Genomic DNA, 278,446 nt, shown 5'->3' on the forward strand with positions numbered 1-278,446 from the left:
GGCTATGCGTGGATTGACGATTATTTTGAACGTTAAGTATGGCTAATTGTGTACTTATTTTTTTTTACCTCGGGTGAGATTTCTTTCGTTGCAGCTGACATTGCGACTTCGAGATTTGTTCTTCTAGATAGATTAGGAACTAATAGATACATTGTTTTTTTTTTTGTAACGCACAAACGATTTTCACATTTTTCTGACCTATGCACTAGATTGCGTGTGTGTATGCGCACGTGCCGCATCTAAAAGAACGCGAAAATCGATTTTTGTGCGACAAAAAATATGATGCGTGACAAGGACGTAAAGTGGATTTTTCTAAACCGAATGTGGAGTGTTTGCAGTATAGGAGTCAAGGTGACTTAGCCTGAGTCGAAGGTGAGAGCGTATCACATAAAATATTTTGATTGTCGTTTAATTTGAATCTTTATTTATTGGAGCCTGTTAAGTCATATTACAATTCTAGTGCCATAATAACAATACTAATGACAGTAACAGCGATAACCATCGTAGTCATTTATTTGACATTCATAAGCATTCTTAAAGAAGCAGGAGGTCGAGCATTTAATGAGTTGCCATGTATCGCAACCTGCATGCGCTGTTATAAAAAAATAAAAAAAATTAAAAAATCCATATTGCAATATAAGCTTTTGCTGCATCTAAATCTGTTAAATAGAATGCGTGTACAGCATTTTTCATTTACTTTTACCAAACATTTTCTGAGCGGTAATTCACTAATTCGTGTACTTACATTGATTGATCATCGTGATGGCAACGAGGAAAAGTAACAAGTACTTCATATTATTAACTGAAATACGACGGGTCTATTTATCAATGAAATACAACAAAGTATTTGCACGTACAGATCGTCCGTTTCTCAATCTTTATATGCATTTTTAAAATTTACACGCACGCAAAGACAATGCTTGTACTGATGCATTTGTAAAAACAAAATAACGATTCTTGCATTAATCACTTTTTTCAGCTTTCTTCTTTGTTATATTGCTAATTGTATTTAAATGTGGAACAGTCTGAAATAACAGCGTTTCCTTATGTCAATACTATGAGTTAAAAAAATAACCAAAATAACTGCGGATTTCTTTCTTCAACTTGTCCTACACTTTCTCCGCGACATAAGTACTCATGACCTCTATAAAAATAATTCCCCAATTAATGAGCGGTAACATCCACTATTCACAGACAATGCCCATGTCCACCAAAAATCGCGCGCTTTTCCCAACGGTTTTCCCGTCACATCAATCAGACAGACCCGCACACTTACTCCTATCAAGACTCACTCTTCACACGCACAAGCACACATTTCACATCCGAGTCCTCTCGTTCGCCTTTCTCTCTTATTCTCGATCTTTATGGAGGATCTACATCGACGTATATAGAAGCACAGAGCGAGAGGCGGTACACACTCGCACGAGGAGAGAGAAGATCGAGGCCCGGGTAGAGACGAGTAGAGGATAGAGAAGGACCGAGAGCCTTTAAATATCCCGACTCTTTTTTGGCGCAACAGCTGTTGCACCCCCACCTGAGGGCGCCGGCCGGTGTATCCGGACTGCCGAGAGCCGCCTCTGGAATCCCATGCTCAACGTTTTCTCTCCCAGCTCTATCTCGAGTCTGCAGTCTGCGCGTTGATTCTCCTATGCATTATACGCACGATGCATCGGGGAGGAGGTATTTAAATGGCTTGGAAAAGAGGCCTATTGTGGGCATTTAAAGCTCGCCGAGCTTTTATCGATATCGACGCGATTTCATAACTCGGATTACAGGCTTTGTGATCGGCCGCATGTGGTATACAGAAGTCGTAAAGCAATAAATAAGACGTCCCCCAACTCGCTGTAATTAGCTCCAAACGCCACCATCAATAACGGACGCATCCATTTGTCTCTCGGTGCGAAAACTCCGGACAGCGTTCATCAGCTGTTTTGACAGAGAATATCTGCCGAAACAGGCTCCTTCCAAGAAATTTAAAACACACGGCCTCTGGCGCGAAAGCCAACTCTCTCGCTCTCCTCTCTATAATTCGTACGAGTGCGAGGGCTCGACGACCGCAGCAGCTGGATCGTAAAACATATCGGAAAACACTCGGTCAGGCCCGCGCTTTCTTCCCTTCCTTTTATTTTTTCTCGACTCCCGACCCGGCTAAAGCTATAGCTAAACGAGAGATCGGGTTCGTGGGGGTGTCCCGCGGACCGCCAGATGCCACGCGCCAGCGGAAACTCCAACGGTCGAGTCGACGGAGATTTCCTCCCTGGAGGAAGAGAGGGATCGGCGGAGGCGAGAAGCTCAAAAGAGGAATCGTTGGCTCTTTTTGAGGACCAGCTCTGCGTGGTATACACGCGCGTAGAGAGGGCTTTGTTCCTCGGCGAGAGATCGTTGCTCGATTCGAAAGGATTGCGCCGCTGCTTCCGTCTTTTTTTTATGTAGTCGGTTTGCACGTGCCCGCCTGTACTTTTTGAGCGCCGACAGAAATTCGTTATTTTCCAAAGTGAACTTTGCTTCCTAGGATTGGTCTTTGCGTTGAAGAGCGTGACTTGCAAGAATGTACTTATAACGAAAGAGTTTATACGCAAGTATAGATTGGAAGTAATTTATATGATTACAAAAATGGACATGTATAACAACTTGAAGGTAAAATATAAATCGATAAAATTAACAATAACAATTGAAACACTTGACAAGCTGCAAAGAAAATAACTTGTATAACTTGTGGTTAAATAATTATCGTTCTTTTGTTTACAGATGTATATCGGTATGAGCATTTTCTTATGCGTTCATTTTTATTTTCGAATCATTGAGAAAAGGACTATACCAGCGCTGTGTATATGCCAAACCTCTGTTACATTTGAAGTACCCATTGCATTTCAGTTAATATATTATGTAGTTTTTATTACTCTTAGCTTTGAAAAACAGTAAGTTTTCGTGAAAGCATGTTATAATTGTATTTATATTAATTTCAATTATTGTTATATTATATTAAAATCTACAGCTGTAAGATTTTAATGCAACAAAGCTAACTTTATTTATTTTTCATGCACGACAAGTGGACTCTTATTATTATTATCTTACAACAGCACGGTATGCAGGTTGCAGTGCATGGCAACAGACGAAATGCTCGACTTTGTGTTTTTTTAAGTGTGCTTAATAAATTCCCTTTTGATTATCTCTGCTACTGCCATTAGTATTGTAATTATGTTCGCATATGAATCTTGTAAACGAATTTCGACTTTGTGTATCTGTTGAACTATGGATTTGGATGAATAAAGATAATGTACACTAATTGATATTCAAAAGTCGAGAAGAAACGTATAGGAGCACTCTAGTGCACATAAGCTATGAGCTCGAATTTAAAGGGCAGCTATAGGGGTATCCTCCACAGCGCGCTCATTAGCCAAGAGGGTACCAGCCAGAAGACGACACACGGGGTTGCGGTCGAAAATTTAGAAAGTCCGTGGGGCTGAAATTTAAATTTTCCCAAATACTTCGGCTCCGGCTACCCACCGAGCTTTATTATCATGGAAATTAGGGAAAATTCCATGGTCGTGCGTAAATTTTTCATAAAAAAGCCGCAAAACTCATTTGCAATTCAAAAGCCACCCTATATGCTGCAGAATTTCGGGCCGGCAGATCAAGTGCGCTGCAGCGCGCGCGGCAAAGCTGCAGGTATACGCGTATACTTGTAGCTACCTGCAGCCGCTCCTCTCTCTCTCTCTCTCTCTCTCTCGTTTCGGAAAAAAGGCGCCAGCTCCACTTGGCAACGGCCTCGTCTCCTCTCACTCATCGCGATATACGTACATACTAGTGTATATATAGGTAAGCGTATACACAAGCACGGAGTAATTTCGCGGGCGGCTCTTCCCGCCATCGGCTCACTTTGGGCGGGAGCTCGAGGCCGTAACGGTCGTCGCCGGACGGCGCAGCTCGCTCGCTCGCTCCTTCTTCTTCTGCTTCTTCTCGCTCCGTCTCGGGAAACGGCAGGTGCAACCTCGGCCAGACTTCATTAAACACAATCCCATCTGCGTCTTGGTGTTCCCATAAGACCCTGGCCACGAGTGCGAGAGAGAGAGAGAGAGATGGATGCGACGTTATGTATACGTGTATGCCCAGTACCCACAGACGACGACGTCTGGAGATTGGGGAGGGAAAAGCGCGCGAAAATGCACCGACTCCGCGCGCTAGCCCTCGGCTCTTTGTTCGATTTTTCCGCAGAGGAGCGCGCACAGGTCCGCAGTGCGAAAGGACAAAGGTAAACAGAGCTGTGGCGTCGTGAGAGGAGCGATTTATCATCGGGAAGTGTACAAGTTGAGATCTTCGCGCGGGGATTTTCCGTAATTTTCGAGGGGTATGTTTTTTACTTTCGACTTCCCATATGTGTACTTATGTGCCTCTCGAGTGACACTCGCTCGCATCGAGGATGGCTAAATAGGATGTGCGGGATTTTTTGCCATTCTTTGCCATTTTTTGCCCTCTTCCCCTCGACTAATGCGATTATAGCTTGATTCGAGCTGGGCTTTGTTGGAGAGCGTTTCTTAAGCAATAATCATCGATTCCAGCTCTTTCGAAAAGAAAAAGGCAGAGTCAACGCGAATCGAGTCTCCCACGATAAGAGAAAAGCCATCGATACGTCGCGCCGAGCATAAAGAACGTCGAACGAGCTACACACAGCGCAGCGTTAAAACAGATTAATGAAAGCTGCTGATGTATACGTTGCAGCAGCGCGGAGTGAAAAAGTCAGGGCCCGTCGTCCTTTCAGACACGTGGGAACGACTTCGGGATCTCTTATAAGGAGAGTATAGCCGCGTCTCCGATACCTATACCGGGTATAGAGGGGACGCGGGCCAAAAGGAAGAAGAAAGCGAGCAGCAGCAGGCAGGCAGTTTTTTTTCTCAGAAGGAAGAAGAGAGGCGCGTGGCGCGAAGCCCGAATACGCGTGCCTTGAGAGACGGAGAAGCTACCGGCTGCTGCTGCTGCTGCTGCTGCTGTTGTTGCGATGCACGTGGTCTGGATATTTTCTCACAGTCGATCGCACGCACTGCACGTGCTGCTGCGCGCGACGGAGGTGAGGTGCGAGTGTGTGGAGGCGCACACGAGCTTGCGGCGAGGAGGGACGACCGTTGCTTGTTATATGTCGCGCGCGTCACATAGCTATCTTTTTTGGTGGAAAAGTGTCTTTTTCTATAAAGGGGAGGAATTCGTTAGGTGGATGGGTGGGCTGTTTAGTTTTTGTCGAGGTGGACGACTGGGGGTGAGGGATTTGCAATTTTTCGCGTAAACCTTTTCAATGCCGATTCACGCACGTTCGAAAATCTTCAAGACGAGCCAAGCTCGTTTGAGGCAATTACGAATCAGCACTTAAACGCTCGTGAAAAATATACTCACGCACACCTATATAATTAAGGCAAAAGCGAAGCGCCCTGCGGAAAATCGTTAGGCGCGATGCGAGGGTGCGTCTTTCGGGCCATTATGTAGCTTTCCTTGTCGTCGACCTCGTTTCCAAAAAGTTCCCATGGAAATTCACGTGTTCCACAGGCGCGACGCAACGGCGGCAATTTGCAGCCCCGACTCTCTCTCTCCCTCTGGACGTCTCCCAAAGTAAAGGCCAATTCAGCCGTAATGGGCTTCGTCTCTCTGCCTCGACTCAGGCACACACAACTAGGCGCAGGCCTTTAAAGTTTAAAGGGATCGGTGGAAAATTTCGACCGCCACCCCTGCAAAGTCGCCTATGCCGATGGCACGTAGGCGCATCGGTATAGTGTCGCGCGCAGGTAAAAGTCGACGGTTCCCAGAAAAGGGACTGTGCTTACTACTTTCCAATTCTGGCGGGAAACGAAGAAAAGGTAGATAGGCTGCCTGTATATAGAAGTATATTGGTATAAATGTGCAGCATAAGCGGGGACAGCCGAATGGGAAGAAAGAAGTGTCGCTCGGAGGCGCGAAACCTTTGGCATTTTCAGCGCGCACAGCGTGAAAAGTGGCTTTGTTCTTCATTTTTCTCGCTCGTTTGTTGGAGCTTCGAGGTATAACGCGCGGAAAAATTGCGTTCCAATCGTTGATTTTTCGCTCGAAATAAAAGTATCGGGAGGGAGAAGAGCAAACGAGAAAAAACGAGCGAATCGTTATGGGAGAAAATATCTCGTGATTTACTAAACTTTTTGCCTGAATATATAAAATTATATTACGTCGATTTTATAAAAATCAATACTCATTCTTAACTTACTCGATACTCTTATTAACAACTATAAAGATAAATGTTATTTATAACGATATGGTGAGCCTCTGGTGTGTCAGCAAGGCGACGTCGAGCTGTACCTCTGGTATCAGCATCTCGTGAATGCTGTACTTCATCGATTCCTCGTAGGCGTAAGTGACGGATGTGTCCGACAATAGAATGTGACTTTTGGCAAGACTCAGAATACAGTTACGCAGTCTGGCGCATACCTCCCTGTCTTCTTGACTGACTCTGGATAAATCCTGGGTAAACCCACCCTCCGACCTGTCTGTATCAGCAACATTGGCTCCTATCCACGCGTATCCATTGTTTCCCAGGACTAAGCAGGCTCCATTCGTTAGATTGTGGAAGTGAGTTTTTTGCCTTTTAATCAATGCAGGCGATACCTTCAACATGATGCCTTGAGATAATTTGCCGTACTTAAGGACTCTAGTGTGCAGAGACAGAGAGCCATCGGCAAAGATACTCTGAACTTCTGCACATATCAAATCTCCTTCTTGTAAATAGCGTCTCATTGCCTGCTCATCTTCGACTGATCTTCTCCTCTGGGAAAATATATTTATTCAAAATATGCAAATATCTCATGTATTTTGAATGTTTTATCGTTAAGTTTGACGCACCAACTCTCCTCCTGGCAAATTGACACTAGACAAAAGAAGAGCAGCATCCAATTTGGCATTACAATCAACTTTCCAACGTTTCTGCTGAACCTCTGTTATCCTTCCAATAACGACGTCTCCGATTTCACCTTGGTATCTGGTTTTGTAAGGCTTCACAGATATCAGCTTGTTGACTCTTTCCAATCGACCAGCAACCGATGCTCGCAGAACTTCTTGTTCGTCCACATACGTTCCATGACCCCTAAAATATTTAACTTTTAGTTTCACAATTAACAGATGATCCTAATTGCAAAATTTACTAACGAACCTCAAAAAATCTGGCTGCGTTGATATTTCTTCTCCAGGAGAGTAAAGGAACACTTGTGGATCTTGATGGGTGGGAAGATTTTGATCGATCCGATTGACGGCCAATCGAACCATGATCCCAGATCCCTCTTTTTCATTTTCTTCGCTCATTTTCGCTGATTTTCAGGTCTCAAATATACGAATTCACGGTTTGTTTTCACGCAACATACACACGTGTTGTCAAAGGCATAACCTCAAATTTCACCGGCGGTGTTGTCTGCTTGATTCGATGGGCTCGCGTCCTAGTAACTTTGTCTCCGCGTCTAGTGATATTCTTGTCGCCACGGTTGCAGCTCTCATAGTGAAACGGCTAGTGGCGCGAAATTTCGAAGCGTGACGTAAGCCATGCGTATACTTCTAATACAGATTTTGAAGAGACTAAAAAATTAGATAAGGATAAATGTTCTTATAATAATTTATTCAAAGGTGTACATGTGTTTACAATCGTAACGCTGCATTTAATACTTCACACACAAAGTTATCTCGCAACCGCACTCAATCAAGCGAGTCCTAATCACATATAGGCATCTGTTTGAATGGTAAAGAATCGAATGATAAATCTAGATTACTAACGATTGTTCAGAATTTTAAGTAGCTTCTGCGATACTTTGCACACATCACTTTCTAAATACGCCTACAACCGTAATAATGTGATAAAAACGTGGAAAAGTGTTGACAATGTAAAATATTCGTTCGCGCGGTAGTGTATACAAGATTGGAGATTGACTTCGGAAGCACATAATATACAAAATAAACTTATATTGAGATGGCTTACAGTCATCTATAACAAAATTGATATTTATTATACAAACAAAATTACGTATGTAGAGTATATTGCACACATTCGGCCTACTCTATCTCGATTCTACGTATTGATTTCTACACATTCGTAATAAAGATAGACATCTACAACTAACGCAAACAATGACATGCAATTTCCAACAGTTTTATATTCTCTCGGTAAAATATAAGCTAAACCTAATTGACAGTAATAAACACGTGCACGTTCAAACGTATGATTTTCGAAGAAATAATAACGGTCAACGCGTTGGCTATTCCAGTTTCTACACTTTCCAGAAATGAATAATTTTCAAAATCAACATTCGCTTAAAATTAAACTCATTGCATCTTGGTTCCGCAGAGTAGTCGCTATACTATCCTCTTAAACTTAAACTCAAAACTCGACGTTCCTCATATCACAAACAAAAACGACTCGACTATATTATAATATAGAGTATAGAATCGCGTCGAGTTCAAGGGCGTAAATCTATACGTTCGTGGATTTTTCGATTCGAATCAACATCGGCGATGCGTCTTCTCGGTGCCCTTCAAGGAAGCTCGGACCTGAACGTACTGGTCCTCTTCCGGTACCAAGCGTAGGAGGCGACGATTCCAATAGTCACCGTCAGCCCGACGATTGCACCCACGACAGCCGCTATGCTTATGCTCTTTGGCGGTGGCGAGCAGCGTTCCTCTGAAACGTTTTATCAAAATATTCATAATAAGGTCTTGTCATAAACGCGGGGAAAAAATGTTGGCTTATCAAAGGAAGCCGGGAGAGAGAGAGAGAGAGAGAGAGCTGCTGCACATTTTCGAAGAAAAGATAGCGCTTCCTTACCTTCTCTGTCGGCCAGGCTATCTCTGTCGTTGTATGCAATGAGAGATACGTCCTTTATCAGCACGACAATCTGGCCGCAAGTGACTTCCGTCATGGGCCGACAAACGTGCGCGCCGTTCTTTAGATGGGCGGAGAACAGCCTCAGATCCGTCGCGGAATTTCCTCTCAGACTTTCGCCTGTAAATTCAAACGATGTAACATTTTTTAATTACAATGCATTTTGAAATTTCGAATATTTACCTATGACGTTAGGAAAGTCTTGGTTGTTGGGAACCAGACTGACTTGGACGCTGCTGACGTAGAACTTGGAATCGTCCTTTTTCATCATAAAAGTGATCGAGTCTTTCTGCTCGAGCGACGTGTCCGACGTCGGCCAGGACAGAGTCATGTTGGAGTCCTTCTCTCCGCAGAATCCGCTCACGGAAGCTGTGGAGGGAACTTGGATCGATTTCGTGCGCGTCTGAAAGAGAAATCGAGCTTTAGGAAAAACAGTTTAAAAAAAGACGTCATTACATACCTTCTTGTCCTTGGTCGTATAGGTAACTCTGAGCGTGACGGACATCGAGGCCAATATGCAAGCGACGTTCGACTCGTCGTAAAGCAGGAAATCGTACTTGCTACTCGGCGTCGGAGTCGACGACGTGCTGGTAGCGGCGACCGAGCTTTCGGGAGCTGTGGGGACAGTTTCCTCGGTCGATTCGCCATCAGCTGGTGAACCCGTAGGTTCTTCGAAAGTGGCATCGGTTGGTCCATCGTCCTCGTCGTCTTCGGTCGTCACCTCGTCGATATCTTCGTTCTCCGAAGTTTCCAAATTGGGAAAATTATCTTCGATTTCTTCGGTGGTCTCCTCGCTCGGCGATGTCTTTTCGGCTGAAGCATCGTCGGAGGTTGGGTCAGCGACGTTAATTAGGGTGGTCGTTTGCAAATCCTGCTTGACGTCAGACTCCGGTTTGCTCTCTTCACTCGCTGCTGCGGGAGGAGCTTGTTCTTCGCTCGTTGGAGAAACTGAAGGTACAGGAGTTCCCTCTTCGCGTTCTCCACTCGCTGGAGAGGACGATGACACAGGAGCTTCGCTTTCGACTCGTTCGACCGACGACATCGAGGCTGGAGAGCTGATCATCGGAGTCGACTCGTTGACATCCAGGGATGAAGCTGACGGCTGTACGTCGATGTCCTGGGATGGCGAGGACGATGGCGCGAGATCCGGATGCATTTGCTCCAGAGCTTCGATGTCCGGCATACTCCTGCCTTGCACATCTTCGGAAGACGGAGTTGGTTGCTCCGACAGAGCTTGAATCGCGGGTACGGCCTCGGAAGAGGAAGCTTCGTGCTCCGAAGCTTGAGTCGCGGGTAATTCTTCGGAAGAAGAGACGGCTTTATGCTCTGCCTTGACCTCGTCCTCGTCGTTATCGGCCACTTCAATAGGCGTAGGCGTCGAATTCGGCATACTGGTATTGTCACCTGCAGCTTTGTCTTTTTCAGAAGACTCAGGGTCAGCCGTCGTTATTGGATTAGACTCGACTTCCGCGGTACTCGTCGAGCTCGCGTAATTCGGCGTAAAATCATCGTTCTCCAACGGCAATGAAGTCGTAGCTACAACAGTCTCATTGTCTTCGCTATCTTCGGCGCTTCTCGGGCCCCGTATTAGCGGCAGTGAATCATGCCCCGAAGGACTTTCACTTTCCACGGCTAATTTAGAATCGATCGCGCGGCTTTTCCTCGCGTTCGCAGATAACGCGGGCTTGTTTAAAAATCCGAGGACCTTCAACTTTGAATCGGAGCTGCCATTGTCCTCCGCTTCTTCTTGCGCTGAAAGTCAGGAGTAACATTTTTTGTTGAGATTTCGCAATCCTGCATTAGGAAGCTTGTATTGAAATATTAATTTAAAATTAAGTTCCGAGGTAAATTACAGGAAAAAAGAGCAATAAATTCGAGTAACACGAAGACCGTTTCGAAAAACGCGCTCTGCGGATGATCTATTCGAGCTCGTTACGTGATTTTATCCTGACACGTCTGCCGGCTGAATATACGCTTAGGCCTTTGAATTTCAACGAAGCTTTTACTTATCTCGACTGAAATAACGGCCATCGGTCAAAATAGAACGTTCAAGGCTCCGTTTAAGCGCGCTTTATTGAAGCGCACCTGTACAACCCACTGCATAGAATTTTATCACTATCCGTCTCGAGATACATTCGAACGCCTCGAAATTGACGATTCCGCAAATAACGAAGCATTGTTTAAAAAACACGACTCCCAGGAGTTCCATTCGCGCAGGCAGGTGCAGCGCAGTCGCGCCATGCCTGCGCCTCGAAACTTCGCGTTTCGCAATACGATAATACAGGAAGCGTATAAAAGTCCGGAGGCTTTGTTTAACAAACTCCGAGCGCAGAGTTTTCCTCGCTTGCTTGAAAAAAGAAAAGAAAACACAGACTGGCCCGTTGTAAACGCGAGTGACAAAACCGATAGCAAAGCTCGGCTGCGCGTATATCTGTACAATATGAATTTGAAAATCGATACGAATATGAGCCACACAGAGAAGTTGATAAAAAGCGCGTCTATTTCCAACAATGCCGCGTATAGGTACTCACCGTTCGCCAGGAGAATCGCAGCTGATGCCAGCGCGAACAGGATCGTCCGGACCTTCCTCATCTTCGTCTTCGGGGAATCGAATATGAGCCAAAAGAAAAACGGCCACAAGCCTATACAGCAGGCACTCGACGGATCCTCGAGAGTAAACACGTTCGTTCTCGAAATCCAAAAGCGTGTCGGACTAATCGGACAAGGAGAGCAAAACCGGACGAGCGAACGGCCGGACGACAAGTGCAAGGCCGCGGGCGCGCGCACCGCCGAGTCAGCAGTGCAGTGCCAGCGGAGGAAATATGTGTATATGTGTCGCGCTCTCGGTGCACGGGGGCGTCCTTTTCGTCGTTCACGCAGAAAATGATGATCGGCGTCGAAAAACCGTACAGGTCTCTTCTCCCGCCCCACCACCGCTCCTCCTACGTATACGCATAGCCGAGAGAGAGAGAGAGAGAGAGAGAGAGAGTGAGTGAGTTTATCGCTATCGCCTCGACCCAATACGGGCTCTCCGAGTATTGCCGCCGCCGCCGCCGAATCTTTGAGGGCCGGACACGGCTTCCGTCCCGGTTTTTCACGATGCATGTAGGTAGCAAGTAAGTAGTAGGAGGAGGTTTTCGGAAATGCGCGCCGATTGCATCGCCCTCGACGAATGTCAGCGCAGACCTTATAAACGGCCCGCGCGCGCGCGCGCGCGAGTGCAGCGCGTTTATCGCGGAAGGCCGAGCGCTTAACTGCATTTTAATGCCCGTCGCCGGCCCTGGATACACGTATACCTATATATACCTACTACTGGCTCCTCTCTCTCTCTCTCTCTCTCTACATTTGCTTTTGACTATTGCAGTGACCGAGCGGCTGTAATTTCGTCCGAGAGCAGAAGTATCGTAGGTGATTTGCGACAGTGCAGTGGGCTACGAGTCTCTCTATAGCATAAAGTATAGGAATGCGGCTGCGATTCGAGAGCTCGGGGGTAATGACTTGGCCGATCGTGACGCCTGCTCTCACGAGCTTTTCCGTGTTTATCGTGATGCGTTCGTCCAGGAGGAGGGACTGCAGTGTGTAAACACGACGAGCGCGATGAGAGATTGGGATCTTTCGGGATGTGCAGCAGCGACTGTATATTGATCATATAGTACAGTCGTTGGCTCTCACTCTAATGGCGTGTTTATTGCGGAGGGTAGTTAGGGTCGCGATGCTTAGGAGTAACGCGATGTTAATTTCTGGGCAGTGACTGGATCGATCTGCTTTGCTAATGCGACTTTCTTTCGGTGAACAAGTGCCGTAAGCTGCATTTGAATAGTCGCGAGTGCAAGTCTCAGCGACAAGCTTAATTCGACTCCTGCGCGTGCGCCAGTGGAAATCGGATGCGGTCTCGTTCTGCAAGATTTCACTATTTATCGTTTTTTTTTTCTTTTTTTTTATTGAAAAAAAAACCGCTAAATTAAGCTATTCTTCTCGCATGCTTTATCGAGCGTTTGCGGAAAGAGTTTTGAAAAATTATTTTTAAAAGCGAAAAAGCTCGCGACCTTGTTCGAGTCACGACTTACTTTTTCTCGGAAAGAATGTTGCCCGTGCGTTGAATAATTTTCGCAACATTATGTCAATTACGCGCCGGTGAGAAGAGAGAACAGTGTCAAACCTCAACCTAATTGCGGTTAGCCATACGGTTGCACACTTTCAAAGCGCATACTCTACTGCGTCGGAGTAATTTTCGCTAACGGCACTTTTAAGGGTTCCTCCTATAAAAAGTTGAAACCTTGAAAATACTTCACGAAAGTTATGTGCGTGCGTTTAAGTTCAATTATTAATTGAATAATTGTCTGTTGTTTTACAAAAGTTATCGTATAGATATCGCTTGAAATGTATAATGTGTGTATAAGCGAATGCTAAATTAAAAACAAATAAAAGTAGACAATAGAAATTATAGCATCGCAGTATGATTTATTACAGCCCCATCGGCTACCATTATACGCCAATTACGCAAAAACCGTATAATACAATATCCGGTCACGACAGTAAAAACCACCGAACCCCATACTCACATACACCTTATCGTCGCTCCACTTCAATTGTCCCGCATCAATCTCCCCAGCAACGGCCGGACTCCGTTTGCTCCCTTTTTTTGTCCAGTCGAAAATTGCGGAAATTAAAGGCACACGCGTTCGCGGTTTCTTTTTCAACCCCTTTTTCAACCCCCCGTTCGTTTTCAGTGTCACTTATACCCGTTACGTGCGTAATTGCGACCTTGATTGTACGCGAGCGACGACATAACCCCCCCGCAATTTTCGAGGCCAGCATAGTAGCTCGCGTTCTTTATGTGCTGCGGAAGAAAGGTATGTATACTTTGTAGAAATAAGGACTCGTGTATTATAGGTCATTGTTGAGAGTATATTGATGTCAGTGGGCAGCTGCTGCATATCCGCTCCGGAATCGAAAAGTCGATCGGGGATTTCCCCTCTGATATGATAAGGTTTTTTAATGAAGTTTATTTTGTGGTTACCGTGATATAATAATTGCTTGCTGATAGTTCAAGGGTGTAGACAGCATTCAATGATTAGGAGTGTAGATATTACCTTGGCTCTTTTAATGGACTCAAAATTAGCTGTCAATTTTCGTCGTGAGTCATATGCCTATTCATTGTGTATGAATGGAAAACTATGTAATACGCGCCGACCTCAGAAATAAAATTCATTCTTGGTTACCTAAGCAGAGCTAACAAAAATTTTCGTTTACAAATCTGTCGCTTTAGTACATATTATACATACATAGTATACTCTCTGAAAGTAATGAACTTTTCACTATTTCGCCCAGCGAATTCACTATCAAAGTTGTTGTAAATCTTAAGCTCATCAGTTGAAGTACGTGGATGTATACATCTACTCAGGATAAGAACGTACCTGCTTCACTGTCGAGTGTGTGCGACTGTATGTGACTATTATTATGTTCGGTATAATGGTGCTATTCGAGGAAGCTTATATATTCATGCGTAGCTTGATTGAACGCAATGTCTCTGTTTTAAATTTGTCAAGCATTGGTAAAATATAGATGAAACTTGTGAGGATTGTTTTTCAGTCTCTGTAATATTTATTGTATAAAGTAAATATTTTGTATAATGGTAAAACATTTTTGATATTTGACAAATCCAACCTTAGCAAAAGCTCGATGACTGATCTTCATTACGTTATAATAGAATTGTTCATTTCTTCTCGCGACGCTTAACTGCTGGCTGCGACTAATGACTGTAGAAAAACCAACACCACCAAATGACGACAGAATGGCTCACCTACGAATGCTACTACACAGCTCACAGCTACCTTGCGCGCACGAGCTTCTTTCTTTCCGCGCAGCTTACCCATTCATATTTACTCACGCGTAAAAAATGAAGTAACGCGAATACGAGAGAAGCGGATAAAACGCAAGGAGCCGGCGAATACTGTATGAGATACGCTGAATATAATGTATTTCGTTCGATCATACTTTAATGCAAAATTATTTCTGCGAAGATTATTACGTTCGTACTGCGCGGTATAGCAACATTACTTTGTAACAGCGTAAGTGGACGCAGGGGCATCGTCAATATGCGATGAACGAGGTAAAAATATACAAAAGGGTACAATGTCCTCTGAAATAAAGATGAAGATGAAGATGACGATAAAGATGTTACTTAATATTTATAATAGTTAGTTACAAGAGCTGTTACACTTCAAAAATAGTTTACAAAAAACATAAACATCGATAACGACAGAACGTGTTTTAATAATAAAAAATGTTCTCGTAATAATACGCATACAATACCCTGGTTATATTAACTTTATCAATGATTACACTAATTAATTCTTGGTTCAATTCTTGACGAAAACTATACTATTTCGCTGATTCGTTCAACCAATCACAGCAGTTTTGATTTGATTACCCAATTACTCCCAAACGCACCACAGATAATATAAACAATAATAACACAAATGGCTACTGCAGAATCCAATACTTACGTTAGATATGTTCGGCTATATTGTGAACCGACAGCAAAGTTGCGAGGGATGCATCATTACATATAATAAGTACAAGAGAAACGTTTCTATTCTTCGCTCAGCAGTTTTCCTAAAAGAATACACCTTGAATATTCAACCCCTTTTATTACTCGTATATTGTAACATCAGAAGAAATAAGCACATTGAGAATAACAAGCAACATCAAATATTTCATACATTATCTAGAATATTAGCGTGCATGATGTCTGGGAGCGACTAAATATGTTCATAACGAGCGAAAGCAAATATTGCATGCGTTCTATAGAACATCATATTATGTTCATAACTGGTTATCGCAATATCCATGCATATGCTATTCATGTATATTGCACACACATAATCGGAGAATTTTATTGTAGAGTATAATGTCCATCGAGGAAAAAAGAAACACATTAGATAGAAAAGACCCACGCGTGTGCATAAATGTACATCCCTGATGGCTAATAGGGTATAATAAGCAGGTGCATTATAAACGCGGCATCAAATATGCAAATTCCCGCGGTGCGCGGACCCGCGACGATAGGATTAGTGCGCATCTCGGCGTCAGTACTGATCCAGGGAGGTAAGCGACATGAAGACTGAGGGTAAGATCAGTATAGTGTAATAGCTATGTGGCGTAATTTGATGGTAAAGGTGATTTTTCTTACGATGCATCGCAGACAGCCCTTCGGTAACTCCAGCTTTCGAGGATTACACGAAGCTCAATTCTCTACTCTTCCGATGTATGGGTATGGGCATTGGTACAGATGGCAATAAAAGGGACAAAAGATCGCAGATTATAGAACGGGTGCCAACGGTGCTGATAAACATTATCTGTCTTTTGGATTTCGTCTATCAAATGCAATGGATCAACGACATTTGGAAGACTGATAAGAAATTTGTTCTGCAAATCTTGACCAACGCTCTTTCCAATTTTGTCTGCCTTTGCAAGGTGATTACACGTTATTCTGCTTATACTCATACTCTCTAATTTTGAAATAGTGAAATTCAAAGAGTATTCGATCTAAAGATAAATTTCAAGTTTAGGGCTTTCGACTGGTGTATAACAGGGAGGATTTGCAAACGCTTTTCGAAGATATGGCAGTGATTTGGCGGAGAAGGATGCCGCGTCACGAAATACGCAACGAAATTTCAAGAGAGGCACAGAAAACGCTCGTCTTCTGCAGATTCTACGTCATCATGATTTTATTCCTCAGCCTTTCCTTCTGTCTGCCGCCACTCAAGTGAGTACGTGAAATTTGCATTTTCGAGATCAAGACATTTATGCTTACTACGCGAATCTAGTGCAAACTCTTGAGTGTTTGCACTAAGATGTATGTAGGATGTATGGTAGGATATTTGCTACACAGCTATATCGCACGCTGGAATTTTCAGATATTTCATTCTGCAATTCACTGATCGGAATGCTAATCGCACTTACGATTACACTGAGAGAATCTTCTTCGTAAGATATCCCTTCGAAGTAAACAATTTAAAAGTTTATAACTTTCTTTTCATCCAAGAATTATGGGTACTTTATGCAGCTGCTTTACACTGGATGTGTTGTGATACTTTATTCGTACAATTGACAAGCCATACGTCTTTGCAATTTAAGGTGAAGTATATTGCAGGAGGAGACCCGTTGGACAAATATTTTATTTACTAACAAACAAATTTAGATATTGCATTACGATACAGAAACCTCGGATAACACAAAAGACGAACGGCAATCAAGAAAAAACATTGTAGACATTATTAGGAGACATCAAGAGTTGCTGAGGTAATTACTTCACTGAGAGATACCGGTTGAGAAATGAAACAAATTTTAATTTGTATATAAATTTTCAATAGAATTTGTGATGCGATCGAAGATGTTTTCAGTCCAATAATCTTCATAATTATGCTCTTATCAGCCATTACCATGTGCGTTAATCTGTTTGAATTGCAAGAGGTATAGTATTTTCTTTTTGTTCGCTGTAAACTAACACGAATACTTTTGAAACGTTTAGTGTTTTTTTTTCACTTGTTCAGATGTTTTTGGAAGCTCAGTATGCCGGAATAGCCCTCCAAAGCTTTCATTTTATGAGCGTTTTTTTTCAGTTACTAGTTTACTGCGACTACGCTGAGACATTAACCGAGCAGGTATATTAGCCTTACGTCATATCGATAAATTTATCTATATGTACAGTGAAAAAATCCAGGTTATTATGCGGTCTCACATAATAATATGTTCACGCGGATTTTCTATACGTAGGCGGGTTCGATAGCCGAAGCAGTTTACAACAGTAAATGGACGGAGAATGGTCACGTGCTCAGGATGAACTTGCAAATGTGCATTATGAAATCGCAAAAGCCGTTTTACTGCACTGCTTACGGATTTTTTCCAATAGATCACCAACGGATAACCACTGTAAGTCGTTCAAAGATTCATCGAATTAAAGCGTAACGTATTAATTTGATCATTCATTCACGTAACGCTGTAGATTCTAAAAACGGCCATGTCCTACTACATGATGCTCTACCAAACGACCAGTTAAAATCATAAGTATACTTTACAAGTTTTACACGTTTTCAAAGTTTATTTTATTAAATTAAAATCGATCGTACATTTAAATCTTGGACATTTTTTAACACTAGACCCGATAAAAAAGTCCACATTACTTCTACCCTGCTGCAATGCTTTTGGGGAAAGGATCTTTTTTATCTATTCAGGTGCATTCTAGCTGAATATAAAGGTACCCAAAAATTGTTCTCTTCCTCGGGTATATGAACATTGCCAAGTATATTCTGGTATATTCTAATGACTTACGATTCTATCTGAAAAAGCGCCACGGGACCTTCAGCGTTAGCCCTGATCAAGGAGTGATCAGGTACTTGTTATGAGGATCCAAAAATCCTTGATCAGGGCTTGCGGTCCTCTCAATTGAAGTCTGGGTTTTTATACAGGTGCAGCGAGTTTATTACTCTAATGATACGTTACGAGTTGCACTTTGTTATTTTCGAAAAGATTCCGCACTAATATGAAAACCAGATGTGCTGTTAACCGAAAAAAGTAAAAGATAAAGGTTTGGAATCCATCAGCACCATAGGTTGTTACGAGTTTTCCAACTCCCAGTAGGAGAATAAATTTTACATTTATAAAACTTTGTAAGTGAGTGCATCTGAAATATGATTGTTAAGAATATAAATACTCATCCTCTGTTTAAAAAATGCTACAACACATCTATGAAAACCTTTTACAGTTTATAGCTTCTGACTGTTTGAAATAGTTAATATATTTTCACTAGTTTATAGAGTGAAATCATTTACACTATTTTAGGTAGAGAATATTCTGATTATTTTATAGTTTGCAGGAGTTACTATTATCTAATTTCCTATCATAGAGATATACTTTATTTCCGTCTGCTTTATACTTATCAACTTCTTGAAACTAATTTTCTGCGAAGCGTTTTAAAACTATATAATCGTCGTCGTAGCAAGTATAATTTACTATTGTTAACATAACACAGCCGATAGCAACTCATTCATTGTGTGCGAAATAATACAACGTCCATACGTCTGCCTATCCCGTGAGAAAACAGCTCGACATTGCCGCATCTGTAACAATTTACATAACAAAATTCGCACTAAAAATAGTTACGCGACGATTTACCACAACCGTTACAGCGCAGAGCGTTTGTTTTCTCCTATAAGAACACCAAAATCGAAATGAACGTACAGCCACAACAGCGAGCTGTTCTAGCGTAAAAAAGCCGCTTTTCAGTCAATAGGCACACGAGCCCCAGGTGTGAGCAGGAGCAAGAGAGATACGAATCAGCACCCCGCGAACACATCCGAGCTGCTCTCTGTAATTTGAGCACCGATTTTTTGTTGCCGATTGCTTGATGCGAGATCGATCTCGAAATTTATAGCTGGTTGATTCCTTTTTTCGATCCTCTCTGTACAGCTGCTCGTTATTGTGTAAAACGAATTTATTCAAATATTATCAATAATATTAAATTCTGAGCGAGAAAGAGCGCAGCTCATTGAAACGTCAGATTATAAGCTTTACTCGGAAAGCCTCTACAGCCAAAAGTGTCCAAGCAAACACGCCTAAAGACCAGCTCAGTATACCCGGCAAATCCCCCGCAACAAAGGCCGCACCGAATACGCGGAGGCGTCCTCGCCTCCCTCATCTCTCTTCTCACTGCCAGACAATGATCCTCCGCAACGCCTGCAAAATCGAGTAGCATGTATAGGTAGGGTACACTGTAATCGAGCAGCGTACGCCTTCTCTCTCTCTCTCTCTCTCCGGCAATTTGCAGCGCACCCCGTGGAGAGCAGCTTCGGCCTTCTCGAGAAGTTTGGCCGCCGCAGCTGTGACGAAGGTACATCTGTATTTTCGCGCGTTGTGTGTGTACATGCGGGTCTCTCCCGCAGCGTGAGATGGGCGAATTTTGTTTGAGGTAAACAGTTTTGCCGGTGGGGTGCTGACTTTTTGGCTTCTGCCGATTTTTACGCTGACGCGATGGGATGAATGGACGCGCGGCTGCGGGTCGGCTCGGAAATACGGTAATGAAGAAGAAATGAAGCTGTGCGCGCGCGTTACAAACGTGCTTCGATGATTTTTTGCCGTTGTGCACGTTTGTGTAACGTACTTTTGAGTATACACACCCTCGTGGGTGGTGGTGATTCGGTTTAATTTATGCGCGCACGCGGTCCTCGTGACTGGTGAAACTGTTAATAAGTTGAAATCGCTGCGGTGTGTCGACTATGCCGGAAGTCAGAACTAACTTTCCACCCTTGCGTTGTCTACGGAATGTCCACGGGACGTTGTGGGTGCCGGTTTATAAATTATTTATGCGGTCGTTCCGTGCTAGTGATCGAAATCCGTAAAGCGTGAAAAGTCGGGTTCAACGAAATGTATGTATATTTTAAAACGCGCGACGGAAGTGACTGGAATAACGCGTTGTTTATGACAGGATTTGGTGTGGTGTGTGCTACAGTCGTTAAAAAAAAAACAGGTATAAACTATAACAGCTCTGTGGCTGATAGGCTGCAGAACCGAATAAGTCATATCGTATCTTCTGCCAATAGGCCATTTTCACTGTACGAGATTACTGGAACGTTGCCCCAAAGCTATGGGATATGTCCAATCATGAGTCCTGCTTTCAGATTTTATAGTGGCTTCTATGGGACTTTCTTTCCTTCATTTGTAACAAAATATTACTTTGTAACTCCGAGGAACTGAGCACTAAAGAAGTCACCAAAGAAAACAGTTAAACATATTTAACGAAAGACTTCTAAAACTTCCAAAAGACTTTTGAGATTTCTGAAAGTCTACCGAAAATTTTGTAGGACGTCTTCGAGGACTTCCAACAGATTTAATAGTTTAAGTTTATTTCAACGCTAGTGTAACCCGTTTCCACATATTCCAAAGGCTTTTTTCAGTACTATTCAACAACTATAATGATCGAACCTGATTCTAGTAAATATTCACTAAAGAAAAACAATAATAAGCTTATTATATGTTGTCTTGTTTTCCAGCCATAGATTTGTAGACTACTGTAATTACAATGTTTAAATTATTAAAAAAACTTATTTAAATAATATGATGTGACCTTATGTCGTTTTGCCTGATGACAGTCACAGAACTAATTGTTATATTACTCAGATCTTGCATGAATTTAATAAAAATGAATTTTTTGGTTTTATTTGAAAATTTATGATTAATTTGCACTGCTTAATTAAAACGTTCGCTGTTTCAATAAACTTACATAATATTATCCATAAAGTTCCAAAAACTAACCGATTAATGATAATGTAGGTATACAAAAAAAGATCAGTAATGATTAACAATGATAGTGTAAATCAAATAGCACCGAACAAACAATGATAAAACTATACATTCGAACTTTGGCGCCTCGCGACTCTCGAGAGCTCCATCGATAAAACAGTCGACTCTCCCATTACCAACAGGTGTGTCATTCTTGATTCTCGGAACTCGCGCTATCAGTATATATAGATATACAAAACTCGCGTTCGAAACTCGTGCGCCACACGATTACAGATGGCGGATTGTTTTCTTTTCAAAATCACAGCGAGACACGTTGGTCCTGACAAGTGCCAGTTTCAAAACAAAAATCATGAATGAGATTGTTCCCGAATCGCCGGACAAGGAGACGGACGCGGAAGACGAAAACACGTACGTTCCAGAAACGCCACAGAAGGATGGATCTCCGCAGATCAAGAGTCCCATAATTATCCCGATTCCTAGCCTCAATCGTATCAGGAAATCTCTCGGTGTCTTGGACAACAACGTGAGCGTGCTAGAGGACAACGCGAACATACAGTCGCCGAAGAGCAGGAGAGGTACGGAGAATCGTATTTTCACCAGCGCTTCGAAGAAGTCGACGAAGCTGAGGAGTTACAGGAAGGGCAAACACTCGAATCTCCACAAGGTCAAGGTGTCATTGTTTCACAGTAGGTTCAAAGAGAACGAGCCCGAGAAGCCGAGTTTTTCCGTTAGTGCCAAGTCGTTCTACGGCTCTTCCTGTAAGAAAGTCCCAGAGTGTTATGCACTAGCTCCAGTGACGGTGAAACCAGTGAGTAGACATAGCTCCAAGAAGAAGAGAAGTCCGGATGCTCAGCCTGTTGTGAAGAAGAAGAGTCTGGCACAGCCTGCTGCGATGAAAAAGCACAAGAGGAAAGGTGAGATCAACTGCGGAGTTGGACACGGTATAAAGAAGCCAAAGCGTAAGAGGAGTTCACTGAAAAATGATTCAATGGACAGCGACAAGAGTTTGAGCGATAAACAGAACAGTAGTGTAGTAGAAGAGCGGATTCCGATCGAAGCACATATCGATCAGATTGAAAACTTTGACAGTAACAATGTCACGGAAAGTACAACTGTAGAGACGTATGATCCAAAAAGAAAGTTTTTCAAGCACAACAGACGCACGGTGGAGAAACCTGCAAAATCTTCTACGACAGTTTCTCCACTGACGGAGTCTCAAGATACGGATATTCCAATACATGAATCCATCGGCAAGATAACTTGTGCAGATAAGGCAATCGCAGTAGCAGAAAAGCCTGCTACCAAAACCACAGGATGCGCTGGCACTATTGGACACTTAGGTCTATGTGAGAAAAATGGTCAATTAATGATTAAACCGTTGATAAGCCAGAAAGATATCGATGATTGGAACAAACTTTCAGCTATTGATATTACAGACTTTGATACTTCTCTGACTAATATAAGTAATCTGGATTCTATCGACCCAGTGCAGGATCTTTTGAAGGAGTTGGAAGATGATTGGGCTGATACTTCAGTCACTCAAACAGTCAGTATGAATGCTGTGAATAATTTTTCAAAAGGATCGAATAACGATATTCAAGATGTAAATAGTGGCAATGAAAATAGTTCAATCAATCTTGGATTGAATAATGTGATCAATCTACCTGTGGAGGACTTAATACCCGCAGATAGTGATCTTATCGAAGATGCTGATAATAGTTATGAGAGTATTGTCATAAGCCTTGGATTGAATGATACAGTTAACCTACCAATGGGGAACTCCTTGTCAGAATCTACAACATCAATAATAGAATCTCGCAAAACTAATTTATCAAGCTATGAAAATATGAACAAGGAAATTGATCAAACTGCCACTAATAGTCCAAGTGTTCTTTTAAATTCATCGGAAAATGAGAATGCTGTGGAAAATATTGCTTTAAAGTCAGTTTCTCAAAAAGATGTGAGTGATCTTCTAAGTATTTTACAAAATGAATGGAGCGAAGATGAGGAGCCCACAGGCAATTCCACTTCTGTAGTGAGTGATACTTCATTTCTATTAGAAACAAACGAAAATGTCTATAACAGTACCATGTTTGAGGAAAATATAGTGGAAACTACAACAAATGATACTGCTGAATCGCAAAATTGTGGAGAACTATCCGAACAAACAAGCAAAAAATATTATCCACTATTTAGCAAGGGATCCTCATTTGGTATTGTGACAGAGTAAGCAATCAAATGAAGATTGTATCATTAAGATTGATTTAAAAAAACATATTCATTAAAATACTCAATATTTTTTTCAGTACAAGCGTAAAGTCAAAAAAGATGAATGAAAACAGGGTATTGGTAAATCATAGCAGTGATCCAAAGCAGTATCAAATAGATGCTGGTCAAAAACTTTTTGGCATTAGTCAATGTAAAAAATGTCAATTACTTTACCATTTGGGAGATAAAGATGATGAAAACGCCCATATTAAATACCATAACAGGTGGAACAAGGATTTAGGATTAAAATTTCAAGTGTGTACAAACTCTTAATTATTTTATTTTATTTTTAATGATGAAGATTAATCTGATCTTTTTCTAATAGGGTTGGAAAAATGAACACATAGTATTTCAAGATTCAAATACAAAAAGTAAGATAATTTTAATAGAACCCAGTGATCCTATGAATCATAGGAAAAAAGTGTTGGACATTCTCCAAATAATTAACCAAGACTTAGGTATTATTGAACTAGTTTCGTCAGACTATGTAGATGATAAGGTAAGCATTAAAAAAAGTATTCCGAAAGAATTAAATAATTTATACCATTTCAACTATTTAACTGATAATTTGTTTTAGGCTTACTTGTATGTGAGAAACAAATCCATCATAGGTCTTCTGATATCAAAACGTATTCACAGAGCTTTTAAAATGATACCAGAAATGTCTGAACTCAATTGTTGTTCATCAGAAAGTAGCCCTGCAAAATGTGGTATAAATGTTATTTGGACCGCAGAGCATCATCGTAGGCAAGGTGTTGCTACAAAACTCGTCGATACCCTTCGGTAAATATCATAAACCAAAATATTTCTTCGCGTATTATATTTTGACACTATAGATATTAACTTTTATCATTCATTTCGTTCTAGAGCAAATTACTTTTACGGACATATAATGTCGATAGATGACATTGCATTTTCGATACCTACACCCAGTGGCAAGGCTTTTGCAGAAAAATATACGAAAACAAGTAGTTTTAAAGTTTACTAAAGATAATCTTTTTTTATTATTATCACAAGTTTTCTATTCGAGATTACTAACAGATCAAAATCGTACTAAAGAATGTACGAATTAATTTCACATTGTTGACATTCCTATTGCGGGCATCAAGATTTTATATGTAATTATACAATCTTAAGAGTAAGTTCTCTATGATCTATGAAAATCTTGATGTTTTCAATAGGCTCTTGAAGAGTATATTTTAAATTTAAAAAATGTTATATTACATGTTGTTTCACATATAAGACTAGTTATGTTTTAATCTAAATTTCTATTCGTGAAGTTGCATGAGAACTGAAAACAATTCTTGTGTTCCTATTAGTACAAAATCAAAATTAAAAAGAGAATAATATTATTAGTTGACTTAATATATAACGAATCGTAAACTAACTCAGTCGCTTAAAATATAATATATAAAATATATTTAATATATAAAAATTATATTAGAGTTTACTTTATAAAGTGAAATATCTCGCGAAATATATTATATCTTACCTAATCGCCTAAGTTAAGTAATTTTTTTATCTTTTGTATGACCTAACGCAGTATCAATGTACACGATCATCACATTCGCAAATAAATAAAATGCATTGTACTGCAAAATTAACGAGTCCGCTTTCTACAACCGCACAATTTCTACAACAATGTTGGCATCGCTCTGCACTCATAGAAGACCCGCAATGAGAGCATAAAAAAGCGAGAAGTCGGAGCGGAAACAGGGAAAGCCCATCGAGAAGCCAGGCTCAAGATCTCGGATGTCCCGGACTTCCTCCGTAAGCTACCTACTGTATGCAGAAACGTAGGTGTACAGCAACGCCCCGCGCAGTCGGGAGAGACACGTGCGTCGCATTATGCCTTGGCGAACGAAGCCAAGTAGCGTGTAATTCAGGATGATTCGCGGACCGCATGCATGTATGCATAATACAGTTTGGCGCGAAATCCACGGAAGGGCGATGTTTCTTCCTCGGCTGAGCGTAATATGCAAATAGCGGCGAAGGGACCATTGTACACATATTAATTGGCGGAGCGAAGGCGAGCAGTGGACTTCCGTTTTAGGCCCGAAAAATCAGACAGGGAAGTCCGCCGAATTTATGGAGATTCGCGTGCACGGTTCAGTCATAGGAACGCGCGGAAGTTATTTTCACTGGCAAAACTCTGCTTATGTTTTGACAATTGCTGTGCAATTGATCGAAAGTTCGTTGAGCACTCGAGTCTCGTGCGATTCATTCTAGAGAGCCGAAAAACGATTATGCGCATGTTACTGTCACGAGCATTACGGGCATCCATTAAAAAGTCATATATCAGGTGGAAGCCCTCGAGCATCTTCATAAAATAAAAACGTTGCTCGTTGTTACCCAGTCTACGTCTGCGCCGTTTTGCGTTTCATAAATGCAACTGCCAGCTCTGCATCGTAAAGTATACTCGAGCAACGGCAGAAAGTACATACGACTGTTTGTGGCACTCGAGCGAAAAAAAGCTTAGAAATCGTTATAACTCGTTGCGTGAGATGTTTGTCGATTGTTACGTCGAAGGCAAGATTGTTCTGTAAATTTTTTCTTTCAATTACGATCTATTATCCCGTTCCGAACTAACGACGAAGATCGTATTCGAAAAAAAGCACAACATTAAACCGTCAACTCAAGGTAATAAACCTACGAGCGCTTTATAATTCGCACAAGCTCTCTCGCTTCGGTCGTAACGTCGACGCTCTTTACGCCCGTCGTCCGGTCGTCTGAGCACTGCATTGTACTCGCGCAAGACGTGAAATTTATGTTGCGTAAAATAGCCGCGGAAAGCGGCCCTTTTGGCCGATGCGGCTTTGTCCGGCCGCGAGCACCGTTGACTTTCTTGCCGTTGTAGAGCGACAGGAACTACGCGAGTGAGTTTGCGCGAAATTCAGTACTGGAAATCGTGGATAAGTAATGTTCTTCGCGTGCGTTATACGTCTATAAGGTCATTTTTAGCATTCAAACTGCTAGTGGTATGTCGTCGTAATAGAGCGAGCCAATTGTAGGATTTTAACGCTGCGCTAATTTAAAAATGATTGTAATGGTGGGAGCGAGCAATCGACTGGTTTCCACGGCCGCCGTTGACCGAGCACAGCGAGACGGTTCACGAACATTTCACAAAATCGATAGCTCGATGGTGCATAAAATATGAAAAAATAATTACTCCCGCGAGAAATAAGTGCAGATGCAACCTTTTCCCACAAATCAATTAAGCCGAGTTCGTTAAAACTCGCGCGCAGCCGGCGCATTGCTCCAGTTTGTACGCGTCCATCTAAACGACGCCTTCACGCACCATCTGTACAGCTCCGCGAATCGGCTTTCCCACACACCGTCCAAATTAACTCCTGCTGCTGCAGCTTTCATAGTTCATTTCACGGGCAAGTGGTCCGCGCCCCCACACGAGCAGCTATAATGCGCGCCTCATAGGCGTTAAAGAACTCTTCTCTCTGTATTATATCGTCGATCATATAAAATGTCGAAGAAAGCTGCTGCAGCTTGCTTAGACGTCTTGAATTCGGGCTCTTCCGGGCTGGGCGTAAGGCTGGCCTATTAGTTCCATGCTGGGGGCACCGCGAGCCATATGCCGCAGGCTCGCGTGATCGAGCACGTCGAAGAGCTGTGTGTATGTATGTGTGGATAAATGCTGCGCTGTATCGGGTTCTCTCTCGCGCGGCGTGTAGGTCTGCCTTACGAAAAATAAAGTATAAGGACGACGATCCTTGCAGGGCTTCTCGGCGCGTTTCGCGCTGCTCGTGTAACGGAAAACGTGTCCTAGAACAGCCTATACAGTCCGTTGTCTTTGGTGCGAGCGCGCGCGAATGAGGGAGGATGCGTTGCGTTTACACATTATAACGTATTGTGTATATCCGTGCGTGTGTAGCGTCATATGGGCGATTCTATTGTGTGTATACACGCGCGCGCTGTCACACGCGTCTAGGCTTTTGTGCCGACGAGGAGTAGGGAATATAGATCACCGTACGCAGGCCTGCGCGAATAAATAGCCGAAGGATCCGTTGCCGATTTTCGGATCGCGTGTCGATTGCCTTCACGCCTGTCGGGCTGCGCTATAGCCTCCGAGAATTTATTACGTGTGACGAATGGATGACCATTCGATGAAAATTTTTCTGTTTTTTTTTCTTCAAAAAGCGCGGTGGGAGCAGGTATTGTAATTTAATTATAGGCGTAGGTTAATTCGAGCAGATTTCGAAGCTGTTGGGTAACGATGGTTACGCTAATGCAAGGCGACGTGCACCTGCACAGGGGTAAAATATTCACACGGGTTTGCTGGATATAATGGCTACAAATGACCGGTTACACCTGTACATTTTATTGCCTAAAGGCTCACAGAGTCTTTACGGCCGAGCTGTATCCAATAACGTGCGTTTGGCAGGTTTGGAAAGTTTAAGCACGCAAAAGTTCAACAGCCTTATTTTTATTGCATAAGTATAGGCCTGTTTTAAGTTGCCCGCTTTTACGAATGAATTTGTATCCATGCATTTATGCTAGTGTTCAGATAACTTTTATTTTTCTTATGTTCTGGAAAGTTGTAGAAGCTATGATGATAACTGCTTATCATTTATGTTTGTTGATGCAACTAAAACATCTAACTCGGCTGGGGGTGTTTTTCAAATAGCTATGATCAAGGTTCTTGGACGGACGCGTAGAGCCATCTGTTGTAGCGTCGAGGAAACCATTTGAGATCCCGCGAGGTAAGCGCTTATTAATTATTATTATTTTACAGTTTTCAATAAATTATTAAATTATTCTTTTAAACGTCAAATTAATTTATTCAACCCCGTAATTTTACAGTAAAAAGATGATTTTATGCAAATCAGTTTTGCGCAAACAGTATTTCAACATCAATCGCTATATACGCATGGTCGAAGAGGGAAACAACATTAACTTCAACATAGTTTTCACAACTTGACGTTCGAACAGCCTACGTAAGACGATAAGTTCGCGTGTGGTATGTTTTTCAATAGCTTTGCTTTGCCCATTGTGTCAATGAGGAGAATCGGCTAGTTTTACCGAAGAAATAGGAGCGCAATGGAAAACAAGACAAAAAATAAATAAAAATCGCACTAAATAGGTATAACATTGGACGCAACGATCAAGTCCACTAGATCAAAGTTCATTGAACTGTCTACATTTTAAACTAAAACCAAGAAAATCTGATGCCGATTTTATTACAGAAAATTTTCATCGATATTCATTTCATTGTAGATCAATCCACATGGAATCCTTCATATTTACCGTGCGTCAGCCGATCTTCCCGCAGGTACACACATCACCTGCGATTGTCGGAGAACCGGAATATGCAGACATGCCACGCGCACGCGAATAAGTCAAGTCAAGAGATACGAAGATAACATGGCCGCTGACGCGTCAGCAAAGCACTGGGCCTGTTCTAGCTTGGCCTTATCAAAGTAGTGGGGACGGCCAGACTCTCTCACACACACACACGGGCAAATATAAGCGAACGAGGCTCAATCGCGTGCTATCTTGATATTCTTGCCGAGAGGGAAAACGATTTAACGAAGCCGAGAGCGAGCAGTGTGCTGCTACGAGTCGTGCCGGTTAGAGACGATATTATATTCGTTTGCTATTATTCGGAGCGAACGAAGAGAGCCGCACACGCCTGGAATTAATCGTGGTCTACAGCTTGGAAAATTCCGCAACGCACGAGTGAGTATATATGAACCGCCCATATTTCGAAGGGAATTTCGTCGGTCGGGATTAGATTTTTATGCGGATTCTATGAGAGCTCGAGTCGTGGATTTGATTTACGTTCGAATTTCTCGTGGATTTTGCTCGTGAACCAGTCTCTTTTGGAAACAACGTGTTATATTGGGATTATTCTGTAGCATGTCGCGGAGGCTGGCCGAAAAATTGATACATTTTTCTACTTTAATATTATTTTTTATTCTTGTGTTCTTAAAATTTGAATAGTTAAATTTCAATGCAAGAATAGTTTGATAAATTAGTCTATAGACAATATTTTAAATCAAAGAAATACACTTGCTTGTAATCAATGCTGTTTTACAATAATGTACTTTTATCTTCAGCCGCAATTATAAGACATTAGGCAATGGTATCTCGTCAATTAATTCACGTATTACGTGTCAATGCCACAACTGATACGATTAATTTTCATATAGTTCAATATTCGTACATGTGCCTTGTTCTGGAATAAGAAATATCGAAGATAAATCGATCTAGACGATAATATTACAGAAGGCACTGATGTACCCAATCAAATTATTATCTGTTACTTTTTCACCGGAACGCGTGTATAATTGGCGAAAATATCCAAAAATAAGATTATCTCGAGAGTCACTTATCTTTAAGTTGGATTAAGCGGTTATAGCTATATCTCCAAGTTGTTACAATTTCATCAAGTAATTTTTTCACGAACGGCGACTTTTCAGCTTCAGTTCGACAAAAATTGAGTTTCCAAGATATTACACTAAGCACTTTTCTTATCGCGTGCAGACGTTTGCGAAAGGCGGAAATACGCGAGGAAGATTATACGGTTGTATTGTTACAAAATAACGCGATATTAGCCAATTTTATCGTCTTCTTTGACGGCACGCAGTGGAAAGTTGAGCAAGAATTCGCGTGGGGTCTTCCAGACTCTCAGAGTTCAATGCATATCAGTAATGACAGATAATTGCCAACTGCGAGTTTTATCACTTTGAAGTATTATTTTAGATTGAAACGGCAATAAACGTCTCGTTCGGAGTGCAGCGATATTATGCATACGATCAAGATTGATTTAAAGATATGAGGCGATTGGAAAATAAAATTTTAACAGTATTTTTGGTTTGCGATTTTTATTCGTTCAATGCTATTTTAATTTTTTGCTTTCTCGTTATGTAACTTGTTGTTTTTTTTTTCATCTTATCTTAGCGATATACCCTAACTCGAATACACGTGCTCGCAACACTCAATCAAAATAGTGGAACGTAAACAACCCAATCGAATCATGTATTTTGTTGCCGTACAACTTAGTGTCGGGAGACGCTTCAGTAGTGTCACTCAACCCCCGGCCTCAATCGAACCTCCAAAAATTTCCGATAGAAGATAAAACCTCAGATTTTTACAATCTACATCAAATCGAATACACGTGCGCTTGACATCTAATTGAAATACGAAGACGCGCGCGCGTAAACAAGGCAATCGATTCAAGTATTCAAATTAAGTCACTATTACACGCCTTCTTCTATTTTCTCTTTTAGTTTTCTCAAACTCAATTCATTAATTTAAGTTGAATAAGATCAATTTAATTTACAAATAATGTTTTTATTTCAGAAACATGTCTGTCAATCTCAGAAGTGTGCTAGTCAGCGACCCAGTTGACGAGCGCTGCGCAGCTCTGTTAACAAGCCACGGAGTCCCAGTTACGACAAAGTACAAGTTGTCAAAGGAAGAATTGATCAACGAGCTTCAAGTGAGTATAGAATCTATTTTGCATTAAATTAATTTTATTTGAAGCTTTTGAATAAAAACATAACTCCCACGTGTTTCTGCTTAGGTTTAACCATCTTTATACTCAAAACTGATCTTTTCTTTAAAACTTGAAACTTAACTGTAAGTTTAGAATGCAAATTCACACGCGCAATCGAATTTTCAGAAACACGACGGCCTGATCGTGCGCTCGGAGACCAAAGTCACCGCCGACGTCATAGCGGCGTCGCCGAATCTGAAGCTCGTCGGACGTGCCGGCACCGGTGTGGACAACATCGATATACCAGCAGCCACCCGCAATGGAATATTGGTCTTGAAGTAAGTCTAATCTACGTTGCTATCTACGAGCACATTCGTATGCGCGTCAGACTCTCGCGCGTAAGACCCCCTGGGAGTGAATTATCTCGCGGCGCTCTGTCACGATAACGGAATATTTTTATTTCTCTGCTCCGATATGCTGTTAACATATCGCTTATTTTCTCGAAGCGTTGGCTTGCTCGTCTATGATTGTTGCAAAACAACATATGTTGTAATTAATGTAATCGTAAGCGGAAGATGATGATAATGACCGGTTTCTTATAACTTGCCTTCCTAACATTCAGGGTCGAATATTTTCCATTTGAACCCCTAGTATGTTTTGCCTTGAAAGTATGGTATAATGATTCAACAAAATTATTATTATTTCTTATTAACAAATTTCTTCTACTTTAACAGCACTCCTGGAGGCAACAGCGTCAGCGCTTGCGAGCTAACATGCGCCGTTATCTCCGCCCTGGCGCGCAACGTCGTGCAAGCCGGTCAGTCGATGAAGGAGGGCAGATGGGACCGCAAGCTCTACGCTGGTCGTGAGCTTTCGGGTAAAGCCCTCGGTGTCGTGGGCTTCGGCCGCATCGGTCGTGAGGTAGCCCACCGCATGAAAGCCTTCGGTATGGAGATCATCGCCTACGATCCGTTCTTCACCAAGGAACAAGCCGCTCAGATTGGCGTTACCAAGGGTGAGCTCGAGGACATCTGGAAGAACGCGGACTACATTACGGTGCACACGCCACTTATTCCCCAGACCAAGAGTAAGTTTGCGAATTTGTAAGCTGATGAGATGTCAAAAATGTATACTCATGCGATGACTTTTCTTTTAGACTTGATCAATGCTACTACGCTAGCAAAATGTAAGAAGGGAGTTTACATTGTAAATGTAGCTCGTGGTGGTATCGTCGACGAGGAGGCGCTGCTTCATTCGATCAATGCTGGTCATGTAGCTGGTGCAGCTCTGGATGTCTTCATTGAGGAGCCACCCAAGAACCCTGTCACACTCGAGCTTATCAAGCACCCCAAAGTTGTTGCCACACCCCATCTTGGTAAGATTTTGTTTTTATAAAGTGATATTTTTGCAAGAAGCTTGATGAGCAAGACAACAAAATTTATCGATCATATCTTCTACATTTCAGGTGCCAGCACGGCAGAGGCCCAAACGCGCGTGGCTATCGAGATCGCCGAGCAGTTCCTCGCGATTTCCGGCAAGTCCGACAAGTATTCCGTTACCGGAATTGTCAACGCGCCTGTGATGGCCGCAGCTGCCAACCCCGACAACGCTGCCTGGATCGAGCTGGCCAAGAGGTTGGGCAAAGTTGCCGGCAAGTTCGTTGCCAATCAGGGACAGGTCGTCGTTGAGAGCCGTACTACCGGACCAGACACTGCCTCCAAAAAGTTTGTCCACACGGCCCTGAACGTTGGTCTTCTGGCCAATCGCGTCAACAGTGGACTCAACCTCGTCAACGCGCCAAATCTTGCGAAGGAGCTTGGCATCACGGTCAACGAGGGTCACGAAAATGTTGGACAAAATGCCATCGTTGTGAAGGCTGGCGGTCACGTTGTTCAAGGTTTGCAGCTCAATGTTTTTTAGGATTGAACTTTAGTTTGATAACTGCGGGAGGTTCATTCTTAATTTGTCTCATCCCACAGTAAATATTGTCGGAAAGGTTATGATAAAATGTATCTCTAACGATATTGAACGCCATATGTATATAGGAATTTTATTCTCATCCTTATTGACAAATGATTCTTGGGTCAAAAAAAATATTCCTCTAGATTAACGATTTTTTATTTTTTACAGGTACGGTAGTCGGTAACGCCACTCTGTTGGTATCGATCGACGATTCTGTCTTCGTAGATGGTGTTCACCTCCAGGACAACATCTCGCTGTACAAAGCAAAGTCAGCGCAAGATCTCGCTCAGGTCGTCGCTGCCCACGTCGCTAAGGGCGTAGCTATTAATAACGTCAGTATCGCTGGAAACTGGATAATCGTTCAAACGAACAAACCGGTTTCCCTCGCGGTCGATGGCGTCGAGAGTTATTGAATAAGTACTCTACAAGTGATCTAGTATTTACGCACAAAAAATCTCGCTTTCTATATCGAATAGATAGCGTGACTTTTGAAAACTTTTTAATGTTTATAAACGACGTTGATTCTTGAGCGAGGTTGAATGACATTTCTTATAGACTTATGTCATTCTGAAGTTGCTATTTTTTTAGTTGATAGTTACGTTATTGTGTTTTTGTAACAAATCAGAGAAAAGCATCATCATTAACAGATGTATATACGTATCTTTTGTAATAATCATTTACATAAATAAAATACACAACCATTTTACCTATAATCAAGTATCATTCTGTTTCATTTCGTTTTGTAAGTGTCTATCCTTTTTTTTCCTTATTTGATCGGTTGAAAAACAAATATCTGGTCTAAATATTATAGATTTTCTGTATTATTATAAAAATATACATATATTTTTTAAGCTTACTAATGAAAATTCTAAAAATTTATTTTGCGTATCTAATTATCGGTTATAATAGTATATATTGTGTACCAAGAGCGTAAAGTGTGCTTTTTAGTTCAAGTGTAGAGTTTGCAGTACTCGTCTGCGGCTTTGTTAACAAGAGTTGTTTTTCTTTCAGTGGGACATATATCCAGTAACGTTATCTTGCGGTTACTATTGAAAACTCCACTGTAGCTTAGGTCGATCGTTAATCGTTTGCATCCTTTATTACCTACGCCATCTTCCACAAAATTCCGCCAGAGGACAGTAGTATGCAAGTTTCATAACTCACCGAAAGATTATTCAAGAGCAATTATTCAAATCGGCAAGTGAAGGCAAAATATAGTATATGACTTATTTTAGATAAATGTTTTTAAACCGAGTACATCGGTTGAGGCAAGTTGAAAATTAATAATAAGATAATGCAAAATATTCATAATAATTCCTCTGTGCATCGTAATAATTCGATTTATACCTACATCAGGAATTACAGCACATCGTTTAAAGGTCGCTTAACTTCAGGGTTGCCTAATACCTGCGAGCTATATAATCTACGCTGTCATCGGCAAACGACGATTTCTGCCAAATCAAGCCAACAAATCGCAGTGCTTAGCCGCATCAGAATGACATAAGGACCGTGACAATTACACGTCAAGCCCCGGCGCGGCGGAAGAGATGGGAAGTAGATAGACACACAGCAGTGGGCACGTACCGCTGATGAATTGATTATATCTCTGCTATTTCCACCCGCGCACGAATCGATAATCAATAAGGAAAAGCAAGAGCGCGCGGCGCCACGATATATTATATGCACAGTCTGCATAGGTATACCTCTGGACGTAGAATCGCGAAATAATAAAACTTCGGCCGCGGCATGACTTTCGAATGTGTCGCGTGCAGCATCATCAGCGTAATTAAAAGCTCCCCGCGCGACAGCCGTTGTTATCAATCCACGCACACGATTGTCCGATCGATATAATAATCCGAGTAAAACTCACGAGAGAGGTCAGAGACGCACCGGTGCGCGCGCGTTCCCTCGTCGGTTTCAATGGCCTCGCGGAACCAGCTCATTTATACAATAAGAGAATACAAATTGATCATGCACAGCTATACGTTGCGTAGCGCTTACACACATGTATATGCGCGCAGGAGAGATTGCGGTTGGCCGGGGTCAGCGTTTCCGCCAACTAGGTCCGAGCTACGAGGATGATCCGTCGCCGAGCGAGACGAGCGCGGCGGTGTGGTCCTGGAGGGAGCAGAGAGGGAGGGACGGGGGTACCGGCGAGAGAAGCTCTCGTCGGCTGTGGATGTATGACCGCAGACGCGAGAGCGGCTACAGCCTGTACGTGATAGCGTATTGATAAGCAGCCGCCGATAGCAGCCGATTGCCAGACGCCTGCGCGACTTCCCGTTCCAGCTTGCGCTGCATGAGTCGCCGGCTGCAACACCCCCTTCTGTGCGATATGGCTGTCTGGGAGGGTATAGCTGCGAATGTATCTAGAATATGCATATGTGCAGTCGCTTTGAATCATATATGCACGCGAGCGAAGACTTAATTGGCGGCCCGTGATGGGCTCGGTGTAGAGCCATGTCTGATTGCGCGATGGGACTGCTGTTTGCAGCGCTTGGATATATGGATCGACGCCGGGGCTCTCGTGGAATATCGTATTATATTACTCATTCCACAAAGTTGAAATAAAATTCGACGCTAATCACGTAGCTCTTCTCTTTGCGGTCTTACGGGCGCAATGAAAAACCGTTGGCGATTCGATAAGCAATAAAAGTTCACCGAAAAAGCAATTTTCAAAGAGGAAGGACAAGAAATTCACCGAACGCCTAGTCGATGTACATTATAGAATCGATAAGCTGCATGGAGAGCTGCTATGCGCATACGATAATATATATATATATATATATATATATATATATATATAGACGACTGCAGGCTGTACGCGGCATTGCAAAGCCCTATGTATACAACGAGAGAAACTCTATACAGCGCTGCGTATTTGTTCGGTCTTCGGTTCACTGGCCCCGACACATATACATATTACGTATACATATTATACATGTATACACGCGGCTGGCTCTGAGCCCCACGGAGAGACCGAGACGCCATGAGGAGAAAATAAATTATTATCAATTACCGGCGTAATAATTCGTCAAGTATGCAGCGTCCTCGTCGCGCACCGCTACGTAAAGGAACTGATACTTTGGATCGTCGTCGCTCCTCTCGATCTCCTACTCCCCGTTCTGCATATCTATACGAATCTACGTATGGCTAATGGGGGAAACTTTGGGAAATTTTGATAAAAGTTAATATTTCTCCTTAATACACCGAACTGAATATTAATTCTCATGCCCGCAATGTGAAAACTAGTTGCAGTTAATTCAAATTGCAACAGACACTGTTGCAAAATTCAAAAACTAAAAGCGGACATTGCGCTGGAATACATAAATTGCATACATGCAACTGGATCAAAACTGAAAACTACCATTGCTGAAATACAAAGTTGTCTCTATCTATGTCTTTTGTCATTTATCTATGTCTCTACCATATATATTTTGATCTTCATTTTTTGTAAATTCCTTATTTGATTATTGCTAGACTCGAAGAAAATGTGCCAGCGAGCAGAGAACGACAACCGCTCAAATTTAAGTCGTGGACGAGCATCGTTGTAGATCGTCTTTTTTTTATTGTTTTTATGATCTATTTCAGAAAGAGGACTGCTAATACTGGAGAATGTCGCTTCGATCTTTGTTTTTTGCTCCAGCGATGCTCCTTCTAATCTGCAATGAATAAGTTTGACGAATGTTGCTGTTGTTTACTTCATCGACACGATACTTAATAAAGAAGTACTATTTCCCCCGACTCCCCAACTCCATAGCAGAGAAAGGCGCAGAAAGCTAATACACACCATAGCATATAGCACCTTTTGTCTTACGCCAAACAATACGACGTAAAAAAACGCACAACGCCTCGCGTACAGAGGATATCCCGAGAAAAAGAAAAAGAAAAGAAAATTGCCAACGCCTCGCAGGAACGCGAGCAAAAAGTATCACAGCGCAGTCGGCCGGCAAAAAAGAGTCGCGCGCAAGTATTTAGGCAGCGGCGTTCAAAAAAAAAAAAAAAAATATTTGACACACTTGCTCGTGGATGCGAGCGCGGCAGCTACTAAGTACTCGCTCCAGGGACGTTGGAAAGGGAGAGAACACCGCGCGGGAACGTTACCTCGCGCAAACAGACTGGCCTCGGCCGGCTCTATACAGCTCTGCAGATAGCTATGTGTGCAGACACGCCGCGTATACTTTCACATTTTCATCTGCCTCTCGGTGATGTGCCTCGCCTCTTCGACGATTGCGCGAGAAAAATGACGGCTCTTTGCTCATGCGAATTTTGAGAATGTCGAGTGCCTTCCGTTTTACGTGCAGGAGATTTTGAATATAACACGGCCGAGCTGTACATTGCGTAAAAATGATTTTTTTTTTATTCGTTCACAATAGTATATTATTTACACTCACTTTCTCCTTATGCTATGTATATGTAGTGCACTTATAACTGCGCGCAACGTAAGTCTTTTAAATAAATAAACGATATAAACAAGTGTTAGCGTACTTTTTTTGGTATATTACAAAAAATGGTTGCATCGATGTTAATTTAAAGGTATATATAGCTCGAAGGGATCAGCACTGCTCCTCGTTGTAGAGGACGTACTTCTGCAAGTAACCGGGCCTCGGCTCCTTGTACTGGTCAGCGACGTGCTCGTAGACGCGGCTGTGGTGCTTGTAGTTGTCGTAGACATCCTCGTCGCAGTCGTTCAGCGGAGGCGGCGGGGATGGATGTGGGCCTAGAGGTGCCGGCTCTACCGGAGTCAGGACCTTGGTAATTGAATTACGATGGTATAGCGTTATTTTCGTCTTTGTTAAAAATTCACGCGGAGAACGATTACACTCACGTCAACTCTGTAGGGCAGATGATGCTTCTTCTCGTCTGAACAGGAATAAGGCAGGCGGTAAGCCCAGCACAATTGGCCGGTAACGAGAAGCATAACTCCGAGGCTCAGCAATAATCCCTTGATAGCAATCGACATTTTGAGGCTGATCGGGACGATTCGAGACAAACTGCTTCTAAACAAGCAAAGCCTCTTTTATACCCCTTTCGTCGAGCCACTTCCCTCTTCGATAACGCAGCGCGATCACTTGTCAAAAACGCGCATCGCAGTCACGATCTCGATTCGAGTTCACGCGCATTTCCTGTTGACACTTTTCCCCGCGCTCACTCTCACGTTCGGACAACATCGCGTACACGTGTTTTTTGCGCAGATGAGAAATTTTCCACGCGATCCTCCAGTTCATTCGCTCCTGTGCAGGCGTCGCGGCTCGCATTGACACCAGCTGGTGAGCCCTGAATTCATAGCACACAAGTGTCCTAAGCAAAGAGCTCGCCTGTGGCACACAGGATAATGGATGGTAATGCGCTTTTCCGTTCCATCCTCTCCCCCCCCCCCCAACCCAGCGCAGCCAGCCGCAGCCAGGTCGAGGTGGAATTACTCGGAGCCGAAATTATGGAAATTTGCACCAAGTTTTACCCGAAAATCCAAGCGTGGCCGTTTTTATGGAAACTTCTCTCCTCCGCTCATTACCGTGGAAGCGCCGCGGCGTAGGATGACAATAGAGTGAAAGTGCAACGCGGCTCAAGCATACGAACGAGCATCCATTCATCTCTCCGCTATGAGCTCGGGAGATAATGAAGGAGAGGCTGCGCCGAGGTTTCCCCGGCGAAACAAAGAAGATTCACGCTCGTTATTTTCCGAAAGGAAGGGAGAATCGATTTTTCAAAAATAAACAATCTTATAAATAACAGCACAAAGTCCGCTAGTCAAAGCTCCCAAAGGCTCTATTTCGGGACAAACCGCGCCCTTTGACGAGCCCTCCGATAAGAGAGAGAGAGAGAGAGAGAGAGAGGAGGTCGCTATTCGGGACTGTTAAAAGTGAGCGAGACAGGACCCTTTGAATGCGCGAGACGACGACGAGAGTGTAACGCGATCCGACGAGCCAAAGACGCGCGCAAGCGGGAGCTTTTCTTCGAGCTTGGCTGTGTGAAGATGGATGAGATAAGATTGGGTAATAAATTTTGTTAAGAGCGATCGTTAGAATTTCGGCTGAACTGGATGAGCTGAGCTCGATGTCGAGGGAAGAGTGATAAGGGATTGAAAATGATTTTCTTTCGAGAAGTCCATTGAACAACGCTTTACATAACGCGTCTCTATCAATATCTTCCAGATTACAACGCTGTGCGCGAATAACAAAACCGCGTGCGTTTCATTACGTATTCGAAAGTATCCAGTCGTCGCGCGTAACTCTGCAGCGTAAGCGTAAAGAAGGTAATAAAGAAGATCGAGTGGAACAATAAAAAAAAAATAAATAAATGAATCCAAGCCAGAACATCGCCCGGTGCAAATAACCCTCTTTTTCCTTCTGTGTCCTATCGGCGCTACACGTGTGCATTTGTCCGTTGCCGGCATAAAACGCTTCTGTTCAATCGAAGATTATGTATCGCCGCGCTCGAACATGGACAATATTTCAACTGCAGACTTTCGTCGTAAAAAGAAATGTATAAATGTATTATGGCTTACGCGCGCTATGGGTTTACGTAAAAACTTTATATACGCGTTTTGGTGATGTGGCCGAGGATATAAATAGAATTTGCGATAAAAAATGTATGTGTATGTACGCGTTCTGCGAGAAATTGGAAAAAGATGCTTGTTTTATGTGTTATGCGCTGATGGAAAAGCGCGAGTTTTGAAAAATTTAGCGCAAGCCCAACTATAAATTTTATATCATCGATCGGTCGAATTTACATAAGACAAGCGCTCGGTATGTAACGTACGTGCATTATGTCGTAAAACATCAAAGGCATAACTTGACTGCGCAACTAATAGCGTTTGCGTTTTAATCTTCAATTTTTCTCGCGACGATGTCTCTTTATTTTAATGGAAAAGTGTATTTCCATAACGAATCAATAAAATAAATATAATAAACAACAACACTCGAATCTCCCGCCCTGCGACCGCAGCGCCGTTGCCATAGCCGCGCGCAGCAGTGTGGGCAATATATCTATATATATACGTGTATATACATCAGCTCGCCCACACGCAAAAACCAAAGCCAGACTCGAGCGAGACAGCCGTATCCACAGCCAACGCAAGGAAGAGAGACGCCAAGCGAATAAGTATAGGTATAGCGTAGCCCCGATCTCGGCCGAGGCTTCAGCGAACGAGAGTCGACCTGACCCGAAGACTCCAACCGTTGGACTATCTCTCGGTCGACGCCAGCGCCACCGCACGTCCCCCGCGACGCTCAGTCGGCTCAGTGTGGCAGCAGCAGCATTCGCAAGTGGACGTGCGTGGCTCTGCGGACGACAGAGACGGAGCTGCGAAGAAACGAAGCTGCTCGTCGAAAGAGTAGCAGCTGCAGCAGAGGACACACGACGGGCAGACTAACGCGCAGCTATAGGAACGGAGTAAAACGGATCGTCGTGTCCGCGAGTGCGCGCGTGTTAGACCGAACGATGAGTCGCTCGCACACCGGGGACTGAAGGTGAAGACTGCTATAACCCAACAGCCGCGAGAGCTAGTGAGCGTCCGTCAGCACGTATAGCCCGACCTTCGCGAGCGAGGCGGCGTTGAAACTGAGTGCCGTGTGTATATATTGCGAGTACATGTTTACTAATAGAGGTACGTAGTGCGCGAAGACGACGACGACGACTCGTGATCGTCTTGTTCTTCGACAATGTGTGCAGCAGCAGCAGCAGCAGCAGCAGCAGCCGCAGGGACAGGCTCGTCGCCGAGGTTCGCCAGCCCAGCGAGCGACGTGTCCAGCAGCAGCTCGACTCCGGTTCTCTGGAGATAGAGAAGGCCTCTCTCGCTAGCTTCTGTGTGTGAGTGCCGTATGTGTGCGTGTGTCTAAGCGAGACAGAGAGTCGGAGCAGCAGCGAGAGCGAAAGAGAGCGAAAGAGAGAGAGAGAGAGAGAGAGAGAGAGAGACGAACAGGCGGCACAACAAGATGGCTGTGGCTGTCTGAGAGGAAGCAGCAGCAGCAGTCTGTTCGGGCGAGCGAAGGGAATCCGGTGCGTGGAGATTCACAAAAGGGAGTGAGCGCGAGAGACAGAGAACAGCGACAGCCCCTCATCACGCTGGAGGCTGCACGAGCTGAACGAGGCAGGAGTAGGCGCCGGAGGAACATGAGCGCCGAGCTACCGAGACGACGACAGCACCATCGTCGGACTCGCGCTACGTGAGGAAGAGAGAGAGAGAGAGATAGGAGACTGACAGCAGCAGTTGGGGACACCGCGGACAGAAAAGAGAGAGAACGACTGATCGACGGGCCCGAGGACTGAGAGAGAACCTGGCCGAGAGGAGCGAGAGGTAGGTGTTTTATATACCCCACACGCATACACGCAAGGGACACCGCCGCTGTTATACACACTGCCCGGAAGTCCCAGCGCGCGACGCTCTGCTCCCTTTTCCAGCCTGCAGTGCCTTTTACGAGCATCGCTGTATATACGGCCACTGCACAGTGTGTACATACATACACGACTCCAACTTTCTCCTCTGCCAGCGCACATACACACACCTAACCGGGCTTTCCTCTCCGACTTTTCTTCCATCTCTCTTACTCTCTTTTTAACAGCGCTGGCCGAGCCGTACACGTACACCAATACTCTTTGTACTGTTTTTCGCTTATCTGTTTGCACACGCCGTCGTCGTTCGGTCACGCGCACACATGTATATGCGAGTGGAAATTTTTTCGGCTCTCGCGCAATAATATAGCCTGCGTCGGAGCTGGTTTTTTTTTTATTGTTTCGCATGCGGGCGCTTCTTTCTACTTTAAGTCCTATGGTTATCGCGTGGAAAGCAATGGGCTTTGGGGAGGGACGCGTGTGTACCTTCGAGCGTGCATGGACTATACACGGCAGCGGCGTGATTAATCGAGGCCACCGAGAGATTATTTATCGGACCGGCGTTGTTGGTTAATTCCTTGCCAGAAGCAGTCGAGGTTGTACAGAGCGGGCGCAGGCATACGTCGTGTGTACGAAATTCCGTGCGCGGCTCTCCGCGAATTAGGCCAGCTAAAATAAATATCGCAACACGAGAGAGCAGCGGAGGCAGTCGGTATTATCGGGAATAAGCGTTAACGAATTACTTCGGAGTAGTCGGGATTATTTTTTTTTTTTTTTGAAAATTTGCGATTGTTGCGGAGGACGGAGTTGTTATCGTCGTTTAACTCGTGACGCGGGCTTTTATTGGAGCAAATAGCGTGTGCGTGCGTTCGAACGCGGTAAATAGATAACGAAATGCGCGACGGCTGGACTTTAAAGGAGAGCTGTACGAGTGATCGGGTATAATCGCGAAGCAATCGTCGATACTTAATGACAACGTCTGTCGGATTCGTATATAATAATATTAGAGAGTATAGCTCGTCCACAGCGCATCAACGTCAGCGGCGCGTAACGTTTCGTGCGAAAAACTCATTTCGCGCCGGCGACTCTATCTTACACTTGCAATCTCTCTGTAGCTCGTCGCCGTCCTTTTTCCCCGTAAATCTATTCTCGTCTCTAATCAACTTTTCAATCCTCGTATATCGCCGGCGACTATCTATCCTCCTTTTCGACCGATTCGCGTTTTGCAATTAAATACTTTTTCAGACATCGTCTCTCTACATATAGATATACATCGACGCGTTGGTTACAATGAACGGCGCAATAGCGCGACGCTCGTTCGAAATGAGCGAATCAGACACACGCGCAGAATATTGTCGTTCGGCGTTTGTAGAACGTGAAAAAGAGCGTAGAAAGTTGCGGTGACGTTGGGAGAGGCTTATACAGTTCGAGTTGGGAAAATCCCTCAACCTCGGAGACAGCCGCAGATGTATATGTATACACACTGTTACTGCTGTACCTGTGCTCCGCAAGTTCTGTGGCAGCGGTGTGTTTTATTTAACTTTTTCCTCGGGCAATAAACTTGATGTTTACAAAAACCTTCCCGGAAAACAGGAGGTTTCTCGGCCAGATGTTGCTCTCGGTATTATCGAAAAGTCGCGCACGTGGGAATAGGCGGCGCCTTCCGGGAAGTAAGCAGATAAAGGTAAATAAATCCGGGAACGCCGTAGTATATACATGCATACGCAAAATGTATATCGCGCTTGGCTTTTATCGATAGGGGAAATGCTACGTAAGCGCGGGGCGATAAAAAAATTCCACGGGAATCGGGCGAACAGCGTCAATCTTTATTTCGTCCTTTTCAGAGCGGCTCGGCAACAAAAGACGGATATCTCCTCGCGCGCGTGCGAGGCGGTGTTGTGTCGCTGTTGTTTTTTCACTGCGGACGCCTGTGTGTGGACCGGTTATTTATCACCACTACAGGCGGGGTTTATATTTATAACCAAATGCTCAGAACAGCGAGAGATAGATAGATTTTCTCGAGTATGAAAAAGTCGACAGTCTGCGTAGGGGGATTGTTTAAATAAATTCGAAGAGAAAAGGCTTAATGGGTATCGTAATATTTCTGAATTTATGGTTTGGACCGAATAATTAACGGCCGTTCTTGCTCCGAGTAAATTAGGCTGTTAAAATTGAAATGGCTTAAGTAGGCTGCCTGTCCAGCATGCTGTGAGCCAAGTGCGCGGGTCGAACGGTAATTTTCGCGCTCGATCCGTATGCAAAACATTAGTCGGGCAATTGAAGTCGTTTTACACACACTAGGATGAGTGCTACGTTTTTCACTCGCTGACTATTAGTCGTCGGGAGGAAAAAAACGAGCGTAAATTATCGTTGATCTTATTCGGCACGGCTAAAATTAGTCGGTTTATACAAGCGAATTATATTTTATATCTTATCAAGTAAGTTCTCAAATAAATAATCCTCTAAAGTAGCACTTGCAGTGTATGGTTACGATACACTCAAGTTGATTGGGTCTAGGAGAAATAGAAATATTATTCGCAACTCTCTTGATTAATATTAGAAAGTTGAAACTTTAACGATGGACATTTATTTTTTTACGTTGCTACTTTTTGTAATGACCAATTTCGTAGACTTAACGACTCGATTCACTGATGCGAAACGCCGTTGCAAAAATGATGTAAATACACTTCTTTGCTCAAATTGATTAGGCAACCCTTCGCAAGTCTCGCGATCTCGATATTACTTCGATCCTCAAAAAAAGTACTCGGCCCAAGTCAACGAGAAAAACTTTTCCAAATCGCGTGACGCGTTAACCCCAAGACTCAGTCCATCTTCGTCTCTCCATCAGACCGAGAGTTTGACGCAGAGAGCAGCAGCTATTAAAAAAAGCACACAGTACCGCCGCCGTCCGTAAACATCGGTGACGCTACGAGTCGCTCGCGTGTGTACTATCCACTCGGCGTTCATTCAATTTTAATTGGCTTTGCGCAAGCGACGCCTAAAATCCGTTGTGTAGAACACACAGTATCGTGATTTTTTTCCTTCCACGCCGATGCCTCGGGACAGAGAACGTCACTCGCGACCTTTTTCCGTGATAATTATTTCGTGGCCTTTATACTCACACATATCTTTGCCTTTCGCCGCACGTGTCCCTCGGGACGTCTAGATTTTTAAGTCGGCTATTATCGAGACAGTTCTTCCAAGATCAACGGAGGGAAAATATTAAACTTGCTAAAAGTTGCGAGAGCGACTCTCTCCAACTGAGACATAATCGAAGCAGCTCTTTACAATACGATCTTTTAAACTGTCACTAAAACCTTATTTTCCGTAGCTATGATTTCGCAACCAAGCGTATAATCAAAAGACACTTCAAATATATAAAGAGCAGCTTGTGTTCAGCGATCGAAAGTTAAACATCGAACAGCACTGTGTAGCTCCGTTGTGACGTCAACCCAACATCGCGCGCTCTGGTTGCATGATTTATCCGAGCTGCGGCGTTGCGTAATTTTTCAAATCGCGTGCGCGGGCTTTTGAAAAATTCACGCCCCGTGGATCAATCGCTATCACGAGAGTCTGGAATATCGTCCCTTCCTGCATACATAAGATGACAAACTCGCTCGATTCTATTTCCAGCTGGCGTAACTCAACTCTCGATATTCTCTCTCTCTCTCTCTCTCTCTCTCTCTCTCTCTCTCTCTCTCTCTCTCGAAAAGCCTATACTCAAACCTCGAGAGAGCCAGAGCTACGCGCGTATAATACGTCCGAAAGTGAGTCACGCAAGAGATCGCTGTATATACGCCTCTGACTCTCTCGCAATTAGTCCGCGAGTGCAACGCGCCGAATCAACAATTTTAATTATAAAAGCCGTTTTCGCAATATATTTCGGGAGAGCTTGTGTGCGCGCGCGGCCAGCGGCACGTATTTGTGACGAGGCGTCACCTGCCCTGTCTTCTGTTGCCGAGCGGCGAGACACGTTACGGAGAGAGCGAGGCGTATGGTTTTAGTTGGATGAAAAAAAAATTCTACCCGGAATAAAGTAAGGGTGTGACGAAACGTCGAGCGTCTAACGGTTTTTATGGGAAAGAACCGTGATCGCGATAGCATTGTCGCACGCGCTCGCCTGACGTCGAGTCGCGTTATCAACTATTTTTTTTATTATTGCGTTACACACTACGGCGTGTGTTTGTGGAAACTACTCGCGCGAGTTTCACTGCATATAAAAGGAAAAATTGAACGAATGAAAAATGATGTTGCGAAGCGTAAAAGGAAAAGCAATTTCCCGCGAAAATATACGCTGAGTTATAATTAATCAAGGCGCATTACAACGCTCGCCGTATCTTCGCAACGGCGGCGTGCGATTAGCTCGGGCTAGAAAGGCTCTGCGGCTGGAAATAAAAGGCAATTGTTGTTGTTGTTGGCGGCGGCGGCGGCGGCGGCGGCGGCGGCGTACCTGGTGCCGCCAGCTCCACTCTCCTCCTCCGACGCCTGGAAAATGTCCGACTCACCGTTTCTCCGCTGCTTTTTGCTCGCGGTCGACTGCTCTTCTTCTGCTTCTACAGTGTCTGCTGGGTCTTTTTTGCTCCTCGCTGTCGTTGGATTAGGAACAGGGCTTTTTACTTAGCGCGCGTTGCGAGCAATTTTGGTAATGTTTTCGAAAGTCTCGGGGGTACGTACAAACACTCGAGAAAGAGATGACACTGCTCATCTCTCGTAGTATCCAATTTTGTAGAAAGTCAATTCATATCGAGTTATAGCTGCATCTCTCGCGTCTATTATCCTATTAATCTTTTGTGTTTCGCGAAAGTGCCGCGCGCGCGCGGGAAAGCGTCCTGCAACAAACGGATCAAGCGTGACACAATGGAATCGAACCATAAATAATAGCGTATTCTTTTTAGAAAGAAAATGAAAAACAATGACGAGGAGGGCTTGCGTAATTTATTCGCAACTTCCTTTTTTGCAGCTCGCTCCGCGCAACTCTTCTGCGCAATAGAGAGACTGAACCAATTCTATCTGGCTATAGTGTATACGGCACGGCTGTCTTTATACTCGATTTACCAAACTTCGTGTGCAAAAGGTCGGCATCGGCCACTGAATATTTGAGGCCCTGGCGCTTTAATTTTCAGCGACGCCTTTGCCGGCCAGCCTTTTTTCTCCCTCTCGGCGCAGGCCTCCCTTGCGCGCTCGCAATCTTGCTCTCTCGGCTTCCGACGTTTTTATCCTCGCCGACTATGAATTACCCTATACGAGCAATTAAACCTGTCCAAGAACTGGAGCGCGTCTCTCTTTCTCACGTCAGAGAGATATTGCGTTTTACTTTTGCGTACAAAAGCGCGCGCACAAGTCTTACTTTTCCTCCTCCTCCTGTTCTCTTTTTAGCGTCGCTGCTCGAAAAAAATTTTAACATTGTTTCCTCCTCGTTACTAAAAATACACTCGTACAAGCGTGACAGCGAAAAAGATCCCTTTCGCCTCTCAACAGTCCTCGCGTTAGTTCCTTATTTTCTCCTGATAAGATTATTCGCCTTTAACTCAGTCGTGAGTAAATTGTAGGCTGATTAGGGGTTCCAAAAATGGACCGGCGACCCACACTCTGCCTCTTCCCCCGGACTTATTTTAAGACGGCTTCGAAGGATCTCGCGTCTCTCTTTTTCTCCGTATAACCGTGTCGTATGTGCTACAAACACACGATGTGTACTCGGTCAAGATGGGTTTTCATTTTACTAATCCTACTTTTCCCCGCGCGTCTCTCCCTCTCGTACGCTGCAGTGTTATATAGTGGTAGTATATGGCCGTGTGCTTTCTCGCCGCGCGGCTTTCCGTACAGTCACGTAGTTAATGAGTGAAAAAGGCAGATAGCCCATGCTATATCCTTTCGCCTACGCGCAGTTCTCAGAGAGTCTGTATGTAGTGTGTAGACAACATGCTTCTTCCAACTCAGCGGAGGAGGAAAGCAATTTGATGATGAACTGCGTTTCTCCCCTTTCTCTCTCTCTCTCTCTCTCTCTCTCTCTCTCTCTCTCTCCCGGCTTTTTCTAGCCCGACGATCATTTTCTGCTCCTTTTTCGTAAAAAACGCAAAAGTAACAGCATAAATCTTCGAGGTCAGAAAAAAGGAACGTATATAAGGTCAGCTTGAAAGTATATAGAGTCGAAAGTGAGTGCTATTTATTTATTTATTTATTCACTCACCGCGCCTAGAGGCCAAGCTCGCTCGCTAGCTCCTGTACAACAAATAACGCGTCGAGACTTTCGTACGCCCGCTGCCCCGGGTCCCCTTTGAAAAATCCCTCATACATGTTAACGAATGTGCATTCGTTACGTAGGCCGGCCGTATATATTATATATTTTAGCCGAGATCTGGAAGCCTATTCGTGTCGAATTCAAAACACGTGGCTGTATATAGGCAGGGGTCTTCTCTCGCGTCGTTAACGTGGCTCTCGTTATAGAGAAGGCCCCTATACACGTTCGCGATGACGCCGCACGTGCGTGCGCGCACTCGTATACGGGTGATCTACGCAATAAAAATTGCACCGGGTGATAAAAAGATTATCGTGACACGAGTGTGCTTGGCTGGGATAACCGATGTGCTCTATTATCTGGAAAACTTATTTTTTCCATCCGTCTCTCTGTCTCTGATGAAGGCGAGAATTGCTGCTTTTGATGATATCGAGAATTGGCTGCTACTCATCCGTATGCTCATTACTTTGATCGACTCGAGGTTCAAGACACACGTGTCGATTCTTAACTTTGAAGAATTCTTCGATAAGTGTAATCAATTTCGGTTGAGAAATGTTATTATAATGCGCGCTGGAGGTATGCAGGAAGCGTAGCATCGAAAAAAAAAACAGATTCTCAATTCGAAAGCCAAGTTTAAATTATCATTCGTCTTTTCTCAAAGTTAATTCATGATTGATTCTTCGAATCGTAATTTATACTAGCTCTTTAAGTATCTATATAAAGAAAAAGTGCAGTGAACGTACAGCCTAAAATTTTTATCACCTTTGTACAGGATCGAAAGAGTGGTCAGGTCGCTATATAAAGAACATCGCGTAAAACATTTCAAAAGCAGCGCTGCTCTTTTTCATAAAAGAACGCGTGACTCGAAAATTCATACCGCTGCTCCTCCACAGAAAATAACATCTTCCTCCCAATATTTATGCTGTATACATCCCTATTTTTATTGGTACACATTCAGAGAGAGGAGCCTCGCGGTAATTTCGGACCCGCGCGCGATTCCCGTCTTCTCTTCTCATCCTTCCCCGTATTTTCTCTTCTATATATCTATATACACGCACACTCAGCACGCGCTGCACCTTAATTTTCTGTTTCCTTGCTCTTCGGCGGTATACTGATGTTCCTGCTTTGTGGGGCCCTCTCCATTTTTCTTTTGCAGAAAAAGCGCACACACACACACACAAGCAGCCATCAAAAGGATGGCCGGTCTTTCTCGAGGGGAAAGAGAGCGAAATTGAGAGAGTGTGTGTGAGAGAGAGGGGGGAAGAATAAAGAAAATATAACGTAATTCTCGCAGAGAACTCGAGCGAGTGCGGAAGGACGTACGTGTGATTCGAGTCGAGGAATATGTATGCGACAAGGGTAAGCCAGTCAGTGTCTCTCTCTCTCTCTCTCTCTCTCTCTCTCTCTCTCTCTCTCTCTCTTTGATGGTGATACATTTGCAGTGAGAGAATCGCTATGACAATGCAACGCGGACGTTTGAAGCCATGAATGACGAGCCGAAAAGCCTGCGGTTTGGCAGAATTATTCTCGGCTCGTGCTGTGTTTATGATAGTATGTGTGTGTTAGAGGGAGAGAGAACCGACGCCGGAAAAAAGTTTGGCAACGATTCGCACGGTAGTATATATTTTGGTGCATATACACTGCAGCTTGCTCTGCTGTGTGCACCGAGAGCACTTCCGTCGCCGATCCTTTTCTCGTTTCACTCGAGGCTTATATTCGGAAAAAGTGCTATGATTGTTTCGTAAGAAGCCTTTCGACGACTTGCGCCGCGATGCATGAGAGTGTGCTGTTTTTTATTCTGTGTCGAATTATGTCAAATGGAGACGAACGTTTGCAATCGTTATCACTGCGAATTGAGACGAAGTATCGCGCTGAGGAACTTTTGGCATCGCCGCACTTTCAAGCGCCAGACATGCGCATAGCGTGTAATAGTAGAGAATCTCGCTGAGTCAGTGTACAGTCAGACGCGCTGCAATAGCTAAGTAGTTATTCGAATGCCTTTTTGCGCACTTGCTCGTAATTCCTTTGCCGCTTGCGCGCACAGCTCATTTTATTACACTTTTATACTAGCGATCTTCAAAAAGTTCAAAACGCCTGCATTCGCATCGATTCTAGAAATCGACTGCGTATTCGCAAGCAGCTAGAAACTTCAGTGCATCTTTAGCCTACTTACTTATATCTATTGTTTACTTTCTTACCAATGCGTTCTATTCCTCGCATGATTTTCGACCTTTCGAGCCAGCCGGTAATCCTCATTTAGACGCGGATTATCGATGACCGCCTCGACATTCCTCACCGCTGTGTTATATTAACAACGGAAACCGAGTCGCGAATACTGCCCGCTTGGCAAACAAAATCAGTTTACAAAACTCTCGCGCGCGCAAAGAGCCCATCCTCTACGTATCCCCCCGTACTACTGCACTTCTCGCCTCCCCGACGACGACACACTGTGACGACGATTATTTTCAACCGCAACAACCGGCAGCTGCAACCGCCTCTCTTGCGTTATGCGCACCGGCCGATTTTACCGCGACGAGAAGGAAAAAAAAGAAAAAGACAAGCGAGTCTCTCTCACGCATACAGCGAAATTCGATTGCCAAGCCTAAGACGCAGACGTCCGGAGGGAAAATATTTGCTCGCACACGCGTGTTATTTCGCCTCCTTCTCCCTCTTCTCGCAAAGTAGTAATCCGATCTGCGCAGAGAGCGAAGAGATGCCGCTGCTCGACCCTCTGACGCGGCTTTCGAAATTTTCGGGGACGACACGTGTATCTTCTCCTACTCCTCTTCTGCTCCTCCTCTCGTTCCCCTACTCTCTTCCTTCTTTCCAAGAGAGCCTGACTTTTGCGCGACGCTGTTTTTCTTCGCGCAGGCCACCGGCGCGTGTGTGTTATCGACGGAAACCTAACCGTGCGTGGTCGACTGACTGCGTAATAAGCGCCTGCGAGCTGGAGAAAAAATTCACGCTCAAGCGCGGGCTAATTGACGGTTGCTTTTTCGGTGAGGCTGTTTTTCGTCTCTAAATTTTCGAAATCGCGAAGCCCCTGTGTAATTAGATAATGGGAACGTATCGCGCTAATTAGAGTCGCTGGGGGAGATTAATTTCTCGGATCTAACGAACGCTATGTAGAGCGTCTCTCTTTCTCTCTCTGCAAATTACGTCCATTTTATTCACAAGAGTGTGTATATCGTACACGGCTATTTTCGGAGCTCTCACGAATCCTCCCTCTTTCGCGCTCACGCATTTTTCCCGGATAGAGAAAATTTACCTCGAGTGAGAGAGGAGTAGTCGAGAGTATATAACGCACAGCCGAGTCCAAGTTTCCGCGGCGCGTGCGTGACTACCGTGCCAAAGACGACGACGACGGCGCCGCCTTACTGCGAATCGGCTTCGTTAGGTACACTTTGTTGGGAATGGAAGATACACCTCTGAGGTCCTCGGGGCGCTTCGTTAGAGTGATTGGCAATTTTGTGGATTATTCGAGCTCGAGAGAGCGAGAAAAATTTGCGTCTATAACTTCAATGTAGCAATCAGCTGGAGTATAACGATTAATTAGAGGCAACGTGGTGCTGCGTATATTCCAAAACAAAAGCGCAAAAAAATTCCGCGATAAATCAGCAAAAAGCTGCACGCACGGCGTATCTAAGGCCATTTTTATGATCTATCTCTCTTTCTTGCGCGCGTATGAAATTCTGCTTCCGCGACAATGCAGACAAGCGCGCGGAGAAAAGAAATGCATAATTTATCGCGTAGCAGCAGCAGCAGCGTGTGTGTACGTCGGGTCCAATAAATAAATTAGCTATCATCGCTCTCTCTCTCTCTCTCTCTCTCTCTTACGCGCGCGCGAGTACACACAACGGTGGCGTCGGCGGCTTCTATACGTTATTCACCAAAGCCATACTCAAAGTCTCCTTTCTCTCTTTCACGTGCCGCGCTCGTGTGTGTACCTATAGCTGCACGTAGCGTCGTCGTCGTCGTCGTCTATTTTTCCACTCTCTCGTCTCATCGGTCCCGACGAGCCTTTCATAGATGAACGAGAGCTCTGCGCTCCGTTATATATGCCACACGAGAGTATACAGAGTCGAAGCCTCGTCGTTGCTTTTCAGGTGTTTCGTTGATTCCGTATTCATCGCCGCGGCGAATTACGCTGTTGCGTCAGAGGGAGAGTATCGCCGTAGCCCCGCTGTTTTAATTAAACAACTTTGTTTCCCTTCTTTTGTGCAGAGTATACATTAAGAGCTCTCGCGCAATTTACTCGAAGATCAGCTGCGTCGGCGTGAGGAAAGTGTATAGAGAGAGAGAGAGGGGGGAGGAAAAAAGTATCTCGGTATACGAAGCATTTCTGCACTTAGCAGCGGCGATAAAGTAAATTTTATCGCGATGCACGACTGTATAAGCTGCACGCGCAGTGTAAAAATAACCTGCAGCCGGCAGGATTTCTCTATGTCGTCCGCAGATAAAAGAGATAAACGCCGCCGCCGTCGCCGCCGCGGCTATAATACGTTTTCGTTATAAATTTTGCGTCTTCGCCTTGATGCGATAAGCCTTGGAAAGTACACGCAACGTTTTATGGCGCCTCGTGTTCCGTTATTGTTCAAACAGAGAGAGAGAGAGAGAGAGAGAGAGAGAGAGAGAGAGAGAGAGGGGGGGAGTCGAATTGTAAAATATTTCCAGGCTAATATCCTAGGCCGTTTCCATACTGCGCGGCTGCTGCTACATCGGCGCATTAATTTTTCCCAATGTAGCCGCGCGTTCAATCCCCTGCAGCTGTCACCTCTCGAATAGCAATCATCGCTCGCTCTCGGCGGAACGCGCGTCCCTCGCGCTCTCGAGTGAGTGTGTAAAATTAATGCAAGTCGGCGCGTGTGTAATTCCACACGTACTATATACACTGATCCGCGGATAGAGGAAAAAATAGGAACGACGAGCTAACGCTCACTAATGCAGCTTATGCGATTACTGGGAATCGGCTTTGTTTTCGTGGCTTCAGATGGATACACACACATATGCACACAGTCGTGGGGAAAAATGTCGGGCGATAGTTTCTTGCAGCGGCAGCGGCAAACGGGATCGTCTGCTTTTTCCGCGACGCTTTCGGACTGACGGCCTCCTACTCGAGAGAAACTGGGACGGCGCGAGCGGGTATAGACGCGCTCTCTCGTGAACTGCAGCCGCCGCCGCCATCGCTCTGCTTAAAAATCATCATTAAGAGAACAGGATTACGAGTTGTTGGCTCTTTCTTTTTAATAAATCTCGAGTACCGCCACAACCGCCTTTTGGAGAAGTAAGATATTTTTTAAATCCCGAGACTCGCGGATATATTGCTTTTCGAGACGGGGCTTGGCTTTCTCGAAGTTTGATGGAAAGTGCTTTTCGAGGCCGCAAGAGATCGATATAGGGTTCCACTGGAGCAACTCTTCGGGCTATTAGTTTTTTGATAACTCGCTGCCTCTCTCTATTCGGAAAAACTCGATGTGACAGCGATGGCAGAAGAAGAGCGTAGGCTGCAGCTATTTTTGTTTTTTTTTTTCGATTTCGAGCCTATATGACCTCACGGATAATAGTTAAATTCACGCTCGCGATCGATTAATCAATGGACGCTTTGATCCTGACTCGGCCCCACTTCGAAAGGACGCCGAGAGAGAGAGACTCATCATCCAAGGCCGATTCGAAAATTCGCGCCGCCGCCGACTAAACTACCTTGGATTCTCGCCCCGATCGATTAATGTTTCTATCGTGTGACTCACTCACTCGCTGGAAGAATTACACGGACATACATAGCACAGCGGTGCTAACGACTTCTCGGAAAAGCCGAAATTTGCGAAAGGTATATCGCGCGTCGTCGTCGTGCATAAAGTTGTTTGTTCGCGTTCGAAACGCGGATATAATAGGATTGCTTGTAGGAGGAAAACATACAATCGCTCGCTTGTGTTGTTGTACAGCCGGTTTGTGTGCGGCACAGATAGTATCGTTCTCGGAACTGAAATAAGTTGCTAAAGTAGTTCGCTGCTGCTTCTCTCTCTCTCTCTCTCTCTCTCTCTCTCTCTCTCTCTCTCTCTCGAACTGTAAATCGATTGTGTTTTTTCCTCGCGGGAGTCGGTCGCACTTCGATAGAGCCTGATGACGTTTGTCCTTAACACAAAATCTGTAATTTCAAACGAAACGTATCCAACTTGCTATAGTATATAGAATAAGAGTGAGAGACGGTATTATCAGCTGAGTCAACGGATCAGTTTGCTGCTGTCCTCGACGCTGTTGTGTGATTTCTTTTTAAACGCTACTGCATCGATCATTCACTTTTGAAATTTGTCCAAGTCTGCTGTGCTCGCCTTTCATCACAGCGGCTACTTTCAGCGGTTAATTCGTCATCAGCCGAGAGCAATTTTCATGACTCGTGCTCCAGTTTCCCGTCACTCCGCAGAGACCAGAAATCGAAAGGAATATGCGGGGAGAAGGGCGTGCGCACGTGCATTAGCATGATGGTTCCGCGATCAATGATTCGACCGCCTGTATACGCATACCTGCACACACATCCGTCGTCAAAAATACGTTGATCGGCTAACGATTGATTATGGCCTCCTTATTCCCCCAGCGGTGTGTGAGCGATCTGATTTTGGTCTGACGCACGAGATCTTTTTTCTCCCTTTTACACTGAAAAATAAGACTGCATTGCGAAAACAGCCCTGGCGCAAGTCGGACTTTTCGATTATCGAACTCTTGTATAATAAACCACTCGCCGCGAGTTGCTTTGTTACATTCGCGCCGTCTGAGAGAAACGATCTGGTTTTGTATTATACAGCCTCTCGATTGCGCTTCCGCGGTTGGGTTTATCATCGAGTGGAAAAATTATTACGGCTCTCCCGGCAACTTTATACACAGTGTAGTACAGTAAATTTTATTTTCTCATTAGTCTAACTGGCTCGGGCTTTTAGCCGGATTAACGGGCGTGCATTAACGATAAAAATTGAATTAGACTTATGAAATTTTTTAATGTGCGTTAAATGATACGCCGATTCGAAAGCGTTGGGCACGCGCATACAGGGAGGTTGGGCATCGGGATGAAATGTGCGTAGAGAAGAGAAAGGAGCTTATGAACGAGCGTGTAATTCAGAGCGAAAAGGTTAGTTTTAGTTTGGCGTAATTAACATACAAGGTTCCGGAGTAATTTTATACGCACATCGCGCTTCTGCACGCTAGGCTTTACGGCGCCGGTTTAAGTATCCAAGTTAGTGCTTGTAAACTTATACATCAGCGCGCTCTCTCTCTCTCTCTCCCTCTCAGATTAAGGGAAAATATTGCCTTTTGTTATTACCATACTAGAGCCGTAAAATCGTAATTATACAAAATGGAAGATGCGCGCTCCGCTGCTCTCTTTTCTCCGCGGGCAGATGCAAGAATTCATAAAGTTGTTATTGTCCCGCTGCTGCTACTGCTGTACGTTTGCAACAAACTGTCTACGCAGTTATGGAATTTCGCGTATAGCAGTGTACAACTTTTTGTTGAAACAACTCGGTTGAGATTGCGCAATTTGAATGTTTCGCGCGGGAAAACGCAACGCGCGCCGGAAACTTCGCGGATAAAACTAAAACTATCACGTAGAGATAGGGGGAAAAAACTGCCTGGATATTGGAAAATTTTCGATATTTCCTCGCGAGAAGAAATCGCGCGCGATCCGACGAAACTTTCCGGCGCGCTTCTTCGACAAAGATTTTCAATCGCAGCGGCTGATGTCAGCTCAACATTTCCCTCTCTCGAATCTCGATACGGAACTTTTCACCTCGTGTGCAGTATGACTGTGAACGCGCAAAAGGGAATAATTACCAAAACGGCCGCAAATTCGCATCCATAAACATTACACAATAACGATAACATCGTCGCATTTTCATCGCGATTGTCAACGAAATAACGATCCATCATTTACAAATGCGCCGTACAGTAAACAGCGCGACGATTATTCTCCCGAGTGTAATAGATAAACGATAATAGACGTATATATATTTTTTATTTTGTCTGCGTCCACGTAAAAGCCGAGCGTTATATGAAAAATGCAAGCCGGCGGCTGATCGAAAAATCAATCTTTTAGAACCAGTACGACACATCGCGCACAGTCATCTCTCTATAGCTTTTATTCTATAAGCTATAAAATATACGTTCGCGCAGCGCAATTACGTCGGCCAATTGAATTAGTTCGTATTCTAGCTCTGATATAGCGCGTCTCGTACAAATCAACTTGTAAATTATAACGTTATTACACATACGTAAAGCGGCGCAGTTCCACGAAAACGCTGATGCCTCGAGTTTTTCACGTCCGGCTGGAAAAAACACACAGCCTTTATACACGTCGCGCCGACACCAAAGACAATCGTCGATAACAACGAGAGAGAGAGAGAGAGAGAGAGAGAGAGAGAGAGAGAGAGAGAGACGCGAAGATCCAGAGCTTTCAACTCCGTGTAGATACACCTATATACATATAGTCGCAGGCTTCACTTCGCGTGCAGCGGTTATATAGTCCACATTCGCGATCGAAAGAGCAAACGGCTGATGCAGAAATCTCGAGCGATACTCGATGACTAATATGAGCCGTGGCGCAGAGAGCCGGTTGACTCACGAGAGCGACGGAGACGACGACGACGGTAAATAAGAAGCAGCGCGAAAGAAGAGGGAAGTAGGTCGTCGCGAAACTCGTGGGAAGAATTGGCGAGCCGTAGCAGGACTCGTTCTTTCGCTGCAGGAGACGCGCGCGCCGGCAGCTGCACACACACTACAGTGCGCCTTTTCGCCAGATTCGAGGCTCGAGATAAAATACGCCGCGCGCGATTCACACTCGCGCAGCTGCGCCGCAGCCGGAAAACGCATTGAAAATCAATGTTTGTGAGAGAAACGGCTTTTTTCTTTTAACTGCACTGTGCAGCCGTGTGGGCTCGGGCGAGATTGGATTGAAGCACAAAAGTGCCATAAATTTTGTATCATACATTATACGTGGCGACGAGAGGAGGAGGCTGTACTTTTGGTGTTCAGAGGCGCTTGCGCAAGTTTTTGCGCGAGGGGAGAGAGACTTGATTGCGCCGCGAAGTGAGCCAGATGTATAAGCAATATGTGTCTCTCGCGTGTAGTTTGCCCCAGAATAATGCTTGCAAAACTACGTAGGCACTGACTCGACACCGGGTATAATGATACCACTACTTATTGTGGCAACTTTTTTTTGCAAAAAATGCATTATTCATCGTCTACGCTGCGTGTTCTTGTCTGTTCTCGGCAACTAACTCGCCTGTAAATAAAGCACGAAAAATCCGCGCAGTCAGAGTCTATTGTTCGTCGCCAAAAAGGAAATTCAACAGTTTATTTTAAGAAACGCGCTCTTCAAATAGCCGAGCGTAAAAAAAATAAGTCGGCGTTCTTTTATTGTCTCCACTGTAAAACTTTATCATCCACTTTCTTTATTATCCACGTTCTTACAATAAATAAGAAAGAATCGCATTTTCAAATCGTTCGTCGCGCGCAACATCTTGAAGAATTAAACGGGCTAAAATGATCGATGCGTATACAATATAGTATCCAGCCGCGCGAATTCTCTGGATTGATCTGCAGAACGGCGGGCGGAAAACCGCATAAATATTTCCATGATATCGCGGTGTTATAATTAGAGCCGTAGCCGTCGTCCACGTGCGAGGGCGGCGGCGCAACTATGACGACTACGTGTAATCGGCGCTTTTTTCCCCGGCGGCAATCGATCGGCTCGTGAAATCGCCGCTTGATAAGCCGTCGCTCTCCTTCTGTCCGTCTGCTGCTGCCGCTTGTCAGAGGTTTTTTTCCATTCTATATTTTTCAAATGTCGCGTTTTCTGCGAGAGACGTCGAGTGGATACGGCCGCACTGCTCTGTATGCGTACGTTCGTTTTGATGAGTTGACGCTTTTCGTTGTTATTCTTCTGCGGGAGAGAGAGAGAGAGAGAGAGAGAGAGAGAGAGAGAGAGAGAGAGAGGGATTCGACGGGACTTTGGTAAGGCTGTAATAAAGGATGCGATGATATCTTATATTTAATAAAAAGGAATTCGTTATTGACGAAACGCCATATCGGTGATCCAGTATCGGGCGATACGAAGGCAATTAAAAATCCTTTAACAGCGCTGAAATTTTCCGCGCTCGATCCCTGACCTAGAAAGAATACATCGCTTTTGCGTTGTTCACCCGTACGTTTTATATTTTCTTCAGACTTTCGAGGATCAACAAATGTTTTAATTGGATTCCATTAGAGCGTGTATGTACAACTGCGAAGAAGTACAGAGTGTAGAGTGTCGAATATCGATTTTTATTTAATAAAAGAGCGTAGGAGCGTTTTCACAAAGTTGACCTGCGATCGATTACCTAGTCTGAAATTTTTGGTAAATCGAGTTCTTCGACAAAAATATATTATCTTTAGAATATATCGCTCGAGATTTGGTGAAGTTTCATATAGTTGAATAATTTTTTCATAAAAGGGTTTGGCTGCGCACGCTAAAAGCATATTAACCCCATGAGCAGCTGCTCGCGTGGAAAACTCGATAGGTAAACTGGATTATCCAGGTTTTAAAAATGTTATTTATATTTTAAAAAGTTTGCTGGCGCAGTGGTGTTCTTATAAGTAGAAGCAGCTGCTGCGTTAGAGTCTGGATGGAAATTTTAAAATGTTATCGTATAGATTAACTCTTGAAAAAGAGACACGTCAAGAAGGCTTCTGAATAAAAACAACCATGCCTAGCGGTGATTTTCCTATTTATAGCTGAATAAAAATTAAATACAGAGAGCGCAAAACGACATTGCACCTTTCATTTGAGTTCGTATACAGTAGTGGTGAAGGGAAGCATATACTCGCCGGCGCTACGACCATCCTTAAACACTAATCAATTTCATTTCCAATTCAGTATAAAATGAAAAAAAAAGTATCTAAATTATTTGGTTTTATGAAATTGCTTAATTCGCCTATACCAACCTTTTGCTCAATCCACCAATCATAAGTTTTGAAATCGGCGCGATACAGGCATGAATGTCACTCGGGTCTAGGTATGCTGCCAGTTATGAAAGTTGTTTTGCCACCGTTATAGTTATAGAATGAACTTTTAATAAACAGCCTCGAGTAACTTTGTTTACGTACATGCGGCAGGTAATAAAAATCAGCGTTTTCTTCTGCTGTTTCAGGGAATGTGTGACATGTTCATCCAAACACAGCAGACGAGTAGCGTGAACAGCAGTAGCAGCAGTAGCGGCAGCGGCAACAATACCGCCCACCACCACAGCAAGAAGCGCAAGTTGGAATACGACATCGGCCAGCCGGTCATCCAGCACGCTCTGGTCCAGTCAAGCAGCGACTACCAATTGGACAGTAATCCTGCCCTGCAGCGATATTCGGTGAGCAACAACAACGGCACCGCCTTCGGCACGCTGCAAAATAATGGGCTGCAGAAGCAGAGCCCGAACCAACAGACCCTCGTGCGAGCCTCGACGATCAAGCTCTTAGACACGTACCAGCGCTGCGGCCAGAAGGTGAATTATGAAAATGTATGCGACAATCTACGCTCCTCTATTATTCCTCGAAACCTCGTTTTTTCTCTCTATACCTCACTCGAGAGTCGCTGCTGCTATTACACGCTCACCTTTCGAAACTCGATCGACCGGATAAATTTTTCAACTCGCACTTCTCTCTCTCTCTCTCTCTCTCTCTCTATACGTGCGCGCCGCGGCCAAGATTGCGATCTCGGCATAGCTCGTCGGGTAAAAGCCTTTACGTAACGATGCTTTTGCCGGTGCGCGCAGTTTTAGATGATGCGACCGCTGCGAGAGAGAGAGCGAGAGAGAGAGAGAGAGAGAGAGAGAGAGAGAGTCTCAATTGTCTCGGCTTTTCTCCTATTGCCCTGTCTCTGCCTTTCCTCACTCGCGCTGCAATATAATCGCGTTTCGTTCTCGAGACGTAAGGAGAGAGAATTTTTGCGCTCGTAAATCAGTTGGAAAAATCGATGTAGTTTTTTTGGCCGCATTAACCTGCGCTTATCATCAAATTGCGTTGGAGTTGACAAGTTCCGGGAAAAAGGGATGAGATCGTCGTCGCGCGGTTATTTTTGTTATAGACCTGCAACGATGTTTAACTACTGCGTTCGCTTATTAGGCTTTCTAATCTATATAGCTGCAACTGGTACGCGTTGGTATCTCGATCGGCTCACTCGTCCTTGACTCCTGATAGTACGTATACATTCCACGCGATGCAGCTATTGTACATACGTAGATGTACCCGCGAGTGCAACGTTGCGCAACACTGACAACTATATATGCGTTTTCGATCACTTTTCATAATATACTCTTCCTACGCTGAAAGTTCTCGCTTAAGGTTATTAGACAGCTGTGGAGAGACCGGTATCGTTTTTTTCCCCGCGTATTCGGGAAAATCTCGACGGCTCTCGCGTTTCGTTTGCGTTGCACACCGGACGCAAACGCACACAGACACACATCGAGTTTCACCTAGTTTAAACAACCATTATGCGTCCGCGTAGATAATCCAATCTACCGCGTCGATTCTCTCTCTCTCTCTCTCTCTCTCTCTCTCTCTCTCTCCGCCGGTCGGCGCGCATGACTCGGTCGATGAACCGTCCTACAACTCGGCAACTCAGCAGTGGCCATCAAGATCCGCTTAGCAAGGAAAACCGATGGCTTTCAAAAATAAATCTCTCACTCCCATCGGCCATAGAGAGAGAAAAAGTCGCGATCGCTGAATCAAAAGCGTATCAAAATTAAATTTCCACCACCTCTGCTCGACAAATATCCGCCGAGAGAGAAAATCCCACTTCCCGAGAGGAGAGATATCCAATGCGAGAGTAGGTATGGCGACAATAAAGGGAATCTCGAGAGATAAGACGCAGCTCTCGTTCTCCGGTAGCTACACACACACACACACACACACACACACACACACACACACACACACACACACGCGCGCGCATACACAGCCCTCATCGCGCTATAGCCGCGCGTGCGACGCAGTAGCGCGCGAGCTATCGATTCCGTTCAAGGCTCTCTCTAGCCGGCGACTCTTTCATATTTCATACGCGCCGGCTGCGGAGGAGATACCCCTGATGTACGGGGAATTCCAGAGGCTCGAGGAGGAAAAACCCCCGCCAGGGTGAGTCGCTCCGTATATACACCTATATATACTACACGATGAGGGTATAACCGCGCGCGGTCATTCTCGCGATCGAATTTCCCGCGCTTTTTCAAAAGTGCAGCGCAGTAGGTATACCTACATCGTACGAGTGATGTAACGCTCGCGAAACGCTGGACAACGGCGTAGATGACGGGGAGAGGCCATCGTCTCCTGAGGAGGAATATTAACCTAATCCTTTGCGCGCGGAGATGCCCCTTTCTGTATACGTCTGACGCAGTTTGCTATTGTGCAGCCGAGAGAATGGATGAATGGATGATAATAATGCGGCGCGCATTCGAGCGTAATACGTACATTTTAATATTTATATAACTGAATAATGAAGCAGGAGAGAGAGCCAAAAGGGATGATAATATCAGCTTGGGATTTCCACTCGCTCTTTCTCTCTGCGCGGAGCTTATGAAGATTTAAAATTTTAAAGGAGTAAGCATATTACGAGCGCGCCCTCTCCGCCCGAGCTAGAGTTTCACTATTCCATTCTTTTTTGAGCGCAGGTGCTGCGCGCGCTTTTGTGCGAGTTTATCGAAAAACAATGTGCCCCGCAATTTGCGCGAGCTGCAGCCTTGTTATTGCCGGAAATAAAAATCGACTTCCATCTTGTCCTCCCGACGCAGGGCTTTTCCCCTGAACGAATATCATATACATAGGTAGCAGACTTTACAGCTCCGCAGTAAAACTTTCGAGGAGAAATATTTCGATCGTATTTATAGCGCGTGTATTCAAGGAATTCCCCGGGGAGCGAATTACACGAGGACCTTCGCCTAGAGCCATAATCGTTTGTCGGGCGCCAACAAAGATTTCATTAAGCGCAGGTTAACGCAGTGCGCGCAAGCATTGTATATATGGGATGGCCCTGGACCGTTATGTGCAGTAGCGCAGTTAATCCCCCTGGCCTACGCACATACCTGTGCACCCTTGAATTCCCCGAACTTCCAAACTATATACCCACCCCCCTCCCGGCCGCACCTCTCCCTCTGTAAATATATACCCGAGGCTTCTACGAGTCATAACTCTCCCGATGCTCGTTTGCAGAGAAAATCCTGGTCGAGGGAAGGTAATGCTGAAGTCCTGGCGGTCCACACAGCCAACAACGCAGCGGCAGCAGCAGCAGCTACGGCAGCAGCAGTACAGGGCACGACGAGCCTAGTATCCCAACTCCACGGCCAGCAACAACTGCAGCCGCAGCAGCAGCAGCAGCAGCAGCAGCAGCAGCCACAGCAGCAGCAGCAGCAGCAGCAACAGCACAAGGCCAGCACGATGACGTCCCACACGAAGCAGGTCAGCAACAACGGCAACGGCAACGGCGGCTCGAATCCTCAGGGCGATGGAGACTACCAGCTGGTCCAGCACGAGGTGCTGTACTCTATGACCAACCAGTATGAGGTGCTCGAGTTCCTCGGACGTGGTACATTCGGACAGGTGAGCTTTTCTTTCCAGTAATAATATTTCAATCAAAACAACGTTTTTCAACAAGCATCTACGAGAGACGCACATCGAACGAATTTCTCCGTGCACATGTATAGCACAGCTCTCAGGCGCGGCTGGCTCTCGAGCAAGAAACTTATTGGGTCACTCCAAGATTCCCTACTCGGAAACACCTGCTGCGTGTGCTTTTAACGCGAGCCGTCACCGCCTGCCGCGAGCTTTACTCCTTTTTTTGGAGACGTATTGGCGCTGTATGCGGCCTCCTCGCCTCCTTTCGGGCTCGATTAAACGCGGCAAATTGAAATTTATGACTCGTTACGGCTTTAGAGCGAGTTTTATTGTCGCGCGCGTGTATGTGCTTTGTTTTCGTTTGTCGAGGAAGAAGAATATTGTTCGTCGCGAGGTGAGAACGTACAGGCGCGGATATTTAGCGCGAGTCTTAACAGGAGGTAATGGATTTGTTTTTAGAGACGTAACGGCAGTTTCTGAAACGGATACCGCGATACTTGACGTGACTTACATAAAGAGTATGGATGGACGCGTGTTTGTAATATTCTACGCATTAACAATAACTGAAGGAATTTTAATTTAATTTATTTATTTACTTTATTTGTGTTAATGCCTATACGCACTAAGAGGAATTCAATCGAAAATTTATTTATTCTTTGCATGCATTTACTATTATTGAGAAGGATATGTATATAAAACTATTTTTACTCCACAGGTCGTGAAATGTTGGAAGAAGGGAACAAATGAAATAGTGGCTATCAAAATTCTAAAAAATCATCCTTCGTATGCTCGGCAAGGTCAGATTGAGGTCAGTATCAATATTCACTCGATTGTCGCCAATCAGAATGGCGTTCGCTTGCGCGCGCGCCAATTTATTCGTCGCAATCAGCAGCGAAGCAACATTCTTAATTTTTCTGCTTTTCTTTCAAAATCCTCAGGTCTCCATCCTGTCACGTCTTAGTCAGGAAAATGCGGATGAGTTCAACTTCGTGCGTGCCTACGAATGCTTCCAGCATAAGTCACACACCTGCTTAGTATTCGAGATGCTGGAGCAGAATCTTTATGATTTTTTAAAGCAGAACAAATTTTCGCCTCTACCACTCAAGTACATCAGGCCCATTCTCCAACAAGTTCTCACGGCGTTGCTTAAACTCAAAGTAAGTTCAAACCCAACAGTATAGTTGGAAGTGTATCTTAGCGAACTTTCTGAGCTGAAATATTTATTCACAAAACGTTTATATAAAAAATTGAGTCAGCGTAACTAGAGTCTTGTATAGTGTAAATCAGCTAAAAGCGATTAGTATCACTCTGAAACCAATCGACTACTTTTCAATTTCAACCTAACGAAAAACTCCTTGTTCGAATTACAGCAATTGGGTTTGATCCACGCTGACCTTAAGCCAGAAAATATCATGCTCGTGGACCCCGTACGCCAACCATACCGCGTCAAGGTCATAGATTTCGGTTCGGCCTCGCACGTTTCCAAGGCCGTCTGTAATACGTACCTGCAATCGCGTTACTACCGCGCGCCCGAGATCATTCTCGGACTGCCATTCTGCGAGGCTATTGATATGTGGTCACTCGGCTGCGTCGTCGCCGAGCTCTTTCTCGGCTGGCCGCTCTACCCCGGCAGTTCTGAGTATGACCAGATTCGATACATCAGCCAGACCCAAGGCCTACCCACTGAGCACATGCTCAACAACGCCAGCAAGACGACCAAATTTTTCTACAGGGATATTGACAGTCAGTACTTTTCTATTTTTCTTATGTCAAGTATATTCGGTTTGCTAGCACTCTTATATAACCGTTCTTGAAACCGTTTTTTAGGTACGTACCCTTTCTGGCGACTAAAAACACCCGAGGAACATGAAGCAGAAACGAGTATTAAATCTAAAGAAGCGAGAAAGTACATCTTCAATTGCCTCGACGATATTGGACAGGTTAATGTACCGACGGACTTGGAAGGGGGTCAACTTTTGGCCGAGAAAGCCGACAGAAGAGAATTCATTGATCTTCTCAAGAGGATGCTGACGATGGACCAGGTAGTAATATCTAATCTACTTCTAGAATGGGATTCAATACGGTCGCCTTAAAAATTGATTTGATTTACATTTGTGCTTACAAATTTATTTTTAGGAGCGCCGAATAACACCTGGAGAGGCTTTGAATCATGCGTTCGTGACACTAGCGCATTTGGTTGATTATGCACACTGCAATAACGTTAAGGCATCCGTGCAAATGATGGAGGTGTGCCGACGGGCGGGCGACTTTACGGCGAGTCCGGCTCACCACCAGGCTCCGCCGGCGCCCCAGCCGCCGCCACCGACATCGCTTGTTGCTAACTTTGTACCAACAACTAACGGTAGCGCAGTTACGCTCACCTTTAACAACCAAGTGCAAAGGCTGGTCCGCGAGCACCGTACCGCTCAGTCGGGTTACGACAATTTGGTACGGCGATACAATCCATTACCGGAAAATAATTCATTTTCTATTGAGGATGGTTGTTTATACCCAAATACTTTGCAGTACCAAATATACAGCAACAGTAGTCGAAGAGCTAATCAGTACAGCAGTTCGTCCAATGGTTCAAATAGTGGTAGAAGCGCGGTACATGATTTCCCGCATCAACTGGTACCTGGCATTCTTTGTCCGCCTCCTGGTTATCAAACAATGCCAAGCCCAGCCAAGCACGTTGTTGTTGCACAGGTAAGTTCGATTTTGAAGGTTTTTCTAATATCTTGCCGCTGTTACTAAGCGAAAAAATATATGCTTATACTTCGAAACTTCTTATTTTTAGCCCCCGCAAGCTCAACAGGCTCCCCTGCAGATTCAGCCATCTATTATTTCACAGCAAGCCGTTGCAGCAGCTGCTGCTGCAGCGCAACAGCAATACGCCGTACCTGTATCTATGGTAGAAACTGGACGTCAAATGTTATTAACGGTGAGTTCATCTTATACAAAAGATATTAATGCTTGATCACTTTTATCAAATTGAACGTCTAATTAATCGTGACGATTTTTACTTGAAAAAGAATGCTGTGCAAACGTCTTGGCCTGGCGGAAGTAGACAAATGGCTGCAATTGTACCATCGTGGCAGCAGTTGCCTCCTCAGCATGCTGCAATCCAACAACCTCTTTTGAGCGATGCTGGAGACTGGGGCAGACCTTTGATAGTAGACAGTTCTGCAATTTTACAGGTATAATTTTGTTCATTCTTTATTTATCTTCAAAGTTTAGTAAAAAGATATTTGTCTTTTTTATTTAAGTATTTAAATTCATTTTATTTTATGCATCGAAAAAGAAGCGAAAGCAATGTTTATTAGTACTAAAGAATAGATTTCACATTGACGCGCTTTCTTATTAATGATAAACAACTGTTATCAATGCTTGAGCGTCATATAAAATCAATAAAAAGAATGTCTGAGCATCGCAATAAATATTATCATTCGCCGACATTAAAACAAGAATCATAAAGGATTTTTTCAATGTTAAATATTAGCATTGCGATTGCGCGTGGACTTTGTTCTCATTTATTATTCAAGAATGCTAGCAGGCGCCAATGACAGCTTTTTGTGATAATTTTCGACGCACTTTCCTGTTCCGAAATATTTTTTACGACATTGCACTGCTTGTTCAGCAGACAATTTGTTTTAAAAAAATCGTGCAAAAACTTGTCAAAAAAAAGAATATCATTTATATCATCATACACCCCTACACACGTGTCTAATCTCCGCTAATTTTGGGGAAGGATCAGAGGCCGGTATTTCCAGTCACGGAGGTATACAACACGAGTGCCCTGGTGGATCACGCGCCTCCGCAGAACTGGGGAAAGCGCAGCGTAAGCAAGCACCATCAGCACCATCTAAGCGTACCGCAGCAGTCCCAGCACCGCACCCACGAGCACAAAAAAGAGCAGCAGCAGTTGAGCCCGGTGAAGAAACGCGTCAAGGAGAGCACACCGCCGAGCAATGTGCGCCGTCAGCAACAGCAACACTCGCCGCCGCCAGTACAGGCCTCCTCGTCCTCGGCCTGGCAAACGCAGCCAATTTCGCAGTCCTCCTTGTCGTTGTCGCATCATCATTCAACGACCAAACACCATCAGCACCAGCAGCCGCAGCAGCAACAGCAGCAGCAGCAGCCCGAGCACCAGCAGGTCTCCTATGTTAGGCAGCAGACCATTACGATACACGACACGCCATCGCCTGCCGTGTCAGTCATTACCATCAGCGACAGCGAGGACGAGACGCCCGGAAAATGGTTAGTAATTTGTTTACGTATAGACATCGATGAAAGTCTCTTAGCATACAGATTCTGTCTTACCTTGAGAAATATTTGCGTCGGTGATAGAATCTGGGAAACAGCATTTTTATTGAATTCTTGTACCATTTGAGTTTTTCGAAGAGACAGGCTCGTTAAGTACCGGAAGAAGTATAAAAATCAAAGCTCCAAAGTCCCTGACCACATTTTATTACAAGTAGTATAGTGAAGGGAATGCGCATTATGCAGCGCAATGATCTCACGAGTAAATGGAGAGAACGGAGAGTATGTGCACTAGTATCAGGGGACGCATTACATTTACGTTCAATTTTCTGATTTCGATTATTATTAATTTTATTAAAATTTATTACTTTACTTCAAGACTTTAGAACCGTTTCTGTGAAGGTTATTGCAATAAAGGTGGGCTGTAAAAAAAAATTAAAAAATGACTGACAAGTAAATATGCCTCATTTATCGATATCCATGATCTTTTTTTATCAATTAAAAAGTTGATTAATTGAATTTTGACTTTGTTTTTACATTAATTTAATCTTAAAAAACCTTTCAATTTATTTTCTACAACATTCTTCCAAAACGCGGAAAACAACAACCAACGCAAGCTTTCAAATCCTCTGCATAAAATCACGATAAATTAATAATCTAATAAAAATTACTAACAGTCTCGATTTTCATTTTTATTGAACGTACTATTTTAGTGTAGCCGTTAGAGAAGGCTCAAATTATGAGCGATAGATGACACATTAATGCATAGATTATATTAGCTGTAATAATTCGAGCAGCCCTAGAATCATACTTAAATGTCATTAACAGCTGTGGAGATCGTCAGTGCGGAGCTTGTCAAAGTTTGGCACCTCGCCTGTCTGGCGATGGACGTCCTATCCGTGAGGAGGTCATACGAAGGTATATTTATAAAGAAACGAAATACACATTGCTAATTAAGAAGAGACTATATTGCCAATATTTTTAAGAATATTATTGCAAAAAATTATTTGTGTAATCTTCATCGTAAAAATAGAAAAGATATAGTCTCGTCTTCACTTTGGAAAACTAATAAGTGGGTTGTGATGTGAATACGTGCAGATTTGATCAGAATTTTTACACTCACGCGCCTTGGGTAACCCTATGACAATATGCTGCTATCATCGCTGTATCGAAAATAGCGCATGTGTATTTCGTGTTGTTTTATACTACACGGACCTTTGACTCATTGGAAAGATGGACACCTTATTTTCAGGGATCTTCTATATTCTAATTAATTAAAATCGGGTTCATGCTGGAATTTGGTTGTGGAACTTGAAGTGAGAGCTAATCCTTTAGACAACTAACAACCACCTAAAAACACAGTGCAATAGCAATTCAAAGCTTAATTGGCCTGCATTCATTTCATCAAAATAAGTCTTGATTGCGTTGCTGTTTGATTCGAAAGTGGTTGCTGCGCAATATTAATAACTTCAAATCATAGCTTCGTTCTCGTGTTCATATACGTGATCTCACATTATAGCACACAGTCGAATTCTCGCGTGGTGCACAGTACTCAGCAGCAGCAACCCCAGCAACAGCAGGTGCAACCGGCTCACTCAACCAGCCATTCGCAGACAAACGGACACAGCGGCAGTACACAACGGTCTCATCGTAAAAACGTTATAAACTGCGTAACGGTTGCCGACAGCGATGGTGAGGCCAGCCCTGGCAACAGGTCACACCCGACTCACCTGTATCAACAGATACCCCAGCACCAACAACATCCACAAACGACGCAGCACATCAAGCATGAACCGCAGCCACAACACCATATCAAGTGAGTTATCTCTTCTTTTTTATTCAGAACGATATTTTCATGTTGTCTTTGAGTCTCTATTAACAGTTTTGGTATTTATCTTTTAGTTCTGGCTACTCTTCTCAATCGCAAAAGAAGCGTCTGTTGGCTAAAGTGCAGTCGGAGTGTAATATGATAAACGTACCAACGAAACCGGAACCTGGTGTTGAGTATTTGGCACCTCACCCCTGTCATGCAGCGGCCTGCAAAGAGCCACCTTCGTACCAGGTACGCGAGGAGGTTAACCTTTGTTTCTTTGACTGAAATGTACTAATCACGTCTAGGGCTTTGAGAAAATACAGCCTAAAACCAGTTGCTTAATTTACCTATTAATTTTATTATCATTAAAGGAAAAAAAAGCGCAGGAGTGAGCGTAAAAGTGTATTATATGTTACACTTATGATTGACTTGTTTACTGTATAGTGTGTTTTTTAGCTTAACAAATGTTTGAGCATTTGAACTTTTCAGAAATAACCTCTTCGAATGGCTTGTACATTTTCTTGTAACCTAAGACATGTGTTAGTAATTTCGATTGGTCAATATTTTTCTAGGATGACGGCTATGATATGCGTGACTACTTCTTGCAGTATGTAACAACGAGCAGTGCACAGCCGCATCTACTCGAGCAACATATAGTTTATACAACCGGGGCTGACAAACGGGTCTCGTGGCCCAGTAAGCGAGCTGAGTACAAGCATGAGTATGTGCAACCGCCAGCGGCCCACTCGCGAGACCATCAAAAGTGGGCGGTCGCTAATCCTGTGCATCAGTACAGGTAATATCACGCCCTTATATGTTACCTACACATTAGTCGCTTTGTAAAATCAACGAAGTCATGAAGGACGTGATCTGGAAATATTTTATGATAATAAAATTAATGTGCACATAAAGTGCTTCAAGACTTTTTTTTTAATTTTCGATATATCAAGTAATGTTTGAAAGAGTTTACAAATGTTGTGAAACATTGCTTGTAGATGAATTGGCACAAGAGCAAATGATAATGAAAATTGAACATTTTTTTGCATGCTTTGTTGTTTTTGTTTGCTCGTTCAAAGTTAAAATGTATGTAGGGATGTTGGGATGTAAAGTTCGGTAGATTATTATTGTTACTAACCGTATGATTATAGAATGAGAGAAACGAAAGTAAACTGAAACATTAGAAACTTTACTTGATATAAGTTAAAGCAAGGAATGTTAAGCTAATTCACGCAGCTTACGTTTACTTTGATTGATAGAAATGGAACAATTTAACAATAATATTATCTGGCTCGGTTTGCCGAAAGATTCACATTTGAGCATGTTACAAATGAAAAACGACACAGGTCACTGGAGTTTTTTAGTGAACCGAGCAAGCAAAAAAAAAAAGAAAAACCGAGTAAGTGCCTAGTTGATACGAATTTTTTTCGTGGCGTGCCGTGCGCTGTTTGCAGACAGAGCCAGGTAGTGGGCACTACGGGTACGGTGCAGCCGAGTGGCGGTGTACAGCACGGCCAGCACCTAAGCCCAGTGGGCTCGTCCGTCGCCGTTGGCGTCGGTGGCGGCGGCTCTGGCTCTGGGCCTAACAACGGCTCTGGGGTCAGCGGAGGAGGTGGAGTCGTACAGACTTCTGGAGGCGGGCGTAGTCCCGCGGGTGGCGGGGGTCCCCCTGTCATCGCCGGGGCCCAGCACCTCGGCCAGCCCCTCTACCAAGAATACGCGCACGCAGTGCGCCCTAGGGCTCATCCGGTGCCGCCACCCGTTTACGTCACCGCCGCCCCAAGCCAACCGCCCCAGCAGCAGCAATTGCCCACCTACCAGGGATTCACACCCGGGTGGGTACCTAGACACCTAGTTGATGCATGCACGTGTGTACCACTTTTATTATTATCTATCTTTTAGGATTAGTTTCTCATCATTCATCTATCTTTTTTAATCATATGATTCTATATCTTGACAGGAGAAGCTTCAAGTAAAGTCAATTATATCGTTTTTCTATTTGCTTCTCTGACCTTTTTTATATAGTCTTTGCTTAATCGTCGTTCGTCAATGTAGTTAATTTTTTCCAAACTGTTTAATTATTTTCAGCAAAGTATTTTTGTACTTTTATAATATGACGTAGTTTTTCAAACCTCTATAGTTCCGATAGAACTTGTTCTTTTCAATTCTGTTACAACAATTTTTTGTATATTCGTTTATAATCTGTCATTGCTACGTTGATCGCTATTTAGAGATAGAGCCACAAAAATCCAAGCATAGAATCACTCATTCCATTTAGACTATATATTACTATAAGATTGCACGTTACGTATTCGAGAATATGATTCAAACATATCCATATAAAATTGAAATATTAAAAGCATGTTGAATGGATAAATTTGTAGTAATCTATGAGTAGTTGATAAACACTGAAGTAGATAAATTTGAACATTTTAACTGATTAAAATTTAGAAGGGATGAGAAAGTATTCGTCGATGTTGAATACTTATCAATATTAGAAAGTGGACTATGTGTTTGTAATGGAAAATTTTATAAATTAAATCCATGCATGCATTAAAGTTTTGTAGTTTTAAGATTTATGTTTCTAGTCCTAAGCGATTCGTGTGTAATATATGCATGAAAAAATGTCCAAAACGTCTTTATGTCCATTTATTAAACAGAAAATATTGTGTCAAGTAAAGTATTAATTTATGTTGAACTTTTTTTATTTTATTATTTTATTTTTATTTCTATTTTTATTTTATTTTTTTTTTTTCAATTAGTGATCAACCTTCCCATGTCAACGAATCGCTTTTTACATTTTCAAACCAACAAGAATTTGACGGAATCTTTCCTTCGGATATCGACATGCTCCTCGAAGTCTGACCACGTGTACGTTGTACTTGACATTAAAAAACACTTTCGGAAACTTGATAAAAGTCCACTACCCTAAAATTGATAACAGTCTGCGTCTGTGGGCGCTAATCTCATCTCTGTATAATGAAAAGAAGAAAAAAAATTATCTACGCGCATTTCGTATATAGCTATGTACACATACAATATATGCGCCCTAAAGTAAAGTCCTTGAATACGCGCACGTGCACGTTATACGCCTAGTAATTAGTCACTGGAGAGTATCATAAATTTGATTAATGTAGATTGCGATAACGCTCTATCTAATGCGTTTGAACGCGACCTTTTCACTGTCTTCTTTAATGTACGTTTATATATAAAATATCAGTTTGAAAAATACAAAATTACAAAATAATATTCATAGGACAATATTAAACAAATATCGCACTTTAAGAGACTCGGGCTACATTGATTTTTCTGCACTAAATATACGAAACTTCAACATATTCCATTGCAATAAGAATATAACAATTTGTAGTTATGATACTCGCCAATTAAAAAGTAAATTTAAATGAATTTCTTAAATTCCTTGGACTGAATATTGTATTGTAAACGTATTCAAAGCACTAGTACCTTTTTCGCTCCAAGGGATTCACAAGAACGATAAATATAATATAGAAAATAACGATAGCATATAAATAAATTTTTCTTAAATGAATTCAAATAAATCAAAATTTTGTATTTATGTTATCTCTCAGCAGTGTAGCAATACTATAATAGCCAGGCTGGCCCCGTAAGACTGACAGTATATCTCTAACGTGACGAAAATTGTGCTTTTGAAATTTTCCAGCTCGTCTCCACTAACGTTGTATGATTCTAGTCGGGCGCTACCGCCCCCGGCCCATCACAGCTCGGCGAGGCCGCTGCTCGCCTCGCATGCGGCCCATCCGCTACCGGCCCACATGCAGCCCACGGCGGTCTACGGCCTGGCGCCTCTTTCGCCCGCCAAACACCAATACCAGTCCGGCCTCTGGTTCACCGAGTAAATCATCTGCTGCCACCGCCGCCACTAAATTTTCTCGTCAGTCCGAGTTTTCGCTTAGTGGAAGAGAAAAAGAGAGAGAAAAAAATTATACATGTAACGGACTTTTGCCAGAATAGCACGAGGTAGAAAGAAGCGCTCGAGGGGTGACGAATTTTTAAGGATCAATTTTTTTTGCGTGTAGCGAGGTCTATTGCTCGATCTCAAATAAATAATGGATTCATGCACAGTGCATATTTATTTCGAAATCGAGTGGTCAGGTCGTAGTCAAATTGCATGCTCAGTCCAAGTGGGCTTTTTAACGACACGCTCAAGACTTTTTATGCATGATAATATATTATATTCTGCCTCGGTTCTTCTGACAAAAGTCCACGTCTACGTGAGCGAAAATTAATGATAAAACGACGCGGTGAGCAAAGAGTATATGGAAGGGTGTCGCGAAGCGTCAGAGCTTTTGCGCGCGCGCGGACACATACGCACGTGCATCGTAGCGAAATGAAGCGTACGTTTATTGTCGAACGGGGAGGATCAGGTCGTTGCCCTCAACGGTTTTTACTTTGCTTACACGAAGACTAGAGCAACTATCCGGAAAAACGTAAGAAACGAAAATCAATTAAAGAGAAAATAAAATTACGCATTAACAATCCGTCCTTAAAGCAGCAGCTCGAGGGAGTCCTCCCCGGTCCCCATCCACTGCCTGTCCAAAGTTTACGTGCACTATAAGTCTATATCTCAGTCTCGAGTTTATACTGCGCGGTTATGCGTACAGGGAATTTAAGCGATTTTTTATGAGCTACGTCATTTTTTCATCCCCGTTTATGAGGCACGCGAAAGGTTCTGGATTATTGTATAATATTATACGCTTCGCGTCGCCGTTCCTCACAAGAACGAGATCAATTGTATAGGGCGATTGCTGACTGTGTGTAACTAGGATATATATATATATATATATATATATATATATATATATATATATATATATATAAAATTAAATGCAAGCGTTAGGTGTACGGGGAGAGTATAAATGTTTAATGAAACAAAAACAGAGGAGTTCGGGGGATAATAATGTAAACGTTGTTTCTTTCCACGCGCCGCAAGCGCGCTCCTCTCTCTCGCTGTGCGAGAGGAGCGTCGACTGGAGTTTATATATATGAGAGCAAAGTATATTATTATTTTTCGTTCGTTCGAGCGATCACATGCACTAGAGGCAGGCAAGGAGCCTACGGAAACGAGTCTGGACGACTTTAGGATGACGAAGTTTGATAGAGAGAGAAAGAAAAAATAATAATTCTTAAGTGATTGGCGAGTCAGCCGATTCGCTGCTGGAGTCTTTGGCGAAATGAGAACCTAGCAGTTCGCCACTCGACTGAGGGTTCCAGCGACTGCTGGATGCGTTATATACCGTACGAACCTGCGAGTGAAATTGTTAGAATGAAGCGCTCGACCGATCGAACAACTGCGCATCTCAGCGACTATGAAATTCACTGCTATTAGTGTCGTTGACTATATACTAAAACTATATACCATACGGTGGACATATAAGTTTGCATTTCTAATGGTATGCTAGATGCGTATCATGCTTGTATAACTATATATACATATAGACATCGTTTTTAGCGCTTTCGTTTTAATGCGGATTTTAGTTTCGATATGGGAAAGAAAGACGCGCCGCGTCCGCGCGCACCGTCTGGTAGATATTTTTTTTTGTTTTGTTTCGTTTGGGTCACTAAAGGGAATTTTTTAATGAACGATAGAGGTTTTTGACGTCGTGAAAGAGGAGTAAGGAAGGCACATCGCGCGTTGCCTTTGCGACGACTACGCATACACAAACACAAAGACACAAAAGTACACAGACACACGTAGAAGGCACCGACGACGTCTTCTTTGTAATTTACACTCGTTATGAACTACTTTCAAAATCAAGCTTGTATGATTTAGTTAGGGTTACTTCTGATTTTGTTCGCAGCAAATTTTAATTATGCTATTAATGTTTCTCATTCTTTCGCGAACTATCGCATCATTCGAACTGGGTGGTAGTACGAGTAAGACATAGACAACAGTAGTTCGATGTATTAGATCGCGCGCCCACGTGCACTTTTTGGTAAATTAGGGTGTCGCACATCGGAGACGAAGCGAAAGCTGTGTATTTACCCAGACAGCCTATTATACTATTTATTGTAAATCGCTGTTCATTCTATGCGTATTAACTGTGTTTAGAAGTGGTTGTCGCTACGCTTGCGACTTCTTTTATAATTACTGTATCATGATCATTATTATTACTACTATTACTATTATTGTTTAATGAACTTTCGTTGTTATCGTGCCGTTGTTTCGCGAACTTGTATATATTGCTGAGCGAGGAGAAGTACTTCTCTTTTGATGCTCATACCTTTCGTGGGTCGATAGAATTTTTTCTCTGGACATTTTAATTTACCATCGCACTGAATAACGTACCTATAGATATACAATATGCATCACTTTCATTATTATTTTTCTTTTTGATGTATTTCTAACAAGCTTTATTTAATTAATATATACTTATTTGTGCACGCTTATTTTATTTTTATTTAGGTCGTGGGTAAATTATAAAAATATGCGGAAAAAGGTTAAAATGAAATAAGATCCTCTAAACACAGTTTTACAAATTTCTCATCTCCGGCGGTCCAGCGCATTAAATTTGTTTGCTCGTTTTTTGTCGTATTGGTGTATAGAGGAGCACCGCCCGAGAGACCAAATATTTGGGGAGAAAAATTATAAAGCAGATTAAAAAAATGAATTCATCGATTATTTTACGTAACATATAAGCAGTCATTTTTTCCCAGATGTTGCTTGCTTTTTACTAATAAACGCACGCGGTAACAGTTCCATGTCCTTCTCTATGAATGATAATGATTTTCAAGCGCGTTGACGACAGAGCTCCGGATCTGAAAGAACTTTCGAATTACGCTGTAAAAAATTAAAAATTTGTGCGTGATTGTTTCGTTTATCCAATAGTCATTGTCATTCGTTCGATAGAATCACGTCATCACACTTGTATATAATAGTAATGTAACGCGATGCATGATTTTTTTTTAACTAGATTAGTTTATCTTTTAATCACGTTCTTCCCTTCATTTTTTCACGAAATCGAATCTAATCATGCGATTTAATATGATTTCTATAGAAGAGAGGAAAATCAATTTGTACATAGATTTTTAATTAATATATGCATTTTTTATTTTTTAAAGTATTTGCGCATCTAACAACTGTATCTTGCTCAATACAAACTGCAAATTGACGCATTAATTCTTAATTCTAATATTGGATTAATTTATCGGAGATTCAATCCAGAAATATAAGTACATGTATATTACGCACTAATTAAGAAAAAAATCATCTACACAAAGTCACTTTTTGAGCTAAAAATACAATTAGTTATTAATGAACGGGATTGATATATTGATTATAGTGATACGCGTCCAGAACATAATTAATTATATTGTATGTATAGGTTTATTCTAAGACATTCAAACGTTTTAGAAATACGTTATGTAGAATATCGCGAGTTGTAAGGGATCCTTTACTTGATGATAAGCAATTAATAATAATGCCTCCAATATTAGCGGTATTAAAAATTAGGCTGAATAATGATTTTGACGTACGCGTAGACAACGTAAAGTGTGTTTCTTTATTTTATTTCAAATTTCCGAAGAATAATTGAAGTTGTAAATTTGCACTTATCGATAATTTTTTATCTAAAGGCAAAATTTAAAACAATTTATGCATTAGTCAGGATTAAAGAGTGAGAATATGTCGAAATAATTTATGTCAGATCAAGCTACGTCAATATCAACAAAACAGAAAAAAATTATTTGTGCCGATGTCTAATATGTATAGCCGCATAATAAATTCTGTACGAAATCTATCTAATCACGTCGATGTGCCTGTTTAACAAGTAATCGTAATTTATGTTTAGCGGATAAAAAAAGCGGAAGTTTAAAGAACAACACTAAAATTATAGAGCAAGGAAACGTTTTATCAATATCAACATAAAACTCATATTTGGCCGTAGCATTTAATCAATCAATGTGACCGCGCTGAACAAAAAAGTTTGCGCACATGTAAAGAAAAATTAACCAACAATACAACGTAATTCAAGCATACACACCTTTAATGCAAATATTAACTCAGTTTTTTAAAGATATAAAATCACGCAATTATCTTCCTTTTGCATATGTATGCACAGAACCATAATACAAATCGTCGAGTCTAAGGTCGACGTATCATACACTGTTAGTCATATCGTTATATTCAGCGTATAACATATATATCGTTTTTCGGGAACACATAAAGTGATATACATATTTTATCCATTGTAGGAGTCATATTTAAGTGCTCACTTCTGAGTCATTTGCGTTGGTACTATATGCAATAGACGGCAGAATGGTATAGTTGAGATTAGATGGACTTTCGACGCAACGCTCATTCGTATCGTATTTAATTTTTATTATAATACTTGTCAGTGCAGCGATATTGTTTGTAATACGAAATTTGTAAAAAGAAAATGTAATTTTCAATAATCTGATGAACACTTGTTTAAAATAATATCCTGAGTTTGTTCGAACGATCGTTGCATTGCTATAAAGATTATCCGCTAATAATTATATAGCATCACACAGTCATATGTAAACAATTTACAATTACATTATAAACGAGAAATAGGCTAAAGAAACGTAAATATAAAAATCATCCATGCAAGGATAACGAAAAACAGAAAGAAGTAATAAATGAAACAAAGACAAGGGTAAACAGTGTCCCGAGCGGATAATGAAATACTGTAATCATGTCGTTGGTTCTAGTTGTGATATTTTACTAAAGTAAAGACGTCTATAGTTAAGCGGTGAACATTTATAAAATTTTGGTAAATGGCTAAAGTAAAATATATACACAATACAAAGTAAATCCACGTGAAATATATATATATATATATATATATATATATATATATATATATATATATATAACTATCTTATTAAAGCCTTGAGATGTAAACCGACGATGTAAGAGAGAAAATTCGAACCAGAAGATGGTTGTTCGGAGAAGGGCAAATATTATTATTATTATTATTATTATTATTATTATTATTATTATGTACATGCAAAAAAATTGGCAAGAATTTAAGTCAAGGGTCAGAAAGTTGCGAATTTATTTAGTTGATTTCGTTGGCGTACAAACATATGCAAACTTGAGGCAAAAAGAATACTTTTCAATATTATGGATATTTTAATTTAAAAAATAACAATATAAGCCAACGATTTAAATAGCGCGTCATAAAGGGGTGACGTGCAGTGCACCTGTCGATTCTTAATAAACATAGTGCACGAGATTTTTCGAATATACATGCAGAGATGTATAAGTATATTAAAAGTATGCGCACGCATTGAACGTGTGTATTTAATGTGTAAAGACAACAAAAAAAAAAAAAACAAATAACTTGTAAAACATTATTTTTAACCAGGATTTCCATTTGTATATATGTTTCTTAATGAATTTGTGGTACTTGTTAGGCTAGGAGTAGTGCCTAAAAATTTCGGTAGAGTAGTCATTGAAGATGTTTGTATAAGGGACTGAACTGTGGTATCGGCGATAACTATAGAGTCGATATACGTTTTAAACAAAATAAAAGTATCGTATACATAGCTGGACTAGGTGGATAGTAACATAATTTCAAATCACTAATCGAGTAGCGCGGGCGAATCTCTTTTTACGTCCATTGGCCCTTGCAATTATTGCATGTACAATTAACATTTAGAGCTGAGGGTTTCGTGCGACTTGTTTTTATAATTCATGCCTTGCTTATCTATTTAATCGACTGTACGTACTGATACGTGATTTGTAATTCGATTGCTGTGCATCTGTCTACTTCCGTTTGTAACACGTGCTATAGTCGTATAATAACAACACTTAAACGACTCTTCAAGAGAGAGAGAGAGAGAGAGAGAGAGAGAGAGAGAGAGAGAGAAAGAGAGAGAGAGAGAGAAAGAGAGAGAGAGAGAGAGAAAGAGAGAGAGAGAGAGGGAGAGAGAGAAGCGATAAAAGTTTATTAAAATCATTTTTAAAAAGTAGGATTTTTAAATGTTAATTTCATATGATTGTTTGATTGCGTTGCATACTAAAACTTCAATCGAGTTCATCTCATCGTTTTAAAGTAATGTTCAATGTTCTATTTTATTACATTACAATTTTCTTTGGATTTTTGTCGATAAAAGTAACAATAATGTTAGGTGTTAAATATAGTATATATTTTTGAAACTAATTCCTGCTTTACGAAAGTGACACTTGCGTCGTTCGGATAATCGTTAAATATGCGTTCCTTTGAATATTGTTCGTGCGCTGTATTCTATTAATTTTAACTGTAAAATTGCGACTTATTCAAAAGTATTTCTTTCATCCTTGTACAAAATTAAAAAAAAACTAATGTTTTTCCGAAAGTAGCTGTTTGTGCAACGGTAAAACTATAAGTACAATAATTTCGTAATAATTATTGCGTACAATAATTTTCGTAAAAAAAAGAACAAGTGTAAGAAAGTCCACAAATGACAAAATCAAAAAGATTTAAAACTAGCGTCATTATAACGGATAACGCGGGGATTATATTAAAATTGCGTAGTTTAATCAAGCATGTGATTTGACGCATACACGTCGGCAAGTATAAGAAATAGAACGACATTAGAACATGAAAGATGTTATGATACGTCGCTTGACGCGAATGTAGAAAAGTATGGAAACGAAAGAATAAAAAACTGAATGCAATGCAGGAGATGCATTGTGTAAACGTGACAATCCAAGCCCGAGTTTCAAGTTTAAATTTATCGGTTGCGTATCCGAATTCTGTATGGTATAAAAAGTAAAACAACAGGAACAACAAAATCAGCACTTATCCTCTCTCGCTATCGAAACTAAAGTTGAGTATGTATTAAGTTGTTTTGCGAAACAGATGTAAGAGTAGCGTTCCTGGCACGATGACAGTTTCACAACGCGATTTTTTCAAACTCGGATATTTCGGATGCCCAATTTGCCTTGTCCGTATTGTGCATTGCAGTTGCCAAAGCTTCGAAGAGAGAAAGTCGATCGATGCGTCGAGACTTGCCGGAGAACTGAAATAAGCCGAGGAACAAGTACCTATGATAGTTTCACTCGAAAGTTTGTACGATGACGACGAATCGCTTAATTTTTTTCAACTGCCATAGATTTTGGGCAGCAGACTTGTGGCGATTCCTCGCTTTTCTCAGTCCTTCGACGGGTGACAAAAAATACACAAGGAACTGAACTGAATAAACAAACAAAAAAACTACTCGTGTAGAGTTAAACGTATATCTGTAGCATAACCGATTAATTTAATACGTATTGTTTTCAAATTGTAAGAGATAAACAGGCGTATAACCGCAGCGTAGATGATACATTGTAGACAGAAAGAGAAAAAAGGATAGATGTAATATACGACATATTTTTGGATTTCGATAGATGTGCGTGTTCCGTCTACGTGTTGTATAAATCTTAGCCACGCAATATAATGTGACTAGGATATTTTGCGAGTTAGGCGGGAGTTTTAATAAAAAAGTTAATCAGATTTTGCACGAGAAAGGAGCCATCATCGGTCGCACTTTACTCTTGCAAGAGTGAAGTACGATTAACGAGCTCCTTTTCCCTCAGCTTTACCGTAAACACATACAAGCACACATACACATACATCGACCCCGCGTTATAGAGTTAGAAGATTGTTTCGAAAAAAACGACGCGCTTAGCTTGACCAAACTCCAATTTAAATAAACGAACGTAATGATTGTAAAGGGAAACTTATAGGGCGCTTAATCGCTTGAAGCTGTGAGTAGAGTTATCTACGAAAATCCTAAGATTATATTGCGAATCTTGAAATGGTTTTTCTTTTAACTAAACGACCGAACATTTTCCATGTCACGAGTATGGGCGTTTTGCATTGAAACATTTGTCGGAAGTGTTCGTAGAACGATGGTATCGGATTTTATTGTAAAACAGAGTCGAGCAGTGATTAGCTCGTTCTGCATTCTGAAAATTACCGGTTACAATACAAAGATGAAAAATGATTTCCCGCAGAAAAGCCAAAATTGTCTTTATTTTTATTTTTGTAAAAAGACAACAATTTAGACTTTCAATAAGGAAACTGATTATTATTTTGTAAATAGCACCTAAGTCAATTGTAAAGTCAGTAGTGATGGGGTATAGTTTGTAAATGCAGTGGTCGAATAAGTAAAATCAAAGGGAATCGCGTTCAATTTTTACTCGTGCATGGAGAATATATTTGTAAAAAATGCTAACATTTGTAACAATTGCAAGGTATACTTGTTTTATTGCAAAATAAAAATGTACAATTGTAAAATATTTGATAAACAAAGATTAAAACCTTCAAACTGATGGAAATATGTAGTCTTTTAATTTTTTTACCGATTTTGTTTAGTTTTAAGTTCACTTAATTTATCCTTATTTCTGTTTCCTACGAACTATAATTACCTTAACTATCTACCCGATTAATCTTAAGTTGTTCTAGTTTACTTAATTCACGATTGAAATAAAAGTAAATAGATATTTTACAATTCTAAGATTCGAATAAAAATTGTTCTGCGTAAAATATCCCGTATCTTTTTCTCTCGACTATAGCCACGGTCGTTTGTAGCTATTCCTATAACAAAAACACAATTGAACATCACGATTCATCGTGGTCTTTTTCTGCATAATTTAGAGTATTTTTGTATTGTGCGTTCTCTTCGAAGTTCGAGCAGAAACTTGTTTTATTAATACTTAATATGAAATATACCTTCCTTTGGGAGTTTCGCAGAAAAAAAAATAGATCTTGTAGTTTCGATGTGATCTAGTATAATAATGTAAATATGATGCTTATGATAGTATGGTACTAAGTGTAATATTGATTGACTTTCTACAGATAAGGTTTTACCAAGTTCAAAGCGATTTTCGGGACTTAATGTTTGTAGTCTTTCATATCTAATATTTTGCACCCTTACAATTCACGAGCCACTCAATGATTTTTAAAAATTGACTTATCGTGATAAACGTAATAATATGGAATATATTTATAAATAATCTGAATGTAACTTTTACAAAGATCTTCTATATTTAACAAGAACATGCATAAATTAATAAGTCGTAACCGCAAATTTTAATTACAACAAATAGAGATCATGAATTTGTACGGTATAGAATTAGAAGATTCTATCAGAAACTTTGAATGAAGTATGTACATCAAGATTGGTACATCGATATATTGCTTATATAAACAATTGAAATATTTCCCTATTGCATTTTATTGCATGTACGCCAAATATAAGCTGTTGATATTGAACAATATTTACTATACATTTAAGTGCATTTCGTGTAAGCAAACAAATAATACAATCCCTTTTGCAGCTATATTAAAGAACAAATTCGAAGGAAAATAATCATATGAATACGTGAAATCAAGGTTTACTAAAAATTACGTCTTATACTTATTATCTATGCAGTTTTTACAATATGATTCTATAATAATAAACAACAAGAGACTTATTAAATAAATTGACGTAGAATTCACATTATGCAACAAACGCATGTTCATATACGTAAGGAAAAAATGCGCAAAAATAATAATGCTCTAAAAAATTTCTTTTTCTAAAATCAAATTTTCAAATTAAACACTCAGATTTTTGTAAATAATTTTTTATATTTAGTATTTCTGCCGTAGCGAAGTACTGATCGAATCGCTGCACGCAAGAGATACTGTATTGTAAAAATTGTTGGTTTCGCAAAACTTCACTTAGTTCAAAAAAGAACGTAAATTGAAGATTAATGCAGATATGTGCGTACCATATTATGAAGTGCACAAAATAATCATAATTAGAAATAAAATCAAAGGTCGAAATAGTTTCAGCTGAATATTACTTATCCGAGGTAAAGGACCAACCAACGATCTTTAGGCACCGATCCTTTACCGTCTAGCCATATATAGTCTTTTTTTTTAAATTAACGGATTAACTGATCTCTATACTATTGAATATAGCTGCTACAATAAATAACACATTTGAAATTTTTATACTCAATAACATATCTTGTATATCTTGATAGAAATGAATCGAAAAAATTAAACAACAAAAATATAATAGAATCCTCTCATCTTACCGTAAGTGTACAGCATTAAAAAGGATTGAATATATATATAAGATATGAATAACCAGTTTTGCAATAAATGTGTTAAAGGCTAGGTTGCACAAGTCTAAAATTTTCATCGGATGTTCGATTGATAGAAATACAATATCAACGTCACAAATATAATAGAAGATAAATTTACATTTTTTATCTTATAGTTGAGAATAGTGCGTTAAAAGTTAACTAATATACAGGAAGTTCAAACGTTTATAGTATAGAAAATATCGTTCTTCAAATTATTTGTCCTGAACAAGGACGTTCAAACTTAGATCTTTGGAATCGAACTCAGACCCGATAATAGCATTTTAATTTAACGTAAGAAGATTTTGCTTCTATAGTATACTGGACAAATAATGATTGTTGTAGCAAAAAAGTTGTAGTTATATTCAAAAGAAAATAATTGATGCATTTGAAATCCGAAATGAACTAAAGAAAGTATTTATCAATAAATGTTCCAGCTAATTCACTGAAAAGACCAATATGCGTTGATAATTGTCTCTTTGAACAATGCAGCAGTTCTGTAGAAAGTGAACGATAACATAATAATACTATTATTATATGAAGCGATACAATATTGCACGAGGCATTAACTTAACTTCAAACGTCGAAACATAAGAAATAATGTCAAAATGAATTATGTAATTTACGTAACAATATTAATGTTGTGTACGTGCGACTGAATAATAAACTTGCGATTCTTATGGTATCACAATATAGCTACTAAATTATGTAATGTATAGTCGGAGTTATAACGAAACGTAGTGTTTGTAGATCGAGTTGAATATTGTATAATAACGGAAAAATTGACCCATTATAGTGAATTACCTTATACGTGAATTATAAATATTGTCAAATAATGCAAAATTAAAAACTTAAATATATTATATGATGAATATAAAAAGATGGGGAAAACTGATAGAATCAGGGTATAAGGCGATTACGCTGATTGTGTATTATAATGTAGTTATATATACTTCATGTGATGTATTAAACGCGTGCCGGCGCCGCATTCTTGTAAATATGATAATTATATAATTATTAACGATTAATTACCACAGTGCAGGTACGATACTTATAAACTATACAAATTTCTACCAACAATATTACCTAAGTACATCCTAGATGATATTATAGTGATGCAAAGAAATATGAGAATGATTTCCTTGACGAGATTCGAATGACATAATATTCCCGTACACACCTGTGTAGATTTGCGTTTACTTTAAAATTTTCAATTAAATTATTGTTCAAAATGAATCTGCATTACAAAGTCAGTTTATTATCGATGATATCGAAATATTGGGGTAGTTATTTAGTTATTTATAGTTGTGATAAAAATTGAAAAACTAAACGAATTCGAATGTCGTCGATGAAAAAAGCTAATCAAAGTGTGCGTTTACGGACAACCCCAGATCGCAAACTGACCTAATTTAAAAATGTATGCCTTACATGTATTTTATTACTCATGATACTAATTAAACTTGTGCGTGGTACGCTAAGTGTCCATTGTATCTTAGATAATAAAGCAACGGACCAAATCTCTAATTATGTTTGCTAATCACTCGATTACTTACGTAGAGTACATACACGTTAGAGAGGTGAGATTTGAAAGATTATGCGTAGGAACAAACGCTCGAGTAATATGAATATTTTTAATTTCACGTGAATCAATTGAAATAATCTCCGTTCTGCGAATTTGAAAAGTAATCGAAATTTTTTACAGTTTACTATGATATAAACCCGATCTAAAATCAATAAATCTTCCAAACAGTCGAGAGCGCAAGCTTGTCACAAATAACTGTCATTGTAGGGAAATGAAGCTTTTTTAACGGATAACAATCTACGTCTGTTATCTATGTGAGGATTTATTGTAGCGTTTATTATAATGTATAATACAAAGTTGATTTAGTGAAGATTTCGAAAAATTATTCGAGGAAATTAAATTTTAACTTATATAAAAATTCACAAATTAACTCTACAATAACTAATTGTATCGATATTGTGAAAGAATATCAGTGACAAAAAGTCAAAATGTTGCTTGACTATGTAAAATGTTTCGAAGGAGAATAAAAACGCGTTCACGTGACTAGAATTTTGTGTAAACATATTTGTGAAGGCAAAACAAGATGTATCAAAAGAATACAATTGTGATGATATATTTTTAGGAGCCAAAGTACTAAGTAGTTGCTTTGTCGGTATTTCGCGCTGCTCGAAGTAGTAGATTTGTCGGAAACGAAAAGAAACATGCAAATTACAAAAAAAAAAAAAAAAAAAAAAAAAAAGAAACCAACAACGTTGTAACGTGTAGCGGATAAACAACAAAAACGCATATGATTAGCTGAAAAAAAAATTACTAAACGATAATGTACTGTCCATTTATTAAAGATACGAGGATCGAACCGATGTTCCTTGTATTATTGTATTAATTACTGATAATAACATGAATGAATAACCTACTACAAATAAATGTTGCCTTTTGTCACATTGGTAAATGGGATTATGAATATGTAGTTCTACATATTATGATAAACAAACAAAAAAAAAACTAACTAAGAACACATGCACGATTATTGATTCGATTGCAGTTTATTGCAGTGCGTGTATATTAATAAGTACATACATTGTGTTGTGTCGAAGTTAAACGCCCTTGTCATAAAACTGTAGGGCTGAAATAAAATTGATTAAACAATTGCAAATGACGCTTCGCCTTCTTCTTTCGAAAATACCCGTCGCAACAATCCAGCTCGAATCCCTACCTCACCAGCGGTCGGTTATGACCGCACTCCAACGATAAAACAGCTCGCGCGTGAATCTTCAAACGTTCCCGTCCCCACCGGCACCAAAAGCTCTCTACCCACACATTTCATCCCAGCATCACAGACGGCACTGGTTCACGTAACTCTATAGCGCTTAAGTGCGAATGTCTGAGTACACGTATAATATCGCGGCAAGGTCGCGGGGGGACATGCGCGCAGCGAACGATGTCACGTCACGATCCGGGGGGTTATCGGAATATATATATATATATATATATCCTTCTCTTTCTATCTGCATAGCTCCACCTCGTGCGTGAATCTCGCGTCCGGTCCACAGCGCGCCAACTACGCCCCGAGAGACGATCACTGCAAGCCGTCGTCAGCAGCAGCACTAGGAGCTCGTGAGTGAGAACAGAAGAGTTGTGCCACCGAAACTATAAAAATGCTGCCGAGATTTCTAAGGCCGACCATCGCCGTCGCTCAGAACGGCGCCAAGCAGCTCTCCACCAGCTCCCAGGTGGGTACCTATCTTCAATTCATCGCTGCTCTTATTTCCGCGATATGCGCTCACCTGCTCGAACGTCTTGCGTGTGATCTTCCAGAGAGATAAGCGAGACTGATTTTCCGTAGCTGGCCGGGAGCGAGCCGATTTTCCGACGCTTTTCACGACTGAGCTCCATTTTTTCCTCTATCTCCAAGCAGAAAAGCAACAGTGCAGAGAAGATTCGGATTCCGCGTGTTATGCAACTGCGCGATTTTCTTGAAGTGATTCGAGCTGGCATTAAGTAGTCGTGCGGAATTATAAGATTTGAATGATTTGCTTCTTTTTTCTGTGACACCTTGACGCTGCAGTGCTCTAATTAAATGTAGTCCTCTTTGACCTTCGCGCGAACGCTGTTGTGTGTGTATGCGGATGCGCTCTTTAGATCACAGCTTTGCTTGTGCATTTTGCAGTATTTATTAATAACATCGTTCGACTTTTTGATTTTCAGAACAATGCTAAGGTGGCAGTTATGGGTGCGAGCGGTGGCATTGGCCAGCCACTGTCTCTTCTGCTCAAGGAGTCCCCACTGGTCACCGAACTCTCCCTTTACGATATTGTGAACACTCCTGGAGTTGCTGCCGATCTCTCCCACATCAACACTGCCTCCAAAGTCAAAGGATTCACTGGACCAGACCAGCTGAGAGATTCCCTCAAGGGCGTTCAGGTGTGTAGTTTAATCTGTTCTATTTTCAACAAAGTCCTATAACTATCACTTATTAGAATCTTCACCTTGCTCATCTTATCTGCTTGTGATTTTTTTAGATCGTTATATAATCAATTCAATGTTGATATTTGCAGGTTGTAGTCATTCCCGCTGGTGTACCACGTAAACCAGGAATGACCCGTGATGATCTTTTCAACACAAACGCATCGATTGTTCGTGATCTTGCCCAAGCTGTTGCTGAGGTTGCACCAAAGGCCTTTGTCGCTATCATTTCCAACCCCGTCAACAGCACTGTGCCAATCGCCAGTGAAGTCATGCAGAAGGCTGGAGTTTATGACCCTAACAGAATTTTTGGAGTTACCACACTTGATATTGTCAGATCTAATGCCTTTGTTGGAGAAGCCAAGGTAATTTTATTTTTTCAAAAGAAAAAAATTCATATTGGACAACAAGAATTCAACACCAACAAAATGATTTTAGGGCTTGGACCCCCAGAAGGTCAATGTACCTGTCATCGGAGGACACAGTGGAATCACCATCATTCCCTTGATCTCCCAAGCTACACCATCTGTGGCTTTCCCTCCAGACCAGCTGAAGGCTCTCACTGAAAGAATCCAGGAGGCTGGTACAGAAGTAGTCAAGGCTAAGGCTGGTACTGGCTCTGCAACTCTGTCCATGGCATACGCTGGAGCTCGTTTTGCCTTCTCCCTGATTAGGGCATTGAACGGCGAATCAAACGTTGTTGAGTGCTCTTACGTTAGGTCTAATGTAACTGAAGCCAAATACTTCTCTACACCTATTTTACTGGGTGTAAGTATAATGAAATTCTTTATAAATGATTTTTGTGCATGTAGTTTGCAAAGATAAACACCAAAATGTTTTTTACATTTTCACAGAAAAATGGAGTTGAAAAGAACCTAGGTCTTGGAAAACTCAACGAATTCGAATCGAAACTTCTTGCTGCAGCCATCCCAGAACTCAAGAAGAACATCCAAAAGGGAGAAGACTTTGTAAATAAGAAGAAGTAAATTAGGTCGAAAAAAATATAATGAAAAACGTATTACACCACAACACAGAATGAAAAATCAATTAGATTGATTTTTTATGCAGAATGTTGACTATTGTCGAAAACTCGCAGCATTTACGATCAATAGTACAATCAGAATCATGTAACATCTTGTAATATACAATTATAAATTAAAATTTCATTAGACAAAATTGTGTATATATTTTCTGTATTTATTTGTGAATCCTTTATCCAATATGAAAAATTAAAGTACATATTCAGTATTTATTCGATTTACACATTAAAAATTTAATTTGAAAATTCGATTTTCAAAACTCTGTACTCTGGACAAGTTTAATTATCTAGACCAATCGAATTTCGTGACTACACTTTAAAATAAAAGGAATCCAGTATGTTTACAGTTTGTGTCATTTGAATTTCATGCCGGTATTGTCTACCTTACTGACCTTAGTCTAATAAGCATGTTTACTGTTTACTGTGAAAATTGTTGACCAGTTTGGTCAGTTGAGTGCGAAAAATAAATGCCTTAGGGCATAAACTATTTATAATATGATATTATTGAAATGTTTAATACGTAAAACGTTTTAATACATTAAACATAAAAAAAAGACAGTTTTTGTTTATATTTGTGATTTGCTATAAACGTATTTAAAAGCCAGGGGTAAGCATAATGAATTCTATAAATTTTGTCACACACGCAACTAAATTAATTACACTGATATTTAAAAATAAACATTCATATTACAGCTTAAAAATGGGTAGACGTAAAATACATAAGAGATACAGGCAAAAGTATAGTTTACATTTTAATTTTCAAGAAACATCAAGTAGTGATAAAATCACTTTAATACCTGAATCTCCAAATATGGAAACACCTAATTTCTCTGGCAACATTGCATCTGACATAAATAGAAATATAAATGTTTCTGAAGATCGTACACCAGAATTTGTGAAAGAAGAAAATCAAAAACTTCAGTATTATGAGGACATGAGTCCAAAAATTAATGTCAGATTGCCTAAACCCAAGTTAAATCTTGATATACCAGAGAATGACGACACGGAAGACGTGGAGAAGAACAAAAACAATACTATTATAGAAAAAGATAATCACAAAGCTGTAAAAGATTTTGATAAAACATTATCAGTTGACAAACTTTTGGAAAGTGATTGCGAAGAAAATACTGAGTCCACAATTAAAGCTTGCGAGTTCTCAAAAAGTTATTCTATGAACTTTAAAACTAGTTCAGAACTTGTAGATTTGCCAAGAAAAGATCTGACATCGCTAAGTGGATATTTTCAAATACCGTCATCAACTTTCAATCTTAATCAGGCTTATGTGGAGAGTGGGTCATCGAATTTTGCTTTTATCAATGGAGCAACAAAGAATAATTTAGTACAAGATAGTGTTAAAAAAAGCACTCCAAAATCTTGTGGAAACAAAACAAAAAGTAATGATATCAAGATATTATTTTCTGGAGAAAATGGTGATTATTCTACAACCGATGAAGAACAAAATGAAAAATTAAAAGCAGAGAACTGTTGTATTGCAATAGAGCTTGATGAAAAAATAGATGGTGTTTCAAACACCACAAAAGGAATTTTTACTAATGACAAAGAAAAGACTGAATGGGACATCACTCCAAAAAACATAACTCCTGTTGAATTGCCAGCAGTTTCTGACATAGAAAGCAAAACTACAGCGGTAAGTTTAATCATTAGTAAAAATTTGACTTCTGGATGATAGAAAAACACATTTCAGACGGAATCTCAAATAACAATTCTGAACAATGTTTCTGAGGTGCAAACTCCTTTGACTCCTGAGAAAAAGAGTGCCATCTACTATAGAAGACTCAAAACTTCTCTCATAAAAATAACAACATTTTGCAGCTGGCTTGCTGGCAAATTCATTATTTGGATCAGAAAGGTAAAATGATTTGGATATTTATTTTAGGAAACAATTTCAACATTTAAAATAATAAAATAACTTTGATTTTCGTAGGGATACAAAGGTGTTAGGAATCTATTGTCGATTGTAATCACTACAGCTTATCCACCTCCTTTGGCTGAGAGTGAATTGACACAAGTCATAGCTGTAATAAAATGTGAAAATGAGCGAGTACTGACTGTTTTATCAGAGAAAGTATCAACTTTATCTCAGGAATTGATACAGGTAAATCACAAATATATCAACTAATAGTAAGCAACTCTTTGAACAAATCTTTATCCTAAAGGTTCGAACTACCAGTGAAGCAACTTTAACAGCTCTGACAAAACAAGTGGAAGGAATGCAATCGGCGAATACCCAGCTTGCTGAGACCAATAACACCCTGGTAAAGGAGCTGAAAACTCTACAAGAGAAAGTTAGCGAAATTAAGTTAATGCCGCCATCCTTGCCACCTACTGCAACACCAGCAACAATATGTGCTCCAGCACTACCTCCGCCACCGCCACCACCTCCTCCTCCTCCTCCTCCACCATTGCCACTCTTATCTTTATCTGCAGCTGGTGGACCACCACCTCCGCCACCTCCTCCTCCTCCACCACCTCCGATGTTCCCTGTAGCGAAATCCAGTATCACGACAACACCCAATAGTAAAAAAGGCCTCAGGACGACTAGCAAGACACCAACGAGAAAGTGCTCCACTCCACTGGAAAGCAGACCTTCCATCACCGTGGAGGACCTTTTAAAAGTCACGTTGAAAAAGGCTCCCACGAACTCAAAGGTATACGGAACACTTCAATTCGCTCAAATACGTGAATGATACACAGAATAACAATGGTAATTGTTAACAGGACAACAACAGGAGAAATACTGTACCTGGACCGCGAGGCCCCGTGATATCCTTGGACATGTTGCGCAACGTTAAGTTAAAGTCTGCCAGGCGCAGATCCTTAGACCAGCACAAATCACCGAGAAGCGCCTCCAGGATCATCAGGAATAGGTCCCAGTCGAACGTCAGCCTGTCGCCTATCATGCTCGGCGCCGAGGGATCTTTAAGAAACTTGCTCAAGCCTAGTGACATGAATCGTAGGGTCTTGAAAAGATCTCAGTTCGTCGCAGTGAGCAACAGCGAGACCGACCTGTCTAAGGACACGCCACCAAAGAGCTTCGCCTATCGCAGATCGGAATCCGTTTTGATATGAATGATATCTTTTCTTTTTAAAGAATTGTTTTTGTGAATATACGTTATATTTGATGACACAACTTGTACATAAATCGTTAGCTTTTAAATTGCTATAACGTGAACTCTCTTTTTAATCTAAGTACAATAGATAACAATCAGTATTTTATCCTTAAACAAATGACCATGCATAAAGTATGAAAAGATGTTCATTTTTTGTAAATATATAATAATAATTATACTTGCTCTGAGCAAATTTATCGAGTGTTAGTTTTGCAAAATAAAGTTGCTTTTTCATGTCAGAGATATAATAATGTATAATGTGATGATTCATACCCTGCGTCGTTTGTGATAAACATAATGTGCGCGTGAATAATCGTATGATCAATGGAAGTAGTAGTCGCGATAGAACGTGGATCAATTTATCGATGACAATTAATCTAATGTATTGAAAGCAAATTGAAATTATAGACAGTTGTAATCACTTTATTTTCAGCTTCCACGTGTGGCTTTACAGTAAAAGTTATATTCGGTGTATTGTATTAACTCTAATACAGAGCATATGCATGCGGATCCAAAATATGAAAGATCACTGTTTCGATTTTCTTCTAATTTTTCGTCGATCGAACGATTTTCGCGAAGCGCGTTGACGTTATCTACATTTATGGTCGCGAACACACTCTCTCATTTTTATTTGCTTTTGAAGATTTTTTTATTTCACTTTAGCATCAAGTTTTCTTTTATTATTCGCTTTGATCACACGCATGACATGCGCTTCTCACGTGTAATTTTACAGTAACTGCTGTTTCTTCTCTTGTTCTTCCTTACTTCTTTTTTTTTTCTATTGCAAAAGTTTACCTTAATTATTTTGCTTGACTCCTTACACAATTAAAAATATCAATAATCTTACTTAGCATTATCAATAATTACTTTAATGTTATTCTTTTTTTTATATAGTTTTTACGCAATATTACTGATATAATACTTGCGGGGTCACGCAATACATCGGTTTTCATCATTACTGCCCCTCCGCATCTCGATTATTACCAAAAACTTTTTTATGCTTCGCCTTGCACGCCTACGCCAAGTTCAAAATTCCTTTACTTGTTTTTTAATTTTTATTTTTGTAGTGAACCCCCATATCCTTTTTTGCTTTATATATTAAACAAAGGTTTTGTTGAATTTATAGTTTTTATTTTCTTTCATCGTGCGAAAGGTACAAGACTTGTCGATGAAAAGATTGACATCCGTTTCGAGCTTTTTAGATTGATCTACAGTATTGCCATCGATAAACTCATTGTCTGATTATTAGCTTTCTTTAGATTATAGTGAATAAAGACTACGCATGAAACTTCACTAATGATAGAAAAATAAAATAAATGCAGATTAAAAACATTGACAAATCAGAGTACAGAGAACCATTTATTCTGTCATTTCTCATATCATAACTATATCCATACAGTTGAAATAAGGGACGTATGCAAACGTACATTCGCGGAAGAGATCAGCTACTTAGCTAGACGTTTAATACGAATATCAACGCTATACGGAAATTTATTCATCTTTCATATTATATTTTTTTGTTGCTTTTTTCTTGTTATAATTTCTTGGCGTTCGAAACAACCAGCACAATTTTTTCAGGCTTTCTGAAAGCAGTGAAAGAACAGTAAAACGATTCGCTAAGCTGATTTCGCAGCTCAAATTCTTCAGTCTACTATGATTCTTGAATTAATACGCTTCCGCGAGAATTCCTAGGAAAGTCTTTTGTCGCAAAGTTTCAGCTACATTCCAATATTCTCATCCTGAATGCATGCATACGTGCGATAATTGTTCAATTGGTACGGTCACCTGAACAATCGTTTAAATGACAAAAAAAAAATTGAAAGATAGTATGTTAAAATCGTTACGAGTTTCAAGACTTTATTATTCATAAAACATTGCAAATTCATCCATCTTTCTAGAAGCTTTTTGGCGTGGGATGTAGCGGTTATGAAATAAAATGACGCGTAATTACAAAATTAAATGTATTTAGATCAAACATTTATCCGTATAATTGGTAAATATCGGTAAATATCATTGCTGAAATATATAAGATAAGCTTGTACGCGCATAATAATAAAAAAAAAAAACAAAAATGGGCAAGGACAAAGTTTTTACAGTAAGAGTAAACCAAGCGCAGAGTCTGTGGTCAACTCTTACGGTGTTGCAATATACTTCAAATCAAAATTTTGATTGGTTTATATAAACGAGTCACTTGTTACAATGCATATCGTTGAGTAAGTCCTAGGGAGAAAAAAAGTGAGACGACATCGGTACCTATGAACATATGCCATTGAAATTTCGTGCAGTGCACCTGACAGGGTGTCTCCTCCACTTTTTCGCAATCCGGCCGGAAGAGTAGGAATTGTTTGTGTGCAGAGTCCACGCCTCATAAAGAAAAGATGCAGCTACTACGGAATTTGAATCCAGGCATACACTATGCAAGGACAACACTTGAGAGCTCGAATGTTGGTATTTTTTGTTTTTCACTGCGCGATTCGGCAATACGAAAAAATTGCCGCGCTTATAAATGCTTGCAATCTCACTATATCGCAGGGTGCGTGTCATTTACATTAGTTTCGTTTTTTTTTGTTTCATTTCTGCGTGCTCCGTAACTCAACATGTGTGATTGGATGATTTTGGAGTAACCGTACGTGCGTACATAGGGTCACGCAAATTGCTAAAGACCTTCCCCTCCCACCCCAACCTCCTTTCTGCTGAACTGATTTTTCTTTTGCTTAATAATTATTAAGAGTTTTTTTTTTCTTGTCTCATTTGTATGCGCATTTAACACTCACTGCAACTAGAGTTACGATACATCCTGATCTTCCACATCCTGCAGCTGTTCTTTTTGCTCGCCTTCACCTGTGCACAGAAAAAGCAGAGATACACGATGAGAGGTGAAATTGGTGTCCGGTGTAAGCAGTATATAGCTAAGTCGATGAAAAAAGGTCCTAACCTGAGGATTTTTTCGCGTTTTCATTGGCAGTAGGAGTTAGGGATGGGGCTTAAGGATTGACATTGTCGGCAATGTCTGTGGATGCGTTTCCTTGGTCGTTGGGTGGCTCGGTTTCGTTTTCTGAACAACGAAAATTGGCATTGTCATTCACACGTGTCAGAGGACAATTAAAAAGAAGAAGATGAAGTAGAAGAAGAAGAATAAGTAGAAGAGGGAGTATATACAGAAAAGACACAGCATAGTGGTGGGGATTCAATACTAACCGTCGCCCTGCATGTCCGAAGTCCATAAGGTGAGATTGTCCCTGAGCAGCTGCATGATGAGGGTGGAATCTTTGTAACTCTCCTCGGACAGGGTGTCCAGTTCCGCGATGGCATCGTCGAAGGCAGCCTTTGCAAGGCGGCACGCCCTGTCGGGACTGTTGAGGATTTCATAGTAGAACACCGAGAAATTGAGCGCTAATCCTAGACGAATCGGGTGGGTCGGGGGCAAGTCTGTCATGGCAATGTCGCTTGCCGCTTTGTACGCCACGAGCGAGTTCTCCGCCGCCTCCTTTCTGTCGTTGCCGATCGCGAACTCGGCCAAGTAGCGATGGTAGTCTCCCTTCCTGCGAATTTTCGATTAAGAAGAGAAAGTCAGCACGTGCGCTTTGCAGTGTGATTATTACAGGCATGCGATAATTCGTGGTTACTCACATTTTGTAGTAAAAAACTTTAGACTCTCCGGTGGACGCGCAGGGGATGAGATGCTTCTCGAGAACGCCGAGGATGTCCGCGCAGATGTCCTTGAGTTCCTTCTCAACCTGGGACCGGTACTGGCGGATCATCTCGAGCTTCTCCTCGGCTCCCTTGGTCTCCTCCTTCTGCTCGATGCTGCTGATGATTCTCCAGGAGGCTCTCCTGGCGCCGATCACGTTTTTGTACGCCACCGACAGAAGGTTCCTCTCCTCCACTGTGAGCTCGATGTCCAGCGAGGCGACCTTCTTCATGGCCTCGACCATCTCTGCAATTCGAGCAAACGGAGAAAATCAGTTTTCGCCCTATTTACTTGTATATTTATTTAGTTTTTTTTGTTCACGCTCGCGCGACAATTAAAATCCCGCGCGCGCGTAAGATTTTCGCAGGTATTTTTATCGCCGCAAAAAAGCCGGCTGCCAGCGCTCGCTTAATTACCCCCTCGCTCACTCCGCGCGGCATAATTTTATACCGACCTAAAAATAATCCCGCATTATCATTCACCTATAACGGACTCATTATGCACACCTGTTTCACGGGGAGAGTTACGAAAAGGGAGCGCGCGCGCTTTTTAAGTATTGAACCCGGCCAGAAGTGAGAGAGAAAAAAAACTTGTCTCTAGACGTCAAGGGCCTCACCTTCACAGAGCTGTAACTCCCACGAAACAGCGCTGTGCCTCCGAGAAGATGTCACAGGGGCTATTTCGAAAGTATTACATCCCATAAAGCAGAATAAAAAGCTAATCCAGCTAGCGGGGAAAGCGAGTTTACAATTTTCTCCGAGACCTCCCCCGCGCCGCTCTCTCACAAAGCCATCAGCAGAGTTGGCAGGCAAAGCAAAGCTGCCCGGAGATTTGGCAGGAAAATTAGTTGACGCGCGAGCACCGCTAACAACCCTCTCGCTCGTACACACATACGTTCGCACATGCGTATATGTATATATATATATATATATATATATATATATATATATATATATATAGGCGAGCGGCGACGGAAGAGAGACGGAGAGAGAGAGAGGACGGCGAGCGCAGATCAATACTTTCCTTCAGCTATGACCTCCCTTCCTTTTCTATCTCCCTCCCGCCGAGCGCGCCACCCTCGGCTGGCGCGTGCGGCCCTCGAATTCTCTCTTTCTCTCCCCCGTCTACACCCCTTTTCTCCGCTGCTTTTTTCCATTTACATTTCTCTCTCTCTCTCTCGCTTACTCTCGTCACCTTATTCTCCGGGACGGCTGATACATCGATAGTCGTCGCGTGCGAGGGGGTTGTAGAGCCCCTTCCGATATGTGTGTCTGTAGGAGCAGAAAGACGTCCTCTATGGCGGCGCGGCTTCGTCGCGTCCATTCACACGAGGAGCCTACATAGCGCGTATACGTGAACAGCGAAAGGGCAAGGGCAGAGCGAGAAAAAAGGAGGCGAAGGAGGAAGGGGGACTTGATTAAAGCGCGGTGGCTTTGATCCGGAAAACGCAGGGAAACACGCGCCGGCAACGAGAGAATAATCGAGGGAGGCCGGCTGTTGCGCGCGCGCGCCCCCGCTCATTATTCGCGGATCGATCGCGGGAAATTGAAAGCGGGTACGATTTTCTCTTTTCTTTCCTCTTTATGTAAGCCGCGATGATGTGTACAGAGAGCGACGTAGAGAGAGTCAGCAGTTCCGGAATTCGGAAACGTACATTTATACACGGGCACATGTGCGCTCGGCTCGGAGGGATGACGTCATGCTTCCTCCTACTCTCCGAAATACAAAACTGCGCGGTTGCCTTTTTCGTACTTATATATTATTAGCTCGCGCTTGAACTTGTCGTCGTCGTCGTGCGATAAATGGTCGGTTCGAAAGATAAGGTGCAAGTACAACGTCCGCAGAGGCGAAAGAGAGGGGCCGAGCTCTTCCGCGATTTCGTCGTCCGCGCGGTGGTTACGGAATCGTTCGCTTGAGCCGAGTGGTCATTGAATTTTCGACTCGTCCCGGGCGAAGAACCTCGCGCACGCGGCAGGTAGTACACCCCTCTATAAGCAGAAAAGAGTCGAAAAAAAGATTTCGGCGTGCCTGCGAGCGATAGAGAGAAAGAGAGCGACGTGTGTAGTAGTCCTACATACGCACGCAGGCGGCGCGCGCAGGCAGGCAGGCATCAAGGCCAGGTTGGTTCGCGAAAGGGGAGGAGAGAGATAGAGCGCGTGCCGCCGGCGTCTACGACGCAGAGAGGTGCTGCCGCGCAAAAGCCGCCCAGAGAGGTATAATACACGGGGCCCCTCGCGTGTGCGTCACCTTTCCACCACCTCCTTCGTCTCTCTCTCTCTCCTACTTCCCCACCGCTATCTCTCTCACTCTCCCGCTTCTTCCCATCCTCGGCAGCGGCACATACAGCGCGACGACTCTGTACTTCCTCTCACGCATACACACACACACACACACATGCTCATGAAACTGTACATATCCATCTCTCTCGCTCTCTTCCCCGTGAATGGCTGCTGTCCAGGAGAAAGAGAGACTGCGCTGCCGCCGGCCGGAAGGACGACGTCGTCCCGGAAGCCCGTCGCGGAAAAATGAAAAGCGTGCCACAGCGGCGCAGGCAGCAATCGATCGAGCTCTCGCTCTCCTAGCGCGCGCACACACAGGAGCGAGCAAGCGAGCAAGCGAGCGAGAGAGAGAGAGAGAGAGAGAGCGAGGATTGTTCCAGAGAGAATCGTACGAGTGCACGCCGCCATGCAGGCGCACATCACCTGGAGCACATGCAACGCGGCGATCGTCATCCCGAGGGCCGGCCCTTCTTTTTGACAGATATGCGCGGCAGGAGCATTGGAGATCGGCGAGCCGTGGCGAGGGTCCGCGCGCGCGGATCGATCGAGCCCTCCCCTCCTCGCGTTCGCTCTCCATCTCGCTCTCGTCGTGCTCCGCTGCGAAGAAGCTGGACTAGGTCTGGCAGTCGAATGCTCGGGGAAAAAGGAGAAAAGGGATGCCGCACTCGTGTACCTGGCGCACGTAGTGCGGCACTCGCCGCGTACTACGCATCGGGCAGGATAGAGGAAGAGGCGAGGTTGCGTGCACACGTAGGTTGGGCGCGCGCTCTCACGCTCTCTCGCTCTCTCGCTCACTCGCACAGCGATAACTCACCGTCGTAGCGTTCGGCCTGCTCGGCGAGCTTGGCCTTGTAAACGTTGTCCTCCCTCTCGGTCATCCTGGCGACGCTTGTAGTCGGCTTCTTTCTTGATCACACACAAGGACGAGCGCGGGACTGGCTCCTGTGGCTGCGGCTCTCGGGGCACTGGCACGCACACTTTACAGACTCCGGCTAGGGGGAACCGTCGTGCTACTACTGCTGCTGCTGCTACTGCTGCCGCTGCTGCTGCTGCTGCTGCTGCTGCTGCTTCTCAGAGAGAGGTGTCTCTGCCCATACACTCTCCGCTAGCGCTGTCTCTGTCTCTCGCTCTTTCTCTCGGGCGCGTCGCTGCTGTAGCTATTCTCACGCACGCACGAGGAGAGGCAGCGGCGACGATCCTGTCTTCCTCGGGGAGGCCAGCAACCTTTCTACACGGACTGCGAACGCGCACTCGGGAGCTCAGGCTCTGATACTGCGACGATCTATATGGACGGCGGCGGCTCGGTTCTCTCTCTACTCTCTCTGGACTCGGGCTCTATCTCTCTCTCTCACTCTCTCTCTCTCTGCGGCGGCGCGACGTTGTAGCTTCTCTCTCGCTCTTTCTCGGCTCGACTATGGTATAGCGCGCGCTCTCTCTCTCGGGAGAGCGCAAAATGGCGGCGCCCGCCAACAATCGAAAGCCGCGGTCGCGAGGGCGGCGCTGCTGCCTCTTCTCTCCTCGTCTCTCTCGCGCTACAGTTTCTGCCGCGGAGCGCACGCAATCCGTCCTTGTCGGGAGCGCGCGTCGATGATTCGTCGCCGGCCCGCGACGCCGCCGATGATGACGTGTAAGCTGATCGAGCCGCCGCCGACGAGCGCTTTGTCTCGCTCTTTTCCTCGACCGTACGACGGTGTGCCTGATTTCGAAAGAGCGAGGATGGAATGCCGGCTACGTTGGGTGATTTTTTCTTGCAGGTTCGCGGGGTCGCCGATCGAGCCGTGCAAATCAGGAAGGAGGATGAATTTCCCGAGGATTCGGCGAGTTTCAAGAGGATATCGCCGAGAGAAAATCGGCCGATGTCGGCTGTCAGGACGAGAGGAGGTTAGGTGTGTCTTGGCGGACGTTGCCGGATCTCTGCAGCGCGGCGAGCGGCCATGTTCGCCGCGGCGGAGGAAGCTGCCGGCGGGATTTTTCAATTATTTCGACGCACACAGACGGGTTGGTCTGCGCGACTTTCTTTGTCTCTCGTCTTTTCATTTATTTTACACAATGCATTCTATAGAGCGTTACTCAGCCGCCCGGAAGCGATCGCCGGGGCTATCGGGTCAAGAGGCGCAAGTGAGCTCGCGTGTGTGGTTATTTTCGCGCGAAAAGAACGTAAATAACTCGCTGGGAAAACAAACGCAGAAATAGAATAACGAATTAGCCGACGAGTGAACGGGGCGAAGTTTGTTTTGATTTATAAGTGGCGTGGAGGGATTTCGAGATACTTAAACTATAAATACATAGAAAAAAAGAGCTTTGATTTTTTCCCGCCCCTGATGCTGATGATTCCGAGCGAATAACGTTATCGAATCGTCGTTCATTCAATTTTCCCGAGTGACAGTGACGGGGAGGGAGAGAGAGAGACGACTTGCGCAACTTTATTAACAAGAGCCACTTTAATTTTGCGCTGGAATTGTAATCCAGGCAGTTTATTATAGTGAGTCAGGTGATGAATGGTGACGTAGGTGCGCGCGGGGTATAGATATAGTTTCGGAGTGCGATATAATAGTAATAGCCGTGTCCGATGTGTGTACATTAGCGAAGCGTTTCCAATAACGAGCACATGTATACTTGGCTCGATGTTTTTCTAATCATCGTTTAGATAATGGCTCGCGAGTAATTTGGTTAATTAATTCGATAAAAGTTTATTCAACCCGATATTGGTTTGAAAGGCTGTAACGCTATTCTCTGAGACTATTTAAAAAGCTATTTTTCGTCGGTGAAAAATCGCGAGATATCGATATACACTCGCGCACTGACCCGAGGTTGATAGGACAGGTATCTGCGTTGTTTCGCGAGATACGCGTGGTAAATAAACTATAGTTGTGTCGGCGTCCCATAGAGGGCTGACGCACGGTGTTCGCAGTTCGCGGCGCTGGAACTTTTAAATTTAAGAATAAATGACCCTCCGTTCTCGCTCGAACAGTGAAAGTAATAACAGGCGAAATTTCGAGCCATCTCTTTTATTGACGCAGGTGATTCATCGGTCACCGATTATCGAATGAGTGATGGTCGTATAAGATGGCTCGTTTTTCTATACACGACGTACGCATTGTTAGAATCGAACCTTGACTTGTGCACAATGAAGAAACGAGGTTGTTCAGTGGTCGAGCGTGAAATCGATCCGATCTTTTCCGCCGCAAAAATGTCCACCTATTGAAATGATTCCGATCACTATGTACACTCTGCTCCACTTATACCGAGCATTATGCAGCACTTGTTTTCGCTCTTTCTCGAATCAAATCCGTTAGTCGCGCGCCTTATCACCGACGATTACACCACGATCTAATTATCATTACAGCACATACTCTCGTCTCGGAGCCTCTGAAATTTCGCAATAAGCACCTCGTAACGATTCGCGCATGTCGGAGCAACAAAAGCGAGCTCGGCCGCGATAACGGTCACGATTCCTATGTACATAATCGACAAGCTGACAGTCCAGCTCTCGGGCGAGAGAAGCGTTCAATAGCAATTTTACGGCTTGTTTTCGAGCCTCCGAATTGCGCAAGTCGCAGCTCGACTCTCTCGCAATCTGTAAAAAAAAACCGCGAGAGAGCGCACACCTATAATATGTCATTCGCGCCGCGCGGAGCTTTTTGTACTTTGCATTTTAAAATGCACCGGAGCGCGCTCTCTCGCGGGCGTACATAAAAGTGTATATAGGTATAATATGCCCATGTACGGCGGCGCCAGAGAGGCTTAAAGAAGGTACAGCTTCTATATACATCATGCGCGGTGGTATTATGAGAGAGGAGCATACGCCCATAGTGTAAACTTTGCACCGTAGGGCAGTTGCGAAAATCGCGGTTACGTCTCCCGCGGTTCCTATATATATATATATACATATATATAATACGCTCTCGTTTACGTAATAAGTGCGGTGTATGGGCGCATTGGAAGACATTATTTCGAGAAGGCAGCCAGCTTTCGGCGAACGATGCAGCGCAGATATTTTCTCCCCTCGTTACCCACGCGCATATACACAGTATACACACAGAGCTCTAATGTAGGCACGCAGCTCTCTCGCGCATGTGTCCGTCTGTGTAATAGCAGCAGGAAGTTACGGGCCGCGCGTTTCCGCATTGCGTAAGGGAATTTGCTCGAAGCTGCGGATAGACGCGCGAGCGCTCGAGGCTTTTGTTGCGCTCGATCTCTATACTTATGAGGGGACGGGTTTTCGGCGGAGATTTGAGATTTCTGGAAACTGGTTCTCCCGATGCGCTGCCGCCACCGACGTACCGCTGTGGAGCTATTCTTGCGGAATATTGTATTATACGCGTACAGGCGAAAATGTCGTTGAGAAATTTCTTTGGATTTCGCGGAACGATAAGAGCTTCTACAGAGTTGTTGGTTGCGTTCTGTGTAATGGAAAATATTAACCGGTATCTGTGCGTGCAATATCCTGTGTGCGGATAATTAAAAGCGCGTCGCGTACACGTAGTCGTGATCGGAGAGAGAGAGAGAGAGAGACGCTAACAAGGATGTATTAGAATAGGAACATCCAAAGTTTAGTCATCGAGAGTTAATAGGAGAGTTACAATACCCGGAAGCTCGAATGCATACAATGCGCACGCGGCTCTACTGTTGTTACTGGCATTAGTCAATGCTTTGTTGCAATTGTCTTTACAGAAATTATGCGCTTGTTTCTTCTGTAGCCACAATAATGAGATTTAATACGAAGCCTCGATTGAAACGTTCGAGAATTATTGGCTTTTAATGTTTTTATCGGCTTTACACGAGCCGTTTTTATTGTTATTATTATAAGAGGGAGAGAGAGAGAGAGAGAGAGAGAGAGACGCAGATTAGGTCGTTAATTATATACACATATCGTGTGGACCCTTTAAATTGATTATCTTATTGACGTCTCTTTAGCGTAATAACTCGACGTGTTGCTGCGGGTAAAAGGGTTGGGAGGTCAAGATCGCGCGCGAACCGAGTCTCCGTGCGAGGTAAATTCGGTTACGCTGATCGTTGCCTTTAAGAACGACAATTAACGCACATACCAGAGAGCTGTCTATAGCTAAAACGCTTATTCTTTCTCTCTTCTGGGAAAACGCACGCCCAGCTGCCAAAACGGGACCACATCCGCGCTCGTAAAACCATTGAATTCGTAGGCATACGATTAACAATCGAAAAGCCTTGCGCACTACAGCGCGGGGCATCGCTTTACGATCCGCGCGTTTGCATCAGCAGCGCCGGGCGCGTGAATTATTGCACGATTTCTCTCATCTAACGATCGGCTATATGACACGCCACGCGCATATTCCTTTGTGTCGTAAGCGAAATCCTTAGAATTCGGAATATTCCTCAGCTCGAGTTGAGCAAGGTGCGCCAGCATTTTTATTTCTTTTCAACCGGTGCATATTCGCCCTGAAAATTCATTATTATTTTTGCTTCATTTTATTGTAATTTTGTAATTAATTATGGGCGCCGGGGGAGTAGGAGGAGGAGAGTGAGATATGCCGGGAAAAACTGGTTTCTTCTTTCTGCGCTGGATGGCACTGAATTGCCGCGCCGACGACGAGTGTCTTAATTGTTCCTCCGTTTTTCTCGAACGAAAGGAGCGAGTGAGCTGGTTTATCGTTTAATTAGCTGGAAAAGAGGCGAAAGGATTATCCGTGCGGCGATAAGCTTCGTCGCTCAAATTTTTTTTTTCACGCGACAATATTGTGCAAAGCGCTGAGACATGTGTGCCGATAAATCACGATGGTCCACATAAATCAGGCTCTCGGCGGCACATATTTTCCCACTCTATACTCTCGCCTCAGCGCAATTACATAACGCGCCCGTGAATCGTAATTTCACTTTCGTTACACTCTCGGACCTGCTCTCTCGCGGCTGTGCCCAATAAACGTCATCCTTATACACGCGTATACACTCTTCGTAAACAATGATAAACACAGCAGTGCAGTGACGCGCGACGGTATAACGATAAGCGAAAAAATCGGCAGCTCTTCTATAGAGAAATCGCCTTGAGAATCGAGAGAGGAGGCGATGCTCGCTGGTATTTTACATCTGTAGATACGGAATGTCCCATATTGTAAATTAAAAATGACGAAACCCGCTTTGAGGGCGAGAGTGTGCGCGCGCGACCTCGATCGGTGTTCTCTGAAAAAGCGTGAAACCACGCGCGAATTATTCGCGTTTATCGTCCAGCGATGAACCTGGCACCCGAAACAGTGAGTAAGGAATCTCTTTGACGTAATTTCGCGCGGGCTGATATGCTGCTTGCATCAGCTGCAATCGGGCGTCGCATATTGTCGACGCGTCATCCGAGGAAGTTTCAGGCTGATTTAGGCTTTACTTTGATGGATGATGTGGAATTTTTCGGTGGAATACACTCGTGCTTATTGTGCGGTTATATAGGATTGTGCAATTTTTCTCGAACGTTTTTATAATATGCAAGGAGGGCACTGCGGCGTAATTATTTCTGACAGAAAGTGCCGATTAACCCGAGCACTTTACGATTTTTTTATCAGCCGATACGCTAGTTTATGCGTCGTAATTAACTCATATTCTTCTCGGGATATCGTAAACACGATCGTATTATACGGATTTTCGAGAGAAAAATCGTACGCATACAAGATCGTTTCGTGTGTACGGTACGCATAAAATTCCTTCCGAAGGAGTACCCGCATACAGTGGCTCTTAAATTATTTCAGGAATTCCGTTGCGAAACGAAGAGCCGAAAAATACATTTCATTGCAATAAATCGGATAAGAACTACAAAATTGTATACGCGAATGAGCCGCCGAAAAAAGTCAACGCGAGCGCACTTGTCGAATTATCGCCGATAATAAAAATTCCAAGCTCTCTATCGCTTGTATATTTAAAATTTTAATAAGGCGCCACCCAATGCCAAGGAGGAATTTTTCTGGCTCACTTCGTGTATAACACACAGCAGAGAGCGACCTTCGTCGCGATGCAGAGGCCGCACGGAAAACTTTTAGGGCCAATTATTTCGACACCATGCGTACACGAGAATGACTATCGGAAATATCCGATACCTCGCCCGGCATAATTTCTATCTTTCAAAACACACGACGCGCGATATCACTTCCGCAAAATCGATTTTGGAAAATTCTAATAATAGCGGCGCGTTAATCTTGTTTCATTCAACGAGATATCGTGGCATAATTAGACTAAACTAACTTAAAAATAACCCTCAAGGAAACGAACCCCATTATACAAGCGAACGATTTCAATTAGGTCCAAGCATTTCGAATGCAAATCATTATCCGCAAGGTTCCGCGGGCAGGCCGTAAAAGGCAACAGGACGAATAGAAAGACACTCACGCAACGAACCCTTTGACTGCAATACAACGAGCGAGTGTATAAAGCTTTTATTGTCATATAGACCTCCGTAAAAATAATTGGCTTCACTCGAGCCTATATATAGCTCCCGCGGATAAGCCGAAAAAGCTCGGCCTTTTAATTATATACATAGCCTCAGCAGGTCTTGCGTAATAATAAAAGGAAAGCACTTTGTGCCTACTCCATTACCATAAAGCAAACTCCTCCGGAGAAAAAAATCCAGCGAGAGTAAAAGGGGGCGGCTGTGCAGAGGAGAATTCGCCGCATGTGTATCCCGTTAATTACGCGAGAGGGAGAGAGACTCGCGGCGCGCGGCGCTGCTGGCTGGCTGGCTGGCTGGCTGGCGCGGTCCCGAGGAAGAGCGGCACTTTCAGTTTCTTTTGGGCCGTCCCGAGCGCGAGACCAACGACTCGCTGCCGCCGCCGCCGCCGTGCGCTGTGTGCATTATACGCGACCGCGTGAAAGTTCGCGAGCTGTGTATACATATATCTGTATGGATGTGGTCGCCGGCGTTCGATTTTCCTTCTCTTTGATCGCGAGTGATTCAGTCGCATTTGAGGATAGACTATTAAGGATTCGTCCTATGGGAGATTACCGGAGAGCTGTGCACCGGAGAGATTAGAAGGTATTGTGGGCCCGCTTCTTTCAAATTTACTTATGCTGTTTACGAAAATTCAGATAACGCTTCGGTTAGATTTCGCAACGGCCGTCTCTCTGTGTGTGCCATTTATACATGCCCGCATGTGACGACAGTGTATGGCAGTCAGCGTAATTTATCGCTTTCCGAGCGCTGAAATAGTTGATGGCTATTATTTGGATTTTCGGGTCATACTCGTTTATCATCTGCGAAGGGTCGTTAAGTGAGCCGGAGTGATTATACGTTTCTTTCCTTCATTAATGCAAATTCCACGCAGGGATCGGCCATGGGAGATAAGTTCATCTCTTGTGCTACTGTCGATGAGTTACTGTACATGAATAACGATGAGTACGCGTCGAGCTTTTTAATTATGGTAATGGCAATTAACATAATCAAATGCGCCGGCTCGCGGTGCAGTTAACGCTTGCGAAATACTTATGAAATAGTTAACCCAGTTTATATTGAATAATTATGTTACCTCACGAGGGAGTCCATAATATACACGCGAGTGTAAAGTAGCGCGGTTACAATAATCGAAATTGTATTTTATACACAGTCGCGTTATTGCACAATGGGAATCAGATCCCAAATCTTAACTCGTATTCAAATCGACGCGCGCAACTTCCCGTAGAAAGTCAAGTGTACGTATGTATGCATGAATAATCGCAAGCCTGATCAATTTTTTCGCGCGCGGATTATCATCCGAGTTACACACACACACACACACACACACTACATCAAATTTTCCTGGCTCCGCACAAATCGACGGCGTTACAAGCGCAGCTTTCAAGCGCTTGGATTACAAAACGATCATGTGCACTCGAGTGCGTTGAACTTGGAATTTTTTTCACAGCGCAATGCGCGTAAAGTGCACTTTTTGGGGGAAAGTCCTTTTACGTAAATCGCGCCGTTAGATCTCGTTACGCGCGCGACTTCTGATAAAGAGCCGATATGTGTCGCAAATCACGCGCGCATTCCGGGACCACCCCCTGCATTGTCTGCGAAGTTTTATATATCCTGCAGGCGATGCACTTAACGGTATTCGCAAAAATCATGCTCGCCTCGCCCATTGTCATTCCCACCTCGTACACCCATACACTCCCATCACAGGTACACAGACGCGAGAGCGTAGCGCATTTGAAATATGAATAGAGCCAAACGCGCGGGTCTCTCGGTTTGTCGCTCGAAAGACTAATGCCGCGCGCGGTCGCCTCAATAGGGCATTTTTCCCGCGACTACATTCATCCTCCGCCGTGAGTCGTCCCTCTCTCTCTCTCTCTCTCTCTGCGCGGCGGCGCACGTATCTTAAAAATGCCCAGAAGGAAGCTACCGCGAGCGGCGCACGAAGAAACGTGAGCGCTATCTTCGTACATTACACACACACACCCACACACAGTGAGGCTCCGACGAGTCGTGAGAAGCACGCGAAGCGAGACGTCGTCGTCGTCGAGGTCTTATGCAGCTTTTTTCAATGACCCGCGAGCTGCTGGCTGGAAAATGTATAATTTATCTTGCAGAGAAGAGCTGCGAGGCTCCGCTTATGTATACACGCCACGGGGACGTATAGTGTGAGTTTTTAGTCTTTAAATGGCTTTCGCTCGCTCGCGCTCCGTTAAGGATTCTATTCTCTCTCGCTTAGGCGCGCGAGACGGAATTGCTGCTTCGTTGATGCGTTTATTTTACAGCAGAGCTGTTGTTGTTTTCTTCGTTTAGTTCGTCGAACTATGCAAATCTGGATGATTTCTCCGGTGATTTATTATTTTATTGTTCCGCTGTAGCTTGCAGTGTGTGTCTTTGAAATGAAAAACTGTATATAATGCGGGGAATTATTCTAATGAGGGTGTAATTCGCTCGGCAGATTTAATTTTGTATAAACGCACGCATAATTGCGCTGGGAGAGTAATTTTCAGCGCGCGTGCGCTACTGCAGCAGCGATTCATTTCGCAAACAATCCTCGCGCCTTTAATTGAAACGTAATTCTCCAGCTGCACTAATGGGATGGGCTTATTGGTCTCCATTACACTGCGAATTAATTAATTGAAAATCTCTGCCTCCTTTCATCGCCTCGCAGCGACAGTCACTCGAATCGAACACCCATGTCTTCCCAACACACTCGGCACACCTACACACTATATACACAATCGTCGAAATTTCAAGTCGCACAAGCTTTCGCGCGCTCGAATCTGAGCGGCATCGCTAAGCGCGATTTTTCGCAAGCCTGGCACTATAATACAGCCGAAAGGCAGGAATTGCTGCAGCGCATGATAACGAAGTAAGGGGCACTGGCTGCACTTGTACACTCGCACACACGGACGTAATTAATTGGCCGTACACTACTAGCTTCTGCTCTGGAGAAAGAGAGAGAGAGTGAGAGAGAGAGAGAGGAGGAAAAAGAGCGATTATTAAGAGCCTCGAGGCGAACTTTGCGCCCTGATCGCGATCGTCGGGGGCCCCCTTTCGACATCGATGTAGTCGTATGTATACACGTACAGACGCTCGAGGGAACTGTATAGACGAGACACGTTCGCCCGACTGTCATTTTTTTGCGCTTTCTAATCGATTTGCCGAGCCAGCGAGGGAGGCTATATTTACGCCGTGAGAAAACTTGTTGCAGCTCGGAGATACTTACTTACTTATGCTGCGGATTCGATGCATCCTCGGCTCGCGGTTTGTTTACGTTCCGACTGTGTGCGTGGCTCTGCCGCGTATACATACGCAGCGAGTGTTTATCGCGTCGACTCTCGTGTCGACGAACTCACGTATTGTTTTTCTCCAGCGAATGTATAGGATCGTTGCGAAAGGACGTTGTATTTTTTTCGGATCGATCACAGCTGACGTCCGCCGCGTGAGCTCCTTCGTGGAATCAGCGGATCATTAGGCCGATTATATTTTTTTGGACGGTATATTATATAAAAAGGCTCGCTAATATATGTAACGGGCCCAAAGTCGTCGGAGTCGAAAATTCATATACACTTCTTTCCTAATCGAGGCACGCGTATAAGTACGCGGATTGCTTGGATGTTTTTAATTTTGCAAAATTACGCATCTCCGTGACATCACTCGCCATTGTTCAAACTCGGTGTCCTCGCGCAATTATCTGCGCGACGCGTACATTACATGCAAGCGCTGATCTTAAACGATCGGTAACTCATCGATCGCGCTCGTTTGCATAATGACGTTCGGCGATTTCTTTAGAAAATTAAGAAGGATGGACTCGTCGACTTTCACTGACGGGATTGAGACGCAATAAAACGAAATTTTAAAATCGATCGTGTAATGATCCAGCGTTATTAGTATGAACGTCGCATCCTCCAACTAGATTAGGACCGACACGATGTGAGCTTGTAATTTATTCAAATGAGATATAGAAAACGCGCTTGGTTAATAGGAAATGAATGACAGGAGTTGATCGCGTGCGCGTCGCGTGTATTACAAAATCGTTGTGTTCCTAATCGGACACGAGTGTACAGCAACGCCGTCGAGATTCTGTATTTTATACAGCCGCGCTATGGAAGATCGGTATTGACCTCTGAATTATGCATGAGAGTATCGAGTCTCCTCTCTTACTCTCTTACTGGCCAAAAATCGTCTGCCGAAATTTGAAAAAGTAGTGGACGCGCGGCGAGATCGATGGTAAATTTATGAAAACGCCGATTTTATTCAACCGATTTTCACGGTCACCGCACTCCTAACATGTGATGTGCATCTTACTTAATTGTGCCATTTTGATTTATCTTCCGATATCACAGCGCCGAGGGTTTAGAAAAAAGAAAATGCGCGCGACCTTCGATTCGAAAAGCGAGAATATTATACGAGAGATCCCGATTCACATTCAATTAAAATAAGTGAGTTGTGCCATCCTTGGACAGCGCAGTCGGCTGCGCACAATAACGAAAAGAAATAACACAGTCATCGCTCGCGATAATCAGCATATCGCGCTCGACTACTCACCTGCATGTCCACGCATAGCGCTCGAGTGAATCACGGGGGAGATTCATAAATTTTCGCGGCCTCCGCATCGCGTCACACTTACACACACACACACACGCGCGCGCGCGCGCGCACATCGTGATTTCCGTCCGAGTTTCAGTTTCGTCACGATGTACATGCTGTATAGAGTTTACAGAGTAGGAACATCTCCGCCGCCGTCAATAGGTCGCAGCTGGCGCTCGTTGCGAAACTTTGATGCTGCCGCGCGCGAAGGACACGGAGATAATTTGATAAACGCACCGAGCCGTGATTAATTCTCGCGTCGATCGGATTTTGTACCTTAGAAAACATCGTGCGTTGGAGCTCGAGCGCGCTGACTTTGAGAGGATATGAGCGAGAGAGAAAGAGAGAAGGGGACGGAGATGGGCTCGAGGATTTATGATTGTGGAATCGTCGAGGACTTTGCTTATGGCTCGTGTGTTCCGAGATTGTGCGCTCGTGATGAAAGGCATAATTGGCTCACTGCTGCTCGATGTGTGTCTCTGTATATGTATATATGCGCATTCGTTATGTGCCCGCGTTGTATGTGCAGCTTTACGGATCCGGATGTAAGTGTATCGAAATGTATTATCCTAATTCCGTATGTAAAATTACACGGTGATACATGTCAGGGGAATTGGGTCAGTTTTTCTTGTAATGCGGGCGGAGTTGGTTTGTTTGGCGAGGATTTCCTTTAAAATGCTGTAAATTAATATTGATACTGCAAAAAAGCCGGGAAATTCCAGGTAGTTTTCCTCGGCTGTCCCGTATAATCATATTCAGCTTAGATTACAGCGAAAAAAACGCAATAAAAACTGGAGACCTTTTACATAGAGCCTTACGAAATGGTAATTATCAAGTGACACTTGCATTTTCCCGACTCCCCTGTATCGATCGCCACTTGCGACACGCACGTATACGTAGGATGTTTTTTGTGACATTGAGCGAAATTCATTCACCTGCATGTACACTCACGCGTCGTTGTTTTCAATAAGCGGCGCGATAAAACCGTTGCGTAACTTGGAAGAGAGCGTAATGATCGTTAACGGGATGCCGAGGTAATTAATAGCTTTCATCCGAAGGATCGTTGATCGAAGAATGCAATTTTAAGTGCGAGGGAGTTCTGCCTTGTCAGTGCCGTCTGCTACTATTGATTCGCGAAGGTGACACTAATTATAGAACTATCGGCATAAAATATGGCGAATAATCGACGAGGTCGTTATACCTTATTATACGCGGCGTGTGAAGTATGGACATTCCTGAGCTGCATTTTTAAAAAGTATAGAGAGTGCATTAATCGCATTGATATACGATTGCGCAACGCATAAAAGCGAATCGGCAGATAACAATCTGTTCCGATTAGGCAAAGCCCCGTAGAGCTTAAACATACGGTGTAGGATAATGGAGATCAGTGTGCATAATTCGTCTCCCAAATTGGTTTCCAAAGCGTAAAGATACGAGTCACACACGACACATCGGGATTAGAATAAGCCGATAAGGTTACAAAATAAAGAAATTCACTTTTTCCCTCCCGCACGCGCGCTCGGTGCTTTCTTTATTTCGGTGGCCCCGCGCACCGATACGCAATGATGTAACCCGCCTCTCTCTTGCGCCGCGGAGAGTGTGTCCACTCATTCACAAACATCTCAATGAAAATCCGAAACTTTCTCTCTGAATTTCAAGTTCAGCCGCGGCCTTTATATACTGGTCCTATTCCCGCGGGGTTTGGAGAAAAAAATCGGAGTCTGGACGTTTGCAGCGTGTATATAGCGGACCGATACCGAATTTCACGCCCAAAGAGTTATATAACGCGCTGTGACAAAAAACTTAGCGGGTAGAAAGTTTTCGTGCGGCGCGAGAGTGTACGTTAGAAACCGATTTGGTGGCCTATGTAGGCGTTTGCATATATTTTCGCAGCAGAGCGTCGCTCTGGGAATTCCGTGTTTGAGCTTTCTGTTATCGCGCCGCGGTGTTAACTCTCCTCGAGAGTCTCTCTATTTAGGCATATGTAACATACACTTTCTCGAGACCATCTTTAGATTTCGGCAATTGCCTTCGATCTTATCCTCCCTAATTAGTCAGAGACGCGGCTGTAGCTCCCATCGCCGCACATCTCTCTCGAATTTCCCATACCTATAAACTTCCTCGTATAAACGCTTCACGCACACGTGTGTGTGTGTGTGTGTGTGTGTGTGTGGGTTTTGAAACCGCGGAATTTTCAGCGGTATAATTAGTTCCGAGTCGCGGTTTACATAATCATGACGCCGCGCGCATTTTCCATCGATTTGAAAGTCCCCTATAATATAATTGTCAAACGACACAAAGCGCGCTAAGGAAGAAAAAAAAGAAGACGCGTCGCGGCTTATCCTTAATAGCTCTCACTCTCCTCTACACACGCACACTACTCGCGCTCGGACTTCCGCACTTTCAATTGTAATAGAGTTACGCAGCCCAATAAAGCGTCACCTTACGCAACCCCCTCTCTCTCTCTCTCTCTTGGCTCGAATCCACGCAAAAATTAGAAGAAAAAAAATCGGACGCGGCCATAAATCGCTCGCGCGTAGAAAAAGAAACTTTCTAAGAATTTCAAGATGAGCCGCTCGGCTATGAAAACACAGCGGCGCGTAATTATCCGCGCGGCCAAGCGTGAGAGCGACTGCAGTTCGTTATATGCATACACGTATGCATCTCTCGTCGCGGAATATGTCGCCGGGAGTTTACGAGCCGATGACTCGGATTGGCTCTCTCGCGCGACCGAAGGCGTGTATGCATATACAACTCATATGCGACGTCCTCACGTAACTCGCGCGTTCGCGCACTTGTGTGTATACACGTACCGCAGAGCAATTGTCATTTTTTGCACTTTCTCCCGCGCGCTGTCGGAGAGGAAGAAAAAAAGCCCCTAGTCATCGCATCCTCTTACCTTATTTGCATCTTATCTTTATTCCGCCGGATAAAAATCCATTCGGTTGTGTACTTCTTTGCTTTACCCGCGCGCTCGTATTTACACTTTCGGAGAGCCCGATGCTTTTTTTCTCTCCTCTCGATTGATTTTTGTCGCTGCACCTTCGCCCGGGAGATAGAGAGAGAGAGAGAGAGAGAGAGAGAGAGAGCGTTGTGCGCGCACACTTTCTTTTTCAGCGGGGCTGTGCCCATTTTTCAAGGGGCCGATATTTTGCGAAACGACTTTCGTCTCTTCGGATCGTCGTAAAGTATTATTTCCATTTCTTTTCCTGCGTCTGCGCTCGTATTGGTGGAATAGTAAGCTCACGGATAAGCGAACGATCCGCGCATAATCGCGACGGCAATTAAATATTACTCAATTTTTTTGTCTGCTCCGGAGTGAAAGCTTATTAGCCGCAGGTAGTAATCGAGAAAAAGGGAACTTGTCGCGCGCGTTTTTTTTTCTTTTTTTTTTTGAAAATTCGACTCGTAAAAACGGGCGATTAAGAGCAGTAGTCCATTTAAGGCATCGGCGAATTTCGCATGGAAATGCGCGCAGTTGCGTAAGAGTAGAGGCGGTGAATGATGATATGGGCCTTAATGAATATTACATGCACGTTTGTCCCTTTGACTTTTCATCCGATCTCGTTACCGGCTGGCTCCTTATGTTTTCGCGGAATGATTCACTGCGGACGACGGGAAAAACGTTCGATAAAACACGCCGGCATTTTCTCAATTTCATCAAGCTTTCGGATAGCCGCGATATTGTGCAATTGGTGATTTCCAATCGCTAGCTCTCGGAATTTTCGTCAAGGCGTAGTCGTATCATCTCAAGTATGTTCCGCGTGTTGACAAACTCGAATCGTCAGCCTTAGTGCGCACATAAAATTCAAGTCCTCGCATCTCATTTCAAAACGATACGCGTTTCGGCGCACAATTTTTCCTCTCCATATATTCTAATCGAAAAACTCTCTGAAATTGTTCGGCGCCGATATAACGAAAACATTTCAACAACGCGTCCCGCGTTATCGAAAACAAAGGAATATTATTACGCCGTGTGTGTGTGTGCGTGTAGTGTTCATCCCAATATATAATATGTAACGAGCGAGAGAAACAACGCAATTGTTCGGCTCTGTTCCCAGAAGCATCGGGAGCTCACCTGCGCGATAACCCGGTTCCCTACGTGTTAATCTCGAAAATTTCTTTCTCATTATCATACACATAATACACAGCGCCCGACGCGCTTCCTCCTAACCGCCGAGCCATGCGCGTTCGCTTACGCGCGCACAAAGAAAGTGTAAGTGTAAGTGCGACGCGTCGCGTTACGTAACGACGTATACCACCCAAACACACACATAAACACACAGACGTAATGTCATTAAGCCGCATACACGGCTCGTCGATTAGTCCGCGCGTCGAGCCTAATAGAAAGGTAAATCGACTACCCATATGCTCTTTGTTGTTGCTCTTTATGTGCGCGCAAGTCTCCTTCGGTAAATAACGAGGCTGCAGTGCGTTTCCCAACAGGTATAGCCGATCTCTTCTTCTTCTTTTTCGACAGGTTCGCCTTTTCTTCAGGGTTTTTTTTTCGTAGGACGCGGATAGCGCAATTATTTGCATACAGACGTTAGAGGGGAGATCTATTCGAGATCGAAGCGATAAATCAAGCGTAAAGTGCTGCGCATAGCTCGGGTAATTAATCACGGAAACTCATACAGCCGAGCGTGAAACGAATATGACAAGCCGGTGAAAATACGAGCGAGGAACTATACAAAGAGTACAACGTGTGAATTATCGTTATGCGAGCCGCGCGCGGCTAATTATCAGGAAGTAGTAGACACTGCCGCGTCTCCCGTCGTCTCACGGGAAGTTCCGAGACGAAACTCGACTGATTTTCGATCTTGTATATACGCAGCTTATTCGCACAAAAAAGAAAAGTACGACGCCGTGATGCACCTTATCACCTGCGTGTTTACGCAACAACTATCGCGATGCGACTCCGAAACTCACGTAAACCCGAAGCGAAGTTCGCTCCTTATCGCCGGCTGACTTCCTCGCGGGAATTCGGCCGACTGCACGTCTTATATTATTGACGTTATGAGTATTCTGCCCTCTCTCTCTCTCTCTCTCTCTCTCTCTCTCTCTCTCTCTCTCTCTCTCTCTCTCGAGTGAAAATAATCGCGGACGTGACACGCGTCGCTCGAAAGTAACGAAGAATTAAAAAATTGAACTGAAAAAATCGAGGATATTTCAATGTGTATAGGTACAACTTCGTCGGAAGCATCTCGCGTCGTAGCTGTGCCTTTTAGAAAGTCGATTGATAAAGTTTTTAGCAGCAACGTAGTAGCGGCGCTCTGTCTGTTTTTTCGCTGACGCTCGCGGATATAATGATGCAGTGGTGCGGAGGTAGTAGCTTTGCGCCGAGCTTGCATAAAGTAATTAGCGGGCTTTCACCTTTTCGCAAGAATGACTGAAAAATTTCACCGCGACGCGCGATGTACAAATGCATTAGCGCCGGGATCATAATGCGGATTGGATAACTCCTTTTCTTGTCTTATATACATCTTGCGTCCAATCTCACTGTATATAATACACACATACGCGTCGTCCTTGGCGAAGGAAAAGTCGCGGAATCGATACACATATTTCAGGCCGTAAGGTTCTTTGATCTTTCGGAACCGCAAGTAGCGGCTTTTCGCAAAGCGACCCTGAGCGGCTTCGCACGGGTGAAAGTTATGATGGTGTGCTGCTCCTCGCTTCTTATATCTTATTTTATATATATATATATATTCTTCTTTTTTCGGGCCCAACGAACGGCCTCCTCTGCACCCGAGGCAAGGTAGCGCGTTGTACGGTACATGCGACGGTTTTTCGCTGTTTCGAAAACAAAAATCTTCGCTTGTAAGGTTAATTTCTCAATGAGAAAAGCGCGCGTTTAAGCAGTTATCCAACGCAGAAAATGCGAGAAGTTCTAGTATTGCGTGCGCGGCGTAATACGAAAATAGTTCCAAAAAATGTTATAATTGATGTGATACGATTATGTCACTGGTTGACAGTGAGAGAGAGAGAGAGAGAGAGAGAGAGAGAGAGAGAGAGAGAGAGAGAGAGAGAGAGAGAGAGAGAGAAGGTACGTGTAACGCTTGCCCTGTGCCAACGTGAGATAATTCGCTTTGCTGATGGCGATTACCGTTACGGCCAGGGTGAAATTTAATTCTGGGCCGCTTGTGTAAGAGATTATCGCAATTAGCTTTGTTTTATAATCCGAAGATGTACGTGCGATGATGTTGTGCGCTAACTCGTGTTACATGAACTTGCTGCAGTGTATAATACAATCTACATGAAGAATATGGACCTTTTCCCCGTGTATGTGCTCCGAATGGCGAAGCGGAACATTAAACATTTATCGACGCGCGGATAGAGCTCATCCATTAGCATTTTTTGCGAATTACACACGCCAGAACTGAAAGCCTGTGTGCTATACGTGCAGCATTCGGTTTTGCAAGTATACGCTCTCGAGTAATCCGGCAGTCTGTATTCCGGAGACGTATGGTTATGAAGAGCACAGCGACCAAACGCGCGTCTAGACGCTCGCGATTTTTTCTTCTCTTCATATTATCTTCGCGTGTGTATATGCGCTACTCGACATTGAAATATCCGCGAAATTTTGGAATCGCCGCGACGTATTTTTCGACCTCCGACTGATCGAGCTTGTAGAGAGAAAAAAACGAATATGTCGAAGCTTTATTTTTTATAAACGCGCGCTTAAAATTACATTAAATTAATGTCGAAGGCATCGAGCTCCGCTATGGATTTGCATATTATGATGTTCCGATGCTAAGTCGGTCCTTGAAGGCACTATATCGAGAGGCGCAAATCATCGCTGTATACGAGCAGGCTCTCTCGCGGAAAGTTCTGATATTAAGAATATAATTAATAGAATTAATAGGAAAAGCTCATGGAAAATTAGGTTATGTTATTATACAACAAATCCAAAAATACACTGGCTCATATGCGTGCGACACTCGATCCTCCGTCGCGGCTCATCAGAGAGACACATGTGCGGCTTGAGCAAGCGTATATAAGAGGCGCTTATTTATCTCGCGTGTACTCGTCTTACTCTTACGACAACAATATGCTCTCGCTGCAGCTCGAAGGTTCCCCCGAGAGGAAAACCGATCTCCTCTATAAGGAACATCTCTCGGGCGAAATAATGTGCAATCGCGATCGACGTACAATAAAGGAAAAGATCGTCGTCTCCCTCGTGTTCGTACAGGTAGACAACGCAGAGGGAGAGGAGCGCCGTCGTGGCCGATCGATCAAATCGGCGCGATGACTCGCGCAACACACATAATAGGCTCGAGCGAAAAAGAGAGATGCCCTTCGGCGATTTCGTCGTCGGGCCGTCTCTCGTGAAAGTTTCCGTCCATTGAATGCGCCGCCGTCGCACCGCCTCGAGCTGCGAACGTTTAGCGATTTATATCGACGCGAGTCTGCATGCTGCGCGTCTGTGGCGTGCAATTGATTGTGCGCCTATGAGATGACTCGTGTGTGTGTGTGTGTGTGTGTCGCGCGAAAATGTTTCGTTTTTACTTTCGACGTTACATGGGAATGTAATAATAGCCTGTCAGTGTAAAGCGAGGAATCATCTCTGGTGTATAGCCACCGAAGAAAAGATGTAATGACGATCGCCAATTTCATCTCGTTACAGAGGTAGGAAGAGGCATTTCCTTACTTTCCCATCGCCATCAGCCTCGCGTAATTCATTCACTTCTCGGCTCCGTCCTATCTCTCTATCGTGTGCCTCCTCTTCCGACTGGCGCATAAAGGTTATACGAGGCCGTTCCATCGGCTTCACTCCAATTAGCTTTAAATCGTCGATTTTTTAGATGACGCCTCGACGATAGCGCGTAGAAAGCCGTAATATTTACGTAAGACCTCGTCGCGAGCATTTCCTCCGGTGGATATGCTCGTTTGGATTTCATTAGGACAATGTTTCTTTGATACTTAGATAGAGGTGCATTTTTACCTTATACCATTATGCTCGCCTCGAGTTTCACGCGTCGATTATGCAAGCTGTGCAGTGTATAACAAGGCACAACAGGCGAGCTCGGAGAGGAGATGGTTTAAAAATTGCGGTCGCCGCTACTGATGATAATTCCGTCGCCGCAGTAGTAGCCGCGGTGGATGGTTTTGAAACGCGAACAAAAGTAGCGGCCAATTGTGCCAATTGGCTCGTTGACCGAATAATCTCCCTCTTTGTCTCGTCTTTAATGCTGCGCATAGCTGCACTTTTGTTCTCGGCCGGGGATTGGGAAAAACCGTTTATTCTAATGCGCTAATTACCCACTGTGTTGTAATGGTAATTGATTTTACGACGAGCCGATTCGTATACCGCCTGCGTACGAAGCTTGTTGTGGGTCCGATGAATGGATGCGTTCGCTATGCGCGACTAGATGTGGATCTGTTGGGCTTGGGTTGTTGCAACGAGAGACGCTGTTCTTCGACGATGTTTTTAAACGCGCGTATGTATAGCGAGCGTGTGTAATGTATGCAGAAGCAGCGTGAATCAGCTGTGCCGAAAAAATCTCTCAAGATCGGGTCAATATTTAGTCTGGCATTTTTGCTCGGGCAATATTTGCTCAATCAATTAAGCTCGAAGTCGGCCCGGGAGTCGAATAATTCATTCGAGTATGCACTTACTCTCGGTGTTTTCGAGAAGATAACGAGTTTCTTCTTTCACGCTCGGTGTTTTCGTTCGATCTTTCTTATCCAAACGACCCGTTGAAAGCTTCAGTTTCGCCAGAATTCTTAAAAGCCTCTTTTTTGTTTACTCATGTACAAGAATCGGCAAAATATTAGAAAAATAAATCAAACCACCTGGAATATTCCGGCTCGGCGGCATAAATCCAAAAGCGATAGCTCAGCTCCTATCGCCTCCGTAAGGATAAGGATCATCATTCTCGAGTTCGGCGCCAAGGATATCAGTTACCTAATTGTGCGCGTTCGTAGTAAGTCATTCGAGGGTCGAATCTACGCTTCAAGTGGCAAGGTCGTCGTTATTTTTTCGCAATACCGAGAGAGCCTCTTCCCATCTCGAGGAGCAGCGACGATTAGCATAGATTATGGCCACCGCGCGAGACAATGGCGCGCATTCCTTCAAAACACGCGCGCGCGCGATCATCCTCTTCCTTATGAATATTTATGCCGCGGGGATTTTTGCGTAATATTGCAAAAATCCGACCCCACGAGCTATTCGAACGACATTAACAGGACAGTCACCTCTAAAGGTTGAATATACGTATAGTGTGTATCGATGATGGCGTGCGGGTCTTCGTCTACTGTTATAGGTGATTCAGATGTTACATGCCATACTGAGTAGGTAGTTTTCGGTGAGAGATTCGCTGCTGTTAAAGTGTAAAGTGAAATTAAAAATATAGCCTTTAAAAATTAGAAACCAGCCGGTAGCTTTGCATGACAAATCTCGATAAGATCACCCACTTCTCCCAAAGAGATATAGTTGTCGACCAAATACAGCGAGAGAGCATAATTATAATAACGATGCAAATGAATAATACGATACTCCAGATACGGAGCTGCGATCTCTATTTTCTTCTACGCCTTTCTTTTCGCACGATACAATGAGCGATCCGTCCTACGCATTTCTTTTAGCCCTGGGCAGCGCGCAATCTTCCTGTCACGAAAATCTCGGGTCGCTTTTGTTACATTCAATATATCGCGCGGCTCTATTGACACAGGCGAGAAAGTCGCCGAGGACTTTCATCGAATTTTACCTCGCTCTCTCGGGCTGTTTTACTCTGAATACTGCTGCATGGTTACGTGAATATAATCCAGTTCCTAATCACTTTTATCCCACTAGACAAGTTATAGTGGGAAAAGTAGGAAATGCTCTCGCGCGCGCCGATATAGGCGAGGGGGCATAATTACGCGCAATAAAAAAGCTTTTGTTCCGTCGTTAAAATACGCAAAGCGTTACAATTATACAATGTCTCCTCTCCGAATCGGAAACTTTCATTTTTTAATAACTCCCCTGACGAACGCCGCGCACGAACGTCCGCGTATTTCATTAAGATGTATAATTAAACCTCTCAGCGTATAACGATAAGCTTTTAAAATATATCGAAATCGTTTACACGCTATTAGAATACGTCAAGCGACTCCGTTTTAAATCCTCGACAAGTCGTCCTTGCGAGCATTATAATCGCTCAATACCCGATCCCCCCGAAAGGCGCCGATCGAAAAAAGGCAAAATCCCCCTCGCAATTAATATAATGAAAGGTTCCCCTCATTCCTCAGCAAACGAGCACACGCCTCTCACCGCAGCGTCGAGTGCTCCGATATATATATATATATATATATATATATATATATATATAACGCGGATTCCGAAAGAAAATCCGAAAGCTTCGAAAAATCCGAGAGGCGCGAAAAAGTCTCTTCTCTCTCGTGGTTCTTTTTTTCGCGCCGGTCATACTCCAACGATGCCGTCACTGGACAGAGAGCTCTGTCGCAAGCGACAAAGAAGGAGGGAGCTCTCTGCTGCTCGGGACCGGTAAGAGCGGCTCGCGCAGGAATTTAGGTTGGCCGTCGATCGAGCGCTCTCGGGTATACACACGTATACACGCACTGCGCGATTGCCAATCTTGACTCTCACTCTCACTCTCCGCCGCGCACTGTTTGCGACGTCCGATGTGTGCCGGCGATAAAAGGTCGGATGCGCGACACCCTAGAAATTGAAGGAAAGGTCGTCCCGCCGCCGATGATTAACGGGGGGTTTTTAAGTGTTCTTCGTTTTTTCTAGAAGAGCCAGTTTCCACCGATTCTGTTTAAGGCTAGTCTGCAGAGATGAGCTGTAGTTTTCCTCATAGACGTGGTTCTCCTGATAAGCGTCTTAGGGAAGCCGTCTTGCCATACTCGGGCTTTTCTACTGCGAGTACGTGACTCTTTCTGAGCTGAGATTCTTATGGGCTCGCGGCAGCAAATTTCTTTCCATAGCTGGGGCGGATCGTTATCTCTCTGGCTGAAATTATAATTCACACAGCTGATTCTAGCTCTCGTTTCGGCGTTGACCAACGCAGCCTTGTCAGCGAGTTCGATCTCTCTCGCGCGCGCAAACGGTTTTCTGCGGGTGTGTAGGTCAATACGAGCGATTCGTGAAGGATTCGTCTGTATTTTGACACGCACAGCATTGAACAGTTATGGACGAGCGTGAAAGTCGATGGAAAAAAGCGACTCGGATGTGTATTTCTTTCTTTCTTTTTTTTTCTTTTTTTTTCTTTTTTTTTTTTTAATACGCACGGTCTAGCTCCAAGGCCTTATCCTAATTTAGTTGATTTATAGGCGGCACGATTGATTCGCCTTTTCATCGAATAGTCTCTAAATAGGTTAAACTTTGCGAGGCGATTTTACAACTGCCGGCTGTTGACGTTTTAAATTTTACGACAGAAGACAGAACAACGAATTCAATTTGTTTACGCGGCCGTCCGGAATTCGCTCTCCCCGCGGTAAACGCACCTCCTTACGCTCTTATATAAGCTCATGAAAATCTCGAACGCGTTAATGATAACGTTTTTTCTCTTTCACGCCGGAAAAAAGTCACTTGCACGCGCGACGCGAATAGCCGGAAGACGTAAAAGCGAAAAATCATCAAACCCGTATGAAAGACAGAGGAGAAATAAAAGGAGTCTCGGAGCGCCGGGAGCATTAAGGAGCGCAAAATAAACGGCTCCGGAGAAAGTTCGCGTAGACAAACACGCACACACACGCGCGCGCACAAGGGGGTATGTATACAAAGGACATAGCCATTTTTATCGCTTCTTCCTACAACCATCAAAATTGTAATGACCGCTGGGAATTCCTTTTGAAGCGCGTGTACATTATTATTCCTCTGTTCAGATGCAGCGTTTCTTTCGCGAGAATAAGATGTGCGACAAGGAGGAAAAGGAAAGCATTGAGAATTCGCGAAAATAAATAAGGAGGAACGTTAGCCAACGTCGCGGCGAGAGAAGAGAGTAAAAAAGGATATATCCTCGTCGGCGATGCAGAGGTACGAGGTGACCGGAGGTACCGGCGAAACACGCGATAAATTTTAAAGACCGCCTGTGTCCGTCTTATCTCTCGTCCTTATCAGATGCAGATACGCGTACAGCGATCGATTCAAGGGTAGAACGAAACAATGCACATCGGCCTATCTCCATAGAAGATATGAATTTTTCCCGCGAAAATCTCCGAGTACCACACGCGTCGTGACGTAAAAGGGTGTACAGTTATGGCAGCTTCCCCGCGCGCATACCCGCACCGACTGGAAATCACTCGCTGCAGTGACTCGCGCGCAACGGGCCTGCGCCGCTGTGCTGGATTAAGGCCGTTCGGCGACCTAGGCCCACATATTTTGGCGCCTGTCTCCCCACCGCTCGGCGTCTGGCGCTCGGGCTTTTTTCTTCTTCTTTTTCTTCTCTCCTTGTATGCGTACGCGTATACGACCGGACAGCCGCGATCAATCTCATCCTCTGTATACACACTCTCGCGACGGGGATAGGACGATGAGGTAACAGTATTATACGCCGCGACGACGACCCGGCGACCCTCGACGACTTATTATTGCGCGCCGTATGCGCGAGCTTGACGTAACGCGCGTGTAAGGCGGCCCGAAATTACCGGGCGTTTGTGGTGTTGATGTGCTCCTTTTTTTATGGAAATCGGACACACAATCTCCGTTGTTGTGCGCGAGGGATTATGTAAATCGTGCGTCAGCTGATGCTGTATGGCTATTTCAACGAACGCTGCTGTGCTTGTTACTTTTTATTGCACTTTTCGCTCGTATTGGCTTGACACTTGCGCTTTTAACGATGCCAGCGCGGAGAGAGAGAGAGAGAGAGAGAGACAGACTTTTGGGGGGATCTAGTTTCGAGCGATTAAGCCGGCGGGTTTCGACAGAGCTTCTAGTGTTACCAGGGTGATCATTTTTTTTTCTTTTTTAACTTTTTTAACGAGTCCGGTTTTCGTTTGATGGCATTATTCTCCGCCAAGGATCTCTTCAAACCTCATCGCGCGGCCACCGACGCACTTGCGAAATTCCATATTACCCATTGGAAGCGCAGGCGATCCATTAGCGGCCGCGATAATGGCAATCATACAGCAGAACGGGGTCGGATTCTTCGAATAGTAGATACACTCCGGCTATGGCAAGACGAGACGGTTCGGTAACACGCGCGCTCGCCGCTTCACGGTCAGGGCGAGCGCATAGCCTCAAAAAAGCGGTTCTACTGCAGCAGCGACCACGTCGGCATTCTAATTGTTCTAGGACTTATATAAAAATCGAGTTCTCTCTCTCTCTCTCTCTCTCTCTCTCTCTCTCTCTCTCTCTCTCTCACTCGCTCGCGCGTATATATATTAATTGATTCCTCGGCCATAAATATACCAGCGCATAGCCTGCGCTGGATCTTCCCGTGTCACAAACTGGTTGCACTTCTTGCGCCTTTTTTGTACGTAACAGTCGACGCGCGACTGCGCACCGTATGGATTGACCCAAATACCGAGTGTATGTGTGTGTGTCTGTGTGTGTGTGTACTCGATATGCGGTGTTTATAATAATTAAGCCGGCGCAGAGTTTGGTGTTTGGTCTAATTTCTCGGTTCGACTCGCTGTGATTTCTCAACTCGCCGTTATACTCGCCTGGACGGAGCCGCGGAGTATTATAGTCCCGACTCTTGAGCTTTTGCACAAGACGAAACGATCATTTTTATTATAACGACGAGCCGGCGTGGAAGTGCGTTTAGAAATTTTCACGCGTAAACTCCGCTCGCGCAGAGCTTGAGATTCATTACGCAAGGATTTTTCTCGTCGTCTCTCTCTTAATTTGAAAGTTGAACAATGTGCGTTAAATCTTCTTCACGTGTAAAATTTTCTCGTTACATAACGCACGCCGTGTGCGTGTGTAATCTCGATTTTTATTTGCAACCGTTTTTTCCCGAATGACACATCACAGACGCCTACCGGAGTTTAGCGCCAGACTCGCGACTATTACTGAATCAAAGCGATGCGTTATATTGAAATGAAAGCCTCTGCTTTCAAAACCGTGATTTACGATCCTTAGCCGGACGCGATAATGTCTGGCCATATCCATCGCTTGTTCCACTGCGCGAAGTCTCAGCGGTTTACAAAGAGCGCGTAATTCTCCCCGTCAATCCTTCTCGATAGGAACGTCGTAAAAAAAAATTCGCAATAACGACGCTTTATTGCCCATCGGGCGTATAATAAGATGTTAATGCCGGGGTGGCATAAAAATCCGTGTAATTAAGGCGCTCTCGACAGTACAGACAATTCAGCGCAATTACAATTGTAAGTTTGCACAACATCGACATAAAATTCAATTCCGTCGCATTATTAGCCCTCCCTTCTCTCTCTAGTATCCTTCGAGCTCATTACAATATTAAAAACACATGATATTTCATATGAAATCGCACTCGCAAAAGCTTTCGCAACCGACCGTAATATATCATTCGCTGCTGTGCTTATACACTCGCGCGCGTAAATGAGCAGGAGAGAGAGAGAGAGAGAGAGAGAGAGAAAGAGAGAGAGAGAGAGAGAGAGAGAGAGAGAGAGAGAGAGAGAGAGAGAGAGAGAGAGAGAGAGATTGTTATGTGGACGCGGGCGCGTGCATTATAACGAGGAAACGAGAGGGAGATAATCCCTCTTAACTGCGAGCGCGCGGAGATCTGTATAACCCGGCATCAGAGGTAAATTGCCGAGATCGTTTTGTCATCAGAGGCTTTTGCGAAAGCGCGAAGAGCGAGTCCTTCAGGGGTCGCAAGGCCGTTTCAGGTCAACCGCGTCGTCGTTTATTATTGGACGCACAGTACTTTGCGTGCGTCAATTGCTGATGTTTAGGCGAGGGAGATAACGAGGGGTTTCGGCTGTGTGATTAGGTGCGAAAAATTGCCGGGAATCATTTCGCGCTCGACGATTTTGACTGTGCCTATATACTTCGGGCGCAGAGAGGGCGCTGGAAGCCGTTCTCTTGTGTATTTTACAGTTCAACAAAGCTTCCCGAAGATCGTGCTCCAACAATCGATTGTTAAAATATCAGAAAAAATTCGCCAATCACACAGCCGTTGTCGTTTCCCAACAGCGTCGCCCATCATCACTGAATTCCACGCAGAAGAGATAGAGAGGGAGAATAATATAACGCGTCCTTGCGAGAGCGGTAGCGATACACCTCTTTCCCAACAACAACGTGCTTCGATCCCACAGTATATAACAGTCCCTTCTCTTCTCTCTCTCTCTCTCTCTCTCTCTCCCTCTCGTACACACTCTCGTTCCACAGCGCGAGCGCGCACACGATCTTTCACCTACGCTTCGTTCGATTTTATTTTCAGACTCGCGACGCACGGCATTGCGTGCTTTTATTGTACAGGAGCGTGCATAAACGATCCGATTGTTTCCTCCGCGACCCTGTCGCTTTTTATCGCTCCAACGAAGGGCCGACTCCTTGGGCTAAATTAGCTCGTGTGTGTGTGTAGCTTTTTTTCAATTTATACGCGCTGCAGCGCGCGATCTCCAAGTAAATTGCTTGTAATACGGGGGATTATTCAATGGCAAGCTGTGCAGTGTATAAGGTCGCTGCTGTAATGCGATATGCCTCGAGACGAATAAGTCATAAATTTTTTCGACTTGATTGATAATTCTTTGTCTCCCCGACGCTGTTTTTCAAAAAGTTTAATGCCTCTCGAACTTTTTTTTATACACGCGATAAAAAGCCATTGAGAGTATACAGGTACCAATTTGTGCTCTGGGTCTGGGAGAGAAAAAGCTTGGAAACAAGAGCTATACCGCGCGAGGCACTTCACCTTTCCAGGTAGCGTTTCTTTGTATACACTCGAACGCGGAGTCATGCGCGCAGAAAGTAATGGAGTATAATAGAGCCTCTTGTACAAGACGAGACGAGCCTCGTACTGCCGAGCGATTTTATTCTCTACTTTTACAGTAGCCGTAACAAAGCGAGTCGGCCGAAGACCTTCGGATTACTTAATTAGCGTCATTGTGTCAAGGATGCGATTAAAGGGCCGAAATAAGAGGAAGCTTTTTTCTCCGTGTCTTGCTTTTTATTGCCGAGCTCGACTGTAAAGGCTCTAATTATTTAAATGCAGCGGAGATTTTTTTTCGCTCGCGCGCGTTGCAAAACCTTATAACGATATACGTTACGCGCCTCAGTAGCTAATTAGTACAGACCGTACATTAATAAATCACAGGCTAGTCGTACTCGCGATCGAAAACAAAAATCCTTTCGACTTTTCTTCCTCGTTGATTGTTGTCTAAATATTTAATTTACTTTTGTCGCCGCGTGATAAATTAGCCTAAGCGAGTCAAGGATGCAGGAGAATAAAAGAACTCTACCTTCACCTGCGCTGCAGCTCTCTCTCTCTCTCTCTCTCTCGGAGTTACTCTATCATAATAATTTTTCTCAATTGCTCGCTCGGCTGTGTTAATTATTATTTTATTAACCTTCGCAGCACGTGCGCGCGGCGAGTGTCTTGAAAATACTCGTGGGAGCTGTTTTGCAACGACGAATAGTCGAAACGCAATTATACGAGTATATACGCTGCATAGATATCGTTATTTGTTTTTTTTTTCATGAACAAAAATCTATACCTCCTCTATTAAATAAAAATGTTAATATGCCTTTCATCCGGCGCGTTACACGCCTCTTACGTACAAATGGCCCTCTATTTTTACACTTTACACGCGTATCAATGTCTCGTCTCGTCCGTCAGAGATCTCCTCCCATTCGGATTGTCAGCCGCTTACACTCGTCTCGCGCGCGCGTATTACAGAATCCTGACTCGGGGGCATAATAATAGCAGCCGCTTATGCCCCGCGCGCCGATATGATCTAATCTAATCTTCCGCACACGCGCATCTCTCGCACTTTCTCCGCTGTGCTTATACACATATAAAAGTACATTCGACGCAACTTTCGAAAAATTCTCACGGCGCTTTTCTTGTCATTTTTTCGCTTACACGAACTCTTCTCTCTCTCTGCTTCCAGATCATGCGCCGGATCGTCGCTAAGAGTCGAAGAAGCCCGAAATCGACGAGTCGAGGTGTAATCGAGGAGGTGGTAGGCTGATTATGCTGCTGCCTTGGCAGCTGGCCCCCGACGAATCGCGGCCTAGGACAGACCAATGCAGCGCTCTTGCTGACAAGAGGGTACTTGCGCGCGTAGCTGTGGAGAGTGAGGGCAATCTATTGGCTCCTCATGCTCGGCCCCGCCAAGCGAGCGGCTACGGCACCGCAGCTGTCGAGCTCCTCGTCGCCGGCTTCCTCGCCCGAGAGCTTCAAGGAGCCGAGGCCCAAGATCGGCATCGTCGATGGGAGGAAGTTTGACGGGACGCCGACTTTCGGCGTTTTGCCCCACGAGCTGCCGGAATGGTCAGTTGTGTGATTTAAGAAAGCCGAGAGCGCGGTGAATTATGTACGCGTTACACGCCTCGACTAATCTCTTGCGCAAGTCGCGGGATAAAGCATTCGATCATCAGCCTCTCGCGCGAGTGGGCTTTTTTGTAAAGTGGATATATACACGTACGTGCGAGAGCACGCGGTTTACGAGATGCGTCGAGTCGGTGAGATGCGGAAGTCTGCCCGCTATTTTCTACACGACTCGCTACAAATTGCCGCGGACCATTATACCTCGTAAAATATACTGCATACTAATAATAATAATAATAATAATAATAATAATAATAATTCTCTTGCCTGCATAAACATCTCGGTTGTAACGGAGTCTAATTTTTTGTTTGTTTAAATTCCTCCCGTTTTTTTCACCGTCTCCGTAACGACAACGATGTCTCAACTCCGTGAGAGAGTGTGTTTTTTGTACGATTAGCGGACGCACGAGTGGTCACGTGCATATTTTCCTCCGCTGCTCGCCGCAGTGACCGATATTGCTTCTCATTGTAAAGAGTATCACATAACCGTAATTACCTCGCTGCCGGAGAATAAAAATAAAAAGATACGGAGATTCCTAGGAGAACAAATGTGCGTTTTAACGATTATTCTCGGTACACGAGACGTTTTATGCCTAATGCCCTCGTGGCTCTAGGGATTAGCGAATCCGACTTTCTCGCGGAGATCATAAATAACGAGAAGCTTGCAAAACCGTGCTGTATGTGTGGCTTGATTAATATTTAGCTGTTTGAACAAACAAAAAAAAAATCGGTACAGCCGTTTTTGAAATTCAAACGCCTGTTTGTTCAGCGCAGTATCACCGTCGCGCGTGTATAGTAATTTATCGACGGCTAAACGGCAGTCTACTGTTTACGACGATCGATCAGCCGTACGCGAGAAAAATTGAATTTCCATCAGATATATAAGCGCTTTATATTGTCTGCGATATGCATCTGCGGTAAATTAAGATTGATACTTTTCTAAATTGCCGATGGCATTCTCATGCGCGCAGGTTTTACACTTTGTCTACATCGAATTCAATGCCTCTATGCGAACCTGGCTGCGCAGATAAATAATACAGCGCCGCGTGGAATGAAACCCGCCGCGAACTGCCGCGTTAGATGTAACGAGAAAAAGGTGTGGCAGGAGTTTCTTTCTCGATGTATATCCCCGTTTACGACTCAATATCTCCGCACATTTATTATCCTCGGAATCTCGTAAAATCAAACTTTTTGCAAATGTTTATTCATTATTATGTACACAAGACACAGGGCGGCATAGCTTGCGCAATGAGTGAAATGTTAATCCGTCAGTTTGACCGTATATTATTATACACGCGGCTGGATAGCCATTAAATTCTATTACCTTTCTAAATTTTTCACGAGATTCTATCTTTCCTGCGTTCCAATTACACGTCTGTCCGAGCACGTAATCAAGTCTTTTCACTTCGCGAACAAAGGAAAACGAAAACGAACTGAAAGTGAAAATGAAAATGAAAATGACACGAGTATCAATTTTTGTAAGACTATGATGGTAAGACAAGATTTTTATATATTTTTCCAAGTATCTTCATCCGTAAAAACTTGCTTCCAGGATCGAAACGGACTCGATAGACGGCGAGGTCTCGCGGCTGGTGTCGGCCCGTCAGTCCGGCAAGTCCCGTCGCTGTTGTCGGAACTCGACGAGCTCCGGCTACTCGAGCCACTCGCCACCGCTGTCGGCCCACTCCTACGGCGTGATCGTCGGTCCGGTCGCAGCTGCCAAGGCTCTGGCCGTAATCCAGGAAGGCGAGATCATACCCCGGCCGATTTGGCCCTCGCCGCCTGACTCTACCGGTGAACACTCCCCTGACAACGTGTCCAGTGATGACAACGCCGAGCGCGAGCCTCAGCCCAGACCCCAGCCGAGTGAGTATATAGGACTTTCACTCCATGCACGTCGCAAAATACGATATTTATTCTCGTCGTCGCTTTGCTCCTGCGGCCCTGCGCGCGAAATGAGTATTTCATTACCATCCGAGTATTTCATATTCCGGAATATCTCTCTCTCTCTCTCTCTCTCTCTCTCTCTCACGCACGAGTCGTCGCAGAGCTCGGATGACAATATATGTATTCTCTCATTTTCTCGCTCGGCACAATACGCCGTATAAAGATCAGAAGTGAAATCACACGCCGCAGCCGTACAATCACACCTCTGCACGTAATGACACTTATAAACGCATACTCACGTTGCATTTATGCGGCCGGCAACTCTTTACCCGACAGGCATTTACGGCTCGGCGGGTTACCGTAGCAGCGTCAGCAGCGACTACGGGGGACCGGCGAGTTCGGTCTCGGCGCGGGAGGTCCTACTCGAGCTGTCCCGAACGCTGAGCTCGGTCCTCGAGGGCGACTGCGGCAAAAGCGACGAGGAGATTCTCAGGGACATCTCGAGGACCGTCGCCCAGGGGGTCGATGCCAAGCCCGCTGGTAGCAGTACCGCCAGTGGACGGGCCATCTACGAGGACATCTACAGGAACTCCTCGTTGACGAGCAGTGGGAAGGAGTCCTCCTCGACTATCGGAGTTAATCCCATCAATTCCAGGCTCTACGGACACAGGTACGTTTTATTGTAAATTGTAGTATATACATAAGTTGTATGAAAATGGAAGAAAATTCTATGTAATCGCGCTCGTTATCTCATTGCCATGTATACGAGCTCGTTACACACTCGGCTCTGCATTACAATGCAGCGCGGCTAGGTGGAAGATGCGAGACCTTGACACGGCGCAGTCGCTTATAAAAGTCGCGTGCCGGTCAACCGCGCGTAATTAATGAGCGTCGTGATAGAAATTTAATAAGGCTCGAGCACCTATAGCTATATGTACATCAGGTATAATCCTCGCGATTTTTTTACACCTCTTAATGCCGCTATGCCTGCTGAATGAGCGAGCGACGCTCGTGATACGCAGCTGCAGCTGCTTTGGGCATTAAATCTCATTTAAATTCGACGCTCAAGAGTGTACGGTTACTCAGCGGACTCGTCGTTAACAACCGCAGAATCGGATTTCTTTACCGCGAGAGATTCTTTTTACGAGTCGTATAAGCTCAGAAAATTTTTATCGATTCGCTATTCCGCGAGCGTACGAGGAAACTCGCTTGCCGTCATACGTAAACGAGTTACGCTTAATCCTTTCAGATGCTACTGCGAGCACAAGACTTTTCTCTGCCAGAGCCATCCGTCTTCGAGCCAGGAGACGACTCCGAAATCGGACGGCAGGAAGAAGCCGACGATCTTTCTGCTCCCCGACGACCACGCGCAGTCCTTCCTTTCGGCCGGCGATAAGAATCGGATAATCTGCAGCTGCAGGAGCTACAAGGAGTCCTGCAACCTCGCGCCGGACAAGCTCGGCTCCAAGAAGAATCTCGGCAAGCAGTGCCGGAACCCCAACGACCCCAGGCAGGAGAAGGAAATTCGCTTCAACTATCCGTCGATAGCCGAGCACGAATACACCACGGTTAGCTGAAACAGTTTTTCGTTCGTCGCGACATTATTTCGTTCTTATACAATATCGCTTGTCTAATCGGCGGACGTTTTTCCAGCTCGAATGCAGCGACGAGAGCTCCTCGAGCGAGGCTGTGACGGACTCGGTGAACGGCAACAACACCTGGTGCAAGGACTTCCGGGGCTTCGACAGGAACCTGGACTTCACTCTGGACGGTCTGCGCGCGGAGCGACTTGGACGAGCCATCGCCAGGGCGAAGCGGAGGCGGCAGTGGTGCCGCGTGCTCGTCGTTGTCCTAGGCTTAGTCTTCTTCATCCTCAGCGTCGTCGTCGTCTCGCTGTCGGTCACCAAGGGACGCAAGATCTTCGGCAGTATGTGAAGCGCGACGAGGTCTTCTCTGATGTCTATTTTTTTTTTTTTTTTGTTTGTTTGTAATTGTATACCGTATAATATGTAGGCGCCGATATAGCGCACGACTGTGATGCTGCGCTCAGTGCACGTGTTTTTAATGTCTAAGCGACGAATATGTCAGTCAGCGGTTTTCTTTCACACTCATCATGTGCGCGCAGGTGTGTCAATTGTTTGTTTTCTTTTTCTATACGTGAGTGTGCGAGTGGCTGTTTGCGAAGGAAGAAAAATTTTCGTGTGCGAAACGTACTGCGAAAAAATGTAGTGAGCTCTTTTTGTATTCCATTGGATTGTCCAGTCCGTGTTTTTATCCGATCGTGAAGATTTTTATTGAAACTCTTTCGATGTGTTGAAACGCAATGAATCGCCCAGTATTGTGCGTTGAAGCGCGTCAGACTTGATGATTCGTGAGATAGTATTACTGATTAGATACAATTTAGTTTATAATTTGTCAATTTGATACAATAAAGTGACACAATAATAATTAATTTATAATCAGAATCGCAAGGTTGATGATTATTGCTTTAACCCGAATTCCCTCTCTCGATTTTTCACCGATAAGATTATAATATAGCAGGTTAATTAAAAAGCAAATAACTGCGAATACGTCATATAACTATATTGCATCAAGTAACAATTTACGACATTATTCAATGTGATTAATGGCCGAAGTAATATTTTAAACTGTCTCGTTTTTAAGTAACAGATCTATTACTACGATATAGCACGATTGTAATGAAATTAGATGAAAATACAATAATAACATATCATTTAGCATTATTGTCAACAATATTTACGTAAAGCATGGTACAGATGCATTCATAACGCAATAACGCACTTAATACTATTAATATCCTTTTCTTCCCGTGATTATAATATATAACAAACGTATTATCAAATGATATAACAACACTGGCATATATCCTTATTGTGTATTTAGAAAAAAATGCAAGCAGTACAATATTACTTCATTCATTCATATATCTATACGATAAGTTTTGAATTCTTCTACTTGATGTGTGTACACTAATTGCGGTCACTATACTCGTAATATACCATTAACTCTTCCATTTTCATAAGAAAAATAAATGCAGGACGTAGTTCTGCAAGCAATATAATGGCTGTGACCATATGTCGACGTTTTACTGCATTTTGTTAAGCGAAGTGTAATCAGTATACTGTTAGTACCTATAATAAAAAAATATGTACAATAACTGCCATAATTTCATTAGCATAGAACATCACGCCGGATTCCTTGTAGTATTTACGATATTTAGTTAATTTACATTTACACATTGGCAAGCGCATCTCTTCGTTTCTGAATCGACGAAATCGGAACCACGTGGCTATAAATACTTTACTAACTCTTCATCTTCTATAGTAACACAAATTTATTTACTAATTTTCATTTTCTAGTAACACGCAGACGACTTGAACGAGACATGCGAAGATATTGATTAATCATTGTACAAATATGTGAGTACTCGGTGGTATAAGATTACTCTATATTCAGATTACCATTACAGCATTTTCATTATATAAAAAAAAATAATAATAAAAACAGGCAATAAATTGGTATACCAGGTATTATTATACTGTATTATTTTAGTATTAAAAAATATCTATAAAAAAGCCGTATTATTCTTTAGTATCAAACATTTCACCAGTGGATTTCTTAAATATTTACTAAAACATTGTTTAACATTGAAAAACGCATTTCTTCATTTCTGAATCGAGGAAATCCGAACCATCTTGTTTTAAATATTTTACTGACTCTCCATCTTCTAACAACACGAATTTAAAATATTTGCTATTCACTGGGAATTGGCCTCGTAAAATTTTCCAAGCTTCAAAGCCATTTTTATAATAGTTAGCTGGTGGTTCGAACTGTCCTTCTCTGGACAACTCTTTGTAATAAGCCCACTGCTTGCAGTCAAATTTATGATAATCTTTTTTCTTCGGTATTACTTCGGATTTCAATTGCTCTAGCATCACATCCCGAGGCGGCAGCTTTACTACTCCTTTTAACGAGGATAAGAAGTATTGTACCTGCGACAATCGAATAATTTTTAATCAATTTTGATTAATTAAAATCTTCTCATCTAGTTTTGAACATATATAAGTGTACCTGAACATGGAAAAAAAGGAAAGGCAAAACAGTATTAGCCAAACCAATGAAACACATTGTAGGGTGATGAATGTTGATCAAATGTTTGTACAAAGGTGTGACGTGGTTGTCATCAACTACAATATTACAACTGCCATCTAAAAAGGGATACGTGTACAGATAGCCTGTACAGTAAATTAAACTATCAGCAATAATTGTTGCTCCATCGTTTAGTACGAGTTTGTTTCCGTCAATCTTCTGAACTCCAGAAACTTGTTTAACGTTCGATGGCAATTCACATTTTAGTCTGTAATTTTAGCATTTAAAATGATTATTATGGAAGAATATATTATATACATACTATTATTATGCTCTTACTCGTTCTTATTGTGACTCAAATAAACTTCGGATGCATAACGACTTATTTCTGAAGATATATCAATGCCAGAGACATATCCACCTAATACGGTGACTCTTTGACCACTAAATTCTTCTGGTCTTCTATAAGAATGACTGTGTAGTACTTTACCAGGAAAGGTTTCTATCCCGGGTATCGCAGGAATATACGGAACCGCATAGTGTCTGAAAAGATTTAGTAGACGATGTTCATGTAGCTAAGGAATTCATCCATATTCATGTAAGCCGTACTTTACCCGTTGCAAACCATCACTGCGTCAAATTTTAATTTTGATACCTCGTTATTTTTCAAATTTTTGACAGACACATTCCAAGTTGTAGCCGAGTCGCCAGCTCCAGTTTCCGGAATAATTCTTTCAACTATTGTGTTGAACTAAAGCAATGCGGTGTTTTAGTAAAAGTCTAAACTATGTATTTTGTTTCCGTATATGCTCACCTGTATGAATTTCCGTAAATCAAAAAAGTCCGTATAATCATTCAAATATTTCAACATGTCTTCATGGGTCACGCAACAATGTATCCCATCATCACCTCCGAGTTTCTCATAATCCGGAAAATTCATAAGTTCTCTCGGTACGTTTGTTCTGAAAGTACAAGTTGTATGAATTCCAGAATTACATCATAAAACAATTTCAATTCCAAAAGTTTCACTCTTTTACCGCACCTTAAATTTTTATACATGCTCGTATGAATAGGTAGTCCATATTCGTCGTTGCCTGTGTCATCCGTATAAACCCAAGTACCGCCTATGGTGTTATTTCTTTCAAACACAGTAAACTCAAAAAAATCTGGATCCAAGGATAAAAATTTGGCAGCACACAAGCCCGAAGCTCCAGCACCTATCACGCAAACTCTTGTCTTTGTGTGTTGAGACATTTTTAGACGCAAATTTGACAGTTTAATAGGTGAAGCAATGAAATATCCTATTTATTTGTCACTTTTATTCGCGCAATTATTCTCATGTAGAATATACACTTGTATTTTAAAACACTCGATGTTATTACTGACTCTAACGAGACACGCGAAGATACTGAATAAACGAGCTTCCCGCTAATTTTATCTACAGCTTTGTGATTGTTCTATTGATACAACCGTTATCAAGAACGATACAAGCACAACTGGATTGCCGTGAATAAATCAGCGACTTCTATATAATTAGTTTTTACATTCCTTGACGTGTTTAGTAGCGGGGATATACGTTTGAAATAAGCGGATGCTGCGAATTAGCTATATTAGAGAGGTAGTTTTCAACACGACGTGTGAATAAATACTCGTGGTATATTTCCAATGCATATATGAAACGTTGTTAATATCGATGATATATAGCGATATTTAATGTACATAAATCTGTTGTAACAAAGGAGTAATCAGTCTACAAGTATAACGTTGTGATAAAAACTGAAGTAATAATAGCGATTAATGAATAATATCGTCGCTTCGTACGAAGACTAGCACAGTTCAAATTTTCAAACGAAAACTAGCACAATTCACGATTTGCAGCGAAGAGTAGCACAGTTCAGAAACGCCGTCAAGACTAGCGCAACTCGCGAATTTATATTACTTAAAATGTGAGTATTTTACGTTTTTATTGGGTTATTTTGTTGGTCAAGTTTATGAAAACTTTAGACAAAGACAGACAAACCTCAAAGTTTTAAAAGGTTTCGGAAATTTTATAAGGTTTCTAAAAAAAGGTAGATAATTTTAAAAAATGTTTGTAAACAATTATTGTATTTGTGAAAACAATTTTAAATTCGGTAAAAAGTTGTGAATTGTAAATATTTGAAAATGTTCATCAGGGACAGTTTCGCAAAAATCGGGAAATTTGTATAGAAATTCGTTGTTTAAAGTTTGACTTGTGCTAAGTAGTCTTCGCGGGAAATTTTGAGTTGTGCTAGTCGGTAAAAAAGGTCTATTAAGAAATATGCACATGCGTTGTACAAAAAGAGAGTTGAATTATATTGGCATGCTATACATTTAGAGTCTAACGGAACAAAGGGATTAGCAGCCTGCAATTTTATTGAAGTAGAGCTCTATTTATGCGCTTCCGTAATTTATCGGCTATGCGTCATCATGACGTGCAATTATAAAATGTAGCCGGGAACTATTAAGAGTCATACAATTATTCCATAGGTCGCATTTTCCGCATACAATTTATAGTTTCTTACCAAGAGTAAGGGGTTGACAATCGAACGACGTCTTTCTATTTTACTCTACAATTATTGGTACGCGGTAGTAATTTACATACACATCATTATAGTATAGGGAACGATGCACTTTTATTTTTATCTTTAAACTATGTAGGCCAACATTTCTGTATAATTGCTACTCTTCGTATATGCCATAGTAAAACGATACCGTACCGTAATATTACAGATGCTTGGGTATTAAACAAAGTAATATTTTTAAAATTCTGTACATTTGTATTTATGTATTAAATATATTTTTGTATGCACGAGCAACTACGATTCACAGAATTAATCATCATTTGGCAACGATTACATCTCTTAAAGTTAGAATGTTAAAAATATTATACAAAGCTAAATATACAATTTAATTGCTCATTTCTATAAACACAGAAAAACTATTCGGTCAATATGACCGGAAAATCCTCATATCGATGTTCTTTGTAATAGATTGAAAACAGAATATGATGTTTTTAATATCTGAAAAAATTAAAACTATCGTACTTACAATAATCTATCTAATAATTTATCTTTCTTATTCAAACTCACTTTACAATAAGATTCGATTGATAGACTGACAAGGAAGCTGCTTGTAAATTGTATCGGTTTTCGAACTAGTAATATAACTATTAATAGTTTTTTCTTATCTTCTGTGCTCAATATGGTCCAATCCATATGGTAAACGGCATTTCCTAAATCAAGACTCTGGACAGAAAGAACATTAAGGTTTATTATACAAGCATAGAAAGCAAAAAGCATATTTAATTATTTTTAAATCACCTGCAATATAACTTCATTCCCATACCAACAGAACAAAAATATCTGATAAAGCATGCATGATAAGTATAAGGAAAGTGACATAAAATGCACACTAACCAATTTCATTTTTGATAACAAATACACGCTTGAACATAACACTAACGAGCTAATGGCAAATTGAACAAATAATATTACGTTGAAGGTGCTATTTAACTTTTCAGAAAATCTGCAATGAATATTATTAAAATACGAAATTATTGGTATAATGAGAAGAAAATAATATTAGCAAAACTCACTCGATAATACGTCGATGATGATCAATACAATTTACCAACAATGTCTTCGTATCTTTTTTATTAGTATTTTGAGCATTATTTACAGTACTTTGTAGAGGAAATTTATCAATTTTCGACTCATCGGGTATCTTCTTTAATCGGTATTTCAATATTTCCAACTGCGAACACGCTTGTATCATTAGACCACAAATCAAAGTTTCATTAGCAATTTGTAAATTGGCTGCTGCCACGTGTGCAATCGTTTGATGAAAGAAAGTTGTCCAGTAAACAGCGAGGCCCGTTATTTCGTAAGGAATCCAAGCCTTGAAAGGTAAAATTTGTTTAGAGCTACCAAAAAATGTTCTTAAAGTTATTAACATGCACGTTGTTTCCGTTAATATCCAGTAGCATAGGGTAACGGATCTATGGATGAAAAATTGTTATGTAAATCATATAATCATTTTGGCTCTATAATAAAGAACCTGACAAACCTGGCTCTTTTGTGGAATTTTTTTTCGATATCTCTCTCTACGACATCTTTAGCAGTACAATGATCACTAGCAAGTATTTGTAATAGTTCTACTATATTCTTACGAAAGTACAATATATTCGTCATTTTACAACAAACGTTCATCATGGACAGCAGCATAAAGCAACTTCCAGTCAAGCTTTCAAAATCAGCTGCACTTATTACAATGTCTATTAAGTGACTCAATGTGAAGGTGTATATTAAAAAGCACATAAATATCGAATAACAATTATACATCTGTTTTGGAATAGACGACTCCAAGCTTATGGGTCTCCAAAAGCCGCACACGGTTAATATACCAAAAGTTATTGGAAGTACTCTCATCTTAATATGAATATCAATTTACAAAAACTGGAAAGCTTATAACAAAAAAACAAAGAGAAAATTCAAGAGTCATGACAACAGACGCATACAAGTTCCCAAACTCATTGTAGGAAAGCTCCTTTATTCAAGAGCAACTGCTGCTGGTTCACATACGATGCAGTATAATTGGGCGTACTGATATTCGATTATTCATTCCCATTATACCAAGTGTCTGTACTTAAGGGTAGCTATCTTTATAAATATGCGATACCCTTGTTGTAGAACGGTAAAGAGCTAGAAGGAGCAATGGTTCAGTGAAGGAGAGAATTATAGACTCGTTGACTCTAATGAATATATTATACACGTTTGCTTATTTCTTTACCAAGTAGCTACAAGTAGCTACTCTGCTAGGAATAGAGCGAAACATTGCGCTGTTACTGCGTACATCGACGATGTCCCGAAACTAGTTACTTGTACAATATATGATGTTGGACGTATTAATAAAATAAAATGGGATAAGGGATACGAAATAAGGAATGTACACTACAAAAAGAAAATCTTGATTTCAGATTAACTGATCTGAAATTCGTTGCATTTTCAAAAATGTTTTCATGTGCTCATAGTAATATTGGTAAACGTGTTATTTTTTATTTTACAACACAGTAAAATTAAGTTGTGGATAGTTTTGAAACAAAAAAATTGACATGCAACAAATTTCAAATCAGGTGATCTTACACTAAGATTTCCTTTTTGTAGTGTAAAAGGCAAGTAAGTAATAATTTTTATTTATTCTCAAAATACCTTAGTTTTAAAAATATACTTGATTCGTTTTTAACAGTTTTTAAATAGATATTTTCATGCTTGTTGCATAAAGTTAAACGCAGAATAAGATGCCTTTATTATCTAAATTGCAAAAAACTCAGAATGTTTAATATGAATTACGTCATGAGTTGATTAAGGTCCCTTTCAGCATTTGATATAGTACTACTAATATATTATAGTAGGTGGAAAACGTACTACTCTATTGCACCAATAAATTTTGTAATGGAAATGATATTTCGAACTGAAAAAAATGACGTCTTTTCTACTAATTGTATTTGCATGCATATTGTACTATATCAAGTGTATTGAGGGACCTTAATATGCAATAAAATCGATTGCCAACCTTTGCAAAAGTTAAAATTGATAGAGTGAATATTTTTCCAGTTTTAAGTTCGATTGGTTTCTTCGCTCGAATCATGACTATCAAGAGGCTCTTCTTCAATCCCATGCTCAGAGGTGACCAGTCCGTAGCAAAAATTGTATCACCCACGCTCCAGCTCTAAGGGATGAAGCAGGCAGTAAAACTGAAATAATTTTATCACTAAAATCAAAGTACCTTCATAGTCACGGCGGTGCCATACCAACAATAGAGGAAAATTTGTACAAGCATGCAAGACAGATATGACAAGAGTGCTACGAAATCGGAACTTAGTAAAACTATCTTTGACAGTTCGTATACGCTCGAGCAAATGACTAAAGCTGCAATGAAAAATTGGGCGAACAATGCCATGGAAAATGTATCGTTTATATCCTTTGAGAATCTGAAATACATCGATCAATAATACAATGCAATATCGTTAATAACTGTGATTTTTCCTACTGGAAAAAAGTTGATAAATTCGATGAGATTTACTATTTCAAGTCGAAAAGCTTTTTCATCGATGACTTGAATGATGAATTTTAATCAATTTTCAGCATTAGTGCTTAGAGTATAGCGCTCAAGTCGATAAGAAATCTTACCTTAATAGCACAAAACATTGTAAAAACGTTTGCTTGACAACTAAATAACGTTTTTCAAACAAGTTATGAAAACGTTGCAAGAACGTTGCGAATACGTGCTTAAGTCCGCCTCATTTACATTTTATTCAAATATTAAAACGTTACAATTACGTTCAAATTACGTTTTTAAAACGTTGGAAATGCTGGAATAAAGAATTAAAGTGTAATAACATGACATCCAGGTGTAGATACTACACCATAATTGGACGATAATTGGAAGTATCATCCAGATGGTACCATTTTTAGCCTAAATCTTTTTTAATGATTTCAATTACCATTGTTAATGAATACTTTTCTAAAGTTTTAAACAACGTTATGCAAGCGCTAATGAGCGGACTTACAACTTTCCCACAACTTGTTTGGAAAACGTTATTCCGCTGTCAAGTAAACGTTTTGATAACGTTTAGCGCTATTAAGGTATCAACTTCTATCAACTTTTTCCAGCAGGATTATGAAAATTTACGAGAAAGATGTAGCTATACTGAACTGGAATATGCAATTATGATGCTTAATAATGTTTCCTAGTAATTCAGATTCCTTCGATGCAACTGTATTCATAGGTGCCTCCTTTCCACTGTTCATTTTTAGGACAATAGTAGGCAGTTTTAAGATACGATGTTTTAGGATCTCAAGCTGAGCACAAATTTGCAACATTATGCCGCTTATCAATGCGTCGTTGGCCGCGTGCAAAGTAGCAGAAGCAGCATTACCAATGACTTGATGTGTATAAGATATTGCATAGAGACGTGTGTTGGAGTAATTGTATGGAAGCCAGGCAGGAAACGGTAACGTCTTTTGAGGTATGTTGATAAAAATTGACTGCAAAGTGATCATGAAAACACTCGATTGAATCAGTGCCATGTACCAAACCGTATTACGTCTAAAACATCATTATACAAGCAAAATTATTTTACTCATGAGAAAAACATGTGATTAAAATATTACTACAACCATGAAAACTATCTATAACAAACCTTGCTTTTTTATCGAACATATCCTGAATCATCTTTTCGTCGTCATCTTGATACTTACACGTTGTACTGATCAAAACATTCAACAACCTGACAAGGCTTTTGCGTTTCAGCAACAAATTACTTGCCTTAAAGCAAGCGCTAACAATAGAGAGTAATATAAATGAACTACTTGTGAATTCATCGACTGTCTGAACCGTCAAAATGATACTCATCAATTGTGATAACGCAAATGTAAATACAATCATAAACATGACGAATGTATAAACGTCGTAAAGAAAACCAAGAGTTGGAGACTTCCATGACAATGGTCTCCAAAATCCATAGATTTTAAAAAAAGTAAACGTTAAACTCAATATGTGCATACTTGCATAATTTCAAAATAGCCTGGCGTTTATTCTACTTCTCTTTTCTACAAAGTATCTTTAACGAAAATAATTATGTCGATCTGATCTATAGTTGGTTGCTTACTAATACCTTATATAAGATGTAAAGACTTGACTGCCTCAGACGTTCTAAGATATGCAGGCGTGTATTATTAAAAGCTCAATAAGGGAGAATTAAACGGAAGCATATGGTATTTCAAGTAGTTGCTATCTTGTGGCATGACAATTGAAACTAATACGAGGTATTATGCGCGTGTACCTATAATTTAAATGTATACTTTAAGTATTTGTTTCGTTGCCCAAACAAACAGTACTAAGCGGTATCAGATGAAGCTTCTCTGGTTGTCAGAAACTCATGAGAATTGATTTTTGATAACAAAAAAGACAAGTGTATCAATATTTGAAGATAATCAATTGGCATTATAGGTATAAGCTTGTCGAATTATAAGTTAATTTTTATTTAATTCTAGTAAATAAAATTTCAATTAGAAGAATAGTAGAAACAGTTTTTGAAATATTCGTGCACTACATGTAACAAGTGAAGCAGAAGATTTAATACTTTGTACATAAATAATGTATTTCGTCTAAAAAACAAGTAAATTTTAATGATCGACGACAAATTCATACGTTCAAAACATTGAATACAGAATACGATGTTTTAACAATCTGAAAAAGAACAAAAGAAATAATAAAAATATATTTTAAACTAAAAAAAAATTTTACTCACACTTGTGAAGGCAACATTTGACAACGTGATTACATATCCGCTACTCAAAATTATAGGTTTCATCGTTCTTTGGGCTATAATCAACAGATTTTTTACAGTAGGAGGATTCAGTGATCTCCATTCAGAAAGAAATATGCGATTGCCTAAATCACAACTCTGTAAAATACAGATAAACGATTTTAAAATCTGAGTTGAATCGACACTCAGATCAACTCAAGCCAATAATCACCGTGCTTACCCTTAATGTTATTTCATTGCCGTACCATGTGTACATAAATATTTGCAGCAACATGCAAAGTAAGTACATAAATATGGTCACGAAATCATTATTCACCGATTTGCACAATGCCAGGTTATATGTGCTAACACACAAAACCGTTATACTCGTCACGAATTGTGATAGAATAACAAAAACGAAAATATCGTTGAAAAGCTCCGTCATCCTGATATCGACAAAATATATGAAAGAAAATCCAGAAAAACATTCAGCTAGAATGATAAAAAAGTCAGAAAAAAAATTAACTATACAGCTTAGTTAACTAAAAAAAAAAAACAAAAATGATTAACTACAGCGCTGGGATAATTTTTTCGCTTGTTCTATATGGAACGTGCAGAACACGAAAAAATAAGTAAGTGTTTCCACAAAATCGTGTTAGATTACTGTTTCAGCGAAAAATCATCATAAGCTCGAGGCTTTTTAAATCGTTTCTTCTATTTCGCTCTAACTGAATTTTTTTTCTTTTTAAATGATTTGACAAGTTTCAGGTGTTGAAACAATCTCGTCATACTCACTCGAAGATGCGCCAGTGGTGATGTATGAGCTTGATAATTATGCTTCTTTCCGTCGCGAGAACGGTGCTCTCTGATTCTCCGTTTTCCCGCATCTCCTTCAATATCTTCGGCAGCTGCATGAAGCGATGTTCCAGAATTTCGAACTGCGCGCATATTTGAATCATGAATCCGCTGACCAACGTCTCGGTTGCTGCGTTTCCCGTTGCGGCTATAGTGACTGACCAACTCTGGTGAAGGTAGGCCAAGTAGTAATAGTTGACGTTGTCGAGGGAGTAAGGCCTCCAGGCTCTGTATGGCAACACTCTGTCTTCGCGCTTCGATATAAAAAATGGCATGTACACGTACATCACCACGGATACGCTATAGAGAACGAATAATTTTTGGGAATTTCCTCTGAAAAAAATTCAAACTCGGATTTGATAACGCAATACAAAATGTTTGCATTGATTTGATTGTCATGAGAAAACATGAAGAATTAATCGATCCTACTTGGACTCGTCGTCGAATGATTTTTGGATCTCTTTTTCCCTAGGCGACTGCGGCAAAGTCATATCCTCGAAAAAGTAATCCATGAACCTTATGATTTTCTTTCGCTTTAAGAAGAAACAGAGGCTTTTCTGAGACACATTGACCACATTAATAAGCTGTATCATATTTTCCGTTATTTGCTGAATGTTTTCCGCCAGCAGTACGATATCCAAAATTTGCGAAATCAAAAAGGTGTAATACACCGTGAACGAAAGTATACTGTACAAAGTGTACAGGGCAGTTAAAATTTTCGAGTCATCCCAACTTCTTGGCCGCCACATTGCGAAAGCAGTCACTAGAAAAAAAGAGTACGAGCAATGCATCTTGAACGCACGCTTATTGTACCTGTACTGAATGGAAAATGCCCGCGTTTTTTTTTTCTTGTGAACGTCGTAACCATGGGTACTGTTCACGACATTTTTTTCAACTATACCCGCATCTATTAACGAATTCAGTTAATAACTTGTCTGGCGATCTCTTATTAGCGTCATGACAGAGTTTTAGTCACGTCACTTATTTCTAATGCATACACCGGAGTGAATTACTACGTACTACCCCTTTTCTACCCCTATTTTCTCTCCCTTTGCCAGTTGTGCGCTTCGGTCTGCATTTTAAAATAGACACCTGCACTGCACATTAGGATGAAAATAGACCTTGAGAACAATGACATCGGATGAATTTGTACAAATAGTATACAATAAATATATACATCAATATATTAGCTGAAATTTCAGTTAAAACATTTTCTATTTTCATATTATCATTTTTCTACAAAGTAATTACAAGTTTGAAGTACGTTCTTTTATTCGGAGCTTCAATGAGACAGTGCCACATGCGTTCTTTTTGTCATGGCTGCAAAAAACGCTTAAAAAAGGAAAACAGGGGTGAGAGTATAATAATCTCTGGAAATAGCTATAAGAAATAGCCCAGACTATACATTATAGACCGGAAGCAAATCAAGCATGATAGCGAAAATTCAAATTTCTTTAAACAGATTGAATTGTCAGAGCGATATCGTCAGTAAATGCACGTGAAAATAACTCTTAAGGGTTGGAATGAGCGTAAGCTATATAGAGATTACATTTTAAGAATGAATCGTACCTTAACATAATAATAGTAATTTAGAACAAACTATAATCAAACTTTCCATCTGAAATTTGTACCACTTATCGAGCACGAGGTTAAAAAAACGTACCTATACTTACACATCTTTACGATAAAAAGTATAGTAATTATTATAAATCGAAAAAACGACTGATTTCGGTGGTTTTCGAGGTTCCACTTATTTAAACAAATTATTGTCGAAATTTAATAAGATCCAGCCTACTTTATATACTTTTCTATAATGCCAACATTTTCATGTAATATCGACTTTCGCTATTAACACTCACTGTATAATAAGCGAGCCAAAAAACCGATTTTACAACTAAAGGCTTGTTTAAACAAATTTCCTCAACTTTCCGAACAATATTCCGCAGTATAGAAACTTTATTTTTACAAACATCCAGAAAGGGGCTATTTCAAGCCTGTATAATGACCGGACTAACAATGCATCGCAATGACTTGCACATTTACTTTCTTCAAATCTCGCTGATACTTTTCAAATGGCAACACAACGACAGCATAACAAGTTTGCAAATAAGACGTTTCATCCAATGAATACAATGTAGTCGTCGGAAAAATGCAAATGGTCAAGAGCATGACAATCATATTGTTTAATTATATCAGTCCTTTAGACATCGGATGTATTGCTCATCACTCTATGGTTCACTATAGTTACAGTTCTCATCAAAATACGCGTATAGTAGCCCTGTCCTCAGTGTTCCAAAGATTTATCTCTCTTAAAATGCCCTGTCATCAAAACACCAAGCGACGATTGCTCGCAGAGCTTATAAATACCTCGGATTCAGAAAGTCTGCAAGCAGTTCTACAGGCTCAGCTACCACCGATTGATCTGCAGCCGCATACAAGGCGCGCTGCACGGGCACAACGTTTGTTATTTACATCGTACACATACGCGAATTTATAATAAAACAAAAAATGTATTGATCCTCTCCGGCTTCATCAGCCTGTTCTATCTTTGGGCAAAGTATCAGCAGAGCTACTGGGCCCGTCGAGGCGTCTACTCGGCCCCGAGCAACAACTGGTTCTTCGGTCACTTTCGCCGGCCACTTCGCTCCTCCAGCAATCGTCCCAAGATCGACTCGCCGAGCTTCACGCTTCAAACCCCGACAAAGCTTTTCTCGGCTTCTACCAGGACGATTTTCGGCTGGACGGACTCGCAGTGGAGGTAGCTACGCTACAAGCTGTCCCCGTCGTTCTCCACTGGCAAAATTAAGGAGCTCTTCGATAGGATGAAGGAAAGCTCCGCTAATGCAAAAGCGTTTATCGAGCGGAAGGTCAAAGATGGCGAGCAGACCTTCGAGGTGAAGAGACCAGTGACCAAGTACACGAAGGCTGTCGCCCCGATGATGAGCTCCGGGGTTAAAACCGACTCGTTCGTCGAGCCCGATCCCGAATTCTTTTTGCGAAGTGAGTCTTTTCAAATTATTAATCTAGTTCATATAAATTACTCCCTTTTTCTCTCGGTACGTTTGTATGTGATTATACATTTCGATCCTGATATCCATACTATCCTGTAATTTTCTTATACTATGGATTAAATTCTTTTGCTCGTCAAAATCAGCTATTAATTTTTCCAGTTGAAATTTGGCATCTTTTAAAATACTCTGTACTCGCCATGAGCTTACATCCAGGGCAACGCTTGATTTTCCTTTCAAACTGTTCTGAGTATTCATGAAGCTATTTTCTAAATCTCTAAAAATAGGGATAATAAAATTGTATATTTTGTTTTCATACTCAAGCAGGAACTTTGTTTTATCTTAAGATTCTTTTAATAATTTTCCAACGGCTTCAATCATACCTTCATGGTTCTTTACGTCATTGTAAACGTTGGCAACCATATTAATCGATTCGAGAATCCATTGAAGCTTTACTATAGTTAGTAGCAGACGCGTGGATTTATTATCTGATGCAGTTTGCATCTTTTTGGCATCCTTTTCTATCTTTTCCTTTCTCGAGTTTATTATTTTTTGTACTTCGAGTTGTTCTTTATATAACTCTTCTGCCGATTCATAATCATCATCCGCTAAATTTGACACTTTTCCTATCAGATCTTTAAGCCTTGTTTTTACGTCGAATAACTGATCGCTTGGTTCGACGTCTTTAAGAAGTATTACTACCTCGTCTATATCTGCGTTTTTATACGCTGTTGTCTAGGTTTTAGAATATCTGACATTTTTGTTAGAGAAAATATAACTCCAGCGGGTAATGTACTTATCTTACTGACTTTTGTGTTATTTATATTATCCAATAGTAGAGATTCTGCGACTGTAAGACCACTCGATATAGCTAATGACGCCGATACGCCAGCAGGTCCTAAGAAAATTAATAGCATGCTCAAAACTTTTGGAACGCCTAATGCTGTTCTTAAAGTTAGAGCTTTCTTTAATTGTTCTTCCTGTTTCATGAGATTATGACTCTCTTCTATGGTCTCATTTCGTTTAACATGGGTAGCTAGAATCAATTTTTTAATATTTCCATCTATTTAAATCAATACAGTCTCTATTTCTTCTGTGATCGTGTCGATATAATTCGAAGCCTCTTTCATTTTTTCATCAATCTTTTTCTGATAATTGCTCAGATAATTATTCATTCTTGTTATATCCTTAAAAGTTTTCAGTTCGTTGATGTCATTTACTGCCTGGTCTAAGTACATTCGTATATTTATAGAAAAGTCATTGACTGCGATATTGTTTGTGCTACAAATTTTGCTCGATATTGCCGTGTACAAATAACGTAACACCTTTCTTTCATCTTCTGTCAAAGTCTTATCGCTATGATTCTTTTCTGCATAACGTATCACCCTCTTTCGCATTGACTCGTAAAAGAGCAATACTGGAAACTCTTTACGCAATTTATAAAACTACTGTTCTAATATCCTAACGCATCATATTCATCTATTTCATCTAAATCTTCTAGAAATTTTCTTAGAGATGACTCTACAATGACATTTTTCAAGTTTTCTCTCATATAGTTTTTATAGGTGATTGGCGAGTAAATGGTAACTGCAGGTTTTGAATTCTGCAAGTTCTTCAAACTTTTACCAGCAGTACCATCTTTTCCTGGTAAACATAGCGGAATGTTCGAGTCCACAGTATAAACAAATCTTTCGTTGCTGCTGGAAAATCCCTCAGTACTAGTATAATTTCCAGTCGCCAAAAAAATTAATTTTAAGAACTGTTTACCTCCTTTCATGCCATTTCCTCCTTTTCCATTGATTCCTCTGTTGCCTTTGGCATTATGAATCTCGATGTTTACTTTATCTGTTATTGAAAATAGTAGAATATCTCCATTATTTCCTCCAAGTCCTCCTGTACCACCACCTCCGCCATCTCCACCGTTGCTGCAATTTCCGTAATTAAAAGAGTATGTTCCATTCCATTTTTCATAATAACTTTGAACTCCGAAATAAGCTGATGGTTCGTATTGAAGTATACTATCTGTCTGACAAGAATCACTATGCCATTGGGCTTTAGTACCGTCTTTAGGAATATACACCATATAAAATGGATCAGTATCTTGACCTTCTACGCCATCATTTCCATGTTCTCCTGGACCACCATTGCCACTGTCAGCAATTATACTAAGATATTTAGAGTTAACAAAACTTTGCCCGATCCTCTCTTTAAAAAAATGATGGCCTTTGTTGTGAAGCATTTAATACGTGATTCTGATTGGTTGCCTAGGCAACGAGATTAGAACCGCGCTTTAAATTCATAACCCTCAAAACAGTTATAACTCATAACCCTGGTAGAAAGGTTTGAGGTGTTTAAAATGAAATGTGGAAACCTTGATAATAGATAAAATATATGTAATATAACTAGCAAGAAATTTTAGTAAAAATTAATCATTACCAAGAGTGTGTAGTATTACAACATGTGTATTTAAAAGTGGCACCCTAACCCCATTTGAAGTAGTAATACAATTTGTGAATATTATTTTGTTTTTTGAAATGTCAGTGAGAAGTGCAATTAAAAGAATAAAGAGTTTGAAGATATACTGTGTCTTTGTGCCCAAAGTCGCCCTCGGTGACGTTTGAGAGGTGAATTTAAAGAAAAGTTCAGTATCCGAGTCAGTAAGTTTAAGTCAATCATTATACAATGCTCTTTGAATTGTAAAAAGGCTACTAGACACGTTACCTAGAAATATGTAACCTAGATGATTCTGATTTAACTGTTTTCGTTCATATTTTCACATCCAGGCTCATGCGAATTTTTTAATTCAGCAGGTCAAATTTTACTTATAGCCAAGTACGCAGAAACTACTATCTCTAGCACATTGTATTTCTGGTTTCTAGCATATTTTTACATGGAGAAAGTGATAAATGTTTTGGCTTTTTTGTCAAGGTTTTAGGTCATTAGAATTTTGACTTTTAACAGTTGTGAGAGATTTTGAGACCGATACCTATTTCTCCATTTTTTCTCATTCGAAAGTCAAAATTCTAATTAATGCCTTGACAAAATAGCTAACATACTTATCACTTTCTTCGTGTAAAAATACACTGGAAACCAGAAATAAAATGTGCTAGAGATGGTGGTTTCTGTGTAACTGTCTACAAGCAAAATTTGATACGCTAAATTAAAAAATTCATATGGGCCTCGATGTGAAAATATGAATAAAAACAGTTAAATCATAATCATGTAGGTTACATGTTTTCTAGGTAGCATAGTAAGTATCTGTGTAAAATTTCAGTTGTATAGCTTTTTTATAATGCAAATAAATGGCATTGTAATGATAGACAAACCCACTGACTCTTATACTGAACTTTTCTTCAAATTCACTATTCAAACCAATGATGACGACATTGAGCATTATTAATATATTTATTAAAAAATAGTTTTGAGGGATTTAGTAACATTTTACATGCTTATAAAATATTAGCAGACGTTAGTGCACCGCCCAACACTTATAATAGATTTTCTACCAGTGTTATTAGACAGAGATAGAAGCAAGAGCGCGCGAAGCGCGCCTTCATTCCTAGTGCCTAAAAAACTTCCAGCTGGACCACCTGGTTTTCCGGCGCTACCGTCTCTTCCTAAACCATCGTTTGGCACTGTTGGTAGGTATTCTTCGCCATCTTTGCCATCTAAAATTATTTCTAACTCAGAAATAACATAGAGAATTGCAATTCATCCCCTGTATTATCTAAATATTTGTCTATCAATATTTTATTCAATGCAAATATTTCTATCACTTTTGGTCCATAACACTTTGCATCAGCGATACTGCTCAGCTGTACATTGTATCCTTTAATCGATAATTTATCTTTCTCACACGAGTAGTTTACTTTATGTTTTACTGCTTTAGTCAAGACTTAAGTATTTAAAAATTTCAGCTTCACTTCGTTAAGTTTTACATCCACAATATTGCTGTACGAATCATTTTTCTTAATCTCATTTAATAGCATTGCATTGCAACGCTTTCAAAGTTACATTCAGTGATAATCACATTATCTTTGTCTTGGCAGTCAACTATATTCAAATCATTTAACCTATGGAGATTTTTTTGCGCATCATAACTTGACAAAATGTCGTGTAAGTAGATAAAAAAGCCATACCATTTTTTTGAATCAGCCAAATATGATTGTACACCAGATGAAAATTCTTTAATCCATACAGGAAGTCGCGATACGAGTTGAGCTTCAATCACTATGCCTAAAAATTCTAGGTGCTTGAAATAATGTTTCATGGTTAAAAAGTGCTCGTTTGATCGACAAATATTGTGATCGATAATTATGACAGTGAGTCGGTTAACGACACATCGAAGATCTCTACACAGACTTACAGCTTCTTGTCGAGCGGAAAAAGCATCATCCCATGACTGAGTTTTGTTATACAAATCGTGAATATCACCAGATTGCTCTTCTTGCATGTAGTAATACTTTTCGATTTCTGGTCGAATAATTCTTAACTCGTACAATAACTTTTCATCTACCTTATCAAACAATTGATGGGCTTGGTGTGTGTTCGAATACAAGCTAGTGTATTTAAAATCACTTTTATCGTACTCAACAAATTCGAGATTTTTGTGTATCAACTCTATTAAATACTGTTTATTCCGTTGTAATAAAGTTATACGAGTGAATTCATTAACTGTGTTCAGTTCTCTCATAATACCTATTTTTTCTGTATTTCCGTGTTTATCTTTTCCTAATAAATTATCAATGAAGCTCTTGATACTTGTAAAACTTTAATGATGCCATTTATGATAAATTGGTCCGACAATAAGACTGAATTATCACCATCCTTTATGTACTTATCATCAACTTTTGTTACCACACGAGCAACGCTCTTCTTATACTTTCCCAAATCACTTATCAGCGCGCTAGCACATGAAAATAAAAAATCTAAATTTCCAAACCGAATGTATAGAGAATGGGGGGCATTGTAAAGATGAGCTTTACAGAATCGGCTGAATCTAATACACTTTTGATATAATAACCTAAGACTACGTCTCTCACTGTGTTTGGTTGAAAACTAAAACCAGGAAAGTGGTAGAAGACCATATTCTTTTCAGCATCTTCTAGCATTCCGGGTAAAACTGCTCGAGTTTGGTTGAGATATTTTTTGTGAGTTCCTGCACATCACTTTCTCTTCTCTAGCAAACTAACAAAACAATAACTGTAGAATGCGATTAAATTTTATAACCACGTCGTATTAAAATTTCGAGCATTTGTTAGTTTACAGCTTTCTTAGTCAAAGAGTGATGGAATAAGCGCGATTATTCACTAGCGTTTTCTCCAAGAATGTGGATGTTTATTTCACTTATTATAAGAAAAATTAATGTTCACAAGTTACACGATACATGCAAAAGTTCGCATTTATATACTACATTTATAAGAATAAGAATCCTAGGTATAATTACTACATTAATGACTGATCGTATACAATTTAAAATTTCAATGCCTATTATACTTGAAACTATTATATTGGTATAACATACAGTGAAGCTCATAAAAATCATGTATCTCAATCTATATTTTTTTAAAATATATGTTCGCTAGAGTAAAGTCGTTTTGTTTATATTTATTGGAAAAACAATACCTAGCGAATTTCTAGAATAATGGGATTAAAATTATTTATTTGACTCCATAACAGAGCATGTTCCGATTTCATTGAAGTTTATTATACAAGGATAAAATAGAATCTCAGCAAAGTGAATCACAGCAGAACTAGAACCAGAACATCAAAGGTAAGGTGTATTATGTATTTTCGTACAATCCAAACAAGAATAAAGTTATAAAATAACTATTGGACGAAGATATTTCATATATATTATCAAACATATTTCTACATTTACAAGATAACATGAACATCACGACGAACTTCATTCGAATTATGTGATTTTTAAACAGTATCTGAGCCAATGCCGTGTTACTACGAAAAAAGAAACACAAAAATGGACTTATTTTGTACTGTTACAAATACAGGCTTAACTATAAAATTATTTATGTTCTAAGAGCATAATATACCTAGTTTACAATGTTTTCTTCTCGACATATCTAATGAATCTTCAATGAAATACTAATCAAATTTGTGTTATACTAGTCGGTAACAGACTTACCAGACCCCCAAAATAGCTATAACATAAAAGGAAGGCACTTCGTAAGTAATAAACAATTTTAAATAACAAAATGGACGTCAACGCCCATACCACGCTGAAAAAACCAGTTCTCGTCCGATCACTGAAGTTAAGCAGCATTGGGCGCGGTTAGTACTTGGATGGGTGACCGCTTGGGAACCCCGCGTGTTGTTGACATCTCTTTTAATTTTGTATGCTTTTCAATTTTTTTTTCACATGTTAGATATAGTATTGCATAAAGAGCTCTGGCTCCGCACATGACTTCATTTTTTCGTTCATCCTTCATTCGATTCGGATAGATTTCACAACATCGGTAAGGTAAGTTCCTATTCGACCGACGGTGCATTTTCTTGCAGTGCGACGTAGTATATATATATATATATATATATATATATACATACATAATACATTATATTCTTGAGATAGATGCGTCGTCGGAGTTGATCAACCGACCAAGTTCACCACGCGTTGACAGCGGTATTTTATTTTTGAAAAATGGATTTGGGCGACGATTTGTTCGACGCATTCGAAGAAAACAACGACGCGGTCGTCGAAATCAGTAGGTATGTATTTAATCCGATTTTTCTGACGTACGATTTTTTCTTTAACAATTCAATACTTTATGCAAACGCTCAAAGTGTGGAGAACATAACCTCAAACACTTGTCGGTTTTTTCGTTAATTTATCGATAAGTTGCATTTACTAAATTATTGTTATTTCAGACCCGTAAGCGTGAAACGGGAAAATGACGAGGACGCAAAAGATGAGCCTACCGTTAAAAAGTTGAAAACAGAAGCTATTCTTGAAGATATCAAGTGAGTTTACATACACGCATCAGAGATAAACAAATAGATAACTTGAATCTACATTAAATATCTTTGATGCCTGTTTCAGCTTAAATGAGATTGAATCGAGAATAACGGTTCATACCATTGAAACTATAGAATCATGTACACACGAGGTTGCAGTGCCACCAGATCAGGAGTATGTTCCACTTGAAAATGCAACAACAAAACCAGCCAAAGAGTACAAATTTGTGTTGGATCCTTTTCAAAAGGAAGCCATTTTATGTATTGAAAATAATCAGTCAGTTCTAGTATCCGCTCATACGTCTGCAGGAAAAACTGTAGTAGCAGAGTAAGTGAATCACCACACATTTTTGTAATTCATTATTTTTTGTAAAAATGAATGAAAGATTACAATGTTTTGTTGATTGAACATTTTTTAGGTATGCCATTGCATGTTCCTTGCGCGATAAGCAAAGAGTCATCTACACAACTCCTATAAAAGCCCTTAGTAATCAAAAGTACAGAGAATTCTATGAAGAGTTTAAGGATGTAGGATTGGTTACTGGTGATGTAACAATCAATCCAACTGCCAGTATTCTGATTATGACTACAGAAATTCTTAGAAATATGCTTTACAGAGGCTCTGAGGTAATTTTTAACTATCATATAAATTAGGTTTATTTGTAATTTGGTTTAATCATAAATTATTTTTAACGTGAATATTTTAGGTAATGCGTGAAGTAGGTTGGGTAATATTTGATGAAATTCATTATATGCGTGACAAGGAAAGAGGTGTGGTTTGGGAAGAAACATTAATTTTACTACCAGACAATGTTCACTACGTCTTCCTGTCTGCAACTATTCCAAATGCTCGGCAATTTGCTGAGTGGGTAGCTCACTTGCATCACCAACCTTGCCATGTTGTCTATACAGACTACAGACCGACTCCCTTACAACATTACATCTTTCCAGTTGGAGGAGATGGAATACATTTGGTATGGTTTGTGTATTATTGTTTATGCTTACTGTGCGAATAACATTAATAACTGTGAACTCTTTAATAGGTTGTAGATGAACATGGCCAATTCAAAGAAGATAACTTCAACAGAGCGATGGCCTGTTTGCAAGGAGATGCAGCTAAAGGTGATACTAAAGGTCGTAAAGGTGGAATGCACAAAACCAATGCTGGACAGACAAACATTTTCAAAGTTGTCAAGATGATTATGGAAAGAAATTTTGCTCCCGTAATTATTTTCAGCTTTTCTAAGAAAGACTGCGAAGTATATGCTATGCAACTTGCAAAGTTGGATCTTAACACTGCAGAAGAGAAAAAATTAGTCGATGAAGTATTTAATAACGCTATGGACGTTCTCAATGAAGACGACCGAAAATTACCTCAAGTAGAAAATGTTTTACCATTGTTGAGACGTGGAATCGGCATACATCACGGTGGACTTCTTCCAATTCTAAAGGAAACTATTGAAATTTTGTTTGGTGAAGGTCTGATCAAAGCTCTTTTTGCAACAGAAACGTTTGCAATGGGCTTAAACATGCCTGCCAGAACTGTTTTATTTACTGCGCCGCGTAAATTTGACGGCAAAGATTTCCGATGGATCACGTCTGGAGAGTACATACAGATGTCTGGACGAGCTGGTAGGAGAGGACTTGATGATAAAGGTATAGTCATTCTGATGATCGACGAACAAGTTAGCCCATCAGTTGGAAAAGAAATAGTTCAAGGAAAAGCTGATCCAATTAATTCTGCTTTTCATTTAACTTACAATATGGTTTTGAATTTGTTGAGAGTTGAAGAAATCAATCCCGAATATATGTTAGAAAGGAGTTTTTATCAGTTCCAAAATCAAGCAGCCATACCTGAATTATATAACCGTAAGATTTTTTTATTTTAATCGGCAATAATACTTAAAATTTGTTAATCTAACCATTACATATTTGTTGATTTTGACAGAGGTCAAAACATTACAAAATGAATATGATGAAATCCAGTTTGACAAATACACTCTAATGTCCGCCTATCACGACATAAGAGAACAATTAGATCGTCTGAGTCTAGACTTCAGAGCTTTTTTAACGAAACCTGAATATTTACTTCCATTCCTTCAGCCAGGAAGAATGATTAAAGTAAGAAATTCATTTTACTAACATAGTTGATGGCAACGCTCTATTAAATGTTTACTGATAAAAAAAAAAATACTTACAGGTAAAAAACGAGAAAGAGTCATTTGATTGGGGTATAATTGTAAATTTCAAAAAGAAGAATCCGAAAAATCCTGAAAAAGAGAAAACGAGTATTATTGTAGATATTCTACTTCATGTAGCTAAGGATTCTACTGAAGCTGCTCCAAAACCATGTCCAGAAGGAGAAGAAGGAGAAGTAGAAGTTGTACCTGTTTTACATACACTTATATCACAAATCAGTTCCCTTAGGCTATATTATCCAAAAGACTTAAGGCCAGCTGATAATAGGAAAAGTGTACTAAAAACGATACAAGAAGTAAAGAAACGATTCCCAGATGGACCTCCTTTGCTGAATCCTATCACGGACATGAAAATCGAAGATCCAGGATTCAAAGATATAATTAATAGGATAGAAGTTTTGGAAGAGAGATTATATGCTCATCCACTGCACAAAGTATGCATTCAAGTTTTTTACATCAATTCTTAATTAATTCTTTTATTGTTTCAAAAAACCATAGTTTATACCTACAATTATAATTTTGTTTACAGGATCCCAACTTGACTGATTTGTACCAAAAGTTCTTAATAAAAGAAGAAATTGGAAAGAAATTAATAAACGCTAAGACAGAATTAAAGCGCGCTAAATCGGTTCTTCAAATGGATGAATTAAAATGTCGAAAACGTGTATTACGCCGATTAGCTTATTGTACAGCAGCAGATGTTATAGAACTAAAAGGTCGTGTGGCGTGTGAGTTAAATGGAGCTGATGAATTACTTATGACCGAAATGATTTTTAACGGTCTTTTTAACGCATTGACTGTACCTCAAATGACTGCATTAATTAGTTGTTTCGTTTGTGATGATAAATCGAGTGAAACTCCTAAAAGTATTGACGAGTTGAGCGGACCTTTACGGCAAATGCAAGACATAGCGCGAAGAATAGCAAAAGTATCAACAGAGGCGAATCTAGAATTAGATGAAGATTCATATGTTGAGAAGTTCAAACCATTTTTGATGGATGTAGTTTATGCCTGGTGCAAGGGAGCTACGTTTTTACAAATTTGCAAAATGACAGACATTTTCGAAGGTAAAAATCATACGATAAGATTAAAAATTATTAAAGTTTGTAAATTTGTTTTATAATTCATAACGTTACATTTCTACAGGTTCCATAATTCGATGTATGCGAAGATTAGAGGAAGTTCTTCGACAACTTTTGCAAGCTGCGAAAAATATAGGCAATACGGATCTTGAAAATAAATTTAGCGAGGCTATTAAGTTGATTAAGAGGGATATTGTATTCGCAGCTTCGTTATACTTGTAATTAAAATTGTTATAAATATGTAAATTTTTCAATATTTTTTTATAAAATGATCGATTTATACGGATTTTTACAAAAACTTGATCACGAGCTGAACGCTCGAACCTGTTATTCAGTTTTCACTTTTGACAATCAGACAATAAATAAATACACCGCAAAATTTAACGATTTTTACAATCTAATTTATTTTTTTTTTATTTGATCATCCAGTTAATGCATGAAATTGATGTTTTTATCTTTTATTATTTTTATAAAAGAACTACGTTCGTCACGTGGTTTTATATTGTATAAAAAGAGCACTGCGTACAAACGTAGTTACTTAACGAATAGACGAAAAAAATTCTCTAAACTAGAAAAATTATTTAATAAATACACATATGAATCACGATGCTCAGTTCCATGAATCTCGATTTCATTCAAATAGCAGGTTTATCGTTCTTCTACTATTAACGTTTCTTGGGGACAAAATTTTAATTCAGACAGTGTTTGATTTGTATCCACGGTAGTGAGCTGTAATAAAATTTAGTGATTAGTAATTATTATAAGATACTTAAGTCATTATGACTTTTTTCTTTTATAAAAATTGTAACAGTTTCTATGTATGTACAAATACAATCGAAAGTAAACGATATTTTATATTATGACATTATTTGACTTATATTATTTGTATTTGTATCCTATACTTTTATTGTTGAATTTAACAAGTTATTACTTACATCCCTTCTAGGCCAGCTTGATATGACCTTGTAGTCTTCTGTGGGGTACCCTTTTACGATCAAAAAATTTAAAATTGTTTGGAGCGCAGCATCAGACTTAAACCTATGCTCCAAAAATTGTCCCGAAGGAAGTCGTATTTTGACTTTCAAAACTCCCTCAGCATCTTGTGGAGGTTCTGGCGGTAGACTTGATTCTACAGCTAATCTATGGGCTTCTTTCCTGGCTTGCTCAGCTAGCCTCTCATTTTCCGCTTTTTCTTTTTTTTGCTTTTCAATTTTTTCTAATAACTGTTTTGCTTCTTCCTTAGCCCTATAAGTTTGAATGCGTTTATTTATTAAATGTTAAACTTAAAGATAACAGGTTTTTAAACGAATACTCATAATTTTTTATTTACCTATCGGCAGCTAAACTTTCTTGGTATGCCTGATCTTGTTCTTCCTTGACTTTTTCTCGAGCTTGTCTTTCATCGTCAAATTCTATATCATTTTGTCTTTGTTCCTAAACAGTTTATTATTACGTAATTTGATCATTTAATCGAAGTATGGCATGGTTGAGCCATTCATTATAAAATTAATATTTACCTGAAAGACGTCTACAGCTTCTATTACATTGGTAAGTAATTCATTTACTCCAACATTTCCAAAAACTATCGTAAAAATATCTGTATTAGACCTGGATCGCATTATAATCATAAGAACAGGCATAATATCAACTTCAATATTTCTAGCTGTCATTGCAGCAGATGGTCCTAATGCTTGTTGTATAGAAGTAAGAAATCTAAAATTGTTTTCTTTTTAATTAGTAAACAATGTACATAATGTATAAAAAAATACAATTTGTAAATTTTCACCTTTGTTTATTCGATTCGTATGTACAGTCCCAGCCCCATACTACGAAATTAGCTGAAAGAAGCTGCAGAACAGTCTCAAAACCCAATAATTGTGTACAAAAAACATTTGCTAGAATGCTGTTATCATGATGTAAATATACTGCTAGTAATTTTCGCTAAATCAAAATTATATTGTTTTAGTATCTAAGTAAATTGATAAAAAATCCATATATTTGATATTCTTAATTTCATTTACCTCTCTTGGAGGTTTGGAGCAAGATTCCGCAATGGCATCTTCAAAAGTGCCAGTAAAAAAGTTGGGATGAACAGATCCATATCTCTTTTTATACTCTTCTATAAAATGCATAGTCCCGACAACTTCATCTTCAACATTATCTGGTACTGTAAAAAATCATAAAATATTTAAAATCAACGTTATATTAGAAAAATGTTGCATAAATTCACTTGTTTAAAAGTATAACTTACTAAGATGTTGAATTTTGGTAGGCTGAACATGATCTATAAAAATATCATCATCTACTTGGAAAGTCTCAGGAGCATCTTCAAAATCTTCTCCATCTTCTTGCTCTTCAACTGAACTATCTGTATCAACTAAATCAACAACTTCCTGAAATTAAACAGAAACGTAAACATTTCCATTTCTAGTTAATTTAAATTGCACTATCAATAATTAAAAAACTAAATAATACCTTTTTCGTTTCTTTCTTAGGCATTCTATCAACACTCAGTTTATGTTCAGGAATAGAAATACCACTTTGTGCCAAAGTGATTGAATCATTTTTAACAGTTGGTGGCCATCCTTTCCACATCTGATTTCTTGGTGGTATATCATTTAAAGTGTAAATATTATTTTTTACTTCTAAAATCGTAGTTGTACCAAGAAAGTTCAATTTATACGTGACATTATTGGCTTCATCTCTTATCTCCAAAATGTAATTATTAGCTAGACGTTCTGAAAGTTTCATTCTGCAAAATAAAAAGATAAAAAATGACTAAGACGTTTTTTTTTTTTTGATTAAACAATTTATAAACTTACACTTGGGATGATGAGTCGCCTATGTCTGATACCGGAGACATAAATAACTCATTTTCTTTCGGTAATTCAAGAGATTTCAAAGTATTTGTATCTCCTTTGGGCTCTTTCCTCCAACCATGTAATTCTTGCTGACACGGCGATACATTTACATCATTGAATATTTGTAATTTTAAATCTCCTGGAAAGGTGGAAAGATTGAACATCAACAGATTAATTGAATTTTAGAACATGATTGAGACAGGCATGATAATAAAAAACAATAATGAACATCTACTGACCCACGGTGCTTGTGTCGGGTATATCAATGTGATATGTGTCGTTCTGATAATGTACATGGAATGTAAGAATTCTTAGTTGATCTTTTAATCTACTTGATCCAGCTAGCATTTTTCCTATATTTCTAGAATTGCTAGTGCCAGGTAAAATTTCCACATTGTCAGCTGAACAAGAATTCCTGGTGTGGGGTAGGCTAGCTGTTTCTGTGGAAGCAATTCTTGGTGGAACATGTTTTATTTCTTCTGTCATCTCAACATCCCGATTCAGTTCTGATGGCAACTGCTGTGTATTTTGAGGCATCACATTGTTGATGGCTGCCTGTAATTTTATGAAAATCCAAATAAGCATTATTTCTATAGAAACTCACCGTGAAATAAATTAAATGAATAAAGATTTTCTTACTAGCAAATCCCAGTTTGTGCCTTCCAAGTGTAAAATAGCTTCACCAACATCATCGATGTCAGTGCAGGCCTAAAACATGGTGAATTCTCATAGAGCCAAACATCTTTATAGCATCAAATAGTAAGTTCTATTTTTTGACAGAATAAAGCACAACAAAGAAATCCGCCGTCATGTGCCTTTGAAGAATAAAGGAAAATAAATAGCTGCTTTTCAGCCGACGCCATCTGTGAGAAGCGTGCCGGTTGGAAAAAGAACTAGCGAAAAGGTGAAAAACATGTGTCCTTTATCTCTCGAAAAGCAATTTTTCAACAATTTTCCGACGGAAACGCGCGTTGGAAAAATATTCTCGCTTCTACGCATTGTACTAAAACTGTCCACGAGGCGATGACTTTGAAAATCAGCCAAACAAAATCGTTTTTCATTGCTCCAAAACGATACTAATAGCACCATCTAGCAAAGCTTAGGCTCGGGAATATTCTTGTTCGAGAAATTATTTATAACAAAACGTGATTGATCGGGCAACATCGGTCAGCCTCGAAAACCCTCCTATCAAAACATGCCCTATTGTCCCTCGGACATCGCTGTCAACGGAAAAAATGCCCGTTTAAGAGGCCGCGATTGCCGTCAAAGCATCAGTATTGTCAATGTCATCGTACATAACGAAACTCCACTCCATAACCTAGTTTCAAGACCCGAAGACACAAAGACTCACTGATAAAGAAAAGGATACCAGCGTAAAGTTACTTATTACCTGAAAGTCAGCGAGGATGACATCGCGATTCCCGGCCATAGTAAGACAGCGTGAATTTTCAAACTTAATTTGATTACTGGCGAATCGCCTCCACTATATATCGCTCTGCTCTGCCTTGTATATTTGGTAGTAACACTCAAATAAAACGCATAATAGCGTAAACCACGAACTTTACCGAGGATTTTGAGTATTTTATCAGACTGCGGCTAGTTCGGCTGCTCGCCACCTTTAAAGTATTGGACTATTGGACAAAACCGTACGATTACGATACATGCTTTGTTTTCGCTTTCGAATATAATTCATCAGATAGCAGCACATTCGACTGCCATTTGTCCAGAATCGAATGAAATTTTCCGCGATCGTCGATTGTTGTTTCAACGTTCTGTTCTGAGAATGGTTTTGAAATCCTTTCTGAATTTTGAACGGAAATTAATCCTATGTATTCCCAGCGAGAACACATTTTTTGTCCAAAAATTAACGGTTTTTTAAATCAAAACAGAGTCTAATTATAACGTGCACGCCGTAAATTTCATAATTTTGAAAACGAAAAATTTACTGCATCCTGATGAGATGAAATTAAAAGGTTTCGTTAAAAAAAAAAAACGGTTTGAAGGTTCTATACCGCACCTGCGTATAGTTGATGCTTACTATAGCAAAACACCGATAACAAAGCCAAACAAGGCGAATTGCGTATCATAAATATATACCTAAGTACTATTAAGGAGAAGAAAAAAGGCAAACTACGCCGTCGCGTCGCGCAGTACCCGCTCCACTCCACATCACGTATACGTATCATTGCCAAAGCGCGTTGCGAATCGCTTTTGACCAAGCGGCAGCCGTTGAATTCGTTGGATATACGCGTTGGATCCGGCATATAAGCAAGTGAATTATTCGCGTTGTCATTCAAGAATTAATCTAAGGACATAAAGACTTCATATCAGTTTGGCTACAAATGCTTCTAAGCCACCTTTACATATTTGTATTACGGAAAAAGCAGTGAGTGCATTCGAGAAAATGTAAGTTGAATATTGCGTACTTTTTAACCTAGAAAAGGAGGACGCCCACGAACGTTCGGCAAACGTCGGGCAACGTTCAAAACTGACGCTATTGTTTAGAGTAGGTATTTTATTGTAAAATAAGCATACAATCCGGGAAAGTGCTGAAAATAGTTTTTAAAATTTTCTAAAGATCTTCTCAATGAAATAGTAAAAGTAAGGAAAAGTTTATTGTTCCTGTAGATTTGCTTAAAGAAACGCTCATATGGGCATCTTCCTTTCTATCAAATATGATGTCCTGGATGTCAAAATTGACATTTTCAATTATTATCGAAAAATTATGTTTTAGTAATGAGAGAATATATAACTGTTCAGCTTTATCTAACAAGGATTTTATTTTTCTTGCTTTCTTTTAAGCTCTGTTAAGCTATATTATTGTTCTGTAGATTTATAAGTTTCTTCTCGAGGAATTATGAGATTCTGTGTGCAGTGACGTGTAGACAAGTATAAAACACAATTTTTTTTATTTTACAAACTTTTTATACAAATAGTAATAACACAAACAGTTTATAATGATCTGATTAATAACAATAGGATTTTCAATCAATTTATCAATATTTTTACAATATTCCAGGCAAAATTGTATACATTCTTTGTATAAGCATATAAGTAGTCTACACCTTTTAAACTAGTGTAGTTTTCATTTTCTAGTATGATAATAAAAAAGTATTTTACACTCTAAAATCAACTGAATGAATGCGTTGAAATGAAATGATATTTAGTTATTTACGTAAAATGGAAAAAAAAATTAGCCAATAACCATATTAAAAAATATCTTACAATTTAAAAGCAAAGGTATGATTGATATTGACTTCTTTCTATAAATAAATATCACTTAGCTCTCAAGAAGTCCATATCTGATTGACTTTAACCAACAAGCATTTCGATATTATTTTTTGTTAGTCATCGTGTTGTTCAAGTTATCAAAATGTATTTTTCCTTACAGATTAAATTAATGTATGTATATATGTGCATATTTGTTGTTGTGTCTGCATGTAGTACATTTCAATTTAACCCAATTCCGCTAAGACTGAGTCTAAATCTTCTTGTAAAGAGATGCTTTCTTCACGCTGCTTTGACAAATCATCCTTCAATCTATCCACTTGCGCCTTGAGTAAGTAGTTGCCTTTCTTTAATGCTGCTAATCTTCCTTCATGCCTCTTCACACGACCCTGGAAGAACACAATTTTTATATTTTTTTTCTGAATTCTACTAAATTGTGTATTAGAATCAACTGTCTTCACACTTGCCTGTAGTTTAGTCTTGCGCTTCTCTATCGGTGCAGATTCATCATCAGTTTCTGATTCCTCGTCATCTTCGGATTCTTCTGATTCGGATTCCTCCTCGGATTCTGTCTCTTCCTCCTCCTCCTCCTCCTCCTCCTCCTCCTCCTCTTCCTCTTCTTCTTCGTCATCTGCATCGGCCATCAGTTTGGCCATCTTATCAACTTCCTTTTGCAAAGCTTTGAACTTTTTCTTTTCTTCCTTCAATAGCTTATTCTGTTGCTTGATTTGATCTTTCAGTACTTGTCTCTCTTTCTTTGAATTAGCAGTCTTATCTCTGAAAAAAAATTTTAATTAATCGTATACGTGTATCAACCTGTAACTTGTCTTTCAGCCAAACAGAGATGTACTAACTTGAAATTCCTAATCTTCGTTTTCATCAATTTGATCTCCCTTTGCTGGCGTTTTTCCTCAGCGACTTTAGGGTCCTCGTCTTCCTCGCTCTCCTCCTCTGACGACTCCTCCTCCTCTTCTTCGCTCTCCTCGGGTTCAGGCTTATCCATACTCTTTTGGGATGCGATTCTGGCAACGTCTTTGGCACTGGGGCATCCAGCCAGAGCCATTCCTGAAACATCCCACCAAGCCACCTCTATTGTATCCTCGGCCAGTTCCACAATGGGCTCGTTTTCATACTCCGAGCCATTGTGCTCTGTCTCGCATGCGGATTGACCATCCTCCGACTCATCCACAGATTCGCTTTCAGTTTCACTCGTAGAGCCACGCTCGGATTGTTGGCTTGTTTCTTTGGAGCCTAAGCAGCGAACAGAGTAGGAGAAGCGAAAGAAGCGTTAATTAGCAAAGCAAAGCCGTATCAATGTTTTGTTTTTGTTGGTTGCAATTAGTAAGCCTTTAGTAGAGCGTAAAATAGCGAGTAAAAAATGCAATGCAGAAATATTTCCACTGCTAGGTGGTTCAACGAATTTGTTATGCGCGCGTTGATTAGTAATGTTAGCAATGAAATCAATAACTGAATCGACAGCGACAACTCACCAGCTTTCATGCGTTTTTCCAGATTAGCGTACATCCTCTTCATGTCCTCGAGTTCGTTCTTGGCCTTGTCCCTCTCCTCGGCTGCGCTGGCGAAGTCCTTCTCGAGCCTCTCGGCGTCCTTTCTCGCCTGCTCGGCCTCCTTCTTCAGCGACTCGGACAACTTCTCGTCCTGCTGCTTGTGCTCCTGAACAGTCTTCTGCGACTTGGCCCGCTCCAGCTCTACCTCGAGGTTCAGAATCCTTGCCTGCGATCGAAATTGCTCTTGTTGAAGCTTCTCAAGCTCGAGTAGTCGTTCGGGACTACTATCTAAAGGATTCTGCAATTTTACGTGAATCTAGCTCTCGCTCTCATTTCATTTTATTTTACTTTGTTGTTGATGATTGCGTTTGGCTCACAGAATTGACGGCGCGCTTTTGCTCTACCTCTGCGTGACGTAGCTTCTAATTAGGCGCTGAAGATCTGCTTTGATTTTTTTTTTAATGAGTGTGTGCTTCGTTCATTCTTTGATTTTGTTTTTGTAATGAATTAGTCGAGTTCAAGATAGATTCGAGGTAATATTGCTGTTGCGGAAGCCTTAGGCTCAAAGCTATTTTTATTATAATGAAGATGATTCGAAAATTATTAGTAAATATATATATATATATATATATTATATAAAGACATGGAACGTCTTATGGCATGTTATCATTGTTAAAAATGTCTTTTCTAATATCACCTCATCTAATTCTGTCGAAAAACGAAATTAGACGATATTAAAGGACCCCCTTATCGCGAGCATTACCTGTAGCCTTTTGTTCTCTCTCTCGAGAGCCTCCTTATTCCGAAGTTCCAATGCCAGCATCTGTTTTGTACTCTGAAGATCGTCGCGCACGGCGTCGATATCGTCCATCTCGTCTGGAATGGGCTCCTCCGTGGGCGCCTGCTCCGCTTTCTGCATCTGTTCCTCTATCGTCAACTGCCTTCTGAACTTTCTCAGGCCCTGCAGGATGGGTTTAGATCTGTCATTCGTTTTCACGCTTTTCAGCTTGACACCCTCCTGGATTTGTTGAAGTAGTTTGTTGTGCACATTTGACTTTTCTGAATCGAAAACGAAATGTGCGTCTCCTGTCGAATTAAGATAATTTATTTCTTTGATTTACCGAGTTTGCAGTAGCTTTATGGAGCGCTCTTTAAATTTTTTTTTTTTTCATAGCAAAGAAAAAGATTGCACGTGCAATAAACTACTTATTATTAATCTCGTTTGCAACACGCGTTTTGGTCCGCCGCCAATTGATCCAGTTCTAAATGAGCCGCGCCCGCGAGCATCAGCGATATTTGTCATCCGATACACCGATACAGAAATCATAACGTTAATTATTGGATGGTAATGAGCGAATTTTCCGCTCTAATAAAGCAAGCACGTATTTTTTAAATCTGAAGCTGAGATCAGGGGGCAGTATCGCAGTGGTATACTTATAATTTACACGCTTACCGGCTGGATCGGCCGTGACTTTTGTGATGACCCTCTCGATGAGCGGCGCACTCCTGTCGTTGCAGGTGACGTGTCGGAGTTTTCTGCCACTTTCGACCTCCTTCATCATGTCACTCCAGTCCGGGCGTTTTCTCGGTCTCGACTTGAGCATTTCTATGGTCTTCTGCTGCTTCTCCGTGAGAGGCGGCAGGTCCTTCAATATTGTCCTTCCCGGAGGCGGTGGTGGTGGTCTGGGCGGCGGCGGCGGAGGTATGTTCGCCCTCGAGGCACTCTTCGGCAGCGTTGGGGCTCCTTTTTTTATTATCATCGAAACAACATTGGTTAACTCATTTGCGATTAGGAAGACGAAGAAGTTTTACCGCGATTCAGTTGCAGAGCGAGAAAAAAGAAAGGAGAAAAAGTTTCGCGCGAGAAAAACAAATGGGAGAGTGAGAGAACTTGCCGGTCGTGCTCTCGCTCTTAGAGAGAGGAATCTGGTCACCCCGAGACCTCGATCTCTCGACGCGAGTCTGGCGCTCGAGCTGCGGTCTCGAACTTGGCTCTGGCCGGCCATTTTCCCGAGCCTTCGAAGGGGCTGGTGCCGGGGGTTGGCCTGCTTTCTTATCGCTCTTTGGCTGCGACGGCACGATGGTGATTTTGCTCGTCTTGCGGCTCTCGGCGGCTGCGGGTGACTGTGGCTCGGCCGGCTTGGCGTCTGCCGGCTTTGGTACGCTCTGTGCAACATACAAACCGTTTCCATTACTCATGTGTCGATGTGAAAGGGGTTTACTGCGTTTAATCGCAGTACACGTGTTGCAATTAAAATCCAACTCTCTGGACGTAAATTCGTCTCGAGAAAACTGCGAGGAACTAAACTATTACTTGCGAGGAACAAAATTTTAATCGCGAGGAAATAGTTTGTTAACTTTTTGGCAGCAGTTTTACTGAGTCATTCAAGTTCAACTTTATTATTTATTTTGCATAGAGTTAAAATATGACTCGCGAAAACTATTTTTGTAGAAAAGAAAATTGATACAATGTGTCTCGAAGCTTCGCGTCGTATAATTATGCGTACAAATGAAGCTAATTACGATAGAAGATAACATTTGCAAGCACATGGTCACGCGTCCACACGAGCTTTCGGTTTAACGCGCACTCTCAGGAGTGTCTCTAAAAATATTACTCGATGAAGCACATTTTTTGTTGTTGGGAAACGAACTTATTTTTACAAAATCAGCAGTTTATAAAAAGCACGTTAGACAAAGGCGCGAGTCGCCTGCGTAAAAAACAAACTATTAAACGCAATTTCGATGTTTCGATAAAGTGACACTTACGCTCACCATCGAGTTGCTTATCGGAAATATTCGCCGAATCTGTCACTTTCTACAAATCAACGAATCACTTTTTGAAAAAAAGAACGTCTATAATACTCATCACACCCAATATCGCAGCTATATATCTCGCGAACAAAGTCAAACTTTGCAAAACCACACTCTCCGAAGATCGTCACTCGCAAACCCACAGCAGGGATAACACACGCGGCGCGCCCGGAAAAGCTCTGACCGCGCGCGTTGTAAAATCGTGAAGAGAAAAAAATGAAGAAAAACCAATCTACATCCTACCTCCCTCTCTTATTCTCAGCGTGTGTGACTTGGCAACTCGTCTCGCGCGCGCGAGAGAGATCATCGCGTGCGTGTCTTTAAATATAAAAGCCCATCGACTTCCCCTCCGTGTGTGCGGCGTTATATACGCATTAATGATCGCTCGTGCTTTATAGCCGTTCGAACGCGCTAAGTCTCTTGCCCATGTCGCGGATTTTACGCAAATCCGAGGAAAAATAAAGTGACCTTGAGCTCTCTCGAGGCTTAGGTTGCGCTCGAGCGGCCGCTGTAACGAAGCCCGAAAGAACAAGCGTTCGTCCATTAGCCTTCGACGATCCTTCTAAAAGTGTTTACGAGCTTGCCGGCTGACGCGCGAAAACAACGCGAGAGATCGGCTTCGCTTCGGCCTCGTGCCGCTGCTGTTAAATTTTTCTGCAGAGTCGCCGAGTGGAAACTCGGCTAGGACTTTGTTTACTTCCTGTTGATACGTATATTGTTTGGTTGACAATCTTGGCGTGGATCTCGTATACGAAAACGCGGAATGAGATCAGCGACGGACGAGTGAAAAAAGTTTGATGTACGTCACTTAGTGTTTTCCCTGACGTCACGAAGACCTATTTTTGATGCAACAATCTCTCGGGAATGATTTATTCTGAATATATCTAGTAGACCGAATGACAGTATTTTTGCAGAATATTTTGCTTCCCTCGAGAAGAGTGTTTGGAAGCGAGGAACTTTTTTAAGCGCGCGCACTGCGTACACGGTCAAATTAAACAGTCGCTCTTTTTAAATCCGTAAAGTGTATTTTCGGTTTGCCTGTGGCTAGTTAGTTTACTCGAAGTCCCGTATGGAGAAGCTTGCTTTAAAATCGCTTCTTTGTTTTACCAAACTCTAGCACAGCGTGTCCAAATTGTTCCTGTGCGATTTGCAACAACAAAGTCTCTTTTGATATACATATGAAAACTTGATCGTCCGGTTGTTAAATAAATAATCGCTGCACGGAAATTTATATATTTTTAGAGGCATGTAGGCCTATCTGCTATACAAGATATCCGAGATTCTGCGTTGCGTAACAAAGCAGCCATATAGCTAACTCAAAACAAAACCACGTGGTTAACCAAAAATAGATGGATATGGATACACAATTGGACATATTTTTAATTTATACCGTTCACTATAATATACCTAGAGTTGTTTATGACATTCTATAATTTATTCCCTTTCCCATCAAATTTTATTTATAAAAAGTGTAGAGTTTCATAATCGTCGAACTGCTTGTCAATACGACTATATCTCAATCAACACGAGATTCGCAAATAAAAAAATGTTTCAGCCCGAAAAATTCGCTTGGTTCCGAGAGGAATAATAAGCATTATGGTGCGCGAAAGAGTTTACGTGCACGCGTTATATTCGAACAAACTGGCGGAAGACGCAGCTGGCGAAGCCGGACATTTGAAATAGATGCGCGTCTTTAAATAATCGTGACCCAAAGGTTTATATATCTCGCCTCGGAGGATTCTCATTGCTGCTCCGGCAATTATGCACCTGCGTGAATTTCGTATTAACTTATGTGCGCTCAGCGTGACGATTAATTTTCTTTTTCTATGAAGCACCGGTGTTTACCGTAATTATTTTCTTTTCGTAAATTACTGTGAAAACGAGTTCAGAAAGGTTATTATATACTTAATAACGCCGACTTAGATAATCCTGAAATTAATCGCAATTGCGGAGATTAATTTAAAGACACTGTTTCTCAAAGTGTTCCAAGAAATGTTCCTCGCGACATTTTATGACCCTATTTGTCCTCGGTAAAATAAATCTTTTCGGTGCGTTTTGAGAAGCGTCGAAATAATTCATAAAGTATCATAACCTACCACGCTGAATTTTTCAAAGACTGTATACAAGATTAATAAATTACGAAATCGAGAAATTCACCTTGAGCGTGACTTTTGTGAAGGCTGGCGCGTCATCCGTTGGAGTTTTGGAGTCTCTCCGAGAGTTTAGAGTCCACGGCGCTGTCGGCATCGGTATCGGCGGTGGTCCATCTTTGACCCAGGGTGGCCTGAACGTCGTCCGTTGGGGTGGTTGACCCCCAGCGCCAGGCATTGTTCCCCTACTTTCTTCTCCTCGTATTTAGATTATGCTCCCGCGGCTAGATTGTATTTTCGTATACCCTGAAACATGCGTTCATTTGGATTTTGTTAATTTACGTCTATTGATTGAATATTGCCTGTGCGTGTCAACGATGTAAGAGCCGATTACAAAACAACCTTAGTGATTTCGAATATCGTTCTTATGAATATAAAGCGTCGCAAATAATGCGCCTTACGCATTGCGAAGGTATTCAGACCTCTAAATTAAGAATATAGCCCAATACATTTCATCGAATGAATTAAGAATAAAAGTACTCGTATAAGTATTAACGAAAACAGTTTGCTAAACATATTCTTGACACGATGAATTAGCCCACCGATACGATGAATTGTCCCACCCGGCTAGTCGCCAGTAGAAAATTCTAGTATAGTCAGACGCGCGCACGCGTATCATCTCTCAAGTTTCCAACTAAATAACTACCGCTATAATTCAATCCCCGCAATCCAACGAGACAAACGTATACACCTCCGCGCTCGTGTAAACCAGGACGTTAATCGAATCGCCGCTTCGTGATCGATGAGTTCACCGATAAATCCGATCGATCGGACTATATTTTCTATACTCTCACTCTCTCTTCTCGAAAAAAATATTATCCAGCGCGATCCACACGGTTCTCTCGTGGACTCGTCGCGAAGGAGAGCGAAGAGTGTGTCGCGTGTGTGTCTCAGCCATCCAAAAATATCATCAAAGACAGTCGTCGCACCGATAAAAATATATACACCGGGCTTTCGAAGTCTCTTCTCTCGCTCTCTTTCTCTCTGCGTTGCAGCCACACGAATCATCCGCCATTACGATACGACTACAAAACGACGACGATCTCGATCGCGATCAGGCCTCTGTACACTCACTCTCGCATGCGTCAATCACGGAGCTTCAGCTGCCAAAAAAATATCGTCTCTCGCTTATACCTCGCGGTGCGGGCTGTTGTTGTCGTTACACACCTATATGTACGTGTACGTTCCTCGCTCCTCTGCTGCGACGGTATAGCCACTCCGAGCACCACCTTGGTCCTGGCTCCCTTATTTTGGTGAAAAAAATAAATTCAATCGAAAGTACTCGAGACGCGAAGGGGAAAAAAGAAACTGGACGTGATCCTTGCGTCGCTGGCCGATTTTTCCCGGAGTCGCGCGCGGGTCGCGGACTTTCCCTGACTAGGGGAAAGATCGCTGCGTCGGCTGCTCTCGCGTCGGCGACGAGACCGATCCAACGACGATCATCGCCGCAGTTCTCGCGCTCTCTATCTCCCCGCCCCGGAAGGTGCGGCTATTTTCGTGGTCCCGTGACGTCACGCGCCGCGGGTACGGAAATAGCGAGACTCTCTCCTTCTTCTTTCACCGGTTTTCGGCTGCGCTGCTGCTGCTGCTGCTGCTGCTGCTGCTACGGCGCACCGTCTCATTTCCACGGCGCGAGAAAAGCGTCGCCACGTAGTCGATCCGCGGATATCGCTTACGCACCGGCACGTGGAATTTCTTATATACCTCGGGTGATATGCGCGTGCGCTTTTTTCGTCCCCTCGTCGTCGTTCATGGCTTCTTGCTGCTATTGTTTTTTTTTCGCTCTCCGAGGGCTTTTCACGCGATGCTTTTGGGAATACGTATAAGGAGCAGTGGGGCATTGCTTTTCATGGCTATAATGGGGCTTGCGGATGAATTTTTGCGGTATAGGATTGTGAATAAGATTTTTCCAGGGTCTTACTCTCGCAGCGGATAAAGCTCGCAATGATGTGGATGTATGCGTAGAATGCATATCTTTGTAGATGGTTAAGAAGAATTGAATTTTTTTCTCTATTATTTTTTTGTCAACTCTTCAATAGTATCAATTCATACTAATGTGCTTCCCATAGATCGTAAATGAATGAATGAATAAATCATCCGGTGCGGGCTGGCTTGATTAACCAACCTACACACTGTGGAATCGTTAAAAGAATCGTTGGCAAGACTCCACAAGACGACGGTATCCTACCGACCAAGCACCTCATCCAACTGACGAAGAAACCTCCTTTCAGGCCTCACAAGTTTCTCGAGCGCCAGTACCAGCTACAGGCGCAGAAGCGCCATGAGGAGCACGTACGCCAGGACTACTACCGAGAGACGGCTCGGTACTTCGAACGAGAGGCCGCAGCGGCCCAAAAGTTCAATTCCTGGAGCACAAAAGGCCGCGAATGCTACTCCGACAGATTGGAGAAACTTCAGCGAGCTGAGAACCTCAAGAAACGACGAGAGAAGCTTCGTCGGCTGTTTGCCGAAGAGAACGAGAAATTCGAGAAGGAATTGGAAGAACAGAGACTGACGAGGAGGCGGTCGAACGAAGCTATCACGTTGGAAGAGCTGAGGCAAAAGTTGATGGAGAAAAAAGCTGAACAGAGCTTGTACTATCCGAACGCGTGTAGGTTGCGGAGTTACGCGTTCAGCCCTACGTATGCGGCTAGAAAGTTAGAAGCGTTAGATAATGCGAATAATGGCTCCGATAGTGTCAGGCCTGTTAGCGGGAACAGGTAATGTCAGTTTTATGGAGAGTTCTTTTTTTATTCTTTATTGAGATTATTGAGACGAATGATCTTGTAGATTTTGATATCTCAAGCCTCCTTTTAAGCCTGTTAACAGAAACACGCAATATCACTTTCATATGGAAAGTTATTTTGTTATCCTTTATTGAGATTGTTGAGATAATCTTATGGATTTCGATATCTCAAGCCTTCTTTTTTTTACTATTTATGTTTAGGTCAAGGAATGTAGTGTTTTGTTTACACGATTTTGATGAGCAAATTGTCAGTCACCAAGCTTGTGCAAAGATTTACCAAGTAATTCTACCTAGAGTATTTTGAGCAAAACCAAAGTATATCCGTTTCTGATAGATGCACAAGAAGCTTCGTTAAACTCTTGTTAGTGTGTCTATTGGAGAATGAAATGCATTGTCTATGCTAACCTATTTGTTCACTATCCTTTTCTCACACACTAATCAAAAACTTTTTGGGAGGTTATTATATTTAGAAACTTAAACTTCTTTTAATGCAAATACACTTTCAAAATCTTGTATATTTATAGCTGTTGTCAAATTTCTGAAAATTTTTTTTCTTTTCAGTCAAAGGCACACACGGTTCTCTACGAGTCCTTCAATTGGGAGGGCCTTGTACTACGACTACGAGGAAAACAATAACAACAACGAGGACAACAAGAGCTTAACACCTACCAGTCGACGCTACACCGAATCCTATAGAACGGCAAAGATGTCCGAGCACGATAAGATGTCCGAGCACGTTCCGAGATCGAATCTGCGATTCGCCGCTCGTTCCAACCAGCAGAGTATGTGCGAAACCAACCTCAGAGACGACGATTATCCACGAGAATGTCATAACATTACCCATACCCCACAAGAGAACAATGGCCAGTATCTATTTCCGAGTGAGCAGGAGGAACAGCGTCAGCAAAACAACAAGTCTAATCAGACAAACGAGGCACAGCAGGAATATCGCGACGATGATTCCAGCGAGGCTCAGGAAGATCGATCAGTCGAAGAGAGACTCGACGAACTTAATATGGAAGGCCGATCCAACGCCTCCTCGGAGTACGAGCAGTCGCTGCCCGAGGAGCGTCGCGAGGAAGTTGACGAGCCAGATCATGCGCAGGTAAACTCAGCTCCTCTGCATGCGGACTTTACAGCACCGACGGCCTTTGTACGCCACACCGAGAACGAGAAAACTGACGATCATAATGCGGCAGAAGACATGGACAGACACCGCAGGGGTAATATGCGTCAGAAGGATGCCGACGTGGCTGGCGATGCCGACATTTCCGTCCAGATGTATCGCTACCTCAAGCACAATGATTTGAAGCGCCAGATCGTGGATCTCTGCAAGAGAGAGCACACGTTTGTAATTAAGCAAAGCTTTGACGATGCATTGAGACTCAGGGAGATGAGAAATGAGTTGATTCTGTTGAAGAATAAGAATCTCTATGAGAACCAGGATCTTGCCATCGACGAAGAGACCAGAAAAACGGGACTCGAAGTCATCGCTGCCCGGGAGAAACTCAACGAGAAAAGAACAAAGATGCGCAACACCGGATTGTACAGGTAAATGAATCAAGTTCATTTTCATTGGTATACATATTTTCACTTCGGACATTATATCATTTTACAAAATCATTTAATTCACTGAAAATCACACCCGACCCTTGCTGCGTACATTTTTTCGCGCAAAATTATTCGCGGTCTCCTTCATACGTATTTTTTTTTTTTTTTTTGTTATTGCACGTCGCGCATCGTTTGGCAACATGCCATATATTAAGAGATTCTAAGAAGCAGGAGACATATTTTTCGGCTTTTGCGTCTCTCGTTTTTGATATGTGTATAGGTAAGTAATTCATTTAGTAATCCTACACTTTTTTTTTATGCGTGTCTCCAAGGCTGGAACATGATTGGTTTTACGGCCATCGGATTATAAATAATTTATTAATTATGCAAATCTCATAATTGCTCCCAATCACACACGCGCGTCCAGCAGAAGCTAGTTTATACTTCGTATAGAAGAAGAAGAAAACAATTATAAACGCGTAAAATTGTCGAAGTATTACATTCTTTAATTACCAAGGAGTTAACACGATTTATCATGTTTGAACACAAGTATAAATCGTCGCATTTCAATACGCATATAACATAAACGAACGCCCAGCTTGATCGCACGTACACACTGTAATTATTCAAATCTAAATATTCTACGACCGGCGTGCTCGCGATGAATTTAACATAAAAACCGGTCGTATAGTAACGAACGCGCTTCTGTTTTGCCATGCGAAATTCTCGCGAAAGTTACGAGTTCAATTACGTGATAATGTCGGCTCGCGTGCGAGCGTATAATTTTTTGTTTCCATAGAATTTTGTTACATTCCGCCGGTATAAATAACGCATTATATGCGTCGTCGTTGTCATCGTTACCGCGCTGCGACTATAAAATCGTAATATATTACCATCGTTGCGAACGAGTCCAAACGTCTGTCGACGTAATATAACGACAGGTTTATTTACGATCGATGTATACGCTCTATTTGTAACATCTGTACTGTTGACACTTATTTTAAAAGTAGCGATGGTAACAAGAAAATCGAATTTCTCTTCAAGACAATTTAACACAAGCGCAGAAAAGAATCAGAGCATCCGCAAGAGGATCATTGCCCGAGCATTCGTCATCCGATCGACCAACGACCATACGATGCCGAGGTGTCATCAATGCCAAGGGTCTAGGGCGCGCCGAATGACAGCTAAACGCACACATAACAGACTCGCCGAACACATCGACTCGATTTAAACTGCATCAGAGTATCTTAGCGCGCGGGCGGCGTTACGCAAAGCCGTCTCGTGCCAAAAGCGTATCGTCGCGCATCGTAGCCGACGTTTCTCAACAAGACTTGTTGTTCGATCGTTTTTTGTCAAAACATCGCCGGGATATCGCACTTCGTTACACTTATATTTTTCGCGACGAGATTTTTCGGAAGCCGCTACGCTGCCTGCTCCAATTAAGTGAATTTATGAATGCGAGGGCCGCTCGCGATTCATAATTCTCGATTTTATTTCGAGTATTGGGTTGCAGCGCCACTGGATGGTTGAGCAATCACGAGAGACGGTTTATGCAGGAGACGTTGTCAGAGAGATTGAACATTTCTTTTTTTTGGGCCGTATATTTATGATGAATTGCACTTGTCGTGGATTTTAAACAACAACAGGATGCACATTTATTTCTTTCGCCTCGCACGTTTTGCTTGTTTACATGCAGTATCTACGTTGTTTTGAAGAGTCGGATAGTCACAACGTTCACATCAACTTGATAATAGTATTCCATTACTCATAGCTATCTTTTTAACAAAGTTTGTGGTATCAGCATATCGAATAATTTTCAAACTATTCTCTAAATGATTCACAGTGACGAAGCAAAAGATTTGTGGAAGCAGTGGGTCCACGAGGACGAAGCCATTGCCAAGACCGAGACTAATGCCATGAGAGACTTGATGCTGCAGGAGCTGGAGAACGAATGGCAGAATTTGGCCCTTAGTGACAAGAACCGAATTTCCCAGCTGTACGATCGTGTCATGATCGGATCCGACTTACAGGACGAGCAGAAGCTCGCGGCTGTGATTCGCGCTGCCAACGAAGGCCAAAAGCAGTACATGAATTACCTAGGGCAATAAATAGGCTGTTCCTCATCATGGTTTTTCCTCGATTGGTTATCATATTCGCAGTGTTTAGCTTTAACCTTCACGTCGCGCTATGAATAACATTATTTACCAAAAATGTTTCTAATGTAAATCGCTTTTTATTTTTTGGGATGAAGAACAAAAAAATAACGTAAGATGTTTTTGGCTAATATTTATACAAAATTAAGACTTCGTAATCTGCATTTAAAATTTTCTAGTGTGAGCAACGGGCAGGTGTCTCAGTGAGCGCTATTTAACCATTTTGGACTTACTGGTCACCGCGGTGACAAGGGGTGATTTTTAGTGTATTTAGAGGCGTCGAATTCGAATTTGATAGTTTCCTAGCTTGGAAATTTAAATTTTTTTAATTTTATAATTCAATACAATCAGATTCTACGCCTCAAAGTACATAGACATAATTTGTCACCGTAGCGGCCTGAGATGTTAAAAACTGTTCACTTAAACTCTCATCAGCGCCCGAATTATTTTTGCTTGTTTTTAAGTACACTGCTGCATTTATAGTATTATATGGCAATTGTATGTTCTCAATGTACTGGTGACCTGCTGTTCGCTGTAGATGTACTTTAGAGGTACTATTTATGCAATGGATTATTTTTTACAGTTCATATTAAAATTTAGGCTTATGAAATATTAGTTCCGTGTCTCTAAATCATTTGAATGATTAATATTTGTAATACATTAATAATTTGTACATTACTAGGTAATCATAAACGTGAAGACTATTTTGTGTTACAAAGACTGTTGTGAGAAAAAAATTCATTCATTCAAGTTTGAAATAATATTATAGCAGCTATACATTGTTACTGTAACGATCATGTGCCTTTGATAGCCAACTTCTTTTATATTTTATATTTAACCCTTTTCATAGAAAGTCATGTTTGTGCTTTTCAGTGAATAATAAAATCGCAGTGCATAATGATGACATTTTCTTTATCGTATACCACATCCTCCCAAACATATAGTATTATAAAACTACGATTTGTTTAAAAATTTTTTTAAAATTATTAGTATTTACCTAATGCTAGTACATGTAGAGTCAATATGGTAACAGGTAAAGTAGAATGATAATTTGCCGACGATAAGTTTCCACATCTACCAAAAGAGGGAGTCAGTGTTCACTTGCTCCAAAGCTTTTGATCTGTCTATATTTGAACAGTTGCGATATTTTGATTTATGAATCGGTAATCTGATAAAAATTTTGCTAACAGTTGTAATGCATACAGTTACGAAAAGCAACTGTTTTTAAAAACTTTAAACATTATTTCCAATATTTAATAAGGATTTAAAAAGTTGTTTCAAACAAATCGAATGCATTATTCTCCCTAAAAGATACAAGGTACTTCATAACAATCGTGACGTTTCTCGTCCTCTACATCACTCTCGCCATAAAAAATGTATCACCCGCCAGTAGCATCACTCCGTAGAATGCGACAAAAGCAGAGCGAAAAAACCTCCCTCACCCTGACCAGAAAAAAAAACTCGGAGCGCTTCCCATTTCGTTCCTCGGAAAAGCCACAGTTTCAATCAACTCCGCGTCGACACTATATTTGACAGGGTCATTCGTATATCTGAGAGTCATCGCTCAACGCCTCGGTGAAACCGAAAAAGACAGTCCTCCCTTTCCGAAAGCTGCACATATGGCCGGCGCTTCCCATCCTCTTTTCAATTTCCTCGGCTAAATTCGTGGTACTCGGCGTCGCGCCTCGCTTATTCTTCCGAGATGTCTCTCTTGCTCTGTCGGCCGAAAAAAGGCTACCGGCTTTCTTTATCAATCTCGAGTGTGGAGTGTCTAGCGCGACGTACACGTACGAGGGAAAAGAGAGATGGGAAACAAATTGTTGGGTTTATGCTCGAGTGATTGCGCGGGCGCGCGCGCGCGCGTGTGTGTGTGTGAAGGGAGAGAGAAAAGATGGAGAAAAAGTGGGAAATGAGATGTAAAGATAGAACGTCTGCTGTCGCTGCAGCGAAGTTGCATATTAGAATTCCGCGCGCGACGTGTCTATTTTCGTGCTTTGATGGCGACTGGCGTTGATGAACTTTGCATTTTTTTCTTCTCGTTCTTCCGTGTTCTTCTTCTCCGGACTGCATCCGAATGACTTATTTGCCCCTGAAAGTGTGCAATTTGCAATGAGCTTCTCACTCGAGTCCCGTACTTCTACCGTCATACGTCGGTATCTAGCGAAATTAAAGAAAAAAAGACCGTAACAAAGTAGTCGGCAAAGAAAACACGTGGATTTTAGACAGACGAGAATAACGCCTCGAGAGTCAAATCACAGAGCAGCAGCCAAAATGGAAGGGGTGGACGCGCGGTGTCTTATGTTAAACGGGCGTGTGCTTCGTTGTACGGGACGTGTTATTAGCTCTCGCACCCTAATATTCCCTCTCGATCTCTCTCCTCGGATGTCTCTCTCTTCCTTCGCTGCTGCTGCTGCTCTGATGTTCTCTGCTTCCTTCGTTTTTTTCATCCCGACTTCCTATAAGGCTAGAGACGCGCGCGCGCGCGCGCGCGTTTAATTAACATAGCTGCCGCGGAAGCTCCTGCTTCTTCTTTTTTTGCTCTGCCAGAAAAGCAGCAGCAAGTTTCACGGGCCATTGCACGTTACGCGCACACGCGTTTTCTCGGACTGCAGGCGTGGTCCAATTTTCTCTTCGTCTCTGTCTTATTCTCGCGAGGGACTTAGCCGTCCGTGTAGCTTATTTTCTTTTGGCACACGTAAGCGAGGGCTATATCCGCAGTCTTATCTCGCTCGGAGATGCGCACTCTATCATACTTTTTAATTTCAGCCTTCGATAATTTCTTGCGGAGCACTTTGTGCCATGGCTGCGGACATTTGTCAGGAGTTTTTTTGAATTATAATCATGCGTTGCATGCGGTAAAAATAACTGCGAGATTTGCGCTAATCTTGGGTGATAGTCCGTGATCGAAATATTCACGGTAATTTTTACGAACTGATGACATTTCTGTGCGATACAAAATCATTGTAAAATCACAAAATATCAGTTTTTTTTAAACCTTTTTTAGTTTTATTATCACTCGTATGGACGTAGATATGATGAGTCCACCCTGATGCAGAATTTTGAACGCTAAAATTTACGTAAAAATACAACAGGGAGACCATGAAGTTTTGAAGTTTGAAAAGCTACCCTTTTAATTTTTGTTATTTATTATTCGTTCCCTGTAGCTATATGCAATTATATGTGCATAGAAAAATATCGAATTTGATCTTCCCTTTATGTTTTTTATTTACAGTTGGATATTTATTATTATTGTAATATTTTTAAAAAATATAATTGGCTGGTCTCTTTCAGCGGAGACAAAGTATATTTATTATCGCATGTGTTTCAATTATTCTAAACCTTAAACGATTGATGCGTCTGAGGTTGTTAGTATTTGTAAGCAAATTATCAACTATACTGATACTTGAATATTTTCTGTTTACATGACATTCCTTCCTTTCATATGACACCCCGTCCTTATACATATGTTGCGCCCCTTTCCTTGTCTGTGGCATCCCTCCATTCTAAGTGACATCCCAACCGTCTTCCGGTAGGTATATAAGGTCGCGATTCTTCAGTTCTGATCAATCCAAGGTTTGCTTTTGAAGAGTGCTGAGCATTTTGAAAAAGCTGCCAATATGGACTCCTTCAAGCAACTAATGATCGCCATGGGCGTTCACCACCAAGGCATCGACTTCATTCGCGAACTACCTGTTGAACTATCTCAAGTCATTCTGTCTAAACTAGACACTCAATCCTTGCTGAATGCTGCTCAAGTCTCCCGAAAATGGCTGGCCATTTCCAAATCCACATCTTCCTCACGACAACGCGTTCGCCGTCACATTCGTCGCCGAAACCGAAGACTTGCTCAAGTACTTCCACCGCCACCCAGCAAACAATCCACCACAAAAATACTTTCTAAACCTATGCTTTCCGTCCCCCAAACTAAAATCCCATATCCTACTATTTTAAATAATAAATTGCTTAAACCTAAAACTTCATCATTCAAATCTACACAACCTAGAATATTACTTAGATTGTAGGAAATATAGACTATGTATGAATACAAATGCGCTTTATGTAGCTCTAAACATTATTATATTTTTACTGTTCTGAAAAATTTATTTTTCTTAAATGGTGATTGTTAAGTGGTGATTATATATTTGTTAAATTAAATTGAAGACTTGTTAAATTATTTAAAAACTGGCTGCCATGTCAGTTTTTTGCTTGACTGTCTTAATTCGGCTTTTCACCTTGAACCTTATGGCTAGTTGCTAACTTTCAATGCTCTAGGTACGATAGTTTTCAAATAAGAGCAAAAATAAAACTGTGAAACAAGTAATCAAAGCCAATAAAAATTTAATTTTGCTCTAATTTTTAAACTATCATAACTAGAGGACTAAAAATTTGCATCTTATTTGTATTGGCATGTTGAAACAATATATTTAGTTGAATCCATTCTAGCTGATATGAATTCGTCTTTCATGTATAGACCCACCTATATATTCTGCCGCCAAAGCCATAGGGTTCAAGATCAAATCCGAACCAATATGTTTAAGTAAAAACTGACATGGCAGTTTTTAAATAATTTAGCAAGTCTTTACACCAAAAAACAGACATCCAACTTTAATATCATGGATTTAGCATGTTAATGACAGATTTGGACATTCACAGTAACTGGCTCGCATACTGATGAGATAAAAATATCTGTGCAATTCACTTTACAGACCTCATCATTGGTCACTTTGGGCACATAGATGGCACTTTTTTATAATTTACACTTAATCAACAATGATTGAGTCAGTGTATACCATTTTTAACATTAACTGAGAATGTGAGAACTGTGTGTGGTGTTATCCTGTATACTATATGTGGTATATATACTCTTATATGTATGCGTGTATGGTTAGGTACTGATTGTGCTGTTATATGAATATAAGTAAGATATAAGCAGACAGCCTGTACCACCTGTAGTATACACACTACATAGCATACTAGGTTAGGTTGTTCCTTTATGCCTCTTTAACACGTACATTTGAAATTATCACAACTATTTCGGTAAACGGTAGATTTAAGTAGATTCGTAATTGAAAATAATTATCGTTATTAAATATGTTTTGATTGTTATTATTATACCTGTTTATTCGTATAATAGATTTGTATCAATTATACTTGGCAGTTCTTAGCCAGTGACATGTAATTCATACTGGCCAGTAGCACTGGCCAGTCACTAGTCTGCTCACCAGTTTCGCTGCTCAATTTTCTACCAGGGACTGTTTGTAGAGATATGATATAGTGACTTTTAATTTATCCTTGTTGAATATTGTTAACTTTAAAAAAGCGGCAATTCTTCTTGATAAAAAATTGCTGGTCATAGTTCTTGTTATCGGCTTTGTTAATAGCGCGAAAGCTATATAGATATTTGCGCATGAGAGATCTTATAAAAAAAATAAAAAAACACGCTTTGTCATCAAGCTATGAGTTTGTGGCTGGATCCGATCGTGAATTTTTTTGACAGATCTAGAAAGCGTGCTTTTTAGATGTTTTGTTCCTCAAAATCATTTTAGAACATGTTATCTAGCCCGTTTTAATGCAAAAAGGTTACGCACGGACTGTATAAGCTTCAATTTTTTAAGATATGACACCGAATAGTTTAAGAATTATGTGTAGAATAAAAAAAATCGATTCAATGAGCATGCTCTGATTCAACTGTAAGTATACAAAATGTTTGTGCAATAAATAAACTGAAAACATATACAATGTGCCTTTTTTCCTGTCTAGTTGAGTTTTGTAAATTTTTCTGCTTGACTCTGTTTAAAAGATTAAAAGATGTACTAGACATCTGTCTCTTGACCGTAGACTTAATGGTGGACTAATTTAAATAAAATATTTTTACAATAATAAAAGTGGTATAATAATTATACTACCTTACCTTCATAGTACGGCTTTACGCATCTTTGTACCGCTGGGGTGCTAGTACACGTTGTGTTGTAGATGACTACTTATTCCACTTAAATCATATAATGTAGTTTGTACTAATATAGTCAACTTTCACATTCCGCGTAATAGTTAAGTGCGATCGTTTGTCACGTTATAATCGACTTATGAAGGTTTACATTTTCATGAGAAGGTTGAACCTTCAAAATTAACTTATAATACTCAGAAAATTCACAAAAATGCTTATTTTCAATCAACTTTTCCTATGATAAATTAAAGGTACAATAGATCACATTAATACATATATGCAATAGCCGATTGGAAGTGGATGCTTCTTTTATGAAAATCTAATAACATCATAGTAATACACATATACTGTTCATTATAGAGGGCTGAACGCTGCATCTCCCCTATCTGTAATAAAAATAATAGTATAGAAAATAAATTTTAACTATTGACGCATTTTTAATATTATAGTATTTGCAATCTGGTATATAAGCATTGGTTTACAAAAATGCGAATCATCGTTTATACCTACGTAAATATTTTTTTGTTCAATGACAGCTAAAAGAATATTGAAAGATCAGTGCGTTTCATATTTTCTAAAATTAATGTCGACTCGTCCAATCCAACGATTTTACGAATAATAACGCATCTCGGCGTCGAAATGAATATCAAGCGACTTTTTCCATGAAATTGTATACGCATATATCCATACGAATTCCCGGCAAAACTCGCTTATCCCGATTAAAATCCCAATTATATATTACACAGTGCGCGAGGCTTTCCAGCGATTTTCTCGCAATTTGCATTTCCTCGCTCGCGTTTCCAGTCCCTCGCAATAACAATAAACAAATATAACGCAGCCGTAATAACCTCTTTCCAGGCCATTTTCTCATTTTCCGTTTCTATCTCTTTTCACCTGCCAAACTCTCTCTCCCTCTATCTACCTCTCGGAAATGCATTTTTCGACGCGACTGCAGCAGCGGCAGCAGCAACGGCAAATGGGATTCGGAGTCAAATTAGCCCGAGAAAATTTTCTCTCTCTCTCTCTCTCTCTCTCTCTCTCTCTCTCTCTCTCTCTGCAGTCCCGCGCTTCTTCTCGTCGGCGCTCCGACCGAAAAGAAACAACGACAAAAAAGGGCCCCGCGCTCTCGCGCATATACCGCATACGATGATGAAGGGCGAGAAGAAAGAGAGGGTCAAGAGGGAATGTATATATATGCAGCGCCGAGAGTAGCGAGAGAACCACCGGCCTTCCGTAATAATTTCTCCGACCCTTTTTTCCCGAGGGTCTACCTTCGCGACTCGCTTTTTTTTCTTTTAAGCTAATTTCGAGCGGGACGAGTATAATATCAGGCCATACGCGCGCGCGCGAGAGCAGAGTTTCTTGTGCTACCGCGCGTTGTTTTCGCGGTGCGAGCGTCTCGAAAAGTGCGCGTCGTTAATGCGCCTCTATTGACTTTTAATTACAGCCAGAGCTAGCGCTTTGTTTTGTGTACACGTTTGTATGCGCTCACTGCTGCATCAAGCTGTATACAGAGGCTGCACAATGCCTGGCTATATATGCACGACTCTCTGAATAAAGATACATTTTTTCGCGGCGAGCGAATATGTTATATGCCGGCCGTCGAACGATGGCTTGCATTTGCTCTTGTAATTTGAACGGCAATCACGGGGGAAACAATGACGTTGAATTTCAGTTTAAATGATGTACGCGAAGCTTCCGCACGCGTGTGTGCTTTGTTTTTCCAGAGAAATTTCCCACGCAGTTCGAATGCGGTGCGTTTTCGCGGTTGGAAAATTCGTTCGCCAATCCTATTATAGGGAATAGATGACGTGCGTTCGCCCACGCGCGTGTGGGGGAGAAAAAGCATTTTCTGTGAGGGAACCGCGATGCCGGCGATATTGAATTGCGCGCGAGATAATAAAGTCGGCTTCTATTGCGCTGGATTAATTGTTTTGCGGTTCGTAATTTCGTTGTTTACGAGAGCGAAATCGCGGTCGAGTCTCTCGAGATTTCCAATTTTTCGATTGAATCCGCAGGCTCTCGCTCGCTCTCTCTCTCTCTCTCTCTCTCTCTCTCTCTCTCTCTCTCTCTCTCTCTCTCTCTCTCTCTCTCTCTCTACTCCCCACCCACCATACGAAACCTCAAACGACTAATTCACTCCCCAAAAACCAGAAGACTAAGAAGACACTTGGAGTCGCGCCAGTAGTGACGAAAAAAAAGAGCGACGAGCGCCAGGCCGCGACACATGCCACGCGCGACAAGAAGACATAAGCGGATCTCTATTTCCCCCCTTTTTTCGAGAAGTAATTAACACCACACATGTCCAACTCGGCAGCTACTTAATCATGGCTGAAAATTTCCCCGGCCGCAGCAGTACACGGCCGATTAAGCGTCTCTCGGAACTAATTGCCTCATTATCGCCGCACAGCCCGCGGGACCCTTCGACTTTTCTTCAGCTGTGTAACTACCCTCGTTACGTCGCTATTCATCATAATCCCGCGTGCAGCGCTAACCATATACGTGCACGCGTGTGTGCCCGTCTCTAAACAGAGCCACTTTTTCCGATTACTCGCCGGAGGGTCTGGGCTTTCGGAATCGGCACGACGACGCGATTCCGCGATCTTATTTTGAATTATCGCGTCGCCCGTCGTCTCGTTGCGTTCTCCGAAAGCAGACGCGTTGATGAGCAGCGTATGCGGCTTTTTTATAATAAAATGTACACGCACACGCGTATAACATGCTTGGAAAATAAACAAGGCGTGTATAGAGGTCGCGAGCACGCGATTTGTCAAGCGCGTCTTCGCGAAGAACGACAGCTTATTTCCTGCGAGCTTTTCACTTTTTCCCGGGCGACTTCCTTTGACGCGTGACTCCTTTTTTTCCGACGAGAGAAATACGTAAACACGCTGACGATGACATAACCGCAGGAAAGTATGTCCTAGATGCTTTTGGTGTCAGGAAATAATGAGAACTTTTCAAAAATGTTTTCCCCGCACGAGTGACAATCGGCACACCTGTAATAATAACCCCGCGTGTACGTGTGGAATCTTGGAATAAATCCGATTACACATTGCTCGCGCTTTACATAACTTTGCATAATACCCGAGCTGTCACGTCGATCATATCCCGCGGTCGTACGTATACGCGAGCTGCAATTGCAAAATAAAGCATCTCCGGCTGACGCTTCGTCAGACGCGGAAAAAAAACACGCCTACACGTCGTGAATTCGGAATTAGAAAACCGAGCGCGCAACGCGAAAAAAGCGCAAGGACTCGTCATCCACATCAACTTTAGAAAAAGCTCACAGCGTTCAGCCCCGAAAAACACGCGCGGCAAGACACCCCCGACAAGCGTGCGGAACACGCCGAAAATCCCGTTCGATCCGGCGGAGCTTGCGCGAAAAATAAAAGCTCGATTCGCGCGCACGGCCCCGAAAAAAAGGGCAGAAAACAAAGCCGATGCACACACGCGGGTGCGCGAGCGCGATATGTATTTTTGCGTGTACACGCTCTCTCTCTCTCTCTCTCTCTCTCTCTCTCTCTCTCTCTCTCTCCCTCCCTCTGTTATGTAGAAAAATAAGTACATAAGCTCGCTCGCGTGTGTGTAAGCGTGGGGGAGTGTACGTGCGCGCGTAGCTGTATGTTTCGGAGGCTACCTATCTATATAGGTACCAAATGGTAAATGAGAGGGTAGACGTCGGTTCCGGACGGCCGCAGCTAGCGGCGACCCAAAGCTCCGCGTCTACCGCTGGCGCGCGCGCGCTCGGCTCTTGCTCTCCTCTCTTTCGCTCTGTATATATATGAGCCGCCACGTACGGGGTGTCCGCTAAATAACTTATGCGCCGAAGAGCCGCCTTTTTCCCTCCCCCGCCGGCTACTGTCATTTTCCCGCGTATATACTTATTGCGCCAGGGTTAGTTTTCTCAAGAGAGAGAGTGAGAGAAATAGAGAGGTTTTTCCGCCGCTGGAATTGAACAATTTTCTCGGGGGTTGTTATTTAGCTCGCTTCATTCGACGCCGGGATTTCCCGGCTTAATCATTCAGGCTTCTATATAGGTATACAGTGTACACCAGATTTCTTCGGAAAAAATCGCGCGGAGGAAATGAAAAATTTCTCCCGTCACGCGGACGCGCGCGCGCGAAACGCCATTCCGCGCTTTTTCCGGAAAAAGAAGTCGCTCGCGCGCCGGGGTTTACGATCCAAAAACAATATAACGGCGCGACAGCAGTAAAAATTCGAAAGTCCGTCAAACGCGGCATGTAACGTCGAGAGAGGGAGGGAGCACGCCCCCTCGATTTTCCAGAGAAGCGAGCTCTTAATTTTCGGAGGCCTCCTTAATGGCTCTCACTCGATAAAGAACGGGTGCCGTTGCAGCTACTTGGATTTCAAGAGGGACGCCGCTTCCAAGTTGGCCGACCGCGAGAAAAGAAGCATTAATTAACTTGATCGTCGTAATAAAGAGTCCGGCTTGCTCACTCTCTGTGTTGTGCACCGCTCGGTAGATCGATTGCCGTGATTACGGCTGGACCGAACGCGCTGCTAATGTCTCTGTTCTTTTTACCTTTTCGTTTTTTCCTTTGGCCGAGAGAGTCGAGAGAAATGTCGAAAATTAGGCGGCCGATTTATCGGCGGCCTTTCTTGTATTATCGATTTTTTCGTAACGTAGTTTTCGAGAGGTATTTTTCGGTGTACAATTTTTAAACGCAAGCGAATCGAGATCGAAAGCGTGAGAAGCGAGAACGTCACCTCTTGCGCGTGTATAAGACAACGAGCCTGCGCTGCGGTGTAATATTCAAGGATAAGAAGGACGGTCATCAAATATTTATTGCGCTGTAACTTTGCAATCCTTTGTGTCGCGACTTTTCAATCACCTGCGGTATACGAAAGTTTCTATTTTTATCCTCCAATATATCGCGTACCACTTTCTAAATAGGTTAGCATTGCTCTAAATCGTTATATTCTTTTTAAAAACCGCGATCAACGTACGGTTCGACGATCGCGGGGTAATTCATGGAAAACTCCATCAAGATCGAAGCCCACGTATATACATACCACACGGCCACAGCGGAAAAAGAAGGAGATAGATCAAAAAACGCATTAGACCCGCGCGCGCGCGCGGCGCACGATAAGCCAACGAGATGCAGAGCATTATTCCCATAAAGCGCAATCAAGGCGCTGCACACACCGGCAGCAACCAGCTATTTGATTGTTCGACGTGCTCACGCTGCGCATATATAAGAAACTCGAAGAAAAGAGAATATAACGCCTCCGCACTCGCGCAGAGGAGAATAAGGAGCGTGTCGGCGTATAGATCGATATCGCATACGAAATTGAATCCAGGATGCGCCGGAGGCTCGTTTGTATATACCTGTCGTAAAGTACTTTCAAATTGGATGCAAATTCGCGGGCCTAATTGAGTTAGGCTCGCGCTCGTGCATCGGCCCAGCGACATATCGAAATCGTTTCCCTTTCATCTCTCTCTATCTCTCTCTCTCTCTCTCTCTCTCTCCCTCTCTCTCTCGCTCGCTCAACGTAGATTATCCTCTTTTATTCCGCTTTCAGCTACCTATAATCGGAATGGGAATAAGCCGAGCGAGCTGCACCTGCACGCGCGCGCGTGCACGTTTTCGTCAATGAGAATAATTGACTATCTGGGAGCTGGATCCCACCGACGATTATACTATTTTCTGCCGGAGATTGGACTTTCATATGCGGATTAGACTGAGGTATTTTGATTTTTTTTTTGTCGGTTGTACATCCAGGGATCGCAGGTAGTAGTAGCAGGCGGAAAGAGTCAGACGCGCGCTCCGTGTGAAAAATGCGCGTTTTCGAGTTATCTATATACACGGTTATTGACAGCCTCGTCGTAAAATTTACATGCGCGAGAAACGGCTTCTTCTCTGCGCGCTTTGCAATAGCCATATAATTAACAGATAGCCGCTTTTGTTGCTCGCAACGACCACTTTATCACTCGCTTATCGGGCTTTTTTTGTCCCCCTCGAAGAAATATCGCTCTCTTTGAGTGCAGTGCCGGCGTAAATGTTGAAAAAGAAAATTACAAACTAACCTCGCGACGTTCCGCGAACTCTCGTCGAACTATCGGTTACATCTATAGCCCGAAGTCGATATTTCGCGGCAAAAAAAGTCGGCATCATCTTCGTAAAAACAGAGGGAAAGAAAAAATCATGACAGCCCCATAAAAGCTCCCACGAGCTTACGAAAGCTCCCCCCCCCCCCGGCGTAATAAACGCGCGTCCAAGTCAGCCGGAGTCACCCGTTATAAGGGTAAGCTCTCGCGCGTGTGCGTTCGCCGGCGCTCACACAGACGCAGAAATAGCACACACAGTCGCAGTGAGAGAGAGAGAGAGAGAGGGAAACAGGCACAGTATACTGGCGCACGGCAGCAGCAGCAGCGGCGGCGACGGGCTACGGGGCATATCGGTGTAAGAACGTGGGTCGATGGGATGAGAGAATCGGCCGAGTCCGGAGCCGACGTCGACCCACCGAGTTGATAGGTTGTTCGAGCGAGAGAGAACGGCAAGCCGCGAGATAGAATTAGAGGGAGACGGCGCTACTCTCTCTCTCTCTCTCCAGCGCTGTTGCTCTGTGTGTGGGTACGTGTATACGTGTAGGTGTGCGTGTGTACGAGGGACAGACGGAACGGGAGGAGGAGGGAAAAATGGAGGCGCGAGTGCGCGAGTGAGCGAGAGAGAGAGAGAGAGAGAGAGAGAGAGAGAGAGAGAGAAAGCGGCGCTGGAAAAAAAACGAGCGAAGCGAGAGGCGTTGTGCAGAAGGTGCGGCGTGGAAGGAGGAGGTGGAGCGAAGATCGAATAAGAGAGAGAGCGAGAGAGGCCTTCGTTTCATTTCGTTTCGTTCGGTTTGCTTTGCTTTGCACGCGCGCTCGACTGTGCGCTGGCTCCCTCGATCTATACCTATGTACGAAATGAGAAGCGCTGCGGCGGAGAGAGGAGGACGCGGCGGCGAAAAAAAGATGAAAAGATAAAACGTGAGAGAGAGAGAGAGAGAGAGAGAGAGAGAGAGAGAGAGAGAGTCGTGAGAGGAGCGCTGCTGCCGCTGCTACTACCGAACGATCCTTCCTTCCAGCCAGGCTCCTCGTCTTCCTCCTCCTCCTTCTCTCCGCGCGCTGCTCTTCCTTCGAACCTCCTACCTGGCCGCTCGCTCCTACTTGTCCTCCTCCTCTCTCTCTCTCTCTCTCTCTCTCTCTCTCTCTCTTGCTCTCTATACACTACTGTCCCTCCTTCCACCGCCAGTCGTCCTCTTCTTCCCTTTGCTGCTCCTGCCGTATGCCTATAGCCAGGGCTTGGAAGCTCCTCGACTCGCTTCGGGATTGCCAACTTTCCGGGGAAATTATTTCCCCCCCGCGGCCTCCCCCTTATTGATTGTCCTCCGATCGACCTCGGAAAGCTCTCTGGATTCTCTCCGATCATTGTGTACGCTCTCCGAGCAGTGTCCTTCCACTCCAATGTAAACTCGAGAAGCTTCCTTCGCCGTGTGCACGATTTTTTATCGTCTGCGCCCGACGTTCGCGGAAAAAACACTTTTTCAGCTCTTCGCTTCGGGGGGACGCACGTCTCTCGAGACTAGCGGGCTTTACAATGAGAAGATTTTCAAAAGGCTCGCAGCTTTCATAAATTAAAAAAATACCCACGAAAAAGTAGGTCGTAATGAAACGGAAGTGGCTAATCGATAATAACAAAGTTCCGGTGCTTATCCCCGTATATTATCCGCCGCGCGCAAAAGCCCCGACTAGGGGCATTGTCGGTTTTGGCCGTCGGCTAATTATACACCGGTGAAAACATCGGGCCCCGAAGAACCTCGATATATATACCACTTTTCAGAGCAGGGCTCGGAAGAGCACATAGCCAGCCCGAGCGAGCGATAATCGTTAATCGATCGGAGTCACCCAACAGGTGGGCAGCGCGGATACAGTTTCCGATTGGGCCAACCTACAAGTTTGCAACCATCGGAGCGAGCGGTTTATGCCTCCCAAAGGCAGAACGGCCGTTCTGAACAATGTTGTATGCGCAGCGCGTCTCGCGAACTGTATAGCTCGGAATAATCTTGACTGGATTTCGAGCAGAACGAGAAATGAATAAATTATTCATAATAAGCCGCGACGCTTCGAGAGGGAGAGATAAAAAGTTGAACAAACTGTACGAAAACCTGTCAGATTAAGACGTTCGAAAATTCCGGAGAATCACTTACGGATTTGCATAATTGGGATAAGGTCGCACCGACTCTCTCTCTCTCTCTCGCTTCTCCCATATACATGGATAGGTGTAGCGTCGCATCCGCAAACAAAGCTTAATGGAGCGACGAGAAACGAGCATATCAACGAGCCGCTCTCTCTCTCTCTCTCTCTCTCGCTATCAAAAACTCGCCGCCGGTCTGATTGACCATGAGAATCTCCATTGGCTACAGTGAATAGTCGCGGCGCGATTTTTCAGGGTATCTTTCACGGGTCGAGTGTCAAAAGCCTCTAAATGGTGTGTCTTGGCTGCGGACGTAATTTGCGAGGAATTGCGACGCGCATATTCTCCGCAGCGAGGGATTCGCGGGAAAAGTGATACTGCACTTTGTGGCAATCAACGCATTTTTATGATGAAAGAGTCTGATGGACAAGGGCTTGATTAAGTGTACGGGAGGCTTTGATTTATCGCTTGCGCGATGCGCTAGCTTTTTTTCGTGTAATGTTGTTTTAAAATTAGATTATCTGCAAAAAGCGAGAGCGACTTTTTCCCTCTATCGCGCGAGACAACGAGGCTTAGAATGCGCACGTATAGTATACAAGACATACCAATCGCATCATGGCATCGGTATAGAGTAGCGGCAGCGCGCGCAGAATCGGCAGCAGCAAAGGCCTGTCGCTCGTAAAATCTCGGAGACGGGAGACTCCTTTCTGCGGGCATTAAAGCCTCTCTCTCTCTCTCTCCCTCTCGGACGAGATATCCTTCCCACCGTGCGCGCACACGCCGATAATGAGGGCCGCGCTCTAAGTCAATGAAGGAAATCGTAAAGCGCCGCCGACGTCGTAAAATCCGCGCTCCTTTTTTTGCGGCTGCGACGACGACCACGACGACGCGCCTCTTTATTTCTCTCTCTGTCTCTCTCTCTCTCTCTCTCTCTCTTATATACTGGACCCGAGAGCCGCGCTCTGTAATACATAAAACTGCCGGCGGCGCTGCCGATTTCCGCCGTTGCGTAAGACGGTCGCGCGCAAGTGATAATGATTGCAGTAAGTATACGCTCGACGACTGTATACAGCACTACTGCGCTGTGTATTTAAAGATGACACCGGATGTGCCGGAGGTGTACTCTCGGCGTGCGCAAAGGAGAAATATCTCGGCGAATTGCAGGTTGATGCCCGTGTTTTTATCGCCGCTTCTTTGACAGGTTACGGCTTTTTTTCGGATGTTTGCTCTCGCCTGCGTTTTTGCCGGGAAAAAGAGTTCTAAATCAGGGGGGCGCGCGCGCGAAGCGTTTATACGCGCTTAGATAATTCGGTCATTAGCCGAGATCCTCGCATTTAATGATTAGACGCGCGCTTTTATGGCGACGATAAATTTCCGCTAGGCTGTAAAGCCGTTTGCAAATTAATGCTGATTTTTTCACGCTCTAAATGTCCCCCGCAATATCGCCGTGCGTGTTCTTCGCGTAAAATTCGCCGATCCCGCTGTTTAAAAATCGACTGTCACTCGCGCGCGCGAATTAAAATAAAAAATACAGTAGTCCCCGGGCGTGTACACTCGAAGCTCGTCGGGCGCTTTAAAATGACGATCAGTCATCGGCGCGCGGGACAGAAGCTCGATCGCGTCACGTCACGCGCACAAAACGAGCGAGAGAGAGAGAGAAAGAGATCGAACGACAATGACACACCCATAGAGAGAGAGAGAGAGAGAGAGAGAGAGAGAGAGAGTCCTAATCTTGCCGGGCTATCTCCCTCTCTCTCGGGGTAACTCGCCGTCCGTCGGAGGCCGCGTACGTGTTGTGACTGCTCGAAGACGCTCTCGACGAAGTGTGCAGAGAAGCATATGCTAGCGCAGCCCTCATTACGCCGATTCTTTGTCGCACACTCGAGCTGCTCCTTTTCCGGGTAAGCTCTGTGCGAACGCAGATCGGCGAATTATAATATCCGCGCTGCGTGACGAACGGGATTTTCGGACAGTTGCTAATCATCGGCTGCGGATTATCTCGGCGAATCGCTGCGCTGCGCGTTATCTCTCCCGTGAAATCGTAGAAACGCTAATTACGCTCCCTTTTTTACTGCGCGATCAAAAATTAACCCTTTTTTGCGCTCGTTTGTCACGAGCTAACTAGACACGCGCGGGCAATAAATCAACAATATATTCGAGAGATGTAAACCATAAATAACAGCCGACGTCAACAGCTTCCCTCTGTGTGTGTGTGTGCAGCGTAAAAAGTGAGAAAAAGTTCTGCGAATTTTCTTGATTACGAAGCAGCGGTTACTATGTACGTACGAAGATGCGAATCTCGAAGCAGTTCAAGGCTCTGCCTTTATGCTTCCATCCCAATAAGTCACGAGAATCTACGCCGCGCGGCTATAGAGAGCTGCTGCAGCGACCAGCGGAGTTATTAGCTAATGCTACGCTACACACGCATTAATATGGGCATAGCGTGCGCAGTCGCGTATACAGAGCTGTATACATATAACTCCCTCTCTTTTGTTTCATCGAGATTGCGCGGCGTTTTCCCGACTGCGAAATAGGACAAGCGAATTTTTTCTCTCTCTCTGTCTCTCTCTCTCTCTCTCTCTCTCTCTCGAGGCTGCTGCACGAGAGCGTGAGATTACGCTGTACGGCTGCAGTGTCTCGCGGGATTATACGCTGATTCATGTTACATACTTTCTGGATCCGCGGCTTTTGCTTCGAGTCCGATATAAATCGGACTTTATTGGAGCCCAGCAACGAGCGAGAGTGAGACCTCTCCCCGAAGAATAACCCTCTCGATCGTCGCGACAATAAACTCCGGGGAAAAAGAAGGAGTCCCCGAACCCGCGCCTTAAATCTTAAATTTAGTCATAATGCCTCTCCCCGCATCCAGACAGACGGACAGCCGCTAGTCGCGCGTACACACGAGCAAAAAAAAAGAAAAAAAGAACAGAATGAAGAAGAAGCCACAACGCGCCGGAGATATAAAGAAAGGAAGAAAAACGGATCCCGCGCACGGGCGCGTCCCTCTCGCTCTCCTCGAAGCGATATTCGAGAGCCGAAAGTTACGTAGAAACACTGACGGACAGGTGACGCAGACGAATGCCGCTCATTTGTCTCGCTTCGAAGATGGACTATACGCGGAGGCGGTGTGTAAAAGAAAGAAGAGACTCGCTCGCTCGCTCGAGCTCGCGTGTTAAAAGAGGATGAGATTTTTCGGAGCCGTACGAGACTCCCCGTAGCGTCGCTCTCCGCGTCCCGCTGATCATCATCCTCTGCACATCAGCCTTTGCTTCTCTTCTTATACCCGTGCACACACACACGTGCACACACGTACAGGCTGCAGGTTTTCCTTCCGCGATTGCGATACGCTGCTGCTCTTTTCAAGTATATTCTTATCGCTGCGATGCGCTTCGGTTTTTCTCCGAATGCAGCGGGCCCGGCGCTCGGGGATTTTTGAGTTATTGCGCTCGCGATGATTTGTGCCGCTCGCCGGCATAAATCATCGCGCGCCGCGGAGTTCTAGATATTATAAAACTGCGAGTTATTGATTATTGCGCGGATGGAGAAAGAGCGCAAGCGGGCCGCCGATTTGTATTGAGCGAGTGTCTGCGCTATTTGCATAATATTTTTCGCGCCGATTGTGCCCGCTCGTATATATACATGCGAATGAATCGCCGTATAGGAGAGAGAGAGAGAGGGATGATGCATCGATCGCCGAGAAAAATCCAATAATAAAGTGTCATAAATAAGGGTCCGAGTGATTCATGCCTAATGAAAACAAGCTCTCTCTCTCTCTCTCTCTCTCTCTCTCTCTCTCTCTCTCTCTCACTCACGCGAGATCCGATTCTCACACGCGCGCGAAAGTGGAAAAGTCAAAGATCGCGCGCGGTATACGTCCCTTTCCGTTTTCTCTCGCGTAGAAAGCCGGCAGCTTATGTGGCATATATAAAAGAAAGCTGCAGCTACCTCACGTGTGCAGCAGCAGCAAAAAAGCTAGTGGATGGAAAAATAAGAAGCCACGGCGGCGGCTAACTTATGGATATCCATAGCAACCAAGTCAAAGCCATTAATAACTCGGACCCGGGGAACGCCCCATCCTCTCTCTCATTTTATACCTTTTCTCTTAAGTCGAGCGGCGGCGGCGAACAGGTAGATACGCACGCAGCTCTCTCTCTCTCTCTCTCTCTCTCTCTCTCTCTCGCGAACGCTCGCTCGCGCGCAAGCAATATATTGGAATACCTGAGAAATTTAGTGCCCCGCCACTAAATTTCACCGGCGTGACTCTGCAGCTGTATGTGTGTATACGTGCACACACACACGCGCACACGCACGCTGGCGAGAGGGCCTTTCTCTCGGCGAGGCTTCACGGGGCGCGTAGCAAAATGCTTTCAGCACTTTCGTTTGTGTGCGCGCGGCTACTCCCACGCGCCGTTGGAAAATTCGCTGACCAGTCCTCGAGTGCGTATGCGTAGGAGGAGGAGAGGGGACTAATGATCTTGCGGTGCAGTGGTCGCATTGTTTGCGCGGTGGCTTATTCTTCGGCGCTTGATGAAACCGATACGGTGCAGTGTATATGCCACTCGACCGTCCGGCAGTGTGTAATTATATCCCCGGCTTCGGGGGCTAATTCTCCGACTACTCGAGTGGCTGGAAGGTGTTACCGTCGTGTCAAAATAGATTCTCGCTCGCTGCCGCTTCTTCCTCCAATTAGTGTGTCGGTGAAAGTATATTAACGACTAATCAATCACGCGAAAAATCGAAAATCAAAACAGCGGGCCACTCGCGACAATTAGGCGTTATAGAGCAGAAGGCAGAGCACAGCATCCCAGAAAAGGGGTGTCGCAGCCTGGCGGGTGATCTCGCGCGCAGTGGGCGAGATTTCGGCGGTGGCACTTGTCGGATGCGCGCGAGCGGGGGTCCAAGTGTGCGCGACGCGACTGTACGATGCGCGCCCCGTCGATTCGGCCCGAGAAGTCCGAGCTTTTGTTGCCTCGGGTTCTCGGCGCGCCCACCAACTGGACCGAGAGAGGGAACATCCGCGCGCGCGCGCGTGTTTGTGATTTCACGGGGTCATAACGCGCGCGCGCGAAGTGCAGCGGCCCGCATACTGCGCGCCGAGTACGGGAAACATATGCGCGAGACGAATGATTTTTTAAGGACTGCCGAGGGCGCGTGCTCGGATGCATTCCTCGAAACGAGCTTTAAGAGTCGTCTCGTAAAGTTTTTCCTCGCGAGCGAATGTCTTTCCCGAAACGAAACTCGCGCGCGATTCGTTTCGGCGAGTACATCGGTTATGTTATACAGCGCCGACAGCAGGCCGTTTTGTTTTTTACCATCGACTCGACGCGTCGTCATTTTTACGCGCAGGTTTAACGTCCCGCCGATCATATTACGGATGATAATGAGCTTCGCACTGCGGCTGCAGTAAAAAGCTCGTACGGAGTTCACACTCAATACTCGGAGCATTTCTTGGGCTCGAAATGCGCAGCGCGAAAAATCAATAAAATATCGAAAACAATCGCGGCTCCATTAAATCCCGCATACACGCGAGCGACTCCGCCCATTCGTTATACGCGCTAATTAGCCCATTAGCCGGGGCTAGACGCGAGTCGCTCTCCCGAATAAATCAAGCCCGAGTTGAACATCCTCTCTCTCTCTCTCTCTCTCTCTCTCTCTCTCTCTCTCTCTCTCTTTCTACCCGATAAGTATTTCGATGGGCCCGCGCAGATACAGTCATCCGGCGCGGATCGAAGTCACGATCGGCCGCTGCTCATCAATTAGCCCCGCGCTCGCATACATAATCGAGCGAGCCTCTCTATAGAGAGAGTATATACTACCGCAGTCGCGCATTTTTCTCTCCTTTATATACCGGTGCACCAACAGCGAAAGGGCCGATACCGGGTAAAATATGATCGGCGTCGATGAAGCGCAGCGCGACGCGAGGGTTTCGCGCCGCGCGAATCGATGAAAAAAGGACTGCGCACACCCCCGCAACACAACCCCGATGCGCGCACGCCAGAGCGAGAGAGAGAGAGAGAGAGAGAGAGAGAGAGAGAGAGAGAGAGAAGCGGGAGCGCAAAGGTAGCGGCGTCGCTTCTTTCTGCCGCTGCTGCCGGGGGAACAAGCGGGTGAGCGCAAGAATAAGAAGAGAGGGCTCAGAGGCCAACTGATCATCGCATGCATTTAAATTGGTTCATTAAAGCCCCCCGAGCTGCCGAGCAGTGTACCAGCCCCGCTTCTCTCTCGCTCGCTCTGTTGTGTTATATACGGCGGCGGTGCGGGGGTAGAGGCGTCGCTGTGTCTGTCCGCGGCGCTGTGTGTGTGTGTGTGCGCGCGCGGATGGGAAATCGCGCGAGGGCTGCTGTGGGACCTGCAGCGGATGCCACTACTGCGTGCCATTCGCGTGTAAGCAATTACCGGGCCGATTGTCTTCTTCGCTTTTTGCGGCCGGCCGTTTCGTTACGCCGATGCGCTTCTTTTTCTTCGTCTCAGCGAACATTCGTCGCTGCAGCCGCAGGTGCGAATCGGGATATTTCGTTATCGAAACGTTCACGCGTCGGCCGAATATCATAGCTGTATAGCGTTGAAAAAAAAACGAGATGATGATTCGAGCGGGCGCGAACGATAAAAATCCCGAATCGCACCGACGAGATCGGAGATCGCGATAGCGTAGAGCGCGCTCGAGAGCCGCGATAGGCATCGTTCGCGAGCTACTAAACTGCAAGTTATCGTGCAATTAAAAAAAAAGCCCCGACAAATTTGTTAATGAGCGAAGCGTGACCCGACAGCTCGCGCGCACACGCACCGCAACCGGCAACACGCTTTTTCTGCAGCGCGCTTCTCGTCTTCTGCTGGTACACCGTAGAGACAATTATCCTGTAGGTACATAAGCCGTGTATAACACTAGTGGTGGTGGGGAGCGACGATGACGATGACTACACGGAGCCCATCGAAGCGAGGCTCGTGCGTTCGCGTCTTCTAAATACGCGTGTAACGTACACAAGCCTCGCGCGGGTAATTATTCGGCGGGCGCAAGGTCAAAGCGCGCGAATTCATTAGCCTATCGCCGGCGATAAATCAGGGGAGAGGAGAGAAGCGAGAGATGCTATCGCTCTCGCGGGAGAGCTGAGGTGCGAGAGTGTAGCTGCCTCCCGTCGCGTCATCTTTTGCTAATTTCGCCGCGGGGAGATTCGACGCTTTTGAAAAATTGACTGAGATGCGGGAAAGCTGCAGTGTGTGCGCGTAGTTTATGGCTACTTCCGCGTTGCGGGGAAATTTTCGAATTTTTGCGTGGATTGATCGCTGTTTACCGCGTTCGCTTATAATATGCTTTCCGATATAATATATCGCTGGCGCGCATTCCTCGATTGCGCCGCCGACGAAGGTATTAATTATGCGTCTTTTTACGCGAAAATCTGGCTGACCATACATCAGCGGTTCTACTCGCGCGGCGCTGTTTTTTCACGCCGATTATCCGTCGCGAGTAGTATCGGCGTGATAAGGAGGAAACGTTTTTCTCTTGGAAAATAATGGGAGAATAATTAAAGAGGTCTTATGTTTGACTAATTGCGAAGAAATTAATTTTTGCATCGTCATTAATCACGGTACAACTCAATATTTCAAAGAATTAGAAGTCGCGTTGTGTCCCAGCTCGGTCCCAGCGTGAGTGGCCCAACGAAGCAGTTTCGGCATGGGTGGTATTCTTCTATATATGCAGTGTACAAACTGATAGTAATAAGGGAAGTGAAAAAGTGCCTATGCGACAACTATCGCCGCTAGCCAGAGACTAAAGAGCCGAACTGTTCAGGTGATGGCGGAAGGGCCAGTCCAAAACTGCTCTGTTTTACGACTTGTATGGTTTGCCGCTGCTCCGTTCGATTCCATACACAAAACATACTTTTCGCGCGCCTGGTGTAATCTTGGTCGTTACAGAAGTGAATACAATCTCCTGTTCGAAGGGATAATCAATGTTTGTACTGTGATTCAAATAAAAGTAATCCTCACTTTGTTATGTTTCTCCCATCGAACCCTGATCATTACAACTTCTCTTTATTCATTTTATTGGATCAGCTTATCAGACATTATCAAGTTATTTCATTTGCCACAGATACTGAGAATTTAAGCGTTAACGAAAGGGCCAATCCAAAACTGCTTTTTGCTTTGTTTTGATAATTGATATACCGCTCTAGAAGTCTAGTACGTATGTTTTTATAAAATAAAAGAGTTTAATGCATAAGCAAGCTTCAAATTTTAATACAATAAGCTCGAGATAAATCACAAGAGAAAACCACGAATTATCATCGTCATAATCATATGCAACTCTCAACAACACATCGACGCTCCTAACGAAGACTGGCACCACTCAGCTAACTACGAACTCTAGCTCATTTCACGACTTGTAACGAATGATCGCACGAAAATCAAGATTGCCGCGATGACTATCTCGCTAAGAAACCTTTGCATCGAATAGTAGTACGTGTTGCGATGTCACAGACGCACACGTCTGCAACGCGAGCAGCGAAGACGAGTCAGCGATAAGAGTCCGCCGAGCCGTACTACGATGCATAGCGTCCGAATGCATCGTAGACGTTAGCTCAGTGGTTAGAGCACAGGCCTCTGGCTCTCGGGTTTGCGAGTCCCGTCGTCTACTTTTTCGCTTTCGACTCTGTCTCCTCTCTGTTTGTAACAGCGAGCTCGCAACGAAAACGAAAACTCTCTGTCTTCCATGCGGACGAAGAGAAGCACGCTCTGTCGTCTATGCGGCGAAGACTAGCGCGTGAACCAAGTCGCGCCGGATTCCAGTACGCTCGCCCGTAATCCTAAACACATGGGCCACATTTACGAGGGTCGCTACGAGACTCAAAGGGTCTTCCCTATTTTCACATTGCAAATGCCGCATTATACACAAAACTTTGTACAGCAGTTTTTAATATGCAAAAAATACCGATTTAAATGAAATTCGAATGGTAAAAATCGGATAATATTTATATGTATATTTGACAAGTATATATATTACCAGCACAATAACTAAATTTCGTCCGATGTTTACCATTCGAATCGTTAGGAGCATCGAGATAGTCTCTGCACAAAAGCCAAAACTATCCGAAACTCATCTTATGAGACCATTTCTCTATCTCAAAATTCGTCCTCAATCAGATTCCCGCAAGCTTGCAAATTTCTCAACACCCATGATCCAGCCGGATCATCAATCACAATCCGCCGTCGCCGCCACAAAAAAGGAAGAAAAGAACAACAACCCCCAATAAACGCTCACCCCCAGCGAATTCTTCCGAAAACTCACCTCAGTATAATCCCGCATCCTCTGCGGTAAAGTACACCCTCCACGCACACACACACACACACACACACACACTCCCCCGAAAGCGCGTCAAAACAAGAAAGGCAGAGAGAAAGAGCGCGCGCAGAAAAACTCGTTTCCTGCGCGCAGGGGCGAGCTGCACAGCGGTATACAGTCGCGTGGGTGATCTTGACGTGGGCTATCAAGAGCCGTACACGCGTACAAGGGAGAAGGAGAGAGAGAGAGAGAGAGAGAGAAAGACTACACGTCAGCGGACGCTTGATCGGGGAGGTTCCCACGTGCGCGCGCGATCGCGTGCCCGGCACGTCACTCTCGAGAAAAGGGATTAGTGCTGCAGTGTGTACAGCTCCGGTGCAAGCCTATACGACTCTGCCACTGCCACTATGTATAGGACGATGATTGCGGGCGCGCGCGTGACGCTAACTACTAGGCCCGAAAGCGAGCTTTGACGGACACGGTAGACACGCGCGACGAGAGCGGTAGCGCTCTTCCCTCGTTCTTTTTTTTTCCCCTGTTCTTCGCCAGAGTTCAACGCAGTGATGCTAAATCCGCGGGAGAAAATTGATATAAACGCGCTCATATGTAATACTGCACACACCTATGGACACTTTTATATTCATTTCAGCGCGTAAGCGTATACACCCGGACAACTCGCCCGTTTTTTTTTTTTTTTTTTTTTGCGCAGAGCAGCGCATCACGCGCACGCACGCGGGGCGCGTCAGGCTGTTTGACGTGTGCGCGCGCGGCTATTTGCTTTGACGAGGCCGTCGGCGCGTACAGCGATCAAAGTGTAGCCGTCCGCTCGTATACGCGCATCGAAGGTATAGTCCATATACATGTGTATACGTCGTGTCGTTGCTGCGCGGGACAGGCCCGTCACCGAATCCCGAACTATATGCTACAGCCACCCCGCGTGCGCTCGGCGCTCGGCGCGCGGCATCTTGCGGCGGCTCGACTATGAATCGCATTAAATTTCTATATCGGAGAGAGGCTGTACAGCACAGGAGGCGCCCCGGGCGAATAAGACTACCGCTGTACGCTCTCGAGACGCGAACAATGCGGAAACAAATGCGGCTCTCTGCCGTCGGGAGCAGCCGGCCAGCACGCGACCAGAGTGTGTGTGTTTTTATACGTTATATTGTTGGGCTACTCTTGGGTTTGCCTGGTCGAGAATCAATTCTTTCGGCTGTAGTGTGCAAGGCCGCTGCGTGCCGGGACTGTAATATATGGCTATTGATAAGCTATATTCGCCGCTTGCGCTTTTGTTATACGCGGTTGCAGTGGGAGAGATTGCGTGAGCGTGGGCTGTAATGAGATATTTTCTTTTGTCGAAGCTCGATCGAAGTATTGTAATGCAATCGGTTAATCATTTTGGTATACGTTTTGAGTTTGCGCTCGCTGGGGGAAATGTATGGCTGTGTTAGGCTGGACGAGTGTATAAATAAACACTGTTTTTTATGCTATTGTCATCGGGTTATAATAAAAATCTTTTGTTTTTCGGTAATTTGTTGAAATTATTCAAATAATAATCTTGAGCTTCTTATTCGTTAACCAATAAAAAACCATTTGATTCTTACACAGAACGAGCTCTAAATTTCTTAATTTCCAAAGCAATTTGCCGCCACAAAAGAAGAACTAATTCTAATACACACAGAGCGCAGAACTAATCGTCGCGCGAGCAGAAGAAAACTTGACAAATGTCTTTACGGAAGCCTGGCGATCACACTCCTATATATAATGCGCTCCTTTCTCGAGCTGCCGCGGCATCGCACTTATGAATAAATAAGAAAGTGTGGCCGATGCCGCGTCGCGGCAACAATGTACCGTTGCGCCCCCGCCTAACAAGCGTTACACAATAGGAGTAGCCACCTCCTCTATATGCCAGAAAAAGCAGTCATAAATTCCTAATCAGAACCGTATACGCCCGGGCATAGTGGCAAGGTTATCAGTCAGCGCAGCTATGGGCGCACGATTCATCATAACCGCAAGACAGTACACCAGGCACTGCAGATGCTCTTGTCGGCGGGCATTGATCAAAGCCCGAGCGCCAGATGACAGCTAGCGCCTAGGTAAAAGCAGCCCGTATAGGTATACAGAGCGGAGCCTCGTGCCTTCTACGAAGCCGAGAAAGGGAGAGAGAGAGGAGTGGGAGGTGCGCACCGCAGAGAATGACTGGTGATGTTTTCGGCGGTACAGATCCAAGGCAGCGCGAGCGAGGCCAGAAACACACGCGGGCCCCTAATTATCACCCCGGGGGTTCCCCCTTTCGCCTGCAGCTCTCTCTCTCTCTCTCTGCGCGCCGAGTACAAAACTGCACGCCGCGGGGGTCCGCCGCGAGAGAGATCCTCTCTCGATTCGAGAGCGAGAGAGAGAGAGAGAGAGAGAGAGAGAGAGAGCGGAGTACGGACGATGATGACCCCCCGACTCTCGCGAGGACCTGCCAAAATACGAATCGCCTTTAAATTAAAGCCTTTAACTGTATCGAGGTGTGCAGGGGATACATCGATCGAGCTCGAGAGAGAGAGAAAGATCTATTCGCGGTTAATTGCGCACGGATTGATGCGAAAATTCATGCGCGCGGTAATAGGCCCGTTGTCTAATTGTTATGGGGCAACGTTTAAACTCAGCTGGCTTTTTATTCTCGATAAATTGATTGCAGAAAATTTTCCTCAATTATCGAGGAACAAATCGTTTTAATTAACGCGCAATATCTTAATCGATCGCGATTGCACATATTATAATCTCTCGCATATCTCGGACTCGCGCGCGCAGGTATACAGCACGCGGCCCCTCCCCCCGCACCGAATCCACCTCTAATCGCACGCGTAGACGCAAAAAAATCCTCGACTCACAGAGCGGCGGCGGCGGAGCACAAAAAACGCACAGCGGTTCTCTCTTCTCTCTCGGTACCTCTATATACACAAGCTCGGCTCGTGCCACCTGTCCGCCGGTCGCGCGACGTCTGTCCGTCAATCGCGTTCGCTCGTCTCTCTCTCTACAATCTCTTTGTTGCAGCGCTGCCGGGCCAACCGACAGTTCCACTTGATTAACCGAGTTTATGCGCGTGCCCTTCATCCGGTCGCCGCGCTTTTTTCTATATCCATCGCTCCGATGTACGCGGGGCCGGACGCCGCGATTTTTCGATCGAGGCGTGCTTGTTTAGGCTATATGTATAGTGGAACAGTGGATTATTCGAGCTGGTTTTGGGAAGCCGCGACGCTTCGATTCAATGAGGGAAAGGGAAAAGCGGCCAGGAAAGCCCGAGCGCCTATCGGCGGCCGATCGTCGAGATCGGGAATCACTGTAGCCCCGAGCGAGTCGAATAATAGATTCCCTCGAGTGGCCGATGCTGCGTATCCGGAGAGCTCCTTATCAAAGTCGCTGCAGTCGCTGCATCGATAAACGTTTTAATCTCTGCCTCAGCGGTATAAATACGGCTACGCGTACACAATAGCGCAGTGTGTGTAGGTACAGCAGAGCTATATGGCAGTAGAGGCACCCCGAAAATACGACGGCGATCAGTCAGCCGGTCGGCCGAGATAAATCTGACTCATAAGTTACAGGACTCGCGCACATAAGCCTCAGCGCGCAGCCATTTCTAGCTCTCTCGCGTATATACCTATACGCGTATACGCAGGCTGCACAGTGGATGAGGGAGGAAATCGGTCCGAGTGTCGTATCTGTCCATATAGGGATATATCCGCGCGCGTCGCTCGAGCCCGTATCAAGATCTCTTTGCATTTCTGCGAGGGTGAGCTTTCGGGGCGGCTGCTTATCTCGGCGCTATTCCCGAAGGGCGAAGCCCAGCCCTGTCAGCCTGGGAGCCGGTAGATAACGCTCTCGCTTCTCCCGTTTCGTTCGCAGCATCAGCCGCCACCGCCCCTGTGATGCTGTATATATTCGGATAGAGAGAGAGAGAGAGAGAGAGAGAGCGACGGCGGCGCGTGCGGCTGTCGAAGTCGGCCAGTCTTTCTCATGCAGATATAGCTTCATTCTGCAGGTATGTGGGAGAGCTGGCGCAATCGGTGTGATGCATCTTGATTCTTATATTTCGGGGACGAAGCCCGCGTGTGGATGCGGCTGCTGGAAAGGGTGGCTATAAGCTCTCTCTGATGGGTGGAAATGGAAATTTTTTCTCTTCGGGTCTTGCTGTCACAGAAAGTTTTCCTATGAATGACGATTGCGTTATGCTTTTCGAAGAGCCTGCGACGCTGAAAGCAGCGATCGTTGTATTATTGAAGGAGAGGTTATACATAATGAACCACTTAAATTTAAAAACCAATGCAATGAGTCTCTTGCAGTTATAGCTTGAGCGGCCAAATAAGCACGGCCGCGATAAGACAATTTTGAAACTGGTGACATTTTACGCAATTAAGTACATTCTGCGTGCTGATACTGATGAGGGAAAGAAGAAAGTACCGACTCGCCACCTATCGTCGCTAACCGGTACTACCCAAAGCGCTTGAGCGGTGGGACCACCCTGTTCTACAACGATATAATCGTCTTTCATATTTGAATAGTGAACATTTTTATAGTGGCATAAGCTTCTGTACACAATTTGGATTTCGAAATGCTTATCATCACTTTTATGCCTTTCAAAGCCTGAACAAGTACGTTAAATCTTTTTAGACAGTGACGTGGTTTCGCACACTTATTAGATAGTTCTCGATAAAATCCAAGCGCTGTTACAACGCGGCGAACCTTTCAAACGCACAGCAGCTCGCTCTCGAAAAAGGCTGAAAAAACACAGACGTACATACGCTCGCGCGAAAGGTAGCCGACGGAGAAGTTAAACACCAGTTAGCAAAAGTCAAATTAAAGCGAAATCCATTAAGCTCGCTTAACTCAATTCGTCAATCGGAAGTTAAACAGTGGCCGCTGATTACATATTACAAAATTATGATTGAAAGCGCGTCGGGCTTACTTCGCTCCCGTATGTCCGGCAAATTGAGAACTGTCTCGGACACCACGTGCGCTTACGTCGAAAAAAGAATCGGATTCAGAGTGTGCAGTGTATAGGCCGTATGGGGAGCCGCAGTATCGCACGCAGCTAAGAGGCTTAAGCGTCTGCTGCGTATTTGAATCTTTATTAGATATACACACACTGCGCTAGCGGTGACGATTGTCCGCGAATTAACCCCGATTGATATTGAAATGCGCGGAGCTCTGTGGGAACCAATCGCGGATGCGGATAATATCGTTTGAAAAAGAACAACGAGTCACAAATATACCTTTATGCAATTCTCTCCCACGCGGATAAATCAGTCGTCGACGGCGCGGCAGCAGCAGCGGTGGCGGTGGCATATATTCTATATAAATTTTTTCCCGCTCGGCAAATAACTTACGGCTTAACGCTTCAATGAGATTTCCTCTCTCTCTCTCTCTCTCTCTCTCTCTCTCTCTCTCTCTCTCTCTCTCTCTCTCTCTCGCTCTCGCCCATTGCAATTCAGCGCAATCTCGCCCGGCAGCAATAGCTCGGCGCTCGTGCAAACTTCTCCTGCAGGACTTCCACTCTGGCCAGGTCAAGATAAGCCACCCTCTATACCTTCCATCTCGTTCCCTTCTTCTCCTCTCCTCTTCTTCCTTTTTTTTTTTTTGCTCCCGTGCGCCTTTTTTCCTCTCTTTCTTTCTCTGCCACCGCCGCCGCCGTCGACGCTGCTGACTCCCTCTCTATTATCTACCGTGTTTCCTATTTTTCTACCTTGCGGTGGCTTCGCTCTTCTTGTTGTGTATAGCCGAGGCTGCCGCTCGGAGTCTTGGCTCCTCTTCGTTTTTTTAGCTCATCTTCTTTCATTCGCGAATTCATACTCTCTCTCTCTCTCTCTCTCTCTCTCTCTCTCTCTCTCTCTCTCTCTCGGGGATATCGCTCGTTTCTTTTTCTTGTCGCTCGCGAATTTGATATTCTGCGCGCGAGAGGGAATTTATAATAGTTTATTCATTAATTGGATTCTGAATCGCGCTGCGGACCAAGCTGCTCTATGTTAATTGATGACGAGAGCTGGCTGTGTGGCCGGATGTATAAATCCCCGTGTGCGAGTTTTGAGTTATGGAAGCTGCGAGCGCGCGCAATATTTATAACGACTGCGTTCGATATTCGGAAATCATTGTTCGGAATGAGCATCGATACACGCCGTTGTAAATCAATGTACACGCGCGGAAGTGGCAGCTTTCTCCTTGCGATCGGGCGTTTTTTTCGAATAACTCGCGAGTATAATCAGGCCTCTGCTCTCGTCTGTGCAGAATTAGACCTCGGCGGCGCATAAATCTCTCCCGCTCTCCGACTCCAATACGCCAGCTCCGCAGAGTAGCCAAAAACATGCCCAAAATATGTCCCTTAGTCATCATATTCCTGCAAACTACACGCGACGCTATCACTGCTCTCTCTCTCTCTCTCTCTCTCTCTCTCTCTCTCTCTCTCTCTCTCTCTCGCTCGGCCCCATCAATTTTCTCCTCTCCGTTAAGTCCAAGCTCGCTTTCTCTCTCTCTCTCTAGTTTTTCGAGTTCTCTCTGGCGCACACATAGCCAGCTCTCTCTGCATCGGGGTGGCGGTCGCTCGCTCGTGAAATAAGCTCGTGGTCGGCTTACCGGGGGTTGCAGCCCGGTCGCGACCCCTCCAGCTGCCGATGACGTTTCCACGTGGCTGCCCGCGAGGATCGCGTGTTTTCGACGTTATACGCCGCGCGCGGCATGCGTGCCGATCATTTCGTTGCGCTCTCCGAGCGCCAGCTAGAGGGAGTATAAGCGAGGATTTTCGGGGGGATTGCCCGCGAATAAAAAGTCGCGCGGCGAGTTTAATCGGATCTTGATAAAGAGCGACGAGCTTTGTGTTTATTTTGCGCACTTATATATAGTTGCGGATAAACAATGCCGAGAGGCTGCGGCTTCCATGCGAGATGAAGAGAAAAAAAGAACGAGCCGTATCGCTGCTCTCGATCTTCCAATTTATCGCACTGCCATACGGAGCAAAAAATTCGTGTAACGCGCGCGCGCGCGCGTCCGATTTTTTGCTCGATTTTTAGATTGTACATACATAAAGCGCTGACCGGCAATCGCTAAATGAGCCCCGCTCACGTGTGAAGAGAAGACGAAATATCCATCGGGAATATGCAAGGTAACGCAAGATCAGCCGAGCCGATAAAGAGCCCGACGATCGACACGTGAGAAAGAAATGCTTCTCTCGACGATCTCGCGGGCAAGTATATAAGTATATAACGAAGAGAACCCGGTAGCGACTGTAAGTGGCCCACGCGAACCGCGGGGGTCTCCCGTCATCGTCGCGCCTCTTCTCTCTCTCTCTCTCTCTCTTAGAGAGATTCTTATCGATGTGTCTCTGCGCGTCGCTCATGGACTTTTCGATGCTGACGCAGATACGTCGTATTCGGAGGCTGAATCGGTGGCTCCCTTTCTCTGAAATCATCATGGCTTTATAATTGCGTACTTTTGTGTCACTATGTTGTGACGTGCTTATCTCGGGCGTATTCTTCGCTGAATCTTCAACTCGACTTCTTAGAGAGCACCTTCGACTCTATCGACGTAGTATCCAGGGCGTTGTAGAGCCGAGCGAAAAAAATCGTCGGAAGAAATCGGCAATTCCCGCAAACCATCGTACACGGCAGCTGCAACCGAAAACTCACTTAATAATCGAGTATCATATCGCTCAAGCTCTCGACCGCAAATCACTACTCCGAGAGAGAAAGAGAGTAGAGAGAACACAAGAGATAAGCTCGCGTACCTGTCCCTCGCGAGATATTGCGTCGGGCGCTAATTTCAATGGGGGCGTGGCGCCAGAAGCCGCGTGCTCCCGCGCGTAAATATGAATATGCACTTGTGAGAATGGCGATCTGCGAAAATGTATTATACGCCCGAGCGTATAGTATACTATATATTATAGTGAAGGGGTTTCGTTTCTTGAGAACGTTACTCTTACGTGTATATGGTATTATACACGAAGGGGTGTGATCGCGCGCGCTGGCTTGATGTTTCTTGGCCGCAGTGTATGTTATAGCGCAGGAAAATGGAATGTTGTTGGGCAATCGCGCGTTTATGTTTATGCGCATGAGCTGTATTTTTGTAGACCTGCAGGTTTGCTTGGTTTTTGCAGAGAAGTATGCTTGCAACTTGGCTTCGGCGTGAAATCGGTACGGATGATTGGATATATCGCTTCTATGGAAAAGTCATCCGATAAGAGAATCCTGTGCGTTGATGATTTCAAAGTGTAAAGTGATTTTAAAAAAACATCAACTCAGTGTTTGGGAAGGCTAGTGGGATGATTAATTCGAAAACTTTGTTTTTGTAAAACGCCACCACTCTTTAGCAGACTCGAGTAAATAGTCAAGCATTATTATAACAGTTTTTCGGTTATGTGTTGTTTTATGGGTTTGGGAAATGCTTCTTAAACGTTACAAGACATTTTTGAAGCTGGAAAATGAAAGAATGCATTGCCGTGCTTCAACTTTTAATTCAAAACAAATTATTCGATTTAAAATTTCAGAAAACCATAACACTTTTCTAGGTACAGGATTTGCCAACGTCCAGCCAAAGTAGAAAGTTTTTCAACACCAAGTCGAGATAGGATTTTTTAACAAGGAGCTGAGATCGTTAGGGTTTTGCTTAGCTCAGCGGTCGATCTCTTAATGTGACCCAGTGAAATTTCACTGTTTTTCAGTGAATAGTCACTATTCGCTAAATTCATAAGTCGGTAACTAATAAACAGTGAATATTCACTTTCCAAGACAGTGAAAAAACTAACTGTTCCAATCAGTGACTATTAACTTTAAAAACAGTGAATATTCACTATTTTTTACAGTGTATATTCACTGTTTTTACAGTGTAATATTCGATATTTTTACAGTGAATATTAACTGTAAAAATAGAAATGTAAAAATAAAAATGAAAAATGAAATTTTCGTACATATTAAACAATTTTATTTTTCATCTGTATTATTTTCGGAGATTTCTTCATCATCCTCTTCTTCTACAGAATTTAAGGCAGTATACAACGACGATACACTTTCAGGGCACTTGTCCTGTATGCCATAAACATTTACTTGCATAAAGAGATAAAAATTCTGTAGTAGAATAGGATACGTTAAGTTAAAAACATAATACATTTTAAACAGAAGGTAAAATGTAGTGATTATTTCATTTGAGGGTTTTCGGGCAATAATACGGCCATCGCCTTGGACTTGAAACTGTGTAGTACGCCCATCAATAGCGACTATGTACGGTTGAATAGGCGTTCCCATGCGCAGTCTTTTTTCTTCTGAAAAATTCTGTATGCTTTCAATACTCTAAAATACGAACAAAAAATTGTTACTACAGTATAAATAGAAACTATTTGGAAACAAAATTTTATTCACAGAAACGAATTCTAACATGCATTTTTGAGGAGTGATTTTTATGGTTTTTAAGCAAATTTTTTGATGATTTGACTTTCCCACCTTTGCCACCTCTTATGCATGCGTTCGATGTAGGAAGCAAGTCGATTAAGATCAGTAAAGCCTTAAGATTATCTGCAAGCCGAAATAATTCTTTTAATAAAAAACTTGTATAACTATATATTATAAGAGAAAATAAATAACACAACTCACCATCTTGAATAATTTTGATCGTGGACATATATATAGCCACAATCTTCTCTCAGTGCGAATCCTGTAATTATTCGATTACGACAAAATCCTCATAATACATATAAGAATGTCTTACCTTCTAGTAGTTCGACAGCTGATTTATCATTAATAATATTTTCCAAATAACTCCTCAAATCTGCAGGATCTTTCATCTGATCCATCGTTTATGGTTTTAGAGGAATGAAAAACTGTAACAAAATGAAATAAATCAAATATAGTATACATAGGTTAGGTTAAGTAAGTTAAAAGTTTGTCGTTACAGCTTATCACAAAACCTTACATATTTATGATACTTTTAAACAAATTTTATTGCACTTTAATAATTTGAAAATTCTTTTTTTTTAAGAAAAAAGCAAATACGCTTTGAAAGTTTAAGTGCTTGAAAATATAAAAAAAAGTATAAAATAATAAACAAGGATATAAACTGAACTCACCTTTGTTTAACGAGTGCACACAACAAATAAGTTGAAAAGCTGCTTCTCTCTACGTTATGTATATTGCATATAACCCTCAAGCCTCGAGATAACCTTCTTGTATGTCTGTACATACATCAATTGATTTTTCGTATGCTTATACGAAGTATTGTTTGCGTACCTGCACGTATTCAGCATGGCATTAGACGACTATATTATCACTTATTCGTCTTCATAAATTACTAAATCGATAAACTTACCAATATATTATAAGCAGCAAGAGCAGCAATAGAAACGAGCAACGAGTTCGTCAAATATACGGCATCCGCACGTGTCCGGCATCCGCGAGGGCATCCGCATGTGTCAACTTGTCGCACGATCCCGCCAAACTGACCTTCCGCGCTACTGCACCGCCGGCGGCCATTTTGTTAATCGATACGATTCGGCGGGAAGATCAATTCACTGTTTTGAACAGTGAATGAATTTCACTGTTTTTTGAAAGTGAATATTCACTGTTTTGATAGTTGAAATAACCGAACAATTTCAAGCAGTGAAATAATAACTGTTTTAACAGTGAAAAGTTGCTTCACTGATGAGATCAGTGAAATTTTCACTGGTCACATTAAGAGAGATATATTTCCCTCAACTTAATCTGCAAATACAATTCTATACGTAGCGGCGTGCCACCAATGCAAAAACTGCCTTGTTTGGCCTGCTACTTGAGCTACTTATGCTATTTTATGAAAGTAATTGTATAATAATTTAACGAGCATACTTTGATGCAATTGGAACAAAAACCGCCGTTTCAGCGGTTCGTTTTGTTTAACGATTTAACGATGCTTTTCTCTTTTGACATTGGATTAAGTTATTGAAATCGTACATGCATTAGCTGTAACATAAAAATACCTATATCATTCCCGAACAACTGTATTGTTGGAGAAATGTTCTTTTTTTTTGTATCTTTCACATGTGTCCAAGATATTAAAAGATAATTTATTCTTTTTAAAAATATTTTGATTTCGAAAATCCAAGAGGTTTGCGAGCTTGTGGAATCAGCAGTGATAACACTATAAATGACTCTTAGCCGCGAATCAAACAGCTTATTTATATATAACTACTGGCCTTTTCCGCATCCGCTTGAACTTTCCAGCGCTTTGGTCTCTGGCCAGTGAAAATAGGTGGCGCATAGGCGCTTTCTCACTTCCTTCAACTCAATCTGCTACCACGTTGCCATATATGTTTGGGAGTGAGGTGGCGCAGGAGAGTGAAGGAAAACGCTGATGTTCGCGTGACAAAGTCTGGAAGTGACGCGACTCGTGTCGTGGCTCCAGTTGTACTGAACTTAGTCGGCTCCAGCGTCGGCCGTCGATGGTCTCGATCGTTCCCTCCGGTACCGATCACCGATCAATAAATTGCAATAAAAGATTCGAGCGCGGGTCCGAGTGTTTTACTGCTTCCTCGATGCGAAGGACTTATCTGTCCTAATGCGCTCGGCCGGGCCGGAAAAACCGGCACGAATGCTGGAGTCTTTGCGTGCGCGTGCGCGAGCGGGTGCTGTATGACCACCACATATGTACAGCGATGTGACCTATGACGGAACAGCCTCGTCAGGCCTTCTTGAGCCACTGGCAGTGATTACTAACCATAGGAAGAAAACTGTACTCAATAATATCCCTTGCTTCGATGCAACGTGGAATTCTTGGAACGTGTTACGATATTTCTTGGCGTGCATGATCCAGGCCGAAACACCTCTTGCCATATCTGTCCCCTGCATATTGTAAGAGCCTTTTTAAGAGCAAAATAAACAAAACGAAATCTCGCGGCAGAAAGCTCTCGCGCGCAATTTTTCCAATCCAAACAACCTAATAACACACTCAAGAAGCGACTCTCCTTGAGCTTCCCGGCAGCTCTCGGCCTCGAGCGCTGTATACTCACACCTATATATATAAATCGACAGCCGCCGCCGCCTCTGCTCCGCTTTTCGCAAACCGCCTCGTCGATCGCTCGCTCGCCGACGGGATGCAGCGCGGCAGCAGCTATACGTCCTCATCATAACTGGTTTCCGGCTTTTTCGGTTATAATCACCGAGCCATTACCAAAGTGCCGGCCCCGCCGACTGCCTACTGTTATAACCCCTCGGGGGTGTACGCGATTACCTCCTCCGCGCTCTCCGAGATCCGTGTACGTTCTCCTCTTTCTTTTTCGTCCTATCCTTTTCTATACCACTAGAGCCATCGACTGAACATCCGAAGCTTGTATATTTTGACTGCGCGCGGCTCGAGATCGGGCCGTGATAGCGCTGATCTACCTGCGGCTCATTTCGCCGCCGCCGCCGCCGCCGCCGCGACGAGTGAATGGCTGGGAGGCATTGTTGTCGTATTGTCGCGCGGGCAAGGTGTGTGCGCGCGCGGCATTGTATTGCCTGCGCGCGGCTAGAAAGACGGATGTCGATGCCTGGCAGGAGAGCCAAGCTGTCCGAGATCGACTTCCGGGAATCGATAAGCGCACCCACGACTCTCTTTCCCTCTCGAGGTCCTTGGCTTCTTTTTTATTTCTATTTCCATTATACATTATGTCTTTCTTCGAGGAGCTTTGTGCATGCTAGGCGAGAGCGCGGGTTTGCGCGAAAAAGTGGGTTTTCATAATAATAAGTCACGCGGGGCTGTCAATGGCTGAATGGGTTGTAAATTTGCGTTGCATAATGTGAGAGCGCTGCTGCTATATGGTACGCACTCGTGTTCTTTTTCAGATCCCGGCGGCGATTGATTGCTTCTGACGCGGCGGATCGATTAATCAGCGACACTTGTACGATTGCACACGCGCGTTTAAGTATAGACCCGTATGCGTGAATGAAGCAACGGGAAGAGAGTTTTTTTCCTCGATGCTTTACATTTGCCATTGTTGCGAGAGTTCCATTCGAGGACGCGCGCATCAGGGAATCGAGCGAGGCGTAACGGAATTCCTTCGCTTTTGAAATAGCTACCGTTCGATGCTGCGTCTTGCTTATATATATATATATATATATATATATATATATATATATAGCTGGGCTATTCTTAGAAATGAATAATTTATTTTGCAAAAAACTCTCCCGCGAAATTATGATACTTGAGCGCGGGCGCGTTTAAATTTTGAAAATTTATATCCATGATCCCGGCCTCGAAATTCAACGGCGCAATCAAGCAATTTCGAGCGCTCAATAATTTATATAAAATTATTCAAATTTTTATGTTTTATTTATAAGAAAAGTAGCCGGCTCTCGCGATTGAGTTAATGCTGACCTTCATATATCATCGAATAATTATGCGGTCAATCAAATGCGCCGGCAGAGTTTTACAAAGAAAATTACCCCGCCGCGAACTATTTCCGGGAATCGCTCGCTATTTTTTTAATCGTTTCGCCCCTATACAGCGTGTATAGCGAATTAAATGGCAAGTGTGTATAAATATAGCAGCGAATTCTCTCGCCTGCAAAGTCACTGAGTAATGATCGTTTCTGCCGATGCACAATTTATTTACAAATGGTCGATTTGTATCAATTAGCGCTCCTATAAAACAATTACGCGTTAATCCATCAGATTCCACTATATAGCTACGTCGAACAAATAGAAGCGCGTAGCCGTTATACTACTGTATAGCCAAATAGAAAAAGCACCGCGCATGGGAAAATGCAAATTGAGCAATTTAAAAACAGCTCCCAGACCGATATCACCGCAGGAAAAAAACTCGCGGTTGCAGAGGCTGCGGTTGAAAAGGAAAAGCTCGCGTGGGTATATCTGTAGCGGTGCAGATCGTGCATGGTATACCTCGGCGTCCCGAGTACCTTCACGTACGTCAATGCGCAGCATATACCTAAATTAAAGTACAATTGTCAGATGGCTCCCGCTGCAGCGGTATATACCTATAGCGAAAGTAGCCGCGAATAGGCGAATAATAAGTCGGAATATATACCTTATATCTCGGCTACCCGTGTACCTATACACGTGTGTAGGTGTACGAGTAAGGTGAATCTCTCTCTCTCTCTCTCTCTCTCTCTCTCTCTCTCTCTCTCTCTCTCGGAGTCGGAGGGAGCTTTAATCACGGGGGCTATCACAATCCCTAAGTGGGCTTCCTGGCCGCCTCGGAATTATAGATAATGTCAGATAATAATAAGAGGGGGGAGGGGGTATCTCGCGCTGCCGGCAGCCCACGGGCAAATAAGTATAAGGTAACGCGAGCGAGCGGGCGCACGGCTGCCGCGCTGCAGTGTAGTCGTGCTGCTGCTGGTGGTGGTGGTATTAGTAGGAGGATAAGTATAGGCTGGAACGCTCGGGGCCTTATATACCTTCTGGGCAGCGGCCCCGCGAGCTGCTGCTACTCGAAGCCGAGTACGTGCCGGGCCACGGGGTCATATCCCTACCACCGCCTCTGTATACCTGTATATACGTGCGCGCGCGATCCGCCCAGAGCCTCCTTCCACCCACGTATATACATGCGCGGTACACGGGCCTCGCGCTCTTGTATCTTGATCTTTTTTAGCCCGACCGAGAGAGCCAAACGTGGAAAACCAGTTTTTTTGCGGCCGCATGCGATGCTGCTGCTTTTTTCTTTGATATTGTGGGAGAGAGTGAGAGCGCGGGTGAGAAGGATTGAAGACTTATTTGAGGTTTTAAGTTGATATTGGCCGCGGCGATCGCGGCTCGCTTATACTTAACCTCGTTATTCCCTTTTCGCAACGCGCGATAAAATTCGGAGAGAGACAAAAAAAAGAAGCTATAGCTCGATCGCATATCGGACAAGTGAGGCCAATAATAAGCGCGAAACGTCGCTGCGCATCGCCCCTCGAGCGCGACTAATCTTTACAAATCATGCCCCGCGCTATAATGCATAACACAGCGTGGCAGGGCGGACACATAATCGCGTAAGCGTTCGCGCGCGCGCTCGACTGGCCGCTGCCGCGCATAAAACTAGGGTCGCGCGTCTTCTGCGTCTATCCCAAAGTGCCGATATGATATTCACCCCGCTTCTGTTCATCGCCTCGCTGTACACACCCACTTTCGCCCCGAACACCTGTTCCGGCTGGGGTGAGACAGAGAAGTGCATCGCGTTATGACTCTCGAGATGGCTCGTTTGTCGTCGACACGCTCGCGAGAGATTACACGAGCATTATGGGGCCCAATTTGGTTCGGTATATCGGCGCGGGTCAAGAGAGTTCGGTAATGATAGAGGCTGGAGGAGTCGAGCTTTTCAGCTGCGAACGATTTTCTTAAAGCGCATGGATGCTCCGACCAGCTGAGGATTATTACGTTGTACGCGGCTCTGGGGAGGGAGATCGTATCGGAGGTGTGCGGAGTTCGAACGGAACGAGAGTTAGGCGTGAAATTCGGCTTGTATACTCTATTAGATTAGATCGACCGGGTTGGATATAGTATAAGGGACGAATTTTTCGAGTGATTGACTGATGAATTGCACAGGTCTTTGTTTGATTGAAAATTGGCTCGGTCGGAGGATTAAATGGAATTTAATATTGATTAAATATAATCACGAGGAAACCAAGCAGTTTTGGACCGGCCTTTCTCCAACCACTCGAACTCTCCGAGTCTCTGGCTGGGCTACATCAGCGCTAGGTGGCGCATAGGCACCTTCCAGCTTCCCCCATCTAAATACTGCGCGCGCAGTGCATATAATTCCAAAAGAGCATTGTCGGGCCTGTCGCTTGGGCCGCTCACGCTACAACTGTACGAGTACGTAACCGAGTACTGTAAAATGTCGTGCTGTACAAATTACGCATGAAAAAGCTATTATCGGTAAGCATCGATGGTCGAACAATGGAAGAGCATATGCAGCCACCAGACCCCCACAAAAATCACGGCCTCCACCAAATATAACCGCACGATAATAACCGAGCGGGCAATTCCACCTCGCAGCTCGCGCACACCCCCGAAGCAATAACAATAATCGGAAAAATATATAAAGTAGCCGGTGGGTCTCCTCCTTCTGGAAATATAATAATTCAAATCCACCTAATTTGCCGACATGTGCGCGCGCTATAGTATCGAGGGCGAGAAAGGCTAATTCCGTGCCGAGCCCCTCTGTGACATTTTCAACCTGCCGTCGCCGCATCCATTCATTCATTCATACTAAGCAGCCATCCCCTCGATGCGCTCCGTGCAAGGACTTTCGTATTCGATCTAAAATTCTTCCAAACGCCGTGCATGAGGACGCGCACGAGTAGCCTCGTGATTAACGGGCGTTTTGCTCGAAAATAAAAAGAATCGGACACCTATACGTCTACAGCATTCGTCAAGCCACGACAGCAGCAGCAGCAGCAGCAGCAGCGACGGCAGCATGTCAATGAGACTGATGGAGGTGTGCGATCGGGGCGCGCGAGCACGTGATGCGTGTACGTATGTACGGTGGCTCACAGATGGGGGGCGTGTATCTCACGCGCGCGTGCGTTGCACTTTATTCCGACATGCGCGTTATTACCCGCCTCTCTCCTCTCTCTTCGGTAGAAGAGAGGAGAGTATAAGGGAGTTACTTCACGGCCGGGGGAACCGAGGCTTCTTCTTCTTCTTCTTCTTCTTGGCTGTATCTTGATGCTGGGATTCCACTTACGTAACGGCCCTCTGCAGCGCTCGAGTCTAAAAATGTATTGGTATAATTGTTTTTCGCATACCCTCATGAATAATCAGAAGCGCGAGCGCATTAGGCACAGGTGACTGCGCGCACCCGGAGATTCATACACGTGGCGGATTCGCGCGTTACGCTTCTCGGGATGTGTGCGTATTATATTCGTTTCTGCATAGTTTGAGGAAGCTCCCGCCTCGTAAATCAAAAGGAAGACGAGAGGGAACGATCTGATCACGGCTGCGCTGAAAATGTACGAGTGATAATAATTAATAACCCGCTTGTTTGTATACTCGCTCGAGCCTCGTCGTGATTTACTGCACGGCTTTCGAGAAAAAAAGCTATGCTCGTTTGAATATTCGCGCTTTTTCATGTGTACTCGGCCGGAAGCCATCAGTGGCGCGCAAACTTGCGAGTTTCGAAACGGAGCAATCACTGTCAATCGTTGTACATTACGTAAATTACATAGCTCAGCGCTGTCGAACGCTTTCTATTGTATACAGTATGTGCTGTACTATGTGGATGTAATTAATAATCGCGACTCATTAATCACAACGATATCAAGCGTATTTTCACTCTCTCTCTCTCTCTCTCTCTCTTACTCCGATAAACGCCTTGCGGTAATTGACGCAAACATGCCGTTCACTCGTATTACCCGCATGCATTATGCATGTACGCGGGCACAATTAGCAGTAACTCACTGTTCAAAAAACCCGTGTCCAAGTGCCGCGCATACAGCAGCTCAATCCATGCGTAAAACCGATCCGTCGAGAATAGGCGCGAAAGAATGCCTCTCCGACGCACACACACACATATACGATTGTATAGGCGCTGCACAAAAGAATAAAAGGGCTAAACGGGCCGTCTCCTCCGTCCGGCGTCTTGTGGTGACAGATCGCGTCAGGCCGAAATTAGAGAAATTAGAGGCCGCACGCGTCTCTGCGATGCGCCGCGCTCCGGGGGTGATCTGACATCAGAGACACACATGGACACGCGACGGGCGTTTGTGTGTAGAGCGATTGGGGTATACGCACTTTGGGACCGAGAGAGATCGCTGTTTGCCGAGTTCGGGGGGAATATCCCAGCTCTCCTTTTCTATAATTGCATTATTGCCGAAGCCGTAAACACTTCTCGAGTGCGCGGATATAATGGATAGTTTCTCTCTTGGCTTCGCTTGTATATAGTACGCTGACGAGGGAGAATTTTTCTCGCGAAGGGCTTACAATTACACACCATAGAAGCTCGCCGGCGGTATAGGGCTGAGTAATATGCGCGGAAGATAAGGAGCTGGAAAAATACGACTGGTCGCGATAAGGCGGAGGAACAAGGACGAGGCGGATCTATAGCTCGGGAGAATATAAACGCACGCGAGTGTACAGTGTTTGCCAGAAGGATATATAGAATATATAGAATATATAGAATAGATAGTGCGCTGGGGTGACGTATTACGGACTACTAGTATAGCACAGCGGAGAAGGTACACACTGCATAATGGCAGTATAGCAGCTCACAAAGCGAGTTTTAATGCTTCCGGGGGCAGTGTGTCTATGTGTGCGAGTGAGCGCGTTGCACAAGTGCCCCTGGCATGACGAAAACCACTTGACTGCAGTGGTCGCTTTGCCGTAAAGCTGTATAGATAGTCGCGGCAGTAAGCTGTTCGTCGAATTTCGATACTCTCGCGGAATTCGCGAAGCATGACCGCATCTGCACACACGATCTACAAGCAGAGAGTAATTAGGAAAAGTTTTACGCGCGCCTGACGCTGCACGATCGCTCATATTCACACTCGAGAGGACATTTCGCGCGCACGTGCGGGTATACCTGTATAATGCGCGACTGACTGACTGACTAACCAAGTTTTTCACGCACGGGCTGACGCAGCGATATTCTCCCAAAGCGACGACTCTGACGCCTCTATCGAATCGAGGACCCTTTATAGCCCGCGACGCACGTGTTAGTGCTGTTCGAAGGAAAAGCGGCAATTTCGAGAGACGAGCGCGGAATTATCAAAACAAATTCCAATCAATGCAGCGCGACAGAGCGCACGGCCACAGCCGCGGGCGCAGCTCCGCAGCGCAAATAAACACAGAGCGAGATCGAGTACAAAGCTCGACCGGCGACGGCGGCTTCAAGCTCGCGGAATAAACCCGAAATTAACATTTGCAAACAACGGCGCCGACTCATCGCGCGGGCCTATATCGGCGAAAACAAGAAGAACGCGCACGCCGGGGGGTAGGTATATCCGCACCTGCGCGTGAAATCCACTGCTCTGCAGCGCGACGAATCCGAATAGCGTATCAGCTCCAGCGGCCAAGTCAGTCGCGCGTCTCGAGTGCGGGCTCGAGATTGCGCGCGTTTACAAAGCAAATGGCTCGAAAATAAGCGGCGGCGATGCTGGACCGAGAAAGGGAGTACAGCGGTGTAGTATAGCAGTAGTACGTAGCGACAGCGAGAGAGCGTGTACGGGGGAGAGAAACGCTGTGTACGAAGGGGCGGTATAATCGATGCGGACATGTGCAGCTCCCTCGGGGTCGTTCTCTCTCGCTCTCGCGAAGCCCTAACTCGCCAAACCTATTTATACAACAATGCGCCGAGCACACCCCCGTAAACCGCCGCGATCGCCGCTGGCTTGTAGAGAGGGGACTCTGCTTTCTCTCTCTCTCTCTCTGTTTGGCTATATACTTGTTTCGGGCGCGCTGTACACCGCTCTGTTTGCTCGGGACGCGAGCTTTTTTATTATTTACAAGTTCGACGAGAGCGGGAGAGAGCTTTGTTGAGAAGTTGCGAGCGCGGGGATGATTTTCTTTTAATTTGCACAAGGGAACCGGGGGAAAGTTTTTTTCCTTTATTCTATCGGGTCGCAAGTAGAGATGACGATCGCCGAACTTTCTTAAACCCCGAGGATCCGGGAGCAAGGAATGAGAGGGAATCTCGCATCGATTATTAATTTCGCTAATCAGGATACGATACCGCGCACGCGTAGACATTTTTGCACCCTCTTGAAAAATTCACGAGCCCGCCCCCGCGCGTGAGAGCTACAGACGCGCACATGAAAGCGAAATTCCAAAGAAAAACAAGCGCCCGTCGCGGCGATAAGACGCCTGCAAGCGCAGAGAGAGCGAGAGAGAGAGAGAGAGAGAGAGAGAGAGAGAGAGAGGCTCGGGCGCAAGCGCTAGAGCGCGAAAACACAAGGGGGGCAATGCGCGCTACCCTCTTGATTTGGACCCCTTGGAGAGCCCCTTTCCAGCCTCGGTTTATAATCAACCCCTGCTGAACAGTTTATCTTGGGCGCGGAACGCCAGAGCGCACACGCGCGTTATGGTGGCTGCTGGTATTTTAAATAGCGAATACTTATCTCTCTCTCTTTCTCTCTCCGGAGAAAGGGGGAGCCGCGCAGGCGCTTCTTATCGCCGATACGCCATCGCCGTCGTCCCCGAGGCATCGTGCACTGCTAGTGTACAAGGAAACGCGCGGAGGAGAGGGCATTTTTTCAACGCGCGTTTCACTTATCGCTCGCTTTATTGTTACACACACCTTCTTTTTATCGCGCGCGGAAGTTTTCCGCGAGGGGACACGAGTGTAGTGTGTAGGGAGTCGCTCGAACCTCCTCTCTCAGGCATCGAAAGAAGCAGTCACGCCTGCGAGAAAAGGGTGAAAACAAGTTCCCGATCTATACACGCGGCGGCAGACTCGTGTGTATGCGGCGCATTATAAAACTCGCAGATAAAATCAGCCGTGGAAAAGGCAAGCCACCCAGCGACAACTGCACGACTGCAGCAGAGAGAGAGAGAGAGAGAGAGAGAGAGAGAGAGAGAGAGAGAGCCGTGTCAGAGGCGGCGAGAAAAGTCGGAAGAAAAAATGCTCGAGCTCTCGTAGGAGTGTATAGACTGCGACTCGACGCGCACAATGGAAACGTCAAGCTCTTACTCGTTCTGCCGCGACGTGACGCGCAGCGGCCTACAGCAACTCTTTCTCTCTCTCCCGCAGCTCTCCGCACGTCAACTGCGTGTTCTTTTCATACGTGTCTCTCTCTCTCTCTCTCTCTCTCTCTCTCTCTCGAGCATATGCTCGCAAGCTCTCGCGCTAATCCGAAATCCGGATTACCGGCCGTTTCCAAAGAGGGGTATACACGCGAACCACATCTCAGCCGATGCAGAGCTCCTTACGTCTCTCTCTCTCTCTCTCTCTCTCTCTCCTCTTTTAATCCGTTATTTTTATTTTTCGCCTCCTCTCTCTCTCGTGCGTAGACACGTCGACGCGCCACTTTTCACGAGCTGTCGCTTTATTGGCTTTGTCTTGTTCGCTCTTTCTCTCGCTCTCTCTTCGCCTCTCGACGCAAGATGCGCCGAATATGTGGGACGAGACGTGCAGTTCGTCGTCGTGCTATGTGGGTCAGAATCGAGATAACGGCGAGAGCCGTTACATTGTCCGCGCATTATAAACTCTTGAGAGATTATTCCGCTTTTTCGGCTTCCTTCACTCGCCGCGACGATCGGTTTGTTTGAGTTGCTAAATCGGCTCATGAATATGGATGCAGTGGGTGGACCGCGTCTGTATAACATATAAATAGCTCGGATGTATCAATAAATTTACACACATTAAAACGCTGCGCGAACTTGCGTCAGTATCAGAAATGTCATCGCGTGTCAGAGGATCCCTTCACCGGCTCCGAGAAAATTCTCTCCCGCTCGCGCGCATATAATACGATTGAGCAATACACAGCTATATCTCGCTTTGATAACCCGCCGAACGAAATCGCGGCAGCAGCGGGGCCCACCGTGAATACATCAGAGGCCGCGCGCGTATAAGGCAAAAAAAAGTTAGTTAACGAGCCGAGAACAGTTTTATTTCTCTCTGCCGAAGAAATTTTTCCCAAATCAACAGGCTTAATCGATATGCGCGAGCGCGCGCGACTCCGTCTAGCGGCCATAAAAATGATTTATCGACGCAGAGAGAACTTTTTCTCAAAAGCGAGCCGCCCGTGAGCGGCTCTGGCCTCTCGCTCGCTCTTTCTCTCTGCGTCATATACATAACGCCGCGTCACGACGAAAAAGACACCGCGCGGCGGTCGCGGCTATATTGCCGTGTGCGTGTGTGTGTGTGCCGCTGCTGTTGCGGCGCCTCCTTTCGTTGCGCGCGAGTAGAGGCTATAACTTTAACAATATTTTAGTGAATTCGTTCTAGTATAAGCTCCGAGCTGTTTTTTTTCTCCGTTCGAGTATAGCTTATTATCGCGCTTATCGAATTACCTGCAGGCGGCGCGATGCGGTGAGAAAAAAAAATTTGACCCACAATTCGAGCCGATGATTTACGAATCGGATGCAGCCTAGGTGTGAAAGTCGGCTCGGTATTAGAGCGCGGAATCGAGGAGAAAAATTCAAAAGCAGCCCCCAAAGTGGCCGAAACTATACGTATGCGTGTGCGTGCGAAGTCTCGCGCCCACGCAACCCTGCACCCACCCTCTTGCCCGTAATTGTTACAAACTCGAGCGATTAATTCGAGACGCTCGTGCGCCTATAGCTCTGTATATATATCCATACAACACAATCGTCCGCGTACACACTCTCGGGGCTTCCGATCGAGGGTCGACGACGACGACGTCGGACACGTGTGCCGACACGTGAGTCCGTGCGTTCGTCAGCCCCCGCGGGGCTCCTTTCGCAGTCCCTATACAGTACTACTAGCTGTTGTTCTCTTCTCCTTTCATCCCCTATATGCGTATGTATGTATAGCACATGAGCTAGTGTGCGTATCTCGCTGCCGCCATACCTGCTGCGGCTGACGCGTGTCGCGATAAGGATGTGACGGCGCAGCTTCTCTCACCTGCGGTAGATGTGGAACGAAAGGCGCGCGATTCGTCGCGAGCGATTGCGGCGCGGAATGCGTGGCGAGTTTTGTGTATACGCTGTTATCGGGCGGCGATGATAATAAATTGAGACACCGGTGAACGTCTCAATTTCGAATTTCAGAGGATCGAAAGTGGACCAAAAAAGCTGCATCTCTAATTCGAAACGATCCATCGCGCTTGAAATTCTCCCGGAAAAATTAAAACCGAGCCGACACAATCCAGCCTCATAAAACTCGCATCAGACCAGCCCCGTCGAATTACAGAGTATAGTCCGCAGTATCGATGCCGCGTTTAACGCGCATCAGCGCGTAAAACTGCACCACTACTCCTCTACGTACATAAACGCGCGGTATATACAGCCCCTCGTCAGAAGCTTGTTTACCCCTCGAGTAGACCCTCGCTCTTTTTCCGGAGCGACGCGAATTTCGACGTGCGCAAGATTTATGTGGGCGTTCGCTACACACACACACACACCCGCGCGAGCTGCACTGGCTGCAATTCAGGGCCCATCAATCCTCGGCGCGAATCGATTCCCTCATCTATATATGTGTGTGTGTGTGTGTGTGTATCGCGAGAGTATGAGAGAGAGAGCTTTTGTCGAGGGGGGTAGCGGTGTAGTCCCGAGGGGGGAGGCGGACGCATCTGTCGCGCGATTTTCCGGGCGAAGCCCCAAGAAGACGACGACGACGAGGAGGAGTGTGTGCACACGAGCTAGAGTGTTTGTCGCGAGAAAACGAGAGCAAACAGTCGCGCGATCGAGAGCTACCGGTTGCGATAACAGAGGGGGCGAGAGATGGGGTTTTATCGGGCTTCCTTTTCTCACGATTTTTGAAATTTTTATACAAAAGAAATCCGAGTGACCGTCCTTTCACGAATAAAATTAACGTGGCTCGAGACGTCTATAAAAAAAGAAAACGACGAGTGGAAGAGTTCGGAAGACGCGAGATCGAGTGCATGGATAGTAGGAGCAAACACGCCGGCAGACAGTCGGACGGATCCTCCCCCGGGGACCGGCACTAGAGAGAGAGAAAGAGAGACGGGGCGCAGTACATACCCCCGCGGGCGCAGAAACACATCAAAATCGAATCCGGCAGATGTCCGCTCGCGCGACGAGCCTAACGACGTCAGACGCGGCCGCACATGTTGTTGCCTCGGCGGGGGCTAAACGCTTTCTCTCTCTCTCTCTGTCTCTCTCTTCTAGGAGGTACTTATGCTCACGAGCTCGGCCGGCCGTGTGATAACTCGATGGTAATTGCGAGGCTCTCCGGAGAGCGGCGACACTTTATTAGCGATGCGAGATTTTGCCCTGTACTCCCCGGTGGCCTCGATGTACGCCTGTGTCCTTCGGGCAAACATGTGCGGGATTTCGGGATGAGCCGAACCCTTTCCGTTCCTGTCTTCTTTTTTCTCTATTACTTTCATGTTCTGCGGGCTATTCTCGTACAAATTTCTAGAACACGATAGGCTCGCATCCCAAAAATAGCGAAATCGTGGCATTGTTGTACGTTATAAGCCGCGATTCGAGCAATTAACGCTCGCGTCAACGCCGCTGCCAGGGCTACTCCGTCAAAGCGGGAGTTTTTCGCTTCGGAAATAGAACCTCCTCTGCGGAGAACGAATGTACGGATTAATAATGCGTGTATAATTAGGCGTATTATATACTCACGTGCACTGGGCGACAGAATGCGAGGCCTCTGGAGCTGCTGTCGATAAATACGCACTTATGTGAGGTAAAGTATGCTCGGGTGCGAAAAGAAAGAGAATGAAGACAATTGTTTATACGGAAATACGTGGTTGTTTATTATAATTATATTTATAATCATCATGCTTTCGTGGCGGTATAGCTGTGTGTGTCGGTGTGTGTACATATTTTGTTATTTTAGCCAGCTTCTTTAGTATGTAAATCTGTACCATAAAATTCCTCTTACATAGTAATACCGCAAAAAGTCATCGAGTTTCTCTGTACTCAATGCGCGCTACAGTATCGCTTCGCGTCACACTGATGCGTAAGTACGTGTCACCCTTATTTATCTCTCCTAAAACTTTCTTCTCCTCCTCGTCTCTCGGCATACAACTCTCCCGCTCTATAATATGCCTCTCACATGTATTTACATCGATCGCCGCCTTAACAGATAGTCGTGTGTATGTGTGTATATATATATATATATACACACACACACACACACACACTCATATTTATATCGATATAATTAGTACTTGCGCGCGACTCTGCGTGTCCGTGCGCGGCGCTTATCTATATATTTTTCTGACTTTCTCGTGCGCGCGTTGCAGCCGCTGCGACGTTCCGTCAAAAAGTCCGCCAAGGAATTCGCGTCGGGAATTCGCTTTCTTTTTCTTTTTTTCACCGGTGTCGTCGTCGAGTCGAAGTGTGTACGTGTAATTTCGCGGAAACTCCGCGGCGACGGGGCTTATACAGTTTTATATTACCTATACACAGTCAATGTCTCTTTATTGTAATTGTATTAAAGTCGCGGCGCGGGGGACAACACGTATAGAGAAATTTTATTAATAAAAGTTTAGTAGAGAGAGAGTAGTCGATATTTATATACTATTCTCCCCGTCGCGCGAGTTTCCCGCCGCTCCAGCGAAATCTCCTACACTTATACATGTAATATATATATATATATATATATATATATATATATATATATATCATGTTGTATGAATACGAGAGACTTTTGTCGGAGCATCGCAGCGCGCGTGTCTCTCGCGTCGTTTTTTGTCTCTCTTCGTGTACGTTCGAAATATTTTATAGCGTTGATTCTCGCGTATCGGAATAACGTCTGAATGGTACTTTGCGCGTGTATAACAGCTCGTTACTCAACATTTCATCATATTTATATCTACAGGACGTCTTCTCTCATTTCTCGCGAAATCAACGCTGCTATATAATCGCACCTTCAGCTTCTCTCAAACTAATCAACAGGGGGGATGGGGGTACAATATTACACTTTCGGGTCCGGAATTTTATACACAATGCGATAATAATGATCGATAACTGATATCTCATAATAATAATAATAATAATAATAATAATAATAATAATAATAATAATAATCATAAAAATAGCGCGTACTACTATCATCTTCGATAATAATAATAATCGACAAAACTGCGCGTCCAGTGAAATAATAAAAGCTCCCGCGAGCCTCGTAAACCGCTTTCAACTAATAATAATAATAATGATAATAGCGATGATAATAATAATAGCAATAATGATAATATCAATAATAATAATAATACAAGTTCCTACAGATCGCTTCTCTCTCTCTCTCTCTCTCTCGCGTGGATCCGATCCCAGCTCTCGTACATAATTCGCGCGTACGCAGCACACAAACACTGGCTCTGTCTCTCGAAAAATTAATGAAACGTCAAGAGGTTCAGCAGGCGCTGATCCTACCAGACGAGGCCCTCGCTCTGCTGCATCTGGTGTGGCTCGGGGAAGCCGCCACCGCCGCCCCCGCCCCCGGGTCCGCCTGCGTTGCCTCCACCGCTCGGATTGCCCTGGCCTCCACCTATATGAGTTGGTGCGCAACACGCGCACACAGACACAAGCGGGAAAAAACAAATAGAAATTTTAGTATATGCGGGATCAGGTGTGCTCGCGGGGGATCGCGTAATCCCTCTTTGTCGATACTCGTCGTAAGTGATTCCCGGGAAGTATTATAAGCGCAGAGGGGATAGAAAAAAAGAAGGCGGCTCGAGAACCGGCTCTCTCCGCGCGCGCTGACAAATTGGCCGGGGAGCCGCATTAGCGCGTATATCACATTCCGCGGAAGAATGCGCCGCTAAATTAGCCAGTTGATAAATCATCGCGCGCGGCGCCGACTCTCCTCTCTCCCTCTCGCTCTCTCTCTTTCTCCATTCAAGCCCTCTCCGCACAAAGGACGAAATCAAACACGAGGATCGAGGGAACGATTCCGCGAGGAGACGTAAGAAGACGAGGCTTTATTGACCTGACGTGGAATTAAGAAATCGTTCGCATTCCGGGTGCCGGGAATTCCTCGGAACGTGTCATTATATATCGAACGCGTGCCCTCTTTCGGATCGTTATAATGAAAAGCGCGATCAAACAGAGATTTGCATGAGCAAAGAGAGCCGCGCGCGCGCGCTCGCAACCCTTTTCTCTCTCTGAAAAATTAAATGAATAATTGATGGTCGCGCGCGAGAGTATCGATGCTGCAGCGGCTGGAGCAACGAGAGCTGCTCGCGCGCGCGCGCGAGTGTATAACGCGGGGGTAGATGATAACGAGGCGTGGGCACACATAAGTATAAGGTAGTCGAGGAGGTGTGACGTACCTGTAGGCGCTAGGAACTCGCCGGGGCTACCGGCTGAGGGTACGGGCGGCCCCTGGCCGGGGGGCCCCGTGAGGAATTCCGGCGGCCCGGCACCGGCGCCCGGCGGCGGGTACTCGCCGGCCACTGCTGCCGCCGCGGCCATGCCCGCGATGCTCGTCGGGTCCAGACCTGCCGCAAACATACCCGGAACTTTATCAGACCTCGTCGTACCCAAGTGCCATCTCCGAAGCCATGCTCTTTTTTCTACTGTTATAATCATGCTACGGTATGACGTGTGCCAGCTGTCCCTGGTAGAACAGGCTCATTTGAAAACTATTTGCTTGACGCGGTCTCTTCTACAGTTCTACCAGGGCTGTAAATCACTAAGATATTGAAAAAGGCAAAAAAAGGCAAAAATCTTGACAAGCCCACGGGATCAAGAACCCCGTGACACGCCATACGCTATAAGATCGACTACGGCCCAGCAAATCGGCAGCAAACTCACCAGGATTCCCAGGCCCACCGAAGGGCGGTCCGTGGGGATGCGGCGGCGGGTGTCCGCCGAAGAACTCGTGGTGGAAGGAGACCGGCGCCCCGTAGCTGAAGTCGAACTTGTCGGGGAAGTAGGGAAAGCCGGGCGGCGGTCCGTCCTCGCCGCCGAGGCCGCCGTGGCTGATGTTCAGGGGGAAGCCCCGCATCTTGCGCGAGCCGCCGAAGAACGGCGACCTGCCCATCGACGTCAGCTGCTTCAGCCGGCGCTCCTTGCTGCGCTTGTTCTGGAACCAGACCTGTGCGCACATACGACAAGTCTCTATATACATATAACGTTAGGCGGAGCAGCCGCGGTATCTTTATGTGTATATACCTGAATGACTCGCATGGGCAGTCCGGTCTCCTTGGCGAGCTGCTCGCGTATGTGCCTCGTGGGTTTGGGCGTCTGCGAGAAGGCCGTCTTCAGGATCTCGAGCTGCTTGGCCTTGATGGTGGTGCGGGGCCCCCGGCGTTTCGAGCCGGCCCCGCCGTCGCCGCTCCCGCCGCCCGCGCCCCCGTCCGGGCTCTTGTTCTCCGTCTGGCTGTCCCGGGTCTCCGGGTCGCCGTCCAGCGAACCTGTTGTATCGCATCGGTCAACACACCACTCGCGCGGGAAATCGTGTTTGACGAGAAAATTAACTTTCCGACTCGAGTGTGCCAGCAAACAGGATAAAGCCGCATTGGGCAAAGGATACCTCTCTCTCTCTCGCTTACAAATAGAATTCGCCCCACTCGAGCGCGCCCCGCGTCTCTCTTTCTCTCCCCTCGTGCGCACTAGACATTTTCCGCGAAGGCTGTGTGTCGAAGGAGAAATCTCTCGCCGATGACTTGCAGCGATCGACGGCAGCAGGTAGACCGAGAGCTGAGCGCACAACTGCCGAGTATCTCGAGTATCTCTATCGCGGCGGCAACAGCACGCTCGGCCAACAAGCGAGTTCGCCAAGCCCCGGAAGCGCTGCGTATGCTAGCAGCTACCCCTCTCCGTGCGCCGGATTACTGTGCGGCTCCCCGTTGAAATCTATCCGAGCAGCTATAGATATACGGGCTCCGCGATAATCTGCGCACTGTGGAGAGTCGGCAAGAGAGAGAGAGAGAGAGAGAGAGAGAGGAGTGAGGGGGTCTTAACCGCGGGACAAAGAAAATGTTTGGACAGTGTCACGCCGCGCTACGGGGCACCCCTTAAAGACACCCCTATACACTCTCTTTTCGCATGCGCCAGATGAGCCCCTCTCTCTCTCTCTCTCTCTCTCGTCTAGTGGCATGGATACAATACACAGAGACCAGAGAGCCGAGGAAAAAAGGTCGCGCTTATAGAGTTATTATAATACACACGCGGATGCGCTCGCTCTGGCCTCCTTTTGCCTCTTTCTGCGTCGAGTAAAAGTGACACCAGGAGGTATACGTACGTATCGGCTGCCATTGTGTCCCGAGCGCGCGAGCATCGCGAGGAGAGATCGCCGTGGTACACTAAGCTCGTTAGAAGCGAAAGATCGTAAACCACCGGCGTAGTTGCAGACGGCGCACGACTGACACACTTCGGTTCGAAAGTCTCGGTATTGCCTATAGCTCGCTTACCTTGGTCTTCGGAGTCCTCCTGCTTGCAGGGATCGCCGCCGAGGGGCATGTCGGAGCCGGGCCCGACGACCTGGTCGCCGGGACCCCCAGAGCCCATACTGTGCACTCCCAGGTGCGGCACACCAACACCGCCAGGATGCTGGTGGCCCACGCTACTACCTTCCTCGTCCTCGTCCTCCGAGCCGGATCCCATCAGCGAGTCCCCGCCCACTGGAATCAGAGAATGAGAAAAATATCGTTACACTTTGATTTCGCGCGCGCAATTTGTCAAATGGCGGCCATTGTCTCCTCACTCTCTCTCTCTCTCGATTAGAGAGATAGGGGGAGAGAGAGAGAGAACAACTGTACACACTCGAAATCCAACAAAAGCAAAAGCCAAAACAATCGCGCTCTCGCGCCGCGCAGAAAATCATCAATCACCTGACTCATCGCTTTTTAATAACTCTCCGCGGCGCGTATACCTGCGCGTGTAACACACGGGGAATAAGAGAGCAAAGCCGTGCCGCTGCAGCAACACGTGAATTTCCAGCGTGAAAAATTCAAGCGTACAATGCCGCTGCTCCGCAGCGATTCGCGAGATCGTAAAAGCCCCGGCCTGACCTACAGCAGCGCCGGCGGATAATTTTTCAAAAAAAAAATATATATATATATATAAGACGCCTCTATTCCTAAATAACGCGATAATGGCGTTCCGGCCGGTGTACGCAGCTATATGCATGCGCGCATAAGCGCGATAAGTTACGGGCGTCGAGATATAAAGTCGGGAGAGAGAGCGGCGGCTTGCGGTTAGACAAGTCGGCGAGCGACAAAAGGAACCCGCTGCGTAACGTAACGACCTTCGGTTTTCGTTTCATCGTTACAAAACGAGCCTCTATATACTATATATACGCTCTCGGTTTCTTCTCTTATGGCTATATAGTGTGCTAGAGATCATAGACCTGCGCGCGAGCGCGTGAGTCTATAGCCACGGGCTGTTTGCCGGTATTTTCACAGCTTGAGGCTTCTGCTGCTGCCGAAAAGAAACAACGCGCGCGGTGAAAGGTGCCATCGACTGACTTCGAGTACCTGTGTGTACATGTGTGTGTACCCCTCCGGGCTTTCTTTTCTTCTCTTTTCGATTGGTCTGCCCTTTGACTTTTCATCGTTTTTCATCGCCTCACGCGCACGCGAGAGAGAGAGAGAGAGAGCGTGAACTTTTTTCGCGGAGACAGCGAATTTCGTAAGGAAGAAAATAAAAAGATTATACACGCGTCGAAAACAATCGCGTCAGAGCGCGCACCGCAAGTGCACATTCAGGTGTCAGGAGGCAAATTGAATGACGGTGAGAAAATAATCTCGGCGGCGAGCCCACGTATATTCGTATACACTTTGGTCCATAAATCTATAAAGAAAGAGAATATATGAAAATAGCCTCACTCCCGCGCTCGTTTTTACAGTTCGGCCGACCCTTTGTCTCAATTTTTTTTTTACTCTCCACCTCCTCTCTTTTTTCTCTCCTCCGCGCGCCTCTCCCGTTCTCGGCCCTGTGCTCTCGCTCCATCTGCAGCGGCAGCTCTCTCTCTCTCTCTCTCTCTATCCGAAACGCGTTGAACTGTGACCCCCTTGATCCCGACTCCGCCCCTCCAGCTCGCTCTTCGGCCGAAAAAGCCGACTTTTCTCTCACATTCCTTCGGCCGACAAACGAGAGATTTATGCCCTTCGAGGACAGCCTTTTTTCCAGGGAAAATCTCGACGGCTGCGACGGCTCTATCACGTGTGTGTTACGCGCGCACGACACGCGTCCAAAGCGACTGTTACAAATTGCGGCTTCTTGTCACACATACGCGTTTATGCAAATTTTTTTCGATGATTTATCGGCCGATCGAGGCGTTTTTATAGCCAGCGCTGTTGAATATTTCAAGCGGAATATGTAAGAAGCCTCGAAAAACCACAATGGAATTATCCGGTTAAAACAATTTCTCAGCAGCGAACAAAACATCTGCGGCGTCAGTCGATCGTGTCGCGCGGGATCGGAAAAAAAAACGAAAAAAGAGGAAGAAGTGTGGGTGTACTATACCGTGACGTCCGTGCATGTGGTGGCCTATGGGCAAAGGCTTTCCCGACAGGTAGTCCTCCTTGCAGACGAAGGTGTTGTCGTCGAGAACGTAGAGCTCCTCGCCTGTGCTCATCTGCTTCCGACAGACCAAACAGGTGAAGCAGTTCAGGTGGAATACCTTGTCCCGGGCTTTGCGCACCAGGTCCGACGGGTTGATGCCTTGCGAGCAGCCGCCGCACTTTGTGCCGTAACGCCTGCAATTTTTATTTTTCGTTTATTCATTCACATATTTTCATCGTATTATTATATTGCGCTATGCGTGCGATCGCCGCCGCGAAGGTATAGGCTCGCGTCTAATTAACGGCGTCGTTAAGTGTATCGAGAGCCCGGCGTCAAAAGTTATCCCCGGCGCCGCGCGAGCGGCTTCTCTCCTTTATAGTCTCGGGCTTTTATTCATTTCCAGGGTAAAGAAGAGAGCGAGAGAGAGAGAGAGAGAGATAGAGAGAGAGAGGGAGAAGAAAAGAGGCCGTAAAGATCATTAATAGCCCGGCAAGTTCTCTCTCTTCCAAGTTTGCCGTGAGACTGCTATATGCTCGTAAAGCGAGAAATGAGAGAAACACAGGGAATTTATCAGATTTATGAAGTCGGGCAGGAAACTTTTTCCTACGCGTCGCTTATCAACTCCTTCGTATGGATCAGAATCTCCACGCGTAGTTGTATTATTTCCTTTCGGATCGGCGGCGAGGGCTCGCTCTCGAAAATAAGAGAGAAAAACTCGAGCGCGCAGAGCGTAAGGTATATATTTTAGGTGCTTCGTTATATTATATATAGCGGCGCAACCTTTGTGTGCAAAGGATTCCCCAGCGACGACGACGGCCGTTCCCATCGTTAACGCTGACGTTGACAAGAGTAAAACCATAATTGATGATTGCGTCGAATCGGCCGCTTCTTCGAGATACGTCGAAAGCGGTAGCGTTCGCGAACTGTATAGTAAATAATAGTAATAATAATAATAGTAATAATAATATGCGAAACAAGACAGAGGCCGGCTTCTTGCGAAATTCGTCGACGCTACGATGCTTCCCGGAATGTTATTATATACACGAGATGCGTGTAAAAATTAGAAAACTTCGTCAGCATAATTTTACACGGACATACTTATAGAGCGCGCGAGAGCGACACGTGCGTCTTGTCGTCTCTATGATTTATCAGCGGAGTTTATCTTTTGAATGCGTCGGCCTCGCTTCTATAGCATTAGAGCACCGAACGCGCACGCGGCGGGCTTATCGAACTCGCGCATTTGCATCGCCATAAATTAGCCGCTCGCGCACTGCAGATCCTTATCAGTTTTCGCGCTCCGTATACGCGTTATATTGTTTTTTAAGACCACTGTACGCTATATTCATATATTCGCTATATTCCATATCACCGCCGAATATACTCGCGTTGATAAAGCTTTATCGGCTGGAGAGTATAGAGCGCTGTCGATATACACAGCTGCGTTTTTTACACCTCCCGCGCTCGCGCGCGTCCTTTATTGCGCACACGTGAACGCTTCGTCACCTCTTTTGACGTGAGCACACACGCGCTCCAGTTGATCGAGCAAACTGAAATCGAGGTTGGATCCGAAAAATTCCTGCGGAGGTCGTTCTTCTCATTAAACGCTCGTACGTAGCTATATAGGCGATATACACTCGCGCAAAAAGCGTACGTCTCTCGGAGCGAGCGGAGAAGAGAAGAAGAAGAAGAAGAGCGAGAGAGAACCTTCCGAGAAGGGAACCCCTGCGCCGTCACGCCCAACAAACTCTCTTCTCTCTCTCTCTCTCTCTCGGCCGGTCTCGCGTCACGGCACATTTGTAATATTTCCACGTTCGAGTTTCGAGCTCTCTCGCTTCGCTTCTCTCTCTCTCTCTCTCTCTCTCTCGTGTGCGTATTATATATATATACGCGGCGCGCGGCCGTCGGCTCCCACGACTCGCGATACGTTGTACGTGTGCGAGCAGACGCCAGCTTCTTTTGCACACCTCTTCCGGAGCTGAGCGAGGGCGAGGATTTTCAGAGGATTCGCCGGAGAAAGAGATGCGATGAGCGTGATAGGTACCAGTGAGAGAGAGAGAGGCGAGAGCTGCACAGGAATACTTTATCGGGGATTTTCGTGGGAATCGGTCGGGCCGATCGCAGCCGTTGATATTATGCTGCGGAACATTATCGCGGCGTATAGTCGTATACGCGTTTATGTATATTGGGAAAAGACAGTAGATGTGGAACGAATCGGCTTCTACGTTATAATCCCGATTCTTCATGCATACCCATGTATATTATAGAGAAAAATCGACACACACATAGCCGATTCCGGTAACGGAGTACGCGTACAAGTTTCAGGACGTTGAGCAAGAGAGAAAAAAGAAGCGGTTCGCTGTAAGTGATTATTTTTTATACGCGCGCTCCAAGTCTCGAATATGTATATAGTTGGTGGTGGTCCGCCGCGCGCGCAATGCAAAAGATCGGCTATTGCGCGTGACGAGCGTTCGCGCGCGTGAAATCAAACACTTCCTCTCGATTTATTCGCTCGCTCGATCCCCATCCCCCTGCGCGATCGGCTTTTTGCCGACGACTCTGAGAAAGTCTCCTAGTCTCTCTTGCCGCCGTCGCCGGGGAGGGCTGCGTCGGTGTAGGTGTGCTGCATACACACACACACACACGCACACACACACAGTTGAGCTGTGTGCAAGGAGCGGGTTTTTTAATCGAACTGGTTTATAGTCGCCGGAGCAAGTTGGCGGCGGCCGCGGCGGCGAAGACATACAGGATTATAAATATCGCTGCCTGTATATAGAGACCGGTAGGCTGAAAGGGAGACAGTATAGGGAAGAATGAGCTACCTGCACGCTCGCACGCTTCCGATCTCGTTTCTCGACGGATAATCGCATTAGCTCTCGATTGTCGCTTATAATACGCAGACACGCGCGCGGCGCGCAGTTTTTAAACGCTCGTTTGCATTCGGAATTATTCACGCTCGTTCCGCGTGTCTCAGCTCGCGACGCGATAGGTGACGATAAATATATCGAAATGCATATAAGTGCATCGCATCTCTGTAAAAAACCGCGCGGAGCGAGCGACTCGCCCACACTCGAGAGACAAAAGGAATAATCGGCGGAATTAGAAGGGGCACATAATGCGGTTAGGCGGCGCTGCATTATCCGGCTGCAGCGGAATTAGCCGGGGACGCGCGCGGCTCTCCGCAGAAACCGAAGAGAGAGAGAGAGAGAGAGAATTATCGAGGACGTATAGTCGCGCATAATCGGCCGCTTCCTCGCTAATAATAATTTTCGCGGGCCGCCGGCAGGCAAATAGGGCCCCCGCCATTATCGGGGGGGGGGGGGGGGGCCTATACGAGGCGACTCTTATGCTGCAACGTGTATACCGTTTCTTCGACTCGCTGCACCGTAATCATCCTCGGCGGCGCCGATAAACTCGCTAATATCCGGCCTTGCGCTTTCGTCGCGCGATTTTTTTTCGCTTCGAATATAAGTATAAGCGTAACGGGCTGATTTTTCGGACGCAACAAAAGGGCGACTCTCGCGTTGATATTGTTGTAAAGGAGCATGTGACAGGAAAACAGGTTTCGAATCGGCGGCTCGATTGAAAAAGCGTAAAGCGAGATAAGCGCGATCGACTTCCGATATATTATCGCGAGACTTTTCGCGCAGAGTCGTAAAGTCGGGAAAATATTTTCCGACGATGCTTATTTGCTTCTTAATCAGCGCACATGTATAACGCGAGAAAAGCATATTTCAGCGCGCTCGAAACATTGTATGTGCGAGTATACAAAACCGGGAGAGACATCGGCTGGCAATATTTACAGAACGAGCGAATGGAAGGCGCAGGCGTCGAGAAACTCGGAATAAACAAGGATTTAACTCAAGACCATACTCTGCGCGAATATATTTCACTTGATCGGCATCGCCAGGCTTCTTTTTCCTCTCACTCTCTCTCTCTCTCTCTCTCTCTCTCTCTCTCTCTCTCTCTCTCTCTCTCCTCGGATTATACGCGTCACGGAGTAGGCCGAAACTTATGAAATACTAACTATAAAGTGAGTAAAATATCGGAATCCCGTATTCAAATTAAGCGCGCGACGATATCGAATTTGAATTTCAAATTCCCGCGTCATTACGCGCCTAAATAAAGAAGAAAGCGCGCGCGGTGTATTCCTGCACTGTGTATAATTTTCATTCCTCGCGCTCATAGCTGATGCGCTTGTTATTATTACACTAGCAAAGGCGCAATTGCACATCGATCCTCTCACGGAAAGCATAAAGCACGATTGATAAGGCAAACACAGCTCTGGCTGAATAGATTTCCGCACGTAAAGAAAAACAGGCGTGACGACACCGCGGAAAAAATAATTGCACATTATTCATTAGCACAAGCCGACAAGCGCGAGAAAAGCTCTCCTACGGACGCGCGGCGTCAACATGGCCGGAGTGTTACATACCCGCGGCGCACAGAGACTTCCGTTCATTGTCGTTCGGCGCATGCCTATATATAGGTGCATCAGTCGTATATATGTAGATCGCGCGAAGATTCGCGTGTGCGCCGCACCGCGGCAGTAGCTGATGAATTTTTCATCGGTCCGCGTACGTGCGCAAGTATGCAAAGCGCGTAAAGCACGTGCGAGAGTCGTTCATCACTTTTTTTTTTCACCGGGAAACTCTCTTTCGTCGCGAGTCTTTCTTATATACGTGTACGCTCGGAAGCCGATCCTCCGAGAAAAACGCTAATTCGTATACACAATCGAGCGATTTTTTGTCCGGCGAGTAAAAAGCTCTCGGCATGATCGGGACAGCAGCAAGAGGGAGGCAGAGAGAAGCGGCTTGACCTACGACTGCTCTCTCTCTCTCTCTCTCGCTGCGGTCTAGATCTGCGGTCGTGGACGCGAGAGCGAGCGAGCGAGCCGAATGTCAAGGACTCGGGCGATTCGACGCGCGCACGCTGTTCTTTCTTTGGGCCGCGCGCGCCGGGAGAGTGAGCTGTGAGAGTCGACGGGTTGAGGACTTTTCGAGGAACCGATGCGCGAGAGTCGGAAATATTTTGATGCCGCGAGGGCCATTAATCAGAATTTAGATGGTGCTAATGAACCGCTTTTGATGTACCCTTATAAATATTCCTCGCGTTTGGCTAATCGTCGCGTGTCATTACGCACCGGATAATCATCGACGACGACACGATCGGCGGCCCACTTATGCAATGATTCCCGAATCGCATCGATCTAGTCGAGTGTACACCGATACCGATCTCCGTGTAATGTAAAAAATACGAGGGCCCGACGGAGATAAGATCGGCGCGAAAAGAAGAGGGAAAAAAGGTATAGGTGTCGCTGAACTCACTTGAAGAAGTCGTTCCTGCAAAAGAGCTTGGCCTCCCTCGAGAAGCACTTCTCCTGCAGCGGATTCCGGCAGTCGCAGCAGCGCACGCAGTCCGCGTGCCAGGCCCGGTCCAGCACGTTGAACAGGAACTTGTCCATAATCGGCTTGTCGCATCCCGCACATGACAGGAGCATCGCCAAACCACACCTGCCTGCAACAGACGGAACGGTCGGGCGTTTTTTTTATTTTTATTTTTTTTTATCGCTATACTGCCCGCGTGCGCGTGGCAGCTTCTTTTTGCGCTGATCGCCCACTGTGTATAGGTCTATAATCTCCGCAGCCTGTCGCTTTGGAGGACAATGATGTATATTTTAAAAATTTCTCTGAGGTGTATTCCTTTTTCTTTCTTTTTTTTGGTTGTCATCGTTTGGAATCTCCCACCCAAGAAATTTTTAAGGCAAAAGTGGGTGCTAGAAAAAAGTGTACAGGCTCATTCGACTAGATAGGCTACGTTTAGGTCTGATCCACTAAAAAGCACATGCTAAATATTACACCTTCAAGCTTCGTTTAAGAAAAAAATACACTACTTCCATATACATAATACACTTTTTTATGCTTCGATTACAAAGTTTTATGCATTCAATTCAGATACCGCATACGAGTTATTTTACGATGCATTCATCAACGGCGCAATAACTTTTATTCAATTTAACTCGTCCATCCTAATCGCGCAATAATGCACTTAAATATGGATATATCGACTGCAATATGCATATCATTATACAGCAAGCTTTTCCACATCACACAGTACATAAATTACGTGTACAATTGATTAAGATAACGAAGCCTTGAGGCACCATTAACTCGATGCGCGCTTCTCCACGGATAAACATGCAGCGTATGTATAATCAGTAAATATATCAATTCTAAAATAAAATCAACCCGCGCTACACACAGCAAGACATCCACATAGCGTCATACACCGCGTATATCTTTTTAAACTTTTACCCGCAGTCCTAACGCGCGGAGAGCTACCCGTATTGTCGCGAAAGCAGGAGAAAAAAAAAATGAAAACAATACTGCGCGTACAGGACTTATCGCCATCGCGCAGCCCTATGAATTTTTTGCCACTTCCTTCGATGGGCGGAGCCGACAAGAGTCCTATACCAGCAGCAGCGCATGCCTGTCAACCAAACAAACCACCCACCCTCACTGTCGTCCTCGTCGTCTGCAAGCTCTCCGACCCACACCTATACATACTCTTGACTTCGATCTTACACCCTACTCTGCACACTCCCCCGTCTTTCCCGCAACGATTTGAATAGCCAAGTTACAGCATGAAGGGGACTGCTCTCGCTCTATAGTCTCTCTGATGGTATAATTGAACTTGAACGATTTTTAAAGCTTCGCGGGACGCCCGTGAGCGATAGGACCGATAGTTGGATCGACGTGCAGTTACGGCTTTTCGTGGAAGTTATATAGTAGATCGAAGAGGTTGATGCGTTTATCTGCGAAAACAGTTATACGCGCTGAAACAATGTTTACGGTATGGTCGTGCTACTCGAGCTGTCCATGGGAAATATTTTTGTTTACGTTCGGAATGTTTGTTTCGCCGAATAAAAATTACCAGAAAATGTATCGAAAATTAATCGGTTATAAACTTTACACCTTGATAAGCGAACGTAAATATTCTGCATTACGCACGTGTTATTGCAATGACATACTTCGATCGAGGACACTAGTTTTTTATACGTATAATTTTTATATTCAGTTATACATATTTCTACGGTTTATGATCGTGATAACACAAATTGAAACGAACCGAAAATGCGGACTCGCTCGAAACTTGCCGCACTTAATTAACGCGCCATCCTGTACGATTAAACTCGTTAATATTCGACCTTTGCTACCTATTATTCGGCCAAAAGGCGAAATTGAAAATGTTCGTCCATAACTTCCGTTAATATAATCGATGCTCACCGCAGCGGGAGTAATTTTGCTACTCGAAAAACACAAGCAACGTCGCTTTCAACGCGCACACACACACACACGAACGAAAATCAATGCAGAACAAAAAAGAAAACGAGTGCAAAGCAGAGCCGTAGAAAAACTGCGATAAAACGTGTAAACCAAATCCTCCGGGATATGTTCTTGTACGCTCGCGAGCATCGGGGAGCCGCACGGGAGCGTCGGTTAATCCGACGGCTTCCGCGCGCCGAGCAAAAAAAAACACCACAAGTCGACAAAGGAATTACACAGAGATCTACTACACAGAGAAAGAGAGCGAGCGGGAAAAAAGAGCAAAAACAGGAGCGAGAGCGACACGTGTGTGCGCGCGGGGAGGGTAGAGAGAGAGAGAGAGAGAGAGAGAGAGAGAGAGAGAGAGAGAGAGAGAGAGAGAATAGAGAAGTATAAAAAGGTGAGATACATATGGCGCTTACCTATACCTATGTTGTGAGCCTGTGTGACGGGCAGGGGCGCGCAGCAAGAGGCCCCGAGGGTCGCGACCCTTATCCTGGGGGCGCCTTGCGCGACCCCCCCAGGGGCCCCAACCCCGGGCCCTTGGGCCCCGTAGCCCTCCACCTCCCCAGCCGCTTGCGCGGCTGCCGCCGCCTGCGTGCCGCCTACCCCCACCACCGCCGCCGCAGCCGCCTCGGTGGGCCCGGCCTCCGCAGGCCCGTACCGGCCGAACGCCCCCGAGGGCCCCAGCGCTAGCACCCACTTCTACCACCTTTCACCTCTCTCGCTCGCGCCCCCCACCGCCCTGCGATCGGCTGCTTTTTTCCGAGCTGGTCGTGGATTCGATTCGAGAGATTCGATCCGCCGCGCCGCGTGAGCGATCAGCGAGTCCCAGCTCTCAGCATCGCACACTTGAGTAGACGAGGCGCGAACTCACACTGCTACTGTCGTCCTGGTCCTTCCTCGTGGTGGCAGCAGCGGGCCCGCCGGCACCACGTGCTGCAGCTGCGACGAGAGCCGCCGGCCGCCGCGGCCTGATGGGCATTCGACGACCTTCCCGCCGGCCTTTGCCCTCGATCCGCACACGAGCTTTCCCCTCGACCTCCCGCTCTCTCTCTCTATCTCTCTCTCTCTTTCTCTCTCTCTCTCTCTCTCTCTCTCTCTCTCTCCTCGATGTCCCCGCGCACTGCCGCTGAGATCTAGCAAAGGTCGATCCTCATGTCGCGGCTCCTCACACTCGCACTACGAAGCACCGGGAGTCCTGTCCTCGAGAGAGCTCTGCGCCGTGTAAACTCGCACGCGTGTGTGATCTCGCTGCAGCGGAGAGTCAAGTCGGGAGAAGCCGGGCGCGCGCCGCTCGCTCGAGAGTTTGCCAGCCAACTGGTGCGATGCTCCGCACCTGCGAGCGCCGCGGCTCCCGAGCCGAGACGTCTCCTCCTCGGCCGGCCGCCGGTCCCGCCCACGCTGCACCCCGAGCGCCGCCGGCCCATTGGTCGGCTTGCGCCCTGGTGGGGGCTCGAGGCTCCGCCCACCGTCCCGGCCAGACATGGCTGCCCTCTGCCTGAGTGGGGGCAGCTGCTGCTACTCCGGAGGACGTATACGCTCTGATACTCGGCGCAGTGTGTGCCTCGCGAGACGCGCGCGCGATCAGCCCTTTTCCGATACGCGATGCACCCCATCGCAGCCCCCTGCGCGGAGTATATGTATTTTCGAATTTTTTCTCGAGTTGGCGGCTTTTTCATTCGACCGCGAGAAAGCTCGCGCGAAAATTCGCGAGCGAGCTGGGAGAGCTTGCGGCGCTTGCTGCCGAGGGGGTGGGCCGTCGACGCCGCGAACGGGGTGTGCAGAGAGGAAGAGAGAGAGAGGGGGGGGGAGCAATTTGATTTTGCCGAGCGCGGAGCTTTTTTCGGCCGCGCGGAATTACAAATTGAATGCAAAGCTCTCTTGGCCGGGCTTTGAAGTTCTTTCGATTAATACGTGCGCGCGCAAGCCGCGGGGAGAAAGTTCGGTATTCGTAATGGCTTCGTAATTTTCAATCGAGAAACGGGCTTTGGATTTTCGATTGTCAGGGCTTTTTCGTCATTCAGTAATCGGAGGAGTTATCGCTTGCTTCTGACACGTTGTTACGCATATTTCTATACGAAGATAGTTTCAGCACGGGCATCCGAAAAAAATCTTATGTAGGAATAAGAATTCTTTTGCGATGTTCGATCCCAGTATGATATTCCATTATTTGTTTTTCAATCATTAAAGTTTCAAAATCACTCAGAGAAACGATCCTTTTGAATCAAAATTTCTATACCAAAAGGATTTTCTTTTTAATTTCTATATCTTGTGGGATATTTATTTTTTTCATTTATGTTTCTGTATCTTATATAAATACTCATTTTTACGTAAAAATTCAAAGCAAAATGATTCTGGTAAAAGTGAGCAGAATCCCAATCGATTTTTCCTTTTGAATTTTATCTGTACACTGAGAGAACTATATATTAAAATTTACTACATATGTAGGAAAAATTACTATATTAGATAGTAACGGCAGATCATACTCGCTCCATGACAATTTTTACTAAGTTAGACTTATATTAAAATTTGTTACGTGTTTACTAGAAATTACGACATTATATAGTAAGAATTATTTTATAAGAATTTCTCCGTGTGCCAGAATTTGAGGTTATAAAGTTGATTTATGCAGTAATCAGAGACCAAAATCTATAATTTTTTGTTTATCTGGTATTATTAAGTGATAAAATATCATTCGCTGCTATTATTTAATAATTTTGGTCAATTTATTATTAATATTAACTCATGAGTAAATGTGATATATGAATATATCAGATTTCAAATTTTGTACACTGTCAGGGTAATTGGTCAGCGCGCTCGACTCCCATTCCAGAGCTCCAGGTTCGATTCCCGTCGCCGCAGAAACATTTCTTTCTTTCGTTTATTTATTTCACTTAACAACATTAAAATATCAATAATAATAATAATATTCGAATAAGCGCGTAAAATTGCCCAGCAAAAAAAAAATTTCATTTCAGTATAGAAATTACTATCTGAGATAGTAAAATTTAATACAAAGCAAGTATAACCGTCCGTTACTATATAATATAGTAATTTTTCCTGCATATGTAGTAAATTTTAATATCTAGTTTTCTCAGTGTAATTACTGGAATTTCGAATTTCATGTAACTTTATTTTAAAAAATTTTGACCAGAAATCTGTACAATTTTCTACAAGGGAGCTAGCATATTCAATATTATTTCTTTTTGATTCAAAAAGGGCATTTCTGTCAGTGACTATGATATACTCTCTCCGTCGAAAATCTCGGCAACGTCGACGTCTCTCCCTCTCGCGCGTGTATGGCAGAGAGCAGCAGTACAGCGGCGGCCGCCGCGTCGAGAGAGATATCGATCCCCCGCGAATTCCTCCATACCCACGAGCTTTCTGCCGTCCGCCCCTCCGTCTCGCGAGCTTCTCGCACCGTGACACACGCGCTATACAGCTTCTCCCTTTTTCGCATCGCCAAGTTCTCTCTCTCTCTCTCTCTCTCTCTCTCTCTCTCTCTCTCTCTCTCTCTCTCTCTCTCTCTCTCTCTCCCTCTCTCTCTCGCTCTAGGCGATAAGGTCCTCCGCCGTGTGCTGAAACGCCACAGGTTTCAGCGAAATCCCTCCGTTTCACGAGCTTCCGCGCATAATACCTGCACGCGTATACACGTATTGTTTTGTTTGCGACTATAAGCGAGATAGTTCGCCGCACACGCGAAGTAGTACACACGTACTAGACCACTGCAGATTCAGTACACGAGTTTCACGTGTCATAGCTCCTCCGCCTATGTGTGCAGCGCAGCTGTACTTCCCCACACAATATGTGTCTGTGTGTGTGTGTGGGAGTACGTGCGAGCAGGAGCTTGTAAGCGCGAGAATATGATGGGCGCGATACGATCTGCCACACTCGCGAATTTTAGTTCGCGCCTGCGAGTGGGCTGCGAAATAATGAATATAACTCGGCGAGAGCGAGAGATATTCGCGCATGTGTGTGTAACTTTTGTTTTTCACTTTGTGGAGATCTGCTTCCGCGATTCCTCGCGCCGTTAATAGTTTTTCCTCCGCGTCTGACCGTACTCGACGTTATCTACTGTATAAACTTTGGCGTCTACTGCAGATAATCGAATTATAAAGATGAGGTATTATACCAAACAGCTTTTCTTATAAATCAAGCCTTTTCAGCCGCGGAAACGTGCGGCGCAGAGCGAAAATTTAAATGATTTTTCGTTGCAGAAAACGCGCGGCGACCGTACACGCTCGCGCTGCACTTCAAAGAGCGATTCTTTCTCTCTCTCTCTCTCTCTTTAGTCGAGGCGCACACATTATATACATAGAGAATAATAATAATGCAGCCGAAAACGAGTTTTACGTCGCCGCGCAAGAATTTTCCGCTCAAAGGAATGAATGTAACAGGCGCGCGTAAGTCCACTGCCTACTCTCGCGCTCATCTAGTGACTGACGCGTGGCTGATTGCGCCGCGGAAAAATCTTCGTTTATATAGCGTATATACGCAGCTGGTCGTTCGAGCGACGCTTTGGCTGTCCGCTGCAGCTAATTTATTTCTATTGTTCTGGACGGCTCTCTCTCTCTCTCTCTCTCTCTCTCTCTCTCTCTCTCTCACTCTCTGATGTAGGTAGAGGCAGCGCCGAGCTTGCATCTGTGCTCTGGGGGTGTTATAGAGGAGATTTTTCTCTGCAAGTATATATCCGGTGGTTTGGAGCACGTAATGTTTTCCGTTTTGGTTTGAGTTCGAGCAATAAACAAGACAGACGTAATATTCGTTATACTTTCATTTTTGTTCAACAATGCGTTACAGTTTAGAGCACTCGGCGTCATTCGGGTGCTGCAGAATGTATAATTTACAATTATTCGTATATATCTACAAACTCAGCGCTAAGCACTGATTAACCCATGTAATTTAAGCTTTTAATACTTTAGTAAGCTCTCGTCGATATACAAGAATATGCATATTTAAAGATTTAATGTTTTATAAAATATATACTTATAGATATATTATATTTTTGCCGATTATTCGAATTTTTTACATTGTAAGTATGTGCAATTTACATTATCGTTTGTTTTCGATGGTCAAGACACTCGGACATATGACATTTTAAACAGTGTCGCACTTTTAAAATTATTGATGTGCTTATTTTAGACAAAAACAACGAGATTATATTCATAGGAGTGTTTTGCATGTATTAACTATTAAGGGGATGTCGTCCCAAAAGCTTCGCAAATCCGCCACGGGGTATTTTGTATTTCCAAACTTTTAGAAAAACAGAAAATCCGATCGAATTTTTCTTTCGGTAGAACGATTCATTAAACTTAACACGACTCGGTTTTTTATTTGCAAGCTTTATTTAAAAAGTTTTATGTAAAATTAGATTTTAAGATTGGCGCTGCAATCGCATGAGTACGACGAAGTACGCGTAAACATCTCTTCGTATTTCCAAGATTTTAGCAAAACAAAAAGTCCAATCAGCATTTTCTTTCGCTAGAACGATTCATTAAACTTAACACTACGGTGCTACAGACTCGGTTTTTCATTTGCAAACTTTATTCAAAAAGTTTTATGGAATAGAAAAACAGTGTTTTTTTGGACATCCCCTTAAATGTTACTCAAATGTAATATTTTCTCATTTATCGATCTTTTCGTGATGGGTCGAAAAGAAAAAAATTGTCTCGTTACAACCTGTACTGAGAATATTACTAAAATCACGTTTATGTGTTGATAAACTAGCCAGAGCTAAGTGTCAGTTAAAAAAATTCTGTTTACCTTAAATAATTACAAAAATATACTTCAAATGCAAACATTTCGTCAGATTATTATATTATTTTTTAATTTATAAAACGTATTGTACACATTGTCTATCTTAGTTTAGAATTTGTGTTACAAGCAGTGAAAGTTTGTAGTCTCATGTGCACATCATAGATTTAGTAGTCAAGTTTTATCCAAATGTGCACAATTTTTATACATTTTTACACTTATCAAAAGATTATGAATCTTTTGCTTTCACCGGATTTGTGCTTTATATAATACCAAGTATTAAAAGGTTAAAATACTTTCAACGTGTATAGCATTTTATACTAGAATTTCGCTGCTAAGTATTACATTATTTACGTTGACTGTATTGGCTCTAATGGTTTGTAACCAGTCCATTTCCTATAAGTTGCATTCATAGAATCCTCTACCAACACATCTATCGGATGAATTATCACAGGTATCGATGCAAGGCCAATTATAGTTGAAATCCAAGGACTTCGTAGCATAGGTCTAGATGATTTAGTTTGCAGATAGCGTATGGTTGCGCATAATCTATTTATTGTTAACCCTGGAATGATGACAGAAGCAAATCCCTGCCATAGAAGCGTGTCCGATGTTGACAGCAGTAGTCGCTTTGTCTTCTGTGGTGAAGAATCCTCCTATACAAAATTTTATCATTAGTCTTTATACATCACTTACATGTGAGGCTGCGATACACATTTAGTAGTTACAAAAAACACACATTGTATACATGCAATCCCTTGTGAACTGTGTCTGCAAGGACATATCCACATGCGACAACATAGCTGGACCACACAACAGACTTTGGGACAATGCTTCGAAATGCCTCTCCGACTTCATTAGTATAGCCTATAAAACACAAAGCAATATAAGATTTTCCATCCATACAAAGTTATTAAGCTTCTGTGTTATTGTTACATAATCGGAGAGCCAACGGTCAATGTCACTGCCAATCAATGGGATTTTCAACATCAATAGTAACAGCTTTTTGAAAGATCAAAATTTCGAGTTATTACGATATAAAAACAGACTGTTTTCGACAAATGCAGGGTCAAAACAAATCAATCGTAACTTTCCCGAACTTACCCAGATATCTCACAGCCGTGTCACGAAAAATGTCGACCTCGCATTCCTTGTCCTTCTCAACCATTCCCGATTTTCACCAATTCGGCACCAGGTCTCGAAGAATAAAATTATCAGGCGAAGTTCTGCTGTTTAATTATTTAAGCAGACTCTATACTGTATGAGGCAATAAGCGTCAATAATGGAACAAGCATGGATTTCCACTTCGCGCCTATCACGTGGTCCGTGCACGATTCATGTATTTTCGTGTGATGACCGACTCGATTAAAAATTTGCACCTGTTGAGATGACTTTTTCGATTGGTTCGATTCATTCTTGTCGAGATCCGCAGCTGTGCAATCGCCTTTCAGTTTTCATGACGAAAGTTGATCGATAATAGAAGCGCAGCTTTAAGACAAGTCGCGCCATCTGCTGTGCTAATGAAGTACCTCTTCCCGCTACTGTTTAAAATAAAAAATAAAAATTAAAAAAAACAATCCTTGTAAATTATTATTTTATTAAATACTGTACAAAAATGTTATAAAAATATGTTATCGATGTATTGACAATGTTTATATCACGAAATCAAGGACAACTTGTAAATGATAATTCTGCCGAAAAAGTCCGTGCTGCTTTCGAAAACAATTTTGAACACTTTGGCTTTTATCACGGAGTTCAGTTTGAAAAGCTGAGTAGTATTTATATCTTCCGGATAGATATCTTGCACTTTTTCCAAACTCTTGGAATCCGCTCCAGCTTCTACGTGGCTTTTCTGTCCGGCAAAGCCGCCTTGAAATTGAATCTCTATCGACGATAAATCGACTTCTTGTGGAAAGCTTATCAATACCCATTGAGGACTTCCCTAAAAATATAGTCATGAATAGAACATGTGGAAATAACTATTTATTTATAAAAAGAAAATTGTTCTCACAGAATCCGAATTCCAGCACGTTTCTCCGTCATCGTCGAACATAAACTGTTTGCCATAGCTTTTTACGTTTTTATTCAACACTGAGCTGACACTAAAAATTGACAAAAACATCAAAATAATATTAATATTTGTGGTTAGGTATTGGAAAATATTTGTTAGCTTCTTCCTTGACATTCTTACCGGCACTCGAACTTTTGTTCTTTCAATAAACATGTCATGTTCGAGTTTTTCTAACTAAAATTCAACAGAAATCAGCCGTTATAAACATTAAAATTGTACTTTATACTTCAAAACGAAAGTACACACAGGTGAAAGACAGCACGTTGCCTTGTTTACTAAAACGGTATTTCACAAGCTGCTCCATCTATGAAAGAATTCCGTCGATCTATCGAGTAGCTGTCGGTAACTGCTTCTCTAGTAGTTGCGAGATATTTTCCCCGATGGCAGTGACAGTCATTGATCGCAATATTTCTGTCTTTATCATTCGCATTTAAAAGCTGGAAAATCGTTAAAAGAATATTCTGCATCACAATTATCTATTATAATGCAAATTAAAAAATGTCAACTCCGCTATTCAGCTGAATAGCGAAATTTCATTAACTCGCTTTCACTTCGCCGCCAAACAAACAACAAGTCGGTGTCAACAATCGCAAGCCAAGTCCAACCAGCATAATCGCGCTCCTCCGAGCGTTTTATTATCAAAGTTAAAAATAACTATGATATTCGTGCAGGCCAGCTCGCATCACCCATGCAATTTGGCAGCAATTTCTCCGCCCCGATGTCGTCATCGGTTCGCGTACCTGTGCGAAACTAATTCACTGATCGTAATTATATGTAAGTGGAGAAATCGATTATACCTACACTTAGTACTCCAATTTCTCTTCAGATTTACCTTTCATACGCGTCATCTGAAAATTACAATAGAGACCTCCAGATTCACGCGTTTACGCTAAGCGCGCAGCATTAACTCCCACGCGTTCTCCCGCGCTGCAGATTATTCTTCGCGCAGCTTCTACATAAGCGCGCTTTCATAAAAGCTCTAAGTACAGAGCGGCTCTTCAACGAATTCAGAGAAGCGGAAGCGATTCTAAAGTGACCGCTGGATTTGCAATTTGCACTTGGCACAATGAGAATTACAACGCGCGACGCAGGTGATGAATCAATTCGTTACGTAACTCGTCATCTCTTGAATCTTCGATGACATAGTGTTTTTTCATTGCGTTATAGAGGTGCGAAAAAAAAATAGACACGGTTTCCGAGTGAAAGGAAAAGATCTGTCAGCTATGCGTTTTTTCTCGCCTATATGGTATATGTCTATAGCATAAAGGCTTAGCGCAAAGCTGCAGACATTTTGCAATGCTAATGTGGAAAATTCGCGAGCTATTCGCGAGCCTAACCGCGCGCGAGGCTGACGTCATACTTGCAATATAAACTCCGGCATATCACCTTTAATGTTAAAGCCCCGTGTCACGGCGTTCTTTCGTCGCGCGAAATCAATCAGGCAACACATCAGGTTCCTAATTTTTGTCGCATATAGAAATAACTCTACACACCTCCATTCGAAAGGCGAACAGTAGTCGAACGCTCGGATTTAAAGCAGCTAAGAGCCGCTAAGTGAAGATGAAACACTCGAAATTAACACATGGCCTATAGATAAATTATACCTTTGGAAATGCGCGAAGAATGCAAGCCTCGAATCGGCTGAGCCACATGTTTCTTCGGTGCGATCAATGAACTCGAACTATACATGCGCACATCGAGAGCTAGGAGGCAAAATTTCAGTAGAACGCGCCGAGTACGGCAAGACGCCGCCGCGCTATCATAATCGCCAAGACGAACGAGGAACTAACGAGAGGCTTATGCGCGATTATACGCTCTTACGAAATGAGAATCGCGTGCTGAACTCCCATACAGCATATGCTGCAGAGATAGAAGAGTTTATTTTTTCATTATGTATATTGATCGATATACGCGCTTACGTATATAGCCTCCGCGAAGATTAATCAAGCGGGCGTGCACGTGTTTTTAATCTACGATGCAAAGTGCCTCGCTGCAGCGCGTCTAATGAAATTCATCGATATGAACGACGAGCGCAACTCTCCATTGTCCATTTATATTATAATAAACACGCCATTAGAGTAGTAGCAGTAGACATCAACCCAACCCTTTGTACTTGCCCCGCGGCGCGGAGTACCTATATACGCCTATATACCTATACACAGTAAGATAACGACTCTCATTCTCTCTCCGCTAATGATACCAGCTCGATAGATATAATACGCGCCGCAGCCCTACCTCCGAGATCCCAATCTGAAAATCGATAAACAAAAGGAAAAGCCGCAATAACAGCGACGACGACGTCTACGATACTCCGCGATATAGCAAGGAAGCGCACGACGACGTTCTATACAGAGTTTAAGTGTGCATGTGCAGTGGTAGGGGTAAAGGAGCAACGCAGCAGCTCGCGGAAAGACGATCGCGTAGTAGCCGCTCATTCAAACTCCTCTCTCTCTCTCTCTCTCTCTCTCTCTCTCTCCCTCGCGCTCTCTTGGCTCTCAGATGTAGGTGTGTGCGACTGTGTGTCCGTGTGTGCACACGTACACACGTACACGTAGGTGTGCTACATCGGACCGCTGGCGGGGCTGACTGTTCTTGGCACAGTTTCTGCCCATCTCCTATTGCGAGCGGACGGGACTGGCGCGCGTCTTTTCGAATAATCGCGCGAGACGATCGCGAGGGAGCTTTTTGAAAATCCCGCGCTTCGTGCCGAGCATCATGTGAGCTATACATCAGTGTGCTCGAGCTTGTGTAATACGACGTTGGTTGTTGTCGAGTGTTGCTTGTGCGGTCGACTGGAGGAAGAAAAAGATCGACGGGGAGTCTATACGAGAGGATCTCACGATGGCGCGCGACTCGAGGTGAGTGCGAATTTTAAAATTTTTTTTCTTAGATCGAAAGCTCGAGAACGAGCTTGATACGTAGCAGTTTCACTTCTTTTATATTCAGCGTATTACACTTATAGCCTTCGATTAGAAGGACTGAACCGATCGAGCCGCGATCTTCGCGAGAAAATCTGCTGCGTTGACAATGAGGATCGAGTAGTCGGCGAACGTTCTCGCTTGAAAAATCAGTCCTTCCTACATACATCGATTCTCGACGCTTTTTCGCTTCAATTACCCGAGCAAATCGTTCCGCTCACTCACTCACACACACATTCGTACCGGTATTTTTGCACGGCTAGGAAGTGAAAAGTTGACTAGTCCCACACTGGCTCTCTTATACGAAAAAACAGACACACACACACGTACAAATATAACCATTTTGCAATACGCATATCGCGCGCGCTCGTGAGCGATTGTACGAATATAGCAATTCGACACCCACGTAAATTATGTGCCTCTGCAGTTTAGATAAAATCGCACAGCGAGGCGAGTTTTTTTTTTGCTGTACTACGTGGGTATTGAAAGTCTGCACGTTTCACGGTTGGAATAAAAAAAAGCCGGCTGTTTTTCGAGTGGAAAGAAAGAACGGCTGCGTTAGATAAAACAATTTGCAGTGTCAACAGTGGTATAGGCTACGCGTGCGCGCGACGACGAGGGCTATAAACAAAGCTCTCTCTCCGCGTTGGGTACACACATCGCGGAAATAATAATTGACGCGCGGCAGGCCAATAATAGTTTGTGAGCAGTTAATTGAAAGTGCGGCTGATGCCCGTCGTCGTTATCCTTGATGGGCAATATTGCACCAATAAATATACAATTTCGCGCGAAGTAATACAGACTAAATATATTCTAAATTGCAGAGCCCTCGGATTATCGCCGCTATAACGATCCGTTTTTCCGCGATAGCTCGATGGGGAAAATAAATAATAGCAATCAGCAACGAAGGGGGTGCTGTCAAGAGGAGCAATTAATTAATCGTCTCGAGACCGAGCGAGCGCACCTATAGACACGCGCAGGCGCGCACAGCGAGCGAGCGAGCGGCCGATCGACGAAAATAGAATTTCACCATTCCCGATATAAAAGAAAAAGGCATCATCATCGGATCGAGCATAGCTCGAGCCAAGCAAGCGCTGACAGGGATATCGGCTAGGCTTTCATTAAGCGCCGCGTCCCAAATAGCCGCGCGCGCTCGCCCATGGGAAGGGCGGAACGAGCGAAAAAAGAAACGGAAGAGTTTGAAAAATAAGGCGCAGCCGATCGCGCACCAGCCCTTTTTATACACGCGCGCGCGCGCGAACGCGACACGTCGATCGATCGTCGCATCACGTGCTGCGAGTCTCTCGAAATTAGGTCGGCGCCTTTTTTTTATTTTAGTTCGAGCTCGCCGGGTATACCGAGGTTTATTCGCCACTTTTGTTGAGTTTCCCGGCACGTTTTTCGGAGCGGGCCACTCCGCGAGCGACTGCGTAATAATCCGCGACCGGTTCTCTTGTGTGTACGCACCAGGCTACGCTCGTATGTATACCGAGAGTTTTACGAGTTTGCTCGCTCGATTTTCACTCTGTGTTGTCTCTCTCTCCCGCCGCTCTCTCGAGGCTCCAGTTGAGTTGCGCGTCCATTTATAGCCGGTCGAAAATGAGCGATCTCTCTTGTAAAATTAGAAGGCGAGAGAAAAAGAAGAGGAAAGCAAATTCGCCTTTCGATCCACGCGGCGTATTTTATCGAAGTTTTTCGTGTATTTTTACCTCGTGTTTACCACGTGGCTTAGTCAGTGCCTAAATTTAACGCTATTACTCCAAACGCACGAGAGAGAGAGAGAGAGAGAGAGAGAGAGAGAGAGAGGGAGAGAGAGAGCTGCCATAGGCGACGAGAGGCAGTTCGATTCGTCGATCGGGCGAATTATCGGTATGTAATTCACGTTTATTCAAATCGAGCGCGCTCTAAACATCAGGCCGCGTTATTTATGAACGATAAAAGCTCGCGTTCCCGCGGCGTAATCAATCGGCCGGTGAAAGCTCGCGTATAATCAATTGCTTCTCATCGATTGAGTCGTAGGTACACAAAGACAAACAGTCATAATCCCAGGGGACTGCAGCGAATCGCCAAAAAAGTCCCGATCCCCGACAAAAGAAACGAGATGAAAAACCGAAAAAAATAACACGCGTAACACGAGCCTCTACGTACGTACAACTCATATACACACTATATAAGTAGCTGGATCGTTTCGGTCGGTCGACTCGTCTGCGATGATGTGTAAAATACGCGCGCGCGTCTTTTTCCTTGCGGTATACACAAGCTCCGCAAGAGAGCAGAGAGAGAGAGAGAGAGAGAGAGAGAGAGAGAGAGAGAGAGAGAGATGACGCAGTAGTTTTTTGCGCGAGGTGAACAAGACGCTGCCGGCTTTTGCCTTATGGGGCTCGCCGGACCTCGACTCACGGTCATGTACCAATCCATTGCTGATTCCGCGCGAGCGAACGCCGCGGCGCATTCTTTTACGGCTGGGGACGGCAAAATGTACGCGCAGAGGCTGACACCCACTACTACACGTTCTCTCTGGATGTGTCCACGCATACGCCTGTTATACGCCGCGGTTCTTTTGTTGGCTCGAAAAGCTTCGGCTTGAAAAGTTATCCAATTCCAGAACAACAACAGAGCAAGCTGCGATCATCCGATTTCCACGACCAATCGTCATCATCCTCCCGCAGCACTACAAACGCGCGCCGCCGCCGCGAATCGCGGTCTCTATCTCTCTCCGCAAGCATCGCATAATTAGTCCAAGCTGCATCATCGTGTCCGCCGCTCGAATATTAAATCCACTGCGCCGATCTCTATCTCGCGATCGCGGAAGCTTCTCTCAACCGAGCGAAGCGTCTCTCGTTTCCTCCTCGATTACGCAACGCGGTAGACGTGTAAAACTCGTATCTCTATATCCCCGAGAGATCGAGCGAGAAAGAAAAAGAGGAAACAGAGTATATATGGGGAATTCTACGGGAAAAATGCCATTTTCTGGTTGGAGAAACCGAAAAAAAAACAAATGTTGGGGCACACTCCCGCAACTTTTTTTTTCTTATTGTACATGTTTAGAACCATGCAAAGCCACGTTCCAACATCGAAAAAGTGCCTTGTGTAACAGAAAATGTATTACGGTAGGAAGAGAATACGGGAAAAGAGCTTCAATTTAAAAAAAATGCTTAAATTGGGTCAAAAGTTAGCTGCAATTGAAAATGCGGAAAAATCATGAAAAAAGATACAAATTTCTTGACTTTGAAAAATCCTGCAATTTTCATGATTTTTCCGCATTTTCAATTGCAGCTAACTTTTCACCTAATGAAGCATTTTTAACCAGAAAATGGCATTTTTCCCGTAGAATTCCCCATATACACTCCACGCACAGTGTCACGGTGAAACTCGCGCGCGGCATTAAATCGTTCTTCCGATTGATTTTCACCGCGAGTCTCTCCCTTTCTCTCGACGTGTGCACATGCAGCACACGATGTCGGCAGTGTTGAGGGGGGAGTACAGCTGTATGGGCTCACGAGCAAAGAGAAAGATCGTGGACCGCGGCGAGATATGATGACCTTAACCGCCCGCGGTACCGTGCGCGACCCGCGGCTTTGCAACCTGGATAAATAACGTGGGAGAGAGAGTTGGATATGACCGCATGATATAGGTAGGCCGCGCGACTGACCCGCGCTTATCGCAATGTGCGGAGCTATGAATTTTCTTTTTCGCGACCGTGTGTGTTTGCGTGCGTCTGTGTGGAGAAAGTCGCGACGCGTGAAAAGTGCTGCTTCTGCGGCGTGTAGAATTTTCCGCTGACCCACTTTGCTCTCTCTCTCTCTCTCTCTGCGCGATGATGATTTTGTAATCTCCGGGCGATTAAACGGATTTTTGCCGGCGCCTTTTGGCCTCTGTTATTTTGACGTCTTTCTCGAAAAAGACAAGCATGCGACTCTTATCTCTCGGCGTGAATAACAGCTTATGTACACAACCGCTTCAAACTTTTTGTACCGAGCTTCGCGGAGAGTATTCAAGCGAGAGAGGACAATACGTATACGAACCAATGCACCGTAGCGATGCGCCGATAAATAAAAAGAGTGCCGAGAGGGAGAGAGAGAGAGAGAGAGAGCCCCGTTAAAACGGAAGCAAACATTTAATTAAGCGAACTAGTTCCTCGAGAGTATAGAGCAAAATGATCCTCAAAGAGATGTACTGCACCTATGTAATGAAATGAACGGCGCTTCCGGTCAATCAATGCAAAACGTATAAGTATAAACATGCAGCCTCGTGGATGTACATAATAGAAGGTGTCGTACACACACACGCGCAGCGAGTGTATTATGGATATAAGGTCCCCGAGCCAAAGCGAGAGACGCGCCGCAGCTGTAGGAGGGAAGGTCAGCGAGCTTGCCCAAGAATCTGAAATAGCCGCGAGAATCCGAAATAGTGAACGAAAACGTAATCGACAATGACCCATATTTCGAGATTCGTGCTCGCGCTTCTCTCTCGTTTCTCTCCTTGTGTGCAGCTCACGCGCGTATGTTCAGCTATATACACGAGAGAAGCTGTATAAACGAATGCGGGAGAGAGACACTTTGTCGTAGCCCCAATGAGCTTGCAATTTATTTGGCTGGCAGTATATACGGGCTTTTTATCAAGCACGGAATATCTCGAGCTATAATGTTACGCGCTGGCTTTTTTCCTTCGAGCGGATCTAATTGAGCCTTCAAGATGGTATACGCACACACGAGCCTAAGTATAGGGCGTTCTAATTAACGAGCGACTCTCGCGCGACGAACCCAAATAGCTCCATACTTAGCTGCGTTCGAGGAAAAATATTTTAGGAAATAAAAGGCCTTGTTGCTCGTCATTCAGGCGTGCAAAAATTGATATTGCAGTTTAGTATATTGTGAACTTTATCGTTGCAGGATCAGAGTGACGTCATGCTGCGGCTGCTACTCCCTGAAGTCCGGCGCGATCTTCAGCGGAATAATGTGCATCGTGAGTAATTTTTTAAAAGTCTGGCATTAACTCTGCCTCGTCATATAAACAATGCTAATGCGCCGCTTCGTTATAGATACTGTCCGTCATCGCGATCGTACTTCTCTTCACAACGAATATTCAGTTTAAAGTTATAATCTTCGACCTCAATTCAACGATCGTGAAAATAATTTATACGATCAATCTCGTCATGACGATTATCCTCTCGCTGTGCTTGACGATAGGAGCTATAAGGGTAGGTTGATTGACTCTTTGTCATCCGATGCAGACACTGTAATTTTGCTAAAAAATACATTTTCCAGAAAAACATCCTGCTGATGCTGCCATGGGTAGTCCTGGGAGTCTTGATTTTGATCGCGTTGCTCTTCAGCGTCATCTTCACCTCGGTCGCGTACTTCATAGAAAAGAAAGAAGTCCACCACGTCCTGTACGGAGTATTGGCCCTGCTGTTCGGTCTTCTCGCGTTCGGTAAGTAATACAGGCCGGGCAGACGGAATTATACTCTGTCTCTTCAAATTACACGATTTGCAATCTTGCTGCACGTGTGAGTAATGCTCGTACTTATTGTGTTGCAGTAATTTGTACCTACTTCTGGATAGTGACCTACAGCTACTTCCAGCAGCTGAGGCAGGAGAAGAACAGCCTGAAGATCGGTCCTTACGGAAGACCCTACTCTTACCAGCGGCCTTGAATACGAAACTGAAAGGACGTATACTACAAACGACTTCTTCGTAAATCTCACTCAAGACTTGAATATTATAATTGTATAATTTCTACGCGCTCGCTATTCTCGAAAGCTTTTTTTTAATGTTGAATGGGCGAGAACGCTAATGAATCTCATTCTTTTTATACACAAAGGCCTTGAAATATGAAGCAACTCACTGTGTTCAAGCTGGAATATTAAATTTTTTGAAATCATAATATAGAGAGATCTGACATCGTATTGTGATTATTTTTATATTTATAGCATTTTTTAAATAGTGTATTCGCTAATGAGATTTCGATGTTCTACATGCTTAAACGTCGTTCATTTTTCACTCTGTAAGAGGACTGTTCTATAAGAATATATTTATGAATGTACTATATCATGCCTGTCAGAAAAACATAACGAAAATTAATATGTTGCACTACTTGATGTAGAGCGTTGTAGCTATGCAATTTATATATTTGTGCGTATGTGTGGAGTCAGAATTTGTCTGTCACAACCGTAATTTATTTTCCAACGGCTTCAATTTATCGTGAATGTAAATTCAAGCAAAGTTGGACACAATGTAACGAAGAATGAAGTTGAGCGTGAATGATTTTATATAGCACTTCTGCGTATATAGAATAATAGAAAATGCAAATTTTTAATTTTATTTATTAATATATATATATAATTGTTGCCATTATAGTAGAAACGTAAATTTGTTAATACGATAACTATTAGAGATAAAAGATGAATGTCTTAAATTGTTTAATTTATTGATATAAATTTATTGTAAATCGCATATACGTATATGCATTACTATATATATTCCTAATATTATCTCCTCAGAAATTTACTGACTGTTAATAACCGCAATAAATTATTGTTTTTTTCACTAACTTTCTTCCTTTATTTTTTATCAACTTAAAAATCGAGACATTCAAAGAAAAAATACAATATTCTTTGTAATCAGGCATTTTAATCAATCGAGTTTTGAAATGGAAACACAATTAAATTCGTTGTTTTCAGAGTCTTGTGTGCGCGTCTACACCATCAATTCGATATCCTTGCGAATGAATAATGCTAGCGCGGCTGCTCCAAGACCTGTCGCGTGATTCACACAACCGAAATCCGTGAAACCTCCAGAGCGACGAACGCGTGTCTTAGCCCAGTTGTAATTTACTGAATGACTAAAAAACAAATTCGACACCATAAATTCACATGCTAATAAAGAGACGGTCGTAAAAATTTCACGAGCCATGATTGAGTTGCATTTGATATGTGGGCGGCTAACAAGTAAATTACCCTATTCCGCTGTAACAACCACTTGGGTGCTGCCAATCTAATAACAATTGCTCGTAATGCTCATTAAGAAAGTCGAGATATCCCTCCAAGCCGCACAAGAAAACTGCAATTTTAAACGTTGATCACATTGTAGCAGTGATTACGAAGACATATATAAAATTAAAAATGTGTAGCTTACTTTGCTCTAACGCCAGATCCTTACCGACGTGCGGAAACTCCATGGCTTCAAGATTCACCAAATCTTGTAAAATTAAAGAGCAGAATTCGTAGACGAGGTACGGCGTGAATTGCGTTATTTTCGTCTCGCATTCGAGCTGTAAACATTCTTTGATGAACAAATGGCAAATTCGGAATAATATTTATCTATACACACACTCACAGCATTCATGAGCTGTATCATGAGTAATCTATGCGTGAGCGGATATCCAGTAGTGGCATTATCGTTGTGCACTATTAGATCGCGGCATTCGTTCGGGAATTCGCAGTGATTTACTAAATTTATGAAGCAATAATCGCTCTCCGCTTCCTGTGGGTGCCCCCTAAACATTGATTCGACGGTCTCATCTACTGTCAAATCAGGATTAGGCAAGGGTTTATCTGTTAGATCCAGTTTTTTCCAAACGATAGGTTTGATCCAGATTTCTGGGCGATTCAGTTGGAAGCTTACTGGAATTTAAAATTTATAAAAATTAACAAGCTACAATGAAACACTTATCGCAATATTATTACATCTGTGCATGATATTCGTAAATTTTAAATAAATATAGAAGAAACATTTTTAACACAACACCAACTTATCAGTAATATTGCATTTTACATTCTTGCACATTCTTGTTTGGAAGTTTTTCATAAGTATGAAGTAAATTTCGAGTATCTTCTGAAAGTTCTAAAAGATTTTCAAGCACGTCTTTTTGATAGGCATCCAGATATATCACGTTTTTGTGTCGCAGAGCTGCTTGTATGTTTGCTACAAAAAAAGAATATACTAAGTATTCAGTTACGCTATGACGATAGTGATGTTAAATTTTGGCGTCTATACCTTGTGCGAAAGTTACTCCAAACGTGGTATCCATGTTCATCTGTTCAGGTCTTTCTATCGAATACTTTAAAACTTTCATTAACGCTAGCATTTTCCTTTCTAGAAATCGATAAATTTTTTCAATATAAAACTATTATATATTATTATAAGAACGAGTTTTCAGTTTTATACACTGTTACGTATTCAAAATAAAGGTTTTCAGGAACATGGAAATGTGAACGAACGGCACTAAAGTAGATAAGCGCACAAAACTTTTACACTGCAGTGACCGATATTATATATTATTCGTTTTTTTCGCATCGATTAAAATACGAATTTCATTTTTCCAAATTGTACGATGAACTACACCACAATAAATTTTATTAATTTGAATACGTTCGCGTGGACCGTAGTAAATAATTGTAACGAAAATCATAGATTCTGTATTGAAGTATTTGAATACACAGTTGATATGTAGATATATCTAATAAGCTTTCTCACCGAATTTATTAGTATCAAACTTTGCACTGATCACTTGATGGGTTATTGAATAAATGTACAAGAAAATAAGAAAAATTAATTTGACGTCCATTTTTGCGAAGTTTACTAGGACGGTGGCAGCTGGGAAATCGCAAGCTCCGTTTCGCTCCACTGGCTTTTATAAAATCCCCACCATTGACATTTTCAAGAGCTGAAATCAAATAAAAGAGCCACAGCAGCGATGCGCACGGCTACTTCGTTCTTTCTTCATTTGCAGCCTAAGGTGGAGAAATCGAAGAGATTTCTCAACTTCAACGGGATTGACGCTTGAGATTTAGATTAAGAATGCACTCACGCTAATGCAAACTCTAAACAGCGGGTATTTCGAATAGCTGGGATTAAATAATCATTTGTTAAATGAATAAATAAATGTTGACACTATTTTTCAAAAAAACAATTTATTATACAGCATAACTTTCTGTTGATGTTTGAGGTACATACACACAATGTATGTTTTTTTTTTATTCAAGTTTAGTGGAAAATAACTTGATAATAAATGTACTGCATATTTTTAGTTGCAAGCATTACCTGTCAAAGGAAGCGTTGTTACAGGAAAAAATATAATGCAGATTTTTTTCTTCAAATTATAGTGATAAATTCAAATGAAGATTTTATACAATTTTTAAATATACCTATGCAGCCTATACTTGTACATGTATATACAGACATTCTGTTCTTATAATTAGTATATGAAAGATAATTACACTTAGACAATGGATTCGCTAATCATTATGCTTTTATGATATGCATCATAGAATATCAATATCGGAGGTAATTAGTATATCGGTTTGTAGCGATTATTATTATTTTTGTTATTAATTATGGAAACATTTTTATAGCTTTTCTCAAAATATCACAAATCATAAATTTTACATCTCAGATTGAATCGCCTCAACAAAAAGAAAATCCAACTACTTATCGTTTTAAGAGGACATTTGAAAGTCACTTGCAAAATTTCGCAGTACTGGCCATCTGAAAATCTAAAGGAAAATCTAGGCACGTATAATTATAAATCGTAAAATCCACCCTCTCATATCGCTTAATACTTGTATTGCAAAAACCAGTCTCATATAAGCAGAGTATCTGCAACGCATTCATTTCGTAGACAAAAAATCCCTAAAACTCAACATCGATCTCGAGGTGCATTCTAATGTCCATAGCCACTAGTCCTAGAACAATGAGGACTGGCAGTCTGAATCGTGATCTCCAGCCGAGCTTCAGCATGAAAAGTAACGCCCTGTGAAGCATCCCTCCGGAGCCCAGAAAGATCTCTGCTGCCATCTTGTGCATGGCAAATGTAACAGCGCTGTGTCGACTATACAGCCAGCTGAGCTGAGTTTTGACGTTTATTCCAGAAACAAACTTAACCTAGAAGAACTGTTTTCATTCGTTAATTATATTATTTAAGGGCTGGGTTAATTAATGGAATATGATTCTATCGAAATATCGTGAAAGGGTCGATGGACACAAGTGGTTTCACATTTGAAAATTATTATAAACAAAGCTTTACGGGTAGAATTGTTTCCAAAATGAAACGAGATAGCAACAATCGTCTTACCTTCTCTTATAGATGCAAAAATTAAAATTCAACGTACTCAGCACTACCTCGCTTCCTACGCGTCGCACTGCCCTCGTCTACAGGTCATTTCAAATTTGAATTTCGAACGTTCTTTCACTTTTTGCTGCGGCGACAGGACGCGCGCATACTTGGATGACTGGTGGTCGACCATGACTTATTTGGAAGCTACTGCTACATGTATACGTGTATAGGTACGTGTATACAACGGTGTACCGTAAGCCGTAGCAGATTCCCGTCGGCTAGCAGAAAACTGCATTACCGAGCGAAGTGCAGAAGAAAACGAGCTTAACAGTGCAACTCAAACGATCGAGCTTTACGCGACTCGGGCAGAATCCTTGGCTTTATTGTTATAATAGTCTTATCTTGCGGTAGAAAAATAATTTATCTCGCTTACAAGTGATGCTAGTCACATATTTGCAAATGCGCTGGGGATCAGAATTTACAGCAGCTTAGAACGCTACATTTGCTGCGAGATAATTGTTCAATTGAAGTCGTAGAGACTTGAAGACGACTTGTTCATTACCTGTTCTGCAAGCACACGGCGCAGTCATGAACATCACTTTTGAAGGAAAGCGGATTCTCGTTACCGGTGCTGGTCAAGGTAATTTTTAATTGCGTTAATTGTGTAGTAGCAATACAAATAAGCTACAAGTTTGATAGGAGCAACTGTTCGAAAGCTTGTTTTTATAAAATATCTAATTATTCTGTTTAAAATTAGCCATCCTTAAATTACTGTTAACAAAACAGAGCAATATCGATAATTGCGGATGATTAGTATATTCTTATTCCAATTTATGATGCATTATATTTTTAAATTGTTTGAAGTGTGCGTATTTCAAAAGTAGAACATTTACCCAAAACCTCATTATCGTATCAAAACTTCAATCAATTTCTAATTATCGCCGTGTTTTATCTTTCGATTCAATTAGAGAGCGTTGCTGTACAGTAAAGGGTGCTTGATTTATATTTGTCATTGTATACTATTACTGGCTTGGCACCACTTGTCGAACAAATTCTGATTCGACATACTACGACTAACTTATGTAAAACTTCGATTAGAACTTCATTTCAACGAATTTCTTCGTCAAGCAGACATTTTTTAATAAAAAAAACCCCATATTTATAATTTCAATCATATAACAATGCCCGATGCCCTGGTAGAAACGTTAACGGTTAATAAGCTAAGTTTTGGGCCACTTAGCTAAGTTGTGGTTAACAATTTAAGAGTTTAAACATTATAAATGCATAGATATACACATTAACTCAAGATAAAACAGAACATTTGCTTGAAATTTGTCAAATGACTGTTACAATCGAGAAATTATAGAAAAATATCTTGCAATCGTGAAAAATCCAATTATTTGTAATAGAACATGCAAACGTTTTAATGCAAGAAAAAAAGGAAAAAACAATTTTTAACTTAAAAATAATACTGTGTTGGTATAATAGACACGAACTACACTAAAATATTAGCAACATTTTGCTTTATTTTTTTACATTCAACTTTGATAATAATGGTCAACTAAACTTAACTTTTTAACGGTTTTCACTCGTTAATTTTCTACCAGGGTGGCTATTTGAGATTAAGCTTTATATATAGATGAAGGTCTCCGTAATGCATAATCCCTTTATGGCCTAGAGCTTTATCAGATATGCTTACGCTGCAATTGGTATACATAAATTAATCCTCAAAGGACTCTTGCGCAGAAGAGAGACGTATCTGTAAATGCACAAAACTGCATATGACAAATTTCAGTAGCTGACTATTTCGATTTCAGGCATCGGTAGAGAAACAGCTCTGCGTCTATCCAAATTTGGCGGCACAGTTATAGCCCTCTCGAAAACCAAAGCCAATCTCGACTCCCTGGTAAAGGAAGATCCGAAAATCCAAACTGTCTGCGCTGACCTGCAGGACTGGAATAAAGCGCGAGCAGCTGTTAAGAGCGTTTTGCCCATAGATTTGCTTGTCAATAATGCCGGGATTGCGATACTGGATCCTTTTCTCTCTCTCAAACCCGAGGACTTTGATCAAGTCTTCAATGTAAATTTAAAATCGATCATCAACGTCTCTCAAGTTGTGGCGGAGAATATGATCCAAAGAAAAGTTGCTGGAAGCATCGTCAATCTATCGTCGGTGGCCAGTTTGGTAGCTGTCAAAGATCACGCTATTTATTGCTCGGCGAAAGCAGCTTTGGACATGCTGACAAAGTTCGTTCTATTTGTTTTATTTATAGAATAATACGAGCTTAGTATAAATCTACAAATACGGTTGGGTAGGAAGCTAACGGGTATAATTATTGCCTCCTCAGGGTCATGGCTTTGGAACTGGGACCACATAACATTCGCGTCAACACCGTCAACCCGACCCTTGTCATGACGGCCATGGGCAAGGCCAATTGGAGCGACCCGGCAAAGGCGGCCACGTTGCGAGAAAAAATTCCACTGGACCGTTTTGCAGGTAAACAAAATATCGCAAGATAATATTTTGGATTTGTATCTATACTGCTATCAACAGATCTACACTGACTAATAATGTATCTTATGCGCAGAGCCTCAAGAAGTGGTGGATTCCATTTGCTTCCTTCTTAGTGACAAGAGCGCAATGACCACCGGTGTTGGGCTTACGATCGACGGAGGATACACCACTCATTAAAAATACTTGTATACGTATTTCAAGCTTTACAAAATATAAGCTTACTCTGCCTTTGTATATTATAATCACGCAAACAGAATGAATAAAAAAAGCTTTTTAATAATTGTACAGCTAGTGATTCGAATAAAATTATTGAATCCACCGACAGCTACTCGACGGGAATTTACTCATACCTAATGTTATTGTTGTCTTTACAACATAAGCAGACAGATATGTTGAAAGCAAGATTGATCGTATCCAAGCGATTTATTGTATCAACGTTTTATCTGCAGCGTTCTGATTATTTATCAGCTTAAAACACACACCGGCAAATCAATTGCACTGCCCAGTCGTGATTGATACGCGCTTGGCGAAAGTTCCAATTCATCATGAACATAAATTTTGAAAACAAGCGCGTTCTCATAACAGGTGCTTGTCAAGGTACGTAGACAGAACAAAAACATCAATGATTTAGAAAAATAAAGTATTAAAAGTTGCAAATTTATGCAAAACTTGAATCCGTGCAGGCATCGGCAAAGAAGTTGCTCTACGCCTGTCGAAGTACAAGGCAAAGGTCGTAGCCCTGTCGAACAACAAAGAAAACTTGGTCAAACTGTCGAAAGAACAGCCCGAGATCGAGACGGTATGCGTCGACCTGCTCGACTGGAAGGCGACCCGAGCAGCTGTCGAGAGCGTTTTACCCATCGATCTGCTCGTCAATAATGCCGGTGTGTCGGTCAACGAGCACTGCTTGGAGGCGACGCCTGAAATTTTCGATCTCACCTTCGGAACGAACGTCAAGGCAATGCTCAACGTTTCCCAGGTAGTCGCGAAAAATATGATCGAACGCAAAGTGTCAGGTAGTATCGTTAACCTGTCGTCCCAGGCTTGTCGAGCTGCTTTGCTGGATCACGTTATCTACTGCGCTTCGAAAGGGGCCGTCGATATGCTGACAAAGTAAGTATATAGGATTCCATGAGACTTGGATTGCGACAATTTTCATTGTATTTATTATTTGGAAAATTTTAGGACAATGGCTCTGGAACTGGGTCCACACAATATTCGCGTGAACTCGGTGAGACCGACAGTTGTTATGACAGAACTTGGAAAGAGAGTTTGGGGAGACAGAGAAAGAGCCGATGATCTGAAGAGGAAAATTCCATTAGGTCGATTTGCAGGTAGCGATTTGAAATCATAAACAGTCTTGCAGCAAATATTATAATGTGTCGCATTTATTTCAGAGCCACACGAGGTAGTGGATGCTATAGCATTTTTGCTCAGTGAGCACAGCTCAATGACAACCGGAGCCGGACTTCCAGTCGACGGTGGATACCTGGCTGTGTAATATATTCTTAATCTCGCTCGTTAAAACGTGTTTAGTTTAATACGTATCCATAGCGTTGTTTCATGAAAATTAATAAACATATTAAAAATTTTAATTGTATCGTATAATTGCCTAATCGCCCTGTTGATCTCAATGTCGCAACGTTGAAAATTGAGTTGTCTTTATCACCATTATCTAGTGAACTTTCCACTCCCAAGCTACAATTTCTATATACATCAGTATAACGTTTTACCCCCTCCACAACTAAATATACTCCAGCCTTCCGTCATCGCGAGTGATAACTATAAACGCGAGCACTGCAGTACACTACAGTTAACATTGAAGTGCTCTCGAGATAACTTTTCAACATGAACATCAGATTCGAGGGGAAACGTATCCTTGTTACAGGAGCAGGACAAGGTATAATAATGAATATTATAACGCAATTTCATGAAACAACAAAGATTTGTTCGATCGCTGATCCACCTTACGAATGCAACAGGTTATCGCGCGTTCGTATATGTAAAGAAAGTTTTAGCGGGAAACTCTATGATCGAACAGAGCTTTCTCAAGCTTTCCTAGTTTAATTCAAAATTGTTGTAGGAATCGGAAGAGAAATGGCTCTCCGTTTGTCAAAATTCGGTGGCACAGTGATAGCTCTTTCGAAAACGAAGGAGAACCTCGACATCCTAACCAAACAAGACTCGAAGATCGAGACCCTCTGCGTAAACTTGCGAGACTGGCACGCGACCAGAAAAGCAATCAAAAGCGTTCTGCCCATCGACCTTTTGGTAAATAACGCCGGAGTAGCTTGTCTGAGGCCGTTTTTGCAAGCCACTCAGGATGACTTCGATCTGACTTTCGACGTCAATGTCAAACAGATATTGAACGTTTCGCAAATCGTCGCGGAGAATATGATCCAGAGAAAAGTCGCCGGAAGCATTGTTAATATATCGTCCCAAGCTAGCCAAGCTGCGCTCAAAGATCACGCGATATACTGCGCTTCCAAGGGAGCTTTGGACATGCTAACGAAGTAAATAATGGTTTATTCAATTTGTGATTGATTTTTCTAAAATCGATTTTTATTCAAGAATTTCTTGTTTACAGAACCATGGCACTCGAGCTCGGATCGCACAATATTCGTGTTAACACTGTGAATCCGACGGTCGTCATGACGGAGATGGGTAAACTCGGCTGGAGTGAGCCGAAAAAGGCTCAAGAGATGCTGAGTAGAATTCCACTCGGGCGATTCGCCGGTTGTGTATTCTTACTTATCTATATAACTGTATTATAAATATATAAGTGGTTAATGGCAAAAGTTTCTAATTATATGTATGCTTATACATTTTTTAGAGGTGGATGAAGTGATCGATGCTGTTGTGTTCCTTTTGAGTGACAAAAGTTCAATGACAACTGGAGCAAGTATTCCAGTCGAAGGCGGTTTTATTGCAACGTAATTTAAGAATCTCAATGTTTTATTACATACTTTTGCAAGAAATGCCAAAATATTCAGTAGTGATCATGTATTCTTATGCGAAGGTGAGATCTGAAAAGGATTATTTTTAGCTTTTTTTAAAGATCTGTCCAAGATTTAAATTATAAGTACTGCACTTTATAAATAAATATTTTTATGTTTATGACCGCGGTTTTAATAACTGTTACCAACGTTTGCTTACATCGAAATAAAAAGTATGGCATCTTCTCGTTATCTACGAAGTATACAAGACTGCTTAAACATACTTAGCTAGAATTGCATAAAAACCAGCTGTAATGATAGTATATCTAATCAATGTTACGTTGATTGATGGCAAAGTCAAAGATGTAAAGGGTGGCAATTAAAAAATAAAATATGGTAATAAGGTAAATACAGAAAAGAATTGATGATTTACATAATTTTTCGTTATATAGTATGTTAAAAGAAATAAAAATAAAAATAGATTATAACGAACAAAGATGTTATGAAAGCATAATGAGATCATGTAAAATTTATATAAATTTATTGTTCAATGAATTTTTAGTATTTTACACATATTAGAATACAGCTTTGTGAACTCGTCCCCATTGCTAAGAGATAAGATGAAAGTACCTCTATTATGTATAATTTTTGATTTTGTATATATTTTGATGTTTGAGATGGATGAAGGAGCGGGATAGTCGTGGATTAATCGTTTGAGGCAATTGAATTTTTTTTTATTTCACATCGTGTAAATTTAAGTTTACGAAATATAGTTTATTTTTACTATCAAAGGTAAAAGTAAATTGACACCATTCAATGACTTAACTCTTTATATCTAAACATTCCACTGTCAAGTAATTAAGAGTAATTTTGAATAAAATATGCACTTTTGAATGATAACTCCTTTAGTGGTTTTATCTTTTTTTATTAATATCGTTGAATAATCATCGTCATTGATCCTAACATTCACACAATATAATTTCACATATTCTTGTCGCATTGTTGTCCGCCATCCGTCATGATTTTAAACGGTTTCATCGCATCTCGAACGAAGCAATGCAACCAAGTCAGTGTTCGTCTTTTGTATGACTTTGCAAAGATTCCTGCAAAGGTGTGTAGACACGATCGACGTCGTCGATACTAAAAAAAATACTAAAAAACTTTAGCGTAAAAAAAAAATAAAATAAGCGAGAGACGAGTCCATTGAGGGGGAAGAGCGAAGTCAACCGGATGACAGAGCTTCGTTCGACTGCTTCGTAAAGTTAAGCATTTGTCTATCTATCCCATCTGTATGCTGCTGGGCTATCCCATCTGTATGCGACACAGTTAATATAAAATCTCACGACCACGCGTACGGGGACTTTTGTGTGTGTGTGTGTGTGTGTGTGTGTGTGTGTGTGTCTGTGTATGTGTATGTATGGTTCTTAATATGTTTTTCACAATGATTTGTATTTTTTTTCACCTTTTTCTCATCGTTCCTTTGCACGAGCGCTAGCTGCGGGAGCAATGAAATGCGATTATATTAACAGCTGAAGCGCGCGCTTGTAAACCACGTATAAGCGAAAAATTCTCGTCGAAACGCGTACGTATAAGTATATATAGGGTAGCTCTCTTTCTTCGCATATAGTTTTACTCCTCTTTCTCAGTACTTTTAATTCATTTCATTTTGTTTTGTTTTATACAATAGTTATCATTTTGTTTTCATTTGCGCTCAGGTTCGGTATGTGTACACTCGGAAAAAAATTATACATAGCTTCTGCCGCTCTCTCTTTTTACTCGAAAAGCCTAGACTTACATCCTTGACTCTCACTCTCGTTTTTTCGAAATGTATCATTTGGAAGCGCGTAAAAATCTATAAAAAGACGGAGGAATTTCTCCCGCTATAATCGCTGATGTCGCTAGTCGCGCGCGTCGCCGTTTCTACAAGAATTTTCCAGCGGCATCGCCGAGGCATTCGCCCCATTCTCTCGCTCTCGTTTGTTCATTCTTTTGCTCATACATATACTTAGACATCGTTCCCTTCGTTCACGCGATTTCAGTCACACGTATAATATGTATGCACGCAGGCAGTTCCAGCCACTCGCTCACCTTACCGGCTCTCTTCCTCAAGATACACACACGTGCACCAAGCGATGCCTCGCCAGCTGAATCGTTTTACACAATAATTTTCTTGTATTAGTTTTTGTTTCTCGTATAAAAAAGAAGAGTTAAAACGGGGGGGGGGGGGGGGAGGACGCGAGATAGCCAGAGCCGAGGAGCAGAGTAATCGCTGGTTCGCGCCGCATGTACAGTGATTCCTTGTTTTTGTTCTTAAATTCAATTCGTTAAATTTCATCATCGAAGCGGTATACACGCTGTTCTCTCAGCAGAACTGCCCTATCCGTATTTTTTTTTATCACCTAACTATTTATATATTTATATTCATAAATTTATATTTATATTCATATGTATATGGATATCTTTCCGTAGGCGTGCTAGTTAAAGAGTCGCACTGTCGGGGCACTGTCCGTCCGGTCGAGCTAGCGAGGAGCTTTTTAGTATTATGACTCGAGTGTCCTTTGCTCCCTCGCTCTCTTCTCTCTCTCCGCCTGTGTGTATGTTTCTCTCCCTCTTTACTTGCGGCCGTATCGATTATTTCCCTGCTGATTCTGCTGCTGTTGGGGCTGCTGCTGCTGGCTTACTTGTTGTGCTGAACGCTTGCCCGCCTGGCCGCCAGGGTGGGTACTACCATTGCCGTCGCATTGGCGCTTCCAAAACAAAAGACACAGAAAATAGCGACATTAGCGCGCCACCGAGGAGTCGTCAATCTGACAATCTGCTCGAAAAATTTTACACTTTGCCGCGCGCGTCTCCTTTATTCTACATTTCTTATATACGACGTCCAGATGCTATTTGGGTTTTCTCAATTTTAATTGGTGTTATTCACTCGCGTGTAAAATGAGTTTACTCAGCAATTGCACTTACGATTACACTTTAATAGTAAGTAACTCGATCAACTAGTCATGTATAATATATGTATACACACACAAAACCGAAAATAAAAAATCAATGAATAGGAGAAGCCTTTATTTCAGTGCAGCAATCAAGCTTAGAAATTATTGTCTCCTTGTATTGTTTACACTTGATTCTAATATTGTATAATATACATATATATATATAACAAAGTAAAAATTGTAATTAATAATTTATGCTATACTTTTAAAGAATTAGTCTTTCCCATGCAGACTAAAAATAGCATCCACAGACCCGGTCAATAAGAAAAAAAATCAATTTTTCGCCAAATGTCAGATTTCAACTGCACATTGAACGGTATCAATTGAGCTCTTATATCCTAAGAATCATATTCTCTTCCCACTCGACACTGCCCACTTTGCACATTTCACGAGTCCTATATAAAAGCTCTCTATATTCGATCATGTCGAATATATAAAAAGAAGAAAATATACGAAAGATCGTCAATGGTATGCTGGGCTATTAAAACTAGATCATTACTTGGGATATGCTCGCGGGAAATGATTACCGTACAATCAATTATCTACTCATATTCACTAATAGAACGCATCGTTAGAAGAAGACTTATCAATTAATTCGTGATGAGAAGTATTATAATAATAATAATAATAATAATAATAATAATAATAATAATAATCATAAGCACTTCATTATTACAGGCAGTCTCCGTAGCCGAGTCGTTAACATATAGTTAAGTTTATAAATAAAAAAGTTCTTTTTTTCAATTTTTACATACTCTACGAATCTAGCCTTAAACCGTATAGGTACATCCTTATACTTGTAACAAGAAAAAAAAGATTACTCTTAAAAAAAATCGATAAACGTACACAAAGAGGAATAAAAAAAGAACGAGCCTTTGCACACTCTCGGCTCAGAATTTGTTTTATACAATTACATATAGTTCATAGTCTATCGACTGCGCGGAGTAAGTCACACGTAAAAAAAAAGAAAATTGCACACGCGCGCGCGCCCCGGGCATACGAGAAGGCAGAATCGAGGAGGTTCACTCCTTTTGGCTGCACAAGCACACATCTGTGAAAGACATCCCAGCTCTCTCCCTCTTTCTTTCTCACTCTCTCTTTCTCTGTCTATACCGTGGCACAGGAACACGTGATTCTCGCTCTATGTACGCCTGTTTGCCTACACACAATTTCGTTTTCTTTTTTCATAATCTCTGCCCTCTTTCTCTCTCACGTCGGTTTTGCACGTCGTGCGTGTATGTGTGATTTTGCGATAGCTAGCACGCGGCGAGTGCGCGTGCCTACTTTAGCCCGTTAGATTTCGGCCTACCTGAAAAATCAACGGAAAAACACACAAAAAGTTTTTTTTAATTGACAAAAATGTTCTCGCTCTCTTGCACTTCCTTCCTTGGATGGAGACGCAGAGGGAGATTTTTTTGTTTTGTTAATAAAAATAAAAAGAAAGAAAGAAATAAGAGTTAAAGTGTTGACCAGCGTATATGAGACAGATTACACCTTTTACATAGTTATTTATTGAAGAGAGAAAAAGACTTTTTAGAAAAAATACAAGTGTGAGATAGAGACAATAAAGCAAAGAACCAAATCCCGGCGGGGAATTTATCGGTAACACCGTAAGCAGCAACCTTGCATGCACAAAGTAATGCCAGTGACGAACTGACTCTATGTTTGCTTTGAATTATCAAAAAATTTCCTCGCGACTGTTAGCTTCAAAGCAAATAATTAATTACTATTGTTTTATATAGATTGGACAAGAATTCGATTTGAGAAGTATTCTAACATAACCGTGTGCACATGCACGAGAATTACGTATATCGTTGTTAATGAGCATACGTATTGTAAATCGGGTTATGAAAAGAATGACGCGTCTCCCTTTATTATTAAGCAATATTCACTGATATAATTAATTTACAATCACATGGATACTGTTAGATCAACTTGACCGAGAATGTATAATATCAACGATGCCACAACAGTTTCCAATATAGAGGGTATTCTATTGAAGGCTATATTCACAACTTTACATGACAATATGATAAAGCTTTCTTCTTCTTCTCGAATAAAATTTACAAGAACTTCAATAGAACACTCGAATGAAAGTAGAAACACCTTACAAGCAGCCAGAAAACGCAAAGAACATGTACCCAATTCGTAAATATTGGAAAGCAATATTTACAAATCCGTGCACCGCGTGGAGGAGAATCGAGGATAACTATGCCACGGTATATATGTATATTGTATCTAATATCTATTTAAAAATCCAGATTCACTAAGCTGAGCAGCTATTGCAAGTGTTCAACGTCAATTTAAGAATTTTAAGATAAATATTTTCTTGTGTACTAAGGCTATACACTGCAATAGCTGCGAGTGTTGTTCTGTCTACTTTAATCTTGTTGTGCAAAAGTGAACAGTTACGTAAAATTTACTGATTATAACTGACTAGGAGACACATACTTCTAGGAAAATCCCAAGTTTAAATATTTTAATTTGTTGAAAAATAAGTGAATTGACTATAGAAGCAGATATAAGTGTTGTACACACTAACTATTCACTGCGGATTTCGTTTACTTTTCTTATGTCACTTTCACACGTTTTAAAGTTAGAACGAAAACTTTTCTCATTCACATCATAAACAAACTTACACCAACACCATAAACTATCATTATCTTTCAGACCGTTTCTCGTATCTTTGAATTTTAACGGTTATTCTTTTTACAAACTACGACTAGTAACCTAATAATATGGTGATGAATTATCTTAGTAAGCATAGTGATGAAACGTAACAAATATGAATAAATTGATACTGACTTGATGAAAAAGTTCGATGCTCGTGCAAAAATACTCACTCAGTTTGAAATAAGTAATTAAAGAAGACACATATATAGGCACGAGTATCGAACTTGAAAACTAAAGCTTCGTCTACTTAAGGCGCATTTAAATCAAGTTTATTCAAACGATTATGTTGGGAAAGTCAGTTATAATCCTTGAAAACACATCTATCGTTTAAAGGAATATCACCTCGCGATACCTTAAACAGACGAGAGCTTGGGCTAATTAGCGACCAGTGCAGTGTGAGAAAAGAGTGTTCGCGGAGCACTATTCTGCTCATTGCGTGTTGTGAAGGTAATTAGGTATAAGCAACTCACTTGGACTTGGGTGGAATTTCACCGGCGGCTGCCGCTGCGTTACCGCGATGCGTCAGTCTGACGCTGACCCTTCGCTCCTGGCCGACTGCGCCCGGCACTGAAAGACATCATCAGAAAATTCGTGTGAGACGACGATAGACAGGGCTCGCTCGCTTCGTTTGTTGCATGCCAAGAGGCATTAAACGGAAAAAAGAGAGCGCACACTTTTTTTTTTTTTTTTTGTTTTACTCTGGTCGACGAAAGATTTCCTCGCTGAATTATCCTTATACGCCTTTTGCCATATAATTATGCGCTATCGTTGCGTGTGCTAATTGTTTCAGATAAGTCAGTAAGAATACCTTTACGTTAGGTTAATAATTAGTGTATATAAAGCAATTGGGTATTTTGAAATCGCAACGTTTGTACCTGTTCGTATAAGTGTACTTCTTAGCGATTAGTTTTTAAAAGTCACGGCAGCGTGTACAATTTGATACGTTAATCTCGTGGCAGAGAAATTTTGTTATGAAGTAGTAGATCAACGCATCGCCTTACGACACAAAACACAGTAGAATACATACACTTAAGAACGTCTAATGATACAGTTTGTTATTAAAGCTCTCTCAAGGTGTAAAACAGTCATAAAATTTTACATGATCTACGATGCACAATACTGAAAAATAAACAGCAAAATTTCTCTCTACGTGTACAATAGTCTGAAACTTTTTTACAACAGCCAATAAAATACCCAATTTCGATGTTTTCACAGAAGTTTTCGGAAAGAGGAAGAGTCACTGAAAGCATTTATGGCGATTAGATATATTTGTGTGTGAATTTTAAACATGTATTGAAGTTTTGCTCACATTATACTAACGAATTCGCTTTTTACTCAAGAGAAAGTACAATTCAAAGCACAACATATTTAAAAACCATTTAGTAGACACAGTATTTTGATGATGAATGAAAAAAGAATATGTAACAAAATATGTAACAAAAAGAAAGGAAAAATAAAAAGAGAGATTACTAAGGACACTCAAAAGAATATAAAGACAGTGCTGAAAATACGTTGTATATAATACCCACCATGATTTACCCCACACCACTTAAAAAATGCAATAATGTTGGCACTAGCGTGTAACGAGCTTCCGTTGCTGACATTACAAATGTATGATTAACTTGATGTATATTCTAAGTCCAAAAATTTAACTTTCACTTTTTTCAAACGAAAACAAAATTAAAATTAATTTATTGTCTCGTCGTCCCAAAACACAAGATTATTATTATTCAATGTATTATTCAAGAAATTATTATTATTTGATTATTATTCAAGACATGTATGTAAGTTTGCAAGAAAATTAAACAGTTGCATTGAGAACTCATTTCATCAAGAGCGATTGAATCATTTTACAGATAAAATCAGTCTCTTTCAACAAATCTTACAGTGTGAGGACGACGGCAAGGACGATCTTTCACGCTTGGCCATTGAAATGGAAAAATTAACGAAAAATGCAAATAGAAGTCGTAACCGAATAAGCTGGACAGTATGAATGTTAATGCAAAAAATGAGGTGCCATGTATGAGACAAATGTACAAATATATGCGATGCTTTATAGATTTTGACACAGCAATAATTTAACAGCAAAATTCAGTACAAATGTAAACAGTAACAATGAAAAACAAATAGGCCTCCGGTTCGTCCAAGATTAAACCAATGTTTACCGGCAACGTATAATATAACACCTTTCACATATGTGCACGATAACACCTATGATAAAGGTAAAAAAATAAACAAAATTAAATAAGGATAACAATACTGCGAAGCAAATAAATGTACAAAATGGAATTTCGAAGGAACCGGCTAGGCCTTATACTCAATCGCGAGGGTTTTTCCATTCAAGCCAAGTGAGAGAGAAAATTTTGATATGCTTCGGGATCCCGAAAGTGCATTAAAACGAGTGGTGTGAATAAATAAAAAATAGGCCAGTCCTTGAATGGAAAAACATTTATTTCTACTTTCTTCTCAGCATCATTATATAGAACAGGCTATATTTGTTTACGTGATTACAATAGACGTGTGTGAGTGGCACAAAGAAGAATGCATAATCGGAGGGAGGAGAAAATTATTAAAATAACTGTAAAGTTAAGTGAAGGAAAAATTGAATAAATGAAAAAAAAATTAAAAACAAAATAAAGAAAAACAAAATAATAGCGTAATAATACGCGTACGTAAGAGGCGAACAGGTCACGATGATAGTCTTTAGAATTGACGACGACAATAGACCATAACACAAGCCAACCCTGAAGTGTTACAAGTTTCTCCTCTGTCCGAACGCGCGACGTTTCGAACGAGCGCAGCAGCACCATGGCCTCCTCTCCATTGTTATTATTATTATTATTATTATTATTATTATTATTAGTAGTAGTAGTAGTAGTAGTTATAGTTATCGTTAAGACTTATACAAAAATATTCGGTGTATAACGGTATACGTGTCATATAAATCTCTAAGGTTAAATCTTACCCCTACATAGAACGTTAGTCGTTCGATATGACACATGATTCTTATCTTAAAAAGTAGTGTGATGAAACGAAAGGACGCGCGTGTAAGCGCTCGTTCGAAATGGGCGTCCAGCCTTCGACCAGACTCATTCAGTTCTCGAAGGGTATGCGTGAGCTCGAGCGAGATGACAATAGCTCAAAGAGAAACCAAAATAAGTCTTGGATGAAATGAAGCATGCGTGGACTATTGTGTCTCTATCTAAACTTTGGTAAAAATTGAACGCCACCTCGTGCGTCTCGTTTATCCTCGTTTCGCAATATATCGCGTGTGATTTCTCTTCGTACGCGTTGCCTCTCTCGGCTCGCGCGTTCGATTTACCTCTATCTTTTTCTCTTTTTCTCTCTATCTCTATCTCGCATACACATACATATATATACACAAACACATACACACACACTCTTTTGTAGGCAAATGTAGTTTTTTTCTCCTCTGTACATCCACAAAGAACACAGAAATCAAGGCTCGAGCGAATAACAAACGAACCCTGATTCACGAGAAAAATCACTGGTGAACGAGAGGTTTAAAGAGCTCGGTTCGGTTTATGTGCGAACGACTGATCAATGGAGCGCATACGGTTGATGATGTGATTGTCAAAACTGATGCAAGAGATGATCGTGAAAGAAGCCGTATAAACTTGGAGAGAAATGTTAGTTGTTTTCGTCAAGACAAATAAATTTAAAATATTATCAAACGAATAATTAAGTAGTAATAATAATACATTAGCGTTGGCTGCTATGACCAGCTCTTGCCTGATTCGAACTCGTGCAAATGACGATAGAAAAAAAATTCGAGTGAGCGAATATTTTCTTTGCAACATTATGTGCTTCTAAACCACAAAAATAAGGTATACACTAACGAATTTACATTCACAACTCTTTTTGACAATTAAAATCGATTTTAAAAATAACAAACCAATTAATGAGATCGATGTCATATTTATCTAAAAGCGACCGTGCGAAATAATTAAATATATCGTAGTAAAAAAGAAGCGTTAAAATAAAACTGGGATAAAAGTTGCATTGTCCTCGCGTTCATCAGTCTATCATGGTTTACAGTCAGTCTGTAATATTCGATTTAAGAGCTACACGGTAGATATATAATTGACTGAGTAGTAGTGTCGCGTTCAGAAGTTCAACTTAAAAAAATCCAGACTCATGAACAAAAACGCATCGCCGACGTGCCCCTCCGGTAAAAGTTTCTTTCGGAAGTACTCTCCGCTACAGCCATTTGCCTCGCTGATCAATTAAAGATCTAAGCCAAGTGCATATCTGCGAACAAGACACGCGAGATGGACGACGCAGAGGTAATAAATCCTTTCTTCAAAGCGCGAAAACAAACAGCAAGCGAGGCGTCTCCTCTCGCGCGTTCTGCCCACATTTGGGTTATCCTTTTCAGCGCATCGCAAACATAAGAGTGTACGACGACGGATGACGAGTCGCGAGCCTCACGCAGACGTAACAATGACACGTAAAAAGTATTAAAACTAACCGCCAACGCAGGATATGAAAACCATCATTATCATCTAATAACTAATCGTGAAACTAAAAAATCATAGTGTGTATAACTTTAACGTAATTAATTGTATAGCGGCGTAAATGATTAGAGTTAGTCGGACTGTGTAGCCTTAGTTGGGACATCACAAAACGGTTGGTGATCAAGAGGTGTACGGTAAAATATATCTCCGGGCTCGCTCTCCTCCTCGCGGGCGCAGAGAGAAGAACAAACAGCACACGCCCGTCTGCAGCAGGTCGGGGGAGCGAGACCGCGGCAGTGGTTGTTGCTCAGATGCAGATGCAAACAAAGATGTCGAGCAATATGCCCTTAATGATGTCGAGCTTGCCCTGGGGCTTAGAGTGGCCGAGCGAGTCGCTTGAGTTGGTGCTGTGGCTCAGCGCATCGAGGTCGACCTTCTTGATCCAGCCGAGGCAACGCTCCCAGCTCTCTCCGCAGTCTTCCGGCTGGTTCTTCTCCGTCAGGATCTGTTGATGTTGTTGTTGCTTCTGGAGTCTACCGAGTTGGCTGATGGAGTAACCGATTTCGAGGCTGTCCTTGTTGCCGCCGCTGTTCGTGGTGGCGGTGAAGCTGGGCTCGCGTTGTAGGCAAGGCATCTGCTCGAGCCCCTCAGCCTGGCTCGAGGTTTTGCCAAAAAAATCAAGCTCCTTCCTAGTGGTGCTCGGTGCTTGGCGCAGCTGTTGTCCTCCCTCGTCGCGCTTCGGGAGCTGCTGCTGGCTCCGGTTGCGGTCTTTGGCTAAAAAATTGAGGCTACGCCCGATCCTCTGAAAAATGCTGGGTCGCGCTCCGCTGCTCTTGCCAGCCTTATGGCCAGCGCTCGAGTCCAGGCTCTGATGTTTGGCGTGGAACGGCACTAGTCTTGGCGGTCGCTCATCCGGCAGTAGATCAAGACTACGAGCATCCGCGGCTGGGGGTGGAGGTAGTCCAGGGAGACAGCTCTTCTCAGCCAGAGATTCTAGACTGCGATGGCTCTTCTCCTTGCTGCGGAATGAGAGGTTGCGACGTCTGAGTTGCGAGGCCTCCTGCAGAAGCTCGCTGCTACTCTTGCGAAAGATCTCGCCCTCCTTCTCGGTGAACTCGACGTTACCAGAACGTGGCCTCGGTTGACGTCTCGAGCTTCCATCCAGAGTCTGGCTACTAAAGCAGTTCATGGTGCTGCTGGAGGGCGCGGGCAAGGTAGCTGAGGCGCCGGGTTCATCCCTCTTGGGTTCCCTGGTTTCGTCGAGACCGAGACCGAGCAGTTCGCGGTCTAGCTCTTTCTCAGTTTTATGCCCATGAAAAAAATAACTCTGCTTGTCGTGCTGGCGGGGCTCCGGATCGGCCGGCCTGACCTGCTGTTGCTGCTGCTGCTCCTGATAGCGCTCGTCGCCGGCTCCGCGACTCGGACCGTATTCGCGGTGCTGCTGCTGCTGGCCCAGGCTCGTTAGGTAGAGGGAGCGACCGGCGGACTTGAAGGTGCTAAACTGACAGGAGGCTCCCGGGTGCTGCTGTTGGGATACGCTCGCGCTCGCGCTAGTAACGTTAGGTGGCGGTGGCTGCTCGCGGTGGCTGCCCAGCCCGAGGCTCGCGAGATAGAGGCTGCGCACGTCGGCGGACTTGCACGCGCTACACTGGCACGAGCCGGGGGCAGCTGCTGCTGCTGCTGTGTGCGATGTGGCTGCGGCTGCGGCGGCCCCCGGCTCACCACCAGCGTTTACAACGGTCGGATGCTGCTGCGGCGACTGCGGCTGCGGCTGCAACTCTTGGTCGTACAAGTGTGGTAGTATTTTACCTTGGAGCTCGCCTTTGTCCTGATTGTCGATCTGCTCGGCGCGCGCCTCTATGCTGTCGAACTTGTTCTGTTGTCTGCGGCCCGAGCTGCCGACCACCGTCGTCGAGACGACTCCGGCTCCTGATGCGTTCGCCAGGCACTGGCGCGTGTACGGCCTGAAACTTGCGAGGTCAGCTCACTTACGCTCTTGCTCTCTCATTTTAATTTTTATCATTTCTCTCTTTTTTTTATATTTTTTATTTTCTCTTTTGCTTACAGACTATATGCAGCAATAGTAAAGAATGCGCTATCATGCGCGCGCGCGTGTGAGCTCGATGATGATTAATAAAATCGTGGGAAAGTTGCTTGTTTCTATTTTTCAAACCGCGAGACGTAATTCGAAAAACTCAAAGGGCATGTATTCGTCGTCGTCGTCGATGATGATGATGGTGGTGATGATAAAGGAGTATATTTTTTATAAAAGAGGTATAAACAAAACAGTAAAAGGCGGATTGCATCCCCGTGGGTTCGAGACAGTTCATCCTGTAGGTGAAAAAATGCATGAAAAAAATGAAAAATGCTTTTCTGGTATAAACAATCTTTTTATCTTTATCTCCTTAAACGCTTTGTTACAATACACACAATTTGTGAAACGCGGCTTGTCTATGCTTCAAGTAAAAACAACTAGGTAAATTAGTTAATAGTACGAAATCAACGGTATTCATGTTAATGATGTTATGACAAAATCGTTAGCTTAATTATTTCTATATACTACAATTCTTCAGTCGGAAAACATATAGAACATAAGATAAAACATGTATAGTGTAATCTTAAAACTCGAATTAGTTTGTGTATACAAATGCAGCGAAAAATAAAAAAATTGTTGGAAAGAAAAGGATAGAATAAAAGATTAAGTCAAGTATGATGAAAACAAGAAGCGAAGATTTTTTTATAGCGAAATAATGCTCAGTCAGTCGTAGGACATGGTAAAATTCGTGTAAGTGTCCCGGGTGGGAAATCAAACCGTCGGTCCTCTCCATTGAAATACAGTGTTTAGTGATAAAGAAACAAAGCTAAAAGAACAAAATGTGTTGGAAGATACTCATCTCACTATTGGCACATTACTTTCTAGCTTCTATAAACGCGCCGGCATTTTCATTCGGCCGATTCATTGACCCAGGCCGCCGAGAATAGAGTGCGCTCATGGCAATAAGATGACCAAACTATTTATAAACACGCAAGGGACGTTCGTTGCAGGGAACGCTCGTCGTGGCTTTCCTGCTGATTTTATTGCATCATCAAGATCTGAGGCGCATCGAGAAAAGCTCCACACACGCGCACACACTTTCTCTATCTTTTGCTCACTCGTTCGCTTACTCTTTCTCTTGTATCTTTCGCTCTTGGCCTGGCACTCACTCAAGCTCTCTCTTCCGTTTTCTCTACCTCTCACTCACTCTCGAGCAGATTTACCGCGAGGCGAGATGCAATACTGACCTCGATCGGTGCTCCTGATCGTTGTTGGTCCCCGAGGGTTGCGTCGCCGGGTTGTTGGTCGGCTGTGAGTGCGCCGCCGCCTGTTGCGCCGACGGCAGGGCTGGCTGCCTCGCGTTACCAAACTTCAGCATGTTCCAGTCGAACACGTAGTCGTACGTGAAACCCTGATTGTGGAATAGGGTCCGGAACATGTGTCGCAGGTAAGTGTAGTCGGGCTTCTGCTCGAACCGCAGTTCTTTGCAGTACTTGAGGTATGTCGCGAACTCCACTGTAATCATTTTCGTATTTTAATGCTCGTTTATTTTTTTCAGTCAATTATTGCTAATAGTTGTCTTACTTGGATAGCCTTTGCACAGCTCCTCGATAGGAGTGGACATTTTCTTTTCCGAGATACGCTCGTACTTTTGCCTCTTGGTCACTGCTTTCAGACCTTGCCACGGGAGACTACCTCGGTTGAAGTACATAAGTACGTATCCTAGCGACTCAAGATCGTCTCTTCGCGACTGTTCAACTCCAAGATGTGTGTTTACGCTTGCATATCTGTCGACATACCGCGAGTGTTATGTTAGTCTCATCAAGAACATCGACTGTAGACATCACAGTATAATTGCCAAAAAATAAAATGCTTATTTTACCTCGCTGTACCGGTAAGATTTTTATTTTCCCGGTAAGGTATGTGCTTGTTGGTTCGCCCATCGCGATATTTTTTCGCCAGTCCAAAGTCTATAATGTACACAAGATTGCCTTTCTTTCCCAGCCCCATCAGGAAGTTGTCTGGTTTGATATCCCGATGGATGAAATTCCGACTATGTATGTAGTCTGTTCTACTTAACTACAAAACAAACAAAGTCTTAGAACTGAGAAAATGTGTTGGCAAAGGGAATGGTTAGCGTGGTGATAAATTTCAAAGAAGCAACATTCAATTTAAAATGTTAATGATCAAATGAGCACAAAAATGTTTGTATCTATAATGTCCGCTCTTAGATATGACTTATATATGCTGTCATGACGCATCTTTTGAGGTCAATAACTGTGGTAATTGGAGATAATAAGTTAAAGTACAGTTTTCAAATAACAAACATTGTGTGGTTGTGTTTATATAAATGAGCTTTTGAGAGGTAAAAATAGAATTATTATTTTCATACTCTACCTGAAATGCATGATTATATGCCTTCACAATTGCAACACAATTATGTATAGGCAAAAGTTTGTAATGAACACAAAAAGGAGTATGGGTAAAGTTATGTGAACTGTGAGTGTGAATGAACAAGTCACTTTTTATTGATATGTATTATTCAATGATTCCATCAGCATGTCCAAATTGTTAAATAAAAAATATTATGAATCACCGTGACTCGTATATCACGCAAGTGTCTTGAATTGCCAACAACCTCGCCACACAGTAAGAAAGCCGAGTATAATATCAACAGTTAAACTCGAATAAATAGTATCATTGAAGCTGATAAAGACCCGTAGTGAAATGATGATTAATGTACTGATTGGAGCTGGAGAAACAAAAAATGCTTTGGATTGTCAAAAGCCACTTCTAGCATTTTCCCCAAAAACAATAAAAAGCAAAAGCAGTAGTATGACCCACTTGGAAACTACTGCAAGTGGAGCAAACAGTGTTATAAAATTACACCTGCTCCAAAGCTTCACTGTTTTTCAAAGCACTCATTGCCCAAAGCATACACACAGAAGACATGCTCAGAGAGAACATTGAAAAGAAAAAGCCAACTTACCAGCTGATCGGCGAGCAGCAGAACAGTCTTAAGGGAGAAGCGCCGAGAACAGAAGTTGAACAGATCCTCCAGCGACGGACCCAGGAGTTCCATCACCATTACATTGTAGTCACCCTCTGTTCCGCACCATTTTATCATGGGTATGCCAACTGCACAGAGACAAAGCAACATTAGTACACTGGTGAATAGGCAGCACGAGGCGCAGACAGACGGTCAACTCACCTCCACACTTCATCATCTGGTAGAACCTGGACTCGATGTGGAGCTGGGGATGCCTGGTCTTGATGCATTCCAGCTTGATGGCGACTTCCTCACCAGTGGAGATGTTGGTTCCTGGAAAGGCAGAAGAGTAGAGGGTAGTGGGAGATAAGGGAAAATCGCGCGCTAAAAAAAGGGAGAACGAACGGCGTGGGAGCTGCTCTCACCTAGGTAAATGTCGCCGAAGGAGCCGCTGCCGATCTTGCGGCCAAGCCGGTACTTGTTGCCGACGCGCAGCTCCATCGTCGGTCGGGCTGCAGGGCTGGTGAGTCCGGGCGGTGCTGGTGCTGCTCGAGGTAGCTCGGCTGCGCTCGCTGCTTCGGCTTGGGGGCCTGCAGTGGCAGCAACGGGAGCTTGGCTCGTCGTGGTTAGGCGAGGCCGCGAGGGGGGGCCTAGAGCTCCATCGTGGACTCGCTCGCGCTGCTCTCTTCGCGGGCCGCTCTGGCGCGTCTCGGGCTTGCGGCTCTCTCTGCGTGTACCTCGGGCTCTCGGGCTCCCTTCACTCGGGCTGCTCTGCTCGTCGTCGTCGTCGGCAGTTGGAGGAGGATGTGGTGTGCGGCTGCCCTGGGGCCTGCAACTCCTTCTCTCTCGTCGACACACTCGAGGCTGCTGCCTGCTGATGGCTCTCGCTCGCTGCAGCAGCAGCTATGCGGGACGAGAGGAACGAGGACGAAGGTGGCGCTGCTGGCGCTGCTGTCGCTGCTGTTCGAGTCTTCGAGTCGAGCAGAGGAAGAGAGAGAGAGAGAGAGAGACAGAGGAAGAGAGAGAGAGAGAGAGAGAGACAGAGAAGCTTGTGTGTGTATGCGCATACAGCTGTCTGTCTTTCTCTTTCTCTCTGCACTGGGCAGAGTGTGGCTGCAGCCGCGGCTGTTCCTGTTGTGTTGTGCGTTCGTCGCGATGACACACGCAGCAAGTACACACGGACGGGGACGACGGGCTTTGGCCGCCGCCGCTGCTGCTGCCGCGAGTTTCGCTTTTGGAGTAGTCGACTGTGTCACCCTGTTGCCAGATCTCTCGCACTCGCGGCCTCGCGCTGCGCTGCGGGCTGCTTGCTTGCGCTGTTGCTATCTCTCTCTTTTCTCCTCGCTTGTTTCACCCTTTCTCTTTCGCTCCACGACACTTCGACCACTTAAAAATTGGACTTCTTTACATCATCGCGCGCAGCGCACTCTCTTTCTCTCGCGCACCTTTGTTTACGCTTTCAGGCCCCCTCCCCCACTCCAGCCTGCATGATCACATATTTTGGTATAAAAAAAATACTAGTCAACGTATTTTTAATAGCGCATTACCATTACACTCGTAGTCCTGATTGCCCACCCTCCATTTTTTTTTTATGAAAAATCAAAAAGTAAATCGTCACCGATTTACTAATATTGCAATTTCGATATCTTGGTAAATAAAGCTTCTTTAGAATTGCACAGAGTGCTAATAAATGGCACCTATCTTGATTGCAATAAAGTATTTTATTGCGTACCTATATACTTAAGTATTTAGTTGAAAAATCAACACGGTTCCATAAGCGAATAAACGTGCGCGCCAAGTTCAAAAATCGATTAACTTACGTCGATTACTTCAATTAATTTTTAATAAAAAAATTAAACTTATAAATAATAAATATCTTATAATAACAATTGCTACTACTACTAATTTATGGTTGGCAACGATTATATACGTTTAGGGGTGTTAGTCGTTAGATCACTGATAACGATACATATAGGTATACGCTGTTAAAATTGTGACGATGAAAGTTACCGTCATTCTGGCGGTAGACACCATCAGTGACTAGCTATAGTAGT

The 278,446-nt window shown here is 43.2% G+C and overlaps 28 protein-coding genes, 2 long non-coding RNA genes and 1 other non-coding gene across 98 annotated transcripts; 15 read left to right on the forward strand and 16 right to left on the reverse strand.

Annotated features, from left to right (window-relative positions):
- Positions 1-6,119: 6,119 nt before the first annotated feature.
- LOC100116156 (exosome complex component RRP4) lies at positions 6,120-7,417 on the reverse strand. Its single transcript, XM_001600653.6, has 3 exons — positions 7,163-7,417; positions 6,856-7,096; positions 6,120-6,780 (listed from the first exon to the last, which is right to left on the reverse strand). The coding sequence occupies exons 1-3, from the start codon at positions 7,309-7,311 to the stop codon at positions 6,262-6,264; spliced, it is 909 nt and encodes a 302-aa protein (XP_001600703.1). The 5' UTR covers positions 7,312-7,417; the 3' UTR covers positions 6,120-6,261.
- A 180-nt stretch (positions 7,418-7,597) lies between these two features.
- LOC100679322 lies at positions 7,598-12,120 on the reverse strand. The gene is made up of 5 exons (XM_003427977.5): positions 11,407-12,120; positions 9,336-10,627; positions 9,059-9,278; positions 8,819-8,995; positions 7,598-8,674 (listed from the first exon to the last, which is right to left on the reverse strand). The coding sequence occupies exons 1-5, from the start codon at positions 11,978-11,980 to the stop codon at positions 8,529-8,531; spliced, it is 2,409 nt and encodes an 802-aa protein (XP_003428025.2). The 5' UTR covers positions 11,981-12,120; the 3' UTR covers positions 7,598-8,528.
- A 1,524-nt stretch (positions 12,121-13,644) lies between these two features.
- Or266 (odorant receptor 266) lies at positions 13,645-18,638 on the forward strand. 4 transcript variants are annotated; one of them, XM_016983250.2, is made up of 10 exons: positions 13,645-13,728; positions 15,783-15,985; positions 16,083-16,354; positions 16,450-16,646; positions 16,798-17,017; positions 17,082-17,182; positions 17,254-17,353; positions 17,503-17,544; positions 17,657-17,812; positions 17,886-18,638. In XM_016983250.2, exons 2-10 carry the CDS (start codon positions 15,910-15,912, stop codon positions 17,937-17,939), a joined length of 1,218 nt encoding a protein of 405 aa, XP_016838739.1. In that variant the 5' UTR covers positions 13,645-13,728; positions 15,783-15,909; the 3' UTR covers positions 17,940-18,638. The 4 variants fall into 4 exon arrangements, with proteins under 4 accessions (XP_016838739.1, XP_016838737.1, XP_031781946.1 ...); XM_016983248.3 differs by having other exon boundaries at positions 17,434-17,544; positions 17,886-18,636; XM_031926086.2 differs by having other exon boundaries at positions 15,783-16,007; positions 17,434-17,544; positions 17,886-18,016.
- Positions 18,639-21,409: 2,771 nt separating this feature from the next.
- On the forward strand, positions 21,410-25,046 carry LOC100116260 (N-acetyltransferase eso1). The gene is made up of 5 exons (XM_001600747.6): positions 21,410-23,404; positions 23,485-23,701; positions 23,772-23,945; positions 24,024-24,229; positions 24,314-25,046. The coding sequence occupies exons 1-5, from the start codon at positions 21,528-21,530 to the stop codon at positions 24,432-24,434; spliced, it is 2,595 nt and encodes an 864-aa protein (XP_001600797.1). The 5' UTR covers positions 21,410-21,527; the 3' UTR covers positions 24,435-25,046.
- Positions 25,047-28,829: 3,783 nt separating this feature from the next.
- Positions 28,830-33,574, forward strand: LOC100116297 (hydroxypyruvate reductase). Its single transcript, XM_001600778.6, has 7 exons — positions 28,830-29,137; positions 30,764-30,902; positions 31,086-31,237; positions 31,634-31,986; positions 32,056-32,274; positions 32,365-32,796; positions 33,030-33,574. Exons 2-7 carry the CDS (start codon positions 30,768-30,770, stop codon positions 33,272-33,274), a joined length of 1,536 nt encoding a protein of 511 aa, XP_001600828.1. The 5' UTR covers positions 28,830-29,137; positions 30,764-30,767; the 3' UTR covers positions 33,275-33,574.
- A 3,620-nt stretch (positions 33,575-37,194) lies between these two features.
- On the reverse strand, positions 37,195-38,176 carry LOC116416785. The gene is made up of 2 exons (XM_031926438.2): positions 37,690-38,176; positions 37,195-37,612 (listed from the first exon to the last, which is right to left on the reverse strand). The coding sequence occupies exons 1-2, from the start codon at positions 37,822-37,824 to the stop codon at positions 37,418-37,420; spliced, it is 330 nt and encodes a 109-aa protein (XP_031782298.1). The 5' UTR covers positions 37,825-38,176; the 3' UTR covers positions 37,195-37,417.
- Positions 38,177-39,628: 1,452 nt separating this feature from the next.
- Positions 39,629-84,901, forward strand: LOC100116338 (homeodomain-interacting protein kinase 2). Of its 28 annotated transcripts, none has more exons than XM_016983842.3 (18): positions 39,629-41,160; positions 58,605-58,949; positions 61,648-62,034; positions 62,765-62,857; positions 62,988-63,206; positions 63,420-63,792; positions 63,877-64,094; positions 64,186-64,497; positions 64,576-64,755; positions 64,847-64,990; positions 65,082-65,246; positions 65,798-66,306; positions 67,138-67,227; positions 67,829-68,125; positions 68,212-68,371; positions 68,695-68,918; positions 69,574-69,987; positions 71,802-84,487. In XM_016983842.3, exons 2-18 carry the CDS (start codon positions 58,608-58,610, stop codon positions 71,995-71,997), a joined length of 4,323 nt encoding a protein of 1,440 aa, XP_016839331.1. In that variant the 5' UTR covers positions 39,629-41,160; positions 58,605-58,607; the 3' UTR covers positions 71,998-84,487. The 28 variants fall into 28 exon arrangements, with proteins under 28 accessions (XP_016839331.1, XP_032454586.1, XP_008214288.1 ...); XM_032598695.1 differs by having other exon boundaries at positions 65,804-66,306; XM_008216066.3 differs by having other exon boundaries at positions 63,877-64,091.
- Positions 84,902-84,997: 96 nt separating this feature from the next.
- On the forward strand, positions 84,998-87,387 carry LOC100114033 (malate dehydrogenase, mitochondrial). 2 transcript variants are annotated; one of them, XM_032598700.1, is made up of 6 exons: positions 84,998-85,100; positions 85,262-85,478; positions 85,954-86,169; positions 86,304-86,576; positions 86,650-86,979; positions 87,066-87,387. In XM_032598700.1, exons 2-6 carry the CDS (start codon positions 85,404-85,406, stop codon positions 87,195-87,197), a joined length of 1,026 nt encoding a protein of 341 aa, XP_032454591.1. In that variant the 5' UTR covers positions 84,998-85,100; positions 85,262-85,403; the 3' UTR covers positions 87,198-87,387. The 2 variants fall into 2 exon arrangements, with proteins under 2 accessions (XP_032454591.1, XP_031782297.1); XM_031926437.2 differs by having other exon boundaries at positions 85,016-85,478.
- Positions 87,388-87,698: 311 nt separating this feature from the next.
- LOC100678386 lies at positions 87,699-92,434 on the forward strand. Its single transcript, XM_003427990.5, has 6 exons — positions 87,699-87,857; positions 87,944-88,898; positions 88,956-89,120; positions 89,196-89,366; positions 89,428-89,919; positions 89,990-92,434. Exons 2-6 carry the CDS (start codon positions 87,951-87,953, stop codon positions 90,338-90,340), a joined length of 2,127 nt encoding a protein of 708 aa, XP_003428038.1. The 5' UTR covers positions 87,699-87,857; positions 87,944-87,950; the 3' UTR covers positions 90,341-92,434.
- LOC100114066 (14-3-3 protein epsilon) lies at positions 90,789-98,338 on the reverse strand. Of its 2 annotated transcripts, XM_008216075.4 has the most exons (5): positions 97,166-98,338; positions 94,012-94,318; positions 93,580-93,923; positions 93,317-93,436; positions 90,789-93,222 (listed from the first exon to the last, which is right to left on the reverse strand). In XM_008216075.4, exons 1-4 carry the CDS (start codon positions 97,227-97,229, stop codon positions 93,366-93,368), a joined length of 786 nt encoding a protein of 261 aa, XP_008214297.1. In that variant the 5' UTR covers positions 97,230-98,338; the 3' UTR covers positions 90,789-93,222; positions 93,317-93,365. The 2 variants fall into 2 exon arrangements, with proteins under 2 accessions (XP_008214297.1, XP_001600604.1); XM_001600554.6 differs by lacking the exon at positions 93,317-93,436 and having other exon boundaries at positions 97,166-98,310.
- Positions 98,339-104,078: 5,740 nt separating this feature from the next.
- Positions 104,079-130,827, forward strand: LOC100679525. The gene is made up of 6 exons (XM_003427978.5): positions 104,079-104,335; positions 125,324-125,706; positions 127,315-127,628; positions 127,986-128,319; positions 128,899-129,217; positions 129,303-130,827. Exons 2-6 carry the CDS (start codon positions 125,534-125,536, stop codon positions 129,582-129,584), a joined length of 1,422 nt encoding a protein of 473 aa, XP_003428026.1. The 5' UTR covers positions 104,079-104,335; positions 125,324-125,533; the 3' UTR covers positions 129,585-130,827.
- A 162-nt stretch (positions 130,828-130,989) lies between these two features.
- LOC100116441 (flavin-containing monooxygenase 2-like) lies at positions 130,990-133,169 on the reverse strand. Its single transcript, NM_001170922.1, is given in 6 exon segments — positions 130,990-131,662; positions 131,742-132,027; positions 132,099-132,302; positions 132,374-132,510; positions 132,574-132,721; positions 132,802-133,169. Coding segments are annotated over 6 exon segments (1,338 nt in total). The 5' UTR covers positions 133,014-133,169; the 3' UTR covers positions 130,990-131,311.
- A 1,577-nt stretch (positions 133,170-134,746) lies between these two features.
- Or82 (odorant receptor 82) lies at positions 134,747-136,207 on the reverse strand. The gene is made up of 5 exons (NM_001170924.1): positions 135,846-136,207; positions 135,376-135,777; positions 135,101-135,305; positions 134,870-135,025; positions 134,747-134,800 (listed from the first exon to the last, which is right to left on the reverse strand). The coding sequence occupies exons 1-5, from the start codon at positions 136,205-136,207 to the stop codon at positions 134,747-134,749; spliced, it is 1,179 nt and encodes a 392-aa protein (NP_001164395.1).
- A 367-nt stretch (positions 136,208-136,574) lies between these two features.
- Positions 136,575-139,201, forward strand: LOC116738553. Its single transcript, XR_004344801.1, has 4 exons — positions 136,575-136,817; positions 136,943-136,954; positions 137,393-138,807; positions 139,092-139,201. It is a non-coding gene; the product is annotated as an uncharacterized LOC116738553 (long non-coding RNA).
- On the reverse strand, positions 136,958-139,766 carry Or81 (odorant receptor 81). 2 transcript variants are annotated; one of them, NM_001170923.1, is made up of 5 exons: positions 138,982-139,450; positions 138,495-138,887; positions 137,565-137,769; positions 137,352-137,507; positions 136,958-137,089 (listed from the first exon to the last, which is right to left on the reverse strand). In NM_001170923.1, exons 1-5 carry the CDS (start codon positions 139,341-139,343, stop codon positions 137,042-137,044), a joined length of 1,164 nt encoding a protein of 387 aa, NP_001164394.1. In that variant the 5' UTR covers positions 139,344-139,450; the 3' UTR covers positions 136,958-137,041. The 2 variants fall into 2 exon arrangements, with proteins under 2 accessions (NP_001164394.1, XP_032453628.1); XM_032597737.1 differs by lacking the exon at positions 136,958-137,089 and having other exon boundaries at positions 137,416-137,532; positions 137,590-137,769; positions 138,982-139,766.
- Positions 139,767-139,985: 219 nt separating this feature from the next.
- Or80 (odorant receptor 80) lies at positions 139,986-141,734 on the reverse strand. The gene is made up of 5 exons (NM_001170925.1): positions 141,373-141,734; positions 140,884-141,276; positions 140,330-140,534; positions 140,092-140,247; positions 139,986-140,030 (listed from the first exon to the last, which is right to left on the reverse strand). Exons 1-5 carry the CDS (start codon positions 141,732-141,734, stop codon positions 139,986-139,988), a joined length of 1,161 nt encoding a protein of 386 aa, NP_001164396.1.
- Positions 141,735-150,172: 8,438 nt separating this feature from the next.
- LOC116416830 lies at positions 150,173-150,291 on the forward strand. Its single transcript, XR_004227172.1, has one exon. It is a non-coding gene; the product is annotated as a 5S ribosomal RNA (ribosomal RNA).
- A 43-nt stretch (positions 150,292-150,334) lies between these two features.
- LOC100116475 (exosome RNA helicase MTR4) lies at positions 150,335-154,604 on the forward strand. The gene is made up of 11 exons (XM_001600911.6): positions 150,335-150,432; positions 150,541-150,677; positions 150,837-150,929; positions 151,009-151,251; positions 151,343-151,550; positions 151,631-151,897; positions 151,967-152,792; positions 152,872-153,044; positions 153,124-153,555; positions 153,651-154,188; positions 154,268-154,604. The coding sequence occupies exons 2-11, from the start codon at positions 150,610-150,612 to the stop codon at positions 154,423-154,425; spliced, it is 3,006 nt and encodes a 1,001-aa protein (XP_001600961.1). The 5' UTR covers positions 150,335-150,432; positions 150,541-150,609; the 3' UTR covers positions 154,426-154,604.
- On the reverse strand, positions 154,219-159,023 carry LOC100116516 (FAS-associated factor 1). The gene is made up of 12 exons (XM_001600942.6): positions 158,455-159,023; positions 157,704-157,772; positions 157,304-157,619; positions 157,026-157,203; positions 156,679-156,955; positions 156,455-156,596; positions 156,225-156,370; positions 155,990-156,144; positions 155,721-155,916; positions 155,534-155,637; positions 155,139-155,448; positions 154,219-154,932 (listed from the first exon to the last, which is right to left on the reverse strand). The coding sequence occupies exons 1-12, from the start codon at positions 158,491-158,493 to the stop codon at positions 154,852-154,854; spliced, it is 2,013 nt and encodes a 670-aa protein (XP_001600992.1). The 5' UTR covers positions 158,494-159,023; the 3' UTR covers positions 154,219-154,851.
- Positions 159,024-159,187: 164 nt separating this feature from the next.
- LOC100116578 (trichoplein keratin filament-binding protein) lies at positions 159,188-174,115 on the forward strand. 2 transcript variants are annotated; one of them, XM_031926765.2, is made up of 5 exons: positions 159,272-159,470; positions 168,993-169,481; positions 170,069-170,551; positions 170,846-171,058; positions 172,902-174,115. In XM_031926765.2, coding segments are annotated over exons 1-5 (1,452 nt in total). In that variant the 5' UTR covers positions 159,272-159,468; the 3' UTR covers positions 173,167-174,115. The 2 variants fall into 2 exon arrangements, with proteins under 2 accessions (XP_008214301.1, XP_031782625.1); XM_008216079.4 differs by having other exon boundaries at positions 159,188-159,470; positions 170,069-171,058.
- LOC100116551 (glutamic acid-rich protein) lies at positions 159,826-168,225 on the reverse strand. Of its 18 annotated transcripts, none has more exons than XM_032598701.1 (9): positions 167,929-168,221; positions 166,769-167,007; positions 163,696-163,966; positions 163,254-163,544; positions 162,564-162,886; positions 161,783-162,098; positions 161,147-161,543; positions 160,760-161,069; positions 159,826-160,681 (listed from the first exon to the last, which is right to left on the reverse strand). In XM_032598701.1, the coding sequence occupies exons 2-9, from the start codon at positions 166,937-166,939 to the stop codon at positions 160,520-160,522; spliced, it is 2,241 nt and encodes a 746-aa protein (XP_032454592.1). In that variant the 5' UTR covers positions 166,940-167,007; positions 167,929-168,221; the 3' UTR covers positions 159,826-160,519. The 18 variants fall into 18 exon arrangements, with proteins under 18 accessions (XP_032454592.1, XP_031782622.1, XP_032454595.1 ...); XM_031926762.2 differs by having other exon boundaries at positions 161,783-162,026; positions 167,929-168,195; XM_032598704.1 differs by lacking the exon at positions 167,929-168,221 and adding an exon at positions 167,691-167,788 and having other exon boundaries at positions 161,783-162,026.
- Positions 174,116-205,550: 31,435 nt separating the features above from the next.
- Positions 205,551-207,297, reverse strand: LOC107980839. 2 transcript variants are annotated; one of them, XR_004227100.2, is made up of 6 exons: positions 206,951-207,297; positions 206,712-206,871; positions 206,354-206,465; positions 206,239-206,299; positions 206,089-206,160; positions 205,551-205,938 (listed from the first exon to the last, which is right to left on the reverse strand). It is a non-coding gene; the product is annotated as an uncharacterized LOC107980839 (long non-coding RNA). The 2 variants fall into 2 exon arrangements; XR_004227099.1 differs by having other exon boundaries at positions 205,588-205,938; positions 206,239-206,465.
- Positions 207,298-220,918: 13,621 nt separating this feature from the next.
- LOC100116733 (LIM/homeobox protein Lhx5) lies at positions 220,919-236,341 on the reverse strand. Of its 3 annotated transcripts, none has more exons than XM_031926380.2 (8): positions 235,849-236,341; positions 232,974-233,163; positions 227,608-227,840; positions 225,552-225,761; positions 224,311-224,552; positions 223,951-224,233; positions 223,467-223,655; positions 220,919-222,682 (listed from the first exon to the last, which is right to left on the reverse strand). In XM_031926380.2, the coding sequence occupies exons 2-8, from the start codon at positions 233,144-233,146 to the stop codon at positions 222,564-222,566; spliced, it is 1,449 nt and encodes a 482-aa protein (XP_031782240.1). In that variant the 5' UTR covers positions 233,147-233,163; positions 235,849-236,341; the 3' UTR covers positions 220,919-222,563. The 3 variants fall into 3 exon arrangements, with proteins under 3 accessions (XP_031782240.1, XP_001601152.2, XP_008214303.1); XM_001601102.6 differs by having other exon boundaries at positions 223,467-223,634; positions 235,394-236,341; XM_008216081.4 differs by having other exon boundaries at positions 235,394-236,341.
- A 3,389-nt stretch (positions 236,342-239,730) lies between these two features.
- Positions 239,731-242,197, reverse strand: LOC100116768 (mitochondrial fission process protein 1). The gene is made up of 3 exons (XM_001601131.6): positions 241,833-242,197; positions 241,468-241,595; positions 239,731-241,384 (listed from the first exon to the last, which is right to left on the reverse strand). Exons 1-3 carry the CDS (start codon positions 241,894-241,896, stop codon positions 241,079-241,081), a joined length of 498 nt encoding a protein of 165 aa, XP_001601181.1. The 5' UTR covers positions 241,897-242,197; the 3' UTR covers positions 239,731-241,078.
- A 108-nt stretch (positions 242,198-242,305) lies between these two features.
- On the reverse strand, positions 242,306-244,643 carry LOC100114102 (nuclear receptor 2C2-associated protein). Its single transcript, XM_001601154.5, has 3 exons — positions 242,920-244,643; positions 242,740-242,830; positions 242,306-242,670 (listed from the first exon to the last, which is right to left on the reverse strand). The coding sequence occupies exons 1-3, from the start codon at positions 242,955-242,957 to the stop codon at positions 242,386-242,388; spliced, it is 414 nt and encodes a 137-aa protein (XP_001601204.1). The 5' UTR covers positions 242,958-244,643; the 3' UTR covers positions 242,306-242,385.
- A 236-nt stretch (positions 244,644-244,879) lies between these two features.
- LOC100116794 lies at positions 244,880-251,696 on the forward strand. Of its 2 annotated transcripts, none has more exons than XM_008216086.4 (5): positions 244,880-245,657; positions 250,610-250,682; positions 250,759-250,917; positions 250,985-251,150; positions 251,258-251,696. In XM_008216086.4, exons 1-5 carry the CDS (start codon positions 245,641-245,643, stop codon positions 251,371-251,373), a joined length of 531 nt encoding a protein of 176 aa, XP_008214308.2. In that variant the 5' UTR covers positions 244,880-245,640; the 3' UTR covers positions 251,374-251,696. The 2 variants fall into 2 exon arrangements, with proteins under 2 accessions (XP_008214308.2, XP_032454609.1); XM_032598718.1 differs by lacking the exon at positions 244,880-245,657 and adding an exon at positions 246,808-247,586.
- A 120-nt stretch (positions 251,697-251,816) lies between these two features.
- Positions 251,817-254,520, reverse strand: LOC100679776 (UPF0764 protein C16orf89 homolog). Its single transcript, XM_008216109.4, has 7 exons — positions 254,195-254,520; positions 253,715-253,813; positions 253,493-253,642; positions 253,055-253,341; positions 252,854-252,989; positions 252,676-252,778; positions 251,817-252,560 (listed from the first exon to the last, which is right to left on the reverse strand). The coding sequence occupies exons 1-7, from the start codon at positions 254,283-254,285 to the stop codon at positions 252,416-252,418; spliced, it is 1,011 nt and encodes a 336-aa protein (XP_008214331.2). The 5' UTR covers positions 254,286-254,520; the 3' UTR covers positions 251,817-252,415.
- Positions 254,521-255,651: 1,131 nt separating this feature from the next.
- On the forward strand, positions 255,652-258,612 carry LOC107980466 (L-xylulose reductase). Its single transcript, XM_016983911.3, has 4 exons — positions 255,652-256,413; positions 257,591-258,020; positions 258,122-258,270; positions 258,362-258,612. The coding sequence occupies exons 1-4, from the start codon at positions 256,362-256,364 to the stop codon at positions 258,463-258,465; spliced, it is 735 nt and encodes a 244-aa protein (XP_016839400.1). The 5' UTR covers positions 255,652-256,361; the 3' UTR covers positions 258,466-258,612.
- Positions 258,613-258,739: 127 nt separating this feature from the next.
- LOC107980890 (L-xylulose reductase-like) lies at positions 258,740-261,405 on the forward strand. Its single transcript, XM_016983913.3, has 7 exons — positions 258,740-258,885; positions 258,972-259,401; positions 259,474-259,622; positions 259,686-260,188; positions 260,372-260,801; positions 260,876-261,024; positions 261,122-261,405. The coding sequence occupies exons 1-4, from the start codon at positions 258,834-258,836 to the stop codon at positions 259,787-259,789; spliced, it is 735 nt and encodes a 244-aa protein (XP_016839402.1). The 5' UTR covers positions 258,740-258,833; the 3' UTR covers positions 259,790-260,188; positions 260,372-260,801; positions 260,876-261,024; positions 261,122-261,405.
- Positions 260,386-260,805, forward strand: LOC100114137 (L-xylulose reductase). The gene has a single exon (XM_032598065.1). The coding sequence runs from the start codon at positions 260,386-260,388 to the stop codon at positions 260,803-260,805; it is 420 nt and encodes a 139-aa protein (XP_032453956.1).
- Positions 260,829-277,821, reverse strand: Csnk1e (casein kinase 1, epsilon). Of its 13 annotated transcripts, none has more exons than XM_031926063.2 (9): positions 276,818-277,819; positions 276,615-276,725; positions 276,393-276,541; positions 275,286-275,482; positions 274,988-275,190; positions 274,651-274,918; positions 273,178-273,332; positions 267,361-267,457; positions 260,829-261,051 (listed from the first exon to the last, which is right to left on the reverse strand). In XM_031926063.2, the coding sequence occupies exons 1-9, from the start codon at positions 276,891-276,893 to the stop codon at positions 261,036-261,038; spliced, it is 1,272 nt and encodes a 423-aa protein (XP_031781923.1). In that variant the 5' UTR covers positions 276,894-277,819; the 3' UTR covers positions 260,829-261,035. The 13 variants fall into 13 exon arrangements, with proteins under 13 accessions (XP_031781923.1, XP_031781929.1, XP_016838712.1 ...); XM_016983223.3 differs by lacking the exon at positions 260,829-261,051 and adding an exon at positions 262,129-263,971; XM_031926062.2 differs by lacking the exon at positions 260,829-261,051 and adding an exon at positions 262,137-263,975 and having other exon boundaries at positions 276,818-277,821.
- Positions 277,822-278,446: the final 625 nt, after the last annotated feature.

The sequence above is a fragment of the Nasonia vitripennis genome, chromosome 3, assembly GCF_009193385.2.
Source record: "Nasonia vitripennis strain AsymCx chromosome 3, Nvit_psr_1.1, whole genome shotgun sequence".
NCBI classification, from domain to species: Eukaryota; Metazoa; Arthropoda; class Insecta; order Hymenoptera; family Pteromalidae; genus Nasonia; species Nasonia vitripennis.

Coding starts and splice junctions, on each gene's coding strand:
- LOC100116733 (XM_031926380.2), bottom strand. CDS start 233,146: ATGCTCCTGTCATGTGCGGGATGCGACAAGCCGATTATGGACAAGTTC. Junction 223,656..223,950: donor CGGTGGGCCTGGGAATCCTG/GTGAGTTTGCTG, acceptor GGTCTGATAAAG/TTCCGGGTATGTTTGCGGCA. Junction 222,683..223,466: donor CGAGTTCCTAGCGCCTACAG/GTACGTCACACC, acceptor CAACTCATATAG/GTGGAGGCCAGGGCAATCCG.
- LOC100114033 (XM_032598700.1), top strand. CDS start 85,404: ATGCTGCCGAGATTTCTAAGGCCGACCATCGCCGTCGCTCAGAACGGC. Junction 86,577..86,649: donor CCTTTGTTGGAGAAGCCAAG/GTAATTTTATTT, acceptor AAATGATTTTAG/GGCTTGGACCCCCAGAAGGT. Junction 86,980..87,065: donor CTACACCTATTTTACTGGGT/GTAAGTATAATG, acceptor ACATTTTCACAG/AAAAATGGAGTTGAAAAGAA.
- LOC100116338 (XM_031926424.2), top strand. CDS start 58,608: ATGTGTGACATGTTCATCCAAACACAGCAGACGAGTAGCGTGAACAGC. Junction 64,095..64,185: donor TGCTGACGATGGACCAGGTA/GTAATATCTAAT, acceptor ATTTATTTTTAG/GAGCGCCGAATAACACCTGG. Junction 64,991..65,081: donor GACGTCAAATGTTATTAACG/GTGAGTTCATCT, acceptor TACTTGAAAAAG/AATGCTGTGCAAACGTCTTG.
- LOC100678386 (XM_003427990.5), top strand. CDS start 87,951: ATGGGTAGACGTAAAATACATAAGAGATACAGGCAAAAGTATAGTTTA. Junction 88,899..88,955: donor TAGAAAGCAAAACTACAGCG/GTAAGTTTAATC, acceptor AACACATTTCAG/ACGGAATCTCAAATAACAAT. Junction 89,920..89,989: donor AGGCTCCCACGAACTCAAAG/GTATACGGAACA, acceptor AATTGTTAACAG/GACAACAACAGGAGAAATAC.
- LOC100679525 (XM_003427978.5), top strand. CDS start 125,534: ATGCTCGGCCCCGCCAAGCGAGCGGCTACGGCACCGCAGCTGTCGAGC. Junction 125,707..127,314: donor CCCCACGAGCTGCCGGAATG/GTCAGTTGTGTG, acceptor ACTTGCTTCCAG/GATCGAAACGGACTCGATAG. Junction 127,629..127,985: donor TCAGCCCAGACCCCAGCCGA/GTGAGTATATAG, acceptor TTTACCCGACAG/GCATTTACGGCTCGGCGGGT.
- LOC100116794 (XM_008216086.4), top strand. Junction 250,683..250,758: donor TCAGCGGAATAATGTGCATC/GTGAGTAATTTT, acceptor GCTTCGTTATAG/ATACTGTCCGTCATCGCGAT. Junction 251,151..251,257: donor GTTCGGTCTTCTCGCGTTCG/GTAAGTAATACA, acceptor ATTGTGTTGCAG/TAATTTGTACCTACTTCTGG.
- LOC100679322 (XM_003427977.5), bottom strand. CDS start 11,980: ATGCATCGTGAAAAACCGGGACGGAAGCCGTGTCCGGCCCTCAAAGAT. Junction 9,279..9,335: donor ATACGACCAAGGACAAGAAG/GTATGTAATGAC, acceptor TTTCTCTTTCAG/ACGCGCACGAAATCGATCCA. Junction 8,675..8,818: donor TAGCCTGGCCGACAGAGAAG/GTAAGGAAGCGC, acceptor AAAACGTTTCAG/AGGAACGCTGCTCGCCACCG.
- LOC100116475 (XM_001600911.6), top strand. CDS start 150,610: ATGGATTTGGGCGACGATTTGTTCGACGCATTCGAAGAAAACAACGAC. Junction 151,252..151,342: donor GGAAAAACTGTAGTAGCAGA/GTAAGTGAATCA, acceptor AACATTTTTTAG/GTATGCCATTGCATGTTCCT. Junction 153,045..153,123: donor AGCCAGGAAGAATGATTAAA/GTAAGAAATTCA, acceptor AAATACTTACAG/GTAAAAAACGAGAAAGAGTC.
- Or81 (NM_001170923.1), bottom strand. CDS start 139,343: ATGCACATATTGAGTTTAACGTTTACTTTTTTTAAAATCTATGGATTT. Junction 138,888..138,981: donor ATGTTCGATAAAAAAGCAAG/GTTTGTTATAGA, acceptor ATGATGTTTTAG/ACGTAATACGGTTTGGTACA. Junction 137,770..138,494: donor CATCATAATTGCATATTCCA/GTTCAGTATAGC, acceptor GATGTATTTCAG/ATTCTCAAAGGATATAAACG.
- LOC100116578 (XM_008216079.4), top strand. Junction 169,482..170,068: donor AGGCCTGTTAGCGGGAACAG/GTAATGTCAGTT, acceptor TTTTCTTTTCAG/TCAAAGGCACACACGGTTCT. Junction 171,059..172,901: donor CGCAACACCGGATTGTACAG/GTAAATGAATCA, acceptor AATGATTCACAG/TGACGAAGCAAAAGATTTGT.
- Csnk1e (XM_031926062.2), bottom strand. CDS start 276,893: ATGGAGCTGCGCGTCGGCAACAAGTACCGGCTTGGCCGCAAGATCGGC. Junction 276,726..276,817: donor CTTCGGCGACATTTACCTAG/GTGAGAGCAGCT, acceptor CTGCCTTTCCAG/GAACCAACATCTCCACTGGT. Junction 275,191..275,285: donor AATCTTACCGGTACAGCGAG/GTAAAATAAGCA, acceptor GTATGTCGACAG/ATATGCAAGCGTAAACACAC.
- LOC100679776 (XM_008216109.4), bottom strand. CDS start 254,285: ATGGACGTCAAATTAATTTTTCTTATTTTCTTGTACATTTATTCAATA. Junction 252,990..253,054: donor TGATACAGCTCATGAATGCT/GTGAGTGTGTGT, acceptor GAATGTTTACAG/CTCGAATGCGAGACGAAAAT. Junction 252,779..252,853: donor GGATCTGGCGTTAGAGCAAA/GTAAGCTACACA, acceptor TTAAAATTGCAG/TTTTCTTGTGCGGCTTGGAG.
- LOC100114102 (XM_001601154.5), bottom strand. CDS start 242,957: ATGACATGTTTATTGAAAGAACAAAAGTTCGAGTGCCG. Junction 242,831..242,919: donor GAACAAAAGTTCGAGTGCCG/GTAAGAATGTCA, acceptor GTCAATTTTTAG/TGTCAGCTCAGTGTTGAATA. Junction 242,671..242,739: donor CGTGCTGGAATTCGGATTCT/GTGAGAACAATT, acceptor CTATATTTTTAG/GGAAGTCCTCAATGGGTATT.
- LOC100116768 (XM_001601131.6), bottom strand. CDS start 241,896: ATGGTTGAGAAGGACAAGGAATGCGAGGTCGACATTTTTCGTGACACG. Junction 241,596..241,832: donor CACGGCTGTGAGATATCTGG/GTAAGTTCGGGA, acceptor TGTGTTTTATAG/GCTATACTAATGAAGTCGGA. Junction 241,385..241,467: donor AGGGATTGCATGTATACAAT/GTGTGTTTTTTG, acceptor AATTTTGTATAG/GAGGATTCTTCACCACAGAA.
- LOC100116260 (XM_001600747.6), top strand. CDS start 21,528: ATGAATGAGATTGTTCCCGAATCGCCGGACAAGGAGACGGACGCGGAA. Junction 23,405..23,484: donor TCATTTGGTATTGTGACAGA/GTAAGCAATCAA, acceptor TATTTTTTTCAG/TACAAGCGTAAAGTCAAAAA. Junction 23,702..23,771: donor ATTTAGGATTAAAATTTCAA/GTGTGTACAAAC, acceptor TTTTTCTAATAG/GGTTGGAAAAATGAACACAT.
- LOC100116297 (XM_001600778.6), top strand. CDS start 30,768: ATGTCTGTCAATCTCAGAAGTGTGCTAGTCAGCGACCCAGTTGACGAG. Junction 30,903..31,085: donor AATTGATCAACGAGCTTCAA/GTGAGTATAGAA, acceptor TCGAATTTTCAG/AAACACGACGGCCTGATCGT. Junction 31,987..32,055: donor ACTTATTCCCCAGACCAAGA/GTAAGTTTGCGA, acceptor CTTTTCTTTTAG/ACTTGATCAATGCTACTACG.
- Or82 (NM_001170924.1), bottom strand. CDS start 136,207: ATGAGAGTACTTCCAATAACTTTTGGTATATTAACCGTGTGCGGCTTT. Junction 135,778..135,845: donor AAATTCCACAAAAGAGCCAG/GTTTGTCAGGTT, acceptor TTTCATCCATAG/ATCCGTTACCCTATGCTACT. Junction 135,026..135,100: donor GGAATGAAGTTATATTGCAG/GTGATTTAAAAA, acceptor CTTTCTGTCCAG/AGTCTTGATTTAGGAAATGC.
- Or80 (NM_001170925.1), bottom strand. CDS start 141,734: ATGCATTGCTCGTACTCTTTTTTTCTAGTGACTGCTTTCGCAATGTGG. Junction 140,535..140,883: donor CACCACTGGCGCATCTTCGA/GTGAGTATGACG, acceptor TGTCGATATCAG/GATGACGGAGCTTTTCAACG. Junction 140,248..140,329: donor GCAATGAAATAACATTAAGG/GTAAGCACGGTG, acceptor TGTATTTTACAG/AGTTGTGATTTAGGCAATCG.
- LOC100116516 (XM_001600942.6), bottom strand. CDS start 158,493: ATGGCCGGGAATCGCGATGTCATCCTCGCTGACTTTCAG. Junction 156,371..156,454: donor TACCAAAATTCAACATCTTA/GTAAGTTATACT, acceptor GATTTTTTACAG/TACCAGATAATGTTGAAGAT. Junction 155,917..155,989: donor TACGAATCGAATAAACAAAG/GTGAAAATTTAC, acceptor AAACAATTTTAG/ATTTCTTACTTCTATACAAC.
- LOC100114066 (XM_008216075.4), bottom strand. CDS start 97,229: ATGACCGAGAGGGAGGACAACGTTTACAAGGCCAAGCTCGCCGAGCAG. Junction 93,924..94,011: donor AAAGTTTTTTACTACAAAAT/GTGAGTAACCAC, acceptor GAAAATTCGCAG/GAAGGGAGACTACCATCGCT. Junction 93,437..93,579: donor TTCGGACATGCAGGGCGACG/GTTAGTATTGAA, acceptor TTCGTTGTTCAG/AAAACGAAACCGAGCCACCC.
- Or266 (XM_016983248.3), top strand. CDS start 15,910: ATGCAAATTCCCGCGGTGCGCGGACCCGCGACGATAGGATTAGTGCGC. Junction 16,355..16,449: donor ATTTTGTCTGCCTTTGCAAG/GTGATTACACGT, acceptor TTTCAAGTTTAG/GGCTTTCGACTGGTGTATAA. Junction 17,354..17,433: donor ATCTGTTTGAATTGCAAGAG/GTATAGTATTTT, acceptor TCACTTGTTCAG/ATGTTTTTGGAAGCTCAGTA.
- LOC107980466 (XM_016983911.3), top strand. CDS start 256,362: ATGAACATCACTTTTGAAGGAAAGCGGATTCTCGTTACCGGTGCTGGT. Junction 258,021..258,121: donor GCTTTGGACATGCTGACAAA/GTTCGTTCTATT, acceptor TTGCCTCCTCAG/GGTCATGGCTTTGGAACTGG. Junction 258,271..258,361: donor TCCACTGGACCGTTTTGCAG/GTAAACAAAATA, acceptor TCTTATGCGCAG/AGCCTCAAGAAGTGGTGGAT.
- LOC100114137 (XM_032598065.1), top strand. CDS start 260,386: ATGGCTCTCCGTTTGTCAAAATTCGGTGGCACAGTGATAGCTCTTTCG.
- LOC100116156 (XM_001600653.6), bottom strand. CDS start 7,311: ATGAGCGAAGAAAATGAAAAAGAGGGATCTGGGATCATGGTTCGATTG. Junction 7,097..7,162: donor ACGCAGCCAGATTTTTTGAG/GTTCGTTAGTAA, acceptor TAAATATTTTAG/GGGTCATGGAACGTATGTGG. Junction 6,781..6,855: donor ATTTGCCAGGAGGAGAGTTG/GTGCGTCAAACT, acceptor ATATTTTCCCAG/AGGAGAAGATCAGTCGAAGA.
- LOC107980890 (XM_016983913.3), top strand. CDS start 258,834: ATGAACATAAATTTTGAAAACAAGCGCGTTCTCATAACAGGTGCTTGT. Junction 258,886..258,971: donor CATAACAGGTGCTTGTCAAG/GTACGTAGACAG, acceptor GAATCCGTGCAG/GCATCGGCAAAGAAGTTGCT. Junction 259,623..259,685: donor TCCATTAGGTCGATTTGCAG/GTAGCGATTTGA, acceptor CATTTATTTCAG/AGCCACACGAGGTAGTGGAT.
- LOC100116551 (XM_032598701.1), bottom strand. CDS start 166,939: ATGCCTGGCGCTGGGGGTCAACCACCCCAACGGACGACGTTCAGGCCA. Junction 162,887..163,253: donor AGTCACGGCCGATCCAGCCG/GTAAGCGTGTAA, acceptor TTAATTCGACAG/GAGACGCACATTTCGTTTTC. Junction 160,682..160,759: donor AGCGCAAGACTAAACTACAG/GCAAGTGTGAAG, acceptor GTGTTCTTCCAG/GGTCGTGTGAAGAGGCATGA.
- LOC116416785 (XM_031926438.2), bottom strand. CDS start 37,824: ATGTCGATTGCTATCAAGGGATTATTGCTGAGCCTCGGAGTTATGCTT. Junction 37,613..37,689: donor ATCTGCCCTACAGAGTTGAC/GTGAGTGTAATC, acceptor TCAATTACCAAG/GTCCTGACTCCGGTAGAGCC.